This window comes from Phalacrocorax carbo, chromosome 3, assembly GCF_963921805.1.
Source record: "Phalacrocorax carbo chromosome 3, bPhaCar2.1, whole genome shotgun sequence".
Lineage (NCBI taxonomy): Eukaryota > Metazoa > Chordata > Aves > Suliformes > Phalacrocoracidae > Phalacrocorax > Phalacrocorax carbo.
Window position 1 is genome coordinate 50,182,234 of NC_087515.1, and position 283,940 is coordinate 50,466,173.

General features: G+C 40.1%; 4 protein-coding genes and 2 long non-coding RNA genes across 10 annotated transcripts; 4 read left to right on the forward strand and 2 right to left on the reverse strand.

Annotated features, from left to right (window-relative positions):
- Positions 1-815: 815 nt before the first annotated feature.
- LOC135312549 (uncharacterized) lies at positions 816-184,926 on the reverse strand. The gene is made up of 10 exons (XR_010372130.1): positions 184,825-184,926; positions 184,133-184,272; positions 183,130-183,208; positions 131,258-131,403; positions 122,614-122,685; positions 113,162-114,011; positions 51,140-51,305; positions 10,259-10,327; positions 6,144-6,307; positions 816-907 (listed from the first exon to the last, which is right to left on the reverse strand). It is a non-coding gene; the product is annotated as an uncharacterized LOC135312549 (long non-coding RNA).
- LOC135312550 (uncharacterized) lies at positions 49,257-94,126 on the forward strand. 2 transcript variants are annotated; one of them, XR_010372132.1, is made up of 3 exons: positions 49,257-49,742; positions 51,195-51,379; positions 90,656-94,126. It is a non-coding gene; the product is annotated as an uncharacterized LOC135312550 (long non-coding RNA). The 2 variants fall into 2 exon arrangements; XR_010372131.1 differs by lacking the exon at positions 90,656-94,126 and adding an exon at positions 82,636-83,131.
- EFEMP1 (EGF containing fibulin extracellular matrix protein 1) lies at positions 110,557-160,151 on the forward strand. Of its 2 annotated transcripts, none has more exons than XM_064446864.1 (11): positions 110,557-110,821; positions 111,425-111,512; positions 114,456-114,504; positions 114,683-114,949; positions 147,101-147,223; positions 150,850-150,969; positions 153,361-153,480; positions 154,917-155,036; positions 156,515-156,638; positions 156,761-156,956; positions 158,922-160,151. In XM_064446864.1, the coding sequence occupies exons 2-11, from the start codon at positions 111,432-111,434 to the stop codon at positions 159,078-159,080; spliced, it is 1,359 nt and encodes a 452-aa protein (XP_064302934.1). In that variant the 5' UTR covers positions 110,557-110,821; positions 111,425-111,431; the 3' UTR covers positions 159,081-160,151. The 2 variants fall into 2 exon arrangements, with proteins under 2 accessions (XP_064302934.1, XP_064302935.1); XM_064446865.1 differs by lacking the exon at positions 110,557-110,821 and adding an exon at positions 110,920-111,263.
- Positions 184,927-185,032: 106 nt separating the features above from the next.
- Positions 185,033-206,565, forward strand: PNPT1 (polyribonucleotide nucleotidyltransferase 1). Its single transcript, XM_064446872.1, has 29 exons — positions 185,033-185,271; positions 185,967-186,027; positions 186,334-186,408; positions 187,212-187,317; positions 188,305-188,354; positions 188,844-188,907; positions 188,993-189,040; positions 189,747-189,860; positions 190,119-190,305; positions 190,831-190,882; positions 191,201-191,258; positions 191,413-191,509; positions 191,606-191,708; positions 193,043-193,113; positions 194,576-194,612; positions 195,372-195,438; positions 195,542-195,631; positions 196,502-196,555; positions 196,661-196,767; positions 197,429-197,500; positions 197,598-197,661; positions 200,280-200,363; positions 200,858-200,941; positions 202,927-203,033; positions 203,124-203,179; positions 203,724-203,802; positions 204,232-204,279; positions 204,640-204,798; positions 205,536-206,565. Exons 1-28 carry the CDS (start codon positions 185,072-185,074, stop codon positions 204,793-204,795), a joined length of 2,391 nt encoding a protein of 796 aa, XP_064302942.1. The 5' UTR covers positions 185,033-185,071; the 3' UTR covers positions 204,796-204,798; positions 205,536-206,565.
- A 4,512-nt stretch (positions 206,566-211,077) lies between these two features.
- On the forward strand, positions 211,078-235,891 carry PPP4R3B (protein phosphatase 4 regulatory subunit 3B). 3 transcript variants are annotated; one of them, XM_064446875.1, is made up of 16 exons: positions 211,078-211,545; positions 212,688-212,743; positions 219,054-219,152; positions 220,740-221,360; positions 224,708-224,785; positions 225,566-225,682; positions 226,815-226,931; positions 227,279-227,410; positions 227,919-228,021; positions 229,040-229,081; positions 229,743-229,901; positions 230,619-230,788; positions 231,857-231,996; positions 232,473-232,657; positions 233,170-233,294; positions 234,124-235,891. In XM_064446875.1, the coding sequence occupies exons 1-16, from the start codon at positions 211,404-211,406 to the stop codon at positions 234,217-234,219; spliced, it is 2,382 nt and encodes a 793-aa protein (XP_064302945.1). In that variant the 5' UTR covers positions 211,078-211,403; the 3' UTR covers positions 234,220-235,891. The 3 variants fall into 3 exon arrangements, with proteins under 3 accessions (XP_064302945.1, XP_064302944.1, XP_064302943.1); XM_064446874.1 differs by having other exon boundaries at positions 211,079-211,545; positions 232,494-232,657; positions 233,092-233,294; XM_064446873.1 differs by having other exon boundaries at positions 211,081-211,545; positions 233,092-233,294.
- CFAP36 (cilia and flagella associated protein 36) lies at positions 235,358-258,753 on the reverse strand. Its single transcript, XM_064446876.1, has 10 exons — positions 258,595-258,753; positions 253,820-253,884; positions 252,792-252,893; positions 251,771-251,885; positions 250,852-250,939; positions 249,877-249,928; positions 247,880-248,006; positions 239,977-240,146; positions 239,383-239,538; positions 235,358-237,789 (listed from the first exon to the last, which is right to left on the reverse strand). The coding sequence occupies exons 1-10, from the start codon at positions 258,710-258,712 to the stop codon at positions 237,703-237,705; spliced, it is 1,080 nt and encodes a 359-aa protein (XP_064302946.1). The 5' UTR covers positions 258,713-258,753; the 3' UTR covers positions 235,358-237,702.
- Between the last annotated feature and the right edge of the window lie 25,187 nt (positions 258,754-283,940).

Here is a 283,940-nt window from a genome sequence, read left to right on the forward strand (position 1 = left end):
TTTTTATGTACCTGCACTTTCCCAGAAACATGCCAGACCCTCTGGCTCCCAGGGTGACCCAGCAAGGGCAGCCCCAGCGGCCCATACCAGCTTCCTCCCAAACTTGCCAAAGCCCTAGTGTGGGAATCACGTCTGAGCTGCTACCACAGGTACCAGCTGCTAGTCAGGAGGCAGGAGAGGCACCCACCAGCCCTACTGCAAACAGTACCTGTGCCACAGAGCGAAGCGCAAAAGGATGGGCGTGTTTGCTGAGCTGCAATACGAACCCTGAAGTCCATCGCTGTCAACAAGAATTTCAACAAAAGCATGAAGCTTTGCCATTGTGAAATCCCGTTTCCCAATCAGCGCTAGGTATTTTGTGAAAATTTTATTTTCTCTGAAAACTCTGTCACACTCTTAAATCCTCTGAAATTTTTTCCACTGTAAAGAACAAAGCTTTAGATAAGAGCATCTGACCAGCCACAGCAAAAATACAGTAAAAGGCCATGAAAAGGAGCTGTCATCTTTTATACCCAAATATATTCCATTTTAATGCAACTAAAAGAACAGCTTGGGGAAAAGGCAGCAATAAATAAAGGCTTTTCTTACTCTTCTAATTCAGCAGTATATTAGTTGAAAGATCATATGAAGTTAGATTTTTTTAAAGTTTAAATGCATTTCTTTCCATGAAATAAACAGCTGACTGAAAAATATCTGAAAATTTTTAACCCAAAAGCTTCAGGAGAGAATGTCCACTTGCCTCAACTCAATATTAACAGCATTTCTGAATAGCATTTCATAGCTCTTGGTCCTGGGGTGCATCCCAGAAATCCACGGAAAGCATGGATCCAAGATGAACAGTTTCATGGAGCTCCACTTTGTCCACCAACACGAACCACCTCCACATTTGTATCTTCAGGAGGCACAGCTTTAATGTATAGACACAAACGTGAAAGAAGAATTCATGGCCATTGGAAAGGGTCTAATAAAGTCAAGGTTCAGAAGTTTGGGGCAAATGTAGCTCTAATAATGGACCCAAAAACGTGTCAAGTGAAACTAATCTGGAACATTTCTATAAGGAGAGGATCTAATTTCACATTAGCTCATGCTTGTGTAACAAGATCAAAATGACAGTGGGAAGTGCAATATAATTATTCCCATCTCCTGGAAATTTTAAAACTTTACTTGCAAACAGTCCACCTTATTGCTCAAATGCCGAGTACTTCCCTATGCCTGGGCTGTTACGAGCCATGGTGATGACAATTGCCTCAGAATAAACACCTACTTTTTCACATTAAAGCTGATTTTTTGCAGTACTGCCTTACTCCCCTGAATAATCCTCATTCGCAGGCCAAAGTGGAGAGAGCAGACAAACAAGCTGGGGGATTGCAGCACTGGGATTGCTGCAGCCTTTGGTCGGTGGCAAGGAGGACGGCAGCCCCCCGTCCTTTCAGTTCTTTCGCACCACGCGCCAAATGCCAGCAGCATATCCATCGCTGACCACAGTTTGCCAACCTAGTAACATTTTCGCTGCTGTGTCCTGCTTACCCCTGGATATGCAGATACACCGTTGCTGTGGCCCGCAAAGCCTCTTGCAAGTCCTTGAGGGCTTGCACTCTCTTGTCATTGCAGCTTGCAGACTATCTAGTGCTTTAAGCCTCCGATTGCTAGGCGGAGTCTCTAAGCACTATTATGATCAATAATAATTATTCAATGATTTTAAAAACACTTTTGGACATTTCCAATGAGGCCCTAAAGCTGTTCAATAGCTGTCTGCCAAAAATGTGTCATAGCAAATGAATACTTTCATAGCAGTCATTTTACACAAAGATGGCTAAACTGTTTTTGTTCAGACTTTCCAAAAATACTTTTGAGAAGAGTTCAGACTTGAAAAATGTCATTCCCAAATTGGAAGTGGAAAAAGCTTTAAAAATGAAAAGTTCAAGTAATTTTAGTTGTAGTTGCTTCTAGATGTTCTACCCATCATTCATGTGTCTGTAGCTGTCACCCAACACAGCATCACCCACACTTGCTGCCCTCTAATCCTAGCCTGTCAGCTCTCCGCTGGCTTATTGCCCATCCCTAGGCAGGGGTCCACACCTTCCCATCACTAACAAAAAAGATGACTCCCCCTTCTCCCATCTGACTTCCTGCCCTGTCCTTCCTAAAGAGCCTGTATCCATCCACAGTAGCACCCCAGTCATATGAGCTATTCCGCCATCCTTCCACGATCCCACTCAGATCAGAGTCCTGCAGCCACACACAGTCCTTGAACTCCTCCTCTTTGTTCCCCATGCTGTCTGCACTAGCGTCCAGCCATTTCAAAGAGGCACCCAGTTGTGCTTATTTTCCAGGAAAAGCACTAGGGCTTTCCCTGCAATGCTGCCCTCTTGGCACCTCCTCATTTAGGTGCATATGCTCTAGCCGGACAACATTCAGTCCTGTGTGCAGTTTCTGCTGTCTCTCTTGTCCACATCATCCCTTGCTTACCAATCTGGTCCACTATTTCCCCACTTGTCTATTTGTCATCAGCTCTCTCCTGTCCATTCCTGGGTTAAAGTTCTCACCAGGTTTGCCAGCATGTTAGCAAAAATGCTTTTGCCTGATTTGGTCAGGTGGATCCCATCTCTTCCTAACATTTGACACTCAAAGAGGGTTCCATGGTCATAAAAGCCAAATCCCTGCTGTCAACACCAGCCATGCAAGCACTCGTTGACCACAGGACCCATCCACTCCTCCTCGAGCCCTTTCACCATCATAGGAGTCTTCATTTTCCAACCTGACAAGCACACACTCTGGCTGCCCACCTTTATTCACTATACCAGTATAAATTAGATCACTGTATTCACATACTAATATTTTGCAACACAATATAGAACAACTTTTCCTAACAGAGTCTCATACAGTGTTCGTAGTGTTAGTACATGTAAAAACTAATAGACTTGATACTAGGCAGTCCATATAATATTTTCTTCTTCACTGCATACCCACTTGCATCACACAAGGGCTATTAGGGATAATGCCATCTAGCTAAAGCTGGACTGGAAACAAAACCCCTCATTACAGACACATTGGTACTCAAAACATTTACAGATGGAATCCTCGTCTTTTGCCCGTGACTTTACCATAGGTAAAAGTAAACAGCCAACTTTCAACAAATCCAGACTTCATTATGTTCACAAACCTGTGTGAACTATACCCACGTTCTCTGGCTTAAACCCATCGCTTAGGTGTGGTTTATTTATACTGTGTCTCTTAATGTATCTATAACAGGTAGAGATACACCAGCACACTTTTCAGCTTTAAATGAGATTAAAGACAGTATGTTATGTGAAAGGGAAAATGACTCAAAATACTGGTTGTTTTTTCAAAGCCCTTCTGCCCACATGCCCTTGGCATTTCAGAATGCCTCTCACCATTCCCCACCTTGTCAGGGCTTCATTTGTGAGCTCCCTCCCAAGCAATGCTGGCCACTGAGCACTGCACCACAGCAAAGCCAATGCACCAGTAACAGCTGCAGAAAGTGAAAAATGAGTGGAAACAGCAGAGCCTGCAGACCCCTAGGACAGGGCTGGCTCCATGAGGGCCCACTGTGTGATTCTTAAACCCTCTTTCTGAGGCTTCAGCTTTACTGCAACCTACATGACAAGCAATTCCACAAATATAATTTCCAGTGCAACTACAAGTATTTCTTTAAACTAGGCAACATGCAGTTTTCCCGTCCCAGAAATATTTGTAGGAGAGAAAAAGGTTCACATATTCCCAAATACAAGCAATTGTGAAAGAAACCTAGAAAAAACGTTTTCAAATTAACAAGCTGGAGAGGGGAAAAAGCCTAGCTTGGCTTAGTCATTGGGCTTTTCAAGACTTCAGAAAGTTTCAGCTTTAAGGCCTTTAATTAATTATCTATGATAAATAGCTTCTATTTATTCTGTTTAAAAAAAACCCACCTTTTTTTCTTCTTGAAATTGTTTAAAAGTTTACCTCCTTTTTTCAAAATTAAGAATTTCTCACAAAACAAAGTTTGTTACAATCTTCCTCCTACTGCCACCCGCACATTTCTCATGATCTAGCTATCCTGCAACTGTGTGGTGAGCTGGATCAACTTAATGAGTCAATGAAAAAAAAAAGTTAAAAACCCCCAACAACCTCTTAAAAATAATAACTGGTTTTCCAGTGGATGATTGCACTGATCTGGCTCACAGCACCTGTATCAGATGCAAGGGAAGTGGAGGGATGGAGGTGGAGCAACCCCAGGGATGGAGGTGGAGCAATACCATCCCCCTCGATGGCAGCCCGCATTTAGAGTGGATTAAACACGTCCTGACGGCGCTCCTTCAGGCTAGCCACCAAAGATGCCCCGGATGAGAAGAGTAGAGAGCAACTAGCATTTCCTGCTCAAGTTTATGTGGCAACCACGGCTTAGACAGACTTGCAGATTTGACTTGGAATCTATAGTAGAATGAAAAATCCTGAAAGGTCTGATGGGGCACTTTGCTTTTTATTTCAGTTGGAAAACTGATTGGAGAATTTTGTGGCCCTCCTCCAGGACAAACCTGGGATTCCCAGGTCACGGATTACCCTCAGGAGGTGCCAGGAAAAGATACTGCTACTTGGACTGACTTGGGAATTGCTTTCACAGGTCCTGGCCCAATACTCCTAACCCGTTTGTTAATACCTGTGAGGTATGTGTAAATGAACGTGCTTTATAACCACTCAAAGTTAAACAAGTGGTTAGACAACTGATCCTTAGAAACAAAATGAAATATAGAAACAGGCACCTTTCCAATGCGGCAGAAAACATACCTGAAACAATAACTTAAAAGCATCCAAAGATGTTACAATTAAATCATTAATTATAACATTTTTATGGGGTTGATTTTATCATTAAGAGCTTGGCAACTTTTCCGCGCAGCTAACAGTTTGTTCTGGCTGGGATCCACCATAGATACATAACCAGAGCATCTACGGGTTTGTTTTGATTGTACTCCTGTTCATCGTTTTGGTAACACTGGAGTTTCTTTGGTGTTCATATTTGATTAGTGAGTTAATAAGGGACCAGATGCTTCTTTCTGCTGTTGCTGATGGAAGTAAAGTAGATGACTATGCGGTGAAAAGCGAGAAAAAGTGCATGCCCTACAGCATAATACTTCGCTTCCCCCAGCCTTGTAAGAAGTGGAAAATACTGGCACTGTATCTACAGGGAGGAAGATGGAGATCATCTGTCCTCCTCTAGCACACCAACATAAATGCTTAAAGTTATGCCTCACTACAGTTACAACATACTTAGTAAGCACAACATTGGAACAAGATTGAGGAAGGATAAATCCTTAGGGGAAAAAAAAAAGATAAAAGTTATGGAAATTAAGCAATACCATGCCAGGATGGCAGGCACCGCTATCTGGAAGGAGGAACATGGGAAATCCCTTGCCCTGGTGGACACTGAATACTTTACATGAGCTTTCTTCCCCTCCCCTCTTCCTTTCTATGTTCTTTTTTTCAAGTTTGAGCTCTGACATCATGAATGAAAATTGACACAAGTTGACTGGAGTAGTGAGTTCCTTGATAACTATCAAAAAAACAATACTCATTGACTTCACATCCATTCACATAAGCCACCATCACACCAAATAAGGCACACTTCCTAAATCCCCAAGAACCATGATCCAAACCAGCTATCTAATGAAGTGAAGAGGAAAGCCTCCATGCTCTATTATCATTTCCCTGAATCCACAACACAAGAGACTGTATTTTCAAGCTCAAAAAGCTTCTTTTTTAATCTGTCTTTTCAGTGGCATTATTGTTAATTGTTAATAAACCCTTTTTATGAAACAGGGATTATTTGTTGCATTTTTATAAGCTATGTATGCTTAAATAAAACTAATCTACAACAAGAATATACGGGGCAGATCTCCAATGACTTGTAACACAGTACTTTTCATTTAGAATCATCTTCATTCATCCCAAAATATTTAAATCACCCACCTATCCGCCCATTCTGGCTGCTGCATGGCTACATGAAGGCTTTTTATAGCCATCTCCTTCTATGGTAGGACAGTATTTTGTAAATAGGCTCTGCGTTTCAACAAATCTCCCCAAAATTCAGTTGTTCTCTGCAATAAGTGAGTATTTGTGAAATCATTGCTTATTTATCCATCACTTACCCCTTTGCCAGAGGGACACTAGTGGTCTGTCACTAAAGGTGATCTCTCCAAGTACCTTGCTGCTTCACAGCTTACACAGCGGAGCTCAGCGGGAAACAATTCTGGCGATTTCCAACTTGTCACGACTTCCCATTCTGAGGAGTTCACATCTTTACTAGAATCACCTATTTACAGAGAAGCAAAATTAGATTCTTTTGAATATTTCCCTAGACTCACTTTAAATGCTAGACTAGCTTAAAAACATAAACAAAACCATTCTTTCCAGCCAAGCATCAATTCTTGAGTACAAAATTGGAAACCAAGTAATGAGAGCAAAGCATAAAACCAAGGACACTGAAGACATTCGCACATCAGTCTATATCAGTCTCGTCCTCACTGCAACTCTGAGTTCATCTATAGCACTTAACAAAGCCAATGGCCAGACCACAGCATCCAGAGTGCTGTTTTTCACGGTGGACCCTCTCAGAGGCCTTGTCTGGATTCAAGAGCCAAGACAGCAACTCAGGAAGAGGTCACTTCCTAACGGGTGTTTTCTGAGTTAACCTGCCACGTTGCATTTCCAGCCCCAAACCCATGCTTCGTCTGAGGGGTGCTTTGTTCTATACAGCTCTTTCTGCAAGACAGAATTCCAAGACAAAAACCCTTCAACATTTATCCAATAAAAAGCAGCAGGAGTAACATCTTCTCTACCAGTTGTGGCTGTGTTAACTTTCACTTCCTTTATACCAACTGCAGCTTGGATAATTCCTGTTTCCTTCTCCTTATTTTTTAGAAATGGGCTTTTTTTCCATTCCTTTTTAATTTAAAACAACAACAACAAAAACCCACCACAACACAACTTTCAATATCTGGGCTCCTATGAGGCGAAACATTCAGAGCTAATCTAACAGAAAGCGATACGTGCCATCGAATGCACTCCCTGTGTTGCGAGAGCAGATTAAAAAAACATTGCAATATTTTTTAGATTATATGTCATGCATCTGATCAAACACTCAGTCCCCACTTCACTGGTAATTCCTCACAGTGATCTGGTACAACATGCTAATAACAGGGATGAAGAAGCCAGCATGCAGAGTTCTTTGGGCTTACGCAAAACATTGTCTGGCTCGCGTTTTGTCCAGTGAAAGCACGCAGGAGAGCAGACACCTTTTGTCAATTTTTTAAAAATTGTTGTTCACAGATTATTTTTTTAAGAGAAAAACAAGAAAAAATGTTGGATAAGAAAGAAGAGTTAATGATATGTCAGTGGAACTATCACAATGCCTAGTGAAGTTGCAGGCTTAAGCTGGAATTAAAGCAGTTTTATACAGTCATTGCCTTCACATCAGTTAGAAATGACATGAATGCAGAAGGAAGCCACCTGCTTTTCACTTGCTCAAGCCTTATGCAGACATGACTGGCTCTAGCAATTTTAGCAATTAATTATCAGTTCTGACAATGCCATTCAGGATGGAATAGAGACTGTAGCGTTTTTAGTCACCTTGAGCACTATTCATTAATTTGTACTGCATTGGCATCTGAGACCACTAGCCACGCAGTATGACACCTTTGAGTTGGAGCTACAGAACCATGAAATGGGAATACTGTCCTTAATATAGTACATAAAAAGACAATGCTCCTAGAATTTACAAGCTACCCCTTAGACTCCTGGTTCCTGCAAAGTGCAGGGGAAGGGGCAGAATTAGTTAAATAAGAATGTCCCATTTAATATATAGTCATTTTTCACTGTAAACCTACACACACATTAAACTAATGAAGGAACAAACCACACTAAAAAAGTAGAAGTCAAACAGGAGGATTATAAGGTTTACAATGAGAAAAGAAGAAAAATGGATATTAAGAGACGAAGAAGAATTCTAAGTGTATTAATGAGAGTTATGCCAAACAGTTATAAACCCAGTAACATAACCTGAAAAGATCATGAAGTCCATGACAGAAAAAACAAAATGGCTACCTCAAAATGCCTGGGCAGATGGTTTTCATGAAAACTTTAGAACCATTGTAGGCACAAGCCATTGAGCTGTAACAAGGAAAATGACAGAAGTATTTAAGTCCTGAGAGCAAGGTGGTCTTTCTGCGAGTACGACTCAACCTGGGCAGCCACAGGGAGATTTGCTGATGTGAACGGGTTGAGAGAAGAATGGCATGCTGTCCCAAATGACAAGAGCCTTTAGGAGCAGAGGCCACAGGGTCTGTAGAGATTGCAGGGGAGAAAAGATCGCTGTCTTCAAACACACAATGTACTCCTATCGATTTACTCCATTGAAGATGATTGTTTAGCTGGTGCAGTGATGCCAGTGACGGCCTTGTCAATGACACCGTGCATTGGCCTGGACCTTCCCAAAAGCATTTCTGATCCTTGCAGTAGGCGAAGTTTTATAAAACATTTTGAAAGTGTACTGTTGGTGAAACGTGCAGAGCATGGCCCATGAATGCCATGCTTGCAGGCCTCTAATCTGTTTCCGTATCACTGCTAACCTCACCTTCGCTCCACGTCCTGTGCTGACTCTTTGAATGTGGTCAAATGATGTATTGGCTTCAACCTACATTGTCAGTTCAGCAAATAGCAATCAACTTAATATTCACCATTATATCATGTGATAATACTTTGAAATTCTTTACTGGTTTGGGGCTGCTGAAATATGCATATCCATATTAATGCATGCAATACCACACTTGGAAGAAAGGTATACAGGAATCGGAAAGACAGTTCATGAGGTTATTGAATGAACAATGATCCCCACAGATCACCTTCCTCCCCAACTTTCACCTCCATGAACACACTCTTTAGATATTCTGCTGCTTCCTCTCAGCAGCACAAATCAATTAAATATTTATTTAAGCCATGTTCAATATATTAGGTAAGTGAAGAGTGCTAGCTTAACATTACATGCTGTATCGTAATGTTCTGCATGACAGTGTTGCAATGATATGCACATTATTGGAGAGTTCTATTTGCTTATGAAGAGTAGAAGCAAAAAGAAAATGAACACCCAAATCAGAATTTCTAATCTAAGCCTACTCCTTTTAGCTATTATTATTTAATCAATTCAAGAGGAAATGCACAAACTCTAGAAACAGGTGGTGCACTAATAGGTGGGCACTGAAGTGTGGGGGTTTCTCTCTTGCTTGGGTTTTTAAGCAGAGCAGAAATTTGTTGGTCAAGAAAATCCCTATGTATGGCTTGCATTACCACAGGCATGCCAGACCATAGCAGAAATCTTAAACTGAACAAAATAGAGGTAAAACGGAGAGGGGGACAATTTGGAGATGCCAAGAAATAACAATTAACCTAAGTACAGCACAAACCATTGCTTTAGAACTGCCAGCAAAATCTTGCCAACCTCAGTCCATTCTCAGCAATTAGGGATGACATACACCATAACGTTTGGAATATAAGGGAGAGGAAAGGGAAGAGAATAAAATTGCTGTACATTTTGTCACAGCTGACGTATGACAATTGCCAAGGGCATGTGTTTCTGAAGATAAACTGATAAGCTGCAGTTGAAACAATTGCTTCTGACAAGGAAATATTAGAGGCCAAACCCCTACCCACACCCCGATCTTCAGGGGACAAGTGTTTGCTCTGTTTGTAACATTAGATAAACGATGCGCACAAAGCAAGATTGCTGCATAGGGGATTCTTGCAACTGCAGCATTATGTGAAATAAAAGAGGATCTAATCCACAAACTTGATTTCTTAGGCTGACATAGGAAGCATTCAACAGAGGTTAAATAAAAGATTAACTTCCTAATATCTGAAGATAGGGACAATTGGGCTCAGTCCTACTAAGTCTGAAAAACTGGGGATATCACTACATAAGACCCCAGAACTGATTAACAGAAAGCTATGATTTAAAAAAGGGGGCAAACCTTAATATTTTTTTAATCAGGAGCTCAGCACTATGGGAATAGACAGCTGTTACATGGTTTAGAATTTGTCCCAAAACTCCCTGGCTTCAACAGGTGACTTTCGATTATTTGCAAGGAGCACTGGACTGGTACCCTGCGAAATTGCTTACCAAAGCAGGAGGACATTTGCACAGGGAAAATGACAGAAAAAAGTAGGATAGGGAAATAGTTAAAAAAAAATAGTTTAAAAAAAAATCACCTACTTTTTTTTCTCTTGTCAGCTGGAATCCCCTTACAGCTCCAGTAATCCAAGTGGTAAGTACTTCCTCTGACTGCCAAAAATGAAAAGACGTTAAAGAGAATTTTGCAAGTCAGCCATGTATCAGAAAATCCCAGCTGATTTAACTTTGATAAATGTCTTTTATAATAAGAGCAAATGTATTCCTTCTTCCCCTGTAATGTGTTTTGGGGTTTGTTTGGGGTTTTTTTTGGGGGGGGGAAGTGGGGAGGATTTTTAAGCAGGGGGTCTTATAAGACTGAACATCCTGAAAAATACAGAACACTAAGCCTTGTTGCAAGCAGACATGGGAAGATGGGCCTGCTGCCCGATTCCTGGTTTAGAAATAACGTAGGTTCTGGAATTAGACTATCTAAAACTTTACACAAACCCAGAAATTTCCTGACCTTGCAGGGGGGCAGGGGGAAACAGTTTGGACCAATTTGAAAGGAAAATCTCCCAAAGGTTTTTTTCCAAGAGGATCGAATGTTGACGCTTCCCTCAAAAGTGGTTATTTATAAATAAATAAATAAGGCTGAATAGAAACAGTTATTTTCCATACATCCTTCTGAACCACAGGCAAGAATGAAGGACAAGGTCAGCACGTTTCATCAGTATTACTGACAGGGAAAGAAAAAAGAAAATCTAGAACCAGGTACTTTTAAAGATACTATTGGTTTAAAGGTAAGTCCCTTTCTTCAAAGGGTGACAGAAATGTGCTGGCCCCACAGGGAAACTGAGACTCTTCTCATCTTTGTGCTATCATCTTCTTGTTTCTAGTCTTCCAGGGCCATAAAGCACCGCTTAGCACTGTGACACATCCTTCTGTGGAAACACCACCATGAGGCGGGGCTGCATATGCCCTAGCCTAGTCTTAGACAAGGGTAATTTTAGGGAAGATGGAAGCCGTCAGATGCACACGTTCATGTAGGACAAATATAAAAAGACTTATGTATCGATCCAGGTAAACAAGCTAGTCATCTTATTTGTATGTACAGACACTGCAGCCGATGACTTCACCAGGATTCTGAGGATAGCATTTGGTCTGAAATCATGTTCTCTAAGTTACATCTCAATAATCCAATTAAAATGTACGAGAACTAATTAAACCTAGTGCATAACGATAGTAACAATAGCACATAGTAATTTATAGCATTTTCTATCTTCAGTGCACTTACAGGCACTAATTAATAGATAACATGATTTTAAAAATGCATGAGCACAGCATATGATTAGAATTAACATTTCAATTACTCTCCGTCTCTGACCACTACATTTACAAAATGCTTCTTATTTCTTTGTACATATGTGTAATAAACAAAAAGGATTCTGTACAACTTATTACAAAGTAATTATAGAGTTTCTAAACCATCCTATACACTCCATGAGAAATCACATCTGCTTTCTTATTCTCTTCAAAATTCCACCTTTTAGGTGATTTCCACAGACCCCTATTAATGTAATCTCTTTTTCTTAAACTCTGCTCATGCACAGCGGATTCTGCGCAGTAACTTCAATCCTATGGCAGGATTGCCATGCCAGAAACAAGGTGAAGCTCCTCAGGAAAAGCCACTGGAGCTACAGTTACCCTGGGACTGAAGTGCTCATGGGCAGACACAACAGATGGATTTGGGAAGTCCCAGGGACCAAATCCCCATCGCTTCTTCCCATGAGGCAAATGCCGTCACCCAGTGACAGCAGCCTTCACTGATTGCCACTTCTGGTACTACTAGTGCTGAAACCAGAGCAGTACAGAGCTTGCCATAGGCTGAGACTGCTCTGTACCTGTTTCATGGGCCATTTTTTTTAGCCTGAGCCTTCTGATTGCACCACAGCAGTTTAAATGTAACACAAGTATATCTGTGCAGGGGTCAAATGTGGAAGTCTTCCATTCAGAGGAATTGAGGCTTTCAGAAACAGCAGAACAAAGACACATTTTGGCAACTCATCTTCCCCTGCTGCCAATTTAAACCTTACAGTTTAAAATTACTTCCTTTCAACATCTGTTGGGTTTGTGGCTAATGGATTGACCTTTTTGAGAAGGGAAAAGTTCCTTCTGGGTTTTTTTGCAGGCCACTGGTCTGCAGGGACATCAGACTGAGTGCCTGGATAACTCACTGTTGTTAGATTTTTCCAATATTTTTCAAGGCTTTTCAGGTACTAAAACCAAACCAAAACAAAAATCCCCAAAGCCAGAAGTGCCCATATACACTAGCTGTCATACACAGCCTACAATAAAAAGAAACCTCCCTCGGCTGACAGGGTAAATGCATTTGCCTTTTCTCCGCAATGGGAATTTGCAGCACAGGGTCTCCCTGCTGATGCCTTCCTACCGCTGCCCTCTCCATCTGCAGAGTTTCAGTTCATCCTCCTGCTGTTTCACACACCTTTTTAATGAAAATTAATTCATATTGCAGCATTTTCCCTGCTAGATGTGTAGGCTGAGACTCTCTTACCTCTGCTGTTCTCCGTCTTTCTTTATGGACCAATGCAAATTGCCCAGCTAGACTTTCCTGTAAGAATCTCTTTTTTTCCACATGTCCCCGTATAATTGTCAGACTTTACATTTGAACTTGTAAGCATAGAGGGACAGAAGCATTTATCCAGCCTGATACAATTACCTCTTTCAAATGACTTTTCTGCTCATGTCTTAACTCTTTAGCAGGCTGTAGAAGCCTCTGAGCAGCTGGTATCCATTCGAACTTGTCTTTTTTTGTGCTAGCTACATGTTTCCAATCAATGAAATCAATAGCACACTTCTCAGGTTTTCCCTACTACATAAATAAATATAGATCTAGTGCCGACAGCACACAGGTCGAGGTGACAAAGGGGAGAGCACAATAGGGAAAACCAACAGAAATCACTCAAGCCCTGCTGTATAAAGTCCTTACTGATAATTCAGTGATCAAATTTTATTTCATATAAATTAATAAAACACCCACAAACTTCTAGCAGGAAAGGCCAGCACTGATTTTAATCTTGCTCATTACATCACTTGCTTCTAACTAATAGGGCTGCAAATAATCATTCTTGTGCTAGTTATTTTTAATTATTATTTAAAATAGAATATTTCTTTCATTTAGAAGCTAGCCAGGAAGCTCTACATATCAATATTTCAAGCTCACCACATTTTACTTTCAGCCATGAAAAAAATCTGTATAACTATGAAGACAAGTTTCAGTCAAAGTGCAATGGATCACTTCAGAAAAGCATTTCTGCACGCACCGTGTAAGAAAGAACTGTGCTTATTCAGCATTAATGAAGTTTTCTGGACTCTGAACAGAAATTCTCATTGGTAAGTCTCACTAGCAGGATGGTCCTAAACCTTTCCTAGTATCTGTGAGGAAGATTTTATAATAGCAATAGTGAAGGAAAGGGGATGAAATAGGAAAAAGAACAAATCCGTGACCTTTACTGCCACACTGAGACAGAATTCTGGAAGTTGAAATGTTGGCTGCTACAATGTAGGAATCAAATTTAATGACAGAGTTTTCCAGGCAAACATAAGCTGGAAGGATTCCTGGTACTCTGACGTGGAGCCCACCCCAGTAGCCCACCTGAATCCGTCCACATGTGCAGCAGCTACTGCTGCTACTAACAGCAGTGCTTAGTCACAGAGCTCTGCGACCTCTGAAGAAGATAATGAGGAAAATCCATCCAATTTCTAAAGCACAGGAAAACATTTTCAGAAGAGCAAGCAAGTTTGTCCCATCTCAGTAGACTTGGGAGAGTTGCTGGAGAATAAATGAGCATTGGAGAGGAATAATGCTCTGACCCTAAGAGATGATTTTTAGACAAGGTTCAGGCCCAGAGCATGAGGAAATTTCCACTGCTGTTAGTACTTTATGTCATCTGGTTAAATAAAGGCTTCCCTAAGCCATTCCCTTCCCATTGCCTTTCAGAAGAACTGGACTTAGAAAAAGCAGTAAAAACCCGAAGACTGCAGGCAATGTGAAATATTTCTCTTTTATAAAAGTGTTCTGAAGGAAAGAGGTATCATATGGAGAAATATTTCATAAGAAATTACAGCCTCAGAGCTATCCCACTTTGCTTTTGCATTTATCATTTCTATTTCTACCCACCTGCTCTCCTACCCACACACCCCCAGCGTTATTAACGTTTATGAAAGAGCATGAAGTTTTCGTAATAAAGAATGTTTTTGTCCATTATTTAGAGAATAATATAGTTCATTCAGTATGTTCCCTTGGAGGAAAAAAAAACAGTTTGGTCTGCTGTAACTAGACACTCTTTTTCAGGAAATACATTGCACTGAACTACCTGATTTTCTTTTTAAAGTTACAAGGGTACAAAAGAGTTCTGCCTAGAGACAGTGATTTTCATCATGGTGACGTTCACCCACAGATGATGTCAGGTGTGCTGTTTGTTACATATCATCCTATACTGTGTGTTATGTGTAGAACAAGGAGATATATTCTTGATCCTAAAAGCTGATTCTATTCTTTTTAACTCATTACTGAAAAGACAGACTTTCTAAGGGTCAGGTTTTTGTACCCCAAAGCTACTTCAAGGATATACTTTGCTGCCATTTATTGTTTGCTTCTGGAAGTTTCTTCATTAGACAGAAATCTGGTGATGTCACCAGATCATATACTTGCAAAATAACCTAAATAAGCATTTGCTTATGCTAAGGTTAAGGCCAGACTACGAATTTGGGAGTCAGTTGTGGAGCCAGGGATTTTGACTGACAGTGGTTTACCCTAATATCTACAAGCCTAAAAAGAGCAGGAGCATCTCAGGTAGGCAAGAACGTTTTAGCAGAAAAGGGGAGAGGCGGTCCTTAGGTCATCAGCATTCAGGAATTTCAGTGCTCTCTGAATGGAAACCAAAGTTTCAATGTGCCCATGGCAGCAAAATGACAGCCAGTGGTGAACACAGAAGCATTGTTACAGAGTGCAAGTGTCAGCCCGTAAAATTGGTAGCCATCCCCAGCATTACCTAAAGGTACTGAGCAGTCTTCAAGGGTGAAGTCCTCTGTTATTCTGCTTTATCGTAGTGTAGTCTAGAAGGAGCTAGGCAGGGGTAACTACAGCAAGGACTGCATCAGAAAGAGAAGTTTGTAAAACCCTGGCCCACCGAAGCTGGATGTACCTACACTGAAGGTAAGGTTGCTGCCACCCAGCAGTTCAGGGCTGTTAACAGAACAAAACAAGACTGTAGAATATCACAACCTCTTCAACAACAAGAGCTGACATGATTCCCTTAGCGCCTCCAGTGCTTTTCGTTCCAAACTGAATTCACATCATCATGCTTTCCTAGGGGTGCCCTCTCTTAGTGGTCTTACAAACACAGGGAAACTGTGGAAGTTCAGCTTGCCTATTGCGAGGAGTTCTGGCTGAAAGCTGGGTGCCTACTAGACAGGATACGGTCCTGTTGTTCCCCAAATCCTCACACACACTGAGCCAGGAAGGCAGCCTAACGATTTATTGGAAGGCAACTCGCTTCTGAGAGTCCTCAGCGAGTATTTAGCAAGGAGGGAACAGTCCCTTATATCACTCCCCCCAAAATGAAAGAGACAATTGCATAGCAGCCTCATCTGTCCATGAGAGGAACTGCACGAGAAGCAGAGAAATAGTCAGGAGTGGAGTGGAGTGACTTCAGTCAACTTAGTGAATTTCATGGATTTGTTATTTAGTGAATATTTGTTTAAAAAAACAAACAAGCAAACAAACAAAAAACAAACCAACAACAACACCACCAACACAACTGAAACTGAGTTACTGAAATTCTCAAAAAATAACTTTGAGTTAGCACTGACATTACAGAAATTTGAAACAAAATAAGATACCATTGCACTGAGGAGCCAAGACCTAGATTCCTCTCTGGCTTTTAGCTACTTAGGTCAAATACGGCCTAAATAAACTTTCTCTAGGCCTAGAAGTACTGACCCAGACTTATCTTCCTTAGTTTTTGCCACCTAACTGAGCATGCTCACACAGAGCTGGTCACCCTGTGTGCTCCATGGGGAGAGAGGTGCTGCACAAGAAGATGGCTCAGCTCTCTGAGACCCCTCCAGGCACATCCCCAGCACACAGACCCCTAGGGACAGCGGGCTGAGGGGCCACCTGGTCCAGGCCAGCTCTGCCCACAGGGCTAGTGGCGCCCACAAGTTAGACAGGGCAAATCCAGAGCTTTCTTCCAGCTTAGGAAAAGTACAGTCCTGTCAGAGAGAGTTCAAATAGCTAATAGAAAGCAGGTTCCCTTAAATTAAATCACTGCCTGCATTAACTTGATTAGAGGTAATGGAAGATGACAGGGCATCACACCTGAGATTCTTCACAGAAAGCAGGACAGCCTCATACAGCTAAAATTTTAATCTTGGGCTGAAAGCTTGGCTCTCCCTTTGGGAAACTTAAAATATAACTTGGGACAAACGTGCATGACACATGACACAGCATCAGTCAGATCACCCATGTTTCAAAACACTGAACAGCATTCACGTTTGTTCTCTCTCAACCGCACCTCCTCACGATTCGCACTCACATACATGCCACAGAAGCTCGACGGCAGGTGCGGGTGGCTATGACTCCCGTGGAGGGGCACAGGCCTGCCACGCACCGCCCGTCCTCTTGGAGGAGCCGGGGCCAGGAAAGCCCGGTGCAGCCTCTCGCCTCACCCCGAAACGAAGTCCGGGCGGGCAAAACAAAACGCCCGCCGCTCCACAGGCGGGGAACGGCGGCTCGGGGCCGCGCGGCAGCAGCGCCGGCAGGTGGCGCCCCCACACAGCCGTTAGGCCGCCGCCCAACGGCCGCGCCGCCTTGCGGGGCCGGACTGACGCCCAGAGCCACGGAGGAGGTCTGGGAATTAACATCAGGCAGCGCTCTGTGATCCTTGTATGTATATACACTCATATACACACACAAACAGCCTCCCCGGCCACCTGAGCCCTTCCTCCTCCTCTTCCATGTCCACAGAACAAAGGGGCTTCACCTCAGGCCGTGCTTCTTAACCGCCCTTTGGATCTTCCGGAGGGCAAACGGCGGCGCAAAGCAGTGTGGCAGCCTTCTGGCAGCCTTGGGTTTCCTCTCCCAGGGCCTGGTGCTGTGTGGAGACGGTGGTGAGGGCAAACTGCGCCACAGAGAGCAATTCTCACCAGTGCCCGCAGGCCCTCGTCTTGCTGTGCCCCTCTGGCTCTGGAGAACGGCTGTGCCTTCTGTGAAACCAGGGACCTGACATGGAAAAGATGCTTCTATCAGTACCAGGGGTGCTTACCAAGAACCAACCGCTGGTTTACAGGGTTTCCTCTTTGCAGACCCTGTTTCACTGTATCTGCAGGTATTTTAACGGCATTTTATACATCTGATGAGTTTGAGGTTATACGCAGCCTGCAGTTTAAGGATCGCTGAAGCGATTCTTAAATGTACAATTCACGGCTTACAATATCGTTTGATGCAGGAAGGAAACTCAGTCATCGCTCAAAGGCAGAGAACTGAAGCATCTGTAAACCTGAACAGAACAGGAGCCCTATTCTGACTTCTTGCTTTAGCTACATGACATCGTTCGCCCCCCAGCACCACCATGAGTCAATGTTATTAGACTTATTTTTCAGACAGAACGTGGGATCAGAAAGGATAAGTTAATTGCCTGAAGCGACAATGAGCTGTGGCTGAGGCAGGGAAAGGACAGAAATCCCCATGCACGACTGCTGCTCTGACCATTAGGGACATCACTGTAAAAACTTCCACCCAATCTTCCTCTCTCACTCTCTTCCCCTCTTGCACACAAGTCAGGAAAGTATGTTCAAATACAATCAAATCAAAATAAAAACCAAAATCAAACTGGGCAGTTTGCTTTTACTGCCCAGTGAAGTGCCCCATGAAGATTACTGGGCAGTAACTCGTGGTTACTGCTCTCAAGCCATGCTGAAGAAAAACTTAGGGACATTTCCTGAAAGGGCCACGGTCCTTTCAGGTACAGCTCATAAGCCTCAAAGCAGCTGATAAAATAAGCACCATGAAAGTCAGAATTTCTGTGTGCTATAGCCACCTCAGCCTCTCCAAAAGCATTTGTGCCTAGAAATGCGTTTGGGAAACATCCTTCTCCCCTGACGCATTGCCTTCCTTACAGGGAGGTAGAAAGAAAATATGCCCCTTTAAGCATTGTATTTTACTAAACAGAGTAGCTAGATTTCTGTAGAATTGGACAATTCACTCTATTGAATGATTCTGTCTCACACTATCTGCACAAGGATCTCTGCCAAAGACCGCTGGCAAAGGTACCTGACAGGCTTGTTCACGCTTGTGGGGCTGAATAAGTTCATTAGGCTTACAAGGAAGAACAAGCTCAAATAAAACTGCACACATCAATATACCCTGCCTTAATTAAAATGTACAATCATCACACAGCTGACACCCAAAACACTGCTGACAGAAAGGAGCTACACATGTCCTGCAGTTAATAGTGCTTTATTTTCTGTCAAAACTTTTCAGGCAGGGTTTGTTGAAGTTTTCGGGGGGGGTCCAGTGGCTGTATTCAGACACTGGCATAAGAAGCTGCACCATGTGGAACCAGACCTCATGAGTTTCTGGATGTGTTTCAGAAAGCACTTGAAAAGTCAAGATTGTCAAGATAATAGTCGGAAAGATGTGTATCTTTTTAGTGATTTCATGATCTTTTTTCTGAACAAGATTTTGTGAAATATTGTGCAAGTATTGACCATATTTTCCCTCCATTTTCCATTTTTGTAGCTAATCACTACACTCATACAAAGGTAAAAGATTTTGTGGAGTTTGGGGAAAACCAGATCATGCCACTAGAGTCTTCCATTTGGATTTTCCCCTGTCTATAGAGCCTCTCCATCTACATCAGGATACAAAGGGAACAACTATTCCCATAGTACAGAACCCAGTGGTTTAAAATTTTCCTCAGCACGACAGGCACCCTGCCCTCTGCCCAGCTGTTGTAGCACCAACACTGACAGTGATCTCCCTGTAACCTCCTTCCCCAGTCTGTAAGGAGACACAGGGGACTCTGGGCAGTCTTTGAATGGTGGTCATAAAGCCAAGGGAGCGTTGGTATGTGGTTAAGGGGATATATGTATATACACATACATATCTCAACATGATCGAGGCAGAAGGGCAAAGGCAGAATGTGCTAGACCCACCCGAGCAAGACCGCAGCCATTGCCTCTTTCATCTTCCACCTGTTCCCTGAAAGCTCTCTCCTCACAGCATTCAGTCCAGGCTTGATCCTGCAGAGTGGTCTCCAAGGGGTTCTGCACTTGAAATGTGGAAATTTAGAGTGTGAACGGTTTGCAAGATGAGTCCTTTGGGACGAGCACTCTGTGTTCAGTGTCAGACACACCTGTGGCACGAAGAACACTGCAGGGAACAGGAACTGAAAAGCTAGTCCAATGTTTGCTGTGCCTAAGAATTATAGGACACAGTTTTAAATTGCAATGCTACATTTACACTTCAGTATGAAATATAAGCATCTGACTGATTATATAGGTTTCTCTCCAGAAGGGGAGGAAAAAACCCTTGTCAGTCCTGTGCTGCACTTTTAATATTGCCAAACCTCACATAATGAATGCTTGCCATGGGTGTTTCAACACTGGTCTGCCCACTAAGTGTTTGTGAATATATGATACGCACTTTCTTCTGACAGCTAACTAATTGATTCTCAGAGAGAATCAGCTTTCCAAAGGTGAGCAAAAATGATTTATGCAAAGAAGCATTTTTGTCACAGCAAGCATAGCTTTGAAGGAAATAAAAATTTTACTTGGAATGCAATAGGAAAAGCATTTCAGCACGCAGAATTGCATTGGCTCGTGTTGCTTCTGAGAAGAAAATAGATCTGTATTTTTTCCTTTGTTCTATTACTCGTGATATAGAGAATTTAGAGTTAAAGTTATTTTTTCTGTGCCCACTTTTATCAACGTGGTATCTTTCCAATGATCTTGTTCATTCTGGCTGCAGAAACTGTGGCATATATTGTTATGCCATTTGCAACCCATTATGGCATGTTGTTCCAAGGATTTGCAATAGAGTGCAATATAAAGCTGTTTATAAGTCAGTTACTTGTGTATATAGTTTAGCGTAACAAAAAGATATTGAAAAGAAAGGCTCCCAGAGCCACCATTTTTTTTATTTGCTTGTAAAACTATTTTGGAACTTTAATATTCAAGTGTAAATTTAAGCCAAATTAAAGTGCTGAAATGTTTACTGAGAGTCATATTTTAGGAACAAGGAGTTTCAAAAGTATTAAGAAAACAAAAAGTAGGATCTGAAGGCATACCTCTGCACAGAAGAGCAAAATTCAAACAGTATGGTTTAGCTAGAAAACAGTGCGGTCAGTGAAAGTGAGAAAGCAATGAATAACCCTCTTATAAGGTGCTTCCTGTTGACAAATCCCACCAAACACAAGAGGCTGAGAAACCCATTCATGTCCCTTTGAACATCAGGTGACAAATCCAAACCCAATGTACATAGACCCTTCCTTAAAAGAGGCCGGTCTTCAGTATGTAAAAATAGTTGAACTTTGCTAATTTCAGTACAGGACTTGGAAGCGTTTTGTAAACCATCTGGACTATAGCTCCAGGGAAGCGAGGGTGTTATTATGGCCATTTTCTAGAGAATGTGTATTAAGCAGATTTTTGCAACAGGTTTTGCTATTGTATTTTAAAACATCAGCCATGAGGTAGAAACAATTCTGAAGCTTGTTCTGAGAGCTGATAGCTGTCCTTAATGGGGTTTTACATCGGCTTCACTGACCGCTGCTGCCAGAATGCTGAACTATTAGTCTGATTCAGTACAATAATACCTGTGTTCCCAAAATTGAGGCAAGAGAGGCTAAAGGCCATCACAAAGAGTACAAAGGCCGGGGGGTGAATTTTTCTATATTACACTGTGAGTAAATACTGTCTGCTTACTAATAACCCTGATCCAAAGGGAAGATCCTCTCGTAATTCACACGGGTATGAGCAAACCAGAAGCAGCTGCTGAGAGGGTCAGCACAGAGCACAGAGCGGCAACACACGATCCTGAAGTTCTCCCACCAGGTAATGCTTGCCTGGTGCTAGAAGGATACTTGCCCCAGGTGGAGCAGCCCTTTGGGGCAGTATCAGAGACTGAACTTTCCAGGAGGGGACAGCGATTCCTTCTGAGGTGCTCTGTGGTGGTGTTTGGCAATTTTGTTGCTTTCTTTTGCTGTTTTGAATTACTGAAAAAAGGCAGCATAAAGTGGAGAAAGCACATGTTTTCAGAGTGCAGAGGGGCCGTTTCTGACAGTTTATACACTATGCCATGCAAGATGGCTCAACTGTTTTACTTTTCCGAAAAAAAGATTCCCCTGAGCAAGCTTTAATTCACAGTTCCAAACTGACTGGCAACCAGGAGTAGATGAGCGCTCCAGATCACGCTCCATCACAATACAGTTACAACTATTTAAAACCCAATTAATTCTTTTTCTAACTTTCCCATCAAGCTGTAAAGTTCCAGTTGGCAAGGCTTTTTACTTTGATTTTGAATTCCTGCTTGGAAGATTAACTGAAAATGGATTTGGCTCGAACAGCTGCACCGAACATATTTTGTTTTATTTTGTTGCCATCTCAAATAACAATACTTAGCACTCTTCATCTTCAAAGCATTATACAAACATTGAGTCACATCCCCTCACAATAATCTCGTGACATCACCTCCTGTAAATAAAATCATTCTCATGGCAAAGAGGTGGAGAACGAGCAAGAGATCCGCAATCTGTGCAGGGTCACAGGAAGAGCCCTTGGCAGAGGCAGATGTAGAAGCCAGGGGCTCACAGGCCCCTTCTGGTCCTCACTTTATTAATCTCCACTTCTGCAGACACATATGGGTTGGTTCGGGGTGGGGTTTTCTTTTTTTTTTTTTTTTTTTTTTTTAAGCTCAGTGCATACTAAGGTAACATCCATGGTAGCTAGTATATGCATGGATTATCTTCCTGCTGCTACTTGCCCCACCACCTGATGCTGAGCATGCATGGCTGGGTCTGCAGTAGGGAGTTCCCTCTTCCCTCGCTGACTAAAAGGTATCATGGGCACAGTTGCATCCAAGTGTGTCTTCGCCCTCGAGTCACGGAGGCACATATATCTGGCTATATCCAGCCAGGGAAGATCATCCTTTTCTTCAGACATACTCAACTCTGACAAAGTAGTGATCTGGGGAGTTCACTGTCTGTGTGGAGAAAGGAGTGCCAAGGCAATAAGCACTTCACTGAGCCCTCAGCTGGAAGAAAAAGCATCCTTGACCGCTCCCTAATGTCTCCTGTGCTGGGGAACCCTACCACCGCTGCTCTGCAGGTGGGCCGGGAGAGATATAAGAGTCTGAAGGTGTCTGTGCCATGTCACAGTCACTAAACGGGACCGAGGCACCCCGGGTGTGTGCTGGGCAGCCTCTGCTCTGCTCTTCAACTGGATTTGGGCATGCCCCCCCCACGCACAGCCTCCGCCTTCCCCCCATCAAGGAGGCGAGGTGAGGAGGCATACCTTGGCCACACTGTCCCCTGTGAAAGAGGGCACCTCCGGCTGGGACCTGCATCCCTCTCTCCAACAACAGCTCTGTCTTCTCCCAGTTACCCCAGGGCACTCCCAGCAACTTGCTCTCAGCAGGGAGGTTCCACTCCTGTGATACTAGGTGAAAGACAAGTTTCCTGATTTGCTGGCTGACTACAAGATCCTCTGCCCCAAGAGAGCTACTATCTTGCAACATTTGGCAAAGCTCCCTCCCTCCTTACTCAGTGAATACAGGTTTACAGCAAGATCTCCACTAGGAAGTCTCTGCCCTGCTCAATGAATGAGAATTGTGCAGGGCCCAATGCTTAACCAGAGTGTTGTTTACACAAGGCTAATACACGGGGCATGTGACTTACGTGCCTAAATTAGGAGCGTCAGGTAGCTCTGAAGTCAGCGGAGAAAGGTACGTCCTTTCAGGGGCTAATTCAGAGACATTAATTTGGGCTCCACTGACTACAGAGAGAGCCTGTGCTCCTAAATTAGACATCTAAATCAGTAGTCTTGTGTGAAGCAGAAGTTGTGTGAATACATCCCTATAAATATATATTCTCTGTGGTGCCAACTCCCATAAAGTGAATTAACGTCAAACGTGTAGAGCATGTATTTGTCATGGCTTCTTTTCCTGAAGAAAACTGACGAAGAAAATATGCTGTTTGAGTTCCCTTGCACAGCTTGTTTTGTTACCCCCCTTATTTGGCTTCTTCCTACCTAACTAAAGAGACCTTTCAGACTAAAAGAATTGGATTATTCCCTATAAAATAGTAACAATAACTAGAGAGTCCATTCCCAAGGCATTCCAAAGCATGAGAAAGGGAACTTCTTTTCCTAAGGCATGACAGGTATGTGGCAACAGAATCTAGAAGGTTTTGTCGAATTTATGTCTGTGTGTGGTCTAGCACCCTTGTTTCTAGACTGGAAGGCACTGGGGAAGAAATGCCATCACAAAGAGGCTGAATCATTCAGCAATTAAGACACTGGCCTAAGGTAATTCCCAGGCCCATTACTCCCGTGGTGCAGCTGTAAACAAGTTATTTCACCTCTATTCCTGTTAGCCATAATCTCAAGAGACACCATCAGGTGCTTCCTATATTAAGTCCCAGTGCCAATTTTTAAGTGAAAATTGTCCATAGAATTCCCAACAATGATGCCCACGTGGCAGAGCAGAGGTGCGCTGGTGAGGCAGCGTGAGCAGGCGTGCACCAATACCACTGCGCTGTTCCTTCTCTCTGGCAGAATTTCAAGCCAGACCTCCCTTAAGCACAAATGGCAACAGCTCTGTCAAAGTCCTACACAAGCTTCTGGCCCATTTCAAAGCAGTGAAATATTTGTAAGAACTCTAGCTTACATAAAATGGTGTTGGGGCATTAAATAAATAAATAAAAAAAGGCACAAACCAACCGCGAGTAAACTGTACAGTTAGGACCTATTCAGTTTAGCCCTCCATCTCTGTAGTGGCAGCTCCTGTGTCAGGACTGCGACATTCTGAGGCATGCAGATCCTCATTGTCAACAACAAACTTGGGCCCTCTAAAATAAGCTGAATTCTTACTGCTTCAACTTTCCTGGCTGGAAATACCAGCCAGGAAGAGGGTCCTTTAACTATGAAAGATGGAGCCACTGAACCTGAACACAGAACGACTAATGGAACTATCCAAAACCTCTCCTAGATGTTAAGTCACCCTTGCCACTCTTCTTAACATAGATAATATATTTCTGATATCTCAAACTAAAAGGAAGAAATACAAATAAAAATGCCACTGATATGCAGCTTTTCAAGTAGCAAGTCCAACCCCAAAAGCTAACAGAGTTAGCGACACAGACCCAGCCTACATCTTCAGCAGCACTTTCTGGCATGTTAAGTCTCCCACAGAGAACCATTTATGGCCGTTCTATCATTGGGGTTGTAGGAACACATAAAGACACTAAAGAGCATACAAAAACCCACAGAATACAAAGAGGATGTAGCTGAAAGAATTTTTGAGAACCTCCTTCTCTCAGTATCAACTCCCAGTTGCTGGCTTTTGCTTTATTCTGGATCACCTTCGTTCCTTCTGAGATGGTACTATTAATTTCACATCCAGGGACTGACATAAACCCATCACACAGACTACACTATAGCAAGTGTGTAAAATAATTTATATTTCCATATTTATCATCCATCTTCACACATTCTAGTTGCAGAATGGTAAGATATTGCATGATACACTGTGTGATGGAAGAAGCAAGAACAAAATCTTGTACTGTTCCTCTTGGACACACTTATGTGCAGGGAATTAAAAGGCGCAGAAGGATGAGTTTAAAATTTATACTTCTCATTGTGCAATAATGCTACTAAAGCTGACAGAGTACCAACACTGAAAGCTGAATCAGATTCAGATTCCCACTGACATTTCAACGTATGACATTTTAGATCTTCCGTTAACCACTACTGAAGTTTCAGGTACTATTTCATACCAGAACAGTGTTTTATATAACCTTCACTTTACAGGAGGATCACTGTTTTTCAGGTATAATGAAGTGATGAGCTGTGGAATAAAAAGGAATAAAATGGTCAAGGTAACTATCTAGATACCAAAAGGCTATACTTATTTATGACTTCAAAGTGAAAACACAGTGCAGACAGGAAGGGGGAAAGGTTCAGTAAAAGCAGTTTCAGCAGAGGAATTTAAAATTATTCACATATTCCTTGGAAAGAGTCCATAGCACTTTCATCTGGTAATAGTAGTGCTGTGTTAGGAAACAGCACTTAGAAATTCTGGATTAAATAGCAATCTTGTAAAAATCAGGTGGAGGCTATTCGTTCTAGTCATCTCTAACCAGGATTAAACCCCTGCAATGATATGCAGCAAAGGGCGCATGTTAGGAGGAATAAAAAGTATTGCTGATACAAAACAGAAATGTGGCTGTCATTATTTGTGTTCTCCAAGAGTAAGCTTGGATTTGCTGATGGTAACACCTGATATCATACGAAAGAACAGCTTCACACACTGACTGCTTCATATGCAGCGGGTGTTTACAGACAACAGCCGACACAAGTAAATGGTCAGAAGTGGAAGAGTCCTTTCTTAGATCCAGCCTTAACCTTTGAAAGCTCAGCAGTTTCGCCATGCTCCTTCACACTTCTACAGAACCTCTGAAAGCCGTGGAGAGATAATAATGAATTTGCACACACAGAGTTGCCGTGTACATTTTATCCCTAGGCAGCCTGCAGCACAAAGGTCAAGATCTCACCCGAGGCCAAGAGGAAAGCAGTGATAATGAGAAACAAAACCATGTGCGCAGCCAGGACTTCAGTTTATTCCCAATTCACTGAAATTAGCAGAGTTCTACGGTTTAAGAAAGCTGCCTTCCTCCAGTGCAAAGAAGTGATACTGCTGGCGGGGGTGGGGGTGGGGAAAGGCAGTATAAGCACAACTATATCTGGGTGCAGATTTCAATAGGAACATTTCAGGAGGCAATGTTATGTGCCAGCTCACACACAAGCTTTTAACAGGTTAAAAAAAGCAGAAATCCAGCTAACACTTGACTTTAAATCAGCTGAACTGTTCCAGAGAGCAAACAAAGCAGCATGGGAAGAGCAGGAGAGAAAATATACCCCAACCAGTCCAGGGCTGAGAGGAAGTTTTGTGGACTGTAATAGCACAGATCCCCTCCCCTAAGTAACAGCTGTTATTCCAAATGGCTTCTGAAAAGCACTTTCATGAAAATTCCGTTGCTAAAAAAATAAACAAGCAAGTAAAACGACTACCATAAATACACAAACAAGGAGTAAAAATACACAGGTGTATGTAATATATATATATATAAATGTAAATATAGACAGAGAATGAAATGTTCTCAGTTAAGTCTGAGACACCACACATAGAAAATCTGGTGTTATTGCCAGCCCTATGGGCAGAAAAAGCCCAGCGATTGTGGCCATCAAAGATTTATAAAAAATTTCCTAAAAAGCAAGAGGCAAAACCCCAAAAGTCACCAAAGCCCATTTCATTAGACAGGCCAACTTAATTAATTTGTTCAATTTGCTTCTCTTCTATGCATTGGTGTAAACGCAGGTTCAAAAGCAGGAGGCTAGAGGTGATGGGAATGAAGCTCATTAGGAAGCAATAAAGAAGGAAGAGACACCAGAAAATGAATGCTAGTTCATTGGGAGAATTTTAAAAAATGCCATTTGTCTTCATGACACAGAGGAAGAAGACTCAGCGAGCCCATGCACGTGGTTAGCTTGCAGGGATCTTTGGCTTCTACTGACCTTTGACCTCAGTGTTTCAATCAAGACACCACTAAGCTGTGCACAGTGCCACCTTCTAGTATCTAGTAACTACAGTTCTTAATGATTACAAGTCAAACCCAGCATAAAAAAAGACACCTAATACAGGATTTCAGCAGAACATAGAATACCAATGCCAGTGCTGAGAATCTGAAAATCCAAGGTCGTTCGCAGCCTAGCCTCTGCCAAGCCTAGCCTCCGCCAAGCCTAGCCTCCTATACACTAACATTTCAGACTCTCTGGTCCCCTTTGATCCAAAAGTCCTTTTCTGCACATCAGATCTCAATCCACTGCATGTTTCTAGACTAACAGGCACAAACTGGCCTGAGCCTCTCACAAAACAATAGTACTGGTAGTCCCTTTTCTTTAGACCATGCCCAAAGGTGCTACCACTGTATGAACAGCCCACTGGGTTCAGGATTTGCCTAGCGCATCAGAGACATTGCTACAAACATTTCTCCTTTTTGCCATCTTCCAAATCGGTATCTGCCAGGAACTGGTGCTATGTCCCTGGGTAGGGAAAAGAACTCAAACACAGGAGCAAAACCCTAATATCAGGGAGCTACAGCACTCCCTCCCAGAGAGCAGAAGGTTTGGTCCTTCCTTCTCGGGATCATTTAAACATCTTGTGTGACCGGTGAGAACCCCGTCTACCCACCAGAATGGCACCGCTCTCTTTCCAGCCCAACAGCAAAGCTTTCGCTGCAGGGGCAGAGATTATACAGTTCAACAAAGAATCAAGTTGTACCACCCGCCACACAGGTTAGAGAGGGAGAATGAAGGAGCTGGAAATATTGTGTACTGCCGCACACAGAGCTTCTGCCTACTTCATGCCCAGGTGACATGCGTGACTACTACTCTCTGAAGATGCATCCCACACTTCCATACTAGCTTGGACTTAACTGGTCTTGAACTCAGACCGTTTCTCCAGGCAAAACTTTTACTGTTTTTTACATAGAAATTCATTTTGCATCAGCAGGAACTTGGAGAAAGGCTGGCTCCCCCTTATGAAGGGAAGACTGTGGCTGGTGAGGGAAACTGAGCACATAACCATACCCTAGACTGGCTGACAGAGGTGTGCAGAACTTAAGATCTCTTTTATACCCATCCTCTGCAGACAAAATCTAGGCCAGCATGTCCAGGAGCCGTGCTGACTGCTGCCATACCCTTCTAGGATCCTCAGGCTACAACCCCTGCACTTCAAAGTACCTGCTCATAATAAATTATGCCACAAACACTGGCTGCTTTCCTAAGTGGTTTCTCAGTGCTTTCTCCTTGACTGCTCAAAACCTTCCTGAAGAAGGTGTTTGCCCTTTTAGGCTCTTTGAGAAGAGCAGCTGTGATCATTGCTGCAGCATAAGACAGTTGTGCACTTAACCTGGACAGGGATTGCTGACAGCCTTCAGTCACCTCTTCTTCCTCGATCTGGGCTTTGAGCCAGCAGTCTCCTCAAGGAATCTCTATGAGCTGAGACAGCCATATCCCATAAATAAGTCAGACTCAATTATTTTATATCAAAACAATATCTTAGCTTTTAATGAGTGCAACTGCCAATACAGAGAGTCACGCATTATGAATCACTATTTTCTCCTTCCTAGCGCTTTCTAATTTCCTGCTAAGGAGACAAGCTGAATGGGGTCATTAATCTGAATTAGAAATACCGTGACCTGCTCTGCACTTTATCTGCTAACATTTTCTGGCATTGCAATATAGGATGGGATTTTGTATTTTAGACAACAGTGGGTGTGAGAAATGTAGGTCCTCATTTTAAATAACCTCAGGAAGAACTGTATTTTTACTAACAAACTCTTAAATTTAAATGCAGCACAGGGTTCTCTGTCTTGAAGCATCATAGAAAATACGTTGACCAGACAGCAGATAACAAGTTCTTTAAACAAGCTAGCTTGGGGACTTTTCTCCTTTATCTTCCAATTAAATTTGGAATATTTTTGAAAATACATAGATTAATGAGATCACAAAACAACTATAAGTAGAACGATCAGGTATTAAAATATAAAAAGAGTAGAAATAACAACAATGTTCAGAAAATTAATTAAGAACACTGTACCTAATTGTATTTTCCAGTTACAATGCAACTTTCCTCACTTGGGAGTCCAAAGGCTCTCTGACAAAAGATAGGTCATGTGAGGCCTACACTTTTCAAGAAGAATTGCACTCTGATCTCTACAGAGAGCTGTTCAAAGACACAAACCTGATATAGCCCAAGGGGTCCAATACCTGAAAACACGTACACACTCAAGCCTTGCTTTCTTTTTTTAATATTACTTTTTATTAGACTAAAATGGAAAGTGCAAGCTCTAGTCATGGAGTACATTCCCATTGTGCGAGGCACAGGACAAATTCAGACCAACAAAAATATACGGCCAGAACTGAGACCTAAGTGTTGCTCAGACTTCTTGCCAGCCATTTTAGAAAGGAATGCACCTCCCTCAAAATAATTTTCCGCAAATGGATAATCCCTGCAAAGTCAGTGGGAGTTTTCCACAGGATTTAAGTTGCTCATGGAAACAAGAATTTCCAGCATCCAGCCCAAGGCTCCAGTGAGCTCGTATGTGAGGTTGCCTGAGTTTCCAGAGCTCCTCTAGCAGGACTGGGCCTAATTCACAGAATAGCGTTTACAAACGACCGTGCCTGGAACGATGAACAGCAGTCACCCGGGACTCAGCATCCTGAACAGCAGCAGTGCAAAGGGAAGTTTTGGCTGAAGATACTGAAGCAAATGCCGCACATATATCTAACACGACAGAACACAGCCAATTCTCACTACAAATTACTCAGTAATTATTCTCCTTTCCCTATATATATTTGAGAAGCCAAGAAGATTAAAAGCCAGTAGTAAAACTTTTTTTTCCCCTTATTTCTTTGGTAAAGTCCTAATTTTCTCCTGCCTACAGCAGTTTTACTATGCCAAAATCCCTTCAACATTTAGGTCTACTTAGAAGTAAGTCATTTTTCCTCTGACCCAGAACTCTGCCTCCCAGGGTGTTGAATTTATTATCAGGTTTTGATATCATGTTAGACAGTTATGTTTCATAGGGCAAACAACTTCCAGCTCTGCAAACCTGGTTGCTAAACTTGTATTAAGACCGACTACAAATTAGAGCCAAGTAAGTTAATTAAGGCAGAAGAGAGAGTTTTTCAGTTGTTCAGATTTCTCTGTGTTTTAGTCACCAGTTGGCTGTGCCTCCATCCTTCTCAAGAAGGTGACAAACAACTTGTATTTCAGCAGCCTCTCAGTCTGCTGCCATGACAGAGGGAGAAAAGTTAATGCTGTGCTCCTGAAGTTTACAGAAATCAAGGAATAGATTTTAAAACTCCAGGCTAAGAGGACTCCAATTTTTGTAGAACAGATTCTTCTACAAATGAGCAGGTGTCCTCCTCCCTCATCCTTGCATATCATGTGGCAAGAGAACATGAAATAAAATGTTAGTTCTTGAAAAAAGATGAGCACTGATTGGTGAGCTAACTTCTTCCCTTACTTGTCATAAAGAAGTTTTACATGAATGTCAGAACAGACAGGATGGAGCTGGAAAAATGAAAAATGCCTATATAGCTTCCCACCACTTGCTTTCTTCCTAAGTTCACCCTCCCCACATCTCCCTTTCTTGTTACCAGGACATTTTGTGCTGAAAAAAAAGATTAGAGAGGACAAAATTGATGGGAGCTCCTGTCTGTCTTTTTTTTTTTTTAATAAACATACACACTGGCACACAAGCTGAAAAGAGCAAGGTAGCCTTTAACAGTCTGAGTATACTTAGAAGTAACCTATCTGTTCTTCAATCAGTTCTGACTTCCTTTTATACAAGAAAGAATTGCAAACTGCAGTGCTGATGACCTGTGGTTTGACAACTGGTTTAGTATCAGGAAACAACTTTCTCTACACTGGGCCAGCACTGTTTTGTTTTATTTTTTCCTATTTTCAGCCTGTGACTATTAAAAAAAAATTATTACATATTGGCAAACAGTTAAGAGTGCAGGAACTGCTGGTCAGCACTCTTGCTATTTCAGCATCCTGACTTTGCCAGCAGCTTTCAGGAAAGCCATCTTTTTTGGGTCAAGCTTTTCAGGTTACTGTTGTCACAAGGGCCGATACAAACTCTCGCTCGTAGCTGTGCCCCCTTGGCTAAGCACATCAAATAGTCTCTCCTCAACTTTGAAGATGATCCAAACAGTAATCTCATCAACCTTCTTTATTGCACAGTACTAACCTTTGAGGAATTTCATTGTTTGTCAAGGAAAACCTCATGATTTTCCACTGACACGTTTCCATTGCTGAGCAATACTTCTGTCCTCGCGGTGGGTCGCAGCACTTTATTAAGAATAATAAAGTCTACCCCCAAATGAATGCCATGTCCAGTCTGAGTTGTGACACTAATAGTACATCCTAAACTCTCCATTATATTTTCAAATCCCGCTAAAGCTGTAACACATTCTAACACTTTTTTTTTTCTTTTTACGCTGCCATCCAGTTTTTCCAAAGGAAACACAGAAGTTCTTTTCATGAGCTTTTTGAGAATTTTGGAGGTTGACACTCAGCCATGCAGTAATTCCTAGAAAAAGTAAAGCAGAACAACTGAACATTTGAACTCCCACAAATAACCTCCACAATGATTTTCCACATGACCCAGAAGAATTATTTTTAGAACCAGGAAAGTAGCTTTATTCTCTATTTCCATTTAGTCCTTGTGATGTTGGATAGGACATTCAGTAAGGATGAGTATTATTATTTCTCCGTGATGCATATTCATTTGGAAAAACTATAATTCCTAGAAGTACCAGCCATGATGAAGACACGCTGTTCTAAGCACTGCATAGCTTATGGTAAGAGACAGCTTCTGCCTCCTGAGAGTTTACAATCAAAGCAGATGAAACTGAGAAAACGAGGGTGACAAGTCTGTTTTGCAGGCCGGGGATCTTCCCTAGTTTCCGGTTCTGCCACAGTTTTGTGTGAGATGGGAGAGCCATCAGTCTTTCTAGAATTTACACTCCGCTTACTCCATGTTCAATCACAAGTGTCTTCTGCCTTGACTATCTTGCTATGAACTGAGAGTTTTTGGCAAAAACACTTAACTTGCAGCTTTTCTGAGGGCCGCGTAAGATCCAATAGGCAACTGCTCACTACCACTGAGTTTTTTTTCCCTTTTTTCACTCTCCAGCACTTGGGGGTGTTAGGTGCTAGGGAGCGGTCATAGAAGAGGCTCAGTGGTGCAAATGAGACCATTGCATTTCCAGTTTTGACACTCCCATGACTCCAGAGCCCTGCAAAATTCATGTTATTTCCACAGCATCTCTATTTTATTCACTTCTCAGCCAATACCTGTTACTCAAAACCACTGCAAATAAAAAATGTTTATGAGCACCTTACAGGACCCCACCAGTTCTTGAATTCTATCAAACCTTCAACTATTGTAATGTTAAGGGGAGACACATACTGTGCTATCTTGCACGGTATATTAATACTTTCCACAAAATTTACTTAACTTACTTGCTAATCTTGTACTTATTTCTACAGCCTGAGGACAATCAGCAGCCAATGACAAATGCTGTGTAAGCAGCTTCTTCTGTATGAAACTACACAGAACTTTAATTTGCATGCTGCAGTAAATGAAGCCATAAATTCTATTTATTGTAAAAGCCCATTACTATATATCATATTACAACTAACACAAATTCTGATGCATGCAACTAAAATACATGGTAGCAAATGGTTGTGGAGGAGCTTTGGAAGTGTGGACAGTGTGATAGATGTATTAAGCCCCAAGAAAATGCTGCTGCTGTCCACAGATGGGTGATTTTCTTACCTTTTTCTTTTTTTTTTTTTTTTTTGTGAGGCAGAATAGGGTTTGTGCACTGAAAACTTCTGAGATCAAATATAAAAATATAATAAATATAATTCTGAGATCAAATATAAAAGCTCCTGCAAATACCTCAGCAACTGTTTTAATACCTATTTTAGTAGCTACCTGTAAATGTAATCCAAACCTATTTATAAGCCACTCACTTATTTTTGAAAAACATTCTAGAATTGGTACAGACGCATTCCTTTACCCCCGTTGCTTTCCCCCCATTATCTACTAGAGCAATCATGCCAAGATGCAAGAAACCTATTTCCATTTTTAAAGAGTTTTCATTTTTACTGCCTTTTTCTTGAAGTCTTAGCTTTTCCAAATGCCATTTCCTTGGGCCTATGAGCTCCATCTGAAGTCTGTGAAAATCAAGGGGATGCATGAGTTGGTTAAAACAGGTTTGGGATTTGTGCCTAGGTTGCCAGCAGAGGTGAACCAGGACCTGGGTCATCTCTAGACTCTTCCTTAATACTAAAAGTATATCGGAACCTCCCATCGCATTTCTATTCCTATTTCTCAGAATAAACTAGCCTACACAGACCTTTCTGAGCTGTGAAACACTGCAGATAAAATACCTTGGCTCAGCAAGTGGCTCTCTTCAAAACTTTCACTTCTGCAGTTTCTCTCTCTTGCGATATCGAGTTGACATACCCATAGCAACACCGATACAGGTTCAGTATCCATGTTTAATACACATTTATTTCATGTCAGACTTATTTCAGATCTACAGAACCTGATTATAAGCACTCAGTTTGGTACTGACTTTTAAGTCTAGCTTTGTTATCGTGTTGTCTATTGGTTTTTGTGTTGGGGCTTTTTTTCTTTTTAAAAAGGTGGCTGAACATTTGAGTGATTTTTAAGATAAATAAAGATTCCACAAGAATAACCACCTTTAAGAAACCACTGAAAAGCTTATGCAAGAACAATACAATTTAAAGTGAATCAAAAGGAAAAACTCCAATTACAGGATTTTTAATTTAGTAATTTTTTACCATGGATTTTACTTTGTGGTTTCATCCAAAATAGTGCCGAACACTTCAGAAGCTCATGAAATTTTGTGTGTCATCTCTCCATTATATATAGACACATGACACACCATGCTACTTATTTTAAGCAAGCTGTATTAATTTGCATGTTATAAAAGGTTATGTTGTGTTTATCCTCATTTTATGGGTAGAAACAGTTAAATGATAGACTGTAGGAATGTCACAGGAGAGACCTGTGTCTCCCTCACTACTGTGCAGGGCACAGTTCAAGATCTAGGCCTACGCAGAAATTCATTTACCATGAAAACACATGCAGGAATATTCCCAGAATATTTGACAGACAAGGCAAAACCACCTTATCCATCCTTCTTCATTTGCCCCTTTCCAGGAGCCCTCCTCTGCCCTGTTCTGGAGAAAATTAGATTATTTTTAATACAATGTGTCATGACGTTACTGTTGTGTTATCTCAGCAGGGAGCAGGCTGCTGGTGAAAGCTGGCACCCAGCAGAGCCCAAGCGGTGCTGCAGCTGCACTCAGTGCATTATCCCATCAGGTGCTGCACCGCTCTCAGAGGGAAAACTCACTTGTTATTTTTCCTCTGATCCCTTCTACTGCTCACGGTTAGAAAGAACTTGGAGAGAAGAGTCCAAGGGGAGTGGGAAGGCAAAATAAATTTCGTGGCTGAACTCTGGCACCTGGTAGGTAACACAATACAAAGAGGCTGAGCGTGTGCCAGCACAGCAGGAAGGCGCTGCACCCGCAGCACAGGGCTCTCTGTGTGACCCCAGAGAGCCACAGCAAATGGCCAGAGGTTACTATCTGTGCCTCCTAATCCAGGCACTGGAGTCCAGCCCAGTGCCACTAAACTCACGAGGACTCTCCCCATTGAACCCACAGTGATTAAACCCCTGCACAGGGAGAATTTTGCACTAGGCATAAAAATTTTATTCTTTTTGGGGAACAGCCTGTGAATCTCCTCCTTCCAACAAGAGCCCACATAAGGATGAATTTGCGTTTTGCTGCTCTTCCAGTCTGCAAATTTAACTGAACAATTCAATCTACATTTATTTAATAGCAAAAATCATTATCATCATCAACCAGTCAGAATTTAGAGAGGCTTTTTTGGTAGGTTCCTTCCTTTTTGTACCACAGTGAATGAAAAGTCTAATTCTGGAGAGCCCAAGAGAAATTCAGCCATAATTCAGGCAATCATATCCACATCTCCATGAATGTGCAGGGTCAACATGCTGGATTCTGTTTCCTTAGGTGGCTCTCATCATTATCTGATTTCTTTCTCTCCATGGTTAACGGCTGTACCGAGAAGCACGTTCCATTTATAAAAATAGCATTTTAGTTCTTTAACTAAAAATGCAGCATAATCAGAAGCAATTGAACAGACATCACCGAGGCACAAGCGGGAGAGTTTGTAGCACACAAGCCACAGTATTAAGGCTGTAGAGGATTTTAATTTGATTCCTTATTAAGGAACATAAATGAAACCTTATATTACTTGAAGATGCTTAGAGAATATAGGTATGAGCACTTGGTGGGTTAATCGCTTCCAGAGAGAGGACTATTGGTAATTTCTTTAATTACAGTACAACTAATCAAACACAGAAGACTCAGAAGAATTGGCTGGTTCCTATGGATTAGACCACAGGGGTCCCATCCAATTTCAGCGACTTAACCCACGATTTCAAGTAATGTATTTCAACTTGAACTCCAGAACAAAACCCAAAGCTGTACAGCAGATGGTGAGGTTACTATACCATTTTCTGTATTTGTATTTAATACAGCTACAGCTGAGGTTTGGTGGGAAGAGAATATTAACAACAAAGTAAAGTTATCAAATGAAGTCTCCTTCTATGGAATTAGCATAACCAGTTTAAACTCGCAGCAAAACCATAAATTAATAAACTCTTAAAACCTACCTAGTTTCAACCTTTGTTCAAAAGAGCAAATACAATTGTCAAACCAAATGCAATTGTATAAACTGCTTCTTTTGTCTGTTTTAAGGCATTAGTGTTTAAGATTGGAATTTCTTTTCTTTACATTGCTACTTAATTACACTTATTCAGGGGCTTTTTAATGTGTAAAGTAACTTACTGTCATTAGCTTAATATTTCCCTGAATTGTAATCTAACTAATTTTCTCTCTTTTTTTTAATATTCATTTTTCAGATCTTAAAAGTCTTTTATAAAAATAAGATCTTTATACTTGGCTAATTCTGACGTAAAAAAAAGAATGAGACCAGTGAATCAGGAATCAACTCTTGCTAGAGAAGACCTAAAGAATCTTGAATGTATTCACAGTGACACATGGAATAATAATTACTTTTACATGGCACTATAATGGAAGAGGTAATAGAGTATATTACAATGCATGAAAATAATACCCTGTCTTTAATCCAACATATGGTTTTCATTAAAGATGAACTTAAATTACAGAGCAACTAGGGGAAGGAAAAAAAAGGAAGGCTAGCAAGTGAACACAGGGACAGACAATTTACTACCTTAATATTAATACAGAAGGAAAAATATTTTTCTGGCAAAGCCTATTCACACAAGGATAAAAAGTTAAATTTCAGGGAAGTTCCCTTCATCAAATACAGCAGTTGGAAAGAATGTAAGTGCAATCCTTTGCTCTCTCATCTTAAAACAGAAAGGAATTGCCCAAAGACTTTCAGATACCTCTAGATTTTCACAGCTAGTTTGCAGTATGTATTTCTGCATCTTGATTCGCCAGAGAATTTGGTACCCTCCTGCTAAATCTTGTTCATAGTCCAGCCAATTCTCACCTTGAATTGTGCGCACAGTTAATTCTTCTCAGTCATTTATCTTATCCTTCTTTTCAGCTAATTCAATTACTTCTTGATTAGAGATACAAGATAAAGAAGAAAATAAAATTAGTATATCATTAATGAGCAGAGTCAGGAAATTCACCTGAAGGTTTCCAAAAGAGGTCTCTTCAGCAGACCTCAGTGACATGAGAAATGAATGGGGGATCTCAGTGCTATCCTCCAAAGCGATCCCGATGCAAAAGGACTGGTTATGCACTGCTGATGTTCACTTGAGCTGGTCTTGCTCAGCTTATAGCCGGTGCTATGGGATTCACTCATCCTCCAAGGTCTCTGCAGTAAGACACCCTACGCAGGCCAGCACACATGTGATACCTCTGCTTCTTGAGGCAGCACTTGGAGCACAACGTCCTTCAGTGCCTCACCTCAGCGTGCTCACTGCCACATAATATATGAGGTTTAATTCTCTGGCTGCCAGTCCTCTGCCCTTCTTCTGGTCTTTGGTGCCACCATATAGCTCCTTCTCCCACACTCTGCTGTTGTGGAGTGCTGCCATCGCCCAGATACCAACCAGATTATGCTTGCCTACAGACAGTACTGCCTTTCATGTCTGCTGATAATCTTTCACCACTACGTACCCATTAAACACAGATTAGAGGAGCAAACAGACCATTTAAGAAATAATTACTGTGTACTGATTTCTGCAAAGGAATGAGACAAATTAGTTATGAGGTCGTTATGGGAGAGATCTTTTCAGGACTTTTGTAGAAGGAACAGCAACAACTGTAGTGATTGATTTTTAACAAGAATTTCCATTCCACCCTTTATCTGACTCTCTGGCTAAAAGTTTCAAGAAAACAACAAAACATCACCAGACAAAAACAAGTTAAAATAAAATAGTTTAGCCTCTAGTAAGCACAAGGAAGTATATTTCCTATTATAAAAAGAGTTTTAAAGCCTCCTTGGAGCAAATGAAATCAGGAAGACGACTGGTCTGTGACTGAAGATAGGGACTGGGAAATAAACATATCTTCCTCTTCAGAGAGTTGTGCAATTTCCCTGAATCCCAATTTCCTAGATTAAAAATAGGAAGAACGACGCTTCATTATCTCATACAGATATTATAAAAATAGACACTAGTGCCTCAGAGAAGGCTGGGAACTCTTTAGGTCACAGACAGATAGGTGAAGACAGAGCTCACAGTTAGCTCAAAAATTTACTTATTCCAGAAGTGTTGGGTTTGAGTTATCCCAGGTAAGATGTAGTGATGTGTACGAATGCGGCGAGGCAGACTGTTCTCTGAGACTGCGAAGCCCAGAAGTGATGAAAGATTTGCTGCACGTGCATTCGTGACGAGCTTTGCTGACTACTGAAAGGTTTAATCAAATACACAGAGGATTCCCAAAATGTTTGAGCAGATACTTAGGCAGACCATTCCTTCTACTGTCTGCACACTTAACATATGCTCCTTGTACTCTTAAAACAGTCCATTTTGCTTTAGCTGCAGCCAAAGAGGATATGAGAGGAAAGTGGAAGGCAAATTCTGCTGGTCCCAGAGCTCCAGGGAGTCCTCCTACTAGTTTGTTAAACTGCACCATTAAAAGGCGTACTCATCTGCAGCTTCAGAGCTGCTCAGCAAGCCTGTGCATACAGGAAAACAGTCTTCCCCTACCAGGCTCCTCCAGTTGGAAAAGGATTGCTCTTCTAGTAAATACCACCAAATGCTAAAACTGCACACCGCTGCGCTATTGCAATATGTGAGAAGTAACATTTAACCTTTAAGTGAAATCTATAATAGAATGCATATGCTCAGGGAGATTAAGAAGTTGATACATCACTATACTGAATTATGAAGATTATGAAGAATATAAACCAGCATCCTTTTCCACCTTTTAAGATTGCTACGGACGTGTGCGCAAAAGCAGATTACCTGAGAGTTTTTAGCATTCATTTAGTTGTCCTTTAATATAATAAATAGAATATTGTTATCTCCAGTGTAACTGTATGATGCTACATTCTGTAACTACAAAAGGTGATTTCAGATAAAGAGTAATGGAGAAAGCTGATGTACCTGACAAAAAAATAAACATTATGTAAAGAGGAAAATGCTGCTATCACAGATAGAATATAGTAAATACTACTTACAGCCAGAACTGTGTGTTTTGTCCCTTCCAGAACTGTACAATCAAAAATATTTTACAGAATTTGCCATGTGGTACCACAGCAGCCTTAAATATTTCAGCAATCAAAAAAGGTGTCACCTGGTGTCCTGCTGAGACTCATGTAAGTAGTGTTCTGGTTATTAGCTGAAAAAGCAAGTAATTTTCATAATCTGGGGAGACTTGAGTTCCAGAGTACGTTTCAAATGAAAACAGTTTACACCCTACCTCAAGAAACTGTATTTTTCTCAAGCGGCAATTCAAGATATCCCAAGTTCTCCCGTACGGTTGCAGCTCCACTCTCTTGATATTCTCTAGTGTTACCATATGCTTGGCTTAAAAACAGGGACTGCTTTCATCAAGGTTTATTTGGCCATTGTACTTTGGAATTAGGAGATCACCAAAGGACCCAGCTTAGTATAATGATAGTGAACAGGAATGACTTTGGCTTAACAGGAAAGTATAAATTCTGACTAATGAGGATGCATCCACCCTGAGCCAACTGGTTAAGCAGTGCTTACACAGATGTTTAATACATGCAAACTTCTCAAATCCAATCTGTTAATTAAAATTTTACCATAAAAATTAAGACGCTCAGCTAAAGATGACTGCTTCATCCAATGCCACAGACATAATTTTAATATTTCATTTAAGTCTTTGAAGGATAATATTGAGCAGTGTCTTCTTTGGTCACCACACTAGAGGGGATCCTATAGTACTTATAGTGTGTCACATATTGATTATTGGATGAAGTAAGACAGCCCAGTCAGCATTAGGCTGCCATTGCCACGTCTATGTTATGTGTAGCAGTAGAGTACTTTATGCTGCTAGAGGCAAAACCACAACCAAATAAACTGCTCCATGTAAAGCAAGGAAAAATGATTTGTTTTCCCTTGATCCACAGGAACAGGAAACCTTTCCAGGGAGGAACAAGCCCATAGCCAGCAGCAGACTATTCGCTCCCTGCTCACTGCTGGCCAGCGTTGTGGGTCGAAACAGAAAGGCAGCACGGGCCTTCTCCTGGCACAGAAGAGGACTTGGGACAGCCCTGATATCCACACTCCTCCTGCACTGTATCTGCTGGGCAAGTATCTCCCACCCAGCAATAAGCGATGTCCTATTCATGCCATACAGTGCTACGCAGCTATTTTGGATGCACTGCAGTCATTCTGTATGTAGAAGTGTATATCCTGTAGGCATAAGCTTAGCAACCACTGTTAGGAAATTTGTTGAAGGAGCAGCATTTCCTAGCAAACGCACATTCGTAACACTCCCTGAAACAAGGGTTCCAGTATAACTGTGGTCAGAATCTGGTCCAAAGGAAGCTATGCATATTTATATTCTGGAGACAGATTTGAGAGCTTAGTATCTTGTTTTCCATATTAACTTTAAGAAAGCATGCCTTTTCTAAGGCTCGCTAATGAGCCTAGAATACTTAGGAAAAAAATGTAAAATATACAAACAAACTCACTGTCAGATGGGTTTTTCCAAGGCCTGGACTGAAACTCAGAGAAATAAGAAATAAATGTTATGTCCCTCCAAATATCTTACAAACTCTGACGAATCGAAAAAAAAAAACAACCTTGATTTTCTGGCCAAATCTCCCAGCTGCTTTTGCAATTCATAATGGGTCTGGCTGAAGAGTTGATTCATTTTTATAAATCCAGTTCCTTTTCACAAAAATGTTACTTTAATAACATCCAAATCCTGATTATTTTGTGCTTAAACCCAAACTTTGGTAAAAGAGAGTGCCTCTTCCTGCAATGCACTTTCACCCAACATACATGAAAACACCTCTGAGTTTCTTTTGGAAAGAGTGTGCCCCTTCCAGAACCAGGGTTGTTCCTCAGAGATTAGGATGAGTGCATTTGAGAAGAAAAATAATAAATCAAGATCAAAAGATAGAATCTAAAATCCTGGTGATCAGTAAAATTGTCAAAACATGCAAGACACTAAAGCTTCAGAAACCACGTCTGTTCAAAATTCAACTAATTGGTGAACAATCAACCCAAGTTTCAAACTGATGATATCAGTCCAAATGGCAGAATACACAAATGCCAGTTTTTGAAGGATATATTTCATTATATTACATTTCATCAGTGCTAATCAGCACTGGATTCTCAAGGATTCTTCTACCTTCTTGCAGGTGTAACATTTTCAAAGACTCGCTAGCTAACTTCACTGAGTAGCATGTATTTTGTACCTAAACTATTGTAAGCAAAAATCAGAAAACATTTTTGTATTACAGGCACACAGTTATTCATGCAATTGTATAGCTTTTGTTTTGCAAATACACACATTGCAAATTGGTGGGTGTGTGTGTTATTATCTGACTCACCTAAGCATGTTCTCCTCAACATTAATTTTTTCCTGTCAAATTACACAAAAATAACCATATAGGAACCAAATGTGTTTCTCAGAAATGCATATGCTAGGCTTGCCACAAAGCCTTTTTCCACTTCCAAGCTCCATTACTCAAAATAGCTGTAGCTCTGAAGTATTTCCAAAAGCCTGGCAAGACACAAAGCAGCTTTCACATGCGACTTGCAGGCACTTGTTTCTCACCTCCTAAGTGGTCTGGAGTAAAGGGGTCTGGAGAGGTCTTGACCAGATTAAACCTCTCCTCCACCGTGTACACCAGAAGTCTGTAGGTAGCTACTTCTAATAATGTGCTTGTCTTCAGCACAGACACCATACTTAACAGAAGTAAATACTGTAATTTCTGACATCTTATAAACTTTTTTATGAAGCACAACACAACAGATCCTATCCAGGATATCTCTAATGCCACTGCATACGAGAACCAGACACTTTCAGCCCTCAAATAAATAGTCCACAGAACATTGCTTGATGAAAATTCAGTAAACAAGTTTGAATATAATCCATTAAATCACACCATCATTTGCAGGCTGTCCTTCAAAGAAGCTGCCTACCAAGGTCAAAAAAGCAGTCACCTGAAAAGGGTTTATCACCAGAGATTTGCATGGAAATTTAGCTTCCTCAGATTACATTCTCCAGCTAGTCTTTGTTAGGAGGAAAGCACTTGTGTAGAAGGTGCAACCCTCTTCCTGTTCACTTGTGTTAACATTAGACAAGAGGCCAGCTCAGTAAACCAAATCTTCAGAAACTAAAGGGAAAACAAAGCCAGCACAGCCTCTGTCATACAGCAAACCTTGTGAAGTCTCCCAAAGTGCCACACCATGGTATGATTTGAAGCGAGTGCCATCAAGCACTCTCAGGAACCCATCACCGAAAGGGTGAAACAGCAACAACCTGGAGCTCAAAAGCTCCCATCTCCTCTCCTCAAAAGTCAGTCCTGTGGTATTTCAGGGAGCAGAGCTCCAAGCTGAGCACCAGCAGACCTACAGGATGATGAGGACTTAAGAATTCCAGTTTGCTGCTCCAAAAACACACTGTTTGACCAGCCTGCTGTCAGACCTGATTCCTACTAAAACAAACATTTAACATGTGCAAATACTAAAAGATGAATTTCCTGTTTGAACAGTCAGCACAACAGAATATTGCCAAAAGAATCATTGCAACATCTGTCAACGTAACCAACTAACTACCAGCCAGAAAACAGGACAACCATGATCTATCATCAAGAGACAGAAAGAACATCCCAGTAAAGCCTTCCTATATCAAATTCCACCTTGGAGACAAATTACAGGGTGCAACCAAGACAGTTGCTGTGATCTCCTACCCTTCCTCTTCATACCCAAATAAGCAAACAATCAGCTTAGGAGTAAAAGCACCTTTGGTACTTTGCTCAAGAAATACATGAAAGCAGCAAAGGAACCACCCTCTGGGCAGTGACGAGTTTGAGACCCATTCTGCTCTCCCCAAAAATGCACCGAGTTGCTTACAGCCATGGTGACGCTTCCCTCAGACATCTCAGTTAACAGAGCTTACAAGCCTGGCCAAATGTCCACAGCAGACGTGTAAAGATATTGTAATAATGGAAATGACAAGTCATTAATATTAGCAGGATAATATGCTTCAATTTTTTAAATAAATATTTCCAAAGACTTTGCTCATTTTCTAAGCACATTCACATATTTGTCATCACTCACTTCGAATCAACTGATGAAGAAAGGTTAAATTTAAGTTCTGAGGAAGAAGGCGTTATTGCTGACAACTCACTGCACACTTCTGCTCAACAGAAGCAGGTGTGTACTGGTACCTGCAGGTGTGTTGCAGTTCTCAACATTTCCTTCTTGCAGGACAGCACAGACTCACTCTGAAAAGCCGTATGTGCAGTCAGAGACTCTTGTGCCATGAGAGATTTCACTTTATCAGTAGAAATTATGCTGATGCGGCTATGGGGATTTTTAACCTATTTCAGGAACCAAAAATTCCTCTACAGCCTGAGTACCTGAAAAGTTATTACTGTTGTGTGCAGTGAAAGGGTAAATGTTATCAATTTTGCTTTTAAAAAATGATGTATAAAAAGCAGGGGTTGCCAAATTAAATCTACGCTAATTTGACCAGTGGGTTAAAGAATCATCCAGTGCCAAGGAGGAGGCTTCTGGCCACAAACCGCCAGGGGAAAATTTCATTTGTGAACTTGCTGCTAGTGGAAACCTGGTGAAGAATTTTCTGAGCCAGTTCTTACTATTGTGGCGTATGGAACGTGTCAGGGAAAAAGAAAAGAAATAAAAAAAAACAAGGGGAAAAAAAAGAGAGAGTGTAGCAGAGCTGTTTATAGTATCTCAACCAGAATATGCTAGAGAAAGGCTAGCAGTAGCAAGACACAGCTGATTCCCAAACGCCGCCCCAGATACCTGCACCAAGCCTGCAGGGAGAAACTGAGCTCAATGCCATTTCAGCCACAGCTTGCATGCCTGGGATTTGTAAATGTGAACGGGGATCTTAAGTTCCAAAAACCTTTTTCCTGTTTCTATTTTAAACTAAAAGGAGCCACTCAGAACTTGTAGAAGAAGGCATGTCCACAAATCTCTCCAGGCTCAGGGCATCTTAGACGCCAGCAAAAAAATGTTGCATTTGCAATTTGTTGCAGGTTTGCTGACTGCTATTTGTAACTATAAAATCACAGAAAGTAAAAATGGAAGGGGAAAAAGAAAAAAAAAGCAATTGCCACTGCTCAGGACTGACACCTGCATTAGTATATCTAACATTTCCAGTGTTTTACACTGTTTCCAGTTTAGTTTCACATATTGCTGATGGTAGTTCCCCTTGTTTCCTTTGGGAAACCACCCCCAGACATAAGGCACCTCATTATTAAGAGGCTCTTCTCAATATGCAAGCTCAGTATTCTTTTTTCCTTAATTTTATCTTACCAGTCTTAATGATACTTTTTCCCTCATTCTAAATTACTCCTTTATTACTTTGATATTTAACATTCTCCCTCTCACTGATAATCAGTGGAACAGTTACGTTCAGAAAAACCCAAGATGAACACAATTAATGGGAAAATTTTGTAAATCACTGGTTGCATAAATAAAACCCACACTTGATAATTAGCTGCTTACCATTCCCATAAAAGAGCAAAACCTATCCCGATAGTTTGGATTCAATTATTTGACAAAAAGTTTGGAGGATAAAGACCCAAATGCATCTTTAAACACACAGCGTGGCTATAGAGCAGTTTCTCGAAGACAGGACACGCAGTTTGAAGCAGTTAAATCCAGCTGGCTGAATGATCCATACAGCTGTGGCTTCCCTCAGCTCTTAAATAAAATATTAGGGTGTGTTTCTATTGTTTGTTAGCTGTCATCAGCCCATCTTTCAGCTGACGGAGGTTAAAGGCTATGTAGATTCCTGGGACAGCTGTTTGGTAATTGTCACAGCCAGTTACTTGGTAACCCACGAACGGCAATCTCAGGAGGTAGATTCTTGGTTGCTAAGCGATAAATTCAGGTAAAATAACCTTTTCCTGGGTTTTATTGCAACTACAGCCTCTAACTGTATAGTCCAAAGCTCTTTTGTCTTTTTTTTTTTTTTTTCTCCTAGAGATGGGCTTTAAAATTATTGCTGAATAACTTTTCTGGGATCTTATGCAGCATTTAGCGTGAGCTAAATGAAGTGGCACTATATTCTGCTCCTATTTAAATGGATAAATCTCCAACAGTCTTCCTACAGCATGGTACAGTGGGTGTAGTTAATTTGCTGGGTATAAGAGAGTGATTTACACAATAACAGGCTGAGGAAAACAGAAAAAGAGGCAGGCCCTCCTGTAAAAAAGACTTTGTGTTCCTATTTTTCTTCCCTTTTTTAGTTTGGGGTTTGGGTTTTTTTCTTGTATTTTTAAGATTTTCTCAAATTTTTCTTAAGATTGCAACATCCAGGTTTGAGCTGAGCCAGGTGCTTTTGTGACTAACGCTCCCTAAGCAAACCACCAAAGACCTCGCTGCCCTTGGCAGCATTATAAGGGTCAAACTTCCACATGGACGCATGGTGCTTTAGCAATTTTTCCCACATGTGTGTCACAAGCAGGAGCTCTCAAACATGATCTCAGCTTCAGTGCCAGCTCTTGACGTTTGTTTATTTCTTCACCTATGAAATGGAGATACTAGCAAGCCTTATTTTTCTACATTGCAACCTTATTTACAAAGGCCTTTGAGGATGAAAGTCTGCTCTTGCCCAACAGACTCATAATTTTCTGATGTTTCATTAGCAGAGATACAGCTGTGCACAGTGGGGATGGCAAGTCACTGGCAGTGGGTGAGAGAGAGACCGGGTCAGCTTGGCCCTGGCTGTCAGCAGCTCGTCCTAACTCCGGATGCAGTATTTGTGTGTGACCCCATGCAGAGCAGTGTGGGCTGGCTTCTGGGGCGGGCTGATGGCTTTCCATCATGGGGAAAAGGGCAGCTGCTCTGCCCTTTCTGCTCAGGGAATGGTTAATGTCCCTGGCTGCTTCAGCTCTATCTTGCACAAACATGCTTTGCAGTTCCGTCTGTTCTTTTCAACTGTATTTTCAACAAAGATATGATTATTGGTTGCTACAGGGAAAAGCCCTTCTACCTCTTGTCAGTGCTATTTATTAATCCTCATGTCCATCTTCAAGGAAATTGATAAATCAACATCACTTTCCTCCAAAAGAGATACGCAAAAAGAAGTTGCCTGAATTGGCTGCACTAACCCCATCTTGCTATTACAAAGCAGGACAGAAAAGGGTTATGATTAGGGTTTGGCTGCTGGGTGCACAACAAAGGTTCAGCATGGGCTTCATGTTAGGAGCACGGCTTTGCTGTCCACAAAATGAGTGCAGCCACCTACATGTGTCTATCAGCAAGCATAAGAGGCCACCAAAGGAAGTGGTTGTAGCCTAGGGAGCAGCTGACTCCCCTTTCTAGGTGTCCCTGGCCACTGTGAAGAAAATCCCATCACACTTCTTATAACTGCCCGCCTTCTTGCAGAGCAATGGGCACAGCCTCTCATAATATCTGAAGGAAAATGATGTTTGAGTCCATGCTCTGGGATCATGCTGTCTATGATCCACTTTCTTCCTGGAAACAACTGGCCATGTTGAGACAACCTCCCAGACACACTGGAAGGGCTGTTACAGGGCTCTTGTATGACTCATGTTCTTTTCCAGGGGAAGAAATCTAAGATGCTGCCTTGTCCAGACCCTCGTACAACCACCTGTGATATGGCAACATTCGGCTTTCAAGAGCTACCAGTCTGGTATCACGCAGAGGAACGTTCAGGAATGATTTGTGCAGCCAGTTCTGCTACAAAAACCCAGTGAATAAGACCAATTCTTGCCTCTCTGTCAGCGGCCTTAGCATGTTCAGACTTGCCTTATTCCCTTGACCAGCAACGAGTGAATTCCTCACACCATACTGAAAACCTACCACAGCCAGTACCCGAGTCGGTACCGCAGGGACTGGCAAGCATGATGCATGTGTGCTGGTTACACTGAGCAGAGCATGCATTTCTACACAAAAGACTGACAGAAAACATGACATGGCATCTCAAAGGAAAAGAAAACCGCAAGGAATGGTGATGGTGAGGAGCAGGTACATGAAGTATTTATGGTGTATGTGTGCCGCATCTGCCAAGCTTTCAGCCGAAACACCCAGAGCTGTGATGCAAATACACTTTGCTGGAAAAGGATAAACTAGAGCAAAACTACTTTAACATAAATAAGCCTTGTGAATGCCTGAACTTCAAGCTAGGTGGTCGAAGGAGACATATATAAAGGGAACTGCACCCCTATAGATGACCAGTCCTAAACGCTTGGGAAATGGGTACAAATTCTGAAAGCATTTTCTGTACTGGCACTCTATAAGAAACCGATGAAACACTTGGTAATATTCAAATTTAGACTAGTATCTCTTCAGTGTCTTTTCTTTGTGTTACGATCACTACTGGTGCTATGCTGGTAAAGAATACCTCAGCTAGCCAAATCACCCTCCTTTTTCACTAATAAAGGTTAAAGGAGTGAACTTAAGCTGGCGAACTGGTTTGAATGAGTAATAGACAGACATGTAACAAACCCTTTTGTACACAGTCACTGCCACAAAGATTACAAAAGAAGTGTTCTCATTTCAATTACTACAAAAATTACTATTGAATATAATGAAGATCTAGCCTATATGTATACAGAAACAGTAGAAAAGTTATGGTTTACAGTGGGACAAATGGCACATTTTTCAGTGACACTACATTTCTGGTGAAGCGAGAAGCTCATTTGATGATGGCAATGTCCTGCCCTTTTTCCTAAATAAAATTTATACGAATTATTTTGAACCTGAAATTCAGATTTCCTCCAGTCTTACTTCTTTTTTACATTACATATTCAAACGAGTTGCAACATATATTTGGAGGGAAAAAGTGCATTAGTAAGGAAGCAATTGCTGCTGTCAAACATGGGGGAGCTGGCATGACCCAAGGTTTTGGTGAATGCAGGCTGTTTCCTGCAGGAGTGGAGCCAACTCAGGGAAGGGCTGGTTGAATGGTCCAGCCCTGGTTCTCAACTAGAGGCCCAGCAGCGCACTACATTTTCAGATCCTGTATGTGCGATATAGCAAGTGAAGGCGTCTAGCTGGGATTTCTTATTGGTAATTTTAGCTTTACGCTCAGTTTCTACAGCCCCAGAAACACAAAAGCTCTAAAGCTATATTGCTATTTAAGGTATTTGATTTGCATGCAAACAGCAGATAGAAAATATCACCTGCTTTGGATGTGCAATTGGCAGAAGTCAGGTAAAATGATTAAATGGAGTCCACACAACATTTGGTGAAAGACTGCCTCTAAAGGTAGTGTAGGTAAAAAAATAAAAAATAGGCAGTGCCTTTCAAAGGCAAAAAAAAGCACAGAAGCAAGTACAGTCATTGGGAATGACATGGGGTATGCATGGGTCAGATTTTGCATTCCAGGCATTAAGGAAAATGTGCACACATTTGCATACATGTCATTTAAAAGTGTTAAAAGATGTGATCAGATTAAATATAGGAATATTCTACACCCATCTACAAACCACCCATCCTAACCCATTTCACCTCTTCTTAAAAATGGGGGAAAGTGATGGTATCCAAAAAAAAGGAAAATACCAGCTTCTGTGTAATCTGAAGCTGATCCAGCACCTACGGAGTCAATGAAAACATTCCTGTTGACTCCAGTATGTTTTGGATCAGGCTTTAGTAAGAGGGAGTCTTATACCAGGGAAATCTCTATTATTGAAGGAGAACATCTCATAATCTGTCTCATAACCCAGACTTCCTATTCCTCAAAAACACTTTTTTGAGGAAACAAGGTGCCACCTTTTGTGAGACATTTTCAAGCAGCTTTGAATGCTGAGAAAAATTAAGTCAGTACAGCAATCATACTGATAAAGGGTCAGCAAATATGCTTCAAAACACTACGAAGACCTACCTCAAGAATTAAGCACAATATTATATCTCTGTGTTATGCAGAAAGGAAACAAATATCCATTTGTCTACAGCATATTATCATCCTGTGCCTAGGATTCATTTCTTCCCTTCAAATGACATTATTTTCATATTATTCTTTATCTTTTTGTTAATGTTTCAGAAGATAATTTAACTTTTAATAATTAAGCAATGCCTTCCTCAGAACAGCCAGGCCCTGTTTCTGTTTGCTTATTCTCCTGCTGCTTAGCCAGTAAGCCTACCTAAAGCAGTAGTGATTAAACAAGCCACGACTTTTTGGGACACAGGCAAATGTAGAGTAGAGCAGAGAAGGTGAAGATTTTTAAGTCACACAAACCTTAAAATAGCATCCTCCTCGCTTGTCATTTTTGTACCTTGACAAGATCTCCAGCAAAAAATTTTGCATTTTCAGTCTCACAAAAACCATGGGTTCTCCAGCAATGAGGCAACGGAAAAAATCAATACTTGCCATGTACCATGTAACCAATAGAATAAGGGCAATGATTTATGTATGGATGGATGCAGACTGAATCAGCTGGGGCCTCAAACAGAGGGAGAGAGAGAGAAGGAGAGAGAGAAAGAGAGGTGTGGGGGTGAGCTGGACTGCAGTGATTATTCCTACACTATGGCCAGATTTTCTTTTTTCTGCAGCAATAATCCCCCTCTCTAGCACTGCAGGACATAGAGGAAAGACTAGCAATGTGTGGAATATATGATGGACCAGCTTTTCTCTTTTTGCCTCAGAATAATGATGCTATGTTGAATATTAAGGTACAGTAAAAAAGGAAGAACGATATATGGTCTGCAGTCCTTCAGTGTTCCAGCTACCTCCACCCTAATAAAGACCAATCCAGTGGGTCAACAAGAAATAGTTTAAAGAGTCAATTTATCAACAGGATAAAAACGTACCATCACTGCTTCATGACGAGAAAAAGCAGGAAGGGCTTACTGAAGATAACTACTGTGTACCCCAGGAGTTTCTGCTGAGAATATAGTTTTGTAAATTGGATTACCAGGGATACAGCACTATAAGGTATTTAATGACTGTGGTAACTTTTAGGATGTCTAATACTGCTGTTGATTTAAAAACAAAACCATCAAGATAAAATTTACTTATCTGTTTGTTTGATGTAGGCTACCAATAAACACTTATCCAAACTATATTCAATGCTTTATTTCTGTACTATTCATAAATTACCTAGTAGATTACTTTAAAGTGACAGTAATTTGCTACAGAAATGTCATACTATTTAATTAAAAATACCTCCTCTGTAGTTTGTGCAAATTGCTAAAATAATCTGTAAACATTTTTGCAGTGCCTTGGACATTCAGACTGTATTTACATTTTTGAGAATCAGATGTTCATTCAGTACTTTCAATATTGTAGTTTGCCATGAAGTAATCTTGTTATAATTAATATTTCTGCCATAATTAGCACTGATGACTGAATGAATTCTTTTTTCTCCCTATAACATTTATACAACATTTAAACCTCGGTATTGTCATTCTTTCTCTTGAAAGCCATAATATTTTTAGATAATGATATAGAACAATAGGAGGCCACGAGTTAAATACACCAGTTATGCAATGTTAGATCAATTAAAGCTTTAAGAATTGTGGTATGTTTATAAGCCTTGCATTTTATAGACCTCTATGAATTTATCAGGTCAGAATAACACAGAAATAATTGCATTTCTGACTTTCCACGACATACGTATGGTAATACGCTAGCGAGATTAATCATTTGCTACCAAACTACATTTGTATGTTTTATGGTGAAAATATCAATGAACACATTAACAAAACTTAAGTATAAATAGGTTTTTGTTTTCTAAAGAATGTGACTGCATGTGTCTAGACTTTGTACTTGAATTAAAAAAATTCCTGACCATTTTGCTTTGATATTACCTACCTAGTTCTTTTATATAAGTTATACTGTGCTTAGCATAACATAACATACACCTGTATGGACATATCAAAATAACAGCGATGCAGTAAAATAATACCCTATAAATAGAGTTTGCATTTAATTTCCCATTCAGTTGACAATGGCAGACAACAGTATATTTCGGAGAATGAAAGTATCAAACACGCTATAAAGCAGAATAAGTATATACAGCTCATTACTAATTCAGTTAGAAAATTATTCTTGTGGCAAACACTTAAAAACAGTAACAAGTAACGGTTCCTACATCCTTCAGTCCTCTCTTTATTAATCCCACAAATTAAATCTTGATAAATTAAAACATTTCTAGGGCCTTAGAAGTATATTAAGCTAAAATGGAAAAAGATGTAGCCAGAACACAATCCACAAGTGAAGACACCTTAACAACAACTTCTACTGTAGAAATAATATGATGTGCATAATTTAAGGGGATTTCTCAAACTCCTCAAAGTACTGAGAACAGAGCAGGTTATCAATATGCCTACCTTTGAACAATACATTGTAATTCTTCTCCTCCTGCTTTTTCTCTCTCTTCAACAGCAACAGAAACTCCATGGATGATGATGGACTTTCTTGACTTTTGTTCTGAGCTTCAGCCAGAATGCCATGGACCTACAGCATTTGGAAATGGAGAGGGAATAACACGAAAACCTTGGCAGCAGCCCAAGGGAAAAAGTGACACAGTCAACAAAACAGGTACTAGTTCTCCACAGCACCACAACCAGGTGAGTTATATGAGCAAACAATGATTTGGAGCCAGTGACATGGAAATTATTGCTGAAAATGAATGAAAGCATATTGCCTTCATCCTGGACCTACATTGTTTTGATAACTTGAAATGCAAGCTTATGTAGTTAAAGACATCTAACCAAAGCCATTTTAAGTGTTCACACAGTTGTAAATGAATATAGCAGCAGGCAGTCCATTTTAAAGCAACAGACAATTTTACTATATATAAAAAAAAGGCGGGGCGCACTATCACTACTCTAATTCTGCACCTAGACGTAGCACACTCTTTGCTCAAAGATTTCGAACGGCAAACTAACTTTAAAAACTGAATTAGGAAATTATTAAGAAAATTAACATATTTGCAACACAGGAAATTATTTTCATGTTTCACGTGAAAGTCTTTTTCATGCACAAATAAATGTTTGTTTCTATCCAGCATATTATAGTCTCTTTTCAAATTACCATTTGAAAATACACTTAAGATGAAGAGCACTTTTGTGGTGAATATCCACAGCTGTATTAATAGAAGCTGACACAAAAATACTGGAGAAAAAAAATCTTATTCACCATTTTGAAAGAAGAAAAAGATTTTAGTATGGTGCTTTACTGTGACTCATTTCCTTAGCATGCTTTCAGCTTTTATCAGAACAAGTATACAGTTAGGGCACAGACTTGCTCCCATTTACCCTAACAGTGAGATTATCAGTAATATTAATGAAAGTATTTCAGTTGACATCTTCTTAGCTTTTAAAATATTTTGTGCTTTGGGAACAAGACCAAAAAAAGGAAGCTGGTATATAACTTTGTGCAACATTCTTAAAGGATGCTCTGTAAAAAATGTGTTATTTTGAATTCATTTTCACTACCAGAAAATATATGCATATGACTGTGTATTAATATGTCTTAAAACAAACCTGCTAAAATTTCTTATTTCTCTTAAAAGCAAAAAGTGTGATTTAAAATTGTTTAGGTACACATACATAGAAACTCACATATAAAACTTTTTCCTACATTAATTATTGTAATCCGTCACATGAATAAGGAAATGTCACAGAATTTACTTAATTGAAATGCTTTCTCCTGCTCTAGAAAGTGGAACTCTGTAGATCAGCGTTTCTATGTGTTCACAATTTTTTGTCTTTGCCTGGTCAAAGAACCATCAGTATTTGTTAGAAACAACTAAACTCCTTCTGAAAATATGCAGCACCACCAGCTCCAACTGAAACTACCAGTTACTGGGGGTAATGAACAGCACAAGATTCAGCCTAACATAAACCAAAGTAGACCAGTGAATTTAACAGAAATGTAATATGTATCGCAAGGTGTCAAATTTAATAAATGGTAAAAGAAGGAAAAAATATCAAAACAAAAACATTACAGGACCCAATTTTGAAAATGCCAGATATACAGAAGCAGTACACCCTCTGCAAATAACCTGGTGCTCTCTAGGCAAGGCCTTAGTGTGGCAAAAAATATATGAAAAGATAAATGACCCTTGTTATTTGCCAAATAACAGAACAAAAATATTTGTGTATAAATACACTTTCTGACCAGTTGGATAGCTGGCGGCTATCATTTGCAATTCTTGTAATTGCATTTCTTCTTTGCTATCATTTCCCATACTTATAGGGTGCAACATCTGATTCTTTTATCTCATGCAAACCATCCCAGCTCTGTCAACAGCTCTTGAATTTTTAAAGAGGTCCTCTCTCCCTCCCTCTTTTATTCCTCCTGAAATTTTCTGACCCCAGATCTTAAGATAGAGCAACTTCCATGGATTAAACAGTTCTATAGGAGTCACCTAATAAAACACTATTAATTGTAATAGATTTTTGTTTCTCCTTCCAATGATATTTCCATGGCAACATTTTCATGTTTTATTGTTGAGGGTGTTCTTCATTCCCAGAGCGGGTTAACCACAGGGCAGGAAGGGCAGGCTGTTGGTCAGCCTTTATTTTCTCTGGTCCTTCAACAAAGGTTAGTTGAGGTCATCAGAAGCCAAAGGGTAATTACATTTCCTCAACAGGGTTAAAGTCACACAGATTGCTATTGAGACAACTGTATGGACGACCTTCGTTTTTTATGTTGAATCTTCATTTCTTTTAGAAGAGCAAATGTTAATAAGGATAGCAGATAGGGTAAAAGCCCAGTGAGCTGCACACCACGTACATCTCCACACTTTCCAGTTGTGCTACTGAGTAATAGTGCGATTTTTAACAAGAAAGCAATTAGGTGAGTCCAAACCACAAAAGGTTGCATAATGATTAAACATGAAAGCTATCAATAGCCAAAAAGGACCTATTTTGTGATTTCTCTATTCAATGAATCTTAACAATATTCAAACTCCAATAAGACATTTTTAGAAGAGAAACCCCAAGTTCTCTGTTTCACGAGCCTCAAATTAATCACTGATGCCACTTGCTTCACTCAAAAAAGAATTCATTGGGATTGCAGGCTTTAACTAGGGAAGGCGTTAGTGCTCTGTGTATCAGGCCTGGCTCCTTCCTTAAGCTTCCCATGGAGCAGCCATCACATCAGAAGTGTGGTAGGGATGGTGGACAGAAGCCTGACCTGACTTGCAGAGATAGCCAGGGAGACAACTGGGGTAAAGAAGGATTTTGCATGGATGTGGGGGAAGGAAAAGGGGCAGAGTCTCCCAGCATAAAATGGTTAGCTCTCACACTATTAAAGAGTGGAAATCCACTCAAATTGTAAAATAGCTTAGAAGAGATCTAGTCTGTAAAAAAATCACAGCATCTAAGAGTAAGTGAAACCTAACAGCCGTGGTCAGCCGTTACAAGTCAGTGCAGGTAGAAGAAAAATGGAAAGATGCCCTGCTGTCTTCCTCCACAGGGCTTTGTCCCAGGTGGCACTAACCACCTGCCCCAACCCAGCCCCTTCCTCCAGCAGTGGCAGGCTCGCCTGTCCCAGGGGTGCCCACCTGCAGAACGGGTCAGTAGCAGATCTCCACTACTGATTCACATCAGCAGGCATCAGGCCTGGAGGTGCCCAGGCTGAGTGTCCAGGTGCAGGTGCCACCTGGACCATTGGAAGTCAGCGTGTCCCGGCGTGCAGCCCCGCCACACAGCCCCTGCACCAGTGCTCATGGCCAGAGTGCTCTGCTCCTCCCTCTGCCAGAAACTGAATGTCCCCAGTGGCTTCCTGGGCACCACTGATCTCATTACTAAAATTAACAGCATTGTTTTTCATTTCTGTGGTACATTTTTTAGTAACTATTACAATAGTAAAAGTCAATAATGCAAAGCAACAAGGGAAAGGGGGGGGGGAGTGTCATCTTTCTCGGCCTTAGCTTTAGCCTCCTATCTTCTGGCTACTCTTTCAAGCTCAGTGTTGACAAAACTAAATAAATAAACAATAACAGGATCAGGCACTGATCATTAAAACATCTATTATAAATCAGGGAAGTGCAACTCAGCTTCTTGATTGATGCATTACTTTGTAAACTCAGCAAAAGTTATAAATAATCTCAATGCTGATAAATGATAAATGGAAGATTTGGTAATCAATTCAAATGGGGCTAAATGGAAGAATAATGCATCATTTATATTTGGCTATATTGTACATTATGTAAATTATTGAATACTTGCTATACCACTTTCACATCAAAGAGGTGGTAGACAAATACATGAGCATAAAACAGAATTATCGGACTCCAGCCTTGTAACACTGTTTAACCATCTGCGCTAACACAGCACGCTGGTGGTCAGCCAAAGGACCTCAAAAACCTTCTCTCCAGTTTTAACAAGGGCCGATCTTTCTTTGTTCACAAGTTACACCTTCCTAGGTACAGCAACTGCTACCTTCAGAGGCTGAAATACTAATTCCCAAAGAGAATTCATGTTAAACAAGGTTACAGACAATGTCATTAAATTAAGGATAAAAGCCTTATAGGGACCATCCACCAAGAAAGAACTTCAAACACAGGAATCTAAGAGTTAAACTTTCACGTATAACTTACACTGGTAACATATATGTATAAAAGAACCAAACATACCATGTTATGAAAAGCTGTTTGTTAAAGGTACTCAATCTTAATTCCATTATGAAATGACTCTATATAGCAATCACACAGTTACCATTTGTTCTTAACTCTGTTCATAATCTTACACTTCACTAATTAAGATCCTAAATTTGACAGAAAGGGAATTTCCATTCATCTTGTTCTGATAGTGACACTAGGAAGTGTGTCAGCCCCAGACAGCAAAAAGGCACAGGCTACCAATGGCCAGGTTTCACTAGCACCCCATTTCCACCACGTGAATTCTACAGTCTGGCAAAGAGCAGCAGGTCTTTATTCTGTGAGGAAATTAGGAATTTCCAATTATTAATGATCCACACATTCTGAATTTTCCCAATTTTCACCCTCAAGTTAGGACAAGTGTTCATGATTCCTTTCTCTTCCACCCTGCTGGGAGGCATCAGCATATGGGAGTTGATCCAGAGCAGGACAGACGCAGGAGTTGAGGGCACTTCTCCTCCAATGTCTGTAGTAGTAGAAGTCCTTTTGTCCCATCTGTTTTGAAAAATTTGGGCTTTCAGGAGAACACATAAACATCCAAGGCTAGATTAAAAAATCCAGGGAAGTCCCAAACGAATTCAGACAGCTGTCCTAGATTAACCTGTTTCCTTAGGACACATAAACAACGACGAGGCTACAAAGTGCTGACACTGGCAAGCCAGAGAACCAAGGAACATTTCTTCACTATTTTTTCATCATTAATTTAAAATACATTGTATCCAATTTTATTCACTCAACATTCTTATGGCCAAATACTTGGTATTGAATAATTAAAAGCCACAGTGATATGATATTCCTGCAATCATTTTTATAGATTTAAAAGACAGAAATGGCAAAAAACAGTACAAAATATAAATTTCAGCTGCCTTTTCCTTTAGTAAATCTGCAGTAATGTACCACAATCACTAACGATTTGTAAATGGTTATTTGGATACACTTTGCATCTACAAACAATGACTGAAAATGGCAGTCTTGGAGAAGACTGACTGCATAGTCATTTTTCTGCTTTGAAATCTTCCTCTTGGGTTTCTGTTGTTGTTTTATAATGAGCAGAGACTGAAAAACAGCATCTCTGAAAACCACCTAGTCTTCAAAAACATGCACTCTTCTCCAAAGTAGAGCCTTCCTTTGTTAGCCTGTGTTTGTGCTCACATAGCTCCAAAATTACATAGGTTTTAGGTGTAAAGAACAATTGGAAACCCCAAGATGTTAAAGCTCTTTCCTGATGTTTCACACATTTCACCAACTTTCCCTGTAATGCTTGCTCTCAGCCTCTGAGTGCAAATATTTCCCAGGGTGGGACACCTGACATTTACAACTCTTCAAATCTTCAGACAGCAGAGACCTCTCAAGCTGAAAAGGCTTTGCAAACGTTTGAAAAATATTTTCCACAACACTGAAGGAAAAAAACAAATTTCTATAACATAGGGAGGAAAGAAAGGTGTCCCACTGGGACACTAACCAACGTGCGTGCATGTGGGAGCACCAATTCCCGCACAGAGTACCCTTCCTATGCTGCAGATGTGGGCTGCTAAATATGACCTACGCTGGCCACTAGCTGCATCTCTGGAAGACTACGCATGACCAGCTGAAAGCTTCTTGTAATACTGTGAGCCATAAGTGTGAGTGCTCATTAGCTTTTTGATCTTCCAGAGCCTCCCTGGTCACTGTAATTTCCATTACTCTTCTTAAACTCTCTCTTTCCCATTGGTTCCCTCAGGTGTGTTTTCTCTATCACAAGTTCTATAATCAGCTAAAGTTATTATGAATAACGCCTCATTTTGACTAGTGGAGAACAGGCTTTCTGAAAACTACAAAGCAAAGCTTTAAAAGTTTCTCCAAATTCAGACCCAAAACATCAATAGCCATATACAGAAGCCTGAAGTGAACCACTCTAACTTTTATATTAGAAACAGCTGTCGCTCTGATCACCTTCCCTACCATGTGCTCAATAGTAATACACTTCTCCTAAAGTATCAGATATATTTATATAAAAAGTACCCTTGTATTAGCCATACGAAGATAAGTATATTCCAACTGTAGTGTAGAACTGATGCATTTACCCTGGGCTGTCAAAAAGCGTGATTAATGGTGCTCAAAGCACAAGACACATTTTGTATCTTGCAGCTCTTAATCAGAAATACACAGATCCATCTGCATACACGTTTGTAGATGGTCACTGCTAGCACAGCAGAAAAAAACAGCTAGGAAACCTGTCCTGGAGCTGAAAGAAAAACTGTAGCACCCGAAGTATCATACAGAAAAGGTGAACAGGTTTCCCAAATGGTAAAAATTGAAAACATGCAAATAACACAAGCTGACAAGTTCACATTGTCTCAGAAATACCCAATCATCGCTATTAATTTCCCATTTCACAGTAAGACCAGTAAATATTTATAACCTGCCTTGGGACTGACTACTGCAATCTCTGACTATCACAAGCGTGTGCTTAATTGGAAAGATGTTTGTTCCTGAACATTCTCAGGACGGACTTTGGCTTTTCCTGGCATTTATCTGACCAGAGTCTGGTCAGACCTGGTCAGAGTCAGAGATCACAGAGGTCTAGGATGCCCACCTGACACACAGGGAGCAACAGGATACACTGCTCCTCCACCACTCCCACTTCATTCTTTCGAGGTCTATCCCATAAACGACATGAGAGCTGTAATGTCAAGGACAAGATAACTCTCTCTTACAACAGGTGAAGGAGAAAGACATGGATGTTAGTCTAATGAGCTATCTTTTCTGCTTAAACCCTTATGACATACAGGCAGATAGCAATTGGACTGTGGTACCCACGTGTTTATTTGAATGTCACCTGGAAAAGCAGGCAGGAAAACCACATACCCTGGCATGGCATTTATTGGTTCACCCGTGACAAGTACTTTCTTCCACACTATGACCCTCAGCGTCTTGATTTTCTGTCAGCTTTTAAATCCTAGCTAATTAGAAGATTCACTAGTCCTTATGATTCCTGACTTTCACAGTTTGTAATTAGTTGTTGTAGCAGTCTATTACCTAAATGAATAGTGAAATTACACTTGCTATGTTAAATGAAAACAACCAACAATAACATTTCTCCTTAGCATTATTTACCTCATAGTAAAGTAATTTTGCCCTGAGGGTAGCACATTTTACCTTTGCAATTAAACTGGAAGTCATTCAAATGAAGAAAGGTGAAAGGAAACAAAACCAGGTTGAATATTAACTCCAATTTTCTTTTCCAAAATTATTCCTCAGATTAGGAATCTTAATTGGGAAGATCTGTTCATAACGCTGTACTTACAGATATCGCTGAAGGTCTGTACACGAGATAGGCACATAACAACTGCCTACAGAGTTTGGCACAGTCCTCACTCACATGGCAGTGTTTACGAGGACCATACTTCACTCTGCGCTGCAGATCTATGCTCTCTATTCTGCACTGCAGCAGCTATGGAGCCATTCAAGCAGAACACACCAAGAGGTAAGAGATGGAGGAGGATTATCCCTAAATTTAGAGGAACTTACGTCCAGAGAGAAATTAAATGATGAAGTGTAGGATGATGAGAGTTGGTTTTGACTGCAGGAGGAGATGAGTGAATGTGTTATTTCTTCCAAGTAACGTAGGTTTCTGAAAATCGTGGACCCACCAAGTCCACAGCTGTTCAATATCACAACAGTTGTTCAGCATAAACTCTAATATCCCTGGAGATATTAAAAAAACGTGTAGACGTGGCACTTCAGGGCATGGTTTAGGAGACATGGTAGTGTTGGGTTGACAGCTGGACTTGATGATCCTAGAGGTCTTTTACAATCTTAATGATTCTATGATTCTATGAATATCTAACAGATCACCTCTGGAGCTGGTCGGTAAGCAGTGTTGAAAAACTAACAGCAGCCTTGAGTGTTATCCAGTTTGGAAAAAAGTAGGATTTGCCTACTTTTTTGAGCTCAGCCTGAAGACCCGAGATTGATACACCACTAATCTTTCTGGAAAAGAGAACACTAACAGCTTGTACAGGGTGATTTTCTTTAACAACTATAATTTGAGCAACAAGTCATAAATATTGTTTGCCTCCATCTTAATGCTGTGCTTAATTTTACATTTCCAATCTTAAGATCAACCAAAAAAATTGTAATCTCTTCATACATTTTGTTGCATTATAAGAACTTCTTCCACTCTCATTCAAGTTGCATCATCTGATGCAACGCAGGCACAGTACAACTGCTGTAAGTATGAGTCACCAGATTGTGCACTCTTGCAGCTCCTGCACCTAATTTCATGTTACAGCAGGATGAAGCCTTTTCTGGCCACCGCCCAATGCCTGTAGCCTCTCCTAGGGTCCACAACACACGAACACAGCCAAACCAGTTAGACTAAAGCTGGAGTCTTGTTCCTGGAAGTGGCACATAGCAGATGCCACCAGGAAAGGATAATGATATGCCAAAGACATTGTGCAGCCTCCAGAAATTTGTGCTTCAAGGACTTTCTGTGCCAGAGTGTCTTCCTATAAGGTAGCCCTTGTGGATTAAACAATTCATACCATCCTTTTTTGTACCCAGAACTTGGGGACCTTTTCCATGACCCCTTCATTTTCATAGCAGATATTATATTAAGGACCCTGACGCTGGCTCTGCATTGTCTTACATCACTGAACCAGGTAACAGCAATGAAGGCAAAGCAAGTTGTAAAGCACCAGAGAAAACAAGAATGGCAGAAGTTGGAATGAACAACAGTAGCACTAGACTCTGGGGCTAACCGTGTTTGCCTACCCACCATCACAGCAGGGTGCCCTTAGGTAACCACTGCACAAACTCTGTGACTAACCTGGACAGGTAGGCAAAGTAAAAATGTATATTTTTATGTAGCATTTGAGTATCTGCGATGCATACATGAGTCTCTGGTTCAGGCACTTACTACTTACAGTTGCTACTATGTCTACCAACCTTCTCTTCTCCCAGTCTTTCTGTCTCTGTGTTAATGATGCTTGCAGCACTTTTAAAAGTTTTAGTGTACTTTTCTCGTCTTCTTACTCTAATTGCCTTTCTTTTGCTACCCTCTCTGTCTCCCCTTCCACTACCAATTCATCACTATTTGCTGCTTGTCTCTTACAGATTTCTGCAACACCTTTCACTACCATACAGCTGAGTTAGGTCAAGCAACCTGGGCCTAATAATAAATTTGAGTGGAAAGTATGTCTTTAAAAATATAAAATCCTCTGTGTAACCGGTCAGTCACCGGTCTACGCTGATGATCCAAAAGGCACTAAAATAGGTATTATACTAGGTTTTCTTCTTGCCATTATTGTCATTAGAATATTTTGCTGAAACCGGTGAGTTTAGGCAAGACCCAATGACTAGCTAAATTAATAACAAAGTATCTGAAACATCTCCCTGAGTTTGCTTAAGGCAGTTCACACTACTAAGATTCACTGGACTAAATCAATCTCATCTCTATGTGCAAGGTTTTACATGTGTAGGTATCTATATTGCTGCATACAAAAGACATTTCTGCATGCAAAACAAGCAGGTTATCTGAGCAGTTCAATATCACATTCCTATCCAAAATGTTCTTTCCAGGTGCAATTATGCATTCAAAAGCTTGCTTAAACAGCACTAAAATTTTAACGGTCTTTTGTGAAAATCCATTGTAGTGTATATTTGCAATGGAGCAGATTTCTCCCCATAGCCACTACCAATCATTGTCAAATAATTATTTTAGGAAAGCAAACTAGCAAGATGCAAAAGCACTACTTTTTCTCAACTGAAATTAATTTCAGAAAAGGATAAAAAGACTTTTAAACTTTTTGCTCATCACTTTTTATTCATTACTAACCATGCATTACTTTCCTGCGGTTGCTGTCCTTGTCCACAGAAATGGAGGATTCAGAAAATTAGTTGCAATCTTCATCATGTAGATCCCAAAGAGTTCTTATCCCTCCAGAATATGTAATTTGCAGAAACATTCTGCAGAGCTGAAAACAAACTTGCCTGTTTTAGCATCCACCAGACTTCTATCAGCATTCAGCTTTTTACAGGAAAGATTTTCAAAACAATATTTTTCAAAGTCCAGGACTAAATGATTATGTGGAATGTTTAATAACTGCTTTAACAAAAGCTTCCCATTTCATTCGTTTTGTTGTCAGCTGGTACTTTGGCAGCAGACAAAGAGTTAATGTCAAAACACATCTTCTGATACCCCGATTGCCTTTCCTCATCCATTGTTTTCAAACTTCTTTTAAATAGTCAGAAATTTTCTGCCTGAATAAACTCTCAACAGAAAACAGAACTGGAGCAAACAGAAAAGTGAGTAAAATAAAAACAAACTGTGCTGGCAATATAGACAGGAGACTTGGTTATAAAATCACAAATTTCCAGCACCAGCATTTATTGTGAAAGTAATGCAATTTTAAAATGCAAATTTTGCCCTCTTGAAGCAAAATTATTTAAAGACAGCAACATTCTTTACAATATCATAAATCCAGCAAATTTAGCTTTGGATGACTTTATACTCAGAACAGAAAATAGCCCAACTCTTTGGAAAGGTTTTATTAAAATGCTTTTAAAAATAACAACTCACTGTTTTCATAATACTATTCATGTCTCAGCTTTCCTTTAGACTGAAATTTGATGCTAGCAGTAGTATTTCTCACTGATAGATAAGACCTTCTAATTTCGACCTTCTGTTTTGATCACTCCTAGCATTCTCATATTACTATTGGTAGCAAAAAAAAACCCTATTCTTATAAAAAACAAGAGTAGTGCATTTCAGTTATGGTTATGTATTGATTCAGTTACACTTGAATTGATCTCAAATTGTTTCAAGCAACTGTTCTGCACCCAAAACACCACATGAACCAACAGAAACCAGATCAATAGATTTCAAGTGAAATAATTGTTTTCCTTTGTAAGACCTCATTACTTCTTGAATGAAGAACTGTTTGATTGACCTCCAGGAAAGGAGCAGATGTGAATAAGCCAAGCACCTCAGGCCTTATCATTTAAAGTGAGGCCTTGAAAATTACAGGAAAGTACATTGAACATGTGCTCGCTTAGCTGTGGGAAATGCACAGCTGGAGGAGCCACAAAGCTGCACTTTACTCCGGTAACATGAGACCAGTAGTACATGCATGGCAAAAATAGACTTTCAGAGTTAGTCACTTATGAACACAATAAAATATTTTACTAGGTAAGAAAATAATTCAAGGATTCTTGAGCAGCTGGTTTTATCTTCACAGTATCAGTATTGGTGAGGTTTTTGTTTTGTTACGTGAAATTTCACACAGCTGTGCCACTGAACTCACTTTTTTCACAGTGTCTTACTACATAATTTTAATGCTTTTTGAGCATGCCCAGGTTGTCATATTCAGACACACAAGGTAGGAGGCATATACCAGTGCAGCGGCTGAGGAAATCAGGGTGACCTCATTAATTCTACTGGCAGGATACAGATTTATATCAGATTAGCAATTTATTGGGGTGCCTGAAGTGACATCATAAGCTGTGCTGCCAAACAGAGTGAGACGGGCTCTTCTAGGGGCTGAGTATGGGTTGAGACAGGGGCTGCACTGACCTCCATGCATCACTGACAGCTGTAGGACAAGAAATTAGAATAATATCCCCAGGCTGCCCAATCTGCAGCACTGCATGGCTCTAGAGTCCTCTAGCTGTAGCCCTGTCCCTGTGTGGTCAGTGCTGCTCCCCCTACCATCATGCATTTGCAGCCCTGGGATAAAGCATTACAATTGTCTTCCCTACCTGGAACATGCCCTTTTGCACAGAAGAAAGAGTCCAGGGACCATAACCTCTGTCCGCAGCTATGGGCAGGAGCAAGGTACCTGCAGAAAACTGGGCGAGGTTGTGCCTGGAAGGTGTTGGAGATATGTGGTAACTGAGGACGTGGGTTAGAGGGTTAGGACACCTTGTGATGGTGATTATGGGAAGGCATTGCCAGAAGTAACAAACTTGACAGGCTTGACCTGTCAGTCTCAGCCCAGTATACCATGCTCTCTCCATTATACAGACTTAAATGGCACACAGCAATAGCAAAATTACTGCTTAGGTAATGCAAACGTGGGTGTTCCCCCAGCAGGCAAATGACAAGAAACGTGTGTGCACCTACTTACCAACTGCAGTTTTAATACGCAATTCTAGTTTCAGATAATTTCTACCCTCAGTTGGCGCTTCCCTCCACAAAAGAAGCAGGAACTGAGAATACAGCAGTGTTATTTTTGTGGTCTTAGGACAAGTTCCTGTCCCTAGTACCAGTCCTCCTGGCTTGGGAAATTTTTGTTTATTTTAATTGTATTGCAAACAAATGAAATGCGCTATAGCATAGCATGTTTTCGTAAAGAAGTCTTGGTTGGCTCCTTGCACATATTAGACCTGACCTGGGCTATACTCTTTTATGAGCACAATTAACTGCAAACACCTTGTCATAAACATTTTAAAAGGTCAAAGAGATTGCAACAGTTTTGCTAAAGAGATAAATGGTCAAATAAAACATTGAATTGTTAATTCCCAGGTGACAAAAAGCTGCATGAGTCAGATCAATAAGAAGACATACAGAACGAATTCTGGGATAAAGGGTGGGTCAACCTTGAAGTGTTAATAACTTGCTCCTCTTATTTCACTCTGGCACATCTTGTGTTCTATCAGGTAACATTGCTGTTAATGGCAAATTAACGTCCAGAGATTCACAGAAGTAAAGCTGGGCATCAGAGGTTATTGACAGAAAAAGTTTTGAAAGGATTTAGCTCTGTTAACACAGGAAAGACAGTGAGTTTATAAAAGACCGGTAAGAGCACTCTTACTACTGTTTCTAATCTAATGTGTTAGTCAATTGCTGGATATGGACACACCTTCTCTCTCTCTCTGCAGATTTTCCCTTTTCAACCTTGTTCTTAATGCCTGGGCTTTTATTAAACAGTAACTGTCAAAAAACATACAGCCTTATTTGAGTTAGGAAATTGTAAGAAATCAGTACATTAGATGAAAACTGAGTATGCTGAAGCAGATATTCAGCTGATCTGTACTGCCAAAGCTGTTGTTATGGAACTGGGGCAATCTGTATCAGCCTAAAGTCTGCCCTGCAGAATGCATTAGTGTTTGTGGAAGGTCAGATGTAGAAATTAGCATCTTTGCCAGATACGTGTTTGTCTAAGAGAAGGGAGATCCTTTTTTTGTCTTTCTGAAGTAGATAATGGTGTAACCATTATGTTCAGCATTTCTGTCTGCTGAAAAAAGCATTTTGTAACTATAGCTCCTTCAGAAATTAGTCCCCCTTTTCTTGGGAAAATAATGCCTTTCTGTCCGTATGGACCACTCAACTCAATAAAATGCAAGTTTGGAATTGAAGATTGACTAAACTTCAATAAAAGGTTCATCAGGTCAAAATAGGGTATATGAAAGAGGGACTTACAGAATTGTTAGAAGACACTGTCTATTTTCTCTAGGCCACCCCATGAAATACGATATTAGTTGGGTACAACAAGTCAGATGAAACACACTTTGTTTTGATAACTACACTCATCCAATTTCACAACTACCTGTAGATGAGATGACTAATATTTTTTTCAAATTGTTAAAATGTCTTTTCCATCATCTTTATCAAATTCCAATAGGGAGCGTGGAAGTGCCAAATATGTCACTTGAAACTGTGTATTGAATGACTGAGGTCCAGAAACTGGCTCTTTTTTACCAGTGAAGTAGAATGGGCTCCTGTTTCCAGGAGTTTTTTTTGAAAATATTAAGGAGAATTTCAGGCTATTGGAAGGAGACCACTTGAAGAAGTCTATTCTCAAAACTTTAATTTTTTAGACCCTTCCAGAGAAGATTACAAGATTTGAAGTTATAAGCAAAGAAAATTATCTCACCATTATTTAATTAAGGATGTTTTCAAGTAAAAGAGAGACTTTTCGTAAAGAGGACTAAGCAACTCATGGAAGACAAAGCATGAAAAAATGTAGAAGTCTATCAGAAATAAGTAACTCCTGAGATGCAGTGAAAAATATCTACCAGTATCCAGTAGGAACTGTGGAACTCAAACTATTCCAAAGCATTATGCAGTGGTATAAAATATAGACAGCAATGTCTGTATTGATCCCATTGGACACTTGAAGGCAAATGAACATTTGAAAGGTCAGTAATTTTACTTCTGCCAAATTGGATGCTAGTAATTTGCATAAGACTGAAAGTCAAATATAAGTGTAAATTCCCCCAGTCATATGTAAATTTAATCATCCAATACCTCTAACACAATCTTATGTCATCTGGCATGAAAAATGTAGCAAGTTTACAATCCCAGAAAGCACGCCCGACTAAGTGATACATATAATAAGAGAAGATACTACATGACAGGCGTCTATTTTATGTACTTTATAAATGCCATGAAAACGTATTTTACTCTGACAGCAAATTTTAAGGTTCTGTTATCTACTCATTGAACGATTTTACAAATGAAGACAAACTCTCCTTTTCTAGTGCACTTCAGAAATATCTGTTGGGATATATGCAGACTGCAATCTAAAAGGATTTTTAAAATTCATTTTAATATTTAAACAAAAACTGACTCAGCAAGTTTCCAAGTCAACTTTGAGGTGTGATTTTAGCTTTAAAATGAGAAAGACACACAAGTATTTTTCCAGAAAAGACATTTTCACTTTGTGTCTTCTAAAAACATCACTTGTTATATATAGCATGAGGCCTCAAGGCTCGCTCAATCAATGGCAGTTATGCCACTAAAATTAATGGCTATGGGATCAGGACTTAGTTAGGTTTTCCTAGAGTATTTAAAATTTAAAGAGAAGCCTAAGAGACTTCCACAATTCTAATATAATAGTAATAAATAATAACCACTAAATGGGTCTGTCCAACATGGGGAAGGAGATCTGGCAACAGTAAAATAATTCAAACTAATGTCAAAGCAGTATTTCTCATGAAATCAACTGACATCCTCTGCAGATGCATGAAGAGCACAAAGTGGCATGAAGTGACATGCTACCCCTCAGCAGCCCTATTATTATACAGCTCAGGTAACAGGAAGCTGCCCTGATCCACAATTTTTCCATTGCCACCATCTCCTTCACCATCCTTTTTTATGAAGGTGGGAAAAAAAGATTGATGCAACACAATACACTGCCACCTATTGGAATCTGTGCTGCAAACTGCACTGTCCTTCAAGAAAACACGACACATACAGTGACTATTGTGTGGACTTTCCTCAGCCCACAGCCCCAAAGAAATGAAAAGATCCAGTGCTGACAGCCTAGAGATTAGCAGGATATGAGAGCTTCCCAGTAACGCTCCCCTCCACTGCAAAATAACAGGCATGCTTCACTTCCTTTTGCACCCCAGGGTAGAGCAGGGAATGTACAGTCCAAAACTACCTTTGCTTTTGTGTTGCTGTTCTTGCAAAGACACCCATGCTATAGTTTGTGGATTTTTGGCCAGCATGATGATCATACACTGTCAGGCTTACAAAGAAAGAAAGATTTCTTTAGGTTGCCTTAAATGGCAAGGCAATTTAAGGACAGGCCACTGTTGAAGAAAGAGTCCATTAGGGTGACAGTCAATAGGGCTACTTTCATAGCCCTAGTTACAATGCAGATCTGTTTAGCTGTTATTGATGTTTTATTTCATCTGTCTCCCTTCTGATTTTGATCACTTGATTACATTTTACAACACTGAAAACATACCAGTGGTGTGCTTCTACCACATAATGGAATCACAGAATGGTAGGGGTTGGACGGGACCTCTAGATCATCTTGTCCAACCACCCTGCTTGAGCAGGGACACCTAGAGCAGGGGGCACAGGAACGCGTCCAGGCAGGTTTTGAATATCTCCAGGGAAGGAGACTCCACACCCTCCCTGGGCAGCCTGTCCCACTGCTCTGTCACTCTCACAGTAAAGACATTTTTACTCATATTGAGGTGGAACTTCCTGTGTTCCAACTCGTGCCCACTGCCCCTTGTCCTGTCATTGGGCACTATTGAAAAGAGCCTGGTCCCATCGTCCTGACACCCACCCTTTAGATATTTATTCGTATTTATGAATTTCCCCCTCAGTCTTCTCCAGGCTGAACAAACCCAAGTCTCTCAGCCTTTCCTCATAAGGGAGATGCTCCAGCCCCCTGATCATCTTGGTAGCTCTCCGCTGGACTTGCTTAAGCAGTTCCACATCCTTCTTAAACTGGGGTGCCCAAAACTGGACACAGTACTCCAAATGTGGTTTCACCAGGGCAGAGTAGAGGGGGAGGATAGCCTCTCTTGACCTGCTGGCCACACTCCTTTTAATGCAGCCCAGGATACCACTGGCATTCTTGGCCACAAGGGCACATTGTTGGCTCATGGTCAACTTGTCCACCAGCACTCCCAGGTCCTTCTCAACAGAGCCACTTTCCAGTAGTTCAGCCCCTGGCCTGTACTGGTGCCTGGGGCTGTTCCTCCCCAGGTGTAGGACCTTACACTTGCTCTTGTTGAATTTCATGAGGTTCACCTCGGTCAAGCTCTCCAGCCTGTCCAGGTCTTGCTGGATGGCAGCACAGCCTTCTGGTGTATCAGCCACTCCTCCCAGATTGGTAGCATCAGAGAACTTGCTGGGGTTACACTCTATCCCATCATCCAGGTCATTGCTGAATATGTTGAACAGGACTGGACCCAGCACAGACCCCTGGGGAACACCACTGGTGACAGGCCTCCATCCAGACTCTGCCCTGTTGATCACGACCCTCTGAGCTCTGTTGTTGAGCCAGTTCTCTGTCCACCTCACTCACCCAACCCATACTTCCTTACCATCCTAGCATCTGTATAAAGTACTACCATTTTGATACATTTGCTTGCTTTGTTTTGCTGTGAACTTATAGTTTTCAAATAGCCTAGACCTTCATTAGAAATTACGTGCTTTAACCTTATATTTGTAGACTGACTCACTCTATATTGAACCAAAACTGACTGTGTCAAACCAATCATTTGAGCCAATAAGTTTGTAAGACATTTTGGAGCAACAGCAGTATAGAAAGTTTTCTCATGCAACAAAGGAGAGAACAAGCTGTTTTTAAAATCACATCTATTTATCAGTTTTTAGTTAGTTCAGACATAATGTTAAGCGTAATAGCATTTGTATCACCTGAGATACAACATGGAATAAAAATATTCTGCTTTGCATGTCATCCTTTTTGCCAACACAAGTCACTGTGTTAAATAACTATTTTAAATTAAAGTCTCTTTGGTCTGCCAAGAAAGGAAAATGAACACTTCATACACACCTTCTAGTAATCCTGATGGAATATAAATGTTAGCTTATTAAAGTAAATGCCACTTACTAAATATCCACAAATTACTGGTTATCCCAGAGTGACTGCTACACTGGTTTCAGTGCTTCAAAATACTAACATAAATTTTTACAAATTGAATAATGTGACACTCACAAAGTATAGTAACTTCACTAGAAAAGCTCTGCTTTCTCACAAATGCAGTCTGGCATGCTGAAGTGTAACTAATTCTCATGCAGTTTTATTAATTACATCAAAAGTATCTGATTTGACCTCATAACTGTGGTCATTCTAAGAAGAGAGAGACAACTGCTGTGAAAGTGCACATCTTACGCACTCCCAGCTTTTCTGGTTCCATTAAAAAGCTCCTGTATCTCTCCTGGGACCCCACTGGCAGCAGATACAAACAGCACAAACCAGCAGGAATATGCAAAGAACAGGTGCTCTGGTTTATTGCAGCTGCGGTGCATGTGGAGGGGGGAAAAAAAAGCTATTTCTTTCGCTCACCATCTCTGAAATAGCTGTCTACCTGGAGATGTTTCATTGCACATTCACAGTACATCTTTAAAAGCAGATCTTGTCAAATGTCATACTCTCTCACAGTTAAAGAACTAGCAAGGCTCTGTCTGGAAGACACGTGGCCTAAAGCACTTTTGTGATTAGAAATACAATCCAGCATATAGTACATTTAATTAAAGATGTTAACGGCAAAAGGAAATACATAAATGTAAATGTTGCTCAGCAAGCATTGAAGAGAGTAAGCAGCCACAGAATCATGCTCTACCACAGCATTTTTATGCTAACGCAGCAGTATAACATGATGGGAAAACACACACTTTACACTCCATCACTTGCAAAAAGTACAGGCTAATGGTGAGATAACAACATAATATAATTAACAACATCAGCTTTGGCTGGACATTTTTGGTAACGCATCGTTCACTGTCTGTATTGTGTTCTTTCTCTGTCCTCTCCTTTCCTGCTCTCCGTGTGCCCTGCCTGCTTAGGCTGAAGCTCCTCAGGCAAGGGGCTTTCTACTAATCGGTGTTCACCCAGCACCACGAACAAAGGGATTCAGCTCTGGTTTGTCCCCATGTATTACCCCAACAAACATATGCAAGGAGAATGATAATAATTCGGGAAGGATAATATGTACTTTATGTACATATTATGTACATAATTATGTATGGTTGTATGTACTTTACATACAACCACAATACCTCCTAATATTAGGCAAGTCACGATATCACCCCATGCTATTGTTCAAATCATACATAATAGTTGGCATCCAAGATGACACCTACACGTACAACTGCCCACGCATAAGCCCTTAAAGTCCCTTCTTTATCTAAGCTGTTTCTGGCACATGCCACAACAGTGTTTTGTAGACTACCTGCTTGTGCCCAAAGGGTTCGTTTTAATGACCTTTCTCACAAGAGACAAAGTGACCATCCAAGTTCTGAATCTTGCTGATCACCTGCCCACCTGTGTTGCCAGCCCAAGCGCCTGCCAGTGTATTAAGCAAAATTGCATGAGTATAAAATTGCAATGAGACTAGAATCAAACACTTATTAAAATCACACTGCTGACCTTTTAAAATTGCAATATAGAATTGCTGTGACTAAAGAACCTGTAAGGAGACAGTAAAATTGCATTAGAACTTTTTCAATCTAAGCTCACAGTTAGCCACATATCCTTCTGCTAAATAAACATAAATTGAAATTATCTCATGCCAGTCAGTAGAGGTAGAACAATGTAATACAGTAAAAGGAGACCTAGGCATGTTTAAGATATTTAAGAGTTTCTGCCTTTTAAAATTCAGACCTTGAACAAAAATTCATGCACAACTATGTACCTACTTCCTATGGTCGATTACAATCACTTCATGTGAAAACTGATCACTGCCAACAAAATTGTCCAGCTGGAGTCACAGAGCCAGCTTCTTGGAGTCAAAACACCTCCTTCAGTTTATAAAGTAGTGGGAGAAAAGACAAGAAAGCTGCTGAATGTCCCCATTAGGAATGGCTGTGACATACAGGTTGTGTTTCTGGTATGGAGCTCATATTAGAGCTGACTGCAGCGTCGAATATAACATGACCTCAGTCCCACAGCTACCCTAAAAGGCACAGGCTGGAAGAAAATCAGCTCAAAAATCAACCACATGAAACAATTTTCCACTCCTTTTTCCTAAGTATTAGCGACCGCTGCAGTTCTTAGGAATTCAACTCTAAAACAGCAATTTGTGCAGGTAGGAGGTGCGGATGCCTGGCTGCGCCATGCAGACGTGCCAACCGCACTTGCAGAATCACACAGGTAACTGCAGATACATCTTCTCACATGGCCCTCAGCACTGGAAAGGCAGGACATTTCTTGTCTTATATTCTCACTTCCACATGTGCATGTATGGCTGTAATAACCCACAAACCCCTCTGTTTTGATGAATTGTTAGTAATGTGTTAAAGAGAAATAGACGTTTGTGTCTCTAAAGTTCCAGCAAATTTTGACCAAGTTCAGAACAGGTGCCAATTTAGGGCTGAATATAAACTAATGAGATATAAAAACATCCCCTTGGTAATTCTTTTACAAAGCAGCAGGGGCTCATTTCTTCTCTGCCAGTTCCTCTTATTAAATGTCCATCAATGGGAAATTTGGAATATGCTTTACGAGTGTTTCTTTAGCAAAACGGATGAAACCTCTGAACTGTGCATCACTTTAAAACTCTTGCTAATACCATGGTTCATATAACTTAGTTTTTCAAAATCATCTTTTCAGTTCTGGGTTTCAGATTTTTTTCCCCACTTCCTGAGGCACGTTATGTACTTGTTTTTAAAATTTTTAGGAACACAGAATAATTTGTTCTCCTGCTCAGTGCCTACCAAGTTTTTTGAGAACAGCAGGATTTCCTTAATGCTTCTTATTGAATTTCTCTACTTTCTCATTTAAGTGTAGAAAAGCAACTTCTATTCCGCACCCCTCTTAGCAGATTGTAGTAAAAGAGGAGAGGGGGGGGAAAAAAAACCCAAACACTAAAGCTCTGACAGATGGTACCCAGCGTTTGACTCATGCTGGGCTCAGCAGGACCTATAGTTTAGAAGGTTAGGACTGTCAAAAAGACTCTGCTTATCAAGTGAATAAGAGTGTGGACTGCCAGGCTGTTTCCTATAGAAAACTTGTATTTCACTTGTAATTCTCAGCTATCTTTCTGGTGCATCCGAAACTTTTGAGGAGCAGATGCTTGCTTTTCTATTTAAGAAACAACTTGGAAGCTGACATCCTGGGAGCAGCCGGCGGCACAGTAGGCCAGACTCTAGGAAGTTGTGCCCCTGTGCTAGTGTCGGCCCTCAGAGGGGATTTGAGAGCAAGGAGAGAACTCTTCCTCTCCATTTGCCTTCTTTTGCAATCAGTGAAAAATTAATCTTCTCTTAGATTACTGCCCCAGTCAGAGGATGGCTTTAGCAACTGTGGTAAACTGCGACCAAAGGCAGAAAAGTCTGAGCATAAAGCAGCATTTACCAGGATTCTCTTTTCAAGTAATTTCCAAGCTCACATCAGTCAGCATCTATGCCAGTACAGAAGTATCTAAAGTGACTACAAATGTTAGCGAGCAGACCTGGAAGCAATACCGAAGTCTGGAGACATACAAATAAAAGGTTAACAGCTTGTGCCCATGTTTACTGGTAAGTCTGGACTTCTACATTTGGGGCTGGGGGGATCTTGCTGGTAAATGTAGTGTTGCAGTGAGTATGTGGCAGGCACTGTTACTAATCATTGCTATAGCACTGTAAATATTCTTAATGCTTTCTTCCTGAAAGCATTGTCAATTCATTTGTTAAACAAGAATATTGTTTTAGTCATAAACTGGTACCAACAGTTAGCAGCTGCTCTTCAACAGTTAGAATTAATGAGATAGTAATTATACAGCAAAATACAACCTTTTTATTGCCAACACTCAAGCCTCTGTCACTGCCTCATTTGCTTTTTATTCAGAACTATGAAAAATGAAACAACTTAACTGAGTTTTGAAGTTTACAGAACATAATTAATTCAATGTGGAGTCATTGCTATAACTGGATTCAAAGTTGTTTTATGAAAGACTTAAAACTAGTTTGGTACTAAAAGGGGAAGGGACGAATCAAGCCTGGTTTACAGTGAAACAGAGTCACAGACATGCAGAGCAGTGTGACTACACACTGATTATTAATTTTGATTACTCTGCTGCCAGATAACCTGCAGCAGAACAAGTGTGTGGTCAAAAATTCTCTCACTATAATTACGTACTAATTAATATCACATTGATCTTAAGGTTAAGCCCTAACCAATGTAATGCTCCTGAATAATATAGCTCAGGACACTTTGTATCGGTATGTTTCAGAATGTTTTTACCTGGTTTCATTATTAAAAACTTGCTCTGACGAAGGCAATGAACAATAAGCATAATTCTTTCATTCTTCTTTCAATCTTCACTGTAAAGCAAAAACTCAGACCTGAAATGTGGCTAATTAATTTAAGTATTAATTTATTTAAGCCACCCAAAAAAAAACTGGGAGGAGGGAATAGGCTGAGCATACAACCTGTTGCTTTTCTCCCTACCTTACCTTGTCTCAGATCAGATTCCACTCCCTAATTCAAATGTCTGCTACTATATTAGGTAGAGATCGTAACAGGAAATGTATCTGACCAAAAATTCAGTTTGATTTAGTTTTGGTGCAATTCAGTCATGATCCCAAGTGAAGGAAATCATTAAGCAATATTCTTCTGGAACATATGTAAAAAAAAGAACAGTGTTCTCACCCATCACTTCAGGGCATGTATGATGTATCCCTGCAGAAGCTGAGATTCCAATCCCCTTTGTCAGCACAAACTCAAAGACCTACACAGCCATCCCAGGGAACAGGCTATTTTCTTTTTGTCACCTGGGCTCAATACAGCCAGGTACTAAGCTCCCCGCAGCTCCCTACAAAGCCTCCTCCAGGGGCTGACAGCAAATCCCTTAGGCTGTGTGGAATCGTTCTGTGCTCTGCGCAGCACAAGGAGCCCTGGCCCAGAGGCTGTTTTCCTGCCCTTTCCCCTGTTCCAAGGCAGGTCACAGAGAGGGACTTCAACAGAGAGTTAGGGCTCAGGGCAGGGACACCTTGTCCAGCCCTATGGTTATGTACCACATTTACCATTAGGTTTCATCCTGAGGACGTATACACGAGTTAGTTATGAGTGACTCTCGCAGACACAAGATGTTCACTAAAAGACTGAGCAACCTGTAACAAAATAGTATCTGTAGCAAAGATATGATATAGAACAGAGAGAAGACAAGTAGAAACACTGCCGTGGACAGATACAGAAGGGAACCTGGATTAAGTCTACAGATAAAACAAGAGTAGCATTGGCTACTTCATCTATACATGAATGCCCAAATTTCTCTGAAAACATCCATCACAAACTGAAAAGTCAGTGTTTTAACAAAGAGCCACAAACACTCCCAGTCTTAAAAAAATGCATAGCTGTATTCACACTTGCATTTCAGTAAATGAAGTACTGTTTTCAGCCAGGTATTAATATGATTTATTCACTTTCTTCTGATGACATGATTCAGTCACCAGCAGCCTCTAAATCTTCACTGCTCTGTATCTGCTGTAAATCTTTGGGAACTGCTCAGCTGCAAGCAGCAGAAACTTTGTTCCCCACTCTCTCCACATCTGCCTGGGATACAGCTAAGGCACACAGCCCAGGGGTATCTAAGCTACAAGTTAGGTATGTGTCTTCTAACAAAGGGAGCAGATGGGCTAGCCTAGGAACACCTTCCACTTCTGTACCTTTGAGAAAACTGTATCTATAAAATGTGGCATTAAATAAATTCCACGAATGAGGCCCTGATACAAAAAAAAAACCACAACCCACAGACACCAAAGAATGAATTATTAACCACGATCCTGGGGACTTGAACCTGCCTGCTGGGCTGAGAGTTAATTTCACTGAAATCAGGACAGTTCCTTGTACAAACTTGGGAAGCTTTGTTTTGTGCCTAGTTTGGAGGACACTGTACAAAATGGGTCGCGGGCTATTACGCAGTACCTCTTTTAAAACAGACTTCACACTGCCAATGCAAAAGAATAATTTCAGAATGTCTCAAAAAAAGGACAGAGTCAGATTTAACCACAACTGACTCTTTTCGAAGAGATAAATACAAGCCTTTTATTACGAGCTTCACAGCATGTCATTTAAACATTATTTTTATTTATACCTTAATCAAAGTAAACATGCAAATAGCTTCTATAAATTTTATCAAACAGACAGGAGAGGGAGCTCTCTCTTCATCCCACTAGATTATGAATGGATTTTGCTGAACTTATTAAGATCTAACCACATTTTTATACTATGTCCCATGTTACTACTTGCCATCCTTTTGTGCTGGGACCTTCTCCTCTTAACAAACAATCCTGTACCACAGAACATTCCTGTGTACCACAGAACATTTTTTGGATGAATGCAATAAGTATATTTTTAAGGCACTTTTAATTTTGGTATAAGAAAGAATGAGGATGTAATTCTTTTTTACAAAATTCTGCTTCCACACTTACTGATAGGCGTACAAATGCATACCCTGCATGTATGTGTGCTTCATAATTACACTTCTATACTTTCCAACTTAAAATACCAAGCAAGCGGTTTTTCCATTGTCACCATCCTTTACATGTTCACAAATAATTTCGTATTTATCCTGAGATCTAACAGATCAACCTCAGAATTCTGTTAGAACCAAGTGCATTTTTAAGATAAATCACTGAAATATCAAATTCAAAAGAAATCCATACAGGGAAACAAACCACGGCTAAATAAACCCAAGACAAAAGATAGTCACAGTAATCTTAACGTCTGCATGTTCTTACTGTGTTTGCTTGAAATCTTCTTATTGGAATATGGTCTTAATTCACATTCCGAAAACAAAATTTTGACAGCAGAAATGCTTGTATCAGCATCTGGATATAATGCTAAAAATCAAACTGTGAGTTACATCTGTCTCGCGAAGGCTATATAATAAGATTTACTTAATCCATTTGAAAGAAAAAAAAACGTTTTTGTCCCCCAATTTGTTGCGACATCTGAAAGTTCATGAGGTTATGACCCCTCTTTAAGAAAGCATCTTCTACCACCTGCAAATACCCTAGGAAAGCAGTTTGAAACAATAAAACACGTGCTAGTTAACCGTTACCAGGGAAACAGTTATGCTTCAGCAATGGGAGGTTTCAGCCCCACAGTGGCTTTGTCTAAAGAAGATATGGCCCAGCTGTTACCGAATAGCCATTGTTGTAGATCATCGGGAAATAACAGTCAGTGCACCAGCTAAACCCTATGCAAGTCTCTATTCTCCTCACTGCCAGAAGTACATCTGAGTAAAATGACAGAAGAACAGGCATTTTACAACATAAACTGAAATATAATAATAGTAAAGATACTAAAACCAACCCATCAGTAGTGACTCATCATTAAATGCATACAATTGTCTTCCGCACTTTTAGGATGATGGGTTTTTTAATGCAATAACATCAAGGCAGTAGGTGGCAAATAGCGACATTATTAATTAACTGTAACATCTGGAAGTTTCAAGCCTGAGGATGAAGTTATTCTTTGTGCTTACGAGTGAATCAGCATACAAAGCCAGTTTTTTTCCTTACATCAAAGGGATGCAGAGGGATGCTGCTACAAACTGGTCTCCCAGCTCAATATCAATTTTTTCAGAGATGCACGCTAGTTAATTTCATTGTCTTGAAACACAGCATCACAGTTTTCAGTCCAAATTTTCATTTCCCTTTACAATGGAATTTGGCTGATTATACTCCTTAGTTTCTAGAAGAGACTGAATAATTAAACAGGGGTGTTTTGCAGGTTTTGTCAGTTGGGTTTTGTCTGATTGTTTTAAACAAGAGAGTCAAATCCTAGATCCCAGGCAGTCAATGCAGAGCTCTCAGTAACAGCAACAGAAGCAAGGTTTCATTCTGGTATTTAGGAAAGGATTTTCCCTCTTATACATTTATACAAAAATTAATTATTATTGGCTATATTAAAAGTTGCAGTGAGATGATGCTGTGCAGAGCAGGTATCATGCACCTCCATTCATTGTGCAAAGCCTCCCCAGCAGCTGTCAGAAGGGGCAGCACACGTGCAGGGACAGAACAGACAGTACAAGCTAACCAATAGGCTGAATGCAAAGAATAAACACGTAAAAGTCACAGTGAAACCAAGATTCCATAACCTCAATTCCTTTTTACAAAATACAGGCTGATTTCTCTGATACCGAAGGGTGTGGTGAGGGGAAAATGTCATGCTCTGTCTTCATTTCCACTTTCCTAGAGCTCCATTAGCTTTACAAAAAAATTACAAGAATTAGTTGTGCTCTAGAAAGAACCTTTTCAACCTCTCCTGATAATCTGCTTAGCAAGGACACAAGCTGTTTTTCATTTGTTTATACTGTAAAAGCAGTCACTGTGAGTCACACCTTATGGAGACTTTTTTGGATGGATTTTTCAAGAATTTGGTACAAAACATCCTTTCATTTCCAAAAGACAAAGGGAAATAAATAGTGGCCTTTATGCTCCTTCTAAAGCACATTAAAGATTTTTCACAGCAAAAGACACCAAAGATCTGTTCCTCATCCTTCAAATTCTTTGGATCACTTAGCATTGGCAAAACCAAATCTCTTAAAATGAAAGCTCCGCACCAGAACTGAGTAAATTCATCTGAGGTTTTTATAGCCTCCTTTGCTGCTCACAAAAAGAGTATTAAAGTAGGTTAAAGTAGGGGGTTTTTTTCTTTTTCATTTCTTGTGCTTACTGTTTGGAATTAGCATAAGTGTTAGAAACTATACAGTCCACGATTAATCTCCTCTCGTTTGTTTGTGGATTTTTAATTTTTTAAACACCCGCACAGTACAAGTCTATTCATAATCTGTGCCTCAGAGAATGCACAGTTTAAATGTAAAAATGCACAACAAGACATAACAAGTGGGAGAGTCATAAGCAAGGCGTGAATTACATCAACTGAAGGGGAGAGGTTAGTACAAGAGAACCTCCATGTGGCTGCAGCAGTCAAACGGGTGCTGATGATGACTGGAGGAGACTCTCCAAATGTTCTCTCCTTTCTTTCCCAACACCAACAACTAGACAACAAAAGGACAGAGAGAAAAGTTTAAGAGAAAAGAAATCACTGCCATTTGGTTACAACCAGAATGTATGTTGAGAAAGAAAGGGGAAAACTACAGTCACTCTAGCAGAGACCAAAAAAAGAAGTAGCGGGGTCAGGGGCAAGAAGTACTCATTCACAGACATTTAGAAGAAAGGTGGCATTCTCAGTTTCAGCTATATCAAGTCCCAGGTGACTGTGAGGCATCCGAAACGCAGCCTTTGGAAGACGGGAAACCACACAGACTGTGAAGGTAGAGTATGTCAGAACCAAACAAAAGTTCAATTACTATCAATATAGTTATCTAGTCTTCTTGAAAACTTCTAAGGAGTTACGTCTGGTCTTTCAACAACAGAACCTTCTTCAACATCTTATTTGAAATTCAGTTTAAAATATTACATGGACTAGTAGAAAGAAAATACTTCTCTCTCTTCTTCAACCTGGATAAAAGTCGCAGACTGGGAAATCTCTGCAGGCAAATGTGATGTCTTTATAGCAATCTCACAATTACCTGTAGAGATTCTACAATCTGGCATCTTCATACACAGTAATTATAAAGTATACAGTTCTTCATTTTCTGCACCTCTGCTGAGTTGAGCTGAATTCAATCCAAATTGCCTAAATAGCATGTAGCTGACTGTAAGCTTTTTTCCTTAATAATTTTCATGAGCCAAAAGTTGAAAACAAAAGCATAAAAACTACATAAATTAACCTACTGAACACTGGAAAACTACTGTTAACATCTGTATGCTATGGGACAAAGTTATTACAGGTCATAGTTCAACTATGAGGGCTTAATATTCCATTAATAGGCTACACCTACTGTTAACTGAACCTGAATATCTGAACCCGGCTTTCACGGGTGATTAGGTCATGCAGTGCTCGATGAGTTCAGCTTTTTTTAAATGATGATGCTTTGAAGAGAGATTTGGTGGATGAACATTCTAAAATCAAGCTTTGGACACAGCGGCAGCAAGAGTAAGTCACTTTGAAAGAAACATCTCTTTCCCAGATAAGAAAATATCTAGCAATGCAGGCCTTCATGAATGGAGAAGTAACTTTTTTTCTCACTTAAAATATTCCTAGAATTATCTGATTTTTGGGAAGTTTTAGCTCATCTTACTTGAATGACATTCAACAGGTTAATAGTTGGACAAATATTTACTAGGGCTTAGGAAGGCAGCAAATCTTGAATGTTCTTGAAACATCAAGGCATCAATCCTTCTCAGAAATGCATTCCTAAAAGCTCATATGTGCACAAGAATAATCCTATGCCATACCTACACAAGGCCTCATTTTCATCACCGTTCTCAGAAAGGCGATGACACTGTGAATTACATGGTGTAGCAATGGCAAGAGTGTGTAGTTTTAACAGGACAATACAGGTGATGCAAATAAAGCTCATGAGAAGCTGAAGGCACACATACCCTCTTCAGTGCTTCTGAGTTAACATAACATTGAACTGAATGTGCCCAGTTCACTTCCCAGTGACTGCGTACTGGAATTTGTGCCTACATACTCCAGAAGATAGACTTCTGAAAAATCCATTCCACCTGAACAAAACTTATATAAAAGCTGGGTAGAAGGACAACTTGGCATGAAAAGACATCAATGGTGATGCTGAGCTGTTCATGCAAGAAAACAGAAGCAAGCAGGATCATAATTTTTGCTGGATTGCAAGTTAAAGACTTTGATCTTAGTTAATGCTACCCTAGAGGACTCTTAGCCAACACTTGTCACTTGGAGGCCCGTCATCTCCACTTGCAATCCTGCTGGGAAGTCAAATATATACCTGGACTGCAAGGATGTCCCTTAGGTTTCACCTCAGCTACTATGGGCATTGGGGAAGCCAGACTGCCTCTTTCTCTCATCTTGCTGCTTTGCTACTAGACCCAGGGGAAGGGAACAGCAGAGAAGACGGTGTTTTCAAGTGCAAGGGCACTATTCCAGGAGGACAGCACGTAAAGCAAATACTACTTAGGTAGAAGAACAGGTAAGAGCATGACATCAAGGCAGGGAAAAGGAATGGTTCGATCTCTTGTCACAAAACTCCACAAAATCCAGCAGCTGTACTCCACCCCTTGCTGAAAAGGATCGCCTGGATGTTTTTTAATTCCAAAGTGATTCCCACACTTTTTTATTACTTCCTCATTTTACACCTCCTCTGTTCTCCCTGTTTACAAGAGATATATACTTTGTCTGCACAACAGCCTTCCGATGTGACTTTCCAGTTCCCAGCACTTCCCAGTAAAACACTCCTCTTCCAGTGGAGTTACCACCTTTATTCTAGATTCGATTTGAATTTACATAGACTGAAATAAAGGTATGAGTTTAATCTATTCTTCTCAAACAAGTGTTAATTGACAAATGACAAGGGCAAGCATGTGCAGCTACCAAGATTATGGCTGATAATTGCACATCCAGGTACAATTGGCATGTCAGCATCTGCAAATAAAAACTGTGGTGATATCCTGGAATAACTCAAAACAATGGCAAAGCCCCATTCATTTCAATATCATGACTGTTTCAACTCAAGGCTGAAAAATTACTTCTGGGACTGGAGGCAGAATTGCAATCAGAACCAACACACTTTCCCCAATCAGACCCTTATAAATTATAAAGCCACCTTGTTCTTGTCTACTGTGTCTTCTCAGAGACTCTTTCAATAAGCCATAAAATGTGCTGTGCAATAAAAACATCAGCTACTTTGTACCTTTTTTTTTAAATTTTTCTGACTATTCCACTCTAATATTTTAAATCCATCTTCAACTATTCAGTCATCCCAAACCCTGCAGAGATATCAATATGCTGCCACACATTTCAAAAAATGCTGTTGATGAATAATATGTAACTTGCCCATCCATTGAGATTCATAAAGAAATGTATCAAAGAGAAGCTATGCCAGCAAATCCAGCCCTGAGAAAGAAATCAAAGGTTCATTCCAAGAACTGGCTCAAATTGATGCCATAATCACTCTAGGCTAATCTAAAATTTTACTCCCTTGATTATTTTTATATTAATTTTTTTTTTACTCTTCTGATTAGGAGGCTCTTTTGGTTCATCTTCTATGTTTTAAGTTGCTGACATCATTCTAAACATTTATCTTGTCATACTGCCAGAATTACCTATGCTTTCACACCTCTATCTTCAGACTGTTGCCACTGTATTAAAAAAAATACCACGCGTGAAAGAGAAAAGCAAATTTTTCTGCAAGTTTCAAGATCTTATCATAAAACTGGAGTAATTACACCAATGCCAATAATGTGCACTTACTATTTTGCAGATAAAATCTGGGCCCCAGTGAAATCAATACAAGTTTTTTCATTATTCTCTGTGGGATTCCTCCAGAAGCCTTTCATCCTCACTCTAACGGCCTATTTCCATCTACCCATTTATTAGCAAGTACTTTTAAACAAGATATAAAAATTGTTACCCAGCATTAAAGCTAGGGAGCTAGTTTGAACCCAGCATACTGGAATAGTGGAAAATTAAAAAGCACATAGTGAAAAATCCCTTTTTACAAAAAAAGAAAGTAAGTTCTTAAACACTTGCCACCAGTGAGGGTAACATGGACACTGGTAACTTTTCTGGAGCTGCACTGAGTCAACGTCGTGATGGCTGCCACCAACTGCTAGAGATCTCTTTTCCTGTAGGGCTGCCCAGGTTTCAAATACTGACCAAAGACTATCTATTGGCTACTGATTTTTTTTTTAAGTCTGATTCTTTACTTTTTGCAACATGTAGAACTGAAGCACGACCTAGTATTTATCCAGCTCTAATGCATGCAAAATCTTCATTATGTCTGAACTTTCCATTACACATTTTCACTACAAATTACAGTATGAAAAAAAAATCAGGCTTGATTGTTTGATCTTTGAGCTGGAAGTTCTAAACTCTTTTTAAATACTCTTACACTCATTTCATAATCTTATTACATCCACGTAAAAAAAAAAAAAGCAAAAGCTATGTCAAAAGAGCATGGAGGTTGAAGTGTCAAGTAATGAAAAATTAGAAAGTGCCAGAATTAAGGTTGCCTCTGTGTGATTATTCTGTCCCCTCTGTGACTTTGCGGTGTGAGATAGATTTTAAATTACAGGATTACACACGTTAGAGCAAGATTAACATTCTTTTACCATAAGGTTTTTATGCACCATAAAAAAGTGAAAGGTAGTCCAAATCTTTCAGCAATTGGAACATCTTCTCACTCATAGCGAAGCTAGAAGGGAGAAAATGGAAAATGCATATTTGCTCCATGAAATACATTAACCTATGCAGGTACCTTCTGTGCATAATATTAACCTATATCTATTTACACCATGTTGTAGTAAGGCTTGCCTAAGTTCCTGCCTAGAAATGGCCGCCTCCTGCTCTTTTGGAGCCTTTCGTTCCACAGAAGTTCTACCAACATATATTTGGATGCCGAAATGGCTCAAATGACAAAAATTGCAAACAGCCATCCTCCATTCACCGCTGTTTGACTGATTTCAGTGCCATATCAAAATTGCATTTGCATGATAGCTAGCACTGTGTACAGGGATGGCAACAAGAAAAAGGTAGAGGCCAAAAACAACTGAGTAAGACGAGGAGTTACAAGAATTTACCCCACATGGTTTTAACTCTTTTGTCACCAATGGGAAGCAGTTTAAGTACTACAAAAGAAACACACAGAAATCTGAATTCTCAGTAGTGTTGTGTTTAGTAGCCTCCCATACAAGAACCAAGAGAAGATATATGCCTTCTGGCTCTTGTGCTTTCTCCTTTGGTCCCAAGTTTTTCTCCACTTTCACAGATAAGCAACAGATGAGAAAGCCTGGTCATGTCTGTGTTCATATGGAGCTTTGTTTAGGACTTTCTGTTTCACCTGATGCCTTCTTTTGTCCAGCAAATACTGTTGAACTGGCTAAGCAAACATAATCAGACCACCTGCCAAGCCTGCCTCTGGTTTGTTCCAGTAGAAGGCTGGTTTTCCTGAGGATTTTCTGAGTCGCTCCCCTGCCAGCATGCTCCAAGGCTGCACTATGCACAGGATTGCTCCCAGAGACAAATCAACAGCTTTACATCGGTGATGGTACAGGCTGTATTCTCTGGGTCTCACTGTTTTAATATGCAAGGTAAGGAAAGTGGCCCAACCTTGCAAGAACATCTGATCCAAACACACACAGGAAGGCTTGTGCAGGGTAAAGATTTCACCAGGAATTTCACCAGGAATCGCCTGCAGCCCCAGTGTCTGCCCCTCTGTCAGCGGGAGACTTTCTTACAGCTTTTTTTCAGAACAATCTCTCAATATCTACATTTCTTCTTACAATTTCATCAAATGTCTCAATTACACCCAACTACTTCTTTGATTCTTGTCTGTTCTTGTGTGCAGTCCTGGCATTTTATTTCTAAACATGAGATTTACTGACAGAGCTCCGTAATGACTAAATACAAAAGCAGGATTTGGTTATAGTTCAGATGTGCTACCCTGGTTTGAAAGCACTGATCAGTAGAGTTACAGGAGCATAAAAGGAGGTAAGTGGAAGGAGCTGAAGAAACACGCATATCATTATTAGATGCTTTACATAAATGGTTTTTGTTCAGTAGTTAGAGAGTTCCCTTGAATTTGTATTTTTTTGTATTCTCTATTATACAAGAGAAGCCAAATAAGCAGAGGCTGAACCAGAAAGAACAAGTCTGCTTTATCAGTTCACATGCAGATTGGGGCATGCCAAAGATCACGGAATAAACTAGGCCTCAGTTCAACAAATGGAGTTGCTTAATAACACTTCTCTCAGAGAAGAGGCACAGAGAATCTAAATGTTTTAATGACAGATCTTCACAGTACCAGGTGTTGTCTGTGGAATTATGCCATTTTTTCCTGTGTAGGACATTCAGGGAAGAAACTTAGCTGACATGAATCCACTTGCAGGCCTAACCTGGATGGCTGTGAATTGGCTTAATCTCAGCTGGCAACTGTGAGCAGTTATTAACTCTCTCACAGTGGTATCTGGGATTATGCTAAACACAGCAATTTCTTTGCTCTAATGGATTAGCAGATCTGCATGGCACCTAAATTACAGGACCAAGAGATACTGTTGCACTACACAAAATTGAAACACACCATGCACGGAAGATCAACCTTGTGGTTTATTCTCACCATTAGGTACACTGAACTCCAGACCTTGCCTTGGTACACTCCTAACCCTTCCCAGCTTTACTGTTGCAGCATCCTGCAGCCGTAGAATAATCTGTGTGTTAACTGGGTTAACAAATTTTTCGGATATCACATCTCATTCCAACCCCACTGAAAATGTTATTTGTAAAAATACCCTCTAAAGACATTGGTCTAGCACTGAACTGTAGGGCAGATGATGGTTTTTCTGTCTTTAGTCCTTCACATCTGAGTGTTTTAAGATAAACAAAGTTCTGTGCCCAGACTTTTCACTTTATCCCCGCCTTGTCACAAGTTCAAAGATCCATGTTCCACCATAACCACCATCTACACTGAATTTTCCATTACCCAAAACAATTGCAATCAGTTTTTCCCACATTTATGACCTTGGTAATGCCCCAACTCAAACCAGTAAGGGTTCTTGTAACTTTTTTAAAGTTGAAGTTCACATGCTGAAGAGGAACAAAAGATTACCTACCATTTCAAGAAACACAGCTCTCATATCTACGTCCATATTTATGGTACCAAGCATTAATGCAATGTTTGAAAAATGACATGCACAATCTACCTTTATGTAGTTCTCATTTAGCTCTTACTTACATTTAAAATCTAATTACAGATACCATTATAAATAAGCAAACTAAAGCAATATCTTCTGTCTTGAATTCAACCCCATTAATTTAAGAAATCATCACAGTTTCATGATAAAGTCATCACTGACTCTGGCAGGATATCAAAGATCATTAGAGTTAGCTAGCTACCAAGTAGTCAAACACAAATCCTGTTACGCTGAAGCATATATTTGGTATTATGGAAAGCAGAGACCCTCCTTGCTATGAAACGCCACTCACAAATAATTTTCTTAAGCTGTCAAACAAATAAGCTGGCTCTTTATCCACAATTATAAAATTATTATTCACATTTGCAGTGCTTGCAACTTCATTACTTACAACCCAACCCAAAGGTGCAGAAATCAATGCAAGATTCCCCGTACTATTAGATGGCTTTAGTCAGCCTATGGATACCCAGCAGAAAGGAATATTATATATAGCCAGTGCACATAAAATAGTTATATTCATTTCACCACAGTTTTATGGCTGAAAGCTCCAGATGGCCAATCCTTAGAGATATCTCCCTAAGTTTTATTTACGTGTGAGATTCCAAGGAGCATCTGTAGTCTGCCAAAAACTACTCGTGTCACACTAAGGATCAAAGGAACCTGATAAATGATGGATTGCTCTGATGTACAGAAGGTAGTGCTCAGCCACAAATAAAAAGGTATCACGCAAGTTCTTTTTAGTCCTGCAAAATTTTAGAAGAAAATAATTCTGAGATAAAAGTGCACTATCTGAAACAGCCCTGACAAAGTGATGCTATTTCTACCTCAGCAAATGCTAACAAAAGTACCTCGGATGTAAAAGTGTGGTTCGTTCCTGATGTTTTTATGGACTTAGTTATCACTCTCCTTAGTCACCAGATGTCACTGGACATGGTTTGTTCTCCCCTGGAAAGAGTTCTTCAATTCCACTATTCACTGTAAGCATTTATTTTCCCCACACCCAAAGTTCAAGTTAATGAAAATATCTAGCTCACTGTGGACACAGATTGGACAATATTTTAACAGCCAGACCTAGCAGACTGCATGGCATTTGTGCCATGGAAGCAGTAACAAAATGAGTTATGAACTTATATATGGCTCACAAAAAACATTGTGAAGAACTGAATAGAACCCAATTCTAAAGATCAGCATGTACTCCAGTCATGCACTGGCAGCTAGAGCTACGGAGTGACACTTTTAACAGTTGACAGGAACAGGCTGTCATCTGAAGATTCATTTCAGGTTTATTTTGCTCATTCTTACAAATAATGCATTTGGAAGTGTTAGAAAAAAATAACAAGACGCTGGGTAAACACAGATTTAGCCATTACTGTTCAATCAGGCCTAATTTTCAGCCTTGAAACTCAGGAAACACTGCTTTTAATTTAAAAAAAAATTTCAAAAAATAAATACATCTTAGAACTGATCTATGGTGTGAGACCCACTCTGAACTGGACAGAGTGGGAACAGTTGGCAGATCAGAGACACAGGGACAATGCTGATGTATCAGCCTCTGCTGCAGCACATTACAGGGAGCTCTAACCTGAATCTCCACATCAGTGCATCACAGCTGAAGCAGTGCTTTACCCAGGGCATGCACAGCTTTTCCTCCAGCTCACCTCAGCAACGTGAGTGGGCACTGAACCTCGGTCTGCTGGTTAGACGTAGCCAGGGCACCTCTGTGAAGGACAGCAACTTCATTAAATTAGTTACAGTCAGACACATTCCAGGTTATTTCGTTATGGGCCTGTTCCAGAAACACAAACCCCAACTATCTCCAAAATCATTGATGGCATTCTTTCAAACAGAAGCGGGTAAAAGCAGAAATCTTGATATCTGAGGGCTGTGATGACCACATCTTGCTTATGGTGCGTGTGTTATTAGCTCTCAGTACAGTAACATCTACAGCAAATGGACAGGCATACCTGGCACATGTTCATCCAGTGGAAATACAGAGGCTAGCTATCAAAACTCAGGTCTGAAACTGGATTATTCCTTTCAAATGTAGTGTTTTTTCTAGATCCAGAAAATGTGTGAGAAATAGGAGAGTAATATTAGCTCTGTAGTTCTTATTGCCAAGACACTGCCATGCATGCTGACATAAGCTTATAGTTTCTCATGAATTTCACAACTTGAACACTTAGTGAATTTACAGACTCGCCCTGCTGCAAACCTACATAATTTCCTGCATTTTTGAGAACACGCTTGCTGACTAGCTTGTGTCAAACTATTCAACCAACAAACAACAGTTCTGAATAAAGTAAAACTTGTATAAGGTGTATAATGCTCCCTAGCAGTGCTGCCTGGAGTGATTCTTGGTAATATTTATTCTCAGTAGAACTTACATAAAAGAAAGGTATAAATTTCCTAAAGAACTGAGCGGTGCAATTAAGCAGTCTTCTTCACTTCCTAGTATACTGGCCTTGTTAAGCCTCAACACTTGAAGTTTAAAATTTCAAAAAAAAAAAAAAAAAATCTAGGAGGTAACCAAAACCACTGCAGAGTTTTTGATGTCGCAGATACTGCATCAGGAACTGATTGGATAATAATCAGTCACCATCAGTTCCTAATGCATTGCCTTCAGCATCTAAACAAGCACCTCTGAGTTTCTAACATGAATAGCTGCAATACTGTAGTGCTGACACATGCACTAAATGTCCGCCTACCAAAAACTTGACAGCTCTCACAAAAACACAATATTACCTTTAGAGGGAAATCAAAAGGTGTTAGTGCTTTTCAGTGGGACATCTCACTCCCTCACAGATTAGGGCAGTGCAATTACAAACAGACTGGGAGGAAAAAATTGAAGGAAGAGAGGACTGTTCCTGCCTGAGGTGGTTACCTCAACAATGTATTTCTCTTCATAAACAATGTACAAGACATACCTAAAATATAAAGATAGTGATAATGGCAAGTCACTTGTACCTTATTTCAAAAGTACTGCGCAATTATTTACAAACTGTTTTGTATTATTAAAATAGATGCACAAAAATATGCATACTGATTTATATGTACATATCTATGAGACCAAACAGAAAAGTAGAGAGAGAGAAATCTTTACTTCGCTGATGAAACAGAAGCTACACTGAACTGGAACACTGCAAAGGACAGCATATAATGTTAATGCACAACAATTCACTCAGGAACTGAATGACGCATATCCAATTTTAATAGTGTGTGATGTCTGGGTAAGTAGAAGGCCAGTTATGAAATATTAATTTGACAGACCTTTGCGGCTCTTTGGGTTCTTGTGTCTCCAAAAGTAACCTGAGCCTTGATTTAGACCTCAGCTGAAGAACACAGCCCTCACCACATTAATACCACAATTTCACAGCTGAGCATGTGGTCAGAGGAAAGCATCTGGAACCTCCAGTACATCCACGGACGTGTTGGACGTCTCATCTCTCTATTCAGAACCTATCTCATCTCACGTGAATTTGTGATCACCAATCTACAGCACAGATCTGGGTAAACTGAAGAAGGAATACGTACACCAGGATATCAAAACTCTCAGTGAACTTTCTTGTATTAATTGCTTAGAAAGATAACCTGGCAAAACTTACCTGCACTCTGACAAAATCAACATCACCTCCCCAGTTCTCTGGGGGGAAAGTGGATGCCTAAGAACTTAATTATGATGTAACAGAGTCAACTGACATTGTTTAATTCATTATTCTTATTAAGACCTGAAGCTCAGAAACTTTAAATACAACCTTCTGGCTGTCTCCTTATGAGTTTTACCCATTTATTCTACTTGGAGATTAGTCTGGCCACAAACTTTTAATAAGAATGGGGACGTGGAACTCATCTCCCTCCCACAAATTGTAGACATTTTTTAACCAAAGGTGTGTTTCATTACATTACAATGGTAAGAAGCAAAATCTATATTCAAATCCTCAATCTAGAATCCATGTATTCAGAGATGAGAAGTGCTGGCACAGGTCCACAGGTTAAACCCTCAGAGTGAACCAATCCACTAAGAAAGAAATTTGCATAGCACAAAAGCAGTCTAAAGGCGCCACCGTACATGCAGAGACACGGAGCACCTTCTAAAGGCAGGAAACATGGCTTGTGGCAAGAGTAATTTTAGGAGTAAAACAAGAAGCCTGAGTAAGCAGATGTTGTCTGCAAGGTCAGAAAGGTAAGTGCCAGTTTCACAACACTGCAGTTTATGCAGTGACACAGAACTTATTCCAGTCCCTCTGGGGAATCAACACCACCTGTGTTGGTTTGTATCTCTGAGCAGATTAAACTGTGACCTACAATCTCCTCCCTTCAGGCAGATCCCGGATTCGTGCACACAGACATCCACGCTGTCTCCAGCTGGCACTAAGGTTCTGAGGGAACAGTCTGAAGAAAACCAAAGTGGTTTCTTAGCCCCTTTTTTTTTTCCCCTTCCTGGGAAAATATTTCAAGCTTACCAAGACTTAGGAACACTGTCCTTTCACTTATTTTTCTCCTATTGTCTATCTTTTTTAGAACACTTGTATTCAAGGGGAAATACATCAAACATTTTTATTTATTACTTTATTTTGACCTTTTCTAGCACCAAAAGTGTATTCAGCATATAGCGCATGAGTGAATGGCATCATTCCACAGGCCAAACATACACAAAATGTGAGGAATAACTGCTGCAGAAAGGAGCTAGCAATAAAATTATTAGTAATAATTAAGTTATATTTGTATTAAGTATTTTGGAGAGGAGAGGAGAGGAGAGGAGAGGAGAGGAGAGGAGAGGAGAGGAGAGGAGAGGAGAGGAGAGGAGAGGAGAGGAGAGGAGAGGAGAGGAGAGGAGAGGAGAGGAGAGGAGAGGAGAGGAGAGGAGAGGAGAGGAGAGGAGAGGAGAGGAGAGGAGAGGAGAGGAGAGGAGAGGAGAGGAGAGGAGAGGAGAGGAGAGGAGAGGAGAGGAGAGGAGAGGAGAGGAGAGGAGAGGAGAGGAGAGGAGAGGGAGACCGAGACCGAGACCGAGACCGAGACCGAGACCGAGACCGAGACCGAGACCGAGACCGAGACGAGGAGGGGAAGAGGAGAGAAGAGAAGAAAAATGGGTCCCATTCATTATGCTCACTGATTCCACAAGCTTGTACCTATTTCTGCAGGAGATACGCTTACCTGGGCAGCTGGCAACATGTGTACAAGGGAGCAGAAGTGATCCTACACCACACATATATGCAGAATTACATGACAGATACTGGTCTAGGTGCTGTGGCAATTGTAGCCAGCTTCCCCCATGTCCCTACACCAAAGAGCACATATTTATTTGAGAAGTTAAAAAGAACTGAGGTCTCTGTGATTAGCACTGCCTGGTGCCACTTGTGCTCTGATCTCATGGCATGCAGTTACAATCCTCTCTTCTCAAAACCCGAGACTCTCATTTAGACAGAGGCCACGCCAACCCTAACCAATAAGAGTACATCCTTCTCAGAAATTACTACAGCCATAAAGCACACAGCTAGTTTTCTTAATTCTATAGAAGCCATTTTCCTTTTACTTTCATTTGGTCAATCTTTTACAAAACTTTTTTTTTTTAAACAAGTCTTAACATTAAGTTTTGCTAAATGTGAACGCACTCTGTGAACTTCACAATTTTATGGCCATATAGCTACAAAGAAGGGAATGAGGGGGAGAAAGAAAGAGAAAGCTCTTACAACAAAAGCTGCAAAAGTTATTACAGGTTTATTTTAATTTACTAGACTTCAAGATTACTATATCCCTTGATAGTTGTTCTGAATGGCTCTGAAACCTAGTGGTTTGGCCTGTTAGATATATCAAATTACCTGTGCAGAGCAACGTGCAGTTATCTATACCTTATGCTTCCCAGTACTGGGGAGTGGGACTGGCAGATCTAGGCCTTTGCTTTGGACTCAATTAACCACCAAGGAATTAGCATGGTATTATAGTTATCTTCAGATACCGGATCAGCCTAAACAGAAATGCCGTGAGAGAGCAAATGGGTGGGAAGACTGAAGGGAGCTGATGTCATTGAGCTCACACCGTAATCTAATTCTAGATTGTTTAGGCCTCCCATCTCTCATCCTCTTCTTCTCTTCCTGTTTCTAGGAAAGAAAATAGCCTCCACCCTGCTAATGATCCCTCAGGGGAGGCAGCGTCAAGAGGCAACACTTGCTGCAGCAGAGAGAAGCCACGGCTGCTGCTGCTGTTGCGGCACACAGCATCAGGCTAAGAGTATCCGCAGCCTACAGCCATCAACTCATCTCAGTGGGTGAGGATGGAAGCCTCCCCCCATGGGAACTCGGCTGACTCAGGGAGGGAGGGGAACAACTTTTCAGTGAAAACAAACCACCGAGCTTCCCAGAACCCCAGTAATGTCTATGCATTCTCCAGAGAGGATTTGCAGAAAGACAGGAACAAACACACTCAAACAGAAAGATGCATAGTTGGAAACATCATTTGAACATGACATTTCATGGTGAAAACATAGGACAGAGGGCTCAAGAAGCTCTCGGGTTCCTCTCACTCTGCTTTTTCATAACTTCTTTGTCTCCCTCGCCCCTGCTGAATGCTTAGAGCCAGCTTCTGAGCCCCCTCACTGAAGCTGGTAGAAACAAGTAAGGAGGCAAAAAGGGACCACTTACTCCTCTTCCATGATTTTTTTCTCCCCTTTCACACTTCTATCCCACTTCAGCCACTGTCTAACCAGCCTGCAGTGACAGCCACAAAAAATGTCATTAACTACTTCTCCTCCCTTACCTTTTTCTCACTGCCAAGAGAGCATCCAGTAATTCTTTCCCTGAGAAACCTTTGTCGTCTCAGATGGAGAGCAACTTTTCCATTACTTTTTCCCACTCCCTGATTCAGCCTCTGCCAGAGGACAGTGTGCAAACACGATGTTCCACAGATTTGTTAACCACAGAGTGCTACATTCATTTATGACAGGTATGACCTGGGAGAAAAATGAAGAGGGAAGAAGGAGGAAGCATTTGATAAGCCAGTAATTAAATGCTAACATGTTGAATCTCCCACTTTGCTCTCACTGCTTTTGAAGGCAACAAAATCCCCACTGGTATTTCCTAGGAATCTCTATACATACAAAAAAATTATCTGAGGCAGGCATTCCTTACAATATAAATTATCGTAATGGCATCAGACCACAGATCCATCTAATTCACCTGGCAGTAACTAAAACAAGGTGCAAGAACAAGGTAAACACAGTGGTACTTTCCTAAATGCTCTTCCAAGCTCCAACAATTTGTGGCTCATGAACTCCCCAACACATACAATCCCATGCATTTAGTATCCCTAACAAACTTATTTTTCATGAACCTGTCCTGTATCCCCTTGAGCTCCCATACACTGCAGCATCCATAATACCTGAGGCAAGGAGTTCCACAGTTTAACTACACATAGTAATGAAGAATCACTTCTTTTTGTACCTCTGCTCAGCAGAGCTTCCTTTGAGCTTTACCTTGTTTGAAAATCTGGCAGTTGCATATGCATATGAAAAACAGTGGTTGCTCCTAAAAATTTGTGTAAATTTTACCACACTATTCCACAGTTCCTGCTGGAAATAGGAGAAAGAACTAAGAAACAAAAAAAACAGGGGGGGAGAAAAAGCCTAGGCAATGAGGAAAGAAGGCAACTGTAGCGAAGCAGGTCATTGTATCAAAAAAGAGAATCTGTAATTCCTACTTTAAGGGCACAAAGAAGTCTGCCAGAGAAGTTTACACATCTTTTGACTTTCTGCCCAAGTATCTCAGCAAGTAGAAAGATGTTTTAAATGACAGGCCCCCCTCTCTCCTGACTGCATACTTGGAGACGTTTAGATGCCATATTTATTCCATCAGGCTCATGAAATAAGTCACACCCAACAATTGTGCTCCAGAGATGCCCATTTCAGACAGTAGGGTCTGAGTAACTAGCATGGAGGTCTACGGTCTTCCCAGTTTTGGTTTATCCACCTCCCACTTGGACCATATCTCAACACAGACAGGGAAGGCGCGCAAAGCTGTCCACCCTTTTAGATGACTCTACAGTCCTGATGGAGCAACAGCTTGGGGCACACACTGCAGTTAGCCACCCACACACATAGGTTAATGCACTTTTTGGTGATTCATAAACACAGATCTAACAGCAGAATCAAGCCTTTTGTTCATTATTTTGGACTGAAACATCAGTTAACATTTTTTACAGATGACTGTCAAGGCAAAATCCTGGACTGAAGAGTCCTGCTTATCTAAAACGATTTTCAGCTACACCCTTTAAGGCAAAGCCATGTCTATTAAAAGAAATAAAGAAAATCCCAGAATCATAATCCTGGAACATTCAGCTGCATACTGTACTCCATGCAGTCCATTATGTCTAGATTTTGCAGGGATCCTCTGTAGAGCAAATGCTATTACTGTGCTACATAATCCCTGGTCACTGTGGACTAGTTAAGGATGGATTTGTACAGTCTTAACTGCAAATTCTTCTGCTTTTGGGTGTTCTTGCCGAATCTTTAATAACATAGCTTTGAAGTTTAATTACTCTCTTAACAGCTGTGACCATTATACTTGAGATGTATACAAGATGAGTAATAAGCTTGTAAAGTAGGAGTTAAATTTAACCAACACGGGAAAACATGAGGAAAGTTTTATTCATCGATAGCTTTGACAAAATTAACTTTAGTGTCATGCACATCAAGTCCAATTTTCAAATCACTGGAGATCTGCCCTCTCGGCCCTTCCAGAAAATTCTATTCAATCACTAATTATGAAAGAGAGGAAGAGTTGCCAATCAAAGCGGCCGGGGAAGGAGTGAGGGGGCAAGAAGATTCACAACGCCAGTTAACTTTACTACTAATATAATGGAAAAAACATGTGCAGAGCAGCCACCCAGAAGATGACTGCCCACAGAATTCTGAAGAAAGAGTTACATCAGAAGAGAAGATGGCCACGGAAGATTACATTGGCACACAGCTCGACTAATCTAATGCACAGAGCTAGAATGAGAGAGACTATGGACACAGAAAAACTGCTCTGACATAGAGATATATTGCCACATTCCCTTTTTTAGAGAAAGGGGAAAGGCAGCCTATGTGTCAGCTAACAGAGGACAGATCTTTATGAGGGAAGCATTTCCATAAGATTTTATATGATCGATCATTTTCTTTGACCTCCCCACAATACTGTGATACCCTCAGAACTAAACGGCTCAGATTTGCAAAAAGAACACAAAGGGAGACACTGGAAATGCACATCCAATCAGCAATCTCCTTTTCTATCTTTACTGTTGTTTGCCTGATGACATAGATACAGTTTTAGGTAAGAATGTACATTGAAAAATGCATGTACATGGAAGTACAGGACTCCAATAGCCCCTCTACACCATTGTCAATGCGAAGCATAAACACATTGTGGCATAGAGTTCATATAGTCAACAATAAATACAAAACTACACATGTAGACTGCAGTTCTGCAACTGCGTTTTCTTAGGCACCCACCTATATTCAGCCAGCATCATTTGCAAAGTAAGGACATATTAGCAAACAGGACTACAGGATTTATTTTCTCAACAATATTTAGTAAGATAAAGGACATTTTTATAACATAGGACATAAATTTTTCTTGGGCACAGCAGGTGCTGACAGATGGAGAGGGACGCACATCACAGCATTTTTTGGTTTTAAGTAGTGGGTTCAGGAATGTTATTCCATGTCACAGAAAGGATGGTTACTGGCTTAAAAGCCTTGGCCTCTAGAAGGTTTTTTCAGATATAAATCATGTCCCATTTTGATCATTTTTTCTTACTGCATCTACAAACTTCTTTTTTGCTCCTGCCATTTTCCAAACTATTCTGGCAGCCATATTTCTATATACGTACCATATTCTACTGGTTCGCATAAATCTATATTATACATGAACACCTACGTATATAACTAGACACAAAAAAAACAATGTTGAAAGAATGCTAAAGCTGCCAAGTCCAGACTTCAAATGTCGTGAAGTGGCAAGATTCAACTTGCACATTTTTACACACTTACAAAAAGCATTGTTTCTACCTCTTCACGGTGTTTACAGAATATGAAGGGAAAAGGCAACAAGATTATGTAGGACCCTTTCATCCAAACTCTTGTTGTAATACAATGCGTGCTGTCCATAAGAAAAGTTCAGCATCTTTATATTTCTTTTGCTAGAGATTCTTCAAATGTCAGATATGGTAAGAAAACCAGAGTGGTACTTCTTTCTAAACACAGTGCTACAATTGATAGGGAACTTCTGAACTCTGTGAGACAAAACATTAGGGTAAGATACGTTTTTACCCAATTTACCCTAATTTTATAAAACTAAAAATCCCCCACTGCCATCTAAATACAGCATGTCTGTTATCTCACCAAAGGAGAACTTTCTGACAAAAGCTAGAAACGTGTCATCTAAATCTTCCTGTAGAAAACTCACAGAATTCATAATCTCATTCATTGATAACTTGACTTTTATATTTCCAATCTACATTCACATCAAGACATTATAGAGAGGTTTCCATATTGCCAGTTGAGAGGCAGAATTTATTATCTCCACGAATCATTAATTTTAGGCTCCAATAAAAGTACAAGGTCATTTAATGATGTGACAGATTATATCCCATCCCTGAAGTCTGAGGATCCCGAGAATAGCATCTCCTCTGCTAAATCAACCGGAGGGACAGTCTCAAAAACATTCTGCCCAGACACCACCAGGCTTACCAGCTCTGCTGAGAAACCATCAGCACTGCAAATTCTCCAAGTCCTGCTTATGCATTGTGCTGGCTGAGATTATAACCACCAAAAACTCCAGCTGTTTGTGCCAAAGTCCTTTACGTAGATGCACAACTGGAACTTGCAAATTACATGTAGAAACAGCTAAGGCTCATGAAACTCCAAAACATTTCTAGTATGACCAGTGTGGCCAGCAGGGCTGTAATTTCTGTGAATCCAGTATCTGGGGTTCTTGGAATTTACCAGCACTGCTGGCAAAGCAGTCACATCTTGTAACTCCCAGGCGGGCAGGAATGAGGTTCAAGGAACTTACAAGCTCTCTAGGGCAGCTGGAGGAACTTGCAAATTCAGTTAGACAGATACCTAGTGTTCGTGGAAATTTGCCAAACCTCTTCAGAAAACAAATCACAGCACATGACGCTTACAGTTTTTTCACTTTTGGAACTAAAGTAAGGCCCACTGCAGAGGTTATGCTCCCCAGTGAATGCCTGAATGAGTCTTTGCTAGGAATCTAAGTTATATTCTTGGCTGTGTATCTACAGACAATATGAAATTCCCTAGAGATTCAACATCTGCACCTTCTACCATATGCCTGAAGGACACTGTAAATGTTCTAATGCAAATTAAGCTCTGCGGGTAGTCTGGTGAAGATAGAATCTGTATAAAGTATCTCACACAAAATAAAACAAGCACCAAAGGAGCCAGCAACCAGTTCAGGTTCCAGCTTCAGAGCAGTTCTGGAAGGCTTGATGAAAGGTGAAGATGTTCCTAAGCACAAAGCAGTTGTTTGCTCCTCTGGCAACTGTCGTCTTCTGTTTGAGATATCCCAAACTATCTTCTTAACAACATCAATGACAAGCACTGAAACCCAATAACAAGGGGGAACACTGATGCCCAGGGAGGCAAGTGGGTATGGGTGATGGGACAAATGGGAAAAGCAAGGAAAACAACACCTACTGCTGGATATGTTGCATTGTGAGATCGGACACAAAAAATGCCATATGAAGGGACAGATATAATGAAATATTATCAAATAATTATTTCACTGTTGCTTCAAACAAAGCAACTAGCAACTAGCTTCAGCTATCATGTGCTTGAGCCTAACCTGCTAAGCACAGAAGTCTGATAAGTTTTAAAGACTCAGGCTGTTATTATATGAATATTACATATATATTACATGTATATCAGTATAGTGCATATGAATTAACAGATATTCTACTCTCTGACGGTTACCACAGAGTTTAACTGGACTTAGTTATCCCTGGAAGTTTCCACCCCATGTCTGCCTCCAAGTAGCTATGAAATCACTAAGCAGCTTCTGTGGAGGATCTGCACCTCCCCACATCAAAAATCAGTGTTAGATACTACCGTCAGCCTCCTCATTCAATCAGATTCAGGACAGGCCAAAGAATACTCTGACACTGGAACTGAGCCAAGATGTCCATTTCACATTAAAAGTGAGACAGTAGCCCTTGGAGGGGAACAGTCACAGAGATTAGTCAACATCAGCCCACCCAGGAAGGGAAGATTTTGCCTCATTTGCAGCAATTTAGAGAAAGCCAGGCTCTTCTGGACAGAGGTCTTTGACTGTGGCCTCCAGCACTGCTCTTTGACTTCCAGTTATGCAGCTACATTAGACCCATGTGAAAAGGGACTCCTCCTAGCTCCTAATGCCAGAGATAACCTGGAGCATCATTATCTTTAATAATTCTGGTTCACAACATGTGGGAAGGGGTAGCCCCATTGAGCTACCTATTCTCTCAGCTTTCTCCAAACCTGCTTTGCATCGCTTAGCACAGAGAAGCCTCTACAGAACCCATGGAGACAAATACAGCAGATGCTACCAGAAGGCCTTTACACAACTGCATGTGCTCTCTGTGTGCGTATGCACATATGCATGTGCATTTCAGTACATGTGCATGCGTGTTCATAGGTCTGTCTATACTTCCAGGACTTCTGCACCCAGAGAAATGGATTTTTGCCTTCTAAGAAGCATTGCTTTCATTAAGAGGAAAACAAAAGAGGCTGTAGGAAACATGAATAAGAAGGAGAGGTACCCGATAAGCATGGATAAAGGAAAACCTGATTTATCTATGCTCCTTAGACTCTGCTTATTACACCTACTTCCCCAAGCAGAAGTCTTCCCTCTCATTTTAATCTTTTGAAGACTCTGCAGAGACAGTAAACAGTGATAAAAACTGTATGCAATCAATATTTTTTATCCTCACTGATATTAACACACACAAAGAATCTTCTCAACAAGAGCCCTTCACACCCTTCTCTGCTGTGTATCACTCTTCCCCCGCACACATACCCATTGTACTCTCAAAAAATACACTGGAGTAATGCAGCCTCTCCCAGATTCCCTTGTGGTGCGGTCCTTGTGAATCTGAAACAGTCTGTTATTCCCAGAACCTGAACCTTAAGACAAATGGTTGCATTTAGAATTCCTACTCTTGCCAGGCTCAGATTTTTTTCCTGAATTCATCTTACCCAACTTTCTGTTTAACCAAATTGAAACAGAAACCACATTTTGCACAGAAGATGAAGATTACAGCAGCAGCTTCAGAAAATACCATACCAGGACAGGAAAGTTTAACACTCCCTAACCAGTCTAGCTCTTCCTAACACCACATGGAAAGACACCTTTGTAGTCATTACAGAAACACACACGCTTTTCCAAATAATTGTATCATAGAGGGTTAGTTAATTGCTTTGACAAGGCAACAAATGAAGCCTCACAAAGCACGTAAGTTTGTATGTAACAGCTTGCTACACCACTTACATAACTCACTCTGATTCTTTTCTCTCTCATGCAATGCTCAAGAAGTAAATTGACTTAAAGGGGGTGGGGGTAGTTATTGCCACACTTTAAACAGGAGGAAAATTAGTTTAATTGCTTATGTTATGTTAGAATATGCTGGCACACTGTGTAAAGACATTAGCTTCCTTTTTAAGGTGATTCTGTTCAGAGAATTCATCGCTTTGGCTCATTTAATCCATGAAGGTTCCTTTCTTCACTAACCAGAGCAAAAGACAATGGAAACTAGAAGTGGAGAGGATTAATGTAACATTCAGTTCTTTCATGTAGCAGATAATAACCTTGGACAAAGCCATGAGTTTCAACAGTTCCAGTCTAGGGCAAGCTCAGCTATGAAGCTACATCCCAGTTTCACAGATGATTTTTCTTCCCAAAATGAGCTGAAGCAAATGTCCAAATTCAAACTTCTTTAATACATTGAGAATTTTTGGAACAAGTTCTGGATATAAAGTCTGTGGAGCTCTTCATAACAGTATGAGACGTGGGAAAGACAGCCCCCCCAGAGGGCACTATGCCTGTGCTTTCTATCTAATATTCCATCTTCTCCTCTGCTGGTCTGACATTTGAACTGTAACTATAGAATCCCTTCAAAAATATTTGCACATTTTGGTTTGCCTTCCAGTAAACATCGCGCTTAACCTCTGAACACTGAAGGAGACAAACACACCTCATACTGCAACGTTGCCACTGGAGGGCAGCTCTATATTTCTAGATCTTTTTCATTATCTCAAAGAGGAACTGATTTCCTTGCATTCCTACACAATGGATCCGCAACATACAACTTCAGCTCAAGAACCTTATAAAAACCTTCTCTGTTTTAAAGCAAAATGCAATGGTTACCATTTAATTCACTGGTTTATTGTGCATTTATCTTTTGGAGGTATGCAGGATCCCCTTACGCAGATTTCAGAAGGATCTATGCTGAGTTGACTTTTTAATGGAGAGCACCATTGAGGAAACATCTCTTTATTTTGCCAGGGTGCTGTTTGTTTCCACAGTGCATTCCCAACCTCATAGGCTTATGGTATTTTCTGCAGCTTATAAGTCCATGTGCTTTAAACAGCAATAATAGCAATTTATCAAAAACCATGTTTTTAAAGGTCAGCCTTCTTTTAATGCACACATTTACGTAAAACCACAAAATCTATGTTACGCAATTTTCACCAGAAAAGAAGTGGCTGGTTCAAGTTACCTCATTTTTTCCTTTCTTTCCCACCCCCCACCCCCCACCCCCCCACCCCCCCGCTATCAAGTAGCCTATCATCTGGAAAAATCTCCACCAATGTTAGACCATGCCCCCAAATCAACATTTGCATTTACGTTTGTTTGTCCACTCTCCGCTTTTAGGCTTATCCATCAGCCAACAAATGATTGCTGTCAGTCAGATCACAGGAGCTCTGCCACAAGGGGAGTGCAGTCCCTGTTACTCCATACTCAGCTGTATTCCTTATACAAATTTTGGGGGATGCAGGCTCCACACTAACTTCGCACATGTGTTGAAGCGAAGTCAAATTTCCACAGGGCTCTAGCCACAGATCTGCATGGACACAAACCGAAAGCATCCTTCAAATAAGCCGCACAGAGGTTTTGCCATCCCGTTCTTTTCTTTTCTAAATGACTAAACAGACGATGCATCACATTACCACATCTCTCATTCCCTTTAACTGAGAAGTTCCCCTAAGTTTTGTCCCTTATTTCTCAGAAAACTCAGCCAGGAGCTGCAAGGATTACTGGGGCTTGGAAGCCAGTTGTTAGTATTATGCCACCATAATCAAGGGAAGCATGGACTGCATTTCCAGCCTCATTCAGGGACCTGGTCCCTCTTCTGAGACCATCCAGAGCATACCTCAGACTTGGTGCAACAGAAAAGGGAAATTTTTCTGGGACTACCATACTAAATTACTATGAGAACACCCCACAAATAATAATAATATGTTGTAAAAGTTTCTTTCCCTATTAGAAGACCTAGAAGACAAGCCCTACAACTGAATACTTGTACTGGCTATCTTCCAACCGTGAATGGAAAAACACACTGACACAAAAGTTTATTTTAAAAGACACCAGGGGGGTCACTTCCACATTAGGCCAGAGATTGAATTTTCCTCACATTTTGTGAAACTCTTCAGGAGATTTGTTGTGGCATTCCACAGTTCTCCAGGCAAAAAAAGCAAAACATACTGTATAGAGCTTGCAGATGCAGGAGTTGAACACTTCTTTTTAGAAAATACCAACCTACAACAACAAATCTTCTTGCTATTCACAAGAGAATCATTGAGTATTGCAAAACTTGATAATTACTGATTCATGACAGATTTAGGAAAAACATCAGCTTAAGTAATCAGGTCAGGGCACTGCTGTTGACCACAGTGTTGGCAAAAGAAAGAGTTTCTTCATATCTTTCATCAAAGTTTAACATTTCACAGTATTTAGCTTTTAGCACTTCATTGGTCCAGACCAGTAAACAACTGATAGCTTGAGAACTAGAAGTTAAATTGTGAGCAAACATCTTTATTTAGTATTATCTCGTAATTGACTTACAGCGTTCACAAACTTTTAAATTCGAGTTAGTAAAACTACTGAGGATCCCTAACAGTTGTAAATAATTTATTACTCCCGTTAATAAAATCATAAAATGATTAATCCCTTATACAGCCTGTCGCCAAAGGTATGCTGCATCATGTATTGCCAACTGGGAATAAAGATTTTGTTCAGATCTCAAGGTGAACAAATATCAAACCTACTTTTTTGTGAAGGAAATGTACAAGATCTTAATTTCCTCCTGGAAAATGAAGGAGGAAAAGTCAAGAGTTTTTCTCTAGTAAAGATTACTGCAAATAAATCCATTCCACTTTCTTCCACACCTCCATGATATTCTTTGCCTAACCCTGGGAAATAATTCTGAAAAGGCAACAGTGTAGTAGAAGAGGGTCTTCTGACTCCAAACGAAGTATTGCAATAGCTTCTTTTCATCTTTCTAAGATGCACATTTAAAAAAAAAAAAATCCTAAACCTGAGAAACTGTGAATCCACCCCAAGTAAATATTTGTTCTGCTGTAGAGAAGACACTATCCTTACCACTTCACCTAACTATGCTAAATGTGACTTACACAACCAAGCGTGTTCTAGCAATTTAAACCCAGCCCACAGGGGCTAACTTTTAACCAACACAACTTGCTACGCTTCAGGCCTACATCACAGATATATTTCCTGCATTCTGTAGAAGGATTCTACTGAATAACAACAGCCATGTTGGAGATGAAAAACAAAGGTAATTACATTAAGTGTGTCAAGAATTTGGAGTAATTCCATCCAAAGTAATGCCTTGTGCCACAGCCATAAGCTGTGATTTTCTATATAAAAGTATTTTTTATATGTATTTGTTCTAAAATGAATGTGACTGTTAACTTTGAATCACTATTAGCTCTAAAGGAATGTTGTAAAACCACTCAACCCTCTGCCTTCAGAGAAACAGAATTATATATCCTCTTATAAAATTTCCTGCTAATTAAAGAAGAAAGGAAAATCTTTGGTGGAAGGCGGGAAGCTATAGGAAGAATGGCTGGTAAGACTGTTTTACAGTCTTCTCCTTAGAACAGTGATTAGAAAGTTTTCACCCATTCACAGGATTATTTTATATTTTTTAAGAAAACTTCTCATTTTCATACAGTTCTACCCATAAAACTTAGATGCTGACATCACAAAGCCACCATTAATACAGACAGAATTAAATGTTATCTTTGCAGACTTTCTAAGTGAACAGACTATATTAAGCACAAATAACTCCCTTCTTTATAATAAGACGTGTCCCTGCAGATGAGATTGGGATGCTGGCAGAGCAGTCTCAAGAACTCGGATGATGACTGTCAGAGTATACTGCCTGTTACTCTGAACCACGTGCTCCCTCCCCCCCCAAGTTTTCACTGATCTTGTGATATACGTGCAAGGTAATACACATGCACACTCACACACACCAGTTACGTTCTCTTTCCACACACAGTGGGAGCTGGTTTGGAATTAATGCTAAGTCCAGTAATTATTATAGTTTCCCGAAAACAGTCTTAAGCAATGACTCCACTGAATGACATCATGGTCCAGCAGTTACTTTTTTTTCTCTCTTTTTGCTTTTGGCTAATCTTCTTTTGAATCAGCATAACAAACGGGACTGAAGAAAAGCACGGAAAAAACAAGGAAGGGTTCTTCTTAACAACTGCAGTGCCACAGTCTTAAGGCCAAAGTCACCTCCATTGTCTTTGTGCCCTCCCCTTTAAAGCAGCAAGGAATGTACCATCTAACAGCAACCAGAAGACCTGTCCCCAAAAGCCATTATGCACAGTAACTCACAAAACTGTACAGGCTCCTCACCCGCTGCAGTCGACCACACGAGTCTCAATGCATCTGCAGTGCAAGGGAAAGAAAGAATCTCACCTTTGGTCCTAAAGCAGTAAGTGCCAAAAAAGCTATTTTACAACCAAGCAATCAAAAAATCTACTTCAACAGGCTTCATTCATTCATCTTCAAGATGACATGTTTCTTAGAGCCCACAGCTTACTTAAAGATACCTGTCAGGAGCTCCAGTAACATTCAGAGATTTGTATATTAAATGCCTTCCTGAAAGATTTATAAATTCCAGGTACTTAATAACTGAGACAGATAATTAATAACTCAGCCACAATTTGCTGACAAAATGTTGAACCAAGAGCTCTCCTTTGACTTGAGAAAAGCACAGGCAAGCTCAATCAGTTATGCTTCTCCTGCTCTAGTGTTTTCTTGTAAAGCTTGAATTTATATGATAAAAGTCTGTTCTCTCTTAGAGATACACATTTGAAAAATGATTGATGAGCATTAGCATAAATGACCAAGACCTAAAATTCTGACACATTCTAATTATGGCTTCTAGAACTGAAAATCTCTGCAACCACATTTCACTGTTTAAAGTGCTGTCAAACATTACAGTGAGAAAGGCACATTTTTTCCAAGAGTAAGGGAGCTGGAAAGCAAAAAAAATTTCTACATAAAATGAGATAAAAGATAATAAATAAGGAGTCTGGAAATATGTACTAATAAGACACTGAGTAGGATCCAGGTAAATACATTCCCCTCCTTTGCACCAATGCAAGATATTTTTTTCACATGCCCCCGTCTCGTTTTGTTACTATTTTATAAATCCATGGAAAGACATAAGGACAGATCAGTGCTCCAACTGTAACTTCGCCTGCACAAAGTATCCAGTGCTTTTCTTAAAGCATGTACCTATCCTTTATCTTATGTACATTGAATTCACGGTCAGCAAACCACTTTAAGCAACTTTAGGGAGCCTTCTGCAGGACATGGAAGCACAGCCTACCAAACACTCCCTGGCTAACACGGGAAATGGCAGAAATGTCATTTCTGAGAAGAACTAATCCCCATGTGGGAGCCTCTCTGAGTGTGCTCCGTACAGTCACCTGACAGCCCTGGGAGCTACCAGGCTGCCTTGGAGGCAGGGGGCAATACCTCAGGCATTGTTCTGCAGCCTCCGAAGAGGGACACTTTAATATCTTAATCTCCAGAACTGTATTTACGACCTGCAGCTGTGGTGCCAGAGGCCCACAGCCCCATACACACTAAGCCTATTGTTGGCAAAACAGAGCTCTGAGGTTTCTTGAGTGACATAAGCAAGTTAACTGAACTACACTAGGCTGCTCTCGATGGGGGTGGAGAGGGGTCTTTGTTTTTCTTTGTATTGATCAGTTTATTTTGGGCCTTTATCACTTTTGGCATTAGCAGTCTTCTGAATTTTAATAGCCCTTAAAGCATGGTAAGGCGTGAACGAGCAGGAATTAATTTGTCAGAGCTTTGGGTTTGCAGGGAACAAGAACTTGAACTGATTAATAAAAAAGAATTCCCATGTTACACATAATTTAAAAGTAGTATATATTGTAGCTTAGGTGTTAGTTTATTACACGGATGAAATGTTTGGTATTGTTCTGCAGCCACTTAGAAGGGGCACCTCAATGACTCAGAGCAGTGGTGTTCCCTCCATTTCACTCCCAGAACTGAGTTTTCCCCTGATGGGGTTAAACTCCTACAGTGCATATTTTGGGAACACACAGGGATATGGACTGGACTTTTCTGTGCCAGCTTGCAGTTTTATCAACTTCCAGCCTTTTCCAGAATTCTGATGCCTTTCAACCACATGTATCTGCAGAGGCGTGAGAGGATAACCCCTTTAATCTCACAAAAAGGAAAATCCCCACTCTTACTTTTCTTCTGCTTTCTGTATGACAGCATATGGGCTAACACTAAGTTAGTTTGATATCCTAGGGAATTAAAATGCTCTGACATATAGTCCTTAGTATTAACATGCAGATATTCACCAGAAAAGTTGTGCCTCCAGACAATAATTAACAGGTTAACTGTGCAAGTTGTTTGCCAAGTTCACCCACACGCAATATAAATAAGAACTGCTGCTGCTTTTCTGGTATTAATAACTTTTTCTCAAAAGGGAAAGAAAAGAAAAGCAAACTCAGAGAATTCATAAGATGCTTATGAAACCAAATTATTGTTTAACATCTCTACTGATCCTGATGTTTATGAATTCTAAAAAGCGGAACAGCCATTAGCAAGAGCTTTGCCCACGAATCTGTTCTTCTAAGGTCCTCTTCCACTGCAGCATTTCTGAGATGCCTCATTTTTATTGCGTGAAAGATCACAACACTATCACGCTCCATTCTAGGTCCATGAAGTTCTGCAGAAAGCATTAGGTTAAGATTTTCAAATACGGATATCTGCCTTGAAGGTGTTCAGTACTTTCTGAAAATTGGGAATGCTCCATGTCCTCTTGTCTGAGGACAAAAAAGGCTGAATTATTCAATATAATTCAAAAAGATGCAGAGCTAAATACAATACTGAAAAACTGCAAAAAATAAAACTAGGGCATATTAACAGCTTGAACAGCCTGCTGAAGTTGACCTGCCAATTAGAAATCCAGGCTGGTCATACATACATATTCTATTCCAATCAGCTCGCATTTACCTTTCTCAGAGATGAAGGCGGCTATGGGTCAAAAAGAGACAGCTGCTGCTCAGAGGAAGGGGAAATGGACTTCCTGCATGGAGGGAAGATAAAGAGAGGACACAGAGTTTTTACTCATCCACACTTGTTTTTCTCTCTGAAACATGAACATTGCAGTAGATGAAGTTCTGCCTGGTTCTACTTTCAGTTGAGGCAATGGCAAGGTGCCCACAGCAGGCCCTGTCACTGCTGCCTCAAGTCAACCTCACAGATAAGCATCCAAATTCCACTGACTTTGAAAGGGATCTGGGTATCTAAGAAAGTTAACAGTCTTTGGAAATCCTAGATGCATTCGTCCCACTTCCCTGTGCAAGCATCACATATTTTCTTCATTTCACAGACAGAGAGAATACCAAGAAATAGATTAAATTATTTGCATGAAAACTCACGAGAAGCCAAAACTAGAGATGAAAACAGTCTCCAGCATATTCTGGGTAATACTGGATCTGAATTCTGGTATTTCTATTTTGCCTTTTAGCCAGAGCAAGGAACTGCACTGACGTAGTTTAATCAGAAGAAAAATATATATTCCAGCTAGTCTTTTGGATATCAGGAAGGTTGTCTATTTCTCAGATGGGTTATAGTTCTGTGAAAAGGTTCTAGACAGTTCTCACTTCAATCAAACAGGCTGAAACCTAGTACAGCATCAGGCTTAAACTCCTGTATGCAGCAACGCTGGTTTTCCAGAAAAAGGAAAGAAGGAATGACAACTCCAGCGATGCAAAAGCCACACACCTATGCTGAGGCATGTTTCCCAGTCTGCTCTTTCTCTTATCTGGGATGAGAAAAATAAAAAGAGAAAAGAAGCGATGGAAAATCACGGGTAGAGTGAGCAACAGGAAAGAGCTGCTACACAGAATAAAATGACTGGATGAGTTAGAAATACCCATACAAACAAGAGATAGGAAGATTGTTCAAATTCCAGATACAATTGCTTAACAAAATAAAATCTTCACAGCAATAGTGATGCAATTTAAGTTAAGGCCCAAAATTTGTCATCACTGAAATTCTTACTACATTAAATAGTCTTTACCTGTGTGGTTAACCCGTAAAATAGAATTCTGTGGTTGTGAGTAAACTTTTGTTAAGTTGGGCCTCAAAGTCATGCCCTTGAAAACACTGAGAAAGCACCTGTATGCCATATTCTCTAATTTTTCAATGGGAAGCCTGAAATTAGCATCACACAGAACTATCAGCAGGAGTGGTGTACAGGCATGAAAAATGCTAATTCCCTAAGATACAAGAGGTGGCGAACCACACATGGAAAGTAAAATGGACTCCTCCTTCCACCACACTATCATGTCCTCATTTCATGCATTCTTTTCAGCTGTATCAGAAAACTACTTACACTTCTGAAGCCCTTCAATTTTCTCATTTATTATTGTTCTACAATTGTACCAATGAAAAAGATGGACAGCCTCTGGCGAGCTGCTCTTCTCATTCACTCACTCTCACTCACATCTTCTTTTACAGTCAAAGGACTCCGGTGACCATACAATTACCACATTCTCTGGGCATTCAAACGTCTGCTAGAGTTTACAGAAACACACAAAATATACAATCATACCCTTATAAACTGCAGTAGAAAAGCAAACTGCATGCTTGATAAGTTGCATGCAAACCATGTGCTTGATCTTTAGTAAAAGTTTAAAAAAGGCAACAACATACGTTAATATCCTCAGAGCATTGTTAGACATTTAGAAATGAAATCACAGGTTAGCCAAAGACCTCAGCACAACAAAACTCATGCAAGATCTCTCATATGGGAGATAATTTAACAAAATAAAGGCTGAAACTCTAGGCTACTAGATTTTCTAATCCAACTCTCATGCTTTTTTCCTCAACAAATTGCAAGAATTAAGGAGCAGGATTGTTTGTGTATTCTGTCACCTACGTACTCTACTGCAGTACAAAGCAGCAAGCAAATAATAATGATAAATATATCTTTAATTTTCAACTGAGCCTTAAGAAGGTGAGAATATGTTCTTTGTCCTTTGCCACTGACATCTCAGTCCTCGTTAACTTTTTAACTTTTTGTAATTTCAACATCTATGATCAGAAAATGGTATGACACATTTTTACCTCTCACTGTTAGTTTTCCATGAAAAGGAAGAGTAGTTTGCTAATACAGTTCTTCTTTCAAATTAAGTTTACAGTAAAGTAACACCTCACACCATATACAATATGCTTATGATACCCCCTTGAAGATAAATAAACTTGTAAAGCCTTGCCTCAAATAAAAGTACAACATTTGTCATATTTAATCAGCAATAAAGTCAGACATATAATTCTTCACAATTTATCCTTCACCAACACTATGTCATTTCCAAGTTGAAGCATGGAAAAAATTTTGACATTTGCAGGCAGTGTGGCAGAAAGGCAGCCTGCCATGTTATCAAAATAATTTATGTTCTAAAATTCCTGTGAGTCCAACATGAATATAACATCTCCACCATTCCAGCTCTTACTTTAGACAACTCTAGTGTTACTTGATATGACATGCTCGGGAAAAGAAATCATCTTAAGTTGACACTGATAGTCCCCTGAGCTGACAAATACAAGTTGCTTAAACTCGCTGTGTGCTTGATTTTCTGTTCTAGTGAGCTATGTTTGAAACAGGAAAAGGGGGTCAGATCAGGGAGTAGAAGAGATTAAACTGCAATTTTGTTTTCCTTATTTTCGGGCTAGCCTCTAGTATCAATCTCAGCCTGCTCTAAATTATGTCCAGCTGTCTATTGCCCACAGGGACCATTCTAGCAGCCAGAATTAGCTGGAGTGCAGTGACATTTTGACCACACACAGTCTTCCTTCAGCCTACCTATCCTTGGGTTTTTGAGGACAATGAGGGGTGACAACAAGTCCTGCCAGGAAGAAAAAACATAAACGTTTAAGTCGTAAACACATTCGAGTTAAAGAATGTACAAAACCCATGGTTTTTAAAGAAAGCAAAAACTGAGATGTGACAAAGTGTTCACTAAAGCAGCAGGGAATAGAGTGCACCATTTTCAGAAGGAGCCAAAAAGCAGATAATTAGGGGCCAGCCTCACAGGGCTGCTTCGATAGGAAGCCCTGTCAGCGACTGTTGTAAGGCGCTGGCTTCAGCAGTGCCATGTTGTATGGTCAGCAAGAAAGAATGGATGGTTTGACCACTTCTTACACAATGTCTTCAGACATTTCAGATAAGTAAATAAGTTGTTCTACTGCTGAGCAGTTCAGTCACATCCCTCACACACTCCTCAACATTTCCAAGGGTCTAAATCCTGCTATCCTACATCAGGCAAATTTTCAGTTGCCTCAGCAGGAGATATCTGAAATACAAAATTGTGAACTGAGTCTACTACCTCCATTTAAAGGATCAAGAGCTATCCTTGGCAGAACATGGGGTTTCAGCAAATGTACAACACTGTCTGAAGCCAAGTACAGGATCTATGCTCAGCCGGCATTCATACGTCCTCCAAAATTATATTTCTGCTGTTCTCGGCTTCATTTTTTCTAGAGTGAAAACAACCCATTGCAGTTCTGTGATACAGGTAATGTTTACCTGGGTAGTAGATTAAGACAAAACTTGTTTAAATTTTGACTTAATCCAGAATCCAACAAGCTAAATTCAGTTCTCTTTGCATGGTAGATAAGACAAAACATTCAAAACTCACTAAGTATTGTTGCCAGTAGATATAAGTAATTGATGTTACTAGTTTGCGTCCATTAGATTATTAGAAATGCCTGTACTGTTCTGTAAGCATGAAACAGTGAAGTTTCAAGATAATTAGGGGGCATGTCATAAATATGAAACCAGTTTACACTAACACAAGTCAGTAACTTAGAGTAACAATCCAACACTTCAAAGTTGTGTTTCTAAATAACATACGGGCTTAAAGGGAATGTTTTTTGGAGCGGGAGAGTAGGTGTCAAAAGATTGCTTGTTAAATAGGCTGGCATATGAAAGTACATATAAAATATCCTAAAAATGAAGTCAACCTAAATTTTCTCTATTACACCATGTTGTTGCTTCTGTACTTAATTACCAGTGAGGTATGTGGACTGTGAGTCCTACAGTTTTAGGAGTCCCACTTATCTGTAAGCACAGGAACTTCAGTGAGAGAGGAAAAATCCTGTCTTCTCTCATAAATACATAAAAAAAAGACAGGCAACGTAGTGTTACAGCTAAAAGTATTCTGAAATTACCCAACTTGGCTCTTTCTAAACCAGGTAAGAAAAGAAACAACTTGGTTCAGAGACAAAATTAACGTGCAACATATGGCCATCCAAAAAATAACTGATGTTTTACGTAATTTCAAATATAATTTAATGTTAAGAACTTAAGGGATTCTGTAGGAAAGCTATTCTCTAGGCCAGCAGTGCCAGAGATCTGCAATGTAGCATGATGTTTTTTCAGGAGATCTCAAGTTCTCCAGGCCCTTCATGGTAAACATTACAGAGGTAAAAGCTTTTTTTTTTTTTTTTAATTAAGGACCTGGTGTTCAACTAAAGTAGAGGAATAGAGTAGGGCTGCACTACTAAAGCACAGTGCCCCCAGAAGCAAAACTGGGGACTAAATAAAGATCCAGTTTATCCCTCCATAGAAAGAATTCCCTGGCATGGTGCTCCTCACCGTAACTGTGCCACCTACAAGAGCTTCTACATTTCTGTAACACCTGCTCATCCTCCCTTCAGTTCAGTAGCTCTCCAGCTGGGTAGGGAAATAATGGAATTTCACATACAGAAGAAGCGCTTAAAAGTAAAAATTGCTGAACTTACACAGTGTCTAAGCGAACAAGCATTCCTCTATGAAGGATCCCTTGCATTTTTTATTTACCAAATTCAGAATGGGCAGGAAAACACATCAGTCTTGCTAAATTTCAAATAGCTTGCCTAGATGGATAAACACTCCATACTACTGCTTTCAAAGTCACGATGCAGCGTATATTAAAAACATTCATTTATACACAGTCTTTCAAAAACATGCTCCAAGGAGCAAGCCCAGTGCCCAGCGTGAGCCAGTTCATCAAAACCTCAAGTAAGATGATGGTGAAACTCATTTGTCAAGGAGCAAGGCAGCCACCACACCTCAGTGCTCCTGGGATCACAGCCCAACTTTGTAGGATAGGGCAAACCATACCATATACTACGCTATATACAGTAAGGCTACTACAGGTCTATTATAATCTATAAAAGGTAAATTAGTAAGCACCACCTCATTTCCCTCCTTCCCACCTCTGCCTCATGGGGCTCCCTCCGCCTGACACATGCGACCCACGACAGAAATTCCCCAGGCAGGGACGGTGGGACAGATCCAGGCGTCTCTCCCCTGGTGGCTTCACCCATGGTTTCCCTCAGGACGCCGCCCGCACCCTCTCCGCCCGCTTTCCCGCACGGGCCCAACATGGCGGCGAGGCGCCGCACCTGCTCCGCCTAGGAGCGCCTCAGACGGCGGGGAGCGGCGGAGCGCCGGGCCGTGCCCCGCCCCGCGAAGGGCTTCGGCCGCCGCAGGGTCGGTAGGGGGCGTCCGGGGGCTCCGTTAGGAGCCGGGACCGGTGGCGGTGGTGGCGGGGGGGGAGGAAGGAGAGCCAGCGGACGAACGGACGGACAGAGCCGAGCCGCCGCGGTAACGCGCCGCCGGGAGCAGCGACCGCCGCCGCCCGCACCGGCCCCGCCGCAGGTAGGAGCGGGCAGCGCGGGGGCTGCTGCCTGCTTTGATGCCCCTCGGGGTGGGGGGCCGCTCCCCGGGGCGGGTTTGCGGGGCAGGGCGGGCTGAGCCCGGCAGGTGCCCGGCGGTAGCTTCTCCTCCGCGGGGAGGTGGGTCCCGCCGCGTCCCTCCCGGGTCTTGCCCTCCTCGTGAACGGTGAGTTTTTACCAAAAAAACGCTTTACCACCCCAAAACGTGCGATGGCAGGGCGGTCTCACTGCCTGCTCCCAGCCCAGCGCCGCTCCGGAGCGCACCGCTACCAGTCCAGTGTGGCGTTATTTTAAACTCTATTTACTTATGATTATTCCGGCCCCCCCTCCCCTCAGCTGGACAAAATACAAGGGGCTGAAGCACAGCCAAACCTCGCCCTCTTCTTGCAGGAGAAAAGGGGCAGCGTCCCCGCCGCTTCACCCAGGTAGGGGCTGGGCGGGCGCCCTGCGCTGGCAGCCGGGGCAGGACCCGGTCCCGGACGCGGTCCCGGCGGTGCTGACTCCTCCTCCAGCGAAGGGGAACGCGAAAAATATTCCCCTCGTTTTTGTTTTGTTTGTTTGCTTTTTTCTCTTTCTTTCTTTCAAGGTTCACGATGTTGACAGCTATGTTCTTGGCTGCTCTCATTCTTATTACAGTACATTCGCAGGAAACTGAGGAAACCATAACGTACACGGTAAGGTTTAATAGCGTTCGAGATAATTACCGCTTTGCAGGGATTCTTTTCTAAATGACCCATAAGAAAAACCAAATTTCTTGCCAATGTATGGCATGCAATACAAAGTTCTTTGAGTTCGAATGTTAACCATAAAATAAGCTGTTCCTGCACTGAAACAGTGTTCTGAAGTTGACATGATTGAGCAAAATAAGCTGCAACTGCCTCTTCTGAGAAGCTTATCTATGTGCTGAGCTTGATGAGCTGAACAAAATTATGAGGTTTTAATATTTGTTTTTTAATCCACTTTCATAAAGACAGGGTCCCTAGGACCTTCATTTGAAATACATGGAATTTGACAGATAATTAGGTCAAACATTCTTTTGTGTTTTCTTTTGGATATCTCAAGCTGTTTTTAACAAAATGTAAGTACTTCAAATTTCAGTGCTCTTAATGAAGCATCGAAGTCCTGGAGTGATCATGGGACTCTTAGTTTCTGAGCTGGTTTTGAGCAGTAGCTTTGCATGGCTTGACAAAATTGTACAAGAATAGTGTAAATAAGTTCTACTTGTAACCAAGTGATAGGGTAAGAGATGTAAAGGCCTTTTTGTAAGGCTTTTATTTATTTTTTTTTTTAATCTGCTTGTGCTCAGTGTTTGGCTTGCATAATGCATGTCATTGAAGGAGTGGCAATTGCATCGGCTTGGGCTGAGGAAAAACCTGCATTTTCACATCTGATTACAGTTGTAATCCCTGTAACTTGCTTCATATGGGTGGACCTCTGAATATGTGTACAGACATTAGCGCAATGCCACACAAGCAGAAAATCCTGCATGCATGCAAAAAGTTAGAGAACCACAGCCAGAGACTGAGATTGTCTCTTATACAAGTAATCCCACTGAAGTCAGTGGGATGGCCCAAGCAAGTAAATATTGCAGAGCTGGACCTTATAATAGAAGATGGGGCTCAAAGAAGCATCAGGAAGTCAGTCATAAAGTACTTTAGCACTGGCCTTTAGAAGCAATAGTTTTTTGAAGGTTGGGGGTACTTTTATTTAGAGGCTTCTGTGATTTTTAAGTCCCTATAAATAAGTGGAGACTGAAGATCTAAGTACCCTCTGAAAATCCAGACTAACACAGGAATTCCACCCCCGTCCTTTTCCACTTATTACATGTTCTTTTTAAAAAATTAAGTAGCATTTTCTGATAAGCCTACATAGTTCTGTTTATCTCAATGGAAAATTTCTAGCATCCATATATGACTTGGGTTCCTGTACTCTATTTTCAAAGAGGTCCTAGTGTTTAGGTGCTTCAGTGATCATTAGACTCTAACCATATAAAACTGCTTAAGAAAAAACCTAGCTTTTGGAATTTTTACTCTTAGGATGCTACTGTTTCTCCTGCGTACATTGTATTCATTTAGGGCCAAATCTTTCTCTATTGTAAAAGTCCCTTCAGCTGCAGTAATAGATGGACTTGGCTTCTTCCAGTTAAATAGACAGTACTTCTGTTGTGCATTAACAGGAATTGGGTGATTCAGTAAACGCATGAATTAGCTGTTTTCCTTTGGGTTTGCATTTTCATAGCTACAGTAACTTTGGTTTTGTCAACTCAGCATGTAGTCATTCCTTTAGAAATTGAGAATTGTAATACAATTTGCTGTCTGCTTACCCCTTTGGAAGAAAAACCCTCCAAAGTTACAACTTGCTGCTACGTTTGGCAGATAACTGGTGTCACCTGCAAATGAAGAAAATATTTTCAATCCTAATGCTGAGTCAGTGTCCGTTAGTAACAAGTTCCTCAAAATAACTTGACGATAGCACGTGGAACAAGTGGATCTTGGCATCGCAAGGTCAGATTTGTCACACATGTAGTTCCTCTGCAGCAGGGGAGCTGCAACAAGATTTAGCTTGCTTGACTGCCACTAATTACATTAGCTGACTTGATTCCTTTTTTTCTGTAGGGCCATTAAAGTAATATCCTGAGCAGCATAGCATGCATATGCACCTAGGTAGGACAGTTTGGTTGATTCATTGGTATTTTAAGTGTGCCTCCTGCAGTTGGTAGCATTGTGATACTTTGCTAATCAGCTTCTTTAATTGTCACCTGAGATTAAAATTACCGCACTGTAGACAATTTAATGGTTTTGGGCAGAGGAATAATGAAGATGCCTACCTAACTGCAGGGCAGACTATTTAAAATTCTTCCCGCAGTCACTGGTCTGCACTGGTATGAATAGTTGCTGAGTATAGCCTTGTTTGAATTTTGCAAAGTCTTATTTATATAAGTAGTCCCACTGTTATAGACTCTAACCATTTATTATATGTCTCACAATATAAATTGTTCTTCCTAGACTGTAGTTCCTGGAGTCATGTGATTAAAAAGCATGTGAATGAATTTCCAGCTGTCATGGCATCTTTCCCCGTTGCTCGAGTGCTAATTGGAGAGAGGACGAAGTACAGGGGGATTGAGGCCCATCAGTCCCTCTGGGAAACCAGCCCCAGGAATGAAAGTTGTTCACCTGTTGGAAAGCAGTGAACAAGATCAAAATTCAGGAAAACTTGCTTCTTTTTCATAAGAAGATTTTCATACTGGTCAGCTGGGTCAGTCCAGAGGTTCATTTATTCCAAGATTCAGCCAGTGACAGGCGCTCTAAAACAGCGTGTAGGAACAAGGCAAGGAGAAAAGTGATGCTTTTCTCACTTTATTCCCCAGCCCCAGTAAAACCTATGTACTCACAACAATCAATACCTTAGGAACTTCCTGAGTTAGAGGCTCTCCCTGTATATACTTGTTGTGGTTCCTGCACAGCAATGCTGTCTCTCAGTAGCCATTTTCTACCTTACCAAGGTATGCAAACATTGCATTTCCCTTAGTGTCAAACTTTGAGTTTACTGAAATATGCTTGATTATTTCTCCAAAATAAAGAATTCTGAGTAGCCTATTTTTTTTTTCTTCTCTATAGCAATGCACAGATGGCTATGAATGGGATCCTGTTAGGCAACGGTGCAAAGGTACAGTAAAAAATTTTCAAAGCCAGTCCTGCCATTAGTATTCCTTAAGTATTATCATGACACACCCCTGTTTTGGACAAGAAGGTGTGCTTGCATGACTCGTTGTGTTATTTGTATTAATGGCTGTTGCAGGAGGTTCAGCTGTTAAAAGCATGACTTGTGTTGTTGCTAACCACAGATATTGATGAATGTGAAATAGTCCCAGATGCATGCAAAGGTGGGATGAAATGTGTTAACCACTATGGAGGATACCTCTGTCTACCTAGAACAGCACAAATTATTGTAAATGAGCGAGAAGAAGCAGCAGCAGCATCTGAATCCACTAGTGGTCGAAACAACGTCATTCGACGGACCCCAGTTGATCCTCACCGTGCTCCTCCAAACCCAACTCATCAAATTCAGTGTGCAGCTGGGTATGAGCAAAGTGATCACAATGTGTGTCAAGGTAAGCAAGCTGCTGTATGTCTTACTTTCAGTAGAATTGGAGTGCATGTGATAACGGATCTAAAGCCTGGAAAATTACATCCTGTAAGTCTTGCATGTAGTTGCATATATTGTTGCACCATTAAACTGGACACGTACATGCTTCCTTAAGACACGCAAATAAAATACATGCATATTGTTATTGTTCGAGGTAACAGAACTTGCAGTTTGTTGCAGCCTTACGGTCTGTTCCATCTATCTCAGGCTAACAAGTAGAATTAATTGCGTTGTCTGTAGATCCTCAAAAAAAACTTTAACGCAAACAAACAACTTCAGTCAAACATTTAATACCGTATCAAGTAAGTTCAGGAAGGGCAGTGCTTTGAAAAAACTAGGCAATGTCGCAAGTCATATGATAGATGATTTCTAAAGATTTGGAAAACTATGTATTTTTCAGTAAGCTAATGCTGAATGGAGCAAAAATTAACCACCGTATGAACTTTTGCTTAGACCAGACTGTAATGCCGAAGAATACAGTCTTTTTATTATGTATGGTCAAGTAGTAGGAACCAAACAGCTGAACAGCTTGTGCTCTTCTGATCTCTATGGAAGCAGTTCTACACAGACCCTGCCAGGTTACTTCCAGTCATAGTCTAGCCAGTCGTGGAATCTATGGCACTGAAGAGCTTTCATCTGAGTGTACATACACCACACATGGTGCCAGAATTCTCAGGGTATTAGCAATGTTAATTGTATGCATTCAGGAACCAGACTTACAAGCGCTACTGTAAACTAAGGCTGTTTCATTTATTATTCTATATAAATAGTTTACTCTTACACTTGCTGAAGTAACAAATGTTTCGTTCACTGTTTTGTTTTCTTTCATAAAAATATATTCTACTCCTTGTTCATAAACTTGGGTTTCAAGCATGTTAGTGGGATACCCATGCAAACAGAGGGTAGAACTTGACCCCATGGTTCATCTTTTCCACTTTGTGGCCCGTAACAGTATAATCATATAAAATAGTACTTGAGTGACTATAATCAGGGCAAGCTGTAATATACAGTGGTAGTTCCTTTCTCTCTGGTATTCATGTATACAGAACATTATTTATCACTAGTAAGTAAATTCCCTGTCATTCTGAAGCACAGTAATCATCATGGAGGCTGGAGAAGTTATTTCTGTAGGCAAAATCTCAGAGTTGCATTTCTGGCTTATCTGCTAATGTTCAACATTTCTGTCACTCAAATTCAAGAATGTCAAGTAAAGAACCTACCTCAGGAAGTCAGTACCGGGATCCCCTTAACCCTGAGTGTTCGCTTAGCGTTATCAAGGGAAAATCGATGCCAAGGATGGCAAATAGTTTCTCCTTGGTTTAACTCAGCGAAGTAGCAGCAGAACCAGGAACAGAATATGGGACTGCTGAGTGTGATCCGGTGCTCCCTTCTTCAGGTGATGCTGCGTTACTGGGGCTGGCACTCATCTTTGCCAGTGAATTGCAATAAACTGCTTCAACTTGAGTGTGTAACAATATTTTTCTTTGATTAAAAAATGCAAGTAGCACTAGAAAATTTTGAATAATGATCATCACTTTTTCTACAATGGCTTTAGGTGTATCAGTTGAGGATAGAAATCCCCAGAGGATCAGATCAAGGAAAATTTACCAGCATGTAGTACCAATACCATATTTTCCAAAACAAGGTTGAGAGTTAGGATTAACTTAGAGACTGGCAACTGGCTGAGGTTTTTGTTTTGTTGGGGAGAAGATTGGTGGTGATACATTACTATCATTTTTACTCCATGCTCTGGCTTCCTGAAACTTGCAACTAAACATTTACATTAAATTCACAAATCTTTGGTTAATTTATAACAACTAACTGTTGTTGTAGTACCAGAACTTTTTAACTAACAGACACACAAAGTACAGTGAAATTGTGGGCTTGGCTGAATCGGGGTTTTGCTACTAATTTCCTCATGCCAAAATTTCAATCTAAATGCAGAAAGCATGGAAATATTAGTTTTTAAAAGCTGCAATGTATTGTACTGAATGCATTCCAGCTGGAAAAAGGGTAGTGGACAGTGTGCTTGAAAGAAAGGATAAAAGACTTTTGGAGCACTTAAAGCATGCATTCAACTTCATGATCTTCATGCTTTTCACTGCTGAAAATATCTTATAAAAGATAATCTTGATCAGCAATGGTCCCACTGTGGATTTATTTAATTATGGTTAAAAGACTTCGCTGTGATAACTGCTTGAGGCTCCTAGGGAGTGTAACTTACACATATAGTCACACTTAAGCTTGTTTTATTGTTTAGTAAATCAAATATGAAGTCCAGCTCCTTCTAATTGTTTGCAGATGTATGACATTTTCCTTCCAGTCCAGCAGCACTAAGTATTTTATAACCAATCTGAAAGTGTGGAGACCTCTGTTTAAAACAATAACATGCTCTGAGGAGCTGTATTACTGACATCATACTCGAGTATGAGGGGCCTTCTGTTCTAATACAAGTGTCCACTCCCTTATTAAACATTGAAGAATGAGGGTATGATAGGCCAAATGCACTCATGTTGGTTTCTGTGCTTGGCATAAACATGCAGAAATGACACTAGTCCTGTTGGACTTCAGGAGGCTTCAGTAACGTGCTGAGCTTCATTGTTAGGTAGAGCATGATGCAGGGTGGCCAGATCCTATTTCTACTGAGAAACATTCAGAGGGGCACGTGATTCTCACACTTCTTAATCTACCAAAACACGGCCATGTGCCTGAGTTACAAAAGATACTTAATACCTTCTTAACTTTTGACCTGAAGAAAACAAATGATGATTATGATATTTATCAGTGGTGAGAGTTTTGTGTCTGCAATGCATGCTGTTACTTATTAGTGACCGTGTACCATGTGACTAGCACAGGTGGCAGGCTGATAGCAACATGCCGCATTGCAGAAGGTAACTTCATGGAAATGACTGCAGGATCTTATGATAGACATCATTTTTATAACTACTAGTCATCAGAAACATGTTCTTGTGTAACTGTGTTGATGTTAGAAGTGTGGTTAGCAAAAGCTTCCCGGGAAATTCTGAAGACACTTTATGTGAGCAGTAAGTGCCAGGAACCCCCAAAACTGATTAGAAGATGAGAGGAAGTTATTCTGAAGGAAGATCTCTTGTGCAGAAAGCGTACAGAGCGCTGAGTTTTGGGCTTCTACCTAAAACACTTTAGCTGTATCTTAAATTCTGAGTTTATGACCTTAACTGATCCCCCCCTCTCCCCACCTCTGTACAGTCAGTTCCCACTTCACTGTCACTTTACCTCTAACTCAAAGGGCTGCTGAACTGGTCACTAAGGTAGATTCCCACATGTGGCATCTGCCAGCACTTTCAGGAAGCCACTCAGATGTTCTGAGCTGTCATTCTGAAAGTATCACTCAAATGGGGAAGAGCAAAAAAAAATCAGAGTAAGAAATATTTTTAAGCAAAATACTGAGTTAGCTAATATTCAGAGACACTTTTTGCCTGATTAAAAAACCATAAAAAGCTGCACTCTGTACCTGCATACAAAAACAGAATTGTATTTCTACTGTGTTGTTAGGCTCTCTGTGATTGAGTCTGCTCCTATTGAAGTCAACTGAAAATCATCCAATTAATTCAATTTTGTCAAATCTAGTCTGCAAGAAACTACTAGCTTTTCCTAGAATGTTAAAGGCACTTGAATGAAAAAACGACCAAGCAAAGGTACCAAATAACCTGTAAACTTGAGAAGGGAAAAGTACTTTTTCTTTTTTTGCCTTCCTATCAAGCAATAAAGTAAGCAAACCTGTTTGCTGCTCAACTAGATTAGCTTCCTATGGTTCTCTAGTCTCCTTATAACCCTTTGTGCTCTTGTGACTGTAAAATACAGTGAGGGGAGATGTTGTAATAAATAATACTAATGCTTTTTTATATGGGAAAAGAAGAGGCACATTTTCCAGATCTGCCTAGACTTGATGGATGTTGGTTGCTTTTTTCCTTCTCTATGGGGACAAAAAGGAATTAACTTGTTTTCTGTGCTGTAGTTATTTTTACTCTGCAAAATCATTTTAGGGATCTCTTCATTGATAGGCTTAGGGGTTTTTTGCTTAATTTTCCACTGCTTTTCAAAGTAATTTACCATACTCAATCTAGGCTTTTACCTCAAGAAGTTAAGCAAGTGTAAATAAGTTAAGTAAGCCCAAATTCCTTTTTTTTTTCTTTAGGAGATAAGGACAAGGGGGAACAGTTTATGATGGTTTGTTTTCCATACAAAAATCATTATAATATATACATATGTATGTGTATCAGGGATGTGGAAATAGCATATGGACAAACTAAAACTTGGAGAGGTGCAGGTGCACTCAGCCTGGCCCTTTGCAGATCTGGTTCAGATTGGAGGGTCTGGGTGTGCCCCCAGCAGGGTGTTCTTCATTGACATTTTGGTTGGGGTGCAGACTGCACTTCTGAAATGCACCTCCTAACGAGCTCCACTTAACACGCTTTGATTTGCCTCACTGAGCGGTCTTGGAACATGCAAACCAGATCCCTTTCAGACAAAGTAAACCTGAAATGCACTGCAGGAGTGCCACTAATATGCCATAGCCACTAATGAGCATTCAGGCCCCGGGACCAGACCAGAGAGAACGCAGAGACCCTCAGAAATGCACGTACTGGGATATTGGAGCCTCTGCACCAACTTCTAATCTGCTCCTGTAGTTCCACGGTCTTTGATAATACAGACATAACCTAAAATACACCTATAATGGTTTCTTAGTCTGGCCCCAGAAACATTTTGGGGAGCCTTTTGAAATATATTGCCTGTAATTAGAAGAGTGCAGCATCCTGAGCTTTCTCACTTCTTGTATTTAAGGAGTAATGCTTTCAGGACTACTTTGGAAAGAGCCTGAGTTTTGTTCCAGAGTTGACCCTCTCAACAACACAAGACCAGTTTAGTTTACAGAACGGATGAGGAGAGAGGCTGTGGTAGGAAAAATAAGGTCTAGTTATTTGTTTTAGGATGCCATTAGTTCATCAAAGTGCTTACTCAGGCACAGTTCATACATACATATGTTTGCTGCGGTACTTCAGCAAGTGGAGAATACTTGTTGCCAGCAGTAGCCACCCTAAGAGGCTGACCTGGTTACACATTCCATTTGAACACTAATTACTTAAAAAAGGTATAGGAATTTTGCAGGTCTAAGTATCCACAGAAGGATACAAGCTGACATTTTCACAGTTTTTTGTGCTGAATGTTCGTAGACACCAATTAATTTCTTGTACATTTGGGTACATAACGCAGAGGTCATCTTTCATCAGCCCATCCTGAACCAATTGTTCAAGCCGTTAATCTGTGAAACTGCTGCATTTTGCTGCAGAGAACCCTTTCTGGAGCATCTCTTTAATAGCCTTGAGGGACCAGAGGGGAGGTCACAAAAAAAACCATCTTGTTTTGAGGGCCTGAGGGCCTGATTTGGGGCATTTTCAAAATTTGGCCACTCTGAATAATCTTCCCATCTGTGCTATTTGCACAGCTGTGAGTGTCATGTCAAGACCTTGGATAGATATTCTCTGTTCTGTCTGACCATTTTACTGTGAACATCCATCACAAGCATAAATACTAGCAGCTGCTTTACTTCCTTTAGTTAGTTGCTGCTTTTCCATTATTCTGACCCCTGCAGGAATATGCTCAGTATGTTGCAGCGAAAGATTCATACCATATGCTAATCACGCTCAGCGTCCTAAATTCAGGCAAGCTTCCGAAAGCTGTATTTACCTTAGCTTCCTGAATAGTGATTATGCAGGCAAACACTAAACTTCAAGTTTAAGTAAACTCATTAGCAGTTCTCATGGCTGCTTCTTCAAGAAAAATGGGATCATACAGTAGTCACATCGACTGTCATACTTTTGGGTTTGATTTGTTGATTGTAAAGCCTGTTTGCTTAGTAGCTCTGAGGAGGCTAATGTTTTGACAGACAAAACATAGCAAATGTATTCAAGAAGGCACATGGCCTGAAGAAAGTCCAAACCTCCAGCCATCTGTCCTCCTTCAGAATTTCACACTCTAAGCTGGAGGTCTTTTTCGTAATACGTTCAGGGATAACACCAGATAGCAAAGGGGAAGAATGCACTTATGTCTGATCCTGACTGGGCATCCCAGTGTACTTGGCACCCATTAAAAGGCACAGAGTATTTTTTCATCTCTTCAAAGAATTCCCTGTATCTGTGACAAGCACTCGGACACAAGCATCCTGAGTCAGTAAACCCTACAAGGAATGATAGCTGTCATGTTGCATTCAATAGCAACAGATAGCATAAAACATGATTTGTGGGGCGCGGGGTCTGGCTTTTGTTCCCTGTTTCAATACCTGCTGTCAATGAACTGTGGTCTACAGAGTTGCAGTGTTACAGGTTTCCCTAGCGGTAACAGCAGTGTGAGAGCATCCTGGAAGCTACTTTTAGCACCCTACTTGGATAATTTTATACCATTGCCACATTATGGATAGATTCTTTCTCCTATAGTTCCATGGCAGAATTACAGCAATGTTCTCGACGTGTTTGCTTTGAGTAGGTCTGCTGTTATTTCATTCCACGCTACTGCATTATAGTTCCTTAGCCTGCTGAGAAAGGTTGTGTCTTCCTCCTTTCTCCCAATTGTTTGCTCAAGGTAATTTTCTCTCAACCAACACTTTTTTTCTCTGTTTTCAAACCTGATTCCTGCTTCAGATTACTTAGTATATAATGGAAATGCTCATATCTGTGTTTTATTTTCATTTTTGAAGCTTGGGTTACCAATTGACTTTTTCTAACCCTAGAACATCTCTAAAGGATCTTAGCATTACAGACACACTTTAATTTAAAGTTCCAAGGCATTTATTGAGCACCTCCAATGATGGGATGCTACTTGAGCAAGCTGGAAAACTAGTTCAGCTGAAGTTCAGGCTGTTATTTTCTTTATTTTATTCTCTTTCCAAGTGATTTTCTGCATTTCTTTCTCATGCTGGCAAAGGAAGATGATAGCTACTGTTTGTATTTGCCTTTCTGTGAGTGCCAAGATGGTCCAAAAGGAAGAACAAAGCTTCCCGCAAATACAGAAGTGGTCTGTTTGATTCTTCACTGTATCACCTGGCGATGCCTATGTTCCTTTGCATATCCTTTACTAAGGAAAAATATGTGCTGCACTATAGCCAAGGCAGTCTCCACCATTACTTGAATTAATTCACTATGTTGTTTAGGTTTGCTATTTTCCCATTTTCCTATCATCAAGGACAATGTGTTATAGGACCATACTAGTGAGATATTTTTGGTCTGGTGGAAACCATAATGAGAGGGTAATTTTTGAGTTCACCTTACCAGGTTGTATCTTAAACATTGTGGATATTTTGTGGTATAGTCAACTATTGTTGTACAGCACTCTGTCATGGCAACCCCTTTGTCCTGTACGTGCATTAACCGAGTAAGAACTTTTACTTTTTGTTCATGTGTTTCATGTAAGTTGAGGTTGGCCATCTCCTTTCATTATACTTCAAGAATATTTATTCTCATTTTCCCACTGTGGTGCTTTTTGAGCTATTTTTTGTGGACTATCATCATTTATGCATGTTCTATAATGCTTTATACAAGATTTAAGCATCCTTTCGGCTGAAGGGTTCTCATCAAAGGGAGGTTTGCCACATACCTCTCATGAAGTTCAATTGCTTCTATCCACAAAATCAGAAGATCTAAACTTGGCTAGTAAGATCTCTTCTCTCTGTGTGTGACAAGAATATATGGAATAGGTAATCAGCCATACAAGGTTCATGGCTAAAAAGCATGATAATTTCAGAAAGATTATATATCTTTTTTCATCTCTAATATACTAAGGTTTTTTTCATAGAAAAACAATAGTTTTGGAGAGAAAGCTATTTGCCATAATTCAATATACAACAAAATTTAACCTGGAAGAACTTACTAAATGCACAAGAATCCTGCTTGTACCTTCTTTCATTTACATTTTAGCTTTACTAAAAATACAGGAGGGATTTGCAAATTACATAGCTATGAAGTAATTTAGCATACGTGTAGTTATTAGAAAATACCTTTTATGCTCATTAGCCTGTCTGTTTTATTTGTTGATCTGAAATCATGTTAAAAGTTGGTGCTGTTGTAAGTATAATAAAGAAATTATTAGGTTTTGTTATGTATAATTTTATGGTAAAACCTGTAGCTTTGAAGCTGGAAAAAGTTACTAAGAAAACATGTTACACACACTTCTGTAAGCTACAGTGCTAAGAAAAAGTTCTTGAGGCCCAGAAATGAATTAGACCTTTTCTGGCCTAATGTATCCCAAGCTCTTAATTAGGCATTTTTAGAACAAGATATTCAGTAGAGCCTTATCAGTTGATGTTACTGAATTCCTTAAATAAATAACCTAACTGAAAAATGCCCTGTAACTATTCTGCAGTTAGAAGGTGGGCGGTTGTTTGTTGCTTTTGGTTGGTTGTTTTTTTGGATTTCTGTTTTGTTGGTTTTTTACACAGCTTTCTTACTTTCATTTCTTACTGTCACCACACTAGTTTTCAGGAGGTGGGAAAAATAGTACTTGTCTGGTCAATGATAGTGGTGGTGACCATAGATGGCTAACCACAGAAATAGGTAAAATTCCTAAATAGGATGATAAACAATTCCGTGGATGAAGGTGTATCTCCCGGGAAGAGATGGTTACTTTGGGAAGCTCTGAATCTGTCTTTATTAATTCCTGATTTAAAAAAAAAAGTATGCGTTTGAGTGGACATACCTAGACATCGTTTAAGCCTATTCAAAACAGATCTCGAAAAGAGAAGACATGGCTGAGCTTTCTTTTACAAACTTTCTTTTAATCTGGAGTAAACTTCTATTCTAATGCGTGACCCAGTATGATATGATATAAGCAAATCTGACAGTGCACTTGAGCATGTTTAGTCCATGCCTGAACAGATGTTCAATGTAGTTTCCTGAGTACAAACAGAACTTGTTCAAGGATTTTTATATGCATATGCCTGCATGGGTGGGATTTCTGTTAACAGGTAACTGGTCATAATGTGTGCAATCAAACCTCAATAGATAGCGAAAGCAATGGAGGGTACGGTGATTTTGAAGTTTCAAGCCTGAATTGGCTCAGGAATGTTTTTTGTCCATTAACACCAGTTAAATCTTCAGCCTGAGTTTTCAAAGTAATTGGTCACTGTCTACCCATTAATCTTTTGTTTGAAAAAGATGGTCTTTATAAAGGAGAACTTCTGCCAGCTTTCTGCTGGCCTCTGAGTAACTAATAATCTCAACTACTTTGATAATATTGGCACCTAAATTCCACCACCAGCTGTTGCTTGCACCAAAAGAAAAACTTTGAGAAGTCAGATTGCTGTGTGGAACTGGGGTTTATATGAAGATTTAGAAGTTCGGTTTTCAATACTTAAAATTCACAAGAGTTAAAGAAATCAAGGGCAAAAAGATAAGGCATCTTATGGGATGAAAAAAATACCATGATGCAAAAAAAACCCCAGTAATATGGATAATCAATTACTGCATATTTCTCAGCATTAACAATTTAAAAAGTGATCCTTATCAATACTGTAACAGCTGCCTATTCTAACCGAAGTAGTTAGAATTAGAAAATGCAAGGACTTTTGACAGGTAACAATTTTCTGTATGGTTTTAAAGAGGTTGCCAATAAGCTGACATTTAATAACAGCCTTGCACAGAGGAAAGGAATAAAACATGGCAAAGTGAGCAGAAATTTAAGTGTGATTTTAGCTGACTCAACCTAGCTTATCAGAAAGATGGAAAAAGCAATTTCTTTCTTGTCTAGACTTACTCAGTGGAGAATTTTTGATATCTGGGCTGCAGTAGAAAAGAGCTGGAATTAAATACACATCTAGAAGCAAAAAAAAAAAACCCCAGTTCAGTATTTGGAGAAGGTTCATCTAGGTTGATAAAGATAGCATCATTTCAAGAAATAGATATTTGACAGGTGCCTTAAAAAAGTAGTTACCGAGTTCTACACCGAGTTTGAAAGTATTTTGTTTTGTACCTGCGTTAACAGATCTTACTTGTACTTCTATATCTTGTAGTATTTAAAGCACTTTCTCAGTAGATTACTTTGTTTTCAAGGGCCTTTCTTATCAGGAACAAGTTCTCCACATCGCCTTTAGATGATAAAGGTGAACCAGACAAAACAGTGTACTGCCTGTCACACTTCAGGCACATTAAAAGCAGTAATATTTCAATAGGCAGTGTTGTAGTTAGCACATAGTCACATCAGAAATAAGCAATGCTTTGGAGCAGCCACTGATCTGCCCCTGTAGGCTTTATTCCTCCCAGAAGCTTTTGGAGACTAAATCACAGAAGAGTGCAGAATCCAAAAGTCATTCCCGTTTCCCAGAGGTAAAGAAAAAACACATTCTTATCTGAAGTCATTCTGCTTGCGTTTACTCTGCACCTAGATATTTCTCAGTCTTATCTATCTTAATGTGAAGGATCAAGACAGATTTTCTTTCCAGCTCATTCTTTGTATGTTACTTGAGTAGAAAAGGAGTTCCGGATGGTTACAAGACCCTAAGTAAAGACGATATTGCCGATGCTTCTAGGCCTAGTATTTTTTACCTAATGCAGAGGACACTGTGCAAGCGGATAAAAAAATGACAGCCTTAAGTCAGCAACGTTGTACCAGTTGAGCATCTCTTGGGATGCTGGCCTTGCAGAAGCAGGAGAGCGTTACAGCTCAAATGAGCCTGAGTTGAAAGAGTTGTAACCATCCTCCTGATGTGGCTTGTGCACTGCAAAAGTTGGGTGCAGAAGAAAACCATCAGTTTTTCCCATCATAAACACTGTTTGACCATTACTTAAACATTCCAGAAAACATATTTGTAAGTTTTAATCTACTATTCAGCATGTAGCAAATGATTATTTTGGAGAGGGGGCTGCTTTTTTTGTGTGTTCCAAGATAAAGTATTCCTCAGTCAGAAGGCTCTATAAGCCTATAAAGGGAAAATTCTCCATTTCTAGAAGATATGAAAAGGTTGCTTTGTTATATATTTAAATCAAAATGTTCTCTCCATTATGATTTCACTGAATTTCAGTATTCACTGTGAAGAGAATCTCCTTCTTACTATGTATGCAGATTTATAAGGCTCCAGGCACCTTTGAAATAAATTGAAAGCACAGCCATGTAATAAAGCCAAAACCAGAAACTAGCCAAGGAGATCCACCCAGCAACACCCTCGAACACCCTCAGCCTCTTCCCCTAAGCACAGCTTTAGAGCACTAGCCTTGATCTTGTCTCCGCTTTCTCCACCCTCATGAAAGCTTCCTGGGGGATTCCCCAGCTAGCAGAGAAGCTGGAGCTATGCGAGTGGCTGTTCCTGATGCAGAAACAGTTCACTTGCTCGATTTTCTTACCTATCAAATAGCTCCTAAGGAGCGTGGCTGTTTGCAGTACTGCTCAGCCCATTTCAAGGGGAATTCTGCAAAATAAGAGCAGCTCACAGCAGGAGAAAGTGACAGTTTAGGGATGAGGAGAGATTTTAACAACGAAGAAAATGAGATAAGCGTGGCAAAACCATACAGAAATAATGACGGGGTTGGAGAAAGCAGACTTGCAACTGCTGTTTCCCACTTTGAAACACAGTAATTCAAAACTTTGTTTATGATGATGAAAGGTGGTCAGAAGACCCCAGAAAAGGAAACGCTTCCTGAACTCGCTGCTCTAGGATATGAGGGAGGCCAACAGTTTAAGAACAGTTTAAGTTAAGTGAGACCAGAAGTTAAAAAAGAACAACTTTTGAAAGAGATAACAAACCTAATGTATGTGTTTAAGGTAATCTTTAGTTATTAAAGGATGTCAGGATTATATTAATTGCTGGAAAGTTGATTGGCAATATCTGTACCCTTCTGAGGCATCTCATGCCCAATTTGAGAAAGTGTAGTGTGTTAAATTTTCCATCTTTCTGCATTTGGGGACTGCTATCTGTGGACTGAGCATAAAGCTCATTCCCCAGAGCTTTGATTAATCAGTCTGGTGGACATCAGATGTGCAGTATCGTAATGGAACCATTCCCTGCCCTACAAGCTGCAGAAGGTTGAGACTTTTAAGTGTCATTCTGTTGAAAATTAAAACCATCAAGATTCAAACAAATTTCTGTAATTCTGACAAAGTGATGTATAAATAATCTGCTCTGACTGTTAGCTGTCAAACACAATTTAAAACATTTCTATATTGAAAAGAAATCAGGTATTAATATCAGAACATTTTCATTACAGGACTCACAGTTTGTTATTGGGGGGAAAAGCATGCAACACTGAAATTCAGTGACATCATTTTATACTGCCACAGCTTTCAAGGGCCTTACTTAGGCTCCATTCTTCTGGACAACATATTCATGTAGAAGGAGTTCTGTCCTGCTCTGAACAGCATAGTGGTGCATGCACTTGTGTACCTTCACAAGCACGCCCTTTACACAACATAATTGCTGTGTTTAGTGTTGTATTTGGGACAAAAGCAGCAGCAGCAGCAGCAGCAGCTTATATCATTCTTTGCATCTGTCATGTCCAACCTAGCCAAAAACTGGCCTCAGCAAATTCTGGCTCGTAGATGCTGTGGGAGCCCCGGGGGCTCCATACGCATGCCTCATCTGTGACCAAACAGGGGCTAAGGAGCCATTTCACAGCGCCTTGTCCTCAGGGTGGAGTCACACTCCTACGACAGCTATGATCATTAAGCTGAAAGCAAAATATTAAAGAGACCAAAGGGACCAATTGGGATTTTCACAGTCTGAATGGCCACTCAGGGAGTTCAGCCAGAAAGAACGATCCTAAGTGTCTAAAAACATGAAAAATAGCAAAAAGGCGACACAAAACTGTTTTTTAATTTGGCCGTAACATCCCAAGTGGGACAGCTGTGGGATCTGCCTGGATCAGCTCAAGACAGTCTTTACAGAACACCGCAGAAGCTCACGCAACATGCCAACTAACACGCACTCCAACTTTATGGCATAAAGTTACAGAACTGTCTCTGTCACACAAATTCTGATTCAAGACAGCATTACTGTCCCGTTGGGATGCAATTGGGATGGGCTGAGTAGACAACAGCCCTTAAAAACTGGGATGATAATATGCAGGTTTTTCCATTCCTATCATTTGTCCTTAATTTGAAAAATCAAATGCTTATGTCCCATTGTTAACTATTCTTAGCACTAATTTCACAATTTAGTCCAGTGATGACCAAATGGCTTCCTTACAGGTTTTTTTTTTTTTCTCTCAGTTCACAGCTGTCCTGAATTTATTTAGTTTGGTGCTTAGGTTGCATAAAAAAAAGTTCTGTGACTCAGCCTCCATAAATGTTTTAATCAGAAACCTCACTTGACTCAACTACTGCCCGAAGAATGCTATATGTAGAAAGTCAGAGGAAAGAAAGGTAGTAGAGTTCTCCGTTCTGCTTACCAGCTTAGAGTACATTTACAGCATCATTGAATAATTCAGGTGAGAAGGGACCTCAGGAGGTCTCTAGTCCAACATCCTGCTCAAAGCAGGCTCAGCTCTGAGGTCAGACCAAGTTCATCAGACCCTCAGACCAGGGAGGTTTATCCAGTCAGGTCTTGAAAACCCCTGTGGATGGAGAGTGCACAGCCTTTCTGGGCAACCTGTTCCACTTCTTGACGGCCCTAATGGTGAAAAAGATTTTTGCTTATATCCAATCAGAACCCCTCCTTTCAATTCACCCTGGGTAGATAGAGACAGGCAAAAGACACGTGCTGAAGATGCAGACTTTCTCTTACACACACACCCCTGCATTTTTCATTTGTATTGGTCCCTCAGTTTTGCTTATCAGACTGTTTAGATCTATTTATTTCATTTGGCTGTAGCACAGAGAGGGTACCAGTCACCAGTGAAAGCTTCCTTCTGGAAGGCACTGTATGCACACGCGCAGCAAAAGCACTCACAGGAGAAAGCCTTCAATCTTCATACTTTTAAACATTTGGCTTGCATTCCTTCTTTACTCTATTTTCCTCAATAAAAATAAAAAACATACCTTCCTGGGTTTTACCTATCACTATTTGCTACTGTATTTTTCAAAACTAAAATTTTTATAAAACTGTGCTATATTTATGGGAAAGACTGGTTTGTTTTCTTACAAAGGGCGAAGGTGAGGAAGTGTATAAGGGAAAGTAACACAATTCTTGGGCAGCCCCGAGTAGCACAAACATTTTCATGGAAAGCAGACTAGCTAGCGAGAGGCTGAATGTCCTTCCCAGTCTCCTGTGGCCCAGCTCTTGCTGCAAGTGAATCTCTGCAGCTTTTTCAGTTTCAGATTGTTAAAAGAAAAAAAAAAATCTATATGTATCGCCAACCGGGGAAAAATGTAGTTTCACTGATCTGTGTCTGTGCTGCTTAGTGTGCAAAGCTCTGAATAAATGCAACAATTTTTTCATAGCTAGTGCCTAAACTTCTTAAAGTACTGAAAGTATATCAAGACCAATTTTAATGAACAAAAGCACTGCTTATACTTCGAGGTGTCATATTAAGAGACATTTAGTTGTGTTCCAGCATTTAAAGCACATGCTTGGATCCCAACAATTTCGCTGACATCTTTGCACGTGCCTAAATTTACACAATTACTTAATGCTGTCCTGAATAGGAATGCTGTCCTGAATTAGTCCTTCACCTTGTTGCTAGGATCTTTTATTTTAAAAACCCTCAGTAAAAACTTGCCAGAGCAAGCCTGCAATACCAAGCACAGGCCGAGCCTATTCATGGGTGGGTAGGAAATGCTTCAAAGTATAGGAGGGAGTAGTCTTGATCTGAAGGAACAGTGCTGTTTACTCAGCTTGCAGTTAAATTGCTGGGACATAGTTTTCAGATAAATCTGCTGAGTATCCCAGCTTACCTCACATCTAGCAGTACTGTCCCTTTTAGATACCCTTCACGTCATTTTTGTGTTTATTTAATTCTTTATTCTCTCTTCCGCTTTTCTTTACTTAAACTGGCAACAAGCGCCAAAAACTGACTCAAAACAGCGATTCACACTGTGATCCCGGATAAATTACTATACAGTTAACAACATCACAACGTGAGTTTCAAAATGTTAATGAAATAAAGCTGCTCCTTCAGGGAACTAGATACTTTACAGTTTGTGATTTATGGTGACTCTAAATAGGATTGTGAACAGTTTACAGTGCCAGATGAAAAAACTATTGTCACTTTTACTAACTAGATAATTCATGCCACTTCTGTAGGAAGCGATGCCTGGCTTGACTAAAATAATCATCTCCTCAGCATCCTCTGAATAAAATCTTATCCATTCTAGAATTTGAATTGCAAAATCGTTATGACCTGAAAATCAGATACATTTTCTCCATTATGAGGAGCAGAACAATGTAGCTGACGTGACTGGTTTGGGACAGAACGACACGTAGCTTTATGGTCACACAGAGTTTGTTACATAAACTTCTCAGATTCATTTTCTGGCTCAAGAGGTTTTGCTCTCTACTACTGGACATTTTGGGCAAGCACATGTACATGTAATAAGTGTGGAGCCTTATGGGGTAAATAAAGATTACTGCACAAATAAGAAAAATACTAAATCAAGGCTAAGTTTTAGGTCAATATGCAGAATTAACCTATTTACTGAACATTCTGTAGATAAGAGATCAGTGTTCTTTGCTTTGAAAAGATTTCTGGTTTTAATATGTATTCGGCCATTACTTATCTATTATGCTTTGCTTCCTTTTTATTTTCCTTTCATTGAAAATGAGACCTAACTTCTTAAAAATCATTTGGACTTGATCCTAAAACACACTGAACACTTCCCAGTCCGTTTTAAAATAATAGGGTACAAGAAACTTCATGACGTAGTTTTCATTCCTCTCAGATGTTTTTGGAATTTTGAAATCAGTTCAGAAGATCCTATTTTGTAATTATCTGAGACGTTTTATTTATCTTCCTTCATATTGATCTTTTGGCCCATCCATGAAATATCCACAGCATACTAATAGTCTGTTAGATCCTAAATGTTTAGATTCAAAACCTAGCTACAGAAGGCGTTCAGCTAACTGCTAGAAGCCAATCTTGTCGTTGGTCTTCCACTAGTGTTTTGCATATTTATTGGCAACATCTGATTAGTTAAAACTGGCCTCTAAATCAATGGAGTTGGTTAGATCCTATATATGAAAGTTTTCAAGCTACTTACACCTACATGTTTACAGTCATTTAAAAAACTTCCCCTCCTCTTCAGTAATCGCTGTTTGGAAATCTTATATTTTGCAAAAGCTTTTAAAAAATCTTTGCAGGCCACAGATATTGTTACCTACCGGACTGGTTCTTGCGGTCCTTTGAAACCTTCTGCTCTCTCCTCTCTTAGACTGTAGGTTGTTTGAAAGTGGCGCTACCTTTTGGTTCAGAGTTTGCATATCAGCAGAACAGTGGAATACTTATCCGTGACGAGGGCTTCTGTAAGCTAACAGCACAGAGAAATACAAGAACCATGTTAGACCTCCTAAGCTTATGCAATAAATTTGAAGTTGATTGGCTAGGAGAAGGCTTAATGTTGCAAACAGTGGTTTGGGTTATTCAAACTAACAAAAATCATAGTAGCATAAATAATAATAGGGTTGGTTAAATTACCAAAAAACTTATTTTAAAACCCTTCAGCTTGAGAATTTTAAGCAATTCTCCCTCTTACCCTATTGGTGAGAAATTAACACACTTGCAGATGTTTACTTTTCCTCCACTATAAATAGACCGTCTCACTAATGCTTCAGTACATACCTCCTCGCTTTACCTTTTAATTTCATTCCTTGCTCTTGGCATTAATTACTTTGATATAATGAGTGTCCCCTAGGTTCATCTTCTGTCAGTTCATCTCTTGCCTCATCAGTTATTGGAAGATAGCACTTCATGAAGAAAGAGCCACTAGTCTTTTTTTTTTTTTTGCCATCCAGCAGATGAATGAGCATGGCATGGACTTTCCCCCTGAAGTGCACAGCTGCAAAGCTGAGTGGACAATCAGTCATACTGGAATTAAATCCATCTGGAAGGCATTTGAGGCAGCAAGACATCTATGAAAACCTTGAGTGTGATTGACAGCTTTTTCCAATAGCTTTGATGGAAGTCTAAATTGAGAAATCTCTTCTCCCATCCTGCAAGAATTTATGAGCAAAATTTATTTTGACCAACCAATATTGGCCTGTTTTCAACAGCATATGAGGCCCTTATGTTCCCCTGCAGGCTTGTGCTCATTAGTTAAACTCTGCAGTGGTCATGGAGAGGCTAGATTAGATTTTAATCTAACTTTTATGACTCTCTACTTAGAGCTAGAGACAACCGGGCAATGAAGCAGTTATGCTGAGCAATGTACTGATAATGTTCTGGGCATCCTTCAGAATTGCCGAGACAGGCTACATGTCCTTGGCAATTAGCTCATACAGTCAATTTGCAAGAAAATAAAAATCTGGGACCTCATGTCTTTTAAAGAGGGGATAGAATAGACTGAAAACCAAGCAAAATACCTTCTGAAAAAAAGATTAAGAGAAGGAAGGGCCTTAATGCTACCTTTTTGGGAAGGATGGCTAAAGCTTCCGACTTCTTCCTGGAGCCAGGAGCAAGAGAAAAATGTCTTATGCCACAAAGTATTAAAAAACTTGTCCGGTGAATCCGTCAGGGCTTGTTACTTCCCATTCCTTCCCCATGTTAGCTACGAAGTCAACTCCTATTTATTCCTGCAGGTCTCTGGAGGCAAGAAGCCTGGTTTGGATGGGCATCTGTACTAACAACTGTTGCACAGTAGGTCTCCTCCTACACGCAGGCTCCATCCTGCTGGTGCTTTTCAATGCCTGCCAGCGACCCAGAGCCAAAAGACTCCGGGTCTTTTGTTGAGCAGTTGTTAATATTGGTGTACCCCTTTGAGGACTGAAACAGTTAATTCCTCAATGTCCTTGTCTATACTGCCTGCTTAACATCAACATGGTCTGGGGAGCGCCCACACTTTGTCACAACCACAAATAGTTTCAAAAACAACAATTTTCTTTAATTTGGTTGTAAACTACTCTTTCAGGAATTTCATCAACTTGCACAGAGTAGAAGCTCAGAGGAGCTTCTTGTCCCTTCATGACCATCTTGCAAAAGCTGGTTTTCTCACCAAACTGTGTTTTGAAAAGTGTGTTTCTCTCCCAGTGCTCGCTTACCTGTGTTCTGTACATTTTAAGATCATCCCGAGACTTGCACAGTGCTGTATCTATTTTAGATTGTTTTTATTGGCAACTAACATATACTACCATGCACCCACGTGAACAAAATTACAGAGCCCAGACAACTTTTGTACAGAGTTCCGTTGGCCACAGATTCTCTGTGGGTTTCATTTGGCAGAAGTGATATCAAGCAGAAGTCTTTCCCTCAGCTTCTGATGTAAACTAAAATACACCTTATAAATAGAAAATACAGGCACTGAGAGCAGCGCCTTTGGGCAAACAGCCACCTTTGGGCTATGGGAAAAATTCAGTTAGATATGATTCATAAATATAATGAATAGGGTGGCATAAACTCGCTTTGCTCTTCACAAACAAAGGCACATTCTCTGCCTTGAAAAATTAGAAGGGCAGAACCCAGAGGAATCGGGAAAGAAAAACAGGAGGAAAGTAAAAGTGGGAGATTTAAGGGGGAGGGGGAAAAAAAAGTGGGCTTGAGTTGTCAGAGTGGAAAGTATAATTTTGACAACCATCAAAGAATGCATGGAGTAAAACAAGGGGCTTTGTTAGGCACCGAATCCCTCTGCATCTCACTTCTGATGATCTCCAGGCTTAATTTTGCAAAGTTTGAAGCGTAATACATTTCAAAAAGAAGTTAGTTTGTTCTTTAAGCTCTAGTTTAGTTGAAGGCTCCTATTGATTACAGCTGGAGCTGGATCAAGCTTGTGCTGACTGTTCTCCTGGCAGACTCTCACTTGTAAATACCTTTCATCTCATCCAGCAGTGATAATGATGTGCTTAGAAGATGTGGCAGCAATTATTTAGCTGCTGCGTTAGGTTTTCTACTTTACGCTAGCCAAGTACCCTAAAGTCAGACCACAGAAAGGGATGCTTACATTTCATTAAATCTTAAGATTTCTTCCAAAGAAATTGTAATGGCTCTGTTGTAGTTTAAGTAGTCATTTCTTTCTTCACTCTCACTGACAAGTTTGGAAGCAAAGGGCCCTCTTCCATCATGTTTAGCAAGTTTAAAGATGTTACAAGTAACCTTGTTATCTGATAGCACACCCCAAAGGAAATCCCCTCAAAACTTCCATTTTTCCAGGTTTCGGAGCATTCTGTCTACTAACCAAATACAAAGCAGAAAAAAAGGAGCAGTGTAGGCCTTGGTTACTCTCTGAATAGATTTACACACTTGCTTAATACCCTGTAAATACTGGTAAATAAAGCATGGATCTTGTCAAACTTAAGTACGTAGCAAATAAGGAGCATTAGAAACAGCACTAATAGCAAATAGAGCTGAAGTATCTACTGCCAAGTCAGTGAGAGATCCCACGTCCTGCCTGGCAATCAGTCTAAATACATCCTTTCTCCCACTTCATGTGACCTTTTCAGGCCAGCGATGTTGTGTGTTAGTTTAATATTTGAAAACTGGAACTTTACTGGTATTTGGCCTACTTTTTCCTATTTATTTTCTAAACAAATGATAGCCACTCCCTTCTTAAACTAATGTTTAAAGCTTCGCCAGAAGTCTGTGTAGATCACAAGGTATTAAAAAAAAATAAAATCACATGCTCAGGCAAACAAAAGCAGGTTGCTCCATTTCACCATCCCAACAGCCCTGCAAGCAGACGTCAGGAGTACTCTACTTACTCTAGGAAGAACTGCCGAAATCTCATTTTCAGTGAAAAGTGCCAGGATTATGGTAGCACAGAATCTATTCTGAGGCAAACCCATGTAACTTCCCAGCCAAAGACCAGAGGGAAGAAAATATAAAAGAAAAAAGAAAAAAGAAAAAAGCTGGCCCAATTGCTACTTCTACTTGATTGCTTAAAGGCAGCTGGGAAGTCAGATCCTTAGCCTGAGAGCAGAGTTAATCACAATTTTAAGGCAAAGTAATTTTGGAAGAAAAAATAACTCTCTTTTCCCAAGGAAACTTCTGTTTTTCAAAATGTTAGTTTTTATTTATTACTGGCTCATTGAAGGAACAAAGTATTTTTTGGTGTCTTTTTGCTTTTTTGTTCCCAAACACAGAAAAAATGTGGCTAAACCCCAGAAAATTCTTAGTTTGGGGCCAAAAATAATAATAATTTTCAGTTTTAAGTTGTTTTTTGTCAGGTTTTTGAAAGAACAACAAATACTTCCCGAGCACCGCTCCAACTTACAATCTTCAGTAGACTGCACACCCTCAACTTATTTCAGTTACTCTTCTGGTGTGTCCCAGCTTTGCCCGCAGCCCACCATAGCCTCCCTTGGGCTCACATCTTGCTCTCGCCATGTCCCAGGCACATGCAACCACAGCAGGACATGTTCTCCGGCACTACACATGGTACACCATACCACCTTGGCACTTGCTAGTAGATATTCTTCTAACAGCTCTGGTTATACTTCGAAGCAGAAAAACAGCAGCAAAATACAGATATTGGCAGGTACTTACCAGCTCTCCAGTCAAAAACCGAGCATTGAAAACACCTTGGTGATCTAACCAGATCACACTGCTAGTCTTGAGTTAAAGTGTTTAACACACACTATTTCTGTAAGTGAGAAGCAGCTACTTTAGTAGTGTTCTTATGCATGTACCTTGCTTTTCCCCCCTACTTTTTGTCTTTAGCCTCCACACGTAGCCACCTCTGTCATGATACATCTTTTTAACTTCAATGTTCATTTTTCTTCCTTCATAAATATTCATACTGCTTTTTTCTTTTCCTTTTACCTTCAAAGAATAGGTGTATTTTTCCCTGGTGCTTCTGCCTCTCTTTTGATCCTGCCTGGCTTTGCCTCTTGTATCTATTCTTTTTCAAAGAATTTTTAAACCTTCATTTTAAGCTCTCTTATTGTGAAAAATTACATGGAAAATTGGATTTTCCAGTTAAGTTCAAATGGAGAGCCAGCTAATGGGAATTAAGGCAAGACAGACAAACAAAAACTTAGAAGATACTGTTTCTAATGGTTTTGTTAGATCAGTACCATATAACACTGCTTGTTTGTAGCACAGTCAAACTGATATTGCCACAGGAATCTAACTTTTACACATCCATTTCACTTCACTTTGCTTGTACTGTGCAACCTGAATATTGTGCATTTCTATCCCAGCTCTTCCCATATACTCTCCCATCCCTAGAGTATATTTTGGACCGGGTCAACCCCTGTGTCTTTTTTAAGTACTATTTCCATAATTTGCTTTTATTGTTCTATCATTCAAAAGTTGTAGGAGGCGTGAAAGTGAATTTCTTTATTTCACAAGAAGGTAAAAACAGACCGATGCCCACCAATTATACTTTGAAAGTAAGTTCTAGATGAATTTCTTCAAAGCAAGGCATCTGTGGGTACATACAGCAACACGCTAGAAGGATCATATAACCATGTAGGAAAAATTCATTACTAAATAATGCCTTCAAAGGCATTTCTCAAGTTGGAACGGCATCAGGAATCTGCTTATTTACGTAGGGAGCCGTGGAGATTGCAATATGTTGGTACTGCCAACAGATAGGATGATTAGTGCTAAAAACAATATCGTCATTTAGATAAGCCTTCTCCTTCTGATAGTTGCTATTGAACTCAACTTGAACTTCAGTGTTCTCAGCTTGGGAACTACAGTTATGATTCCTAAAACAGCTCATTCAGCCTGCGGAGGCTGAAGGAGAATAAGATTTTATTGATAAAATTAGTCCCTTAAATCAAATATTTTAAGTCCCTTGTGTCATATCTTAAGGTACTTATATCTTAATGTCCCTTGTTTCTTAAGTTAGCAAATTGTGCGCTGATGAGCTATGCACTCACTACCAAAAGAAATCAGGCTATTGTATTTCAGGCAAGGGTTGGACATCCCATTGTTTATGCTCAGTGCATCACTTTGCTTGCTGTGTTAATTTTGTTCAGGGGATACCTACCTGCCCTTACTGTCAGACGACATGGTAGGGCCACACAGACAGACTAGGTTTTCCAACAGACTGCATCCCCCATTGCAGTACCTTTCCAGCAACTCCCACGTGAAGATGCCTCCCTCACCGTAAGGAGACACTGTGGTTCCTCACAAGAGGAGTGATCTGATTAGGAATAAAACAGTTGAAACCATGCCAGCACACAAGAAAAGCAAGATTTTTTGCAGGAACTGTTTTCTGCATTGTCTCCGAATACAAGGTGATTTTTAAAGTGTGCTCTGAAGCACACTTTTTAAGTAGAAGCTTGTGTTTTCCTTTGCAGGGACCCAGCAGCTGTCAGTGTAAGTGCTGTGAAAAGGCTTGCAAAGATTTAATGAGTGATTCTTCAACTTCCTAATTAAAAACCGCAGTGAGCTTTCAGGCCTTTATTTCCCTAATATTACAGGTTGTAGCAGTAATATTTTGTTCAGTCAAGCCTAGCTAAAGGAAAATGCTTATGAGGTTTCCAAGGAGAGAAATAAACAAAATGGAAATGAATAGGGAACTTGGAACTTTTAAGTGTATGTAATTAAGAAAAAAAAACATCCTTCAGATAATTCTGGAAACTATTAGGAGATATTCATAATTCATAACCAGTTGTTTGGTTTTCTTTCAAGCAAGGGGGCAGCTTTACATCAAACACTGACTAGCTTTTCCATTAACTTAAATAAACAAAACAGTATGCTTCAAGTTAAGTGAACATCTTTTTTTTTTTTGCTTTTCTTTTTTTAATAACTGGGTGAATTAGAAATAAGAACAAGACATTTACTTTCAAATAGGAAATTAGTTTGCATGCTATTTCTTCATGTTAAAAATACTTTGGAACTCTCACAAAAACAATGTTAAGCTGAATTTATGGAAATGTTCCATATCAGTTTTGAAGATGATATGCCAGATGTCGGGGAGAACTCTTTCATCTGCAATAATAGAATAGTTTAATCCACCCTTGTTGTTTTTGAGTATGGTCCAAGTGTATTGGTCATCATGGGTGGGTGATCCTCACTTAGGCAGGCATGAACCAAAAAAGCACAAGTTGTTAGACCTCTAGCACAATGTCACAAGAAAGCAACAGCAGGAAATACTCTACTGAAAGTAAAAATAAGCTATTGCGATGTAAATCAGAGTTTACCATTCTGACAAGTCACATTTTGAAGCCCTCTGACACTTGCAGATACATCGCACTGAATTAGTGGACTGTAACTTGAAAGCAAGTATGGCTCCATTTATGGCGCCAGCAAATAAAGCCGAAAATACAAGTTTTAAATTAATGTAGATCAATCAAAACCATAAAATACTTTTCTTTTATGATGAACAGGAAGACTAATACTTTACATTGTGGTCTTCTACTGGGGAAAAGTACTCTTCCCTTTGAGAAACTTTAAACGCAAAGACACATTAATATCCGCATTCTTGCTTTAAGAATACAGGTTGAAGTAACATTGGATAGAAAATAACCTTCTTAAATGTCTTTTGGGATTAGTTTTTGTGGCCCTGTATCAGACTGATGTTGACATATTAGCCATAGCACTTTTATTTGTGATAATAATTTTAATTACTATATTACTTGAACAGTGTTTTATGTGTCACATTCATTTAATCCACTACAGTTGTGATTGATAAAGAAGTTTGTCTTTTTATCAGAGCATGTTCCTACAAGACATGTTGAACCACAACTTGTAATGGTGGGGGCCTGGAAAAGACCAACATAGTAAAAATTGTAATACAGCATTAGGCTTTTCAGCTTGCCATACCATTTCCAGCATGGACAGCTACTGTGCAGAAGGCATAGGAGCAGAATACACATTTGAGCACTGATGCTCAGTCACCACTGAAACGCTGTCCTGAACATAACGGTTGCAGGTATTGTCTTATGTTAAGATGGAGGGTAGAAAAAAAAGGCGTTCAATTACACATGGCATCTCAGTCTTCCAAGTCAAACAAATCTCAGAATTAAAAGCCATTTACCTTTCGTAGCATAATTTACAGACTGCATGGCATACGCTAGAGAAGGAAGGTAGCATCACAGATGGAGGCAAAGTGGAGGAGAAGGGAAGTAATGCATCAATTCAAAGCTTCATTCCTTATTTTCTTTTCCCTTTTCAGCTGCCTGCCACTCCCAAACATACATGTTGGAGATGTTCTAGTGCTGAAAGCTATGGCTCACTCCTTTATTTAGCTATTCTATCGGATAAGTCAATTCAGTTTGGACATACCAAAGACAATACATAATTGTGACAAAGTACTGCAGTCCAGACTTGATTATTACAGCTTGATCCCTTGTTAACTCTGTTGAGTAACTAGAAAAAGGATGCTTTCATATTCATGAAGTCACTGCAGTTGGGTAACTTTCCCAAATTCATGATAGTTGCTAACACTTTTGCAGTCTGAATACAGAAATCACACAAGGGACTATAATTTGCAATGCATCTGATTTTTTTAATTACATTTTCTACATTAATACCTTGCATTACTTTTGTTTTGCTGTGCCGTCATGTCCAGGAGTACTAAAAGACAAATCTACTAGGAGCTTGCTTTGCTGTACTCTTAAATTTGAGAAGGGAAATGTTTCGGCACACCAAAAGTCGTGCTGGTTTTCATGAAAATCTCATTAATTTAAACGTTCTACCTCACATATTTGCTTAAATGTAGGTCTTGGCTCTTACATATATTTTTCCTGTGCAAACAAGTATTTGTGCAGGTTACCTTCGCTCAACTGTGAAAACTTGTTACCAGGGCAATCAGTCCAATATACTTAACATGAAAGGGCTAAAGGAAAATTTAAAAGGGAAAGAGAAAAACCAGCAATAAAGAGAGATTTTATGGGCTGCTACAGAGTTGTACAGAATTATAGACGCTACCTCATGACACTACTGGATAGTGACTGCACTGTTAGAGTGCAGGGCTCTGTATTAACAGGTTTCGCCACGCCAGAAGTGAGAAATTTCTCCAAATATTTAGTCTTTTGGTACCTACTGACCTGATGTTATGTAACAGATTTTCTACTGGTATCTACCACCACAAAGTACAGCCTCCCAACACCAATGAGTTAAAAGTTGTCTGGGCATCCAGCCCAGATGAATAACATCCCAAATGTTGAAGGAAGTAGCAAGGGAAATAGAAGAGCCTTTGACAGAAATTGTTGATAGCTTGCTAAGGCTGGGGAGGGAACCAGGGAATTTGGAGGTTGCTAATGCTGTTCCTATGTGTAAGAAAGGATCAGGGAGGATCCAGGAAACGACATAGCAGTGAGCTTGGCTTCAGTTGCAAGAACAATATAAAAAACATAAATAAGAGGCAGAATACTTAATTTGGTAAAATAAAATAAGCCCATACTCATGGAAGAACTATAGTGGTCTAATTTCTCCAAGTATTTTACCTTCAGCTGGTTATTTCTGAAAAATACTAATATACAATGTCCCACAGACAGAAGGAAAGCTAATGAAGGGGACAGAAAGTGAAAGGTTTTACAGAATCCTGAAGTTAAGTAAATTGTCCACAACACCTGCAGAACTGTGTAGATCATTGTATGTCTAATATCAGACTCACTGGTGCCACTGCTCACGTGGGAGGCAGTGTTTTCAGTTCAGATGAATCTATTAGAAAAATAGACCAAGTTATTTTCTGGTCTCACTCACACTGAGAACTCAAAAAATTTAAACTGATTAACTAAAATATTTATCGTTTACATTCAAAACAAATGGAGAACAGATTCACTGGAGTCAATGACAAGTGCAACACTGACATCGGTGGAATCATTCCAGGTTTAGATTTGTATAAACCATTCAGAAGCTGGTCCATTAGCACTGCTCAGTGGGGGCAGAAATAAGAATTTGGATCCCATCAGGTCATTTTAAGAGCCCTCTCTCTGATCTGGTGGAATATTCTGCTTACAAGATTGCTACAGACCAGAACAGAGAAGGCAACTTCCAAATATCTTGTGGCTTGTTTGAACAGATGAAGGTACACACAAATAAGGTGAGCATGAAGATGCTGTAGGAAATTGCAATATGTGGAGAGCCAGTGAGCAGCAAGAAGCTGAGCACTTCAATCCCAGGCATAAGACAAACTTGAGTTAGTTAAGAATACAGTTCTCCAGCTCTGAGCACAATATACAGGTACGAGCTAGAGAAGAAAAGGTTTCCATGGCTTACATAAGATGAAGGGTAGATGTTGATTGCATTTGTTTCTACAAAAGTTTGAAGCACTGGTGAAATGCATCTCACGAATTTGTGTACTTCTCATAACAATACAAAGAAAATTACAGAGATTAAGCTGTTGCATAACTGAGCAAGCAGCATGAGTCAGGGGGTTTGGGAAAAATGAGTCACAGTGTGAAGGGAACTGAGCCAGGTTTGTAGCTTGGAAAGAGAGACTAGGAAAGAATTTTAGGGATGTAGATAAGAGCCTGACAGAATGGGTTGCAGTAGAGAAGTGGAAAGCAAACTAGCTCTAAAATGGGGAACGGTGCACTAGATTTAGAGAAAGCTATAGCTGAAAAGCAGATCAGGCAAAATTTTTGTACACAACTGGTGGTTGAAATAGAGCAGGCTGCCAAAGTCAGCAATGGAAGGACATAATTGTGTAAATCACTTCAAGAGGGACAGCGGGTACATTTTTAGAAAATGAGCGAATCACTGGGTATAGCTATTAGTGAGGCTTGTGGAATTAAAACTATGAAATGCAAGTTGATTCGTATTTGAAGGAATACAGGAGCAAGCTCTGCTGCCCTCCACGGTTCTCACATTATTTCTGTAGCACCCTGCAAGCTTCAAACAGTAGCCTATACAAATCAGAGCATATCTTCACCTGCTGATAGTTATCAATATGAAAGTCTTCTAAAATGAACTTTCTAGAATAGCCCTGGAGATTACTGCAAAAGGCAGTATTTACATTAGGATGAGTCACAGGGGTCTGATGGCCATATTTACCATAGTACAGTTGAGGACTTCCGTAAATATCTCTGAAAGAGCATTGTGGTTTACATGTCATTTAATTGAGAGACCAGTCTCCTTAACTGTAATGTTCCTTCTCACACTTCTCTATTGACTCCAAGTCTTTACATCAATTTAAGGTTTTTATATAGCAGTAATCATTGCAACTTGACAGAGGACCATACCTCCTAACCCATTTTGGGAATGGTAAGGTTTGACCAAGCCCAAGCCTGTGGGGGAAAAAAAAAACCAAACCAGAATGAGATTCATGTAATTAAAGACTCTGTCATGATGCTTAATGGATCTGAACTCAAACTGTCCAGAGAACCTGAATTCTGTGCTTTGCAATCCCTCAAGCACTTGACTTTGAAACTGTCATATTCTTTCAGTCTAGTGTTCTGGATAGAACACCTACAAACAAAATATGGAAATTCAAGTACTCAATCCAAATGCATTTTACGAATGTTGTTAAGTTTTTATAACTATTTAAAGTACAAACAAATCCCATAGTAAGTTTGCTTTTGAATGGCCTATTGAAAGACTACATAATTATCCAAGTTCAATTTTACAATGATCAAGACACTGAAGGTAACCTAGCTCCATTTTCAAGTTAAGATCAATCTGCAAAAGGATTGTTAGAGACACCCAGGCTATTTCAAAGGAAATTTTCCAACTACGCAGACTGCAACCGTCCAGAGAATAACCATCTGGGAGTAAAATTCCAAGCAACATCTTAGATCAGATCCAGAGATACAGTGAGTTTAAGAATTAGTCTATATTTCACAGGTTGCATGCATCAATAATCAAATACCATTTGGGTTGTTTAACAATTTAATACACACTTACAGCTCTTGTTTTTCTGTAGAAACAGCACAACCTTTTAAAATGTTAGCTGGGATTAAAAAATAGAAAGATATAAAGAAAGGGTAATGTTAAGGGAGAAGATATATTTCACAACGGGTTACCAATGTAATTTAAATTGCCTACCTGGGTGAGCAAATATATGTACAACATACAGAAATGAAATTTAAACAACCAAGTTGGTGAGGAATGAGTTGAGGGTGTTTTCAGGTACAGTTTACAAGATACTTGCTTAAGGTAGAAGCTTCAGCTGTGCCATCAGTTGTCGAAACACTTGCAGAAACAAGCTTTATCATGATGACTGTAAATTTGGAAAAGACGATGCAGAGAAAAGATGCTGAAGAATGAGCTTGTAAAAAGCCCATTATTTTCTTTCTAGATCTGTTTCTTATACTGCACTCATCACTGTGGTATCTTGAGTGCTTTCCAGTAGTGCATTAAGCAACACGACAAACATCTGTCACATGTTTGTTCTTTCACCCTCTCCCCAGAGATACAAGTGTGTGCAGTAGAGTGTCTTGTTTTAATTTTTTTAATTATTATAAATACACACGCACATAACACATTAAACATTTGTGCTAGAGAGGAAAGGTCAGACAAAGTTATCTTGCTCTTAGGATTAAAGTTGGTGAGCTCTCTGATGTTCTTGTAGGAGTTTCTATCACATCCTTGCCCCAGCTTGCTACGTCTTCACAGATACCAAATTGGTCTGGTCATGGGTGTCTGCACTAAGCAGAAACCAAAAGTATGGATTCCCAACACCTTCATTTACTGTTCACACTTAAGTCCAAGATTTTTTCAAGAAAGATCAAATGGAATGAGGTGGTGGGATTTAAGGAAAAACACATGCTTTGTATAACCGCTATCTCATCCCAGTATTACTGCCATCAATCCAGACTGAAAGCAGGAATTGATGCAGCTTCCAGATCACTGTCACAGAATCAGAGGGCACTGTGCAATTATGATAAACAAGCTAGGAATCCAATGGATTGGAAAAGTCTGATATAAACTGGATAAAGAAAATCTTAGAATAATGAAACGAAGACCTGGGAGTTACTGATTTCCATACAGAGAGGACATAACGGGGAATACAATCTGGAACCCTCAGATCAGTCAGACCCTAAACAATTGCAGGTAGAAGTCCACCCATTCAAGAACCATGAACACGTAAGTGGGAATCCCAGAACAATATTGGCACCACCAGTGTAAGACTATGTTATTTCATGTGGGGAGAGAAGCATGTATATTGGTAGATAACTACCCTGTGCCACCTCAGAGAAAAAATGGAGCTGATCTGCCTTATCCCAGGGAGACCTCCAGCATCGATATTGCTTCCTTCCTGTGACTTCCACTCCTCTATTGCTCCAATAACTCTCAGGACAGTTAGAAAAAAAAAAAAAAAAAACACAAAACAAAACAACAACAAAAAAAGATTGTTTCACTAATGGAGGATGATTCAGGTCACATCAAGAGCCAAAAAGCTGAAGACTTCTTTTTGGGCCTCACTCACCAAAGGCATAGATGCAGAGATTTGTGCAGCAACATGATATTGCAAAATCCACCAGTGCTGCTTTCTGAACTCCACAAGGGCTGGGCTGCTTCTGGTATCACACCAATACAATTCACATTTGGCACTGCTTTCAGCACTGAAATCTTCCACTCGCTTCCTCACCCTTGCATCAGTCACAACAGTAGACATATCTGTAATTATTGCAATACTAGAGATTCCAGAACTGAATGTTCCAGCTCTGAAACCTTTTTAGCTGCGGGTTGTTCGCCTCCCACAAAATTTTCCTTGAAGCACTTAAACATGATCTTCAGGCCTTCATCTAACATTACTGATTTCTTTGCAGATATGTGAACAGAACTGCTCCAAGCATGGCAACCTACTGCCCTTCCCCAGTGAAGGCTACAGGCTGCTCTCCTGTCCACCTTCACTTCCTACCTTAGATAGTTCAGTAAAGTCCACCAAAAAAGAGGATTGGAGTTTTCAAAGAACTGCCATCAATACTTTGTTCCATGTATGTGTTTCCCTAGCTTGTCTAGGGTCTCACATCTCAACAAAAGCCATCCAGAAAAAACAGCCAAAATAGCAAAAAGTACCATGACGATGCAGAGTAACAACACTGATAAAGCTCTTCAGAAGCCCACCAAGAATACGCCACATACCAATATGCATTCTCATGGCATGTAGAAGACAGACAGGACGTAGTCACAGCTAATATGCAACCCAATTCGGGATCCTACCTTGAGTAAAAAGCGTAGGAGAGCTCTAAAGGATTCCTTGAAACAAGTCTCAAGAACAGGTTGTCCTAATAAGCACAAAACTTTGTGGCCATAATGTTGAATCCTCCAAGAGTTTCCAAATGAGGAAGCAGCTAGCAATCAAACAGTACTTCTAAATAATTGTTTTTCTTTCAAACTGAACTTACCGTTGGAAAAATCAAAGACCCTGAGCACATAAGTCAACCTAGTTTGCTTCGTTTTAGCTGCTGTAGCTTATTATTCCATAGAAATTAAGCTAAACAGAAATCAAGCCATGGATGCAAACAGCAACATAAGGACTTCATGCATTTTAACTAATCCATCTTAAAAGGGAACTCATGTTAGGTTCACTCATATATGAAGTTCCTAAAGATCAAATAAACTTTCTTTGTTCCAGTATACTCTGCAACAAAAAGGATTTGAGCTGTATGAGTATTATAGCCATTTTATTTTCAGTGTTTCTAGAAACTAGGAGTACACGCAAAGCCCAGAGAAGTCTCTGCAAAGGCTTGCATTGAACTCCACCGTGCTTTGGCTCAAGCATTTAATGATGTGTCAGGTTGGTATGAGGCAGCCAGCTATAGTCCCTGAAAGTCTTTACACCTGAGAATGTGCTTTTCAGCTGTCAGTACAGAACAATGCAGTCAGCAAGTCCTGCATCAACACAGCAGCTTTAGGACTGATACTTTGCAGAAATGCAAAGAACAGGCTAACATAAAAGGCCTTATTTTTCCTGTCAGATAAAGAGAGGATATATGTAAAATATTTGGACATTTGGGGAAAGGGCAAACGTTGAGAATTAATTCAAACTGTTGATGGTTTATTTTTTATTGAATCTTGTGGTCAAAATTGTTTTCATTTGCTATGAGAAAGAATCCATCATTTTTTCCAAAGCACCACCCAGAATCTGCCACTGGTGATGTTCTAACGTCCCCAGTGCCTATACAAATAGAGAGGTCAGCTGAGATTTGTAAACTAGAGATCATAAGTTTTAAGGAATTTGTTTATTCAGCCTGGAGTCTCCAAATTGTATACAATGCCAAAATTAAAAAGCCCTTTCACTGTATGGTGTCAGGTTACAATAAAAAGCTCTCCAAACATTTGGGATGTTCAGATGAGAAAGCAAATTGTAATTCCATTTTAAGCAACCTATTTGTCAGCACATGCAGTTTAATTATAATAAAGTACCTCCAGGAGTTATAACGAATAGACAAAATCATAATGTTGCTTCTGTACTTGTATTAACCTGCATTTAACATGAACTAAAAGCTGCTTGAATTACACTGAAAAGTATCGGTCTAGTATTTGCATTTTTAGCTGTGTTGTTCAAATACAAACATACATAAACTGTTTCCAAAGACTTTAACATATTGACCGAATTAGGGGAATTTTTATGGGAGTGACAAGAGGCAGATCTCTTCCTGATGAGAAGGCCACCACGTACCAAGTTCCAAGTCCCTGTCCAAAGTATGGAGCACGGGAACTGTGCAAAAAAGATCACCAGAGTCTTTCTAGTATTAGCAAAAGAACATATTTCTAACTCATCCTATTCTTGAAAAAGCAAAATACATTTGCTGAAATTTTCCAGAGTAATTCAGCATGCAACAAACAACCAGCATGGGGGGGAAACACCAAAAAAGTAAAATTATTGAAATATGATAAAAATATGATGAAGTTGCAAGAAGTTTACAGGAAGTTTTATAGTTATAAGTAAAAAATTTTAATAGTATTTGACAAATAAAAGTATCTGATTATTTAAAATAACCATATCTGAAAATATTTCCAAATGCAGTATATCGGAATCAAAAGCTATTAGAAATCTGATAACATTTTATGTCCTGCAAATGGAATAAGCGTTGAGGTGACACCTTTGGAGTATATTTGAACTTTGCTGCCTTTACTTATAGGTAGCTTGAAGATGGGTAAAGCATTTCAACAGGCTAAATATTTTAAGTAAACATTATTACTAATGCTGCATTTGCTTTTTTATAAAGATATAGATGAATGTGCAACTGGAACCCATAACTGTAGAGCTGACCAAGTATGTGTCAATTTAAGAGGGTCTTTCAGCTGCCAGTGTCCTCCAGGCTATCAGAAACGAGGGGACCAATGTGTTGGTAAGTGTTGCTCTAGACTAAATTATTTTCTTTCATTATCCACAATTGCAAACTTTATATTGATCATAAAGCATATAGGTATGGGCACTGTAAAATACCTATATAACTTTGAAATGCAAAGGAATAATCACTTTATCGCAATAATTAATCACTAAAACATGGAACTGGAAACTATTTTAAGTATAATCAACACTTGGAGTTGAACTTCACAAAATTAATTTTTCTAATAGTTACCATTGTGTTTATTGTTTATATTGGGGTATTGCCTAATGTCCCAGAAAGAGCCTTAAGTCTACTGTAGCGGCAAGCTAAAGCATGTCTTTCCACTGACCTCAGTGACGCTTGACTCCAGACCTGCAGGACAAAGCCCTGCCTTCACACAGACCTAAGCCCTGCTCTGCAGAGCCCCCTTGCACAGTCTGTTTCAATACTCAGTTTTATGAGTATAAATGAAAGGGATGGAAACTCTGAATGTAGGTATATGATATTTGCAACTTATAAACCACTACACTTTATTCTTTGTGCCAAAATAAACTATCAGCACCCTTGGGACCTATACAAGTAGAGCATTAAATTAAATCCAAGTGCAGTGTAAATACTGCATCTTTCCTATTCCATCCTCATTTGGGGGCGTTATGCAGAAATGCCATTACTCTGTTCCTTCAGTCCTCCTTCAGCCTTTATTTGACACCTCTTTAATCATGATTGCAATGGATGAATTGCTTTTATAGGCACTGCAGCCTTAAGCCTTAGGTTCGTCAGAGATAATAAAAACAACTATGAAATAAGAGAATCAAATATAGACATCATGAGGTGAGCAGAGGTGGTCTTGAATAAGATGCAAAACTGGTTTTATGCAGCCTAGGAGAAAAACAGGTTTTGGGGGGTTGGGGTTTCCCTCCCATCCCCTCAGCAGAACAGGAATAACAGAACTTCAGGTTTTCTTCTTCTTTGTGTCAAATGCACTTTGTGCATTTGAAAGTGTTCAAGAATTTTTTATTTTTCATCTCTTTCAAAAAGCCTTGCAAAGGCTATAGGTAGTCACTGTCTGACAAGAGCTGCAGGAAGGAAACTAGGGAAATTTCAGTACACATCTAGACTAACTTAAATTGCTGGGCATGCCTTGCTTTTTAGGGTTCTGAGCCAACAGCTGTAGAAATCAACCCAAAAATTCTTACCTCTTTCCCAAAAGATGTGGATCAGGCTCTGAACTGAGAAATTGATATAAACACAAGTGTGCCTGATTTTTCTCAGTTCTCTGTGCAAGAGGAGGATGAATAGTTTGGAATGTAGATAGAGGAATAGTTTTGACACGTCATTGATTTTTTTTTTAATATCTGCAGTTTATCTATATTTTTTATATTTTTTAGAGCAGTTAAAGTATATTACTGCTGTGCAACAGGACTTTTAACATCAAGACCTATGGTACTACAGCACTCAAAAGAAAAGAAGCACAGTGATACACCCTTATATCTACATGTGAATACATTTATGCATCTAAATCTATACATGAAGATGCCTGGAAAGTGAAATTTCCCTTCTCCTATTTAGGTCAAACCCAAGAATAACACCTGTGTTACATATTACACACTGACCTAAATTATGAGTACATCCCTACACTTAGTACTGTCAGCATTTCAGAATAAAGCCTGTCTTTGGGGATTTTATAACAACTTAGCCAGAAAATGTTCTTGGGGCCAGATCTTGATAGAGGTTCTCCATATGGGAGGAAATGTTTCTCAAATTTGAAAGAAATTTTTCCAGACTATTTTGGCTTCAAGGTAGAGGGAAAAAAGGACTCATTTCTAGCAATTGATTGATTTTATTCTAAATTCACTAATAATTTCTGACTTTTTTTTTATTTGCTTGTCCACATATTGCAAAATTAGTCTTTTCTGAAATATGGGACTGCAGATAGAATGAATTGTTTTCCAGCATTACTTCAGACAGCAGATTTGGCTGAACTGATTAGATAATGCTTAGCCCTTAGATCTGCATGGAGCTGATGTGCCTAATCCTGCAAGGAGAACTCCCATTGAGTAGAGCCAGATAGTGGAAGGCAGATCCTAAGCAGCAAAGCATTGCTCATATGCCTATATTGTATAATCAGATCTTTAAACAACAATTTTTAAGAGCTTAGTCCTGTAAGAGTCAAGGATGGAAGACGTCTACTGCGCCTCCTAATTTATTCCATTTCTACTTCCAAATTTCTCTCTGCAACAAAAGAGTTACAGCGACAATCGCTACTCTACGGAGAGCCAGGAATTTTCCAGCATAAGCCTTTTCATTCAGAACCATCCAAAACACTCCACTGCTAAGCTTAGCCCCAAACAGTGACTGCAAATTTTACGAAGAAAGGGTTAACTTCTAAAGATTTTTTTTTTCACTTGATATTAAAACAAACACTTTCCTCATTATAAAAAAAAAGTCTTGGCCTCTTTTTAAACACATCTATGGTGGAAACAGCTGGAGGTAGGAAACTCAAGATCTGGCATGGATATGGGAAGTGCCTTTCTTTGTTCCAGTGAAAACTGGTCTTATTTGTCTGAGTGTTGAGCCTTTGAAATCTCACATTGTGTACATGTACAGAACACGGCATGGATTTCTTCACCAAGCTCAAGCAGGCCACAACTAAAGATGGCTGCTGCACATATATGCACGATGAGTATTGTGGCATAATAAAAAAAAATGTTTTTCAGACAAAAACAAAGGCAGCATCTCCTCCAGAATGCAAGGAAACCTTTTAAAATGCAGAGAGATAAAAGAATGGGCTGTTGCACATTTTTTGTGGTTTGCAGGTGAAAACCCTGCTCCAGTGCATATTAGGAACGCTGAAACTTGGAAAGGCAGCCTGCTCCACCTCAAAACCAGGGGTAATCTGCAAGGAGAGTCTGGGGAAAATTAATACTGTCTGAGATAGCACCAACTTCAGCCAGTCTGATCACCTTCCTTGGCACCAGAGAGCACAGCCAGAAAGTGCTAGTGCTGCTAGATGGAAAGGTATGCAGGAGAGGCAGGCAGGGGAATGGGAGCAACGGCAGCCCCGTGGGGGAGCAAGCCAGTTTCTGGGGGATCTCTGCGGAAGCACAACCACCTGTTTCCTTTTCAGGCCCATTAATCTTCTGTCCTCGACATTCCCCTGTACTTGCACAGAAAATTTGGACTCTTCCTGATGGAGTTGAAAAGATTTAGTACATGCTAAGAGTGACGCATGTGAAGTTTTGGAAAAGCAAGAGCTATAAGCCACATTCACCGTGTTGGTTGGCATTATGTCTGGTCATGAGAAATCTTGGTTGAAAAGCAGAACAAAACCTTCTGGGTTTTACATATACAAAATAAACAAGACTAAGCAATACTGTGGAACTGAATAAAAAATAAAGTTGGAATGTGTCTTGATCTCAGTGGCTGGAAGACAATCAGCATAAAACAGATTTTTTACAAAAGTTACTTGGAAAAAGTATATAGTATTCCCATTAATATCTGCAGAAGCAGTACCAGACTCTTACAAGTTTTTCTTCGTGCTTTTAATCAAGTGCAATTAACTTTACGGTTTCTTTGGACACAAGACATCAACAGCATACTGCAGTGATTCCATTTGAACTAATTTCTCTTTTTTGGTAACCCAGACATCGACGAGTGCACTCTGCCTCCCTATTGCCACCATCGATGCGTGAACACTCCCGGTTCCTATTATTGCCAGTGCAATGCTGGTTTCCAGTTAGCATCCAACAACCACACCTGTGTAGGTAAGTACTTCTCTGCATGTACTTACACATGAGTTCACTCAGTGTAGAGACAAGTACCGACACAGGACTTGCCACAGTTGAAATATAAGTACGTTCATCCCAACTTAAAGGAAATAAATACCAACCAGTAAGACACACCAGTTGGTGTATTGAGAGGCTCTCCTGCAAGTGATCGAGGAAGTACAGAAGGGTTAGAGAGAAAATTGGAGCCTTACTGAAAACCTGTTATTTTGTTGGGGTAGCAGGTTTCTGAGGTGCATCTACTTTGGCAACTGGAACCCTCGGGGCTTCTATTACTTGTTTAATCTTAGATTTAATTATTCTTTCGGTTCTGGTGGATTGCTTTGCATTATCATTGTCTTTCACAATATTATTCCCAGTTCATGCAACACAAAGGCTGGAACTGGAAACCAGGGGAAGCAATACTACACCTCTGCAGTTAAGTGTAATTATCCTCAGCACATGATAAACATAGTGGGGAAAGAAAGCATCTATAAATGTCACATTTGAGTATCTAGACAATAATGATAAAATGAAAGCGAGGGTCACTAAGGAAGAGTGACTCTTTAGAAGTGATCCTCCCTTTAGAAGTAAAGCACTAAGGGAGGGCTTGCAGTAAAACTTCAAAACTGCTGCTATGTTTGAAGTCATAAGTTCTGTTCCGGAAGAATTAGAGTAATAATAAAAAGGTAACTGGCTGCTGAAGTGCAGAGAGAATGGTCATTTTAAAAAGTCAAGAGATTGATGATGGAGCTGTTCAGATATATATTATGGCTATAATATATATATATATTCTGTATTTTACATATATATAAATAAATCTGGGTTTTCCAGCTTCTACCATTACTTTCAAGCATTGCCATTATCTTACCATGTACCCTGGCACACTGCATAGCTCTGAAGTGAGAAGAGAATTTCTTGTTTTTCAGCAAATGGTAAGATAAAATTGCACATGGACATAACATAACCATGTGACAAGTTGTTAATTATTTGATCCTCTCCACAGCTCAGATGCAAGGTGTATTCTTCCAGTTACACTCTACAAACCCATGACAGCTCCAAGTTAGCTAGGTGCTTCACCAAAACACCCCTACTCTGACTTGCTGGCCTGCCAGCCTAATAAGGCATACTCCCACCAGGAAAGGTGAAGTAAATCTTAAGAAGAAAATCTGTAAATGAATGGTTGCTGCATCAAGACATACTTCCACATCTGCAAGAGTCATCTGGCAGAAGTGCTACTTGACAGTCGTACCACCTGCATTTGTGTTACAACTTTTACATATATTGAAAGTCAGTCAATATTTATTGGAAAGAAAACAGAATTGTGGCTTTGGCTAGCTTATTTATTCCTTCTGGTAGCACTGGCATGATGTACATTCTTTGCACTGTTACCAGAAATTAACTAAAAGGAGGAAGAAAAAACCTTTGTAACCAGTTTTCCCCTATTACCATTCATTTTCAGGACTAGAAGGTTCATTATATAGGGAGTTGATATCCTCCTCATTGGTTTAGTTTTTGTGAATTCCTAACCTTAGTTGCCTGTGTCAGTTTTAGTTGTATCTGTAAACGATTGAGTGTTGCTGACATTTATAAGCATTTACAAAAGCCATGAACGCAAGATTTTTTTTTTTCAAATGTGGCTACTACTGGTTGTATCTGATAAACACAAATATGAATGGAAAACAAGCAGGGGAGGAATACAAGGGAAAACACACTAAAATCCACATAGTGAATGACAGAGGAGCAGCAGTTAGTCAACAGCCTATGAAAAACAAGTGTTATAAATTCCAGAAATTATTACAGTTATATAAACTTCCCATTAAAAATTGCTTCTCTTCTCATACCAGTATTCTCATATATGTTCTTAGGATGGGCACATCATGGAAAAAATCTAGCACAGAAACATACCTTCCCCCAATATGGTCTAGGCCTTAGAGCATTGCAAAACTCCACTGGCCTCAAACGCTCATGTTATAATTGTAATGGAATTCAAAAGAACAAATTTTAAGAGTAATAAATAGCTCAGATAAATCTTAACCACTGCATGCTGAGAGGTCTTATCAGTATGTGTTCCTTATATCAATTATTTATAGAGACTTGGCATTTCATACCTGAAAAAAAGATGCTGGAATGTGGAGTTTCATAGCCACACTAAACATTTTTTGGAAGAATTCATCCCACATTAGAATAACTCTCATTCCTGGAAAAAATACTCTTTTTCTACATTGAATGTAAAGCATAGATCTGGCAGGGTTCCAGTGACTGCAGATCTATATTGATACAGTCGACTGAGCTTCTGCTAGGCAATACACCCAGACTAAGGACTAATCCACTTAATCACCCTAATTACCAGCTACGCAAGATAAAGATCTATAATTTTTTTCCTTTCAGACATAAATGAATGTGATGCCAATAACCCATGTGCACAACAGTGTTACAATATACTGGGTTCTTTCATCTGCCAGTGTAATCCAGGATTTGAGTTAAGCAGTGACAGAATCAACTGTGAAGGTAAGCAATTCTTTTTGTCTTGGAAGAATGATTTTATTTTTTTTTAAATTTCCCAGAAGTCTTTCTATGAACTAAGGGATATAAATCAAGTGCAGCCACACTGTGGGTGCAGTTTGTAGCCAAAGCCCTTAAAGATGTCTGGGTTTTTATGTTGCAAATGTGGTTGCTAATACACACCTCAGGAACTGCAGCTGCATTCAGATACGTGTAGGTATGAGTATCTCTTTTTAATAGTAAGTGCAAAAGAGGACAGACATTACCACATTTCAGATCACAGCTGGGAGGAATAAGGCTTCTAAAGACTTATTTCACAAACTCACTTGAATTGTGTGTGGTCTAATGCTGATGACCATTAAATGAATAAGAAAAGAATACAAATCAAAAACAAGTACAATTTTGTGTGTTGTTAGGCTCTTCTGAAAATAAAACCTCAAATTTTTCATTCTAAGTAAGCGACAATTGTGCTTTTGAGGTGCTTTCAAGCCTGTGTATACAAACAGCATGTCTCCTGATGATTATACAATCAACACTTTATTTCCTCTGCCAGAGTCTCCACAGGGGTCCTCTAATCTCCTTTTGGACACATGATGATCTCACCCTTAAAGCCTATATCCTTTCTACCAGTCTTTGAACCAGAGAGGTCTTTTTGGTTTACCACTGCCCTCCTAAACAAGCCAGCAGAGCTATTACAGACGCTCCCTCTCCAAGCTTCTTAAACTAATCCTACTTGCAAGTGAACAGAACAGGGAGCAGCAAGTATGCAGCCTCCAAGGACATCCCTGACCAAACAAGAACTGAGCTCAAGCCTCAGAGGTGGTAGGAGGAAGTTATGCTGTTTTCCAAGACATTCCCTAGTTTTGATAGGTTTAATTAATTTCTGATTAATGGCATATACTGTTAAATCCTGTTTCACACTATGCTTCTCCAGCAAGGGACTGATGGTTACACAAGGAAAAAAAAAAAAAGGCAAAAGAGAGTGGTAAACATTCAATATTATTTAATGACAAAAACAGGCCTTGCCCTCTTTCCCAAAATGCTACTCGATTAGGGCAGGGCACAAATATAAAGGCAGTATTTTCACCTTACTAACCTCACATCTGTGTTTTTTGTGAAAGTAACCACATTTTGGAAGACTAAAAATATAAATTCTTTCAAGAGTTATTTTCCCAAACCTGTTCTGAAGTCTAATCTAGCTTTTGCTTCCCCAAACGCAAAATCCTCATTTTGGAAGATTATTGATAAAACACAAGTAGAACTAGCCCTTCTGTTTGCTACTTGGAGGCATTAAGCAGTCCATTTCAGGTTTTTGACAACTTACTCTTTTTAGACAGAATTCTTCTTTTTCCTGTTAGGACTGGCATTTGGCTATTATATTCAGTTATGTAACAAGGTAGATGTTAAAAACCAGTAACTTTAAGCTCTTTTGCTCTCTGCAGACACTGATGAATGCAGAACCTCAAGTTATATATGTCAGTATCAGTGTGTCAACGAACCAGGAAAATTCTCATGTGTCTGCCCTGAAGGATACCAGGTAGTTGGAGGCAGAACATGTCAAGGTAAGTGTCCTCATCTTCGTAGTCTCAATACTGCATTATTAACACCAGTGTTTCAGGCAAGGCTAAGAATACTTGCTATCCAAGTGTTTATATTTCATGACAGGATTACCGTTATGTTAGTAAAAGATATGTTGATAAAGCATTTGATGATTAATTACATATCTTAATTCGTATTTGAATCCTTCAGCTCGAACTCTAAGTCCTTCATATTCCTAGGACAAAATTTCAGTCATTGCAACCCTGAGGTAAAACTTGTCTTAGATGTCTAGGTAGTGAGTCTGCTCACAGATAAACATCTCTGAAAAAAGATTAGGCCATTTTTTGCAGACACTAAACATGGCTTTATATCATGTTTCATTTTACAGAGGTTCCTAGGCCCAGCCACAGTAGAAATGAAAGACGTCTTTCCTCTGATAACAGGAGAAAAAAATGCAGCACTTGGGCAGCTTAGATAATTAGTGTTTAGAAAATAAATATTTTGGTCAGGTGCCACCAAATGCCAGAGTTTTGAAGTTTGCGGTTTTTTCCTCACTGGTGCTAAATATCTCTGCATTTTATTAGAGAATATTGCAGAACAACATATTAGGCACAAGAACCATTGTTTATGTAATCCAGAAACCAATTTAACAGTTATTATGTTTAGAAATAAATAGGTGTGCTAATCACTAGCAGAAGAGATGAGGAAATAACATTTTTGTTAATATTTTTAATAAAATTCAGATTAATTTCTTTCCCTTCTTAAGAACAGCAGTGATACTGAACATTGTGGGGTAGTTAGTTTGACCATCTAAAAATCTGTTTGTGCCTTCTGAGAGATTACATTTGGATAAACCCTTTCTGTGACTGTGTTAAATTGAGGAGACCATATAGGTAGATAGTAGCGGGGTTCGGGCACTGACAGGAAAATAAAGCATTAATACAGCACAAATCTGACAGTCCCCACCTCCATCCAGGGTTATTTTCCCAGGCAAGAAAAGGAAGCTCTACTTTGCACAAACAAGTTTTCATTATTCCTTTCAAAGCTATTTTAGTTAAAAAGTAGCCATTAACTAAGCATTTTAGTTAAACCATGAAACTTAGGCAGTTAAAAATGAGAACCTGCAAATGGCAGGAAGTCACAATCCTTCCCCAAAACCTTTTTCTTGTCTATAAGATGCCTTCCGGTATAAATCGGACTTTGCTAATTAGAAACTTCACAGTATTTCTACAGTTGCATTACATATGATTAATACATCTCTTTAGTCAACTAAAAAAATATTCAAACTTAATTAACAGTCAAACAAATTAATTCCATTTCTGCACAGAAATTTCCTTTATAGCCAGGCCCCAGAAGAGCAGGTAAAAAACAAGGAAACCTGTTGGGTTGCAACAGACAAGCAGGGAGCTTTTTTTGTTGTTGTTTTGAGGACATTGTGTTTGGGTTTTTTAGCAAACTCATTTCCATCTGCTTTGACACAGTCCCTTTTCCTTCCTCCTAGATATAAATGAGTGTGAGACTACAAATGAATGCAGAGAGGATGAAATCTGCTGGAATTACCATGGAGGATTTCGTTGTTACCCAAGAAATCCTTGTCAAGAGCCCTATGTCCTTACATCTGAGAAGTAAGAAAAAAATTAGCCCTTTTTTTTAGGATCATCCTCAACAGGCAACATGATCAAATACAACAAAAAACAAGTATGATTTCTTTACAACTATCATAGTTTCACCCATTTTTGTTTTTCAGCCGCTGTGTCTGCCCTGTTTCGAATGCCATTTGCCGAGAACTGCCTTACTCTGTCGTGTACAAATACATGAGCATCCGTTCAGACCGAACAGTGCCCTCTGATATCTTCCAGATTCAGGCAACCACGATTTACCCTAATACTATTAACACATTCCGGATCAAGTCTGGAAACGAAAATGGAGAATTTTACCTGAGAGTGAGTATTGGTGGGAGCTGGACCCTGAGCAGGGTATAAAGACCACTGGTGCTTCCAACATGTTATAACGCCTTTCCATTTTGACAAGTCCATCAAATGTTCCCATAAGAGTATCACAGCATCCTAAAGTTTATCAACCTTTTGATACTTCCTTATTAAATGTGCTTGGTTTCCAAGTTTTAAAAAGCCTTTTACTTCTCTGCCTAAAAACTCTAAACTGAGAAACAAACTGTTTCTTTCAAATGAATACAACCCTAGTAGCAAATCATAACTATTTAGTAATCCTGGTATCTGACATGGGTGTCACAATGAGATACCGCTATGCTTTTCACTCTGTACCAACACCCCATAGGAGAGGATTATAGAAAGATTCCTTGAACAATTACTTTTATTAAATTTCTCATTTTTGTGAAGAAATAACAAATAGCTTGTGATGGGGGCACTGATTTCTAGAGCAGTAAGGTCAGGCCAGCTTGCAAAGGTTTTGTGTTGAGACATACTTAAACCCTTATTTTCCCAAAGTGCTGCAACTTTCAGAAAACCACAAAAGTCCAAATGACTTGAAATAGCAGTATTTCCTGTTGGTATAATGCATTCAAGTAGATACATATGAACGAAAGTGTCTATAACATCTGCTTTTTAAGATTTTTGATGAAATCTTATTTTTCTTGGATTGTTGTAATATTTACAAATTCCCGAGACATCCTTTTTGCTTCATGTGGCTTTACACTCAGTAAAACAGAATGAGTACAAAAATAATTCAGAAATATATTAATTAGAAGGTTTTAATTTTTGTTTATTTTCTTCAAATTTGAAGATTGGGGGGGTTTTGACAATACATCCAAAAAGTGCCCCAAGATATCACATTGCCTATTTGCACCATGTTTCCCCAAGGAACAAGGAACTACTCATCTGTATCTCGCTTGGTCTGGTATAACCTATAATCTAGTGCTTTTCCCTGAATTTATTACACATCAAAACCCCACACCTACCCCCAAAATACAAACAGTTATTTCCTTTGAAAAGAACAAAATCACTCCAACTGTAGTTTGGGTTAGACCCCAAACTAGCCTCCAGACTGACTTTCTTTAGACTAACAGTTCCAGTCTTCTGTTGCCACCCAACAAGGAATTGCAGGCCCTAAGTAAGGAAGCATGTGTTTATTCCTGCCAAGGGACTGCAGTAAAAAAAGGCTTACTTAGGAGCTATTCCTATTGCTTTAGTGAAAGTCTGAGCTGGGTCTCAGATAGAGCAGATGGATTGGATTCATCTGTATACCCTACTCCTTTGACACGGTGAGAAAATACTTGCAGTAGGTAAAGGGAGAGGTGGAGTTTACCCTTTTATTATCATCTGTAAATAAAGCTGTTTAACAAACTAGCAGCATGCCACAGACAAGGCCAGTCAGCACTCCCCAGCAGCATGATCCCAGACTGGGAGAATGGCTTAGGATCAGTTCAAGATGGGGGTGTCAACAGGCACACCAGTTGCAGACATTCCCAGTGTTTGCAAGGGGAGCACAACTTCATCTGGAGCATGAGCCATGAGATAGACTTCCAGTTTCCCTCCACTGAACAAGCTATGTCACTGTTAAAGACATTAGGTCTCTCTTGTTTTACTTTTTCTCCATATATTTTAAAAGCTGATAGATGGGGATAAAAACAAAGACCATCCTGGGATAGATTACCACTTCACATCCTTCAGAAGAGTCAGCAATACCAGGAACAGATTTTGCAGTGCCGTTTATTCCTCTGAGCCCTGGTCAGGTAAAGTTTTCCCTGCAGCAAAGCCAGGTGTGAGATTAGTCGTGACCATTTAAAAAATGTTAAAAGAATACTCGCATTGTGTATCTGTGCTAAGAGAGAGCATTTTTATGGTGTAGTAACACACAAGCATTCTCTTGACGCAACTAGGAAATAATTTTAAATTTGACTGAATTAAACTTTGTTGTTGTTGTTCTTTCAGCAAACAAGCGCCGTAAGTGCAATGCTTGTACTGGTGAAGTCACTATCAGGACCAAGAGAACACATCGTGGATCTGGAGATGCTAACAGTCAACAGTTTGAATTATCGTACAAGCTCGGTGTTAAGATTAACAATAATAGTGGGACCTTATGCATTTTAGTGGTTTTCAATAACCTTTCACTGGCACTTAAAGCAGCCAAAGAATATTATCTTAAAGAAAGCACTTACTATTTTATTTATAGATTTTGCTCTCTTTTTTTTAAGGTTTGTTTAGTAAGTTGATATCTTTAATCCACACATTACACCTGTAATTCAAAATTAGTAGATGTGTTCCATAGTATAACATGGGCATTGTCACTTTCTGTATAAAGATTTAAATCTTTTTTTATTACTTTTCTTGGACTAGATACATACTACGCTTTTGTGTGAGAACTGTATGTTCATACTATCCTGTAAAACTTCACACACCCTTCCTAGCCAAATAGGTCATGCAATTAAAAGGTGATCTTCTGTGTTTTTTTTTATTTTAAATTCTAATGCAGCTACACTGACAATCTCAAAAACAAAAAAATTATATAGTATGAATGATACACAAAGTAACGGTTATCTGATAAAAAGAAGAAATATATTTTAGCTTAACTACTTCGTAATAGAAGATACAGTCAATAAAAATCTATTTCTGTAGACATTTATGTGCTATCAGTTGGTTTTTCTAATCGGGCTTGGAGGTAAAGTTACACTGTGAGAAATGTTTTGCATTGGGTTTTTATACATGGCTTGTGTTAACCGTACCGTGGAATGACATTCTGCTCTCTCCAAGAAAAATAGACCATAGGAAGAAAATTTCTCCAACTATGAAAGAAACTCCAAATGGAAAAATCACCATGCAGGGCACATGTGTCTGTGCTTTCTCCTGAGAACACTGTTGGTAGTTACTGGTTAGAGGGATACAGCATTGTCAGACAGAAGCTAACATGCTATTTTTCCAGAAATACTATGTTATAAACTAAGAATTGAGTGCATTTGCTTATTAAGTTATATCATTATCCAGCACTCGGTCCTGTTCCTGCTCTTACAACTCAGATGTATCATGTACAGTGTTCATAAAATTTATTTCTAATTCAAGGACTAATAACATCTTTTGTAATATGTAAAATCTTGTTTCTTGTTTAAAATGTAGTAGTTAATCCTTTGATGTACAAAATTTTTAATAAAGATCTCTTACCATTTAGTCTTTTTTGAGCTAGTTTATTAGCCACGTTAGAGGGCTGAATCGTCAGCGACTGTGGGAGTCGGCAAAGCCCCATCGAGTTCTACAGAGTCAGAATGACCCAGATCTCAGTTCATATAGTATTAGTTCGTGGAAGACTAAAAACACAATTCCTTTCTAGAAGGACAAACATGCTACTTCACATTTAAAAAAGAAAAAATATACCAACATAAATACATTGCTAGTTAGTTGCTGATGTACAGGAAGGAGCCTCTTTTCTACTTAAAATTCATTTTCTATAGAAAATATTTGTGAACAGTGCATACATCATACATCAAAAAAATCCCTCCTCTGGTGCAGACCCACAGACTCATATTTATCGAGTGCATCAATCACCCTCAGTGATTGCTTTCAGGGGATGTGCCCAAAGAAGCAACAAGCACAGCTGGAGAACTTGGCATCTGGAGGTCCTGCATGGCAAGACAGCAAAAATTGGCTCCAGAATATGACTTTGAACAGGCCACAACTGCTGTGGTTTAGGGTGACACATCCCCCACGCTCAGACAAATTGCAGAGCAGGACCCCATTATCCAATGATCATGCCTTCAGGAAGCTATTTGTGGCTTTAAACAAATACTTCATCTGCCAAAAGGGTCAGAGCACATGGTTGTGGCACAGGCCAAAAAAATAGTGCTGGTGCTGGGTCATGTTTTATTTGCCTGAGGCCCCAGAGCCATGGGGTGAGACCCCAGGTAGCCTTCATCGCTCTCTGCAGAGGAGCTCACCAGTACAAACCCAGTTGCTTTGTAGAGAGATTTAATTGCTGTTTTCCATGGTGAAAACTCTGATATAGAAAGTTTGGCTGGTGGGAAGCTCCTTCCTCTCCTCAGAGGGATTCCTCCCCATTCATCATCACTATAAATCTGCTTTGTTTGAAAGGCAGTTCCTCATCCCACACATGTATTGAGCGAAATGCCTCTGACCTCCTCCTCCTCCCTGCAATTCTTGTGGCAAGCAGCACATGCTCACCTCCACGCTTGGAATGTCAACTAACATTTACTCTCTATGTAGTCTGTCCTCACAGACAAGCCGTGCTGGCCCTCAACCATCCCCCTCTGCCCCTAGCATCAGCACTCTTCTTTTACACTGACTTTTAACTTCCCACCTGTTTAAATCAGCATTGCCCGTTCCAGAAACAATTGAATTAGTTGTTGTTTCTGGGTTTAAAATGGGGAGTTTCCTCTTGACAGATGCCCAGAGGAGACTGAAGTGGCTTTTCCTCCTTCAGTGCTGGGATTTGCAGGGCACCAGACTGGTCCCTGCAGTGAATTAAGCAGCCACAAATCATCCCTGACATCCCAAGCTACAGAGCTCTGCCCCAGGAATTTACCTTCACACTCTGCCAATATTTACACCACTTTCAACACCAGCACTTTTAAATCCTCCTTTTAAATATCTGCTTATCTGACAATGACCCAAAATTGATCATTGTCTATAGAAAAAAATAACATTTATATACTTATCAAATGTCATGAACAGCAGAGGCAGTTGTAGCTCGTACATGTGCCCAAGCCATATTCAGCCCACTCATTCCTCCACATCTCACGGTGCTCATAGACTTGGCTTAACCCATTTTATTTCCATACAAACTGTCCTGCCAACCATCCTGCTCCCCATCTGTTTGCAATATTCAGACCTATATAAGACCACTTACAGCCCAAATTAGCCAAGTCAGAGGTTATCACACAGCTCAGGAGCACAGATCCAGCCACGTGCCATAATATTACTATGGGTTGGTTGAGACCTAAACACAGTCGCTGGGCGTGGGCACCACTCTCCACGCATGAGAGTAATCATGGTGCTTTTATGGAAGCAGGGAGCTGAAATAACAGCGGCCCCTCCAAACCCAAACATGAGCAGGCAAGCAGAGCAAGCCAGGGACTACAGCAGGGCTGTGCAGAAATTGGAAGGGGGTGGTTGGTATTGTTTTGGATAGGGGTGTGGTATGTGATTGAGTGTGAGAGTGTCCAAAAGAAGCCCATAATCAAAATGAGAAGATGGTTCAGAGCCTGGAGAAGGAGAGCTTTTGTGCGCCACACTGTGCCAGAAAACCTGTGTGCCGTTAGGAGGGAAACCCACAGGTTCATCTGATTCTCCAGGAAAGTAGGACTTTGTACGCTCCTTGCAAAGGATATGGAGCTGCAGCAAACATGCAACAAGAGTTTGAATAACCACTTGGGTTAAAAGGGACACTGAAATCCCAAGAAATTATAAAATAGCAAAGTGTTTGCTCAGCCTTCACTGTATCCTACTGGCATGACCATTATCAATAACGCGCTCCAGGAAAGATTCTCATATAAATCTTTGTCACTGTTGGAGACAAATCTAAATCAGGATCACACGCAAAGTTTAATATATTCTCAGAAATAATAATAAAAAAAAAAACAGGGAGAAAAAAGTAAAAAAATAGGACTTTGAGTAAACAGAACTTAGGGAAATAGAAATGCAAGTTCATTCACTTCCCCGAGACCACCTGAACAGAGTGCAATGGGATTATTTTGTTTGGAAGGCTCACAAATGCAAGTTTATTGTTGAATCCCGTATCCATGACTGCAAAGAGTTGCTTATGTTTTGAATGATCATCCATGTTTCTAACTTTATAACTCTCCTATTAAAATACAGAACAGCTGCTGCCCCCGTCAGCTGTTCGGCATATGGAGCCCACCAGGGACAAAGCCCACTGTTAACATGGAGAATTATTTTTAACGCCCTCACATTTCTAAACCTCACCATCATCTCAGCAAAATGGCACGTTTCCACACTTCCCAGCTGGGGGAACACCTGCGTAAGGCAAAACTGAACTGTGCTGCATCTGGTGCAAAAACCAATTTTATTTCATCTGGCCAGCAGAAAAAGTTATCAGCCCCAGTGAACAGAAACAAGGCAAAAAGTTAACTGTGTTTTATATCTGGGGAAAAACAGATGTCTAGTTAAGATGTTTATACTGCAAACATTTCTGTATATATTAAGAGGAAAGAGAGCTGTTTAATAAAATGAAGGTGGCTTATAGTTGCCAAAGCAAATTTGAAGGACAGTACAAAAGCTTTTGTCATTTTTGCATGGGAAAAAATACAGTCCAATTTTATATTGATAGAGATTATGTACACTGAACAAGTAATTTTTTTAAAGCCATCTCAAAGTTAACTCCTTAAAACCTACCATTTACTGTGTATATTTGCTCAGCAGAAAAAGCTAGAAGCATTGTGTCACAACAATATGACAAAGTAGTATTAAAGGCTTCCTCTGATTTATCCTCTGGTGTCTCAGAAACCACCTTGACACTGGATTAGGGGCTACATGGCCAAGAATTACAGCAATACTGCCTACTGATCAAAACATTGGACTTAGGTGAGCTCCAGGTTTGGTTTGTAAAAAATATGGTCACACTGTGTCCACATGCTGTTTCTGCTCTTGCTTGAGAGCGAAATTATTTCACTTTCTGATCCAGAATCCCAACAGTCCCAGAAGAAACATCAGCACTCTGTATCTCTGCTTTCTCCCAGAAATATGTCTGGATAATTAATATTTTTTTTTATTTTAGTATTTTTTGTAATTTCTACATAACCACATGGCACATATTCATTCAAACAGGAGAAGCATTCCCAGTACCATGCTTCAGAGCAGACCTTTGAAAGAGAAAGATGCAGCTCTCAGCTAAGCACTTCACCAGCTCCTGCACAGCAAACACACACTCTGGTGCACTTTATTGCATAGCTTTAATGAAACATGCATTTTCCTCCCCCCTCAGAAGATACCCCCTAAAGCCTCGGCAGTTCTGGTCTACAAAAACTCCCTATGCACAGGCATGCACTATCACCATCTGTACACCCAAACAAGCATACAGAAAGGCTTTCAAATTTAGCAGCCTGCCAGCTGGGTTGACAAAAGTAACATATTTACTCTGAAATCACAATCATTAAAGTTACACAGACACCTCAAGGTCTAAACCCTGCCAATGCCACTCCAGAAACATCTGAACCTTTGACCACCTCCTCTTGAGGGTCACATTTTCTTCTTGCACTTTGAATGTTTCTGGAATATCTATGTGCAATATATAGGAATGTTTCCTATACAGAATATATACAACAAACACCCAAGTGGGAAGTCAAAAGAGCAAAATTCTTGCAGGCGGCATGGAAACTAGGAAAACAAACAGATTTTGGAAGCTAGGAGTAAGGGCTGCAGAGGGGAAGCCAACATACCAAAACAGCAGGGTAAAAGGCATTATTAAAATCAATAAGTCATCCTCTGAGAAGCTGAGGTTGTATATGAATGAGGAAAATAGAAATGTTCCTGAGATCTGGAAGGTCACACGTAAAAACAAACAAGGCAGGCCAAAGGAGCAACTTGCAAACGCCTGGACCAGCAAATCAAGCCCCTTCCAATCACAGCAAAAGCAACCTCCCAGGAGGCTGATGGGGCCAAGGCATGACCCACACATTAGGGGAATGAGGAAAAAAAAAAAGAGATAATAGCATGGCAGAAAAATGAAATGAAACTGTCTACCATGTTCCTGGAAGAGGAATTTGGCAATACCACCATGCCAGAGCTGTTCTTAGGGGCAATGTATCAAAGGACCTGCCTTGAAGTAAGAAGTGGATAGAAGAGGGGGAACAGGAAATTTTGCTAATGATATCCAGTTGTTCAGGTAAAGATGAGCATCCTCTGAAAAACAGGGCCTTTACAGTGCTCTGAATATTGAGCAAAAATGCCAAGTAAAACCAAAGGGGATAAATGTAAAGTGATGTGCATGGGGGAAGTTGTCCCAGCTTTATTTGATCAGCAAAGGCCTCTGAACTGACCACCAGCTATCAGGAGGATAGTGTGGAGGTTATGACAAGCCATTCAAAGGAAACCACAGCTCCAGAAAGCAAATCTGGCTCCAGGAATAACTGGGGACAGAGCAGGGAATGAAGCTGAGCATTTACACGGTTGTGAAAATCCACTACATCTTGAACACAGCATGCAGTTTGAGTCCCATCCCCTCAACCCCTTCTTACAGCATGCAGTTGGGAATGTTAAAGCTCAGATGAGTCTGAAAAAAAACTGCACAAATTCACAGAAAAGCCTCCCAAGACCCATTAAATACGTGGCTGTCCTGGACAGGAGCTCTTCCTCTGGCACCTGCGGGCGCAGGGGAAGCATTTGCAGTTTGTTATTAGCAGCTCCAAAGCCATTACACACCCTTGCCAGAAGCTCTACCATCAGCACAGTCTGTTATGATGCCAAATGCCTAAAAACTGAAAATCACACCAAAAGGAAAAAGGGACATAGCCTGCACAAAGCACTTTGATGCTATGGCAATCATTTGCATTAGTAGCTTTTTTTGTGTGGTTGCTGTAGTCAGTCCATGGTGAACTGCCGGCACCAGATTTGGTGACCAGCTGTTGTGCCCAGCTCAGCAGTGGCCACAAAAGCGTTAAAGCAAACTCCACGAGCATCAAACACTTGCAAATAAAGTCAGCTTCAAGGGAGAAAAATTTAACTTCTGCCCAGTTTAAAGGTGCTGCCTGGGGGAAGGTAGCAGGAAACAGATCACTGCAAATAGTTGTGTTTCTAGGAAAGCTGTTTCTGGACACGATTATTAGACATGGATTGACCCTTGAAGTGATTCAAAGCCTGAGGCTGATGTTTGCGTTTGCTGCTTTCTCTTCCTGTAATGAACCAGGTTCCAGACAATTTTGTAACCCAGGGTTGGTCTAAAGACTATCCCCCTCAATATTTAGTAGCGCTGTTTTGTTTCATGAGAGCTTTAAAAACTGGCAAAGGTAGGTAGGCAGTGGAAAACATGAAGCAACATGCCAAGCACTCACTGCGAGGCCGGTGATTTTGTACTAAAAACCAAATCACAAGGATCAAAATAGTAACATGAAGCTTTAATGGGGTCAAAAGATTTCTGCCTTTGCTCTCATATGCTGAAGAGGGAAGACCTAAACTATACAGTGAACATCTCCAATAAAGGGCTAAATTTTCATGGATGATCAAGTAGTAGTTTCTTCTAAGAGATCACAAAAGGCTGCAGTTTCTTCAGTGTTCTGCAAACACAGAGCAGATCAAGCTGACATAAGCTTACGTCTTACTGCAAGCCAGACTCATGCATCATTTTCCCCACTAGTGCTGTGAAAAATCAGACTGAAACCACAGTGAAACCTTTGAACGAGCATCACATTTTGAGAGCCCTCTCCATCTCTAAGCAAACTGGCTCTGGTTCAGCTTCGCACTTTTATCGGGAAGCTGCCCCTTCAACAACACTCTCCCCCACTGCTATACAGTAGAGACATTGCTGGCTGTTACAATTTCCATCATACCAGGTTGAAAGCTGTCCAGTTCCATCACAAGTAAACATTTTTCAGGAATATGGTTCCTTGCCCATTTTAAGAGTTTTTTCCCCCCATTTCTGGCATTGGCAGAAATTAAAAGGCCATTAAAAGGGGACATTCTTGTGAAGAATATGTAAGGAAGTAAACTTGCACTTTGCACAAAGGCTGTTTGCACACAAGTGTAAAGAAGAGCTAGAGAGGCATAATTTTCACATCAGGGCAATCAAGGATGAAAATAAAGCGCTCCTGAAAGATCATGCACACATACACATTACAGACATACGATACATACATGCAGTGCTGATATGTAAAGAAATAAGGATCCCACCCATACCAACATCCCACTCAAATCCACCTGCCCACAAAGTACCAGGATGATTAAAACACATCTCTAAGCTGGCAACTTGTTGGCACTGTCTTCTCCTATCATAAAGTTAGCAGTTGAGTCATTATTCATCTTGACTTAGTTTGATGCTTGTACCTAGGCCAAAAACCCTAAACAAGGCTATTTTCAAATGTTAAGTCCAGTAGCTTGGTATGTCTTTTTCTTCCCCATACTGTCGGAAGTGGCATAAGCTCTAACCGGCTTGTGAAAAACAACAAAATACATTTGTAATGTTTTCAGATTCTGGTTTTAAGCATCTATTACTAAGCTTCCAAGATAGTCAGTCTGAGCACCAGGTGCTCAGAGCGGGGTGGAGAACCCTCAGATCACTCTCACCCATCTTTAACACGCCTTTTCAATGGCAGCATCCCGATACATCCTCCACTGCGGCCTTTTCTTGCCTAAATTCAACCCTTCCACTGCTGTGACATTGCTGCAGGGATATATTCCATCTCTGGTCAGTAAACTATTTCTTCACCTTTGGGCTTACCCAAATTTGCAGACACTCATTCACTTGGGATCAAAGCTTTTGCTCCGATTGCTCTAGACCACCACCACCCAAGCTGAAAACACTGTGCTTCAGCGGGGCAAAATACTATCTAGATGTTTAGAAAGATCAGCCTGGCTCTGAATATTAGACAGTGCTTTCAAGCAGTGTAAGATTTTTTGTTACAAGGGGGTGCTTTCTCACACCACAGGCCCAGAAATCCCCCTGATCGGCTATGCAACCTGGGGTATTTCAACAGCTGTCCTCAGCAGATGCTTCCTGAGGTTGCCTGGAGTCTCAAAAAGGATGTAAAATATTTGTAGTAATTCCCTGAACAAACCCAAGAGGCTTCCTCGAAGCAGAGTCCTCAGCTCTGTTGACTTGTGTTTTTAAAAGGTAATATAAATTCTACTTACACTGGTTTGTTTTGATGTTGAAAATTGGTCTCCATAGACATGGTTGAAATCATGCCCTGAAGCGCCGAGGCTGGAGCCAACAACCACACAGCCTTTCGCCAGTACAGATCTGAGGAGGTTTTAAAGGTGTAAATGCCATCCCACCCGCTGCAGAGGGACTGGGAGAGTGCAGAGGAAACCAGGCAGGGACAGGGTGCCCCATTGCAGAGGAAAAAGCCACAGCTGTGGCCACCCAGACACTGGGTAAAATCTGTGGTGTTCCCCTCATGTCACCCCCCAACACAAAGCCCCATCCCACAGCTCACACATTTCCTTCACCAGGCATAGGCAAGGGGGCAAAAAGCTCTAGAGAGCCCACGGGAAGCCTAAAAAATTATTTTTATTTTCAAAACCCTCATTGCCCTGCAGAAGCTCCCTCAAAGGCTGACAAGCAGCTAGGACCGTGGTGGTGCTTGCCAAGCAGAAAGAGCAATAAAAAGAAATGAGGGTAAGACAAACAGGGGGAATATATGGAGAAATGACAAGTAGAGGGTTTTATATGGAAATTTATATCGAGGGTAACATTCCTGTCTAACACAAACGTTTTAATACTTCCGGATGCAAGCCTCAAGCCAAAAATCCAATGAGGTCTGTTGTTACGATAGTGCTTAAGTTCAGGGATGCTGAACGTTTTGCAAGAGCTACAGGTTTTCTCAGAGCCAAAACCCATCCAGAGCAACAACAAAAAAAGCTTTTAATTCTCCCCCATAACCCCACCACGCTGTCCCAGCATGAAATAATCACAAAGCAGAAATGAGTCCTGAGGCACCAAACCGCCCAACTTGATTTGAACATTGGGATGCACAGACCACTGCAAAACCTGCCCGCCCCATCCCGACTGGAAGGGGGGAAAGAGAAAAAAGGCAGAATATTACCTATTTTTGAGAAAACATTATTATACACTGTTTTATTCCCCCTTCCAGCTCCAAAACTGCTTCTGCTGCCTGCCTCCATCACCCTGGGGATGGTGCCACAGCCTTCCCTGCCACCGCAAAGCCCAGGCAGAAAGCAGCCATCGAGGATTTCCCTGAAAGGCTGGCTCAGTTTCGAACAAAGCGCAGGATTACTCCGCCGAGGGCGATATCAGGCTGAGATCAAACCAGGAGACACATTCCCCAGGTCAGCAATGCAGCAAGCGTGAGCTCACACGAGCGATAAACTGTTCAGAACAACTTGTCCCAGAGAGCTGCTGCTCCTCCACTGCTGCCAAGGCCCATTTCTGCTTGGTTTATGCACTATGCCAATTCCTCCCATATAAGATTAAGCTGCCTTGAGGCAATTTCAACTTACACATCTGATATTTTGAGCATTTTCTATGCTCTGCAGCTCAGGAGCCGGCACAGCCCATGTACTGCCACTTCCCCTTTTCACCTCGTGTCACCCTTGCAGAGGCATGCATTCCCATTAAGTGCTCACACACCTTTTCTGGGACTTTGAAACATCAAAAGGATAATTCAAGGAACTAACATTTCGCTGAAGAGCAGAACTGAGCCATCAGTGCCATGTAGCTCAACTCTGCAGGGGCATCAACCCGATAGCAAAGTGCATAGGACCTATTTGCTTAGATACGTCCATCATACTGAATAATAGCTTCCCCTTCTGAGACTGTTCCGGGTTTGTTAAATCCTATTAGTTTATCACAAGTACCAGTAACATATTCTAGAAACAAATAAATGAGTTTTTAAGCCCAAAAGCTTAGTTTCAAGACCATCCTGGGCAGCCCCAACTTAGAAAGGCAGATACCAAATTTAAAAAAAAAAAAAAATCTAGAAAGTCTCCAAATTCCTTATTTGTTTACTTATCCAACTACACATGAATAATTTCAGTCTAGCACAGGCCTGTTTGGGTGCCAGATCTTGTTTGCAAGTCTGCTCTGTGAAAGGCAATTGTACAGTTGAACTTGGATGCTATGCAAGTATCAGCTGGCTATTAGCATTAATTGCTACACATTTTTTCAAAAAATTAGATTAAATATAAAGCTCAATGCCTGCGGTTGTTGCTGGTTACTACTGTGAGGAACACAGTTACGAGTACACAACTGGTTGGACTCAAATTATAAATAAAATTAAAATGCTGAATTTACCTAGCCAGAACAGTAACTTTTATTTTATGGAGATGTGTTTTTCTGCATTAAATCCAATTTCTGTACACTTCTGTGTTCACCAACAAGATGGATAGATCTAAAAGGACACTGGTGTGCAGAGCAACCACGATCATTGTGATTCACCTCAAAACAAAAAAATTTTGCAGGTGCATCTCCAAAGCCATTGGTTAAACCATCCAGATGAAACAGAATTGTTTAACAAAGGAAGTTATAAACAAGACTATGGAAAAGCAGGGGAGGAAAGAAACTTCCCGAGGATTTGGCATTATTCTTATTAGTGATGGCTGCATTCATTTTGCCTCATTTCCAATGTAGTCAGAGATTCAAATAAAACTTGAACACCATCTGTTTGCCATGATCCAGGGACAATAAAGATTGGAGACCAGAAATCATCAAGTTGGCAACAGTTATACAAACGGATTGTATAGGCAAAAATCTATGTATCAGACCAGGTCTGGGATCCGCGAGAAAGGCTGCTGTCTACCCATAACACAGAAAGTTTTCCTCTAAATGCAAAAACATTTATAACTGAATCAGCACTGGATTGGTGGGAAGAATATATTTTCAAGAAAAAATTTACAATAAATTTTTGCAACTGTAATCAGTTCCTCCATGAAAAGAATCTTTGATCAGGTGTGTGGACCAGCAAGGCAGAGCACTGGCTTTACAGCAACTGGTGAGGAATAGTTTGCAAAACATTTGCCTGTCAACCCCGACTATAACTATACAGATCAGTATACTCACTATCTCCAGTGTCTTTATCATGAAATAAGAAAGTGCTTCTCTTTGCATTTACGAAGCTCTCAGAAATCAAGACACCTGCTGAAGATTTTTAGAAGGTTGGCAAAAACAGGAACATTAAAACTCCATACTCAGGAACTCCACTTAAGTAAATCAGCTGAATAAAATACCCAATAAAAGCACAAAAATCTAAAGCAAACTTCATTGTGATAACTGAGTTTAAGGATGCTATATGGCAAAGCTCATAACAAATCACAGCTGAAGCTTTCCTCCGCAGTATTATTTAGGGCAGGTTTCACTCCACTTATCTCAGACAATACGAACAAGATGCACATTTTCATTTAGTATGGGGAAATCTGTGGGCAACAGGTGGGCTGAGGAAGTGTAACTCAATTTGGAGGCACAGTTACAGTGCATGTGCACTAATACTTCATTTTCCTTCTCACAAACATTTGTGCTCCTAATTTTGTAACCAAGATTTGCACATTTCCCTGAGTGAGAATAAATCCATGCAAGCCTTTGCTCTGACATTTGTTCAGCATTGAGACCAAACTCTATCCCAGCCAAAATCAGTGCAGCCAGGCACACAGGGTGTCCCATCCCATCCTTCTGCCATCAGAAACACATGTCAGGGGACACACAGGTGGGCTCCCACCAGCCCCTGGCCCACCTCAGGCATTTCAGGACGGCAGCACATGTCCTGCCAAGCTACAAGGGTGAGGCTAGGAGATGCCATCACCAGATGCCTGGTCACAGAAGAGAAATCCCCTCCAAGAAGCATTAACTACCACCCGCCCAGTAAAAGGCAGTGCTGAACAGACATCCCAAATTGTCACAAATGCACCTTTAGCAGTATTTTAGTGCAATCCTCAAAAGCATATTCCCTCCTGCATGTAAGCAAGGCACAGGAGCCACTGGTGTTCAGGGCCAGCCCTGGCCAGGGATCCCACTGTGGAGGCCAACAATTCCCAAACCTTGCAGAGTTGGCCAAGAAATTAGATTTTATTCCAGCTCAGCCACTCAGGGTGAGAGGCTCACAACCTCACAGATGCTTTAAATCTTTCCCAGGGTCAAAAAAATCAGCCCTAGCCTCAAAATTTTGTGGCATGGCAAGTCAAACTCCTTTACAGAGCAAAGCAGGAAGAGAGGATTTTCTTTGCATCATTTTATCTGCACAGCCTCCTTAGAGGCTGTGTGTTTGCTGGTGCCCATCAGCGTGTTGCACTGTACCACTGTTATATGTGGAAGTTGCTGTGCAAGTACAGCTGACCATGCACTACTGCCAGGCAGGCGTCTGCAGAAAGTAAAACAGCTCAAAAAAAAAAGAAAAAAAGGAGAGATGAAACTCATGCAACTAAGGTTTTAGAAAATGCTGGTTACAGTGCATTTAAGAAACATTTTGAATCAATGCAATTAAAACCTCTAACACACACATACCCACAACAAGATTACAGAGGTAACCTGGACTTTTTAACATTTCCTTTTGCACACCTGGCCACAAAACCCAAAGCTCCCAGCATCTCTTCTGCAGGAAAGCTCACATGCACGCATGGATGATGTGAGTGGGTTGCGGTAACAGCCAGGCTATAAACGACACAATCAGGAGATGGGTCTACATGGCATGAGCTTTTGATAAAGCAGGACAAAGTTTTTATTAGCATACTTTTACAACTACTCCTCTCAAAAGTAGAAGTATCAGACCAAAGCAGGTTCAGGAAGAACATACAAGAGATTTCTACATGATAGCTTGTTTGTCAATCATGGCAGGGGAAGAATTGCATCTGTTTGAGGATTTTGCAAGTAGAAACTACCCAACAAACATTTGGAAGTGGAAAATAGGTGTAACCCTAAAGGAGGGGGGAAAAAATCACTGAGAGAAGATTAAGTAAACAAGAGTACATAGCTGACATGACACACTGGATATTGCTACCCTGAGTTTGTGTGTTTATAGAGCCTGTACACCCATAATCATTTTAAGATCTTGAAAACAGCAGTAACAATTAAAAATAATTTAATAATAGGTGGGGTTTTTTTTTCAGAATTGGGGTGTAACCTCTGAAGCCAAAGGCAGAGGGTTAGAGTATCACCTGTCCTGGGAATTATCTGCTGAGAGTTGTTGAGAAAGATCAGTCCAGTGACACAGAGTTAAAAATCAGAGTGTACCACGGAGAAGCTCCTGGTTTTCCTTTAGATGCTTTTCACACCCACTGTACAAAGAGTTACAAATAACTTACAAAAGTTAAATTTGGGGGGTTGGGATGTTCTTTGGACAGGGTGATGCCAGAAAAAAAGCTCAAGGCCAAACACATATTACAAACTTAAATGAGATACATCAAAGGTTGAAGTTGAATCACTGAACTGATATCAGCTATAGAGCGAATGCCTGTCACCCTGAGTGAAAGTATCCCCTTCCTCCACTACTTTGACTTCTGCAGCTGCTGTTACTCTATTAAATATTTTATACATTTTCTTCTACACATTTCAGGTACCAAAACACTGTTGACTATGCCTAGTTTTACATGGCAGAAACCCTTATGACTATTAACATATACCACTATTCTCTTACTACTTTTACTAATAATGCTGGCATTTTTCAAGCTAGTTGCAACTTGTGTCAGCAACTGTACAAATTAAACACCACATACCTAATTCCTTTGCTAACCTTTCTTTCAACAACACAGCAACGTGCTAGTATAACTACAGTAAGTGTTGATGGGATTTATAACCGGGTCCTGACTATAAATCATATTTTTATCAGCCTTAGAAACTTTTTATTGCTTTTTTCATCCTTCATGTTACAGGAATATGTGCTATCTCCTTTGAACAGGAGTATGTATTATCAAGGTGTAAGTCTTATTACATCCCCCAAAAGAACACAGGTTTTGTTCTTTCTCCTAAGCAAAGAAATTCGATGTAAACTTTTAGGGATTCCAACAAGTCATTTGAAGAAAGACGTTTATTTTGGGTCTATCATATTTGTGTTCATTGTAAAATTTGAAAGCTCCATACAAAGGGCTTGACCCAGCCCTGCCAAAATCAGTGACATGTGTCACAGCAAGAGGATGGAGCCAACGCTCTGGAAACAGATGAAGGACATGGCACAGGTTGACAAACTGCTCGATCATTAGCTCTTAATTTAAGCTTAGACCCCTTTTACAAAGCAAGTGAGTGAGAACAGCAAATAAACCCATATCAGTCACCACATCCACACAGTTCCCAACTCCTATTTATAGTTTTACTTTGAAATCAGAGAGAAAAATGCAAATCATCATGCCAAGGGGGAAGAGGGGGAATGGATACAATCCATAGGACTGTAAGCTTTAAGGCTGCTGCCTTATTTCAACAGTGCCATCCACCACACCCACAGCACTGCTGCAAGTTCAGATTCTGTCAACATCCAAATTTTTACAATATTTCAAAGACATTTCCCTTGAGTTTCGTAGACAGCAAAAATTAAAAGGATTCAATACCTAAGAAGCTTTAATTATTGGCAAGTTGTAGGCAAGCAAGCATCTCCTGTCTTTCCCCCACTCCTGATTTTTACATTGCATCCTCCTGTCCTTCTCAGAGAGTCCTTTTCAGAGCATTTCTGTATGGCACCATCAGCAACTTTGAGGCTTCTAGAGCTCTGCTCTGGGTTAGAGCAGCCCTATTAATCACTGTCTTGTCTTTTTATTCTCTTACTTGGAAATGTTTTTTAAAATTAAAACACCAGGTTATAAGAAAGCACATCCAATGTGAAAGCCTAAGTCATCATTAAAAAGATATTTCAAAATGTCACATCCACAGCTAAAAAATCATAGCTAGATTTTCAAAGGATTTGAAAAGTTCTAAATTTACCTTTTTGATTGTTTTCATGCCATCACTTGACACAACACAGATGAATCGCACTCCACCTTCGAATCGCTCATCTTCACCTCATGCTCCATCACCAACTTGAGCCATGCCATCAATCCTTATCGCTGCCTTCCTCCTTATCATCTTGCATAATTACCACCTCTCTTACTCATCCTTTTGGTGCGTTAATCCCCAACACAAAGCCTTTCACATTGTCTCGTACCAACAGTCCCGCAAGGTGTTCTACGACAGAGACAGACCCCAAATCCGCAGCCACACTCCCAAGCAGAGCAGTGGCCAAAGGGATTTTAATGACCCAAAGGCATCCTTGCATGACAGCAAGAAACAGCTTAAGACAGTTCATGTTTCTCCCTAACAGAAATAGGAAAGCAGTAAAGGAAATACATCAGGCCTTGAGGTTATAATTTCTTTAAAATTTGTCAAAGACTTATGGCAATAGCAAGTACAGTTCCACTAGCTTATGGGATACCACACAGGAAAATCCCAGACAATAACTGGTTTTGGTTTTTAAAATGCATATAAAATATCTTTATCTTACTTTACACACATTTTCTTTGCATTACATGCTGGATGAGACAGTTATTTACCCATCAAACAAAGATCTTCCCTTCATTTTAGAAACAACCTTCCCAAAAGGGTGCACAGTTTTTAGCCCTGAGCGAGTAATTCAGGGCCTCAGGTCAGTTGGGACCTAATTGTATTCCTTGGTACTTATTAAGATAGGAATTATTATAAAATTATGATAAAATTATAATGCACTACCTCATAGGTTGGTACCGAGAGGGGCCCCATGTAATGCTCAGCACTCAGATGGAATTTTGGGGGAGAGGTTGCCCGAGTACAAGCCATTTTAACTTGGGCACCCAAAAACGAAATTGACAGTAAACGAGCACACACATCTGGAGGCTTTGTGCATTACATATGATATTCACTTACATTTCATTTTAAACTAACTGAAAATACAGGTCACAAAAGTAATTTGTTGTGTTAGGAGTGGTGCTACTTAAGTTTTGAAAAGAGGGATCTAAAACCTATCCCATACAGGCAGAGTGCTTTTGCATTTATTTTTGTTAAACTCCGGCTGTTTGGTTAAGAACACAGCATTGAACGCTAGGAGTTCACAAAAATGCCTGAACAGGTTTAAAATCACACCTCTAGGTCCTCCTTTTTGAACCATGGACTTAGTGGCTCTTCAGCTACTCTTCACTCCTGTTGCACACAAAGGAAAGAGCACCATCGCTTGTAGAATTCATAAAATTTACCATTTGTGTAGATTTTCCCCTTCACTTCAAACAAAAAAAATATTTTTGAGCCACTCATTCATCCCTGCAAGTTCAATATTGCTCATATTTTGTATGATCGCACTGAAGAGGAAAGCTAGGGATTTATCCTGAGGATTACAGAGCTATGAAGTAATATGTAATGAAAACCAAACTGTTGCTTTCTATTATTCCACAAATATTCAGTCTATCTTCTGAAGTTTCCAAGGAAGCTGTGGAGGAGTTGCGTGGGCAGAAGCTGCACTCTGCGGGCATCGCCTAAAACAGCTGGAACCCAGCTCAGACTGCAACAGGAAAAGCATTTCACTTGGTCAGCTAACCAGTGCCATCATATGGCAGAAGATTAAATAGAGAAAGACGCACAAAATAACTCATTTTAGGGTCTTCTGCTGTCCAGGGAGCTTGCTGCAAATGTGGACAGCGTAGCCTCAATTTCTTCACTACAGAAATGTCAGGGCATGATAAGACCCCACCCTCAGGGGTCTTCCAAAAAGACTCCAGCAAAGGTATGTAGCACAACAGATCATCTCTGAGATGAAAATGTGATGTTTCACACTGCTCTGGAGGAAACACATTGGTATCCGGTGAACTGTTCAAAATCAGTAACTCTCACTGTAGTTGCCCATCCCTCTAGTTTTCTAGAGAGGCCAAAAATGATTAAGGGACACATCTTAAAGAAAAAGAAACTTTTGTCAGAAGAAGAAACTTTTAACGCCTTTCACTGAGCTCTGCAAGGCATCATCTCAGCCAAGATTTAGGATAACAAGAGAAGGCGATTTCCAAACTTTAACAATGGAACCAACCAAGACCTACAGGGTCACGGCTGCACTGCTTTGGTAGATGCTCTCTATTCCTGCTTGGTGGGATTTCTTTAATAAGAGGCTCAACATTTTTCCTCCAACCTCACCAACTGCTGCCTTAGCTAAAGGGGACCACTTTCCCACACTCACTTACACCTAGTGGTACTTGCCCAGCTTTACAAATTACTCCATTTACAAATTTCCCCCACTTTACAACATTCCTCCTTTTTCTAACCCAAGAGTCCTCATTTGTAACAACACAACAAATGAGGAACAAGCATTTCAGGTCCATCTACTCATTCTTTTTCTCTGTCCAATCCCATGAGCATCCCCTAGCTCCCCATCACGAGCCTCAGCCCCAGCTTGATACCCACCTCCAAAGCATATTAACGATTTCAAAAAGGGCATTTACTTCAAAGACGCTATATGAATATACTTAAAATAAATGTTTGCAGAATCTCAAATGCTACACCAAACAGGCCTATGTATGTACTCTGTCAGTAAATACACATGTTGTGATTACATTTTATCCATCACTTAAAAGCTAAGCACAAATACCTTCTACATCTACATGTCTTCTGTACATCTAGGTTTTGTTATTTAACTAAAGTAAACTCCATTCAATTCTTATCAAGCCCTCCTCAACTTTACTCAAAATAGCCATCTCCAACCTTACACTGCTCATGCAGAGATCACCCACCTTCCTCCACACTAAACCACAGGCTGAGGCAACCAGCAGAGCACAGGAGTGGTACCCCACGCAGTACTAAGCATTAGGGGACTGTAACGTGAAGAAAAACAGGACCCCATACAGTAACACCACCTGTCCCTAACACTGACCAGAAATATTTCTGTTTCCAGGGGAGCTGGTGAAAGAGAAAGCAGCTCAACAGAAAGTGGCATAAGACGTGATGGTGACTCCTTTGGAAGGACAGACTTTGTTCCAGGGAGTATTTTCCTTTAAGCAGGGGATGGAAATATTCATTAACCTGGACTTAAAGCATCAGATTAATTGAATTGAGGTGGCTTCAACTGCCAAAGGACCCAAATCCACAATTGCCAGAAACATGAGAGCTCCACTTCAGTAATTGCCCAAGGACATTAAAGTTTCTGGAAAGAAGAATTACAAACCACACCTTTATTTCCAAGAAATATAGAGTGTTTTCTATCAGCATGTACAACAATTTCTATTAGCAGCAGACAGGTATTCCCCATCATCCCGCAGAACTGCTCTTGTGATCGCACATTAACATGTTTTAGCCAAAGTCTATGTGCAGCTACAAAGTCCCTGCAGCTGAGCGCAGAAGTTTTCAACAGAGACCCTCAGTTTTAAAGGCCGCTCCCACCCTACGCACCTGCTCAGCCCATTTTTAACCTGCCAGAAGACTGCAAAAAAACCCTAGTTGTCCAAATTTTTTTGCATAAATCATATCTTAAAGCTGTCTTGTTGGCTGAACATCATATCCCATACACCAGCAGGATACCTTGGTTGAAAACAGGTTGCTGAACAAGGAAGTCTTTTATTCCCAACTTAATACAATAGATAGTACAAAGGAGAGCCTAGGTAAACATGAAAGAGTTGCATTCCACTTGTTCAAGTAAGAAACCTGTCTTTTCTTGGTTGTTTTGTCCATTTTGGTTTTTTAGCACTACTAGGAAAAAAAGTAGCAACAGTTTTCCTGAAGTCTTCCACTAACTTTAGATTTTACATTAAGAAAAAAATGATAACTCAAATATCTTGGAAATTTATTACTTAAAAAAAAGTATGATAGACTGTATGTGTCTATTACATGTGGCTATGATAGACTACATGCAAATATATAGGCTATATATACACACATGGTTTGATTACTGCCATATCCAAATAGCTTTCCTGGAGAAAAGGGAAAAAAAAATTCTTTGACAGTCATTCAGTCCTCTGCCTCGCTTACACATCATAGGGTCCTCAGAACCTATTCACAAGTCCAAGGGGCCAGATGGGATCCACCCGAGGATACTGAGGGAGCTGGCAGAGGAGCTCACCAAGCCACTCTCCATTATTTATCAGCAGTCCTGATCAACCAGGGAGGTAGGTCCCAGACGACTGGAAACTAGCAAATGTGATGCCCCTCTACAAGAAGGGTCAGAAGGAGGATTTGGGGAACTACAGGCCTGTCAGCTTGACCTCGGTGCTTGGAAAGGTCACGGAGCAGATCATCTTGAATACCATTACACAGCACTGCCTCACACCTCCTTCCTACTCAGGTTGCAGAGCAGCACGCAGCCTCACAGGTACCTAGGAGAAGGAAGTGACACTGGTACTGCCCTGAAATAGGACAAGACACAGGTGCCCAGCAGGGTAACACAAGCTAGGAGTCAGAGAGGTGTGGCTGGGTAGTTTGTTTAATGCAATCAGCCACCCTTCTTACTTCTGCTCCAAAATCCCTCATTCAAATAAAAGATTACATCCACCTACCAGTGGAGGTTTGATTACTAAGCTCATCCAAATTAGTTTTCTGGAGAAAACAGGGAAATTTACTCAAGTAATCATTACATCTAATGCAAACTAAGGAAATCTAGCAGCATCTGAAAGCTATCACAAGAGATACAGCAGGGAATTAAAATAGAGCTAAATGTGATAAGAATGGGGGGAAAGGGGAAGAAGACGAAGTAAAAGAGAAAGGAAGTTGCTTTAAAATCTCTATTTCAGTGTATACTCCTAAGGCTTCTTTAGAAAGTTAGAATGAGAGCTATCTACCTTGCTAAAACAAGCTTATCAGTTCAGAAAAAGTTACTCAGGTGTGGTAAACAAACAGGCTCCTAGGGTTACTTATTGCTGGCCCCAGTTAGATTTTGTAAACATTCTCTATAGCCTGTAATGAAATCAGCATATTGGGGTGTCCTATCTGGGTATGGTGATAGGGCTAAAGCACTACTGGAAAACTTTACTGGAACAGTAACAGGTACAATTTTTTACCAGTGTTATCCTTATCTGCACTAATGGTAAAATAAGGGGAAATAGATCACTATTGGGGTATTTTTTTTATTTTAAGGTAAGTGCTATCTTTTTTGTTACCTATGAGCTGCTTTTGTGTAGCCAGGTTTATGCAATGGGTTTCACTTTAAAAAAAATTAAAACACAATAATAAGTGTATATAACTTCATGCCATAACTATTTAAGGAGGTCAGTTTAATCTTACAGTATAAAGTAGTATATAAACTTAAGCCCAGGAAAAAGCTGGGCCATAAGAAGCTGCCCAGTGGAAGAGCGCATGCAAAATGGTAGCTGTCTCTTCCCACAGAAGTTGATTGGATGCTTACCGTTCATTTAAAATATGCATACATCACTCTTTTATAAGTGTTGCCTTTTTTTTTCCCTTCTAAAAATGCTTTGCTCTCTAACAGGGAGGCAGCACTTTAAATGAGATATTTATTTAGCGGCAGGATGGGGAGTGGACTGTGGATAGAATTGGGCGATCAGCTACAGATGTATCCTGGCCAAAATAAATAAGTGCCTTAAGACTGAGCAGATCATAACTAATTCCCCCAGGCAACTTGGGAAACTTTAATGTGGATGAGTTTTCGGCTGCTATCCCACAAGTTGCACCAGCACACCCGGTGAGCTGGAGAGACTGGGGCATAGATGTACAGGCCAAAGGGGAGCTGCTTAAGCTGCTGCTGAAAGAAATGCCTACTTCTAATAACTACCATGGGATAAGTATCAGTAAGACTCACACAGCATAAGAAGATGGAATAACATCATTACAGATATTAAACATCTTGCTTGATTTCTATGTGGCAGAGGCTGCTAGAAAAGGCTCAAAAACTACTGCTGGTCTCCTGTAAGCTTGGCTAATGATCCAAAGCATAATAAAACCATTGAAGTCAAGCAGATATATTTACTCAGTGCTTTCCACAGGCACTTGTACATACACATCCAAGCTGTTTGGGTGTTTCAAAGTGCAGAAAGCACCTGGCAAATTCAGCATTTTTCTTAATGCAGCTCCTCTGAGTAAGTCTCCCAGGAGAGACTCATAGGCTTTGTATGATTTAGGAGATTTTTGAAACGGTTATAGCAGAGCTTTCTAAAGAAGCAATGTAATATTCTTTAAGAAATTTGCACTTGTACATTATCATGGAGGTTAAACTTTCAAATGCAGCAAAGAAATCTCTGCTCTGAAATCCCATTTTACAAAAAAGAGGTACTAAGGATGGACTCTAAAACCTCTTGGCAGGCTCAAGCCTTTTATGCTAAATAGCTGCAGGTATCCACACTGGTCTTGATTTTTTTTGTTGTTGTTATTGTTTGTTCTAGGGTTGCTTTGGGTTTGTCGTGGGTTTTTTTTTTTAATTTCCAACTGATTCTTCTTGCTTTCAAACGGAATAACTTTCCCAGGTAAGCACAAAGCCATAGCCCGCAGAAGCAGAACATGTACCATGGGTGTCCTTCTGAGCAGAGCAAGAAGTAGGGTAAACAGTGGCAGTCACAGCTACTGAGACTGAAACATAGGCCAAGGGGCTGGTGGTGGTTGGGGGAGCTGTTCTGGGAGGGACATGCCTCATATTGCATCATGATGGGAACAACCTCCCCCGCAGAAACAGATTTTGACCTCCAGTCCCCCTCTCTGTGGGGTTTGCTATGAGGGTAGCCTGGCTAATGCAGCCTCAAGGCTACTGAGGGAGAAAAGCCTGCTTGGGTGATCTCTGATTCCTGGGTGGAGAAACATTTCAGGAGAGGTTTTAGTCGTAGATATTGTTCCAAGGAGAATGCATACAAATATTAATTAGCATTTTCAGCGTGACTTTAGGACTTGGGATGGATGCATTTTCAATAAAATAGCAAAGAGAAATCTATCTCCGCATGTGCTGTCACCAGAGCTGAGATTAGCCCTTATTTATGATTGCTGAACATCTGTGGGTAGGGCGTTCACAGCAGAGGTTCCTTGGCTCTGGAGGTTGTTTTTCCTCTTGATGAGGAGTTCAAATGTGCTGGTCTTCAGACCATGGTGCATAGACTATCTATTTGCCACATTTGGTCTTGTTTTAGGAAGAAAATAATGAGAAATAGTCAGGAAAGTGTGATCTGCCCAGGTGAGGCCTAAATAAGAGTGTTTGTAGAGGTTAATTATAGAAAGCAATCCCATCATATGGCATCCTACATGTGGAGTGCGGTGTTGTATAGTATGAAAAGATCAAGTGTCTGTGTTAAATAGGACTGTAAAAACACCTTTGGGGTATTTTTTGCCTACTGAAATGTTGGTGGGTGGTTCATGGGCCATAGTTTTGAAGTTCCAGTGCAAAACAGGTTTATTCCTAGTTTACTGGCATCTGCTGTGCATAAGTGGAAGTTTGGAAGAAAAACATGTCTCTTATCCTAATTCCAAACTAGATGGGGGAAATGTGAATGTAAATTAAAGTGATGTGTGTTCTGGGATGGTGTTTGTTATTTTTATGTCATTAAACTAAATATGGATCTGGGTGGAAAAAAATACCAGAGGAAAAAAATAATGAAGAGAGAAATGAAGTGCATATCTTGCCGAATAAATTAATAATATTTTTGCTTTTTCATGAGGTTAGACATGAATTTTCTTAGCTGCCTAGTATCTTGAACTAAATCTGAGTTCGTGTATCCTTGTTCTGGTACGGCAGTATGGCCATAACATGTTAGCCCATCACAGTTATGAAGCGCATGCACTTAAGACTTCTCATTTTGGTGAGTGTGGAAAAAGCTATCTAATAATTTTGGTTTAAGTCACAAGATCTATTTTCAATGCTCACTGCTGTTTGTGAACTGTTTAACTCTTCTAATGGAAAGAAATGGAAAAAATAACAAGGTTAATAATTATTTTCAAAATCATCTAAAAAATATTTTTTATGTTTATTCTGGACTTTTTTACAACCATACATAATCTCAGCTATAGAATTCATTCTCTGGTACAAGGAATGTGGATGAATGGCTTTTTTTAAAGTTAAAGCATATATTTTGCATGGCTGCTTCTCAAGAGCTTAAAAGTTATAGCAGTTCTCTAAGATCTCAGAAAAATGTCAGAACAGTTATGACTGTGTAATATTGCTGATGACAGAAGTCAGGAGGACAGAATAGCATGGTTTCTTTTATACTGAAATTATTGAGACGAAGTGTCATACATTTGGGGGTAATGCAAATGTGTTTGTAGTATGCTGGTTACTGTTGACAGCAAAAGTGTTCAAGAACAACACTTCAGACTAATTTTGTGTGGTTTTGCCCTTTGTGGTGAATGGACAGTTCCCGTTAGAAAGAGCTTCACTCCTAGATCACTTGTAAGTCAGTCTTACATATTCCTCTACACCTTTGTTATGCTTCTTTCTAAATTCTGCAGCGTCAGTCTGTTCAACCTCAATGTACATATATCACTTTGTGTTCATTCTCCCTGAAATGCTACCCTCTTGTCTCTTCTTTGCTTGTCACTTGTATCATGTAATTCTCTGCTTGAAGTATGTTGGCTTCCCCAATTGAAATTAAGCTTTAAAAACCCTAAGTAACCACCTACTGTGCTTAACAGAAGACAAGACTTGTGTTGCTCGTTTCTCTTGTGTTATATGAATGCTTCTGATCACTCCTTTGCCACTCTGTGAAATCAAATACATTTTTATAACAGTACAGAGCTTTGACCAGTTATTTGCAATGAGCTAGAGAATAGCAATTTTAATGAGTAATAATGACAAAAAAATCTTTCAAAAAAATCCTCTGTTTGTCAGCAGCAAAGCAAATGTGAATTCAGGCAAACATGGTGAATATTCTTACTTTGCCAGCTAATACATTTTTGTACCAAATAAAACTATACCAATGAATTCTGATTCTGGATAAAGTTAATGGTCCTTTTGCCCAGCCCAAATCCTAAGTTTCTGGATCACCCATCTAATTTTTCTCTTCTGTGTCTTGCCAGAAAGATAAGAAACATGCTGGCACAGAAGAAAAACTATTATTTGAACTGTTATCCCAGCCAATGAATCTGTTCTCTATAAACGCAACTTTAACAGAAAAATCCATACAGTAAACAGAAAAGATTAGTAAACAAGCAATATCAAAATAGCATTAGAATCAAACTAGTAATAAATGGCATGAGGTTTTTTTATTACATAGCCACCAAATTTAAAGTCTTAGCTCCAGATGACAGATGAGTTTAAGATCATGTGATGGTTTCTATTAATTTAATACTGCATGGATCTTACTGTTGGGGTGGTCAGACCTTCAGGATCACATTACTGTTCATTCATGCTCACGGATATAAATAATGGTAAATTACTAATCACTTTTGCATTACACGACTGAGCAACAATCAGTGTGAGGAATAATTAATATATGAACAAAACCACTGTCCTGTAAGCATAACATTCTGTTGCACTCTGACCATGTAACAGCACAACAAATATTTTAGCTGGCAAGCTTTTGTGATAGCAATAACAAGTGTTGTAACCCTCTTCTTGCACTTTTAAGCTAGGAATGTAAAAATATTTTGCAAAGAGTATTAAGGAACACTATTTTTGCCTTACCAAGAAAAGTGAGGAATGGTGTGGTGGAGTGACCCCTACAGTTACATGAGATGAGCGTGACCTTGAAGTTTGGTGTGAGTCTCCAGACACTGCCATGCTCCAATCGCCAGGCCCTGCTACAGGATCTACAGTTAATACAGCTGTAAGATTAATTAGTAAAAAGATTCAGGGGGTTTAATTACAATTCTTTATTTTGAAATGGGGGAAAGGGGTGGTTGTGGGTGTATTATAGCTTTGAAACCAAGAGGCACAGAGCAAGGTCTCTTTGGCAAAAGAATTCTAAATATATGCTTTTTTTTTTTCCTTTCAAGTGTGAGCTTAAGTGGGGGCTGACTCATTCAGCCATGTTTCTATAGGAAGGGGTCTGAATTTTTGACAGACTGTGTAACATGTAATAATTCTTCCACACCAGGCCTTGCAGCTGCTGTCGCCCAGCAGGGATACCAGGCCGAAGGTGGTGGCCGCTGACCCTCGGGCAGCCCAACAAGGCTTCGCAGGCGTGAAGGTGCCACGAAGACTCCTGAGATGCCAACGGCGGGAGGGAGGGAGGGAGGCAGGCAGGAGTCCTCTCCCTCAGTCTTCCCCCACTTGGGCTGGTGGCCCCCAAATTTTAGTCTGAGCCGGCTGTAAAGCCGCCTTGTATCCAGGGGCCGCCTGGATACAAAAAGGTAGCTTTTTCTGCCACTTTTTACCTTAGACAGCTCAGGGGGGCCCGGAGGCACCGCGTTCGCGCGCTCTCCGCGCCTTGACCCTCCTCGGCCGCCGTGGCCGGCGGGGCTCCGCCAGGGGGCGCAGGGCCTCGCGGAATCGAAACTAACCCGCCGGTACGAGAGCCAATCTACTTCGAGCTTACTCCGCGTCAGCCCGCCTCCCGCCGCCTCCCGGAACCAATCGGGTGGCGGTTGCCGGTGGGGTTACCCCTTCCTACACACCGGCACCATGGCCGCTGCCGCCACGAGCTGTCGCCGCGTCGCTTTCGGCGGTTTCGTGGTTGGCGGCGGGGCCGCGGCCCGATGGCGGCGGCAGCGGCTGCTGCTGCCGTCGTTACCTGACGGCTGCCTGGCGCGGATGGCGCCCGTCCGCGGCATCGCGGCGGAGCCCGGGCCCTACCGAACGGTGGTGGTGGACGTGGGGGGCAGGTGAGGGGCTCCCCGTGCCCTGAGGGAGCGAGGAGGCAGCCGCCCGGCCCGGGTGTTCCCCACTCCCTCGGCCCAGGCTGAGTCATGTCTTTCGGTACTGGCTCCGGGGAAGGGGCCGGCGGACCCCCACGGCCCCGGAGCCACCGGCGAGAACCGTCCGGGGGCGGTGGGTTAAACGTGAGGAGAAGTTGCCGCTGACACCGCTGTGTGCCCTTCCTCCCTCATGGTGGGTGAAAAGCTGCTGCCTTTCCTTCTCTTTCCCCTACGGAAAAGAGAATATTCTGCAGCTGTGGTGGGAGAAGGTGCTTTGTGGCTATGCAGGCATCTACCCCCTTCTCCTGAGGGAACAGCAGATGTGTACGTGCGTTTTCTAGTGGCAAGACTCAAACCCAAGGTGAACAGGTTCATGTTCCAGTGCGAGCAAAGCATTTTGTCTCTAAATCGTAGATGTACCTTTAGGTGATATCTGAGGTGGTGCAAGTCTGCTTCTAGGTGAAAAAGCAGGACATGTGAGGCAGAAGCATGTTAAAGTTCACTTTTGGTCAAAGAGTTTCAATTTCCATATCTAATGAGGATTTTTATGTCTAATATGAAGAGTAGCTGATGTTCTGTACAGTAGATGCTGTAGGTGAATGCAGATATTACTGGAAAATGTATTTAATTCATCATGATAACATACTATTTCTTTCCAATAGAAAGATGGAACTGTCTTCTGGAAAACTTGCCAAGTTTGCTGATGGATCAGCTGTTGTTCAGGTAAAAAAAAAAAAAAGTTAAAATTTGTGCAACTTCAAAATTTCTGGATCTGAACAGTCATTGTTAGGACACCAGAGCCTATTAAAAGAACATAGAGCCTCAAGTGGCAGTTTAATCCCTAATGAATGTACAGCTGTGTTTTGTAGGAAAAAATTTGTTTGAAAAGCAAAAATAATGGTGTGAAGCATGGATTTATGCAGTTGTCTTCTGCAAAGAATATTCTGGAGTTTTAGTTTGTTAATAAGTTTAGGACTTCAGGTAATATTTTGGTTGCAGGTAATTTCAATTTTTTTTTTCTTAATCCAGCTAGGTGACACGGCAGTAATGGTCACAGCAGTCAGCAAAACTAAGCCCTCTGCGTCTCAGTTTATGCCATTAGTGGTAAGTATTAATGACAAAATTAATTTTTAGATGATCAGCGGTAGCCTTAGCAGTAATAATCACTAAATAATGATGTTCAAGGTGCTGGGGGCAATGAGGAATGCAAGCAGCAGACTGCAGACCTTGGACTTCAGAAGAGCAGTCTATGATAAAACAACTAGACTGATAGATGAGGGGTGAGCGGTGGATGCTGTCTACCTTGACTTTAGCACGGCTTCCCACAAAAGCCTTGTGAACTTTGCCACAACATCCATGTTCAGACATTATATTTTAGTTGTGTGGAAAACTAGTTGGATTATGAGGCTTGAACTGTTGTGTGTATTGAGTGTTAATGATTCATGCTCTACCTTGAGGCTGAATTAATGGTGAGTTCTTCAGGGGGTTCTGTCCTGGGTCACAGCGTGTTTTGTACTTGCATCAGTGACCTAGCATTCCTGCTCATCAAGTTTGCAGGTGATATGCTCAGAAGCAGGGCTGCCATCCAGTGGGGAGGGACCAGGGGCTGGAGCAATGGGCTGACAGGAACCTTGTGAAATTCTATAAGGGCAAATTGGGAGTCCTGAACTCGGGGTGCATTAGTGCCCTGCAACAGTCTGGGCTGGGAACTGACTGGCTGGAACAGGAGGGTCTGTTTCGGCATTGGGACAGAGCCTGAAAATGTAATCTGTATTCAGAGTTGACCATGCTCTGAGCAGGAAATTGGACTATAGGCCTTCTGAGGTGTCCCTTCTGACCTGAATGATTCTGTGGCTCAGAAACTAGTAGTCTGTTGTCTTTAGGAATCCGCGTTTTGTGTTTAAAAGGTTGACTACCGCCAGAAAGCTGCTGCAGCAGGAAGAATTCCTACAAACTACCTAAGACGAGAACTTGGTTCCACTGATAAAGAAATTCTTACCAGCAGAGTAATAGGTAGGCTGAAACATTTTGTTTACAATGTGTTTAAATGTTGTGTAATGTTATCCTCATGATGTTGGAAAAAAATAGGGATTTATAACTGCTGTTTGCAGAGTTGATTGTTTCTGCAGTAATGTCAGAAGAAAACAAACTTGTTGCTTGTTTATCAGTACTGATGTTTAAAACAGTGTATCAAGCAGGGCTGTGTGCATGTACCTTTGTATATACACCTGGTTCTTGAGAAATCTTGTTGTCACTTTTGTTAATCTTATTGTATCTAAGATCTCATCCTAACTGTAGAGATGTTACCTCTGCACATCTCTGGACAGGTGGAAGAGACAACCAAGGTAAACTCTGAAATACAAAGAGGCAGACTTACTGATTGGTGTATACTCATTCTCTCCATCTTGATCATGCTTAAAAAGTAATCTCCATCATGGCTATCTCCAGTCATGTATAGGATAATACCTTGAAATTCAACATTTATATGCATCTTCAGACAGCAATGAAAAGAATTAGAAGAGGGAACAGCCTGTAAGGCCTGGGTTGTTAGAGTTCTATATGCTTCAAACTGAAATAAAATTAATAGGAAATCTATGCATCATGAAAATAATGCAGTATTTTGAACATACATGTTTGTGTTGCTTTTCTTTGTTGAGGACTGTGTCCCTTCATTTAAGATATTTCTGGTGAAATAGTATTTAATAGATTATTTGCATCCTAAAGCATAGACGACTTTCAGTGTTTTTAATGTGTGTTACCTGACAGTGCGTATGCTCACCCAAATATCTCTTATTTTACTCTGAGTGCTATTGAAGTTTTAGAGTTGATTATATTTCATGCTAAATTTCCTTCTGGGTTCTCTGTCTTTTCTCTTTTTCGGTTGTTTGGGTCTTTAATTTGAGCCATTTTGTCAGGTTCATGTGGGGTTATTACAAGGGAAACTGAATATTGACTACTTAAAACCAAATATTTCCTAGACTTTGAATATTTCTTTTTCAGATCGGTCAATCAGACCACTCTTTCCAGTAGGCTACTTTTATGATACACAGGTAGGTCACACTCACTGTCCTTAACTTATAGCTACCTTCAAAATGGAAGACTTGGGTATGTCCACATGTGATATAGGTACTATATTAAGAAAAGCAGTTTTCTTTAGTATCTAGGAGGGGTTTACACTTTGAAAAACAGTCTAATAGTGTAGTGTTGCTTTTTAGTTCGTCACCTCCTTGTCTTAAATTATTTTTATTACGTGCTGGTTTCCAAGTTTTGTTGTAGACATACAGGAACAAAATTCAAATATCGCCTCTACAACAGAGGAAAGAAAGGGTAATAGCATATGCTGTATGATATGATACAATATTATACCTTAGTGGTTTTTTGTGAGCTTTCTAGTTTAAATACTTGAAAAAAAAAATCTCATTTGCATTATAAGCTTGTATAAATCTGTGGAATGTTTTGTTTGTTGTCCTTAGCTTTGTATCAACAGCTAATAAAAGCATATAGGTCAAAGTTATTCATTGTCTTTTATCTTATGCCAGATCCTTTGTAATCTTTTAGCAGTAGATGGTGTCAATGATCCTGATGTTCTGTCAATTAATGGAGGTAAGAGGACTGTTAAAAATTTCTGCTTCCATGTGCTTTTAATATGATCCATCTTTTCTAATACAGATTTTAATCTCCATTCTAGCTTCTGCAGCACTTGCATTATCTGATATCCCATGGAATGGTCCTATTGGTAAGTAAATATTTTGAAATGATGGGCAATTTGAACATAATGGAAGGCTTAGACCACAGTTCATGCTTTCTTTTTAAACAAGAATCTGAATCTATCATCCACTATGTCTTGTTTCAAGTATTGAAAATAATTTTACAATGGCTAGCATTATTGCACTTAAAATAATTTTTTCCTGGACTAAATATACCTCTGTAAGGATTTATAATCCAGAAGTAGTATAGTATAGAGACCACTAACTTAATTTTTTCGTTAGAGAAACTTAGTCTTGAAAAGCATTGTTTAGAAAACAGCTTGATAAGAATACTTTTTCTCTAGGAGCTCAAAAGGAGCTTTATTTCATTGTGAATATTTTATAGCAAGAGAAATAATCTAGCCAGGAACAAATATTTAGCTGTATTTTCCTTTCACCTGCCTTTTTTTCTGGAAAACATATGCTGAAATGACTAAGAAAACCCAACCTACTTACAGCCTTGTGTATAATGCTACTTGGCATTACTGGGTATGCCCTACCCAGTAATACTACCTAAAAGAAATTCAAGCATAAATAATTTTGCCTTAAAGATTTGATCTTAGTATATAGCTAACATGTTAATATTTTAAAATTAATCATAGCTTTAATTGTTTTTAGATATATGATTTTCAAAGTCAAATGATGCCTTAAAGAACTTCCTTACTATAATAATAATTTTCTGGAGTTTCTTTGTAGGTGCAGTAAGGGTAGGACTGGTTGATGGAGAAACTATTATCAATCCAACTCGAAAACAGATGTCTTCTAGTGCTTTAAATTTAATTGTTGCTGGAGCGCCTCAAAGTCAAATTGGTAAGTAGGTTAAGTATTACTATATGTTTTGTGTTTGAGAATCAAGTAGGTGCCCCTTTGCAGCTGTTTTCCTAATCTTTGAAATTTGTATTTTTACACAATAGCAGGAATAAACAGTGATAGGTAACTTCCGGTTAGGTAAAGTAAGTTCAACTGTATTTATGCAGTTTAATGTTAACCTGTATTTCCTCAGTTGAGTTAGATTGCTATTGAACAATAAAATAGTAATTTACTTAACTGTTAACTTTCCATTGATAGTTATGTTGGAAGCAACTGCTGAGAATATATTGCAACAAGACTTCTGTCATGCCATCAAAGTAGGGGTGAAGCATACCCAGCAAATAATTCAGGGAATTCAACAATTAGTGAAAGAACGTGGTGTTGCCAAGAGAACTGTTCAGAAGCTATTTGTTGCTCCTGAAGAGATCGTGGAATGTACAAAGAAGTAAGTTCAGAACAAATAATTTTTATCTAAATCCTGTTAAGTGACTCAAAATGCTTACTTAAGGATTATTTAATCTGAGCTCTGATCAGATAGTTTGGGGTTTTTGTTTAACAAAATAGCATGTTTTGAATGTTCAGAATTACTTGCTGCATTTTTCATAGAATGTTTGAAGGAGCGTGGCCTCCAGCATTCTTGTTTTACACTTAGTAAGAAGGATGGGGCAAAACGAATACCCTGAAAACCCAGTGAAAGTATTGTGAGTTAATACGCTGCTGTTGTGGAATGGTGACAAGAGGATTCAGGATATGTTGGCTTGTATGAGCTTTGCAGTGGAGGTGATAACTAATTTCAAAGAGGTGGCAGGACAGCAGGCAGGAAGGACAGTCAGGGCTAGTCATGTTTATAAATGTCAGTCTGGTGCTTTCATACTGTTAGTGAAAGCAAACATTTAATCCATAAAAGAAAACCCACTTACAGAGTTCGTTTAAGCCGTGTTTTCAAAAATTCTTTCTTTTCTTTCAAAAGACTTGCTTTTAACAAGATCTATGCGGTGTTCACAGATTCTAGCCATGATAAAGTAAGTAATCAATTCAAACATGATATAATTATTTTTTAATTAATATAATAACAGTAGTAAGATTTAGTTCCTTTAATGTTAATAAAAACTCTTCTCCTCCTCTGCATATATTTGCAATAGTAATAATAAATTGTTCTGTAAATTCTTATTTACAAGAATATTTGTTTGCAGTACATTATTGATGTTTGAATTTGTGTGACAATCCTATTCCTTATCCCTTGAGTTTTACAGAATTTTAAAACAAACAAAAGCCCAACAACACAAACCTCTTGTTATTCTTCCCTGTAGAATTAACTGGTTGCAAATCCTGTGTTCTAGATTTCTAGAGACGAAGCAATTAACAAAATAAGACTTGAAATAGAAGAACAGCTGAAAGGTATTAATTTCTGGTTTCTTAAAATCTAGAGAATGCTTAAATGGAGCTAGCACTTCTTGGAGTTAGTGTGTTCTTTTGCTGGCCAAGCTATTTTAGTAAAAGTTCTATCAAGTTCATTTTCCAACTTCAGATGCAATTTCTTTTTTATACCCAGAAAAATTTCCAGAAGCTGAGCCTTATGAAATCATGGAATCTTTCAATGTGGTTTCAAAGGATATTTTTAGAAATCTTGTTCTGAATGAATATAGAAGGTAAGTATATAAAACTCCTAGTGAGTAATATTTCTGTCAACTTTTTATCCAAGACTAGAGTTTCATTGATCTCATAATTTCTGCTTGTAACTTTAGGTGTGACGGGAGAGATTTGACTTCCCTCAGAGATATTAAATGTGAAGTAAACATGTTTAAAATGCTTCATGGATCAGCCTTGTTTCAGAGAGGTCAAACACAGGTAGTACCTTTGAATATCAGAAATTATGAATTTATCAAAAGCTGAAAGATTTGTATCATTTAAATGCAAAGTTTCCTTTTTCTTCACATTCAAATATTAACAACTAGTAAACAGATTAGATTTAATTAAAATGTATGAGTCCATAAGGACAGCAGGCAAAGCTTGGCTCCTTGCTACATGAGCAGTATGGATGTTGGTATAGCCCTCTAAGCGTATGTGTCCAGAAAGAGTCTGGTAAGCATTATCGTGTCTTCAGGTTTTCTGAAGAATGTCTCGTAACCAGAGTTAGATGCTGTAAGGGTTCTCCTTGATTGGTTCAGGTTGGCAGATTTGGGGCATTTTTGGTTGGTTGGGTTTTGTCTTGCAGGGAGGTGGTTTGAGAAGAAAGCCTTCCAGTTCAGGGTGGCTGACAAAATTGGTTGTTAATAAGATAAGTCCAAAATCATATCTTTTTTTTTATTTACCATCCCTCTATGTAGACTTTTATGTTAAAGATACTAGTTGAAACAGAAGCTTTTCATGTGAAATATCCTGTTTGTTTTTAGAAAAATGGGTGACTCAATAGGTCATAGAATCATGGAATGGTTTGGGTTGGGAGGGACCTTTAGAGGTCATCTAGTCCAACCTGGTCATTGGAATGTAGGGCAGCGCTAAATTGTGCGTGTCATAAGAATTCTTTTTAAAAGAACTTCATATGTAACCTACACTAAATAGGGAAATAATAGGGGGGGGAACTAAATAGGAACTAAATGGGGGGGGGGAACCACCCACGTTAATGAGATCTTTTTTTCCCCTTTGCCAAAAGCATCAGATATTGGGTGGACTGAATTAAGATTGTTCAAGATTTTGTCTCCTGTATTTTTATAGCTTATTTTCCTAGAAGACTGTCAGCCATTGATCTGACTTATTACAGGGTACATGGGTAGTTGCAAATGGTGATTTACTCCTCAGTGTTGTCCCCTCTTATCCCCCTAAACACAGGCTGCAAGTCCATGTGATAAACAGGCTTGTTCTTTTGCACAACACTGTGGCTGTATCTGTCCTGGCTCTTAAATGAAGTAGCTCGGTTTCTTAGCGGGCACCTGTTCTAGGCTCCTACCAGGTTAAGAAGCATTAAATCAGTATTTTTAAATGTGTTAATTTGTAAGATTGTATCATCTTTACAAATTATGAATACGTTTGTGCAATTAAGGGAAAAAAAAAAAGTTTGCAGAAGTGCTGGTGATGGCATATTTGTTGCTGAAATTGTTCTTTTGATTCTTCATAACCAGTAAAAGGTGTGGAACATGGAAGTGTTTAACAGCAGTTTATTTACCCTCTGTCTCTTATCCTAGGTTCTCTGTACAGTTACATTTGACTCTCTAGAATCAAGTGTAAAATCAGATCTTATCTCAACAGCAGTGAGGTATGTGTATCTTTTGGTGTTTTGTCAGTGGTAATAAAAGAGGGTGAGCATTTAAGCACATCTGATAAGTTCCTTGAACTTTGACATATACCTATATATAAATTCATTACGACTGAAAAATGTGTAAAATCACACTTTGAAGTGGCCTATTTTCAAGAGATCTTGGCAGTTGTTTTTTGTTAAGATAATATTAATTCCATAGACGCTCATTTGAAATTGGAGAGTATTACAAGTAACATCCAGCCTGGTTTTGAAAGAAGAAAACAAATTACTCTCAAATCAGTAAAACTGTGTCCACGTATCAAGTCTCTTTAAATAAAATGATTGATGAAAGTTGACTCTCTTTCTTCCAAGTATTCATCATCACACTTGGAACTCGATATGTATTGCACTCATTTAATCTATTTCTCACAGGTTTTGAAGTTTTGATCAATAGGTTGGATGTGCAGAGCCCATGAAGCGCTGTTCTGTTTGTCAAGTTTGGCTCAAATGGAAAACAAATTAAGGAAGTAGATAATTGCGGGGAGGATTCCCCCAGCTGAATTGGCCTATCTAAATATTCTCATTTTGTCTGAAAATAAAAAATGTTTAGAGGGTGAAAATGTTCTTTTTTTAATGGAGTATGATGTAGCAAGCAAGTCCTTGTGCCAATAACATTTTATTGCCAAGGGCTAATTTGCTGGGGAGGGGAGACTCCTTCCCTTTAAAGCTACGTTTCAGTGATCTCATCCCACCAGTGTGGGAGCTTTTATATTTTAGTGTGTCGGCTTTGCTTTAGTTAAATTTTTTGGTGTAGGGGTGTTTGTCCATATTCTGTAATTCGGTATTATTGGAAATTAGTTTGTGTTAAATAATGGGTTTTAATTAGCAGTCATTATGTTGCTTCATGAATGAGAAATTGCCTCCGTATGAAACTACAGATGAGTCTTGACTTGAAGCATCTTTCTTTATAGATTAACTTTTTTGTATTTATTGCTAAGAGTCAAATCTTGTGGCGCTTCACTAACTTTTCTGAGCACGGATTCTTTTATTTAATCAAGAGCTATTTTGTGATTACAGAGATGTTTAGTTTTCGTTCTGAGTGCTTATATTTGTGAGTTCTTACTGCAACATGTACAGTAAGATGCTGATGTTCTTGAAGTCTGCATTATTTTTTCTCTTCAGATAGACCAAAACCAGCATAAGGAACTGATAGAGCCTATTTTATTCTAAACAGCTAGGGAAACTGTTTTAATGATGGCGATTAACACATGAGGTTTTTTCTTTGTGGACTATGGCTTTTAATTTATTCACTACATAGAAAACATGACAAAAAATGTGGGTGATCAGCAAATCTATTGATTCGGTGTTTTTGCTGGTTCTATTTGTAAGCATAACTTAATATAACGTTAAGTATTACCTATTGTATGTAAGACATGTTTGGTTATTCTTTTTGACACGGTCTCTTTTTTTAATTAAATAGTGGAATAAAAGACAAAAACTTCATGCTGCATTATGAGGTGAGAGTTTTACTGTGTCACAGCTTTCTGCATGATTCACAGAAGGGCTTCATGTCTTGCTTTTTTAAAGGTGAAATTGATCACTTCCAAAGATATAAATTATCTCTAGATTTGCTAAAATTTATTAATTCTTATTCATATGTGAATTTTTACTTATGAACAAAAGTGCTGGTTTCCTAAAAAGCAGTAGATCATTTGTAAATTGCCATTTTATGCAGTCTTTTTAATATCTTAACGTTAGGTTAGCTCCTTAAGAATAGGTTATTACTGAAAGCAGGATTAACCTACTCTATTATTTTTTAGTAAACTCTATTACCATATCCAGCTGACTTACTACACCAATAGTAAATAAGTGCTTTTACATCTTGGATTTCTCTCAGCCTTTGGAACCTGCCAGAAGTAGTTCATACAGGCAACAGGCATACCATTTTTCTATTATCTGTATGACAGCAACAAGACTTCTGATATGTTGTCTGTCAAGTTTAATTAGAGTAAGCTCGTTGTGGTGTTTTTCAACTACCTTGCAACTGCTTTATTCTTTTTGTTCTGTGGAAATAAAACACTTATTAAACACCACCTAAACAGATCCTGGTTTGCAAATTAAGTGATGATAGAAGTCATGTGATGGTTTGACACTTTAAAGTCGTTTTCACCTTGAAATGCACCAAAATTTCAGATAATTTTTTTCTAAGTGTATGTTTTAAAATGGAGAAAAAATATTAATCAATTTTCTATGGTACACATTTGTTTACTCCTTAGTTTCCTCCTTACGCAACTAATGAGATTGGCAAAGTTACTGGTATGAACAGACGAGAACTTGGACATGGTAAGTTCAGACAGGAGTAGTCACATGCTGTTAAGTGTTAATATTTTGTCTGATTGCTTTTATTTATGGATCACTTCAGGTTGGTTTTCTCTTTTTTAAACAGGTGCACTGGCAGAAAGAGCTTTGAAACCAGTTATTCCCCAGGATTTCCCATTCACAATACGAGTTACTTCTGAAGTCTTAGAGTCAAATGGTATTACGATTTTCTTATTTTTAACCTAGTCCTAGAACTTAAATTTGGTTCTTAAAAAAACTAGAGTTTGACAAACTTGAGTTGTTGGCATTTTAGATAATAGATTTCATTTTTAATCTTCTTAATCTTGATAACTTTATTACCTGAAGTCCTTAAAATAAAAAGGATGTATATGGTTTTGAACAGTGGACATTTTTTTTACAAGTTGTATAACAGAACAGTATTATAAATTATGAGTTTAATAAAATGGTATTAGGGGGCATTTTTATGCTAGCGTGAGGAAAATAAATCGGCACGCACTGAGACGAATTATTCAGTGTTTAATCACAGCCAGTACACTCACTGACTTAGATGGAACTTCTCCTGGCTGGCTGTATTTTGTTCTTTCCCATCTGCCCAGTTTGGGAGAGGGAAATCCATTTCACCTTTCTGCATATTCCCTGGCATGGCAAGAGGCTCCCTGAGGTCCACCTCCTGTTTCCTAGCACTGCAGTGAGGTTAAGTGGTTGGGAGCAGGGGTTAGCAGAGAAAGGGAAGGAGTCCCATTTGCAGCTTCCTGCAAAACCAGCAGATCCCTTGTCTAACGTATTTAATATTAATCGTGATGTTTGTTTAGCTTTTTCGGTAACAGTATCGTGAAAGATTCAAACTTCAAACTAGATTACCAATTTCTTGTTAAAAAGGCTTCTGCTACAGAAAATTTCTAATTGCAGTTATTTAGTGTAGTATGTGTGTTGCTGCACTGTATTTTCTACCTAGCAGCGAGTTAAGTTTCAAACTGTCATTGTAGAATATCACTATCAAGTTTTGTTTCAAATACTTCTGATCAATGTTTAATTCTTTATTTTTCCCTGCATTCTGACTCTGTAGGGTCCTCTTCAATGGCCTCTGCATGTGGCGGAAGTTTGGCGTTAATGGATGCAGGTACAAAATATGGCACTTACAAGGATAAATGACACATGATAATGTGTTATAGGATTTGGAAATGATAAAAGGTTATAAGAATGCATTTTTATTTACCACTATTAGGAGTTCCAGTATCAAGTGCAGTGGCAGGTGTAGCAATAGGTCTCATTACCAAAAGCAGTCAGGAAAAAGGAGCTATTGAGGACTACCGTTTGCTGACAGACATCCTGGTGAGTGTTTCGAGCATTGTTGGTTTTACTGCTGCTTAATTCTATAAAACACCCTCTATGGCCTTTTGTAATGTTTTACCCAGTTAATTCTGGAACATATGCTACTGGAAATATTGAATAGTTTTATTTTCTCTGTTTTGTCTCCCAAACTCCTCCCTTATTTCCAAAAACCTCTATGAAATGTCTAGTCATGTTTCTTTTTTTTTGTAACTACTCAGTTATTCCTTTTAAGCTCTCATAAGCTCTCTTTCCAATGAATTTTGTCTTTTCTACTGGGAGAAAGAGATTAATAATTCTTGAATAATTTACTGAAAAACAGAGTATATTGCATGGTGAACGAGGATTTGGCAAAGTTACCGGGGGTGGGGGGGGAATGCACATTATCAAGCTGCTGCTTCCTGTGGCAGTCATTGATACTATAAAATCAACTGTGGATCTGTTCAGAAACTAGCCCACAAAAGCTCTTAATTTATAAGGAGAGAAAGGAACAGTGTTAATCCTGAACAGCAAAATAAGGCTGAAGAAAAACATGCAAGTCTCAGAAGTAATTCCAAGTCTGCAGGACTACGTTGTGGCTCATTGAAGCATAGAATGTACTTTTAGTGTAATGACACTTGATGGGATAAAGTTACTTCAGTCTGCTTTCTGTCTGTGCTGGTAGGGAATAGAAGACTACTATGGTGATATGGATTTCAAGATGGCAGGTACTAATAAAGGAATAACCGCCTTGCAGGTACTGTAACATTAAATCTTCCTAAAATGGAACTCTGAGCATGTATCTAATAAAGCTTTCCTTACATATTGATCTAACTTAACTCTTTTCCTATCAGGTTGATCTAAAACTGCCAGGAATACCAATAAAAATTGTAATGGAAGCTATTCAGCAAGCTACAGGTAGGTCCATATTTATATTTGCACCCATTTTATGATATTAAATGCTAAATTTTATTAAATTCTAAGTTTTATGAAACTAAATACTAAAATATTTTTTGTCCTCATTGTGGAAAAAAGCTGCTGTCTTCAAAAAACTGGTCTGGTTTGACTGTTGTCTGTTATACTTTAGCATAGGCACTTTGTACAAAATAAATAGCTTTTTGTCTCAGAGGAGAGAGCATTCAATCTCCAAAAAGCCAGGTCCTTCCCACTGCACTTACATCTCATGTTACTGTATGTAGTGTCAGTGAAAGTGTCTGCTGCTCCTGGAGGTTATGTCTTATTAAAATGGAACAGAAATGGTGGTGTTCTAACAGTCACCAGTTTAGTGCAATGGGTAACTTGTTTTGAAAAAGTGCCATAAAATTAGTGGCATAGCAAAGTAGGGAGGGAGGGAACTTACACAAAAGAGCAACATCAGGGTAGAGGAGTATATTATGAAATAGTTACATGCAGTATTTTGGATTTGACTTATGCAAGTACAATATTACTAAGCCATGACAGTTTATACAGTTTTTAATACAGTATGACAAAAATGTTATGTGGTGAGTTGGGGGGGAAAGTAAGGCTTGCTGTTTGCGGTGCAATAAATCAGTAAAAAAGGTGGTTAAAAATAAGCTCCAAACTAACTTTAAAGTAACTTCAGACCCATTTTCAAATGTGTCTTTAGCAGTGAGTTCTTAAAACTTATGTAAAAATCCATGTCATCTCAGGGAGTTCGTGGTTAAGATCTAGCAGCTCAATACCCTAGGAATAAAACTGGCTGGATGGCCGGGTACAAAATGTTGTGGTGAATGGAGTTAAATCCAACTGGCAGCCGGTCATAAGCAATGTCCCTCAGGGCTCTGCTGGGGCCAGTTCTGTTTAATGTCTCTGTCAGTGGTCTGGATGAGAGGATCAAGTGTGCCCTCTGTAAGTTTGCAGATGACGCCAAGTTGGGTGGGAGTGTTGGTCTGCTCAAGGGTAGGAAGGCTCTGCAGAGGGGTCTGGACAGGCTGGATCAATGGGCTGAGGCCAATTGTGTGAGGTTTAACAGGGCCAAGTGCTGGGTCTTGCATTTCGGCCACAACCACCCCATGCAACACTACAGGCTTGGGGCAGAGTGGCTGGAAAGCTGTGGACCTGGGGGTGGTGGCTGACAGCCAGCTGAACATGAGTGTGCCCAGGTAGGGCACAAGCATCAGGAATAGTGTGGCCAGCAGTAGTAGGGCAGTGATTGTGCCCCGTACTCAGCACTGGTGAGGCCACACCTTGAATATTGCGTTCAGTTTTGGGCCCCTCAGTACAAGGGGGACGTTGAGGTGCTGAAGCGTGTCCAAAGAAGGGCAACGAAGTTGATGAAGGGTCTAGAGAACAAGCCTTACGAGGAGCGGCTGAGGGAGCTGGGGGTGTTTGGTCTGGAGAGGAGGAGGCTGAGGGGAGACCTTACTGCTCTCTACAACTACCTGAAAGGAGGTTGTAGCAAGGTGGGGGTCAGACTCTTCTCCCTAGTAACAAGCGATAGGACAAGAGGAAATAGCCTCAAGCTGTGCCAGGGGAAGTTTAGGTTGGATATTAGGAAAAATTCCTTCACCGAAGGTGTTGTCAAGCATTTGAACAGGCTGCCCAGGGAAGTGGTTGAGTCACCATCCCTGGAGGTATTTAAAAGACATAGATGTGGTGCTTGGAAACATGGTTTAGTGGTGGACTTGGCAGTGCTGGGTTAATGGTTGGACTTGATCTTAAAGGTCTCTTCCAACCTAAATGATTCTATGGTTCTGTAACACAGGTTACTACCTCTACTGAGGCTGAAGTGCAGCTTTATACAACTGAAACTCTGGATTGCTTTTGATTAGTGCAGGTTGGGAGAGGGAGGAGCCACCTGTTGCTAGATAAATATGTAAAGTGTTACCATAACACCGAAGTGGTCTTGGACTAACACACAAATGTCCTATTGCATGACTTTTTTTTTAAATTCAACAGAATAATGTTATAAAAAGAACACCAAACTATTTCTCATTTACCATAAATTCAGCTATATTTGCTATAGAAATTTACTGCTGTCTGTGTTCTGATGTGTACAGCAAAAATACTCCGAGCCATTTGAAAAACTGAAGCTACAAGCTTTTATAAGGATTTAACTAGTTGTAAAAGAAAACTTTCAACTTGATTGTATTAGCAAGATTTTAGTAAGAAAACCTTTATTAAAATGTAAGAACTAGTAATTCCTGTTCAATGGTGTATCACTTCAAGCAGCTCAGCTGAAGTTCCAGGCCAGTGTATCATAACTAATCAAAGCTACACCCTGTTGCTCTTACCAGCACTCTGATTTATTTATGTAATACACCAAAAGAAAACTGTATGTAAAGTTCTAGGCTGCATAAAATCAATAAACATGCTGAAGGTGTGGGGTTTATATACACAGAGCAGAATGTTTTACTGCAACAAACACACACTACCTGAAATGTGTTAAGTTACCAGGATAAATTCTCAAGTTAAGCAGGAGGCAGATTTCATGGACAGATTTTTATCTACTTGATAACAAAAACTGCATAAATTTATTTTAATCTTACACAAAACTCTTTATTTTTCCTTCCCAGCTGCAAAGAGAGAGATTTTGCAAATTATGAGCCAAACGCTGGCAAAACCCAGACCTAACAGAAAAGAAAGTGGACCAGTTGTAGGTAAGCTTAGCTGTATGTTGATAAGAATGCATATCTTTTATAATTATCTTACTGATAAAAAGCTGCTACTTAAAACAGCTGCTTTTTTTAAAAATTAATATGTTATATGTATCTGCCCTGTCTTTTGGGGTTATTTTTTCTTTCGATTTTTTTTGAGGCAAATTTTGGGGTTTTATTGCCCTGCAGGGCAGCACTGTACTATTTCACTTTACACCAGAAAACAGAATTAAACTGAAGTTACATGAAACTCTCACAAAGTCAGAGTGAATATAGGAGTCAGTATTGGTATGACTTAAGGTAATATACATTCATAAAAGTATTTGTATTCTATGTTTTCATTTATTTCAGTTCTTAAATGTAATTACATCAGTGTTCAGCAAATAATACAAGTAGCAATAGAGTATTAAAACCTAAATGACTGAGATATTTTTTTTGTGATAGCTTTCAATATTATTATGTTTAGCATTTCAAAATGTTTTTAAATGTTCTTTCAGAAACTATCCATGTTCCATTAGCAAAAAGGTTAAGATTTGTTGGTCCTGGAGCCTATAATTTGAAAAAACTTCAAGCACAGACTGGTAAGACATTCTTGCTTCCTGTGATCATTTATCCTAATATGTTATTAGCTTCTCTTCTCTATCCAGAAATTACGAGTGTCAAGTTTTAATTAGTGGATCTTGGTAGCTCAGGTATTACTAGCACAGCTATTGCTGAATCCTAATGCTATCTTTATGCCCTTTCAGAAACTATAAGAAGGTAAACTTGAACTTCCCAAATTGTTCTGTCGACCACCTCCATAAAACTGGCATTTGTGCTTCAGCAGCAACAATCTAAGAAGTAGACAAGAAAAAGTATTAAGTGAAAAGGGTACCTTTTAATTTGTGCTTTCTGCTGCAGACTGCAAGACAGTATTTGCTTTTGTTTTCAGACTTGTAGGTTTAGCTGTTCCGATGCTGGGTACAAATGAAATCTGTACCATGTCTTGATAAGAGACGCATGTGTTCTGAAGAGCTAGGTGAAGCTCCTTTCAGCTATGCTTAGTTGTGTAGGTTGTCTCTGTAAAAGTGCTTGCAGTTTGTCTTGCAGCAGGAATTCCCAGAAAGGTGGTGCATGTGTGATGGTGTTTTTCAGGGCTTATAGAAGAGGTAATTAAAGGTTCATCTAGGGACAGTATTGCAGACAGTGTTGAATGAAAAATGTGAAGTCAAGCAAGTCTGATGATGAACATGCTGAAGTGTAGATCAAATCTATGCAGCTTCTCTTCCTACGAAGCTTTTTTGCTGTGGTTAAGAGATGACATTGAGCTTTTTCGTACAGTGCTCATTGACTCTTCCTAGGGTTCGGTGAAGAGCTTGTATACACTGTTAACATGCTGGCATATTTTAGAAATCTGACTCGCTATCACATTGTAGGAGTGACCTGTACTGGGGGTTGAACTGGTAGTGAGTAGTGTGACAAAAATTTCCTGACTTTGTTATATTTCTTGGAATAAATGATTTGTTTACACAGTGGTTTGTTCTGCCTGGCCTTAAGTGCCAAAATCAAACTTGGTGCCTTTTTCGCTACTGTTTCAATTGATGCTTTGGTTGAGATAAATACAGGCTGACAGGCCTATAGCTTGATGTTGCAGTTGCCCTCAGAAGTGAATGAACGGTATTTGCAAAGTGTTAAGTATTTCTGAGAGGCTACACTATTAAAAACCTTTGTTCAAAGCAGTGAAACTAGACATAGCCCACCCTTACTATCTCTCCAACATGATGAAGGTAATCAACCAATAGTCAGCCCTGGCAGTAGAGGTGAGTTTCTGCTGTGATATTGTTAAATACATTAGATCTCTTTGTAAATGCAAATTCTTTCCTTTATTGCTTAATATAGCAAAACTTCTTCACTGCTTTTAGAAAACTAACATTTGAAAAAGGCTGGTATCTGTAGTGTATCAAGTAGATGTTCTGCTTCAGCTCCTTTGGACCTGAAACTCTTGTAATGCTCTAGCTAGCTTGATCAGTGCTTTTCAGGGGATTGGGGTGGAGAAAAGGAGGAAAAAATCATACTTTCTTTTGGTTGCAAGCCAATACAGCCTGTTGGCCAGAAAACTAGTCTAGGGGTGCAAAGAATTTTACTATGCAATCTTACTGTGTTCTGGCTGTGAAACACATCAGTTTCCATCAGCTATTAATGAAAGCTGTTTTTATTAAAAATCTCTTACAAAATTAATTTTGTGAAGCTGAGATTTATTCCTAAAACCAAAATGATTTCAAGAACTTTTTCCTGACATGAAAGGATTATAATAATAATTTTGCAAATACGAACAGTCCCATATGGAGCCCAAGTTTGTCCAGGTATTTGGCGAGCATACCTGTAAATGGTTTCCATACAGTTGCATGTAGAGCTGTCCAGTGCCTAATCTGAAGAAGAATATTTGGAGTTATTTGGACTCTGAGATCTTAATGAGTCTGTGTAGAGTAATTTTGTTCTCTGCAGGTCTTTACTGAATGTAAATTTTCTGCTTGCTGAAACAGTAGCAATGCTCACCTAAATCCTCTCATTAAATTCTGTTTCCAAGGTGTAACTGTAAGTCAGCTGGATGAAGAGACATATTCTGTGTTTGCCCCCACACCTAGTGCTATGCATGAAGCAAGAGAATTTATCAGTGAAATTTGCAAAGATGATGTAAGGACACACTTTTGCTGTTAGCTTTTTCAATTTGCATTTTGTGAATTTGTGTCTTACTATTCTTTTTTCCTCCCCCCCCAACTACAGCAGGAAGTTAATTTGGAATTTGGTGCAGTTTATTCAGCCACGATAACTGAAATAAGGTATGAAAAGTCCTCTGGAGTTGAAGTAGAAATTAGTTTTACATAGCTATATTCCTGATAGCTAAATATCATGTAAAATAACTGATTTTTTTAAAAGATGCCAAACTTAGACTGGTGACATAAATATTATGATTGAATTTGAAATTGTTGAAAATATTACTCTTTCTTAATAAGGCAGTTTATTTTTGCTGCTTGTTCAGTTATTAGGATGTCTTTATAAAATTGTAAAACTTAAGGCCTTTTCATCTTTGGTAGAAATTTGCTTTTTACTTTTTTGCAAGACAAATAGTGGGTTGAAATGATGAGCACTTTTTGGATGTACTTATTAGTGAAATACACTGTCCTGAAATAAGTCATTTCCATCCACTTTCAGGAAAAATGACTGGACATGTTATGGTTGATATAAGATTTTTTTAAAAAAGGAAGAGTAAAATCTTGTTTATGAAAAGTTTACTAATGCTTGCTTTGAGGTCAATATGCAGAGTGAAATACATACAGACTTCTGTCAATATATTTGAAATAACCATGCTGTTTTCTGTTGCAGAGATTCTGGAGTGATGGTAAAATTGTATCCAAATATGACACCAGTGTTACTTCATAATTCACAACTTGATCAAAGAAAGGTAATACATGCTTAAACAAGTATAAACTAGGCACTTATATTTGCTTGTAACCGATTTTCAACATAGTCTGCATTAGCTGCAACTCACATACTGTTGTTCTAGAGTCCATTTTCATGTTAAAAGCTTTGTTAAATTAGGAGCATCTTTTTGTTTAACCTCTGCTTGCCCTGTACTTAAAAGCGTCAAACAATCTATGTGCCTGTGACAATCCTACTGTTTATGCTGTTATGCACATCACCAAGTTCTTTAGATCTGCAGTACCCTTTTCTGTGTAACACTTAGAAACCTGTTGTTGGTAAGGTAGTGTTGAGCCACCTTGAGACTGTCTGAAGTGTAGCACGAAGAATCCCTATAAGAAGGAATTTTTATAACTAACCTTGCAAAGTTAATCACAGTGAAGTAATTTTTCTGCAAAACACTGTGTTCTAGATTAAACATCCTAGTGCCCTGGGATTAGAAGTTGGACAAGAAATTCAGGTAATACTTTTTTTAACTTTAAAATGTTAACAAACTGCTGTTCATATTTTAGAATTTGAGTGAATTTTTTATTTTGTGTTTGTGAAGAAAATATTTTGCCATATCAGGTACCCTTTGTATGCTGGTTAAAGGCCTGATCATATCAAATTAGATGTAGTTAATGTCATAATCTTGCTCTCTAGGCACCACATTAATTTGACAGAGCAATATAGGCTAAATGGTGCCTATTGTTTATGGCTTTTCTAGCATCAAATTAAAAACAAAGAAAAACCCCACCCCAAAAAATTAGTCCTTCTAAGGAAAATGCTATTTCCAGCTCTTTAAATTGGTCAGTCTTAAAGTGGTTTGTTTTCTTAACAGGTTAAATACTTTGGACGTGATCCAACTGACGGTAGAATGAGGCTTTCACGTAAAATTCTACAGTCACCAGCCACAACTATGCTTAAAACCCTAACTGACAAAAACAGTATTGTCCTGGGAAGTACTGCTCCACAGTCTTCTACTTCATCCCAGTGACAGGTAAGGCCATAGGAGCAACTTAGGATGACTCAGTACTGTACTTTCCTTACAACTATTGTAAAGAATTGTATCAATCTGTTGTATATCATAGTTACCCTTCAGTGGTGTGCAAATACTGCTTGCCAGTTGTGTTGCAGCATGTCATAACTTAGCAACTGCCCTTACATGTGCTGCAGTTGTAAAGAGCTTGAGGTTATAAAATTGGTTCAAACGCCTTGATGGTTTCAGGCATTCTAGACAGCCTGCGTTCTCCAAAACAGACTTACTTGTTCATCTATGATGTCTGTGTAAGCATTCCCTCTTCTCTACCTTGCCACTATTTTTTAAAAGGGAAAAAAAACAGGGTAGGGGAAGAGAAGGAAAAATAAGCTGCTCAATCTCAGTCAATTAATGGAATGCCCAAAGCTCTTTCCTAGAACTGGTTTCCCAGCATGTATTTGACTGTCCGTAGACTTATGCCTAAACTTCTCCCAAAACTGTTGTGTAGGTTTCTTTTCCTTAGGAAATTACTAGAAGAGGAAGGTGTCTGATTGTAAAATCAAGAGCAATTACACAATGAGATTGGCAAATGGAAATGCAATGCACTGCTGATAAGGCAGTCTGTGGCAGTCTTCTAGGAATGATTCACAACACTAGAAGAAATTTTAAAACCACTGAATAAGTTTTTTTCAATAAATGTTTTCTAATTTCATGCCTTGCTATAATTAGTTGGTTTCAGACTATTTTCTCTCTTTCAGGAAAAAAGGCGTGAGAGTTTGTGGAAATACAAGTGACCTTTGCTAGAATCTGTAGATGTCTTCACAAGAATCTGCAGGTCGATGTTAGTGAATCATATTTTTAAAATAGACACTATTTACACTTAAAGATGATGGAGAACTTCAAAGTCTTCAAATTGATTAAAAACTCTTAAACCAGAAACAACCAGTGCTTGTGTCTTGTGCAGCAAGGGTGGAAATGAGACTCTAAGAACATGGAACTGTATAGACCGAAGAGCAGATTACATTTCAGTGCTTAACATTCATCTCTCTATCATCTCAAAATAAAAATGCAAAGATGAGAAGCAAGTATTTAACAATTAGTTCCTGGGAGAAGGAATTACTCTGTATACTTGGTTGAGAGGCACACTTGGCCAAAGTTTTACTGTCTTCTCAGAGTACAAGATTGAAATGCTGAGCAAAACATAAAGACTTAGAAGTATCACCTTTAACATGATTGACATTGTTTCAGGTAAATACATTGGTAACTGTCATAGGGTTCAGACTTGCTAAAATATCTGAGCAGAAGGGGGACAAAATGAAGAACCTGGCTGAAACATCGTCATTTATTTATCTGGGTTCGTTAACACTGAATTTTAAAATAAGTAATTAAAACATTCATCTTAATTGGTTTGGAATAAACAATTGATGGGATAAACCTTCCCCCTAAAACACCCTCATTAAGACTGTCAGAATTCTCCTATTGATTATGTTCCACTGGTGGGTTCACTGGTCTCTTCTAGGCTTCAAAACATTTCCCAGGGGCTCACAAGAACCACTTGTTTTTCTACTGTGAGGTGTAGACTCTTGAAAATCAGCAAGGTGTCCCTTCTGATGTTCACCAGTTTGATTTTCTTGTTAGGTGTACATAGAGTTTCCCACTCAAGAGCAAGTGGGCTCTGAACCTGAAAGAAAAAGCAAAGCACTGGGGAGAGGAAAAATGTGAATGTACAGTAAAAATTGCTCTTTCTTTTATTCTAAGTTAAAATATTAAAGAAATTACTGGCCTGCTTCTTTGTAGTTGTCTGTCTGTCTGTGATCATCTAAGATTGAACAGGTTTCCCTTAGCAATCTTTTTCTCTTCTTTGAGGACTGTATTCTGTTGGTTCTTAGTAAGAATTCCGATCTCCTTGCTTACTATGACTTAGTTGACTGATACCTGGTTTGTTACATAGATAGCGTTAATGAAATAACATAGGCAAATGTTACAGTCCCTAAACAGAAGTGGATATGTTTCCGTTTCTCATAACTGTTCTCAGAAATTGACCTCCCCTAAGTGGTTTTCCAAGGTTTAGCTTTTTTTGTTGTAGAACAATTTCTGTAAGGTTCCTCTTCGTAGTAGAACAGATGGATGCTCTAGTTACTAAAATTACTATGTAAAATACTAACTTTAGACGCTTTTTTTTAGCTAGCATATTACCAGTAGGATGCTTGCATTTGAATCTGTGAAAATTGATGATTTAGGAGCCAAAAGAATCCCATTCTTTCCTGTAAAGGTATTCTCTTGCCTGCAGTAACAGGAGTATTAATGATTTGTGTGACAGGTGGTGGTCTCAGTAAACCAACTGTTGGAGTGCTGGGGGTTTTTCTTGTCTGTTAGATGACAAAGTAGGAAAAAGGCTTTTATGTTCCTGTGGCAGAACCTGTACAGTCAGCCTGACTTTCTGCACTTGTAAGAAGTTTTAGGCCCTATGGGAAAAGGTGGGGAAAAAATCTTCTTGGGAACTGTCTGGAAGGAGCACAAACCAGCTGCTCTTACCTGAGGAGAGAAGCTTGATGGGAGCCAAGAATTGAGTAAGTGTGTGCCAGTTTGAACCTTCCTGGAGGGAGGGCAGGCTGGCTTCAGACATCCTGGGTTTACCCAAGAGCTGTCAGTAGCAGCAGGTTGGACTGTGGCAGGAGATATACTTGACTCCCAGGTGATCTCAGCTATGATCAGAGAGCAGGTAGGTTAACAGTGCTTGAGAGAGCAAGCTCAGCCCTATTGCAGTAGCTGTTCTTTCATGTTTGAAATAGTGATTTTTTTTCTCTGCTGCCCTAGATAATGAGCTTCTGTAATGACCCATCTTAAATGGAGCCATTGAAAGGAATTGCTTTGGAAAGTGAAGCTGGGCAGCTGCAGCATTACACCATGTCAAGAGGACCAGAAATGTGTTTATCTGACAAAGCTGAAATTTTCATGCAGGTGCAAAGTGTCGGGAGCTGGGGTATCTTTAAATGCCAGCAATAAATATTTTAAGTACTATAATAAAAACATAAGAGCTGGCCTAATTGTACTTCTGGGATTACATGCCAGAGGGAATGGTACAGTCTCTTAATTTCACTCCAAGAAATTTTAAGTGATCTAGGAATGAGTTGTCAGTCTTGCTTCTGGAAACAACAAAAAACCCGAGCTCGCTGCTGCTCTGTGTTGTGACACTTGATGACTTGCTCTGTCTGCAGCCTACCCTAACAAAATTATTTGTTTTAATGAAGAACAGAAAACTAATAGCTATAGCTTGTTGCTTTGTGATAATGGGGAGACATGAGCTACTGGCAGGCGCAACACAGCATTGAAAAAGTGCTGCTTAGCTTTCTGAGTCTTAAAATGCAGAGATTCAAATGTATTGCTTTCCTGGTCTTGTATTTACCCTGGTTTTAAATCAGACACGTAAAAGCTGTTGGGGCAAGTCTTGCATATCTTCTCTAGGCAAAGCCTACCACAATTGACTTGCTTTTTACCGGTATAGATTGCAAGATCATGCTGCAGTTCCTAACACCCCAGGCTGCAGAGTCCTGGATGCTGTTCTGCGCAAAAAGGAGCCCTGCATTGGAGGGAATGCAGTCTGTGGGTGTTCTGGAGTGGCATTTTTCCACAGAAGTCATTGATTTGCATGCCTGGAGAGGTCACGGATTTACCTCACAGCTTAAGCAGAGAAATAGTTTTTCATGCCATTTCTGGCTCATGTATCTCTTCCTGTAGCTGTTTACCATGATAGATAAGAATTTGCTCCAGAATATTCTGCTGTGGTTTCTTGCTATGCTGTGTAAGTACTGCGTTTAATCTTGAGTAGGAGAAGGCATACTTAGTTTTATGCAGCAAATAGTTTTAAGCAGCAAGAGGCCGTGGACGTTGGGTTTTGTGTTTCTTTTTGTGTGTTTTCCTTTTACAGAGCTTTCACTGAGGCAGAAAGATGTCCAATGTGTAAAACCTTGAGGGGATCAGGCCATGTAATGCGGAAGAGGCCACTGACATGTAGCAGAGAAGCTACATGTGGAACCCAACTGTAAACAGCTTAATGTGACTCTTGGACAGTGGTTGGTGAAACCACTAACATAACATGGCCTTCTGTACAGTTACTGACTTATTTATCTGTAATGATATGATGCACGCATCCCAAAGTATGTTCCCATACCGTGGTGTCATGGTTTAGCCCCAGTTAGCAACCACGCGCCACACAGCCACTCTCTCACTCCCCCCTGGTGGGACAGGGGAGAGAATTGGAAGAGTAAAAGTGAGGCAACTCCTAGTTTGAGATAAAGACAGTTTAATAGGTAAAGCAAAAGCTGTGCGTGGAAGCAAAGCAAAACAAGGAATTCATTCACTGCTTCCCATGGGCAGGCAGGTGTTCAGCCATCTCCAGGGAAGCAGGGCTCCATCATGCGCAACAGTTACTTGGGAAGACAAATGCCATCACTCCAAACATCCCCCCTTCCTTCTTCTTCCCCAGCTTTATATACTGAGCATGATGTCTTATGCTATGGAATATCCCTTTGGTCAGTTTGGGTCAGCTGTCCTGGCTGTGTCCCCTCCCAGCTTCTTGTGCACGCGGCAGAGCACGGGGAGCTGAAAAAGTCCTTGACCAGTGTAACTGTTACTTAGCAACAACTAAAACATCTCCACATTATCACCACTGTTTCCAGCAAAAATCCAAAACACAGTCTCATACTAGCTACTACAAAGAAATTTAACTCTATCCCAGCTGAAACCAGGACATGTGGACAACTAAAGATAAGTGTGTATGATAGTTGTCAGAGTTGTATCTTAGACTTGCCATCTTCTGCAAATAAAACTCATGGTTGTGTGTCTTCAGTGTCCCCTGTTAAAGATGGGTTCAAGCCCAATCAAGCCCTTATTTCCTAGTTCACAGCACCACGTTAAGGGTGCTTCTCTTAACCTTTCTTAGAGGTGGGTTGCTTTGCAGATGTTAAATAAGCGGGCTGACTGATCCTCAGATGCATGAGGCTGCCTCTTGAGGAATGTGAAAGACTTCTCAGCGGTTCAGCTACATGAGTGCAGCTGACCGAAGACCACCAAGCAGTGATCGTTGGCTGTCACATACTCGGTGTGCTGCACAGCAGTAAATCTTAAGGAGGCTTATTGCAATGATTGTCAGATCAAAAGCCGAGGCTTATATGTTAGACATGTAAATTTTCTGAATCTGCCTAGACAATGTTTTTCTAAGGTATGGAAAAGTTGCACGTAGTTACTTACAGTGTTGTGTTCTGTAATAAACTTTTTCTTTCCCTTCATCTGGAACAAGATTGAACTTACACAGGAGAAACGCCAGCCTTGTAAGAGCTATACCGGTGTAACTGCTTTTGCTATTAGGCAAGAGCTAGAAAAGTCTTGCTTTGTCTGGGAATGAGACACACCCTGGCACTTGCCCTCCCATCTCCCTTCCCCTTCCTAGCCTGAAAGATTTTGTTCTGAGACACTTTCAAGCTCCCCTTCCTCCCCAAAGTCCCTGCTGTTTCACACAGCTTGACTTCTTGCACGCTTTTGTGTCCTTTTCCCCTATTCCCATGCAAAGACTGAAATGTAATTATTTTTTTACTATTATTCTTAGTAGCGGAAATGTGTAGCTGGTTTTTGGTATAGAAAACTAAGATTCAGAGGCTCCACAATGCCTGGCAAAGTGCTCTGTCTTAAATTGTACAGTGTTTGTGGGGACTAATTAAGCATGTTTCTCTTATTGAGAACCTTCACAGAACAGCTTCAGTTTAGCTTTTGAGCCTTCTGTACAGCTGTACAAACCACAGGAACGTGAAACAAAATGTATGTTATGGCATAGGTGTGAAAGTGGTGAAGGGTTAGAGCGGCCAAAGGAGACGCCACAGACTAACCTTGCTGCTATTTTGTGACACAAGGGAAACCTTTCCCAAAGCTGCTACTTTGTGAAGGCTTTTGGAAACCGTTTCTTCCAAAACTTTATGCCCTTTGTGTGTTACAAAGCTGTGTTGTTACGGCAGGGACTGGTCCTAAACCTCACTCTGGCATGGATGTGGATCTTGCCTATCGCTTTGGGGGTGGTCTGAGGCAGGTCCACAGCCCTTTCCACCTGCGTGAAGGGGGACGCTTTGTGCTGGTACCGGCTTTTTTTAGGCTAGACTTTAAAGAAGCTGTAGGCCGGGAAATGTAAACAAACACGTGTGACTAAAGGCAGACGCTCTCCCATTCCTGAAGGAGCGAGGGGGTGCGGCGGGTCCTGCCCGCCCCGCCCCGCCCCTCTCCGCCCGCCGCCGCCGTCCCTCGGCGGCGCGGCGGCAGCTGTCGGCCGCCGTAGCCCCTGCGAGGGGAGCCCGTGGCCGGGCTGGGAGGAAGAGAAAGGCGGCGAGAATCGGGTTACAAGATGGCGGCGGCGCTGCGGTAACTGCTGAGGCGGCGGAGCGCGGCGCCAGCGGAGGGCCCGAAGCGGGGCGAGGCGTCGCTCTCTCCCCGTCGGGGAGCCATGAAAAGCGGCGCGTTAAAGGCCTCGCCGCGCCCCTGAGTGGCCCCGCTTCTCCCCGCCCTCGCTCCATTCCGGAGGCGGAGCGGGCCCGGGCCTGGGCCAGGGGACCGGCGCGGAGGCCCGAGGCCGGGGCTGCACCATGTCGGACACCCGTCGGCGGGTGAAGGTCTACACCCTCAACGAGGATCGGCAATGGGACGACAGGGGCACCGGGCACGTCTCCTCCACCTACGTGGAGCGGCTCAAGGGGATGTCGCTCCTAGTGCGCGCCGAGTCGGACGGTGAGAGCGTGGCCGGGACTGCGCGGAGGCCTAGGCCGGGCCCGGGCCGGGCCTCCTCCTTCGCTCGTCCCCCGGGCCTGGGCCCTCCTTCGCTCGACCCCCGGGCCCGGCCCAGGCCTCCTCCCCTCGCCGCCCCGCTCGCCGGCTCTGACACCCGCTTGGCTTCCCTCCCCGCCTTCATCAGGGAAAGCCCCCAGAGCACGATCATTCCCTTCCCCTTTCTCCCCTTCAGCTTGCGGCTCTGTTCGGAGTTTCTTTCCCCCGACAAGCTGCAAGCTGTGTTTACCACCCTGGCCCTAGCCTTCACCCCTCCCAGGTACCCTCCCTGGCTGCATCTCCTTTAACCAAACAGGGATGAAGTTTTTACGGGTGACGACATTTTCTCTTCCAGAATCATTTTCCTCACTTTTGAAGTGCTTTTTGCCTCCCCTTCTTGCTGCTATAAAAAGTTATTTGCTTGGTTGTTCCCCCCCACCCCCCCTAAAAATTCACTGATTGTATTCAAGTTTTGCGTGGTGTTCCTCATGTTTTATTGCACATTAAAGTCACCTTAAGGGTCTCTTGGAGGACGGAGGGTATGCGCTCCCCACTTTGTCAGCCGACAGGTGCTACTGTGCTAAATAAACCACCAAAGACTGGTATAAATTATACTGGAGCTGTTGCCAGGATACACACACTACTTACATACACAAGATAAAGTCCCTGGGTTTATAGTATCTAGATGATTCACTTCTGAAGGACAGTTGAAGGAAATAAAAGCAAATGGGCCACGTGGTTTCTGTGGGCAAAAACGTTTTTATGCTGGGCAGCATGTTACCTGGTGCAAATTTTATAGGTTTGCAAAACGGCCTTTAAACAAGCTAGTTGTTGCACTGGGTTTCAGGAGAAAAAACAGTGCTGCTATGAGAATTTTGGTCTAAATTAGAAGATAAAAATTATTTTAATATGGATATTTATGGTGAGTTTTGTCTTACCTGGCTTACTTTAGGGAGTGATGTTTAAAGAATGTGGTTCTCCTGCACTTTCTGGAAGATGTGGGTTAAGTTGAGCATATGTTGGCTGTTAAATGGGCGGTGGTTGTAAGACGCATGGAGGTGTTTATTTTGTTAAACTCAGTAAATTTCTTCTCGTACCTTTTTCAGGTTCACTGCTGTTAGAATCGAAGATAAATCCAAATACTGCATATCAAAAACAGCAGGCAAGTATTACTACTAGGTTTTTTTTCCTGACTACCAATGGTAAGGAATTGCTTTATGCTGAAACTAATTACATTTTTCAGAAAAAAAGCAAAGTAGCATGGCATGTACTTGGTGGTGGTATTTTTCATAGAGATGAAAAACTTGTTTACAATCCTTTAGGTGCTATAATACTTCACATTCTAGAAATTAAAATGTTGGTCTCCTAAAAACCCTTTTGGACTTCAGTCTTTGAAGAGAGTATATGCAATTTGGGTAATTATTGAACTCATTACAGGAAGAATAGTTGGAAACATATACATGTAACTTCTGTCTCCTCTCCTAGGCTGTGTGTAATAATTGCCAAATTAGGAAGGCAAAACATCGGCCAGCTCTGTTACAGCGTATTTACTTCTTGAGCTCTTTTTCTGGAACTAACATGAAGGAATTTGTCTTTGAGGGACTTCTTTCATTGTTGCTGTTTAGTGTTTGTTTTAAGCCTTCAAAACTTCTGCTAAACTAAGTGAAGTGACTAGCCATGGTGAGACTTACCTGAATGGTTGCCTTTCTTGGGGGTAAGCCTTCTGCAAAACGAAGAAGACAGACAGTTGGGAGCTATGTTAATAGATAACTTCAGTCTCATCCACTTGAAAAATTAGCTTACTAAACCTCTTTTGCTTTTATTGCTTTTTCGTTTTTCTGCATCAATTTTTGGTGTCTCTGCCTACATTGTTCTCATGGTTATTACTGGGGTTTTATTCTGTCTTATTCCTTTGTTCTGCAGTGGATTCTGTGTTCCTTTTGTTCAGTGTTTTATACTGCTCTTCACCAAATGGTATCTGGAAGTGTTTTAGCACTAGAAAACAGTAATTTTGTTCTTCCTAAATCACGAAGAGACAAATTTTTAAGGATTTTGTTTGTTTTGGTTTGGGGTTTGTTGGGTTTTCTGTTTTGTTTTGGCTTTTTTTTCTTTTTTTTTTTTTTCAGTGAAAAGGTGACGTTACATTGTGAGAATTTGAGGAAAGAGGCTTTGTTACTCTTGAGCACAGGTTGGCTGGCTTCAGCTTTGGAGCGAGGCAGTGTGTCGGGCCTAGCTTTTCAGAAGGGTGTTTTCTGTGGTTTCTGCTTTTCACTCATCAGATATTGGTGGTTTTAGTCAGGTGGATGATGGTCATCGGCTTCCCTTGGGTGGGCCATGCTGAGGAAGGAGGACGGTCTTTATGAGAGCCTTGAACTGCTTCCTGTTTAGTAGAAGAAACTAATACATAATGAAATATGAATGCAGGTTGTGTTGCTGCAAAGTTGTAAATTGCTTCCTTTTGCAGCCTGTTTTCTGAAACCTCGTACAACTGATTATTTTAAAGCCTTCTTAATTGGTAGCAAAATTTCAAGTGACTTATGTAGCTTTTTTTCTCATTTTTCTTGTGGAAGTCTTTGTAGGATGTAGTTTTGAAAAACTTGGGCCAAGGTTTATTTTGCTTGGCTTTTGTCACTGATTCTAATGCTTTTGTGTCCTTGTGGCTTGAAAGTGTTTGCTTCACTGTTCACTCTTTTGAAGAAGTTTGGTTTGGGGGAGGGTTTGTGGGTTGTTTTTTTTTTGAAAAGGAATAATGATTGATGACTTCCAGTGACAGGTTCTGGATTTGTCTGACCTCTGAAATTTTACAGCTTTTAGTTGACTGAGCTTTGTCCTCAAGTTTTATGTGCTTCCTTCTGAACAGAGTAGCAAAAAGCAGACCTTAACACAGTGTTCTCATGCTTCCCAGTTTGTGAGGCATCAGTCTTACCTCTGAAAGGTTGTGGTATTCAAACCTGGGTGTCTCAGGAACAGATCCTTTTTTAAAAAAAAAGGTGGAAAGATTCAGGCAAAATGTTTTGGTTAAGCAGAGATGAAGAGGGGTGGTCTTTCCTCAGTGTCCCTGCTTGAATGTTGCAGTCTGTTATGTAGGTAGTCTGAAGACTCGGAGGCTGTACTGATCTGCCCAGGGAGGATGCTTGTATAGGTGAGTGGCGTTGTGGACGTTTTTTCCACTTGACAGAGTGCAGTTTCATTACAGTTCAGGGGTTTTTCAGGTTTAATTTTTGTTTGTTTCTTTCTTCAGTTGCAGATTTTCATTAAGGTGCTGATCGTCTTGGGTTTGGGGAAGGCTGCAAGATGGTGCAGCTTGATGGGAAGGAAACGTGCCCTGCCTACACATCTGTCTTCATAGAAATTACGTGAATGGACTTACAGGGTAGCAGTTACTTAAACTGTGACTTGCATACCATCATTCTGCAGAAAAAAACTCACCCCGATTTTTAGCTGCTGTGCATCCATCTGTAGTTCCCAATATAATACCATTTGTGCTAAGTAGTACTATAACAACTCAGGGCAGGCCTGTTATATGCCTTCTTGAATTGTGTTTGTGGTGGCTAGCTTTCATGCAGAATTCAATTCTGTCAAGGTGTCAGGCATACTGTAATCATAGATTCTTTCTCAAGAGAAATAGGACTTGGATTGGATGTAGGTTCCAGGCTGCTCAGCATACAACATAAAAGAACCACTAATTCCACGTATGCGAAGATCATAAGAGCATAAAGAGCTTTAGATCCCCCTGGATTTTGGGGCATAGGCTTTGGGAGTTATATACCTCCACTGGACACCCTGTATTGGCCAAAGGGCAGGGTCAGATATGTTCTGGAGGCTCTAGCAGGAGCAGTTTAAAAAGTTGTTACCACACCCATTTGTTGTTCCACCCTCTGCTTGAGGTTACTGTTCCCTGGCAAAACTGGCAGAAGAGTGTGTGTCTTCAGTAAGAAATGGGATGGGTCCCTTCCTGTGCTTTGTTCCTCCAGCTCAGTTACTAGGGCGGTAATTTTCAGTTGCTTGGCTGTAAGACTTTAAACTGCTACAGAAATCCTTACTGTGAGCACTGCCTTCTCACGTTAACCCTCTTTTAGGTTCGTTCTATCTGTTCTCAGATCTGAGATGTGTGCAAATACTGTCTTTTGCACAGAATTGCCATCATTCTTGTGACAGCAGAGCAATTTGCTTGAAGCAAGAAAGAGTTACTGGAGGCCAGGATTTAAGGCATTTGCAGGGGTGCTGTTAAAGCCAGCCTAAGCAGTTGCCAGGGGGCTTCTTCACTTCTCTTTCGTGCCAGCACGAGTATTCATGTTACTGTGTGGCAGGTTAGAGATAGGAACTGATTCAATTGAAATACCTCTTTTTCTTTTTTTTTTTTTTCTGGATTATTTTTATCAGCATGTGTTCCCGCATCTGGTTCGCTGTACAGCATGCTTGTGCTGGCATGGTGGGGTTGAGGGGCCAGTGCAGGAACAAGGAGTAGCAGACATTGTGCAAACCAGTACCAACACTGGAGGGGTTTGAACTACACTCTCAGCTTAAATTGTTGTGATGAATTAATCTTTTGTGTGTCTTTATATTGTGTTTGTGTGAATTAAGGCTGTCGCTCATTGATGGCACAGCGCTCCAGGTGCTAATCAAAGCAGATGGGAATGGTAGTCCCTTGCAGTAGCTAGGCCTGTAGATGTCTGTGGTCTTCGTGGGTTGTCTTAGGTTGTGCAGGAAGTGTACACCAGATGAGTAGATTTTATATTGGTATTGGAGAATTATTTTCTGATGAAACTGTCTCCTAGTCTTTCAGAAATATTTTTGGAGAAACTTACATAACTTCTGCTTTGTGTGGGCAGTACAGATGGAAACGAGTACCATTAAGTAACTCAAGAGCTCTCACAGAATTCTTGAGTGCAGTCTCTATGGATGCATGCAGTCATTTAAGTTCCTGCACTATGTATCTTATTTGAATCGTTCTGGGCTATGAACAGGACTTCTTCATGTATGTGTCCTCCTTTGTTCATTGAGGTACTTCTGAGTCTCAGCTCACCTGGAAGTGTATTCATTTTGAGTGTCGGGGCATCAGTACACTCACAGAAGATCTCAGGATAAAGATTTTGAGTTCTGTACCAGCCATAAAATTGTATTTAAGAATTTTTTTAATTAATGTCTAAAAGAGAACCAGATCAGGGAGCTGATCTGACTTTTCAGTGCCTGCATTGACAGCTATTATTTTTTTCCGTGAAGCCCGGTTCAACTGCTTGCTATAAAATGGCACACTGTAAATGTAGAGATTCAGCTGTCCCTGAGCCAGAGATGGGGGTGGACAGCTGTAAGCAAAAGCCATGTCAGCTATATGAAGCTGTATCATTTGCGCATGTGAATCAGAGCCCAAAAGCAGGGAGATCACCTATTAATATTTGGGACTGTAGGACAAAAGTGCGAGTGTAATATAGGGCACTGTAGTATAAACAAATTACTCTTATGAGCAGCATTAAAACCTTAGTGCAACAAGCACAGTTCTTTCCAGAACAGAAAAACTTAGTTTCTCTAAAGGAATATGTAAAAAAAAAAAAAGAGAAAGTAAGAATTAAAAAAAAATCAAGCTTGCGCAAACACGGTTGTTTTTAGTGTGGCCTGTGATTGTTTTGGGAGAAGGAGGCTGATCTACTGGTAGGCATTTGTCAACAGTGATGCTGTAGGAAAAAGATGTTATGCTAGACTTTTTATAAAGGAAAAAAAGCAAAGACAAAACCTGCAACTACATGTGGATATTGAGAGATTAAGATGACTATAGGAGTGAACTGAAGAACTAATGCCTTATCAGTGATGCTCATTTTGAGTGATAATTGTAGCAGCTGGGAAGCTGTGTTTATTGAGACAGACGTGTTTTTCAGATAGCTGTGCTGACGGAAGAGTTTGCCTACTCTCCCATGCCTGCTGCTTGTCAGCAGTCCTGTCCCAAACATTAGTCCCCTTGCATCTGCCAGTGGAATTACTTAGGAGTGCTCCCTGACCTGTGTAAACCCAGATATCTGCGTTAACAAAGGTCTGTTTAATCCATGTAATCTAACCTGATTGTGATGGAGAACAATTAAGGACTGCTGACTGACAGCAGGTTCAGGAGTAGCGATGATCACTTGGCATTAATTATGGGTTTGTCTCTCTGTCTTCGGTGGATACACAAAGGATGGTGACCAGATAGTTGTACGATACCATGTCATGGATTGGCCTTTTAGCATAGCGAACACCTTACAGATGGTAACCCATCAGCTTCATCGTTTCCGTTTGGTGCACAAAGGGAACCAAGAAGTACTTTGGGGGTGAAGATGTGAGGGGGCAATGGCAGTGCCTGTTTCTTGTTACCCCTGAAGTTTCCTAAGGTGGATCAGGAATCTGTAAGCCAGTCAGATATTTGTTTGGGTTTGGTTGCTAAGCTTAAAGATACCACTTTGAATGCCTTGTTTACAATAGAAGTGATGCATGAGGTAAAGACTTACAAGCCTTGGTAAGTTGTGTGGTGAATGCTGGCCTTTGTAAATGTGGGAAGTAAATTACCTTATTGACTATTAAGCAAGGGCTGGCTAGTGTTTAAAAACGAAAGAGGTGTTGTAGCAGTTCAGGAAGTCAATAAACTTGGTGGAATGTTGAACCAGTTTGTTGGAGCTCATCAAATGTACTGCAAAGTTAGCAGAGAGCCGTTCAGTTTGAACACTTTAACTTGAAGATGTGTTTACTCTAAGATGCTGAACTATATATTTGAATGTCGAAGCTTACGTTCCTTACAATACAGCAGCAAGTGTCCTAATAAAACCTCATTAAAAAACACCCCTTTTTGGTCTGTTCAGAAATTCCAGGAAAATCTTCTAGGTATACTGTGGAAGTGCACAAATTCAGTTGATAGAGGCAATAGTAATGGCGGGGGGGGGTGGGGAGGGGAAACCTTGCTCAAATGAAAATACCTGTTGGCAAGGTGTTTCTAACTTTAGTAAAAATGTAAAAGTTTCATATTATTCAGGCTGTATGTTTTTTAAATCAGAAAAGAATATTTTAACATTAGTTAGGCATTGTTTCTCGCATTGCTAAGGCTGTATTAAACTCTTTCTGAGGAGGAAACACTTAAATCTTGGGGTTTTTTTTTCTGCTTTATTAAATGTGAAAAGAGTTAAATAGTTACAATGCAGGTTTTCTTGCTCTCCCACAATGTGTGCATTCCCTTTTCAGGGCGGTTGACTCAGAAGTATGTTGCAGAAAAATGCCATTATAAGTGTTTGGATATGGAAAAAAGTATATTACCTGTAAGGTAGTGATCATAAAATACCAAAAAAGAAAGGTGATGTCTCTTAAGGCAGAACAGTTTAATCTAATATTTATGATCTTTTTTGACAAGTGTAACTTGACTTATTTCTTCTTTAGCCATATGACCTAATGGAATACCGATTGATATGTAGTGCCAGACCTGTTTCAGAAACAACTTTTTGTTTTGTTTTAAACAGGACACCCTGATTGTTTGGTCAGAAGCAGAAAACTATGATTTAGCACTGAGTTTTCAAGAAAAAGCTGGCTGTGATGAAATTTGGGAAAAAATCTGCCAGGTACAGTTAACTTCAAATATTTTGTTTCTTCCAGATGTTTTAGTGTCTTTTGTGACTTCATGTATTTGCGCTGTAACTTTTAAACCTACTTGTAAAATAAGCACACACTCATCATTATTTTCTGTTGCTCTTCTGTGTAAGATCTTAAGTTGCCACTATTCAGAACACAAGTTATTTTCATGATTGAATTTCATGCTTTTGAAAATCAGCGTAATGGTGAAACTCAGGTGCTAGGCACTTCAGGGGTTGGTTAGTTGTTTTTATTAAAAAGGGGAATGCCAGACTACCATGTTTTAAGTGTCCTTCTCCCAGGCTTGTTGGAGTGCGGTGGAACTGAAAATATGTTGCAATGCACAAGGATCATATTTCACTGAGAGAGACAAAGAGGTGGTGTTGCTCTTTGAGCTCAGAAATGTCAGTGATTTTTTTTTATTTTTTTTTTTCATCAAGACTGAAGTCTTATTGCCTATCTGAGGCTTAGGGATATTTTGATCTTCATTTTTTTATTATGAAACAGTTTAGATTTTACGCTTCCAACTCTGGAAGTAACAAGTCAGTGGAGTTGCACCTATGTGTACTGAAAAGAAGAAACCTGGGCTTTCACGTTGGAATTTATTATAACTTTCTCAGATTTTGAAGCAATGCAATGTAGAGCTGTTAACAAAGGAAATGTAGAACTTAGATTTCCTAGCAGTTTCCTTTGAACAAACTAGGCAATTTAGATGCATTCTTAATCTTAGCATGGTTTGGGGTGTAATGATTTCTCAGCCAGTTCTGAAGTACTGTTGGGGAAAGGAACTGATCCTAGTAACCACAAGTACATGTGTCTAATAAATAGTGCAGGTTTTAAGTTGGGGCTGAGCTGATGACCAGTCTGAGAGGGAGGCCTTCATGTGATCAGACAGTGTAATCCAATAGCCTTAGGCTCTTTCATCAGACTCCAAAACTCTCCCACTTTGTCCTTTGAGACTCCTGCATAACATGATCCTTCGTGAGGGAGTTTAAAAGAGGAGGTGATGAATTCTGGAACTGGATCAGTGGGGGGAATGAAAAGCATAGGATGTATGAGAAGAGTGGGGAAACGAGTTAGAGGGGCAGACAAAGCGGAAGGAAGGCGCAGAGTGGGAGACAGTTGCTTCCCTCTTGTTCAGTTTTGCAGTTTGATGTTTTCCTGCCTTTGTTCTTGGTCTCTTTGTTATGTTTCACTTCATGTTGGTATAGCTGTGGGCTCTTCCTATGAGTATAAGACTGTTTGAGACACTGAAAGAAGGTTTTGTTACGCCCTACTATTCTTTTTAGATTTTGTGCTTGTCTCCAAGGTGCTTCAGACTTCTTGATTGCACAGATGCTGTTAGGGTTTGGTTTTGTTTGATTTGATTTGATTTTTTTGACAAATGTACTGTTGAGGATAATGGGAGTGACTTTGTAGAATTCAGAGGCAGCAAGCTTACTCCTCTGCACAGCTAGGCATTTTCCAGTCAACCTGAAGTATAAAAGTGCTTACGTACATGTTCTTTCAGTTATTGACTTGATTATTTTTATATATTTTTTGGGATGAGACAGTAATCGTGCGCATTCTTTTCTTAGGTTCAAGGTAAGGATCCTTCGGTGGAAGTCACGCAGGACCTTATTGAGTCAGAAGAGGAACACATAGAAGAAATGCCCGAAACTAGTCCTTTGATTGACCTTCCTACTTGTGAACTCAATAAACTTGAAGAGATTGCTGACCTAGTTACCTCTGTTCTCTCCTCACCCATCCGTAGAGAAAAGCTAGCACTGGCCTTGGAGAACGAAGGCTATATTAAAAAACTATTACAGCTTTTCCAAGTCTGCGAGAATTTAGAGAACACCGAAGGCTTACATCATTTGTATGAAATTATTAGAGGAATTTTGTTCCTCAACAAAGCAACTCTGTTTGAGGTGATGTTTTCTGATGAGTGTATTATGGATGTTGTTGGATGCCTTGAGTATGATCCTTCTTTGGCTCAGCCAAAACGGCACAGGGAGTTCTTGACCAAAACAGCAAAATTTAAGGAGGTTATTCCTATAACAGACTCTGAACTCAGGCAAAAAATCCACCAGACTTACAGGGTACAGTATATTCAGGACATCATCTTGCCGACACCATCTGTTTTTGAAGAGAATTTTCTTTCTACCCTCACTTCCTTTATTTTCTTCAACAAAGTTGAGATTGTCAGTATGTTGCAGGTAAGTGGTTTTTAATATGCTAGAGATGGATTATGTATAGATAACTCTAGCTATAGTTTAGAAATTGATTACAGCTCTTTAACACTGTGTAAGTTAATAATATGTGCTTTCATTTGCATAATTTATTGAATGCTTCCCCTTATTTCTGATGCCTTTTTTTAATTTTAAAAATGGTAGATTTCAGGTGAGTATATTAATATTTTTTAACGGGTTGTAAATAATTACAGGTTGTTTTCCTTGATTCACAAGCAACATATGCATTTTGAGCTGGTTTTGTAAAGGTATTTAGGGAACAAGCTATTTTTGTGTTATGTATCGGGGACATTTGTGATGTTTTTACAACAAATTCTGAATCTGTGATTCAAAAGAGTGTGTTCCAAACCATTCCTGTTAGACTATTATTACTTTATGGTACTAATTTCAAAAGTCCATGTTGTAGTATAAAGTCATTCACTGCGGTTTTTTTTCTTCATACTGATATCCAAAAGTAATAATAAATAACCAACATGGTGTTATATCAAAAAACTTAACGTGTACTTTGTAGTCAGAAGCAGGCTTCAGAGCAGTTGTGGGTGACAGCCAAGCTGGACCACGGAGGATGCCTTGGTAAAGAGATGTGTGTGATTTTCACAACATTTTGGGTATTTCCAGTTCGTGTTTTGTTGTGCAAACTAATGGGTACTGAAGTGTTTTTATCCTGCTTACGATCTGTGTCCTTAGAAAAATGGTACATTTGCATAGAATCGAATGTGGGAAACCTGTTGGTTTTGAGTGTGGATAGCCTCTGTGAAATAGGAAGAGGGGAAAAGGAGGGTAGTTGAAGTCATGGGAAGAGAGGGGCACTGGGGAAATAACATTGCTATAAGGAATATTTCTAAAGAACACAGTTAGGGGACTGGGAAAAAAATCAAAACCAGAGAATCACATGAATAAACTTTTGGGCTTCTTTCTTCTTTCTGATTGAATAGCAGAAAGAAACTAAAAAGTAAATCCCACTTGCAAAATTAATGGCTTTGTGTTAAATGGAGATTTCCCTTTTTATTGTTTTGCATATATTAGTTCTCTAAAACTAAAAATAAATTATCATTCTCTTGAGGGCACAGTCCTGTTTCCAGTTAGAGATTAATTCTGTGAAGTTCATTATTTTTCATTTAAGTTTTACTGTACTGACTATTTAATTATTATAGGGAAACCTATTATTTCCCATTACCTCTAGTATTATTTGAAGAAAGTTCTGAAATCCTCTGACAGTTCTTTGCTACTCTCAGTCACTGCTGTCTTTGCCGTAGTAGAGTACATGGCACATAGGTTTGCCTCGGTTTTAAAGACTAATTGAGACATGTGTGTTGATTTACAAATAACATTGATGCCTACCTCATTTGACCTGCCTTGAGAATTACAAACCAAGAAGAAAGCACATGTGGAGGTGATGTTATTGATAGCTCACTGGAGGAGAATTAATTACATGGTAGTATGGACCTCGAGTTCAGGGCTGTTTTCACAGTCCCCTGGTGTAAATCAGCTTTTTGTTGTGGCACAAGAAGTCTAAAGCTCCTTTGGGTTTGGTGGTTAAATTAGAAGTCGTGTTAACCTAAATATGCTAGCAAAGCTCCCTAAGAGAATGCAGTTTATAGGAGTAACAGCTTGCATTTGCTACAGCAGTAAAGCTCCTTTCTACGTGCTGCGAAGCAGTAGATCCCAGCGCTGCTGTAGAGGAAAGGCAGTCACAGCGGAAGCTGAGTGAGCACAGAAAAAAACCCTAGACCCATGTGCTTTCGGACATCGGGGGTACACTGTGCAGCTGCCTTAACACAAGCAGGAGATCTTTGCTGCCAAGGGGTCTGTAGTGGGGATTTTCTGGCCTATTTGTTGTTGATTGTGGTATGGTTATTTATTTTTTTTTAACAGGATTAATTAAGCTGTTAAAGCCAGCAAAGCTTAGAAGTCTGTGTATATTGCACTCTCTGATGTTGATGCTGGGTATCATTTCTTTGTAAAGTGCTTCTTTCCCCAGGTCTTAAAATTTTCAGGGAAAAAAAAATTGAGCCTTTCGCATTCCTGTAACTGTAAAAATTCTGTATTATATTAGCCTAATAAAGCACATAAATTTTAGCGACAGCATGCAGAGAAATAGAGAAGTAAGCATCCTCTACATTATGCAAGGTAATGTTGGTCTATATATCTATTGGAACACTGCTATTCCATTCATATTTGTTCAATGCGTAAGTAAAGTTTATAGAGCTGAATCAGTACAGTGATGCATAATTTTGTAATGCTGTAGCATAATGTCACTGTTATATTGTATTTAAAAGGTAACAGAGACATTTGATTTGAGAGAATGCCAGTGCTACGTTCCACATGAAAGGAGTACAGAGGAATTGATATACAGAAAGTGCCCAAACAGTTGAGAGATGATGATGTTCAGCCTGGTTTTCTTGTGCCTCTTGAGTCTTAAGCAATGGTGTAACAGAAGTGCTTAATAAGAAGTGAAATGTTTTCCTGTGTATTCTCAAATATCTCTTGGTAGTAGAGGATCTGAATACAAGAAGCAAATAGTGCTCAAAAAAGTTTCTCAGATTGGAAAAGCTGAACTTCTTATTTTATTGAGATTAAGGTGCTTGGGGACGTGGCTGCAGGAAACTCCTAAGGTGTTATAATTTAGTCACCCTCACACAGGTGGACTGAAAAAATGTTTGCAACGCTTTACATCCGAAATAGGGTAACTGGTACGGGTGTGGTGTTAATGGTGTAGTGTGAATGGCAGAGATGCAGCGTGGTAAAAGTTGTGTCTCAATTGGCAAACTCTCATGCCTCCCTGGAAGGTTACATGCAGGGAGGGAGCCTGGAGCAAAGACTGACATTTTCTGTTGTTTTGATGCATGGGGGTATGTGGCAAATCATACAGTGAGTATGTGGGGTAGAGCAGAGCTGTAAACTACTGGGGGTGGCACAGCGGAGAAGGAAGAGAAATGGCATGTTCTTTAGAGACTAGTTGTTCAGGAGGCAGTTTTAGTAATCCGTGCTTAGGCTGAGCTTAATGTATGGGCCTGGTCTCCAGGACCCATTTCCACTGCACAGAATAAGTACTGAAACAATATGCTGGAAATGATCCTCCTGAATGTGCCTTTCCCTTTTTTGTTACAGATAATGTAGATGTGGAGGGGGAAAAAAATCCAAACCAAACCCTTACCTACCAAATATGCTAATGTGTATTTTTTTGTTTGTAATTAAGCATCATAGTTAAGCTTAAATTAAGTTTGACTTTCTTCAGTGTGGGATCTGATAAAGACCAATGTTTTAACTTAAGATGCATTGTGTAAGTCATATTCTTCTTGTGTGTTATGCAGGAAGATGAGAAATTTTTGTCTGAAGTTTTTGCACAGTTAACAGATGAAGCTACAGATGATGACAAACGATGTGAATTGGTAAGTCAGTGGTCTTGGTAGTCCTTGAGTGCTTTAAAGTATGGAGATTAAGTAGAGATGTTGAAACTGTCCTGCTAGTTCTGCAGTCACCAAGGTATTTCTGTAACCGTAGAATCATTTCCCGTGTAGCTTAGTTTTCGTTTATATATTCACTAGAAGAATATTTCTTGCAAGGTAAGCTCTGATTTATTTGTTCTCAACAATTATTTTATCATTGAGAAAGTACTAGCACTAAGCTGGCACCCTAGACTAAAGGTGTGCTTTCGTCCAGGAACTCTTTGACATACCATATCACTTATGTTTGTCACATAAATTCTTTTTTCACTGTACTAATTTAAAAAGATCTTTGAAGTCCTATGACTGAGGATTACCAGTAGTTCCCTGATACATATTATATTACAAATGTTATTTGTCCTTGAATATGTTTATCAGCTTAAATTGCCTTGTTAAAATCTTGCTTTCAGTAAGGGAAGCATCTTTGTTCTTTCAGACAAAGGGTATGCCAGACAGGAGTATAAATCCTTCATATGCTAGATGTGATGAAAAGCTGTAAGGTGACTGTATCTTTCTGAGATAAATTTCAACCTCTTAGTTTTTGTTTGTTTGTTCTTACTTTCTCTTGCTTTCCTTTGTTGTTACTAGAGGTTGGAATATTATCATTTTCTAGGAAGGCACATGCCAGCCAGTATGCAAACTCTGATACAAATTGTAACAGTTTCCTACTTTCAGAGAGTTTTCTGAATCAAATACACCTTACATTATTTTTTCCCTACACCATAGGTTAACTTTTTCAAGGAATTCTGCGCATTTTCTCAGACGTTACAACCTCAGAACAGAGATGCGTTTTTCAAAACCTTGGCAAAGTTGGGAATTCTTCCAGCTCTTGAAATTGTAATGGTAAGTGAAAACTTAAAGTGGATTTTAATACAAGAGAAAAAAAAAACCCACAGCCATTCACCCAGCTTTTCAGATCTGCTAGGCACCTTTGTGTAAGTTCGATTGGACAGCTTTGCTCTGCTGAACGCTGCAGTTTATCGTAATGTTCCGAGTCCAACAGTTCTCTGAAGCAGCCTAACTTTATTGCTGTTGTTATTTTTACTTTGCCTGGTGTAGTTGTTTGTGGTAAATGCAGTCCTTTTGACAATGTGGTGTAAAAATTGAAAGTTAACCTTTTCATGGGGCAACTTGATTCCCCCCACCCCACCCCTGTCGTTGCTGCTGTTGGAACACTGCCAAAGTAGTATTTTGAGATCATCTTGAACTGTTGGCTTGTTGCTATCTGAAAGATGGCATAATCCTGTCTTTTCAGAGGTATAAAGCAGATGAATTATCTTAATCAGTGATGTGAAGACATAATTTTTTTCACTCCTTTGATTGAAGCAGCTGTTGCTGTCTGACGGTTGCAACTCCAATGTCAGTGAAGGGGTTTTATGTTCTGCAGTAACAGCCTGTGAACTTACCGAAGGACACTTATGTTCTTATAACAGTCAAAGTCATATAGATGTTCAGTGGTTAGATGAACTCTGATATTCTTATTCTTCTCCAGGGCTAGGCCAGTCATGATATTTGCGGTTACGTTAATATTTTAGGCTTAGAAGTTGTATAGTGATCAGAGAAAAGTGGATACCTTAAGGAAAATAATTAATTCTTATTGCCTATAAATGAACACAGAAAGTTTTGTACAAATGGATTTGTGCAGTTGGTCCTTTTGTACAAAATCAATAAACTCTGGGTCACAGCTACAGAATATTAGCGTCTTCGTCTAGCAAGTAGCACAATATAAATGTTTCCTGCCTAAATTAGGGCTATCAAAGGCACAGAAGTCCTTGCAATCTTTCTAAGGGAGCGAAATAGTGGGGTAAATATTATGCTGTTTTATTTTTCTTCTGTAACTGTATTACTGTGTCTCACAGGAACTTTTGTAACAAAATGTTCTCAAAACTTTTAACTCCCTATTCTTTGCAGCTTTACTTGATAATAAAAACCAAAGTTGATTTACTGTGACAAATTGATCTTTTATTATTATTAGGGAATGGATGATCTGCAAGTTAGATCTGCTGCTACAGATATATTTTCTTATCTAGTAGAATTTAGTCCATCCATGGTCCGAGAATTTGTAATGCAAGAGGCCCAGCAGAGCGATGATGTAAGTAAAAGTGGTTTGGTATGTGTTGAATATACTAGTTTTAGAGCAAACGGGGTGGGTGGGAATCAGCAAAACAAACCTCTCCAGAATTTGGGGTACACTTAGCCCAAAAATGCAGATACTAGAAACAGGGGGAAAAGTAGATTAAAGGTACAAACATTTCTGAGCATGTTAGTGTTCCACATGTGGTGTGCTTGACAGCTCCGTGTCTAAATGGAGCTCTCAATTGTTCTGTTCCGCTGAAATTTAACAACAACAACAAAAAGTAATACAGAAACTAGGGAAATCATTCCACTGTTGAAACTGTGTCTAGTTATTCTCTGGTTTGTTTGGTCCTTTTTTTGCAGGATATCCTCCTCATCAATGTGGTCATTGAGCAGATGATCTGCGATACTGATCCTGAACTTGGGGGAGCTGTTCAGTTAATGGGGCTCTTGCGTACTCTGATAGATCCAGAGAATATGTTGGCCACAGCTAATGTAAGAAAATGCAAAGGGGTAAAGACACTTTACTGTCTCAGCAAAATTAAAAGCCTAGTATTTATTGCTGTTATTGTGGTCAGGGGATAAAAAAAGATATTTCTATTCTTTGGTGGTGTTGTGTGTGGTTGATACTGGATTTAAATAAGCTGAAAAATAAGGTAAAATTTCTGTTAACCGCTGGTAATAAAAGGTACGTGTATGCAGTATTGTGCAAGTGTTTATTAAATTAAGCAGTCCTGTGCTTCTGTGAAAGAGCATAGTTGCATCCATGGTGGAGTTTTTTGGGGATAGCTGGGGTGGTTTGATGTGTCTCAGATCTTTTCCCAAAATAAATAAATATATCTTATTTGAGTGAAGATAATGTTGCAGGGCCAACCAGAAAGGTACAGGCAGACCCAAGGGAGTTGATAGAATTATTTGTAGGCTGTCTTCTATATTGCTACTCTTTCTTATTTAAAAGGAAGTATACAAATGCAAGTATTTAATAAAGTTGTATTTGTTTTAGAAAACAGAAAAAAGTGAATTTCTCAATTTCTTCTACAACCATTGTATGCATGTTCTTACCGCACCGCTTCTGGCTAATACATCAGAAGATAAATGTGAAAAAGGTAATGTTACTTCTCCCCCCGCCCTTGATTTAAATCTTGTAAATTTTCAAGTGACTGGCAGTCCTGGTAGCGGCAGAAAGCCTGTGGTGCGGGCTGGGAATACACTTGCTGAAAACCCTCGTTCCCTCAGTGACGGGTTCTGTGGGCAGAAGTTCTAATAGCCCTTTATAGCAGCTTTGCATGGTAATGCATCTGTATATTAAAGAGTAAAGCAGAGGGGGTCTTCAGCTCACAGGTACTGTTTTCTAAGAGTTTACAAAAATGCTGTGTCATTTGTCGGTGATTCCATGATTCCAGGCATCGGGCATGCTCAGGTGATTAACTTCAAAGAGCAGTTTTCACTGGGTTGTAGTATAGGAATGCTGCGAGGAATCTGTTCAAAGAAATGCGACTTGGAGCTCCTTTGTCTTGTTTCTTTTTTTTTATTTTTCCTGGTAACTGTAAATGAATTGGAAATCTCCGTTTGCCACATGCAAATAACACTCGCTGGTTTGTCTATAGTGCTTTACAAAGAGAAATGTGACATCATTGCAGCCTCCTGAGTCAGGTGTTTTTCTGAGCACTCTTTCAAGAGACTAAATCACACCAGTGCATATTTGACAAAACATTTCTTTTGTGTTACCCATCTTCTCATAGTAAGTGTCAAGTCAAAAAATGTTTTATGCATTTGATACAAAAAGAAAACATGTAGAATATCTACAGTACTCATTGTATAATATTAGTTGAAAAATTTAGACTAGAGACTTTCTTTTAGTGTAGCTAGGAATAATATTCCTAAAGTTTAGATTATGTGTTTTCACCTAGTTGAATTTGAAGCTTTGTAATGTGAATTGAATATAGAAATCTCATCCGGCATGCATTTGTGCTCTGTGTTTGTTGCCCTACAGCTTACAGAAACTTTGGATTTGATGACAAGTTAGAACAGCTGGTGGAACTGATTGTTTATCCCCATCTTTTAAATATTTACAGTGCTTTGAAAACCTTTTTCTGACTCTTGTTTTTATTATCTACTTCTCAGATGCAGTAGTTGGGTCCACTAAGAGTAACACAATTTGTCCTGGTAAGTTGTTTTTGACCTTGGGTTTTGAAACTTGTCTTGTGTGCTCTGTGTGTTGGTTTCATTAAAAAAAAAAATAAAAAGGGAAGTTAGATATGTCTGTATTTTATTTTTTTTAATATTTTTTATCGAAATAGAAGTAGGTGCTTTGCTTCATTTGAGACGACAGGAAGCTGAAAGAATATTTTCATCTGCTTTTGAGTTACTGTGTTTCACTTTTTCTTCCCTAGTCAACTTTGCTGCTGAAAGTTTAATTCAATATCTACTAAAGAGACAGCTGAGCTTTTACAGTCTTGATTTTTATCTGTGTAGACTTCTTTTTTGAGCATTATGAAAAGACATTGCTCATTAGGCTCACACGAATACAAGTCTGACTGGCTTTCTTCTTTTAACTACATACCGTTAATCTGCATTGCCATAACCAGTAGCTCGCTGATGCTGGAAGAAGTCCCACTGCCAATTCAGGGCAGGTTTTGTGACTGAAAAGAAACAAAAAAAGCCAGGTTTTTGTGTGGTGTTTTGTTCTGGCCTAATGTCCTGCTTCCTAAAGCAATCTGCCGGTAAAAATGTGTCAGGAACTAATAGCAACCGAGCTTGGGTGATGATTTGGTGCATGATAATACTTTTTTGTTCGTATAACTTAAGGCATTAATTTTTCTTCTAGATAATTATCAAACGGCACAACTACTTGCCTTAATTTTGGAGCTGCTCACTTTTTGTGTGGAACACCACACATATCACATCAAGAATTACATTATGAACAAAGACCTGCTAAGAAGAGTACTGGTCTTGATGAATTCAAAACACACATTTTTGGCCTTATGTGAGTATGGAGCTGTTGTGATTTCCTCCTTCAAGACTTCGTATGTACTGTGTGGAATGTGTACCCGTAGCAGTGTGTACTTAAATTCAAAATTCCTGTAATTCCCTGTTTATTATCGACGAGCTGTTAAGGAATTTTGAAAAAAAGGTAAAAAAGGTGGCAGATGTCTGTTAATGCAGACCAATGCAGTTTATGGTGGGAGGAGAATTGTTGTATCTTTTGAAGTCCACAGTGATCCTTTCAAGTCTCTGACAGCAAGGATCATTTGTCATCAGCTTCTTATCTCATTTAAATGGAAACACTGTCATTTCTTAAAAACTTCATAAATCTAGTGCTCCTTATGGGGAGTGATTGAGATTTTGTGAACCGTGGTATTTAAAGAATAGGGGATGGTTCTGGGAGGTGAACACAGAGGAGCATGGGAGCGAGCTAATAATTCAACTTCACATGTGCTAAAGCTTTTTGCTGCTGTATTTCAAAAAGAAATTAGTGGTCTCTGATCACACCGAAATACCCAGGAAAGTCAAAGGATGAAAGATAAGTTACCTGCCAGCAAATGTTTGTTCTGAACTTTCAGAAAGTGCTTCTTAACGCACTTGGTTTAGGGGCACCGTCTTCCTCTCAGTAACGTGAAGGTTTTTTCAGCTCTTTCCAAGAGAAGCAGATTGGAGCCCTGGCACGTAGTTACTAAATTCTTGAATTTCTTTCTTCATACAGGTGCTCTTCGCTTTATGAGGAGGATAATTGGCCTAAAAGATGAATTTTATAACCGTTATATCACCAAGGGAAATCTCTTTGAACCAGTTATAAACGCTCTGTTGGATAATGGAACTAGGTACAATCTGCTCAATTCCGCTGTGATTGAGCTGTTCGAATTCATCAGAGTGGTAAGTTAAGCAGCTCCTTTAGCTTTTGCCACACTAAAAATCCCACAGATAAATATCTGAATAGAAAGGAGCCAGTAAGCTACTTCATGCTGTTTTACTTGATCTTTCCTTCAGGGGGTGTGTGTAGGCCCTATGTACGTGTAAGCCTGTGCTAAAAGACAGTATTCTCGAGGTGAAGTTCTTTTAAGCGGTTGACAGTGTTTCTGGACTAAACTTTGAAGTGAGGAATTAAGTGATATGTGTTTTATGTGAGTAAATCCAGGTATTATTGGGTATACATGAGACTGATTTGACTATAAACTTGAACAGTCGTCATCCTTCAGAATCCTACGCACGTGCTTGCTTAGGCAGTGTCAGTGTGGAATCAGTAGCTTTTCTGCCAGGAGCGTGTGTGGGAACAAGGTGTATGTGGACAGGACGGACGGGACAAGCAGGAGCACCCGGTTTGTTGTATTACTGGGATAGAAAACAAGGACTTGCGACAGCTCCTGAGCTCCTCGCTGTGAGTGCCCTGATGTGTGGGAGTCTTCTCAGGGCATCTGCGAAAATGAAGGGCAGTTTTCAGTCATAGGGAATTATGGCCGCTGTCCTTTCCAGCAAGAAAAGGTGACTTCTGCCAGCATGGTATGAAAGATGAGATTTGCCTGATACAGCGAGACTTGCGAGAGGGTGACGGGCCAAAAAGTGCCTCATCCTGTGTATGCTGCTGTAGGCACCGAGTGCTAGAAGGAGAGGTAAAATCTGCAGGGAGAGCAGGGCACAGCAAAGTTCCTGTTTTTCTCAAGAAGGGTTAATCCTAGATAGCAAGCATCACTGTTTAATCAAACTATCAGAAATGGGATTGGGACAGTACTGTGTATGTTGTCGCTTTATATGGGAAATTCAGTAATTATGTCTAGATTTCAGCTTTTTTATTAAGGAAAATCAGATTACTGTAAAGAACAAAACTGTGAAGTAATGTTTTGACTCTGGACAATGAATCAGTTACTTTTAAAACTCAACTGTAAAGCTTTCTGAACTTCTGCGTGTTAATATATGAGACTGAAACCCTGTTTTGTTCTTACGCAGGAAGATATTAAGTCCCTTATTGCACATATAGTTGAAAACTTTTATAATGCACTTGAATCTATCGAATATGTTCAGACATTCAAGGGACTGAAGACAAAATATGAGCAAGAAAAAGATCGACAAAACCAGAAACTGAACAGGTATGACCCACTTTGTGTGTTCAGAGACTTCTATTGAATGGCATTAGGTAGTCTCTTCTTACTGCTGGTTGGTTTTTTTTTCTTTCCTAGAGGGCAGAAAAAGCGGAAGGCTGGGATTGGGGTGCGTTTTCATTCTTGGTGAAAACATCTCCAGTTAGAGTAAACCCTCCTCTGACTTGCCTTGTGGCCTACTGTCATATGGTTCATATTTGTCAGTGTGTTAAATGTTACATTTGGAAAACTCTCGGATTATGAGGAGCAGAATCATCATCTGTCGTTCAGAGTTAGGATTCAGTCTGCCTTGTGGACGGCTGGGGCTTTGGTGAAGCTTGCATTGACGGTAGAACCAGGGATGGAGCTGGACTTCTCAAACGCACTGAATAACTCACTTCAAAGCCTCAGAAGCCGTGTCTGATCCCCAGCTGAGTCTGAAACAGCAGGCAAAACTTGAATCCCTTGTCGTGTGTCTCTTACAGTGTTCCATCTATATTGCGTAGCAATAGATTTCGCAGAGATGCAAGAGCCTTAGAGGAGGATGAAGAAATGTGGTTCAATGAAGATGAAGAGGAAGAAGGCGAAGCTGTTGTACCTCCGGTTGAGAAGTCAAAACAGGAGGATGATTTTCCAGATAGCTATGAAAAATTTATGGAAACTAAAAAAGGTATTTACTCAATTTCATCTTGTCAGCGTGGGAAGTGCTCTGTGGCAGATATGTGGAGTGTGGTGTAAACAAACCAGCTGCTTGTGCTCGGCATCATAAGCGGGAGTAAGGGTATTCCACGGAGTTAAGTAATGAATTCTGAATGTGTCTTTGCAAGCTAGTTTAGGATTAAAATAATGAATTAAATTTCTCCAAACATGCATCTAGTTCAAATGACCTTCAAAAGCAAAACTTTGTATGTACATACTCATGCATGCTGAGTGAGCAATGTCCCCGTGTCTGCAGCGTCTGTGCCGTGCTCAGTTTGAATGCTGGCGCACTGTGAGCAAGGTCAGTAGGTGAGCTGTTGATTTTGCCCTGAGCTTATGCTGTGATGTGGATTGTACTCCGTGGTGTACGGCTGATACTTAAGTATGACAATGTTTGTCCCTCAGCTAAGGAGAGTGAAGACAAAGAGAATCTTCCAAAAAGGACTTCAGCTGGGGGATTCAAATTCACTTTTTCCCACTCAGCCAGCGCAGCCAATGGTGCAAATGGTGCAAACAGTAAATCTGTGGCAGCTCAGACGTCACCAGCAAGCTCCAACGGCTCCTCTTCCAAGAACACGACCCTGACCACGGCGGTGACAGCCACGAAGGTGGGAGAACTTGTACCAAAGCTGCTGTCCTCGCTTAGGATGGCGGAGCAGTGTAATGAGACTTTACTGTTGCCATGCAGTAAGGTTAGCATTAGCCACTAGGCAGGGTATCTTATTTACGTATAAATTCATCCAAAGCCCCCTCTAGTTAAAGCCTTCCTAGTTTGGGGGAAGATTTAAGGAAGCACTAGGTGGGACTGGAGTCTGTGGGTAACCTGATGGGCACAGTTTAATCTCGCAAGTTCTGCCTAATTTACCTGCTCCCGTTCCTCAGCTTTAACTGTCTGGTTGCTGCTGTCTGTGCGAGAGATGCATACGAGACTGGTATTTCTTCTGAATTGTGTTTTCCTTAATTTTCTGAATTCCCCCATCAGGGAATTGATAAGTGTTTATAAGCAGACGAAATAGAGTAAGTCTTACACAGTCATGCATTATTTTAACCTTTAGCCTGCAGCTCCTGAGAGGCTATGAAAAAAGCATGGCAGAAATCCAGTTGCCCACACCTCAGACGTGGCAGCCAAATGGATGTGCAGTTACACATTAGGTTTTGTGACTGTCCAACCAGGAGCCTAAAACGTGATTTTTAAATAATTCTGAGGCCAGATCCAGAGAAGAAGGGCAGTTCCAGTACTTCTTCTTTTAACCTTGAGGTTCAAAAACATTCTTAAGACAAATAGGTCTTTGAATGACAAAGGCATCACCAAGAAACCTTCTGCAGCCTTGTGTGTCCCAGGCAGATTGGCTGGGGGTGCCATACTAAAATGGCACATTCCTCCATTAGTTTTTATAATGTGAGATTTTATTTTCTTTTTTCTTTTTAAATTGGCAGGGAAGTCTAGTTGGCCTAGTGGATTATCCTGATGATGAAGATGATGATGAAGAGGAGGAGACATCTCCAAGGAAAAGACCTCGTCTGGGTTCATAAATGAAACCAAAACTTTGGAATAAAAACTTTAATTATGGGGTTTCAAATGCTGCAACTGTTCTAAGAGCTAAAAAGAATCTGATTCAGAAAGCTTTCTCCCATGGGTATCATAAGATAATACAAGGAGTAGCAAAAGAAACTCAGTGTATCAACTAGAAAGGGTTAGTTCTGTAAACATGAAGCTTCCAAGGAACTTAATATCTTTCTAGTAAGTAAGGAGTCTGCCATTCAGGCTGTCAAAAAATTAAAAAATAAAATTTTAAAAAAAGTGGGTTAGTATTTACAGAACCTGGATGAGGGCTTCTCAGCAAGGAAAGTCTCAGGTGTTGGGAGGGCAGGGGGAGGGAAAGGTATGGTAAACACTTTTTGTAAAAATATTGCAGGGTTTCCCCAGTGTTTAACAGAACTAGGAAAAAAAGAAGCTTAAATTTTGAACCCAGTAATCTTAATTTTGTAATGGTGCTGTCAGTTGTGTTCTAGCAATGCCTCTTCTAAAAAAAAACAAAAAAAAAAAACAAAAAAAAAAAAACAAAAACAACCAACCAACAACTTCTTAAGGGAGGACTAACTCTGTTTGCATACGAACAATCCAGATTTTGGGACCATTTATTACCAATTAAATCGCATTTCTCGTGGTTGGAGGGAGGGACGCTGCAGTTATAGTGCATGTTGAGTTGTTTAAAAATAAGTTCTAATTTCTGTTTTTCAAGAGGAGAAAATGGAAGCTGGATTCAAAGTGGATGGTTTTGCTTGTTTTATTTGATCAGATGTCCAGTAATACTAGGCCAAGAAGCCATCACTTCCAAAAGTATCTCCCGGAGCCGCTTGCGTCAGAGCGATGCTACACACGGCACGCGGAAGATGCCGAATTTTAATTGCTTTCTGCGTTGTGAAGCAAGCTGCCTCTCTCCTCGGGGCAGCGAGCTGTTTTCCTGTTTGCGAGTTCAAATTGCAGAATTGAGGTGGTAATGAGAAACACTAACGGGTTTTTTTTCATAGTGAGGAGTGTAGTGGCATTTAACACACAAGTCACTTTGGACCAAGATGAAATTGTCACTAACAGAACACCGGTCTCTGAGGCAGAAGCAACAAGCAGCACCTGAATCTGGGTGTAATACAAAAGCTGCTTTTTTTAAAGAAAAAAAAAAAAGCACATTCCACGTAGTAGATAAGCGAAGTGCGGCAAAACTAGGCAAGTCGATGGCAAGTTGCTAGAGGCAAACAGTCCAGGTGTTATTTTCAAGAGCAGTGAGTGAACTGTAAATATTTTAATGTTAGTTTGCCCATATGTGATCTGAGATCATGAAGAAGTGAGAGGAAACTTCCCGATGACAATTAATGTGTCAGAAATGTTCAGATGAGAAACCAGCTGCAATCCACCACATAGATCACTCTTGTAATATGTGTTATGGGTCCATTTCTCCTGGAATAGTTTAAACTGAAGCAGTTTCTCTGTTTTGGAGATTTTTGTAGTTATTTTTAATTTTAGCTATTGTTTGGAAAAAGATGGGCTGTCTGTGTAGATATGAAGTATAGTTTTTTCCATAAAACAGAAGTTTATTTTGTATTAAAAATACCACTGTACTTGTTTTACACCATTTGTATACATGTGGTGATATTAATGCTGAACTGTAAAATTCAGGAATTAAAATGTGACCCTGTAATTCCATAATTATTGCTTTTGGTTTGTTGTACACGGTCCATTAGCCCAGAATTTGAAATGTGGCCATTTTAGGAGATTTTTTAAAAAAAAAAAGATTAGTTAACCTGTGCAGTTTTAAAAGTAACTCTGTACCACTAGATGAAATCCCAGAGGGAACGTGCAAGTTATTCCCAGTGTGTAAGCTAGAGGCTGCTGCATGCTGCGTGCTGACGGATGACAGCTCCCATGCGGGGACCTGGGGACAAACATGTTGCCCTTTTTGGCTCCAGGCAACCAAAACGAGACTCCCTTGGTTTTTTTCACCTGTGCAATAAAACGCCCCGTCAGCTCCCAACGCAGAGGATTGGAGGAAGCGTGTGCCGGTAAAGCGCAGCCAAAGTTTCATCACCGTGAGATCATCTCATTTTCTTCCCAATGAGTCTTTTTTCTCCATCGGTAACAATCAATAACTTCCTCCAGCACCACACACGCCACTCAAGCAGCAAGAGTTACACAGTATGTGCCTTTACTAACCTGAGGCTGAAAAATTGTCACTCAGCTTGCAGCCCTGAGTTGTGCTGATTCTAACAGCCACCCACAACAAGTGCTCTGGGGGTCTCTGCCTGAAGCCTGTCAGTCCGTACTCAGTGTTCCCCAACTCTTCCCTGAAGTACTGTCAGGAGTGTTCAAAATACGCTCCGGCCATATGAGGGGTGGGTTTTTTACAGGAAAAACAAGAATGTAATGAATTTTTATAGTTACTAGCAAAAGACTGTGTAAAATGGTATTGAGGTCCCATTTAAAAACAAAATCCCCACAGCAGGTGAGGCACAGCATTCTTTTTAACTGGCTTTTGTGGGGGTCAGCTGCCCCCCGCGGGTGCTGTTTCCCAGTCTGACGGGTTGGTGTGGCCTGTGGGCAGCCACGATCCCGTGCCTGGGGTCCTTCCACTCCCACTCTTTTGGGAAAAGAAAACATCTGCCAACGTGTATCAGTTCTAAACGCTATTTTAATAAAAGGTTACATGCAATTTGAATTGGTTGGGTTGTTTCCTTTAAAAGCAAGTTACTGTTGCAGTTGGCTGTGGAATGACATCCTGCAAACCATGGCCTCTCTTCCCTGCTTCGTGGTAAGTCGGTCAAAGCCCAGCCACCGAACAAGATTTTAAGACTTTGAGTTGCTGGTGACAGACCCAGCCTTGCAACAAAAGCAATTATTTTTTACTTAAAGTTGCAATTATAGCAAAATAGGACCTAAGGACTGGTAAACTGCCCCAAAAGTACACAAATCGTTGTAACCCAGAGTTAATGTATGCATGTCTCCACTTCAGGCTATATTTTCCATTTCTCAACCATTAAGATGGTCAGAGCTGCACTTCCTTGTGAAATTAGACTTTATTACATCAGACAGCTGAAAATAATTTGTTTATAGAACATTTCTCCTTTTATTAGGATATTACAATTTAAAAGAAGTTAAAATTTCTAAGTCATTCAGAACTGTTTGCATAGGAATTATTTTAACAGCTCTCGCTATCTGCTTTTGGTCTATGTAATACCAAGTGGTCCAGGGGAGGAGTTCAACACACCTGTGTGCTGCAGTGATGTTAAGTGGCCTCCCTGTGACGACCTTCCAGGGAAAGCGAGTTGTCAGCATTCTGGAAAATCAGTGGTTTTAGTGTCTACCAGCGTAATTTAAAATTTTTATACATAAAGTACCAAGTTGCTTGTCTGAAAGTTCTGTAAAACTAAGTGTGACATTGGAAAACAAATCCATTCCATTTTTATATAATTTATTCTAAAAAAGTACTTATGTTCTCAGGTTCTGCAACGAACTTCTTAAAATTACCGCTTATTAATAACTTCTTCTTTCAGTTTTTCTGCAAGCATTTTCCTCTTCTGTAGTAACCTCTGCTTCTCTTCTGACATTTCCTGAAAACAAAGGGAAAACACTGCAGTGAACGGCAAGGCTTGCCTGCCAGCCGGGCGTGCCAGCCCTGTCAGGGAGCTGACACACAGCTTCTCCCGCAGGAACAGCCACATAAGGTCCCTTGCAAACCAGAGGCCGCAGCAGCCGCCCCCCAACCCCACTTGCTAGCCAGAATGATTAAAAAAAAAAAAATTATCATTCTATTTCTTGAGGCGTGGATCCCAGGATGCAGACAACCAGCTCTTTACATCAGTTTGCCTTTTCCCCACTGCACTCTACCAACCTTGTTTAGAGGACTAATCTCAAATGCAACGGGTGCTGCTTAGCTGTGCTGGCAGTTGCCCAACCAACAGTTTTTTGGGCATGTTCTGAGTGTAATAAAATGCTCATCAATGCTGAAAAAATACATGAGGCCACAGGTCTCTGGCCTTAAGGAGATGTGCTGTAAAGAAGAGTAGTGATGATTTAAAAAAAAAAAATAATCTGGTTTTTGTGGGGTTTTAAGGTTTTCTGCTAGCTTCCTCATTTGTGTTGAGCATTTTCAAGCATTTCTTTTCATATAAACATATATCAGACCTACCTGGGGTAAGTGCTTTAAGTCATATTAACCATACCAGTGATTAAAGGAAAGAAGTTTGGGGTTTTTTTCCTGATAAAGACCTCTACAGGGCTAGGGCTTTATCGTGTCATAGCAGTCTGGTTTTTTATGTCAATACTTTCTTTCCCTGAAAGGAGTTACTTCTTTTTTTGCCCAAACTAGATTTTCTATCCTCCCCATGGTGCAAGGATTTTTGTTATTTTTTTAGTGCTTGTTTTAAGTCAAGGAATATATCTGTTAATTCACTGAGTAACTTGATGCACATCTCTGAACAGAGAACAGCTTTCAGATGAAAAACACACCTTGAGGAACAGGCTAACTGCCAGCTGTACCTCTTCCAGTCCTGCACTGTGCTTGTTCTGGCCTAGGCTTCCACCCCTCCCATAGACTTGGGGTTTTTTCTCTATTGGAGGCAACTGACTAGTTGACAGCAGCACCCATTCTTCAGGGTGCCTTGTCTTTCTAACTGTATCTTCATCGTGTCGCTTCTATTCCACTGGCTGATGGATAGAAATCAAGGATTTTTTCATATGTAATAGGCACAAAGTTCTCAGATCAGAAGAGCAGAGCAAATTTGTTACCTCTGTAAAATAAGACTTTGCAAAAGAAAAATGTTTCTCCCATTTCAGCTGGGGGGAAAAAAACAACCACAACAAAACCCACACCAACACAAAAAAACCCAAACACCAAAAACCCCAGGATTTAAGACAGCCCAAACAGTAGGTCACAGGTTAGGAGAAAACCAGCATTCTGGCCGCTCATAAATTTAAATTAACCATGAGGATTTAATGATACTGAAGCAAAATAATGCTAATGTAATGACTCAAACTTCCAGCTTCTGCATAAAAACAGTAACTTGAAAAGGCTTCCTCTCTACATCCCCCCCGTGTTGCTTTTATTCTGCTATGATATTCAGCAGCAACATTTACATCTTCTCTGAAACCACCTGTGCTTTTCATAAAGCAGCCAGGGAGACTAAAATGTTTGAATCCTTCACCTCTGTAGGAGATGATTCCTCCTCTTTCTGGTCGGTGTTCCTTGGTAACAACATGTTATTTCTTGACTCCTTCTTTGTAGCAATCAACATGTCTCGTTTTTTCTTTAGGTAGTCCTCTCGTTGCTTCAGCTGCTGTTCTTCAAGTTCTGATAAATTCTGGAATATTTTTTTTTAGAATACATTTTGAAATAATTTTTGGTATGCGTGTTATGTGTTGGTGAGACAAAAGCATTTAGATCACATTTGCCTCCAAAATTACTAGCTGAACAGAAAAAATCCAAGTTGAAGTTTCAAGCCAGAGCTGTCTACTAAGAAATTATCACAGGACAAAGGCTGAATACTGAATTCTATTCTAAAACTAGAATGATGATCTGAACTTTATGCAAATGAAACTGGTGAATACCATAAAACAGTGTTTGCATGCTGATTTAAAAAAAAAAAAAAAGCCCAAACCAAACCCACCTGACTACAATAGCAGAAGATAGATATTTAAGTGTAATACTGTCTTAAATATGTATTCTAAATGTAATCCTGTCTTCTTGCATTCTAGTTCTGGGTTTAGGGTTTTATCTTGTTTGTTTGTTTTAAACTTACAGGTCCTTTCATCCCAGCTTTTTGCACTGCATTTTCTGAATGTTTTCCAGCTGACTTTTTCTTCGTGTCCTCTTTCCCTTTGGTACAAGTCAGCTGAGGTACGCTTTCCGTTCCTTTTTTTAATGGGCATACTGGTTTTAAGTCTTCCCTTGCAGATTTCCAAGATTCATCTAAGCAGCAATTTTGCATAAGAAACAATTAAAAAGAACAGAAATATATCTAATAAAAAAATAAATTGGTGTTTCTTTCAATATCCCAATGTCTCTTCTGATCAAATGGAAAACTTTAAAAAACAAAAAAATCACATTTCTCCCCTTTTTATTAATAAAACTTTCTTTCAAGAAATATAGACATTGTATTTGCACTATGAAAGCAATTAGATAATAATGCTTTATGTCATAAGTACCTCTGCTGCAGTGAATTATCAATTATCAAATACTTGGAATGTAATTTCACATTCAGTGTTCCAATAGTCAGCTCATATTGAGATTGTACTTTCAATTTCTGTCTTGGCAAGTTGAGACAGCTTATAATGTAATCGGCAGCTCATAATGTGCCCTTTAGCCAACTCTAAGGCCAAGCGTACTGGTTCAGCCTTCAGCTTCAGAGAAAAGAATCAGAAAATACTGTACTTCGGTAAACTTGTACAGGAGAGGGGCGAAGCGAAGCGAAGCTCAGGAGGTGCAAAGCATTACACTGACACAGCTACTCAGTTACTCCCCTTCAGAGCTAACCCTGCCCCAGCACAAGGACACAGTGGGAACCTGCCAGGCTTCCAGCCCTGGCAGGGCTCAGAGCCCCAGGCGGGCTGGCTGGTGGGCTTGGGGGAGCTCTGGGCAGCTGTGGCGCACGCGAGGCTCTGGCACCTGCCAGCATCTCCCACTCCCTACCAAGTCCCTCACCTTGTGCAAGGTAACAGTCCTGCCCAACGCCCTGCTCACCTCTTGCTTTTTTCTTGGAGAAACACCACCTGGACCAACAAAGGAAAGTATCCCTGTAGTTATTCCAGCTGTGCCTTTCCTATCTCTGCAGGTGCCAAGGTTGGTTTTGCCTTGCATCCCACTGAACTCCATGGTGTCTGAGACAGCACCATGGCTACTGACAGCGGAGTCAAAGCCTTTCCAGTCACCAGACTGTAGGGCTGGGTATGTTTTCTCAACTTCACTAAGACTTTTCTTGACTTCACCTACAGCTACTTCCAAGTAAAGTAAGTTGCTGCTCCTACTATACTTTTATTAAAAATAAAGAGGCTTTTGACTGTTTTAAAATATGCCTGAAAATATCCATATAGATGCAAGAATGCAGATACGTATTTTACTGTGCTCAGTCAGTTTCAGCCTATCCATAATATCCGAGCTGATACACATAACTGAACGTTGCTGATTATAATTCTGCAGTGCTGGACTACAGATTTTTGCTGTAAGACTGAGAAATAACTTCCACAAGTATTAAGGTATGAGTACTGTCCTTGGTCTCTACTGAAGAGTTGGCAAAGCTAGCTCAGCTGAAGCTAGAGCAGGGTGAACACTGCTCAGTTCGTTCTTTAAGTTAGAGCAAGTAATATACATTTAGCTCTGCAATATTGCTGCTTTCTTTAGTACAGAAAATCACAAAACATATAATTGTAAAAAAGGTAGGGAGGAAAGCAAAGAAGAGGAAATGTTATTCAAAGTACAGAAAACAAACCACGACAGAAATGTAACACACAGGTCAAGCTGAAGGATTTGCGTTTCACTGAAATATGACTGCTGAAAGTCTTGATGCTCCAATGTCTTTTTGTGATGGATAAAAGTTCTCAGAGGCACTGTGAGAGGTCAGAGTTAAAACAGCTAGAAAAAATCCTCACGCTATAGCTGTCTTATTAAAAGGCAGGAAGGGGGGGAAAAAAAAAAAGGCAAAAACCCCCACACGCTGCATGCCAAATACCTACCCCATCACCAACATGATGATGAAGGAAAGCTACTTAACAGAAAGCAGTTCTTTACAACGTATTGTGTGTATGTAAATTTACACTGTTGCTGTCTGTATCGCACTCACAGAATCACAGAACGGTAGGGGTTGGAAGGGACCTCTGGAAATCATCTTGTCCAACCCCCTGCTTGAGCAGGGACACTTCCAGCAGGGGACACAGGAATGCGTCCAGGTGGGTTTTGAATGTCTCCAGGGAAGGAGACTCCACAACCTCCCTGGGCAGCCTGTGCCACTGCTCTGGCACCCTCACAGGAAAGAAGTTTTTTCTCATGTGTTTAGCTGGAACTTCCTGTGTTTCAACTTGTGCCCATTGCCCCTTGTCCTGTCATTGGGCACTATTGAAAAGAGCCTGGTCCCATCATCTTGACACCCACCCTTTAGGTATTTATTGGTATTGATGAGATCCCCCTCAGTCTTCTCTTCTCCAGGCTGAAGCAACCCAAGTCTCTCAGTCTTTCCTCATGAGGGAGATGCTCCAGCCCCCTGATCATCTTGGTAGCTCTCCGCTGGACTTGCTCAAGCAGTTCTGCGTCCTTCTTAAACTGGGGCGCCCAAAAATGGACACAGTACTCCAAATGTGGTTTCACCAGGGCAGAGTAGAGGGGGAGGATAACCTCTCTTGACCTGCTGGCCACACTCCTTTTAATGCAGCCCAGGATACCACTGGCCTTCTTGGCCAAAAGGGCACATTGTTGGTTCATGGTCAGCTTGTTGCCCACCAGCACTCCCAGGTCCTTCTCAACAGAGCCACTTTCCAGTAGTGCAGCCCCTGGCCTGTACTGGTGCACAGGGTTGTTCCTCCCCAGGTGCAGGACCTTATGCTTGCTTTTGTTGAATTTCTTGAGGTTCCCCTCGGCCCAGCTCTCCAGCCTGTCCAGGACTCGTTGGATGGCAGCAGAGCCTCCTGGTGTATCAGCCACTCCTCCCAGATTGGTATCATCAGCGAACTTGCTGAGGTTACACTCTATCCCATCATCCAGGTCAGTGATGAATATATTAAACAGGACTGGACCCAGCACAGACTCCTGGGGAACACCACTGGTGACAGGCCTCCATCCAGACTCTGCCCTGTTGATCATGACCCTCTGAGTTCTGTTGTTGAGCCAGTTCTCTGTCCACCTCACTGCCCACTCATACAATCCACACTTCCTTAGCTTGCCTATGAGGATGCTATGGGAGACAGTGTTGAATGCTTTACTGAAGTCAAGAGAGACAACATCCACTGCTCTCCCTTTGTGGACCCAGTCAGTCACACCATCATAGAAGGCTATAAGGTTGGTCAAGCATGATCTTCCCTTGGTGAATCCATGTTGACTATTTCTGATAACCTTCTTGTCCTCTGCATACCTGGAGATGACCTCCAGGATGAACTGCTCCATCACCTTTCCAGGGACAGAGGTGAGGCTGACTGGCCTATAGTTTCCCAGGTCTTCCTTCTTGCCCTTTTTGAAGACTGGAGTGACATTTGCTTTCCTCCAGTCCTCGGGCACCTCTCCTGTCCTCCACGACCTTTCAAAGATGATGGAGAGTGGCTCAGCAAGAACATCCACCAGCTCCCTCAGCACTCACAGGTGCATCCCACCAGGGCCCATGGATTTGTGAGGATCCAGTTTACACAGGTGATCTCTGACCCAACCCTTCTCAACCGATGGTAAGTCTTCCTTTCTCCAGATTTTTCCTCTCCTGGGGGCTGAGATCCCTGATTGGTGAGCCTTAGCAGTAAAGACCAAGGCAAAGAAGGCATCCAGTAACTCCGCCTTCTCTGCATCCTGCGCCACCAGGGCCCCTTCCTTGTTCAGCAGTGGGCCCGCTGTGTCCCCAGTCTTCCTTTTACTGCTGGTGTATTTAAAGAAGCCCTTCTTGTTATCTTTGACAGGCCTTGCCAGATCTAATTCCAAGTGGGCCTTGGCCTTCCTCATTGCATCTCTGCATACCCTGACAACATTCCTATATTCCTCCCAAGTGGCCAGTCCTTTTTTCACATACTGTGAACCTCCCTCTTCCATTTGAGTTTCTCTAGAAGCTCTTTGCTCATCCATGTGGGTCTCCTGGCTCCTCTGCCTGACTTCTTCCTCTTGGGGATGCACTGGTCTTGAGCTCGGAGGAAGTGGTCCTTGAATACTGCCCAGCTCTCTCGGACCCCCCTGCCTTCCAGAGCCCTAGCCCATGGGATTCCTCCCAGCAGGTCTTGGAAGAGGCCAAAGTTGGTCCTCTTGAAGTCCAAGGTCATTGCCCTGCTTCTACCTCACAGCATCCTAAACTTGACCATCTCATGGTGACTGCAGCCAAGGCTACCCCCAGCTCTCACATCCTCAACCAGCCCTTCCTTGTTTGTTAGGATAAAGTTGAGCAACACATCTCGCCTTGTTGACTCCTCCACCACCTGCATCAAAAAGTTGTCCTTGATGCTCTGCAGGAACCTTCTGGATCATGCATGGCTCGCTGTGTTGCTCTTCCAACAAATATCAGGGTGGTTGAAGTCCCCCATGAGGACCAGGGCCTGTGATTGTGAGGCTACTTCCAGCTGTCTGTAGAAGGCTTCAACTTCCTCTTCTTGATCAGGTGGCCTGTAGCAAACTCCCACAACAGTGTCACCCATATATGGCTGTCCCTGAAGTTTTACCCACAAGCTCTCAACTTGTTCTCCTTCCACTCCAAGGCTGAGCTCAATGCATTCCAGTTGCTCCCTCACACAAAGAGCGACTCCCCCACCTCGCCTTGCTGGTCCGTCTTTTCTGAAAAGCCTGTAGCCATCCATGACCACATTCCAGTCATGTGAGCTATCCCACCATGTCTCTGTGATTGCAATCAGATCATGGCCCTGCAACCACACATAGACCTCTAGTTCCTCCTGTTTATTCCCCATGCTGCGTGCGTTGGTGTACAGGCATTTCAGAGAGGTACTTGAGCACACAGGTTTCCCCGGAGGGGTGTACGAGGACCCACTATAGCCATGCAAACCATTGAGGTGGTTGGTCTCCTGGTTGCCATCTCATGAGGCTGCTATGGCACCTTTATCACTGCTCAGGTTGTCCTGTCTTATTCCCCCATCGTATGTGATGGCATTAGCATTGCCAGTTTGTCCCCCTCCCCCCAAGTTCCTCGGTTTAAAGCCCTCCTCACCAAGTTTGCCAGCCTGCTGCCAAAGATTCCCTTGCCCCTTCCAGACAGGTGGAGTCCATCCCTCCCTAGCACCCTATGGTTGTTGAAGAATGTCCCACTGTCATAAAAGCCACTCGAGCTGGAGAAGTTTGTGTCCTAGCAGTACCTGCAGATGTGATCTTAGGACCCTCAGTGTCACTTAACCCACGAACCTGAAAAGATACTGAGAAGGGAAGGAGGGTGGATAGTGGATGTACAAATAGACAACGCAGCTCAAAGAATTACACTTACTGGCACCTAACGTTTTTTTCTCCTTTGAGAACTTGTCTGTATGTACATTCACACTGAGGGTGACTAAGCAACATTCTTTTCCATGTGGACAATTACTTCAGAATCTTCTCAAAACACAAGCGCCCAGGATATCTGCATATCTGAAGGAAGAGAAATGTATGCCAGACTGGAGGGAATGAAAAGCACAGAAAAATTTCTTCCTTCTCCCAACCCTGAGAAGAGTTCATGCAAGGGCTGTGTTGCCGAGGCAGCTGATACTCTCTAGGAACGGGATTCCTCCCTGTGCTCCAGTCAAGAAAGGTGAGCTGTCCTGTTCCTCAGTAATGCAACCCTACAAGTGAGAACAGGGAGCCACAATCCAGGCACAGGTCTGGTGGGCTCTGAGGGTCAGAGGCTGACTGAGGTGAGAGAAGAGCAGCTCTTCTGCCACCCTAGAGGGGCACAAACTGTGAAAAGTTCTTGCTGTTTCCATTCCCAGAGTTGTATCTGGCACCAAAAGGAAGCCAGTCAAGCAGAGCATATGATCCCAGTATCTGAGATGAACCCTTCATTGAGAGCCCATGTTTTGGAAGCAGGCAATAACAGACTGGTCTGGAGGCCAGTCCTTAGTTCTGTGCAAGAAAGGGGTCCAGAAGAAGATGATTCCCAGTACCAATTCTTCTTGATTTTTGCTGCCACTACCCAAAACTACTTTACTAAAAGGCGATACTAGAGGATAAACCATGACAAACTTTCTCAGTGGCCTCTTTGGACAGCTATGCTGCCACAAGATGCCAGTTCTACAAGGATGAAGATTTCCAAGGAGCTAAGCTTTTTGTAGACCCATCTTTTCCTTGGCATTTAAAGAGTATGGGAATACTCAGCACAAGCTGAGCAGGCACTGGGACAGCATGGAAGAAGGGCTGCACTCAGGGCTGAGAAGTCTTGACTCCGGAGCGCTCAGGTCTCCTCTCTCTCAAGCACAGGATTAAGTCCTGCAGACAGAATATTTGCTAGGAACATGCCTTCCTCCTGAAACAGGAAAACAGCCACTGTAAGGTAAGGCATAGTTTAGTGGTGCCCTGCAAGGTGGCGCAGCTTTGCAAAAAATAAGAGGAGCAAAAGCAGGCTGGGGGAAGAGAAGAATGTGGTTATACCTGCAGGCCTTCTGCATACTTCCAAGGGTAGAAGGGAGAGAAGAGTAGTTCAAATAAATTTAACAAAACCTCAGCAGAAAGACTGAAGGGATAAAAGGGGCAAATAAAAGATATTTAAAAGGTCAGTGACACAATTTATTCTAAATTTCCTAATGTGAAAGACACTAACTCAGTTTAAATGAAGAGAGGATCCTACAACCACTTTGTCTGTTGACGGCCATCAAATGGAAAAGCGAGGGGCAAGTATGCACCAACGGTACTACTGACGCTAAAAGCATCCAGCTCAAGTGTCTGCAATATGAGAAGTCCCAGTGTGAATTCATAAAGACAAGTACAGGAAAAATTCAACTAAAGGCAGCACAGAGTACTGTGATTTCCCAAAACTGGAATGATATACTGGGAAGTGATGTTAGAATATTAAGTTACGAATTTTTCACAAACTCCTGAGACAGCAAATCCCACTGAGTTGCAGCCTGGTTTTGAAGATCACCTAGATATACCTACGTGCATAGATACGTGTGTGTATATAGGTACGTACCTATATATGCATGTATATGCACATATATATACTTCGTTCACCTAAGATTTTTCCTGCTTTCCTGAACAGTTCAGCACCCGTGTGCTTTAGCTGCAACACAAACATACCAAGAGCACCTCCATCACAACCAGTGGGTCCTTTTCTATGCCTCCCTGTAAAAGCACTGGCTTGGTCATGCTCTGCAGTAAATGATTGGCTACAAAACAATTCAGGCGATTTTCCCTACATAGCTTGGGTGAAGTTCAAGACTACTTAAAAAGAGCTCTCCTTGGTATTATAGGTTTGTAAGTGTCACAATCCCACTCAAAAGCAAAAATGTAAAATTGAAAAGATTAAAATGAATAACAAAAGTCTGAACTGGAGGCAAAAAGATTCAGTCTGGTGGTCTGACCATTTGGCTTGAATGAATCTTTACAGTTTAAGGTTGGTTCCTTCAGAAATATTTGACTGCTATCACAAAATGTTGTACAATTATAAATTAAATCTGTAATGGCCACACACAGCATAACTTTTTAGGTAAATGATTCATAGTTGCTTACAGGGAACATCCTGCTCTTAACAACAACGGCAGCAGAAGCACAGTAAACTGAAAGATGAAAACTGCTGTTAGACTCCTGCGTTTCTCCTCCAATTGGAGATGACTTATCACGTCACCGAACAGTGAAATAGCTCAGGCTGGAAGGCATTTCTGCAGGGCCCCTAGTGCAAATACCCTGCTCAAAGCAGGGCTAACTTCAAAGCTAGGATGGTTTACTCGCAGCCTTATCCAGCCAAGTTCTTAAAATCCTGATACGAGAGGACTCGTCAGTTATTTGGAAACAGTATCATATTGCACGCTCAGCATTGCACCTTCCCATAACATTACCTAATGGAGATTTTGGAGATTTTGAAGAATCATCAGCTCCCACAGTGAATTCCTTAACTTTCACAGCTTGTCTCAAATCTCCTGGAAGACCATAGGTAACACCAGGTGATTTAAGGTTATCACGTGCCTTAAGTTAAAAAAACAAACAAACAAAACCAAGCATTACATTTCCTGGCACTGCACTTCAGGCGTTAAACTGTCAGCACAAAGAAAGTTCCCAAAAGAGCCTTCAGTTAAAATTGTGTTGTTTACACTAAATACTGCATTGTCAAAGTGAACAAAAGCAAACTACTTATTTTGTTTTACTAACAGGAAGGTTCTTCCTGGCTTATAGTCTTAAGTCAGCATTTTTTATTTTAGTTCAAAACCTGTTCCCTAATCAGCAATCAGAATTTAGAATATTGGTAAATTGGTATTTTGTTTCCCAGCTACAAATAGATAACGAAGGGGATTTTTTTGCCATACTTTTTGACTGTGCATTTCAAGCAGACCTCTGTCCCCCAGAAAAATACAATATGAGAACAAGGAATGTATACTGAAGTTACCACAGAAATAGAGAAATAATCAGCTGAATGGGAACAACAGGTCTGGATCATCTCCAACACTATTGTTTCACTTCTACACTTGTCTGGGAAATCCTGACACAGCAGCCCACCTCTCAAAATAGTAAAGCCAGCTGGGATTTGCCCAGAAAATGACTACACTGTTCATCAACCATCTAATTCATGTCAGAACCCCGCCAGCATTCATCAAAACATTAAATTATTTTGTATTAAAATATTCTCTAACAAAACCATATTATTGAACAATAACTGTCACCTTCTCTGTCCAGGTGAACTTGGCTGGGACTTCTCTAATATGGCTTGTTTACCAAGAATATTGATATTCTCAGCTGGTCTATAAAGATTTGGGTAGGGTTGCGTCTTAATACAACTTCAATTCTTAAAATGAGCCAAAGCTTGAGTTTCCAGGTTGTTTTGTAAGAAATCCAGTAGAACAGATGACTCATTTCCTGGAATCTATAATCGCAATATCGGAAAGAAGAGTGTTGTCACCACTCTTCTACCGTGTCAGACACTGGGAGGGAGGTTTCACTTGGTAGAATAGCCCAACTGTTTAGGACTTGCACTCAATAGCATAGCAATCATCCACACCTAGCGTGGGTTTGAATTTGGGACTAGGATTGGAAATGAAGTGTCCACCTCTGTTGTAGCTACATTTTGTCTCCAGGTGGTTTCCTTTGTCAGTTCAGTGCTTTCTCTTTTCAAATTTAGCATGCTTTATTGCCTAATGACTGAAAAGAATAGAAGAGCAGTTCTGCTCCCTTTTGAAACAACCTACAATCCCAGCTATTTTCATATGTTTTCCCCGTGAAGGATTTCAATTTCAGTTTGTTTCTCAGTTGCTGAACGACTGGCAATGTAGCCAGTCACCGTTTACATTCAGTTACCTACAAGGTTTACTCTGATGGAGACCAAATGATGGCTTAACTTGGAGAGGATTTCTGGTTCCTGGCGATTAGGTTCTGGCAGCGTTGTGCTGACTTAATGAATAACTATACTGTCTATGAAGTGATCCTTAAAATTCCTGAAAGATTATTAATGCTGTCATCTCTAAGAAGCTTACGCTCTGAAGTCTTTTTGATCTTGACAATATTAGTAATTCAGATGTTCTCTGGACCTGAAGGGTTGACATCCATTACCAGGATTTTAGAATTCAGATACTGAAGAGCGAGTATGCTTATCCTACAAGCTCCACCAAATGGCTGATGTTTAACGGTATCATGTATAGCACTACTGTCAATGATACCATCACAAAAAACAAACAACAGAACAGACCTTTCAAAAAGAAGTGTCCATCAGACCTTCCTGACAGACCTTTTGTTTGCTTAGGATGGTACACATCGCCTTCAAGTGATACAGTTGACACCCAGGACAAGAATATCAGAGCATTTCTTAATCATCGACTGAACTCATCTGGAAAGGTAAGATACTCACTTCTTCAGTCCTCTTTCTTTCTTCCTCCATTTCATATTCTTCCTTAGATTTTCTGTAACACAAAATACAAGTAAATACTCCAAACTTCTTTAGTATTAGTGACTTCTAGGTAAATTTAGCACTGCTTAAATATTTGAGGACTACCGAAAAAATTACATGATAAAATTATTTTGTTAGTATCCAAAATACTTCCATGACTTATATGAAAATGCACTCTTAATAGAAATAATTATGATAAACACTCAAAAGCCCCTGTCCTCAGTCTATTTTTCCCTGTGCAAAAGAAAAAAAATTGTGTAAGAATTTCCAGGGCTTATCTATTCCTCGTAACATTTGCTTATTTCAAGACAGGAAGTATTTCCAAAATACAGAAGGGAGAATAGCATAATTTAATATAATATGAATGGATTAATCTGCTATTATTTGTTTAAGATTATGTTTATATCTATGTGAACTGGGAATAGAGAACCTACAGAAGTTGTATCAGTCCTCACACTTCATCTTAGATCACAGCAACAGTCATTGAACACAACTAAAAAGGAAGCTGTAGAAAGGAATAAAGCCGACTGCAAAAGCAGAATTTGCCTTTCCAAGGCTTTAACGTGCAGGGTGTTCCCTGAATGGATTACAGCTAGTGTCCTCCTATTGTCCAGAGACATCTAACCCAGATTTAACTTTAGGTCTACTTGGGGGTTCAGGTAATGGAAATGATGGAGCTCTTAATGTTGCACATCATTCCATGCATCACCAAGACAGTTCATCATGGTGGAGCGGTTCTCTCTCAGTTGTTAAATATTCCTCATCACACCCACTGTCTAGCACCATTCATTTTCTCTTGGGTAGGATTTTGACAAGAACATTCATGTCACCTGTAAGATGAAGGCAGTTTCCTGGAAAAGGCTGGGAGAGTTGGGTCCTACATACCTTTATTTATTTTGAAATAATGTATGAAGTAGAACCGATTCATTTTTTTACCTCAGAACTTCCCTAAGTACTTTCATTTCTTCTTGTTCAATCTCACTGAATACATCAGAACCCTCCGTCAAACAGTCAGGCAACACACCTGTTAAAAAACATGGCAAAATGGCATTACACTAAAGAAAATTATTTTGTACCTCTAGGTTTCTGAACTTCCTGAACTATGAAAGTTTTGCTATCTAAGGGAAAAGCATAAACCGTACTCTGCATTGACCGTTATATGGCATTTCCCATAGACTGCAATTCAGCCACAGCTAACTGAACCATTTTCAAACTTAGTTCTTACATGAAAGTTGAAATTTGAAAATAATTTTCTGAAAAAACATGCATGCAGTAAGAAGAAAAAAACAAAACAGTAAAACTAAAGACATGGAACAAAGAAGTGGGTAGATTCAGAAACATCAACGGAGCAGCGAAGTTGGGTGTAAATTATTTTCTCTTCTTTAATAGCGTACATGAAGGCCATAACTTCTGCTTCCTCTATGGATTTTTCATACACAACCTTACAGTGTGAATGGCAAGGTAAGCAGGACAGATAGTACAGCATCATTGCTGTGCAAGTAGCATAATTCAGACTATCAATATTGTCATTGTTGATGAACGGATATAGTTGCTTTAACACTCAAAGTTATTGCCAAAATTCTTTAACAAAAAACTAAGGTTCACAGAAAAATTTAGACAAACAGAACCTAAAAACCTCTTTATTAAAAAAGGAATATAGACAGCTGTCACTGAGAATACAAGCCAGGGACTAAGGATTAAAATCCTAGTCCCAGTAAAATCAGCTGCATGTTTTCCATTAACTTGAATTGGAACTGACCCAGTATTCTATACTCATTTATAAGCAGATACATAGTCACCAAAAGAACACTATAAAGAAAAAGGGAAGTGAAACCCCACATTTACCACTTCTTACCATTTCTTTCTTTAATGATTCTAATAGCTTGCAATTGCATTTCAATATTTTTCTGTACCATCAATTTTTTAAATAGTCTAAAATCTTCTGCTGCCAACACTGTTTGCAAAATGGCCTGTGGAAGACATGCACAAAATTAAAAACCCTAGAGAAGTCATAACCATCTCAGTCTGCTTGAAATTACAATAAGATTCCATTTCTGTGGAGCACGTTTTTAATAATTATATTTCCTTCTCCTATCCATCTCTTTTACCAGCCATACAAGTTGAGCTAACTGTCAAGAAAAGAATTTGATGGTTTATGTCTTCAGATCAACATATCTACAATAACATTATCACAAAACCTGGAGGGTTTCCCAGTATAAGTTTACAACTGCAATTCATTTGACTTCCGAAACAAATGTGTAAGCTTGAGGGAGGAATGTGCACTCTGAAGAAGCTTGTTACACATCCAGGAGGAGATATGTCAACAAAGCCCAATTCAAACTGCCAGCAGAAAATCCCACTCCCCTACCCAATATCCCTGAGACAATTCTGAAAGATACCGTTGAGCAGGTGAGGGACTGCCTAACCATGCTTTGTCTTCTCAAGGCTGATGTTTGTCTTATAGATTTTGCTTTTTTATTACAAAAGCAGGGGAAAATATATTTTTTTAGTGTAATATGTCTGTTGTTTTAATCTAAGTTTCTCTGTTGCTGTAAGCAGACTGAAGACCAACATAAAGCTGACAAATACGCAAATAAAGGCGTCAGAAACACCCCAAGCTTAGATGTTTGTTTTAGAAAATACAAAACACAGAAGATGAATCTCAAAAGCTGTCTGACACCACACAAATATCTGTCATTATTTTCAAGATGTGCATTTTTCCGGTCAAAATCATAATATAAACAAACACACTATGTTTTAGAAAATTGCAGTTTTAGCAAGAAAACTTTTGAAAGTTTCATCTCCACCCTGCTATATCAGTGGAAATAAAAAGGTAAAAATTAAATCTGTATGTTCCTAAACAAAGGAAAATTTACCTGTGAAGTGTGTGTCTTCGCAAAAGGAGATGAAAAAGCTTCTTGAAATTTCTCTTCATTAATTCCAACTTCTTTAAGGTAGTCTTCTAATAGTTTTTCAACCTGTAAGAAAGTATAAGCCTTACTTTCTAAGAGGTTTTTCCCTAAGATCATATGAAATTTTCTCCTAACTGTATACTCCTTTCTGCTGACGTACTTTTTAAATACAAAGGAAAATCATTGCAATAGTATAACTGATTTTTCTGATATGTCAGGCTTCATCTACTTTAATGAACTGTTCAAAATAAGCATTCTTATTGCTAAATTTGATTACTACTTAATTTAGCATCTCCAATTTCCAAGAATCTCACTTCTCTACCTTTTCCCCAGACTCCTGGCTAGTATTCCTCATCATTTTTTGCCTTGCAGGTAAAAGGCGTTTTGCCAGTCTGTGTGCCTGAAACCTGTCAGGCTCAGAGCAAAAAGGGATGTTGGCCCATATTTATTAAACTGATGCTTATTAACATCAAATATTACCAAGCCTTCTTACAAAAAAAAATATTTTAGAAATCTGCGTGCATTGGTTTATAGGCATTTTAAGCATGCTCCAAAAATCTCCTGTAATTTTTTTTTTCAATTCAAAAGACTCACCAGACTCATTAGTGAACAAAATACAAGTTATTAATGTTCTCAGACATCATGCTGTTTGTTATTTTAACTTGACAGAAAATATGAACATTACCAAGCCTATAAGTACAGTATTTTAGCTAGCAGATGTATTAATTTTAATGACATTTTTAATGAAAAAATGAACAGCATATGTAACACAGCTATCACTGTGTGTTAAACTTTCTTTTCTAAGTATCTGGTGTTTAAGCATAAAAATGCGTACAACAACTATGCCTCAGGATTTCTAAACAACACTTATAACAGACAATAAAGGAAATTGTTAATAACAAAGATAAGCACAATTAATTCATCTAAATACTATTTTAACATTTTACATAATATTTTTTAGAAATCTACTACAAATAGTGAGTAATGCTCACCAGAGCTTGGTACTCCTGATAAATTTCTGTATAAGACAACTTGCTTTCTTCTTCATCATCAAAAACTGTAGAAATAAAAAAAAAAATTTACACACCACAAAATTTGTACACACCACAAATTAACTTATGCCTTAAAGAGAAAGATTAACCTTTACAAGGTAATATATTTAATCATATGATAGGGCATGATGATGATAATGTATTTTTCTACACATTCAGGTAAAAGCATGTACTTTTAGTAATTTAATGTAATTGCTTTCATAATTTAATACCAGGAAAATGTTATCTTCATAACAGAAGCAGATTTCTAAGCAAGTTGAGTGTTAAGCAAGATATATACACTAAAAAGTAAGATTTTTAGTGTAATAACTACCATATGAACTTGTGTAAGGTTGTTCAAAGATGGCATATGACATACATGAAGCAGGAAATTTCTCCCTGTCTCTTCATGTGGTGGCTGTATTAATGGCCTAAAGCAAATTTTTAAAAGTGCCATTCATTTAGCAAGAAGCCAAGGTGATGAAGGAAAATAAGACCCTGCCTGCTTAAAGACAGGTAACCCTAAAGAGGAAATCTGCTGCAGGTAAGCTATTTTTTAATCTATCCTGATTTAGACAAAATGGACATCTGTATAATACAGGCCATATTAATCATATTCATATACATTTGTATTAAGAACTTGACTGGAAATATCAAGCTAATGTTCTCTACACTGCAGAACAGATGAAAGATGCAGAAAATAAGAGAAACTGAAAACTAGGGTTTGGGTTTTTCAAATTTTTATCATGTCAACAACGAATTAAGGTAATGTAAAACCTAGCAATTAAATCAGAGGCTTAGAAATAAGACTTCCTCAATCCCCTTCAAGATTAGCCACTATATGTTGGACAAGTCACTTCCCATGTGCATGCTTTGAAGTCATTTGAAGAATAGGGATTCTGAACTGGTGAATAAGTGTGATTTATTCTTCATATATATGACATCTCTGATGGAAGATGGTACTGAGGAGCATAGAATTAATCTTTCACACAAATTAAGAGTGACTTTTAGAAAGCATCACTTCCCAGCTGTGAAAGCCCCGAGGCAACGTCGCTCTGAACCTCAATCAGGTGCAATGCAAGATTGTGGTTCCTAAAACAGAAAGCACTTGCATCACTCTCTGCCAACTTACAGCAATGCAATGACAGAAATCTAATCAAATAGTTCAGGCCCTCTAAATAAGCAAGGAAAACTTGCTTTTTTAATGACATCATCTGGAAAACCAACATTTGCTTTCGTTTCATTTTTGCACAAGGGCAAATTTTTAATGAAGGGATTAAAAAAAAGAGATTTAAAAATATCTAGGAATAAATTAAAATGGTAGAAAAAGTACTATAAATCTTACTCTAAAAAAAAATAAGCTCCTATGGCGACCACCGTATTACCAAACCCAAGATGGAGAAGACACTTAACCACCTCTATTGTCTTCTGCATCTCCTCCCCTCTGGGGGATTTCTCTCACAGCTCTCGCAGACCCCAACCTTTGTCTTAGTCTCTCTGTTCCTGTCTACCTGCTACCGTCTGTTTCCACCCTGGGCGCCCAATGAAGGGGTGACACTCCTCAGTCAGTGCCCATGCCAATAGCTAGCCTCACACTGCCAAGGGGATGCTTCCAAGTCCTCCTCCTCCTTCCACCGCTGTAGGACAACATGGAAAGCAGAGTGGAAAGCCTGCACAAACTGCTCTCTGTTCTCATGCTCTGAACAAAAAGAGGATGAAGTGCCAAGTAAAGCAAGCTGCAGTCAGCATCTCTGAGTTAAGTAAAATTAAGGAGGACTTTGAATGGAGACCTTGGATTTTCCTGAGTTGGGGCTCCTAAACCACATAGTCATTATTTTCACTACGATTTTGGCAGAGTGTCTTTGGTCACCCGACATGAACAAAGATCTGAAGAACCACCACATCAAGATAACCCATGGGACCCAGATATCCTGGGGGACAAACTCATAATTTTCCTGTTAAAACTGAAAAATCTTTGCCAGGACCCCTTGAACAGCATGAGCCTTAAGTCGAGTTCAAGTTATCCCTGCTAGGCTGAGCCACTGACTCATTTGGCCTCACAGACAAGAGCTGGTAAGCAAACCTGAGGGAACTCTTCTTTCTCCCCCAGTCCTCACTGGCTGGTAAGGCAGCTCTGTGCTGGGAGGGAAGGGAGTCACAGGCAACAAAATGTGTTTATTCCTTTTGTACCTTGCCTTTATCTTCTGTTGCTCAGACCTATTATCAAGCTTATCTATGTCCAAATGATGTTTCAATTAAAACCTTGGAACATCTGAATAAAACTGAAAAGCCCTCTCACCTTGAATACATACCCATGGATTTAACTTCAGTTTCACAGCCACATAAAAGGAAATTAATCAAGCCGTGAGAAATTAATCAAGTCCCCAGAAAGAGGGAGAGAGAAAAAGCAAATAATTATCAACTGGGAAAAAAACATTATGATTGTTTAAAAGTTGAAGTGCAAGGCCTTGGCCTAAGTAACTACAGCTCCAAGATCAATTCCTTACATACCAATTACCAAAACTCAAATTCTCTTTTTAAGGAATCACAAATTATTGTCAGTTAATCAAAACATTGCCAGTTTGCTTGTTCAGCCCACAGGCTCAAATGTTTTCAGAACAAAAAGAATTTTGTCTTGACAAAATATCTGAGTAAAAAAACAAGCAATGGAATCAGCACAGTACATTTATAGAAAGGAAAAGCAAATAGCACAGATACGTGCAACTAGAACTTCAAATTTCTTTAACTGTGCTTCTTAGCAACCCTAGCATTGTAGTAACGTTTCTTTAGCCTTTTCTTGTTTCTCAGTAGCTTCTGAGAGTTGTCCAACGCCACTCGGTAGCACACATGATACCTTGGAAGACCATTTACTGCAAGTGATTTCTCTACTTTGTTCCTCCAATTTCTTATGTAGACACAAACCAGCAGGAAGCAACCATTATATAAACCTGCCTCAGACAACATAGGAATTTACAGAGGTTCCATAAATCTTCTTACTGCCAGTAAATTCCCCTCAACCTTCTGAAGGGTGATTGTTGCTCCACAGAGGGACAATCAATTCCCTCAATTCCTAAACCTAGACCCTTTGCGTGATAATGAAAACGCTCAACCGACCTCAAGTTTGGGCAGACTTTCAATGAGAAAACATCTAGTCTAGATTTCTTTATTGCTTTCTAGCTGTAGAGAGTCTAGCAGCTTTACCTTTCTCGTTTCCCAGAATACCAGGGAAAGGGGTACGCGCTCATGATGATCTTACCTCATGCAAAGCTTGGGAAGGGTAGAAACCATTCTGGGTAACTGAGAAGCAACCTGTTTAGAAGCTGTGATCTGAATCAGAGATGTGTCTGTTTCACTGAATATGAAATAAAAATTCTCAATGGACCCTAACAAGAATGACCACACAACAAAAGCCACGGCTGGCCCGGCTGAGGGCAACCATTACAGTAGGTGTTCTGGAGCCCACAGCAGGATGGAGGGGAGGAAGGAGTAAGCGCAAGCAGGTAGAGACTTTAACAGAGAGAACCACTCTACTCTGAGTTTGATATTAGTAAGTACCTAGAAATACAATGTATTTGGAGGCCTTAGTTTCATGACTTAAGTATTTTAAGGTTAAAATTATTAATGAACCCTATGGTCCTGTCAAGTGATACTGAAGGAATTTCTTTGGCTACTATGAATAAAATTAAGTCATATTAGATTAGTTTATGGCAATGTGCTTTAATACCTCTCATGTGTGAATGTCTGCAGCCTGGGTAGGATCACAGGCCATCCTGTTCTCAAACATGCCTTCTTCCCCCAGTAATCACAAAAAAAGTTTCCTTTTTTCCTAAAGGACTTAGGCAATGCTTTCAGCCTTGCCCAAACAGTAATTCTTTTGCTACCATAAGGATGCAGGTGTTCTTCAGCAGCAGAAAATTTGTTCTGTAAGTAGTGGAACTAATTTAGCCAAATGTCTGCTGCAGAAAGTCTATTTCTTCCTTTCCTCACCACAAACGTAATCCTGTATGGGTCTCCTCAGGCACCTTTACAGAGAGCTGCAGGTATATCCCAGTCACCCTTCCCACTGCCTCTACTTCCAGTTCATCCAGGGCATTCGCCAGATTATTCCATGATTTCCTCAGCTCTTTCTTGAGGAAGAAAAGGAAGTTTAACTAGTTGCTTCCAAGCTAAACTCACACCTGGGACCACCTACAAAACATAACGGATAATCATTGACTTTTTAGTGCTACCATTTTGAGAGGTACTAACTTATGGTTTCTCATCTCTGAACGGCCAATATTCACAAAACTGCAGGAATTTAACTTCCGGCCTTCCCACTGGCCTGCCAACTATTTCAGTTGTACCGTCCAGCTTCCCAAAGAAAACTATCTAATTACTGAAAAGTATTAGAGGCCTCCAACTGCTTCCTCAGCAGGTCAGGGTATTATGCACAGCAGAGCTAACAACTCGCTTTGGGTGTCACTCTGTAAGATCGGCCATAATCCCCTGTACGAGATAACGAACGATAAACGGCCACGTCCTGAAAAATCGCTTCCTCAGGAGAGGCCTCCCTAAAAACGGCGGGACAAGCGCGGCCCGTGGGTGCGCGAAGCCCAGCGAGCCCCGGCGGCGGCGGCCTGAGGGGAGCGGCGGGCGCGCATGCGCAGAAGCCCCGTGAGGTGGGGACAGGCCCCGCCGGCGGGTTTGGGGGACATCCCCCCCTCCCGCCCTGCCGCCCCCCGGCCCCGCCGCCTCACCCTCGCACTTCTGCTCCATGAACTCCAGGATGGGGATGGACCAGGCGGGCCCCTGCAGGAACCCGGCGATGGTGTCCACCACCCACTCCACATCGCCCTCCTCCTCCTCCGCCGCCATGGCCGAGGCCGCGGGAGGGGGGAGGGAGATTAGTGCCCCCGGCCGTCGCTATAGCGACCGGCGTCAGGGGGCGGGACCGCCCCGCCCCGCCCCCGGCGGCCGATAAGGGGCGGAGCCGCCGGTGGGAGCGGCAAGGGGGTGGGGGCGAGGGTTGGCGTCATGGCGCTCAGTCCCTGTAATCAGGGCGGCTTAAGAGGAGTGCGGGTCGTCCACCAGAAATAGGCAGGCATTAGCGGGCGGCGCGGCGAGGAGGCCTGCTTGCTGCGGGGCAAGCGTTTGCCCCGTGGCCGGGCGCGCACGTGCTCGGCCGCGCGGAAAGGGATGAGCCACTAACGACGGTGCTTCGTCCTTCGCGATTTCACCCGGAGAGCGATGGAGCACAGGGACAGGTTGCCCAGCCAGGCTGCGGCTTCCCTGTCGTGGGGGCCAGTGGGGACGGGATGGGATGAGGCCCTGAGGAACCTTATCCGAGAAGGCCCTGTGCCCCCCAGAGATCCCCACTTATTTACTAACTCTTCTGTCAATCACAACTTTGTAGTACCCTAAAGGTTTGGTTTATATAAAAACAAAGATGTGGAGGATGATCCTGGATGATGGAAAAATCTCGTTACCCTGGATTTTATCATGCAGGGAGTGCTGTGGCATCATGTGGCAAACCCTAACTCATCTGCTCCTCCATGGCTCTCGCACCTGGTGTGCTAACTAGAGACCTCAACTTAAAGGCCTTCCTGGGAACATGGATACCTCAGCATAACTTGTAATTCTGTAAACACCCTAAGGTGTAAGAATTAGGAAATAATTTATGAGGCACTATGTAAGAAGATTTACATCAAAACTTAATTGCTTGGGTATTCTTTCTTAGGGCTGGTATTTGTGGACACGTTCCACTAAAATTAACGTAAGTTCTTTGTTGTCCTTACCCGTTACACTGCTGAAAGACTGAAAAGAGTTTCCTAATGTTTAAATTTATTTTCCTCCTAATGTTGGATGGCTGCTTGCTTTACTTATATGTGTTACTGGTAAGTGAAAACAAAAAAAAACCACACCAATCCAAACTCTTAAATCTATTTATCCCCTTCTGCCTTTGTCCTTGTTAGAGGGATTTTTTTAATGCAAGAAACAAGCGGTACAGTGGCCATTCCAGTTACATCAGACTCTATTCTGGTTGTTGCTCAAGAAAGACTTGCAGACATCAATGAGATGTTACCTGCATAAATATTCAATGCTGAGTGTAGACTAATTTATTTTCATCTCAAAGGTAACAAGTCTATGATCGCTTCACTGCAGAGAAATACCTGATCAACTGTGCTTAATTTAATTATTTTAATAAGATACCACACTGGAAAGCCTTCAATTTTTCCTTTTGCACATCAATTTAACTCCCTTTACACCATTAGTGCTTCCATTTCTCACGCCAGTTTTGTGGTCTGAGGTTATTAGCAGGATGAAGGTATTACTTGTCTGCTGTAGAAGAGCCACCTCAGATTTGATTGTTCACATAATTTCATTACTAATTCAGGCTTACATGATTGTAAAGTATGGGCACTTCTTTCATATGCAATCGGCTACAAATAATTATATAGGAGTAGCATCACTTTAAGCTTGCTCAGTAGCTGCCAGCAGTCACTGTGTGTTATGGCAGGTTATGCTTGCACTGGCAAAAAACAATGCTTATATTTTGGTTATTTTTCCAAAATCTGTAGTGCTTTCTCTAAAGCCTGCTTCTTGTAACATTGTATAAATAACGGCTTTAGAAAGTAAGTTGCTTTGTGAGCAGTGTTTTGCACCTTACGTCTTGCACCACAGTACTCCCTCCTTCCCTTAGCATCCCCACCAAGTGTCATGCCCCTGGTGCACGGCCCATTACTATGGGTTTGCTTCCCACTGCTTGCATGGATGTCTTCTAAAAGCATCATGCACATGGGAGGACATGTGGCCACACCCCCGTGCTGCCTCAGCACCCCTGCAGTCCTTGTCAGCTGTTCCTTCCACCCACCGCTGTGCTGGCAAATCCCCACTGACAACAGCTTCGCAAGGGAGAGGCAACAAACACCCAACATGAAACTGGAATAACTGAGAAAGGAATCAGGCAGGGCTCAGAGCAGAGGATCCTGGAGTTCTATATGTTGCTCCTCCTTTGGGTCAAGTAGGTAAAAACCCATAACAGAAACATATGCTTGGAAACTAAAGAGCATCCAGCATTCAGATGTGACTTCTCAAAAAGGGTAGCATGTATTTCAAGACACAGGGTGTTTTGAACATCATATGAGAGAGCTCACAATGTGTACCTCCCTTAGCAGAATTAATATGAAATCTTAGAGAGTCTCATAACTTCTCTAATCATTATTGATACTGAGATAAATTATGATAAAGAGGTTATAATGCAAAGTCAATAGTTCTTTGTATCACAAGCTTACGTACCAGTGCATGTAGCTGTGTTATAGGACATGCCAAAAACATCTGGCTTTTCTTGCTTCTGCTAGCAATATGCTTGTCTGTACTGAGGTTGGCTGAGATGTCTCTAAAGCACAGCTCTGACGCTGAGAAAAATCTGCTTATTCTTTCAACATAGGCAATCTTATTTTTCACTTTTTATTTGTTGCATAAACTGTAAAGCATTTCATCATAGTTACAAGAAAAATTGCTAGGGTAATGAAGATGAGGGAATCCTGTCCACTATAATCAAAACCGTTTTGTCACCTCATATGAACCCAGTATTATTCTGTTCTGTTCCTAGGCGTCCGGGGGAACGCTTGAGTTTGTATTTGTGCCGTTAATAACGCAAAAGAGGGAGCAAGAAACGCTCTCCTGTTTGACTCACAAAAGACCTATTATTGCTTCATTTTCCAGCTTCTCTGTACAAGTTACTCCATCAGACATTTTGCACACCCTTGGTTTGTTGCTTTAGATATACACTGACAAGCAAATTTTATTAAGGCTTTCCAGTCTCTGCATACTGCTGAATTCTTTATGTCAGCACCCAATTCTTTTCACCTCCAGTAGGTTCCACTCATATGCATAATGCAGCAAATCACAAAGCCCAAACTATCTTTTTTCCAGTCTCTCTTCTATGAAATAATTATTGTACTAATAACTAGATTATTTTTTCATTTCCCACAAGTATCTGGATAAATGTTCTCGTATATTATTTCTATTACTTTATTGATGCCTCCTAAAAGTTATTTTTTGTCCTAATGCATTAAGTATAACGAGCATTATACTGAATTATAATTAAGCTTATAAACTATTCATTTTGTGTGTGTCTTTAGAACAGGAATACTGAACAGTTAGAGCCCAAGTATAGCCCTGTAACTGAACGTAGTTTGTCAATCCATGAACATTTTACTCAATTGCATCCCGTCAATGTAACTGAGGCCCACGGTAAGGGGCTAGCCTAACTCATCTCTGGCACCAAAATACAAAATTATACTAGCAGCACAACTCGTAAATCTTTTCCTCTGGAGAAAATGGCCTTGAAAAAAAGTACATAAGATCAAGAGGAAAGCAGTTCTGTTATCTGTTCTGATTGAATCTTGACGTGTCTGTCTTTCTGTCTGCACGTAGACGTACAGCACAATAATAAGGAACTCTGACATTCCAAAATCTTGAGAATATCTGGCTTCTTGTTGGTGAATGCCATTGCCAATCTGTTACTGCATTTTAAAATGTATTTATCTTTGGGTAAAAAAACCCCAAAAATCAATCTCCATTCTTTTATTAGGCACTGTTTCCCAGTATTTGTTTCACTATTGTATATATTCAGGCCGTAAGGATATTTCTAGGATAGGCTGTCTGGGTGTTATCTGTGCTAGTTTTGGTATTTGAAAATGCTGCAAGTATATCCATGCACCTAATTTTTAGTTTATTGCAGTTGGTCAAAACTAATGAATTTGAAAAACAAAAAAGAGGCAAAAAGTGAGAAGGCAGATCAGCTTTCGGCTGTTTGCAAAGCAAAGCTAGTTTTTATATCACCTTTAATTTCTTCCTTTTAGACTTTTCAGTGTGGATAATTTTGTTGATGTTTGAGCAATTTTGAGGATATTGGCAAAGGTACAATACCTAGAGCCACAGTTATGGTAAACAGTCTTATTATTGCTCTTTTGTTTAGGCTTTAATTCTTCCATCCACCTAATTTGTAATATCTAATAAATAGTCTTACAACTATAAATATTTTCACCTTAGTAAACCTAATACAGCTTCTCCAATTTGTTTTTACAAATTTTTGTTTGGGAGGGATTGTTTTAGGGAATAATTATATCTCTGAAAGGAAATTCCAGTCTTCTTGTATAAATCTGACTTCAGAGAGAACCCTGATCTCAAGCTATCATCCAGAAAACTCTGGTACAAAGGAAACTATGGGCCACCAGCGTGGGAGCAGACCCTGAGAAGCTGCAGCACATTCCACTTTTTCTGTGTAGCAAAGGTATACTTAGACTGTCCTTGACATATTTTTATCTAACTCGTTTTTCAAAATTCTAATAAAAGAGATTCTATAACCTTCCCCTGTATCCAGTTTTTCCTACTAGACCCACAAATACGGGGTTATGAAATTTAATGGAAAGGCTACAAGAATACAGTGTAACTGTATATTTAACAATGTGGGGGAAAAAGGTACATCATACACTGTATTTAAAATGTGTAAAGTACTGTGACATTCTCCTCTGTTACTTTAAAAAAATTTAAATAGGTTTCAAACTCCAGTATGACTTGTTAAGGCCTCTAAATTTGTGCAGTTCATAAATTTTTAAGCTGTTATTTTCACTTGGGCAAAATACAAACAGTTCTGCAAACTGCAGGCCAGAAGGTTTATTCATAAGAGAATGTCACGGGAAAATGGGCAGAGCTTCTCACGTCAGCGGGGTAGCTCCCTTGAGTATTGGTTTGTAAGGTTAAGCCTTATGACTACAAGCTTGCTTGCTCAGGTTGACGTGCTTATGTGCGTGCACTTTCTCTTCATCTTCTATCTGACCCCTCTAGAGAAATGCAGCCTCCAGTCAGTAGCCGGACGATTAAAGAGTAAAACACTGCTGCTGTCTGGGAACTCAGTCAAGATTTGTTTCCTGATTACCCAGCTGCAAAACATTTACTATGAGAAAAAAGAAACCATGGGAGTCTGCTTTATGGCAGCAAGGCTGCTCTTCCAAAATAATCTATATATAAAACAGCAGAAGAAACATCTACCAAACACTATCTTCTCACATGTATTTTCATTCACGGGGCAAGCATTACGCTCAGAGCTAAAGCTCTGTATCCTGTTTATCCTACACAGGTCTCACATGAATGTCAACATACATATTCCCTGGCAATTCCTTGCACATATTTTTCATTCTCTTTTTTTTTTTTTTTTTTTTTGTGCACAACAGCACAAAATATACTAAGATCTAAGTTCCTATTTTTGTTCTTTATTTCTTACCAGGAAGAAATTGAGTATGTTCCACCAGGTGCGGGGGGTTTTATGTGCACAATTTAACATGGACTGAGGAAAGTGCTTTGTACTCAGCAGTCCTTATATAAAAGGTTTCATTAAGCTGTTTGCCAGTATCAGTAAGCTTGTACAACACAGTGTGCCTCTGGCACCTAATTTAACACATGAACATTCTCTTTTTTTCCCCAGTGATATTCTTCAGTCTCATAGGCAGAGTTGAATGTGACTTTTGCATAAAAGGTCAAAAGTTAAAATACTAATCGGTCTGGGTTTATTTGCAATTACTTATTGATGAGGGTTTTTTGTTAAATATGTTATACTTCAGTGACTTCTTTGTATTTTAGTCAGAGCTAAAATAGAAGTGAAATTGGTTCTAAGGAACGCAAACACATTGAAGAAGTGCTTAAAGTCAAATAAGGAATCATGAGTTATCTTAATTTTCCTCCCCTTAGGGAAAATGAACTCCTGCAGGAACTTCTAAAGATCTTCTTATTTAGGTCGTTTGCTTTCATTTTATAAAGCTTCTCTTTTCTCTTGTGACTTGAACGTTTTCTACAAATGTATGGCTGTTTCACTAGACTTCATCCTGCGTCAGATGCTGTCAGATGCTCTTCCAAGAGCAGGGCAGGTACCAAACAGAGGATTCAGGAATGTCATTGTCCAGCCCACAGTTCCTTTTGTCCCGGGGCAGAGAAAGCCAAGATGAGAGCCCCGTTACAGGTACAAGTTCTCCCTTGGTGCTCACTTATCCACACCTTCCCACTGCTGGGATGCTGAAGGGAGAACCAAAACTGGTTCCACCGCTGGCATGGGGTTTGGAGTAGCAACTTGGCTCCTACTGATTTACTTACTTACTCCCTACTAAATATGTGCAGAAGTCCGAAAGAAGGATTTAATAGAGACACAAAAATATTCTTAACACAGTCCCTGTTCTCTTATCCTGTTGTATTAAGCTGTTCATATAATGATAATAATGCTTCTTAGCTAAAGAATCTAATCTTAAAAGCATCTACAGTGCCCAACATCTAATGCTTTCACCTTATAATTTGTGGAAATAAGAGATACTAAAAAGTACAAGATTACTTTTTTCTTCCCTTTTTTAGTTTTTCTTTTTTCATTTATATACTTGACACAAACTGGAAATGATGCACATTTTATGCACACATTTATCCAAAAGTCTATCCATACATTTGATTTCATATATTTTCCCAAAGCACATTTTGTCCTTCATTTAACAAAAATAGGATTTATTCACATATATACATGTACGCTTTTCATAGGAATTTTCCCCACACACTGACCAAGTATTTTAGTAGTATTTTAGCTCTTGGGCTTTCACCATTAATTTTTCTGTGGTGTCTGCACATCTTGAATTCTAAAAAGCCTTATAATGTTTTTGATTTTTCTGTCCAATTTCAGTTGATTGTTATTGAGGGAAGACAAATTAGGGCAAGGTGGATTCTATGGTTTGGTTGGAAGCCTGTGAGCTTTGTTATTCTAATCTCTTCTGGCACCGAGTTCTGCAGCCATAAGCAAGTTAAAAAAAAAAAAAAAGAGAAAGCCCTGTCTCCTTCATTCTGAAGTAGACAGTTTCATTGAGGCAGGAAAGGTAGCATGGGAACCCCTAACCGTGTGAAATGGCATGAATAAGGGTATGAGATGGTTAGAAACCCTGAGCAAAATGCTGGAATTCATTGGCAGAACATCAGCATGTTTTTTATTCTCCCAGTTGTTCCCTATATGTGACAGAAATGAAAATCATCTGAAATAACAAATTAATTCTGTTATTATGGTTACTGCAGTCTTTACCATCTGAATACTTGACTATTTAACAGGAGACTATAAAAATAAAAAGCAAGGTAGAGAATGATAGCTCAAAATAAGCAGTTTCTCTGGCTACCCCTCCCCTCTCCATTCCCCTTCCTCCCTGTAGACAATACTGTGAAGGCAAAATGGCCCAAATGCCATTTTGGGCAATTGTGGAAGTGGCAAAAGCTGACATATGCATAAATGTACAAATTTCTGACATGCAGCAGTGCCGGAAGATTTAAGAATTATAACCATTAAAAAGATGGCTCTAGACTGCCATGTAAAACTATGTATGTCACATGTTCAGAAGAACTGTGGGACCTTTAACGCAGCAATCTTTAGATGACAGGTTACCAAGGTCCAGTCCTCACTTTCAGCTGATACTTGTTTATACAACAGAAGATAGTTGTAGGTGTGATAGATATATACTATAGATGTGGCTGTTCAAAGTCCCTGCAATAAATCAGGAAGACCATTTCCCTACAGCTTTGGAACAGGTTGTTACCACTAAGATAGGATTTCCCATAAGAAGAGAAGAACCTGGAAGAAACTCCATCCTAAAGTAGAGAAAACTTTGCTGAAGCTTAATCTAAATTGAAGAACATGTTTTAAACAAACTTATATCCTCTAGTTGTTTCAATGGAAAATAAGAAAAGGTCCTCTGAATTGTCAAAGGGTTCTTGTGGCTGATGCTGGCAGCCACGTGACCCGAGGGAGAAAGGGGTGGAAGCTGGTACACGTGAAACTACAGCCAGAGGCAAAGAATGGAATAAAAGAGTAATTCACCCTGCAGTTGTAACACTTTGCTGTTTTATAGATCAGGCAAAAATTCCAAGGTTAATGCTTTCACTGCTTTCTACTATTGCCATATTCCAGCCTAACAGTTAAAAAATGTGTGTAATCATGGCCAAGTCTAAATCTAAATTCCAGAAATACGATGCGTTGAAGCTGACTGCTGTTGTAATAGTTCTAAGCATTTTGAAGTGTTTTCTTCTCAGGCGCAGCACCTCTTCCTTGCGAGGGTTACACTTGCTGTCATTGTTCAGCATTCACAAAACTGGGAGATATTCCCTTGTGACTTTTCATACTTAATTACAAATTAAGACATGACCCTTAACTAGACTGTATGTGGAAGAGTTCATCTACCATTCTGGAGCTCAGAAGCATCTTGCACTGTCCTGCCATAACCAGGAAGGCTGTTAGCACATCACTGCTGACTCCACAAAGTGTTGTAACTGTTCCCAGTAGAAAAACCCTCATGGCCTGGCCCGAGCACAAGCAGAAGCAGCATCTTCTGGGTCCACGTAACACATAGTCAGTGAAAGTCTGTAGTGTGCAGCAAGGTATCTAGTGGTCTTAAAGGAATTTCTGACATTTATTAGTAATATCTCACTCCACGCTTATAGATGCTGTAAAATAGCAGTTTAAGTAGTGTAGGACTTCTCTATGAGATAATACTGTATTTCAATCTCACCAGCATTTTCATATAATCAGTATAATTAGATTAGGACTGATTATTGTGTAATGGGTTACAGTCAACGGCTCTGAAGGTAGCTCTGACTGGAGTTTTGCCATTCTCCTTTTGAATTTGAACATAAATCCTGAGCACACACACTATCTGTGATTTTTTAAAAACATTTTAAAAGTTTAAAATGGGATGTTTTTTCTCACAAGGTGCTGTATCTTTCAGCAAGAATTGGACTGAGACAGAGAATGTTTTTCACTGCCAAAGAAAAAGCTGTCAGAGAGTGCCAGGAGAAGGAGACAGTAGGAGTTACTGCCTCTGGGAATTCAGACCCTGAAAAATCACAGGTCCATCCCAAATCTAGTGGAAGCAGGATAATACTGTCCCAAGAAATTAAAACTATTTGCTGTTTTTAATAAAAATTAAAATAAGAATCTAGAGTTCACATAGCATATTTTCTTGATATGATTTATTCATGGCATCATTTCTCTAGAAATTGTTGAGTATTGGACTAAATTTTGGGAGGGAATCTTACCTGAAGATCAGCACACAGATCAAAGGTCTCTGGATATAACACAGTATGATGGTTCAATATAACTGAGCAATTGACTTTGTCAAGTTCTGATGATCAACTAATTTTGGCATTAGCGAACTATCTAGTTTAGCATACTGCAAACATATACGTAAACCTAACTGCAGTAGTCTGAAGATAACATATTAAAACATATTGCAACATGATTTTCAGACTAAAATTTTTGTTTCAAGACAGAAACCAAATTCTTCATTTGACTAATGCAGTATTATGATAACAAAATCTAAGATGTTCCTAGATATATTACTTTCTCAGGATGTGTTAGTATCTTTTATTTACCCAGCATCATAGAAATACGCAGCATAAATTCTAATTTTGTATTTAGACATTGTCAAACAATTTCTAGAGTGAAATACGTTTCACAGTGGATAAAATTTATTTCAGCTGATTTGTCCCTATTGCCAGGGCCCTGGGTGCACCTTAATCACCCTTTCCAGCCTGGGCCTGGGCCTGGGCCCACACCCCTCCCTCCACTTCCTCATTAGCCCAAGAGCCCTATTTGAGCTTGCTTAGGTCCTGGCTTATGTTGCTTGAGCTCTGCTGTAGGTGGGTTTGTGTTATGTAGAGTCTCTTGCTGCTTTTGAGGTGTTCTCTGGTTCTGCTTGTTACTCTGCCTTGTCTGAGGCTTTTTCCTGGCTTGACAACACCCATTGCTACCACCAGCTTTGCCCTGGTTGGCTGCTGCAGGACTGTAACCTGGTTAGAAAGTCTGTATCCTTCCTTGTGTTATTATTGCCCTTGGCCCCTCTGGAGTAGCCCTGCTTCTGCTGTTTTCTATGTTTTAAATGCATCTACAGTAAAAATCTAAACAAGCCTTTGCCTGTAGGTGTTATGAAAGCCTTTAAAAAACATGATACCTCACTAATGCAGCATTATTCCTATGAAATCTTCAGAATGGCCTTACACTTCCAAGTTAAGTACACTGTACTTCTGAAAGCTGTATAAGGTTTTCAGGCTTTATTCAGTGTTGTAAATGGCCATCATTCACGTATTTCATGAAGTGACCTGTCCATTGTTGCTCTGCAACCAGAAGTAGATTGGAACCGGAAGTGAGTATGTAACAGAGGCTATAAACCCAGTGACAGACTATGCCAGAATTCTTTAGAAGGTGCAAATGTTTTTTTTTTTTGTCCTCAGGTGGGCAAAATATATGCTTCTTTATGGTCTTACTCTCATGTCTGTCAGTCTTGTGTGATGCACATTAAGGTGTCTTTTACACAGTCTGATCTGCATAAGTGTTGGGTTTGGAGCATTATTGTAGCTCTGAAGTGAATCTCCAGGCTGTCCACTTACAGCATGTTGATTTGGTTTAGTCTGCCAGAGGGTTTGTCACAGCTGAGCACTAAATACCTACCACCTTCTAAAAAGTTCCAAAACAATGGATGGTCCTTGGACCAACTTTGAACTGTGTGAGCTGGTTCGGGGGGACCAGACGAAAACTACTTTTAGCTAAAACTCTTGAACTATGTACAGGGTATTCTCAGCACTGTCTACTGATTTTATGTTATTGTACAAAATCGGTAATTAAGAGAGCCTTAGCTGTGGTCATAGTTGGCGCTGTTAACCTTACAGACAATGTAGCAATACCTAAACTCTGTCAAAGTTGACAGAAGCATGGCACTAGTTTTGATTTTTGCCAAACTAGAAAACTTATAACTCCCTTAAGAGAAATTGACCTAAGCTGATTTAACTTGACTGTGTCCCATGCTATAACCCAAAGGACTCAGGAATAAATTGCCAGATGCTAGGGTATTTTTCTTATTGCAGAATAAGAGTAGAAAAAGGTGAGGGAACATGACTACCCAAGTGCTCGATGATAATAGTTTTTAAAAAAAAAATTAAAATAAATCCTAGCATTAGAAGTTGTATAGGGATTTTTGGGAAAGATCTTGTCTGGTTTTGAGGTTGTGAAACTTCCTATACAAGTCCCAGATCCCTCTTATGAATCTTTAACATCTTCAGCCAAGTGTCATGCAAGCTTAGCAGAAAGACTTCTGTTACATACCAGCTAGTTTCATTTTCTCTTCAGTTTTTCACACTTCAATTGCTTTTTAAAGCTTCCATTAAAACAGAGTACTCTGTGAGGATTACTGAGGTGTTACCTGAGGATATATGGAGAGTGAAACTAGAATACACCTGAAGGCTGCCCAGCCTTGAGTTTGATAGTCTGCATAGTGAAAGGAAGAATACTCACAGGCAGCGGTTCGGGACGTTGAGTTTGAGTCATTTAGTCTTACCGCAAGGCTTGGCTTTCAAGAAGGCACTTAGTACAGCACAGACAAAAGTGCTGGTTCTGGGGGCTGTTTGGAAGAACCTAAGCAGCGTTTGCATTTCTGATTTTTATTATCCACATGTTTCAGTTGCCACCAAGAAACTTTGGCTAATCACATTGTATTGTTGATTTTAAAAGCCAGGAAAACCAAAAAAGACAATGCATTAGAGTGCTTCACAGAAACTGTGCTTTATACTTCTGAAACAGAAAAATCAATTGCATATACGAGGAAGAAGTATTTCAGTGAGGATACAGATGGAATTGTTTTGTATAGAAAATAATCTGTCCTATTTCATAGTTTTCAGATGTATGGAACTTGTAGAAAGTCAGATACTGGAAGAATTATGCAAATTAGATTAGCAAATTACATATGCTAGATAGCATAACTTTATCCCATTTGCCAGTGTGTGTTATCTTTCTTCCAGGTGTAGAAGAGATTCTATGCTAACAATTAACGCTCTAGCTGTGGCAGCTCACAGTTGTGATTAAGCCACGTGGAAGTTCGGGGTGACACAGTCGTGTCAGGGTGACTGTGCTGGAGAACTGAGCAAAGCTCATAAATTACAAGCTCATCACACCACTACATTAGCTCTCATCCCTGTTGCAACTGGCCTCCCAAAAGCTTGCAGGTTTGGTGGGCACTGGTCAATAAGGTTTTTAAGGGGCTCTCCAGTTGCTTAAGAGAGTAGATGGAACCAGTGTTCCTATTTCTACTTTTTCTTTGCACTTTAATGTTAGGCCTCTCAATTTTTAAGTAGGAAAAAGCTACACTGCTGTTCTTCTCTGGCAAGCTTTGCTTGTGAGCCAATGTTACCCGCTACAAATAAAGGCAGGTGAGGGGAACTATTTGATTCTAGCATCACCAGAAAAGATTTGCCACCATAGACAGCACTGTGAAGAACACTGGTGTGGCTGTGGTGTTGCTACTTCACTCCTACTCTGATATTTCCTTTTTAGCGTCTGTTAAGGTGCCACCTCATCAGGAGTGTACGAGAGGCTCCATTTGGAATAGAGGGAGAGATGAGGCTGCATTGTACATGGCTAGGAGCTGCTGAGCAGTATTTCCCTGAATATCTGAATGCAGTTGCCATACCAGTACATGTGAGAACAGGAAGGCACAATAAAGCAGAGTTGGGAGATGGAGAGAAGCCTTTCACAATTTATAAACAGACTAAATGGTAGTAGCATAAGCAGGGCTGCTTGCGTTCCTACTTGGAGGATAGATGGAGTGTAGAATTCCAGTGTGTGCATGGTTTTCGTTAAGCTTTGTGTAACTTTTCATAGTTGATTTTTGTGAAAGCACCATGAGTTATTTATTAAGTAGTTTAAATTTGTGGACTGTGTATTCAGGATATGGGATTTTAACTTGTGCTTTAATGTTATGATTTTAAAAAAAATTGGAAACTATGCTTTTATAGAATGTTCATTATCAAGTGATGCTGGGTGCAACTTTGTGGGTTATTTTGTGACTGTATCATGGATTACTTCACAGTAGAACTCAAAGCTGGGAGCTATGCTGTCATTGCATAGGACTTATTTCACCCACTGTATGTCTTACTCATGCTTTTTTAACTTTCTAAAACTTCCTAAGTATGGCAAGTGTATAAAACTTGTATTGTGCAATAATAAACTAAACACTCTTCACAAAGGTGTGAACAAGCAGGCTATTTAGACTTCTGTAGAAAACAGACAGGAAATGAAGTGAAAGGAGTCGTACAAAAATCAGTGATTTCAAATTAGCGTTAACAATAGAAGGCGGACAGTGTTAAGTTCTTGGTGTGTAAAGCTTTTTGCTGTGGGTTTTTCTTTCTAGTCCTAGTTCTACTTTCTTGAGGGGTGGAAGACTGAAAGCCACCCTGCTTTTCAGCTGAAGGGGTCAGAGGTCAGCTGCTAGCTTTTGTTGTTGATAGCCTGTAAGTGGAAAGTCTGATTGGATAGAGATAAACTGCCATTCCCAATATGAAGAGTCTTTGAGGATCTTGTAAGACCAGGCTTATAAATCCTGCCCTCTTCAGTTTGGTTTTGTTTTGAGGGGGATGGCGAAGAACGATGTGTGCTTATAATGTTTTCTTAGTTGGTTCCTAATAGTGGGATAATGCAACACCCAAGGCTCCTCAGAGCTCAGTATATCGCCTTAAGATGCGCTCCACAACTGGCTGTAGTAGATGGTTCTCTGCAAGGTTTTATGGTGTTCTGCTGTTTTGCATGTTGCCATAGTGGGCTGGCAAGCAGGGTTTTGAGGGTCATGAGGTGAAGCTGATCCATGATCTTGCAGAAATCCTGGCAGGACTTTAGGCCGTGAGGAGAGTTGGATGGAGGTACGAGGGTTGGGGGGAGGTTAGAAATTGCATTTGAGGCTTGGCTTGGAGTCTTAATATTGGTAACATGTTCAGTGTGATAAAAGAGAAAAAAATGCTTGTTTGGGAAAGCTGAGAGGAGACCAGCAAGAAACATTTTGGTGCTACAGATCAGAAAACTCCTTTCTGACACTTTAACTTGGCTGGACAGGCTTAGTTTCCTATTTTAGAGCAAACAATAAAGCAACTCTGCATTGTAGTGCCAGAGCAGTAATAGAGCACTTCCTGTGCTTCAAATTCAATTTTACGTTCCCTGCAGAAATACACATGGCTTACAGTGAAATAAATAGTTTAGCATGTTTGGTATTAATATTATTGGCTCCTTGCTGTTTGTATGCATTTTTGTGCCAGAATAATTTTATATGAGCAAAATGTCTTGAAAAATTTTGTACAGATGAAATGCAATACTTTTTACTTGGAAAATGCCTCCAAAAGGCCTCATGTGGTGTTCTGTGCTGTATACTAATCTGTAATATGATGGAGTGTTTCAAACTGACCTTCACAAAGTGTTTAGCTCCTTGCTATATACCCAGTGAACACTTTCTGTGGTAGGTTTTTCATTTGGAAATCCAGGATGCCAAAGAGGATAATGGATGGAAAAGAGAAGTACTTCCAGAGTGGCACACCGAAGCTGAACCAACATGAGAGGATGGGATGGTGGCTAAGTAAATCCTTCAGCAAAAGGTAGTATCTAATTCTGAAGACTGTAGTGCTGTTTTTTGAGCAAGGCCTTCAGTGCATTCACCACTGAATAAACAAGTGAGTAGGTTTGACACCAAGAAATCGGGACAGGGAGCTAAAAAAGATAAGGTGATTGTGACAGGCTGAATGACATTTCTGTTGGTTAGGAGCAGATGACTTGCAATATACAGGGCAAGACTGATTCGAAACAGAATCCTTTGTAGTTGCTGCTTTTTTGTGCCTCCTTAGGGAAGGAAAAACTCACATCTACCCAATATGCTAGTATCTGATATGATTATTTTTTATTATTATTATTACAGTGCATATTGAGTCTGTAATGTTAAGTATAATGCTAATGGCATACAGCAATAGCAGGTGTAATGAGTCACAAGATAAATGCCAATAAGCCACAGGCTCCATTGCAGGACTGGATCATTGGGTGTGTGTAGGAATTGATAGCTGGCAGAGAAAAAGGGATGAGGGATTTGTTATTAGGGTCTACTTCATGTTGCTTCTCCTTCAGGGCTCAGCCAGTCTCTTGCAAAAGACTCTTAATATCCAAATCTAATGTGAGTCTAGAGGTACAAAGGATGGTGGAGCTCTAATCATGACATAAGATCACAAAAGCAAACTGATGGTTTTGTGAGAAGGCAAGTTGTATGAGAAAGCACCTGGAGGACTGGAAAGTAATGTATAGCTCTGAGACATCGATGTGAAAATTAGTACCAACTTACTATGCCATCAAATAACTACTTCCTAACAAAAGCATATGTGTAGGATCTTGTCACTTGCTGCAAACTAAGATTTATATCATATGGATGCAGATCATTTCAATAAGTAGTAACTGAGCTCAGTACAATTAATTTGTTCCATTCCCCTATGTGGGCATGCCCTGTAACAGCAGCAACTCTTGATTTTTAAAATCAGTAGTTCTCTTATGAAATTTTATACAGATGACACTTTCAGGATTTCTCATATGCTTTTACAAAAAGCTCTCTCTTGTATTTTTTCAATGTCAGGAAACTTTTGTTTCAGCATGCTTTCTCCTTTTCTTCTAATAATCTGGTATCATAATACATCTCACCTGTTTACTTCTGAAATCTTTCTTACCTGCCCAAATTTCTGAATTTTTTTCCATTCTCATCTTTTGAAGCAAAGCACTTTTATGTTGGTCTTTACTGCAAACCAGCATTGTTATTTTTGTTCAAGATTTGCCAGACTGTTGTTTTCCTTCCTGTTTTAGAGAAAACATCGTTTTTGGGAGGCTGGCATTTTGGGGTGCTTTTTTAGTTTTGAAAAAAAAAAATGTTTTGAATGTATTTTGTATCATCTTTAGGTCTCATTTCACAGCATAGCAAACATTCAAAGTGAGGAAAAATGACTGGTCTCAATGATCATTTCTCTAACAGTATCTACAGATAGTTATTTGGCAATGTGATAATAGCTTGTGTCGATGTGCTGAGGTTGGTTTATATGACCCTAATCAGATAGTAGTAGAAATTTAGCTAGAATAGTCAAGGGTGCGTAAGCCCACCAGGGTCTCTCCGTAAACATGCAGCAGATGAATCTAGAGCTACTCTAGCTATGCTGCTAATATTTTAACTGGTTTATTGGTTTCCGGTTTGGACAGAGCTCTGAGCTGCAGCCACACTTGAGCTCTGCAGACAGATGTATCCTGAGTCAAATGTGTGCTGCCTCATCATTAGCAGGCCAGAGGGGAAGCATATAGGATCTGTGATGTCATTTTCTCAAAATGTTGGGATGGCCGAGGGTTGAGTCTGAACTTTGTCTATAATGGCCTTACAAGTATCATCTTAAATACAAAATTGCAGAATTTGTGCTACAGTTGGATACAACTGTTTAGTTCTGCATTTTTAGGTAGGGCCAAAACTATAGAGGGAAGTGACACGGCTTCTTTGCATCCTTATTAGTCTAATAGAAAATCTGTAGAAATATCATGAATGTGTGCAACTTTCTGGGGCCTTATTTGTATATCAAAGTACAATGATTAGTTTACTTAGTAGTTGAACAGTCATCCCGAAACCGTCTTGCTCCATTGCATGTTAAAAAATCTCCTCAAGGGGGCACTATTGGTTTAACCACAATATAGAGTAGGTCCTCTTGATATTCCTTTGTAGTACTTCGACAAAAAAAGCTTAAGGAGCTCCTAGGATGACTTTCAAGACACAGCTAAAATAAGCTAAAATAAGTGTTACATAAGGTAAAGGATCTTCAGTTCTATAATTCTGGTCTAAAGGAAATCTAGTTATATAATGTCTACAGACAGAATTTTGACTTTCACTTAAAACAGGATCATATTAGGAATGAAGGCTTATTATTTAGAAATTTATTATTTACTTAACTAACCTGTTTCTTATTCCTTCTACTATTTTTTTTTTGTGTAAAAGCAGGGGGGAAATCAATTGTCGCTGTATGTGACCTTGTGGATTTCCTGCTGTTACAGACTAGGATGCATAAATTGAGCAGACCCATAGTGACAGTGAAAAATGTGTTACTTAAGGGAAGAATTTATTTAGTAATTTAGAGGAAGCTTCCTGCTTGGTGTCCATTTCCCAAACCTGTGATAATTGAACTACAATTTACTTCTAAACATGTATGCTATTAAGCTGCTTTTCCTGCCTCTTGAACAGTTGGATTTCTCTTTGTTATCATTGTTATTAAGCACTGGGATAATTATTAGCTCTTCAAAGAGCAGACATATAAATATGATATCTATCATAACAATGCCACCACAAAACAGGCCAAGAAAAACTGGCAGTAAGGAAAGAAAATTACATTTAAACCGTAGTTTTGCTTTTTTGTCACGGTCTTGCTGCAAAAGCATTTAGTAAGTAAAACTGAACTATGTCTTGGGCCCTTGAGTGAGAAATTCCTTCCAAGAAACAAGCCTTGTATTCTTCAGAAGAAGGATTAGCAGTTCCTAAATGCCTGACTAATTTCTTAAACACATTCCATGTTGCCATAAAGGAAACTACAGTGCTTCTAATACTTCACTGTTACATGCTTCCACTTAACTGCATCAAGACAGAAGCAGTAAAAGAAAGAACTAGACGGAGCAAAAGATCTGAGCTCAGAGTGGAACAGTTATGAAGTCAAGTCAATCTGAATCATTTGCAAGAGTGTATATCCATGTTGAAGGATCAGCTCTGAAATGTTAAAAAGAAAAAAAGCCTCACAGGTTGGAGGCATGTCAGTCATCCTTTTAATGGAACTATGGATGACTCTGGTGAAGTATCAGGGGTTCAGATGCTGATAATTTGAGTCAGAGGTTACTTGTATGCTATTTCCACTATTAGCATCCGTGCCCTCTGCAATGGCTTCTGCTTTACTGCCAGCTGCTATCTGTTCTGCTGTGCTCCACATGCATCACCCCAGGATGAAAGCTTCAGCTCCAGCAGAGATCTCATCAGTCAGAAGACCTCTTGATACTTTGAGATAATGATTATTATTAGTGCCAATACCCCTTTTGGATGACTGTCAGCCTAAACTATAGCACAAAATTAGCTATCCTCGTTTGTTAATTAATTTTGTTTGTAAAATACTCCTCTGAGAGAGAGGGAATAAATGTTACCATTTAGAACTTAAATAGGCTTTCAGATTAAATACCATAACCAGCTGCAGGTCAGCAACAAACCATTCTTTGTTAAGGTGTTTTCCTTTTACAGAGATAGATACAGATTTAACAAGCTGAATAATCTCATCTTTAAGGTAGACTGTTAAGGTGGACTACTACTACGATCAAAAATATCCTGTAGGTCATAGTAGCAGAAAGGAATTGTAAGGAATAAATTTTGAACTATTGATTATTATAGCATTTTTTAAACAGCCCTGTGAAAAGGGCTACAATATTGTCCTACTTACAGTTAATATTTTGTACATTTTTTGACCTGTTAATAATATTTAAAAATAATCTTAAACAATCTTTCTGGCACACAAGAATCATCAGGCTGGAATCAAGACCGATATACACAGAAATGTGAATTCTAATCTTACCCAGGTTATTGCAGAAAAAGAAAATCATTTTAGCAGATTGTTTATTCATAAACATTAAGAAATTAGTGTGTGAAATTGCTTCATAATAAATTTAAAAAAAAAATCTGACATCTCAGTATTACAAGAAATGGCAAGGAAAAATTATTCTTCGGCCAAACCATCCTTTGACCTTTAAGCCACCAGCATACCATGCTATACCCTTCACTTAGATGATCTCAAAAATTTATTTACAGAGCAGTATGTAAAAATCCTAAAGAACTTCAATATTGTATGACCACCTTAGGAAAAAAGATAGCATTTTATAGTATATAAAGCTGGCAAGAAGAATCCACCCAAAGAAGATATTTAAGCACTGGAAAGGAATATACAGGAAACCGCTGTTGATGTGACAGTGGTTCAGAAAAGCCCAAACAAAATGACCAAATGTATCACGGTAGGTTTTAGCATAAGAAAAATTAGCTGCCATAGAAAAATACTTGAATAAATACTTAAATGGGGTAGATTTGGGTAAAAAATGGCAGGGTAAAAATACCTGAGAATAAGAGAGAGGGAAATAGCTAAGAAGTTCAGATTTGTTAACATGTGATAGTGGTCACTATTTTAATTGCTTCTACTTAACATCATTTTTCCATTTAGTATAATGTAGCTATTACACTGTGACTGTGTACATAAGAGGAACCATGGAGTTCCTTCCCAAGATTATTTTGGATAGACTGTAGAAAATAACCTATGTATTGATACTATACACAATTACCTCATCCAGTGGATATAAAAAGTGAAGATGATATGAATGTGCCAGTAATTGTATGCTACTGAAAACAGCCCTAGTGTTTACTGTGATTCACTAAACCTGCTCCCAAAAATGCTTTGGAGTTTTGAGGTGCCTTTACAAATCGTTACAGCATATTTTCCAGAGATGAACAGGAACAGGTAAGAATTCCAATTTTGTGTTCATCTCCAGTTAAACTGAATTCACAATTAAACTGGTATCCCAGTAAATTGAACCATCTGGACATAATACAAACAAAGGGGTCTCACAGTTAACAGTGGCCCCTGAAAGAGGTGTGAATGAGTAGGCTGTTCCCAGTTTTAGGTGGCTCGTGATCCATGCTCTTGCAAGAAGCTTAATCAGCAATGCTATTTGGTAAGTGTAATTACCTTTTTTTTTGTCCAGCATTAGTTATTTTTTCTTGATCCTTATTTTCTCCTATTAATTAGTTCAAATGTTTTAATATCGGTCTTTTTAATGTAATGATTTAAAATAATAACTTGTGTTTTCTTGCACTACAAGCTTGTTGAATCATTTTCCCAGTGGCAAAATGGGGATTTCTTAAAAGCTTTTAGTTGTTTCCCTAGTATTTCATAGAGAGAAAAGCTGTTCTTGGACATAAATAATGTGACAAATAATAAGGGGTAAAATCAGACATGAAAATGAATAGATAATCCTGAGGGAGGGAATGCAGAAGAACAGAAATTTGAACAGAAATTATTCTACTACAATTATACTCCTAGTGTTGAGTATTCTTTCTTCTTGTGGGCATAACTAAGTCCATATATGCAAACTGAATCTCAAACACGGAAATGTACTCCATCCAATTCATAATTTATTGACCCTGGGAAGATCGTAAACATCATCTCCAGCTGGTGAGGAATGCCTCTCTAATGAGACATGTTAACATCAAAGGTGATGCAGGACTCTATGTGAAATGGAGGTTAATAACCTCCGCTAAGCTGATAAATATGGGTTTCATGCCAGCATTGCCCAAGCTACTGGGGTCAAGTGACATCAGGACTGCAAAAATGTGGATGAATGTAGGGAGGCACCAGCAAGAGTGTGGTAAAGGACAGGGGGGCAATTACCAGTAAGTTTGTGCTGTGTGAAGCAAGGCAAACTTAATTTCATAATAAAAGGAAACTGAGGCAATGGGAGTTTGAAGAGGTAAGCGATTGTTTCACAGGGCATACAAAACCTCTTTCTGTTTTGTTGAGTGGCAAAAGTGCTCTATACTAAAAGAAAACACTAGAGAAGAAAATCAGCTCAACGTTTCCGTATGTTAGGGATCCAAGATGGCATAGTGCTGTAGGTACAATTACAGTGTCTTGCTTTTCTAGCCACCTATCTGCAAATACTTAGCTCACTGTAATTGCTACCAGTTAGCAGACAGAGCTGCGCTTTGCTGCATGTCAGAGGAAATGCACACTGTGCCCTATAATTCATCTTTCTGACCCAATTCATAAGAAACACTACTCATACTGGCAGGAACTTGTTTGACAGAAGGCATGTCAGCAAGAGCTTTTGCTCAGTCTCACTCCACTGGCCAAAACAGAAGTTAATACCAAAGCTATTGTCCTTGATAACTGCTGTTCTTGCCGTAATGTTTAAAGCTTCTTTTTGAGAAAAAAACCCATCTATTTTATTTGTATGCAGGACATAACAAAGGGAAGCTCATAGACAACATTACTAGACAGTCTTCTAGTTAGCAGGTGAAAGTCAGAAACAAATAAACATTGTACTGGCTAAGCAAGAAAAGATCTGAATTAATTTAATACTAATTTCAAATTAATTTTTTTGTGAGGCAGTATTTGTCTGATGTTCCCTTAGAAGTCTAAGACTATGGAAATGTTTAGGAATGGCTATTAAATTTAAAACCCCAGATAGACACTTTGCTGTTTATTTTTGACCACATCAGCTGACTTGCCAGAGTAACGCCCTTCCTGCCAGTCAAACTGATTGAAAAGGAACAAAAAGCTGTAAGCACCTCCCTCTTCAGATGAACAGCAGCATTAAATATAATACTTTCACCAGCTCTTTCAGTTTAAGTACCAATGTAGTTCTTCAAATAAATTAAGACTTGTCTAATGCGTAATTCAGTGATATAGTGGGAGTTAGAATCTGGCTCTACTATTGCGATGTATGCAGTCAATATATGTGATGTCATAATTTATGTAACACATATATGTCAATATACTGCATTGTCTTCTCTTGAGTTCAGGATGTATTTAAAAAAAAAACATAGTTAAGTGCTTAAAGTTAGAACCTACAATAAAGTTGTTTATTTTCAATAACAAAAATTACTATTGGAAGTCACAGCTAGATTTGTGTGAATCTGCTGGATTGTACTTTCAATTGTAATTCAATTGAAAATGATGGATTCAATATCTACACAGCTAAAAAGGAATCAGGTTGATGTGGATATGTTAGCTAGGCATGGCTAGAAATAGTAAATAGCCATTCTTGCAATTAGCATTCTGTCTGACAGGAAATTCTCATGCATTTGCATTGATGCTGATGCAGGAAAGTGTTCTGGATCACAGATATCTATACAGGATATTCCTTGTCTGCTGTCACTTATTTCCTCCTAATTGGTATAATTGGACATAAACTGTAAAATGTCTGGGCTTGGTAAAAAAAACCTTAAGTGGACAACAGCCACTTTCCCCAAGCCTCTACTGTTTTGTTCTTAATTTTTCACTCAAAATACTCTCATTCTGAGGTGACTTACAGTTCTTGCTCACAGTTCCCTTAAAGTTGATGGGGAATTTTGGTCACATTAGAGCAGATGCCGTAGCAGGGAAGATATCTTCAAGAATTGTTGTGGAATTTCCACTTCATTATTCACGTTAAGAGGTTTTCCCCCTGCTTTCAGCTCCTGTGGAACAAGAAGTAACTTTTAGTCTACTGTACTTGTGGGACCTTTGGGAATTCCTAGCTGTACTTAAAAAGACTCCAGCCCTCAGTGCCCTTACTCTTCGCTTTATTGCCCTATCTATTCCTATAGCCTTGGTTTGATAGGGAAACATGTTTCTCTGAGAGCAAACAGAGGACAAGGAAGGTGACTGTCCTTGTCAGCTTGCAGTTTTCACTAGCCATTGTCCTGTCAGGCCAGCCCATTTTCAGAACATTCTAGTTTGACGGCACTTCTGTATCCCTGCTGTGGATCCTAAGCATCCACACTTGGTCCCTGTTTTGTCCTCTTCTGAATTTTTATCAGGCCAGGCAAAGGCCTAGCAACCCAGCAGTGCAGATCAGCTGGCAAAACCAGCAGCAAGAACTTCTCCGCCACCTCTTTGCTTACGTAGGAGAGGAAGAGAAAACCACTGTCTCTTGCATCAGCTAAAGATGGGTAGATTGCTTATACTCTCCTCCCAAAAGAGTCCCCTCCCTCGGCTCACTGTGGGCAGGGCTGACCAGAAATCGTCTGACAAGGTAAAGGGGACTGTAAGCAGATATGTTCTCCTGCTGTCTGCAGACTTAATGCATCACTTTGTGTTCTAGTCATTCCTTTTCAACTGTTACTTTGCAACAACAGGCATAGGAAATTATGCTATGAGGAAAAACAAGTTAAAGTGAGATCAGGAAGTAATTTTGTCATTTGGAGATCTGGGGCCTTGGCACAGATTGTTTATAATTTCCATGTCTTCTGTGCAGAATCTTTGTGGTACTGAAGGAGATGCAATAGAAATGAGATGGGGCTGCTTTACCTGTAGAACAAACACTACATTTCATATAAAAAGGTTAATCTCTAAATCAGTACTTTCAGTAGGCCATGCACTGTATTAAATACTGATAGGTCCATTTTAGAGAATGGAGATGTGAAAGAACAAGACTGTTCCCTGACTTTTTTCAAATTATAAAAATTATAATTTTTTAGTTCCAAAATATTCCTGAATATGCATTTCTAGAGTAGTTGAAACTACTAAAACTTAACTTTAATAATCATGTTTCTGCATTTTATTGTTTCAAAGGATCATTCAAACTATCTTATCCGTTCTATTATAGACAAAATAGTGTTTTACTTTCCAAGAAGAGAGAGATATAATTTCAAATTGAATCATACCATTTAGGAGAGCTGCATATACATTAACAAAATTAAAAAGCTAGGAGTGTGATCTTTAGGAGGTGTACAGTGCTGGGATTATGACAGGAGGAGCAAAGATGGGGTCTTGCCATCACAGGTGGCCCACTGGTTTGCTAATTGAGGAAACTGATCTAAGCATATACCTCACTAGACACCTGAGAATCCAGATGCTCCACTTGGAGGCAAAGGAATGGAGGGAGGAGGATTTCAGTTCAGCTCACACTTTGAGACATAAGCAATCACCTGCTACCAGCCTTCTCTATTTCTGGGTCACTTAAGTTGCCAACTTCCTCAGCTGGTACTGAATTGTAGTAACAAGGTTCCTGGATTTACTACTTCAAGTGCAGGCATAAACTTGCTTTTAGGAGTCTTCCTGGGTAAAAAGTGGTAAAATAACACAGCCAAATACATTACAAGCTACAGGTTCTAGTGATTTTTGCTTTGACACTTGAAGTAGAGCTGTGTGACTTCTAAGTACGTCCTACATCAGCACGCTGGAAGACTCCTGACAGCTATGCTAACAGTGGAAGCCTTCCATATTTGTTGTGGGATCAGAAAACTAACTCAAAAACCAAACATTTCTTTCTACCTTTTAATTCATTTCAAGGGATGTCTGTTGAACAAGGGCTCAGCAACCAAAGGTAGGCAGTTTCTGTCCTGTTCTGATTGCAGTCTGTGTATTCCTAAAAATTAGGTAAATCACCTCAAACTTGGTTTGACAAAATATAAGCTACAGAGACTGTAGAGTGTCTTCACAGGCTTTGAGGGCTCTTAGTCTTAAAAAAAAAAACAACAAAAAACCAGCCCAAAAATAAAACTCATATGACTGCTTCTGGATATGCTTTCTGAAATTTTAGTTTTTTCTTATACTAATCTCCAGTTCTAATAGGAAATTGTAAATCATCTGACATAAACCAGCTTACAATATATTTCAGACATTATACAGTATTTTGCTAATATATAACAGTCTTTCTGCAGGAACAGTGACCAACAGCAATGCTGAAAATGGATACAAACTGAATGGTATGGATGAAGTTAAACCATCTAAAACTGTTTAATCAAAATCTTTATCTCAATGGTCTGAAATATCAGTATAAAATATTCTTCAGGAACTCATGAGCCAGCTGGTGTTATTAACATGTAACTACTACATGGGCTATCAACTTCTACTAGCCAGTCTCTAATTCCTAGAAATTCCTTTATGCCAGTCATTACTGCCTAATTAGAGCCCACAAGAAACGAACTGATGAGCCAGGGAAGTTCCATAGTATTGCATGCACAGGTGCATATTATGTAGTGTTGCCGGATACAGGGAGTTTAGTTGTTGGTTAGTGAGGCTTTTACAAAAATGCTTTTGTAGTTGTCTTTAAGGGCTAGTGGTTTATTGGCAGTTATTTCACCCGTGGATCACCAGACTCTTATTCAGATCCAAGACTGCAGATTTTTCCCTTTTCTTTTGTTTCACAGGACTATGAGTTCACTCTAAAGATGTAGTTTGGGAGGGAAAGACCTGATTTTTGATGAAAACACATAACTGTGAGAATCAAACCAAAGCCATTTAACTATGCAACTTTATTTAAAAAAAAAATCCCTGGAATACAAATTACATACTAATGTTTCAAGGTCCATAATTTATTTTTCTAATCTCTTAGACATTCTCTTTGGTTTCACATAAAGGGAAAAGGTCGTGATTGGAATTTTTTTCTAATCTTGGACCATTAGGACAAATATTATATCCAGTATCTGGGTTCAAA

What these genes read in the sequence shown, in the direction of transcription:
- CFAP36 (XM_064446876.1), bottom strand. Translation starts at nt 258,712, where the DNA reads ATGGCGGCGGAGGAGGAGGAGGGCGATGTGGAGTGGGTGGTGGACACC. An exon ending in CGAAGACACACACTTCACAG is followed by an intron (nt 251,886 to 252,791) that starts GTAAATTTTCCT and finishes TGTCTTCCACAG; the next exon opens with GCCATTTTGCAAACAGTGTT. An exon ending in AGGAATCATCTCCTACAGAG is followed by an intron (nt 237,790 to 239,382) that starts GTGAAGGATTCA and finishes CTTTGTTTTCAG; the next exon opens with GAAATGTCAGAAGAGAAGCA.
- EFEMP1 (XM_064446864.1), top strand. Translation starts at nt 111,432, where the DNA reads ATGTTGACAGCTATGTTCTTGGCTGCTCTCATTCTTATTACAGTACAT. An exon ending in AGGAAACCATAACGTACACG is followed by an intron (nt 111,513 to 114,455) that starts GTAAGGTTTAAT and finishes TCTTCTCTATAG; the next exon opens with CAATGCACAGATGGCTATGA. An exon ending in TGACAGAATCAACTGTGAAG is followed by an intron (nt 153,481 to 154,916) that starts GTAAGCAATTCT and finishes TGCTCTCTGCAG; the next exon opens with ACACTGATGAATGCAGAACC.
- PPP4R3B (XM_064446873.1), top strand. Translation starts at nt 211,404, where the DNA reads ATGTCGGACACCCGTCGGCGGGTGAAGGTCTACACCCTCAACGAGGAT. An exon ending in AGATTGTCAGTATGTTGCAG is followed by an intron (nt 221,361 to 224,707) that starts GTAAGTGGTTTT and finishes TGTGTTATGCAG; the next exon opens with GAAGATGAGAAATTTTTGTC. An exon ending in GAGTAACACAATTTGTCCTG is followed by an intron (nt 229,082 to 229,742) that starts GTAAGTTGTTTT and finishes TTTTTCTTCTAG; the next exon opens with ATAATTATCAAACGGCACAA.
- PNPT1 (XM_064446872.1), top strand. Translation starts at nt 185,072, where the DNA reads ATGGCCGCTGCCGCCACGAGCTGTCGCCGCGTCGCTTTCGGCGGTTTC. An exon ending in CCCATGGAATGGTCCTATTG is followed by an intron (nt 189,041 to 189,746) that starts GTAAGTAAATAT and finishes GTTTCTTTGTAG; the next exon opens with GTGCAGTAAGGGTAGGACTG. An exon ending in GTTCTGAATGAATATAGAAG is followed by an intron (nt 191,510 to 191,605) that starts GTAAGTATATAA and finishes TTGTAACTTTAG; the next exon opens with GTGTGACGGGAGAGATTTGA.